The following is a 288,358-nucleotide window of genomic DNA, read 5'->3' on the forward strand; positions in this document are numbered from 1 at the left end:
TCCTTCTAAGTTCCTCACATTCACGTGCCTAGCTAAATGTCTCTTTAAAGTCCTTAATGTTTCTGCCACCTCCCCAGCCAGCACAGTCCAGGCTCCCATTGTTTGCTGCATTAAAAAAACTTGCTCTTCACATCTCCTTTGAAGTTGCCCTCACACACCTTAAATGCATGCCTTCCTAGTATTAAATACACCAACCCTTGGCAAAATGTATTGTGTCTCTACTCTATCTATGCCTCACATAATCTTATAAACTTCTATCAGAGCTCCCCTCAGTTCAGGGTTTATGCAATAATTGTACACCCAGTGGCCACTTTATTACGTACATCTGTACATCCACTTACTAATGCAGGTATTTAATGGTACGAACATAGCCAGTGTGGTTAAAAATGCCTTAATGAGACAGGTCGGAAGAGAATGGCCAGAATGGTTCAAGCTAACAAAAAGGCGACAGTAACTGAAATAACCATGCGTCACAGCATTGGCGTGCAGAAGAGCATCTCTGAATACACAACAGGTCAAGCCTTGTACCACTCTGTGCCTAATAAAATGGCCACTGAGTGTATATTGATTTCAGTCAAAATAATTCAGAAGGCTGAGGACTATTTTCTAATGAACTGCACTCTTCTATGAAAGTGAACAAAAAAAGATGCTCTTTATGTACCTAGAGCTCCTGAACCGATTGTTAATTTGAAGACCTGCAACTAGCAATAAGTGCAAGGACTGAATTCATTGTTTGACCCCAAGCTTAAAATAAGGCAGGCAATTTAGGTGTGGACTTTGTATGTGCAAATAAACAATTTCCTAAAGCAAGTGTTATTATGTTCTATTTTATATACCTCAATTGCCTCAGTTATCATTACAACAGAAATCATACCTAACAGACACAATGTAACTGAAGACCAGTATTGTTTTAGGAGTCCTTTATATTGAAAGGGTTATTGAATAGTTTGAGTTATGCCTCGCCATTTATTTTCATGGTGAAAAATGTTTTTTTCTTTAATTCATTGGTAATTTATTTTACTATCAATAAGCAGTGTTTGTGCTTAGTTAGCATGGTCAGAATTTTCTGTGCACTTGCCTCCATAGCTGCTCAGCTATAATGAGATGAGAGAAATTATTAATTGTTGCTAATAAATAATCTAAAATTCCAATCAGCTGAACAGACAGATTAGAAAATGTAGATAAGCCTGTTGGGAAATCGAGAAATATCAAGTGGGCCTGTTGAGCCTTTGCAGTAAATCTTTGGTGTTTTATTTAAACATAGCATCCATTCAGTCTATACGTAAGCTTAAATATTTTTCCCCCCAAGACATATCGTTTTCCTTTGACAGGCTTTTGAAATATTTTTACTGAAATTATTTCTGACTAAATGCACTCTCACCAAAATAGCTTCTCTTTTACTGGATCGTACATTTATTAGATTCCAGCAGCTATTGAATTTTTATAAGATAAACAGAGCTTCAGAAATCATAAGCACTTTACCTGACAAACGCGGTGACATAGAAATACTATATTTAAACCTTCAAAATATATACAAAATGTGAACAGGCTAGATAGACAAATAACGCAAGGAATCTTCCTTCAGAAATAAAGCAGCAACAGCATTTAATATAGGTCCATTAAGAACAACATGCAAGAAACTATTACAATGCACAGTTTCATTTGTCATCTGTACATTTTCCACTGTTCTGGAATAAAAACCACTTTGATATATGCTTTACGTTTAAAAATTATAACCATCATTCATCATATACACATTAAAATGGGATGTGCAATTTTTTGAGCACATATACAAACTGTAAATTTATACAGAAGATTAACAAAGTAAAAGCAATAACTGCTTTGCAGTAACTTGTACATCAAAACCCTTCATCATACCAAGGGGTTGAAATTCAACTTTGGTCGGGCACTAATTAGACAGTAGCAGATTCGATGTGCATTTTACTACCTGCCCAATCATTCTTGCTATTTCAGCTACAAACACTGATCTTTTATTGTGCATTTGATGTGTTTTCTGAAGCAGAATTCTACCAGATCTCTAAATGATTACCACTTATTTCATTTTCCTGCACTTTTTTTTTGCATAGTGGTGTCCATTTTAAACCTTGTTACTTTATCTGCTGATGTGATCTAATATTATTATTCAGGGTGTTTGATCTGATTTTGTTTCAGAATGTTACCAGGCTGAATGAAATCAAAAGATTAATATAACAGAATACCATAATAATGAGTGAAATTAGTTTATCTTTAATCTTGCTCCCATTAATACAAACAATGCTGCCATTTATTATGGTACAGATCGAGATTTTGCAAATCATACTTGGGTAAAATTAAGATCCACTTTTCAAAAATTGTGTTATATATTAATGCATTAAAATAAAAAAAAAACAGGAACAAACGTGTAATGCTGGAGGAACTCAGCAGGTTGGGCAGTGCCTGTGGAGATAAATAAACAGTCAGTGTTTTGGTCTCAGACTGATGAGGGGTCAAGGTCATCAGAGAAGGGTCAGACCTTTCATTAGACACATCCCAAAATGTTGACTGTTGATTCCTCTCAATATATGCTGCCTGATCTGCTGAGTTCCTCCAGCATTTTGTGCTTGTCTCCTGGATTTCCAGCATCTCCTGAATCTCTTGCTTTTAAAATAAAACACCGATCAGGCCTACCAATGTCAACATAACATTCAGTAGACACACAGCTTGTCGAAGTACTTTCTGCAACTATTTACCAACTCTCATGGATTAGTTAACAAAATGTCTTCAGCTACGAACTAGTACATGTTCTTGCTATATTAAATGGATTCCTGGTTTAAAAGCAAAATGGTACAGTATACATTGCAACACATTTCCACATTGCTCTGAAATACAGTACCAGATTCCAATTCCTTTAAAATATACTATTTTCCCCTGTTCTTCACAGCTCTGTACAGACAAACAGAACTGTGTCTAGTTGATATATGTTTAATTCTTCCAAAGAAATGTAAATTCTAAAGTCAGATTTCCAAAACATTGAATATACTATTTGGTGGGTAGGGAAATTATTAAAGTTGGTTTCAATGCTAAAATTCAAGGCTGAATATTTTAACAAAGATTACTCCCCTCACTTTTCCGTTGTAATTTTCTTTTAGATAATGGTAGCTTTAAAAATCATGTTTGTAATCCTTACTTTTTAAGATATTCTTAATTTTATAAGTGTCCTTCCTTGTATGTTTAGACAATTCATCAGCATATACATCAGCTTTACCAAGGCCACATTCTTGTCCATATGCTATACAGGTCAGGCAGCATCCATGGAAAGGAATCCATGTTCCAGACCCTTCAGCAGGACTGGAAAGAAATGGGGAAGAAGCCAGAATTCACCTCCCTGTGGTGCCCCTCCTCCTTCCCTTTCCCCCATGGTTCATTCTCCTCTCCTATCAGACCACTTCTTCAGCCCTTTACCTTTTCCACCTACCTCCTCCCAGCTTGTCACTTTGCCCCACCCCCACCCACGGCTTTATCTATCACCTTGTAGCTTGTACTCCTTACTCACTACGCCCAACCCTTCTTATTCTGGCTTCTTCCCCCTTCCTTTCTGTTCCTGAAGGGTCTTGACCCAAAAGATCAGCTCCCTATTCCTTTTCGTAGATGCCTCCTGACTTGCTGAGTTCCTCCAGCATTTTGTGTGCATTAATCTGGATTTGCAGCATCTGCACAATCTCGTGCCCAAATGGTGTACCGAGATGTTTATTTAGTGCGGAATATTGACATCATTAGAGGCTTCACCAATGACAACTAGAAAATTGAATTAACACATTATGCAAGATATATATATTTTTTATATAATGTAGGACAGGATTGCACATACTGAAATTACCTCAGTTGAAATCATTGCACTGCATTTTTATATCACCATGATTTGTGTTCGATAAGCATATGTATCACTCATACAACATCGTACAGAAGGTTATGAATAATGCCGATGACAAATGAGTAATTTGTTCGTTTTTTTTTAAACTCACACTTCCATTTACGGACTTTAGAGCTAAGAATTAAGTATCAAACTTGCACTCCTGAAGAATTCATACAAAGGATGTACATGCAACATGGTGTTACTCCAGAAATAGCAATCTAGCACCAGGAAAAAGAATGGAAATATTTAGGGTGTTGATTTGGTGTGTTTATTTTGTTCCTAATTGTCTTAAATTCCAGGACATTTTACTCATAGATCTGTTTTTGCCCATTGCTAGACTAGAAAAGCTCTAATTTATGGTAAAAAACATGTGGCTTACTGACACACGAGGCCACTTGTCATTTAATACCTTTGGATCAACTTTGTTAGTTGCTGGCTTTAAAATGAACCAGTAAGCATACATACCATATTGATTCTAGGCAGAAACACCAAACGCATTCTCTGAATGCACACAAATATCCTGTGTGTACAAATTGAACAGTACACACCAGTGGTTGGGAGAGCAGATCATCTGAGATATCGAACAAGTTTGACTGTCATTTAATGCTTAGGGGAACATAATGAGTTAAGAAACAGACCTGAGCCCTTCACCATCTGTGTCTGATACAAGGATTGTCAAGTAACAAAGAAAAAACACCACAGTTACACTCAACATTAAAAGTCCTGTGGTGCAGGAAACTGAAGCCTTGCTATTCCTAACTCCTTGTGGAATTACAAAGGTGTGATATACACAATCACTGTCATTACAGAATTATTCTTCTTAAAAATAAACTTTTTTGCATGAAAAAACCATGGAAATTATGTGATTAACATGGGTGTCTTATTTGAAGAATACATTTAATCTCTGAACATTTGATACATAAAATATATTACATTTTAATTCTAATACTAAAGTATGAATTAATCTACACAGTAAAAATGTTTCAGTCATTTACAAAGTCACTGTGCTCCAAAACAGCTAAGCATTGTGTGAAGCACTGTTAAAATATGACAATGTTATAAGGAACCAGATAACTGCAAACGATTATTATCTGCCTGAGATTATTAAAATCTAGACACTCAAAGGGATTTTTGTATAACCTGGGTTTCAAACTGCGGTTCTACTTTGTAAAAAGATTTTGAAGCAATAAGTTTGGCATTTGATTTCTCTGCTTTATTGTTTTGCTGACTGAAATGCATAATGATAAATGATAATAAAGAAATGACTCACTGCAGGCATAGAGCAATACTTCAATACGCTGCTTTGAGTTCCCACAAAAAAATACATTAACAAGGGATCTCTCAAAGAGAAAGATTATAAAATTACTGCTATACCTAATGCTTGCTGATTCTTCCTGCAAGTACATATTCATCCAATTGAGGCAATTCATCTTATTCTCTACAACATGGCCAACCTTGTTTTCTCCACATTGAAGGTCAAAACATCTTGTTAAATTGGCCCCAAATACATATAAAATTGTGGCATGTTATTTGTAAACAATCCCATGCTAACGCACTAAAAAAGTAATGTTCTTTAAAATTACCAGTACTCGAGTTTACACACTAGGAACTTATCAAGGTAATTATATTTTTCTTTTTGTAAAAGCATGAAGTAAAAACCAGATTGTATTGTACCAGTGTCAGCAAACTCTTCAGACATCAATTGTATGAGTATTACTGCAGAGATAATACCTTACACAGCTCTGGGTTACAATTACCTGCTCTAGTTAATTATAGGTAACTGTGCTCTCATTTGTCTTGCACTGGATTAACTTTTTGGTTGCTACTGATCATAGGTTTATACAATAAATTTGAAGAAAATGTAGCAAAACTGCCTTCTGGTCTAAATTCTACACTAGTAGCAATGGAGCTAAAGCATCTTCTTGTGACTCAAGTTCATTGTACTCAGAACCAACTGTCAAATTGCATATCACCTCCAAATCTAAACAGCCAGAAGGATTGTACAGAAATATTGTTCAATTGACAAACAAAGCAGATTGACGGACCATTGTCAGTTGTGTGCCCAGTGCTTCCAGATCCAGTTTGTTCCTCCTCCGTTCGTTCCAATCTGTGCACTTGCTATCATACTAAAATATCAGGGATTTAAATAAAGCCTGAAGTCTCAGCAAGGCTCAGCCTGTCAAGTTACGAGTCGTTGTCAACATGGCTGCTGTTATCACCGAAATCCAAGTCCATGGATACCTTCCCACTTCCAGGCAAATCTCGGAAGTAGTTCACATTAGATTGATTTGTCTTCATGTGCCCATTAGTGATGGATCTGATTTAAATATCTTGTAATATCCATCTTTAAGTAAAAGAGGCCCTTTTACAGTTACATTACTTCATATTGATCAAATTTAGTCGAGCAGCAAATTAAAAAAAAACATTCAAGAAATCTACTTCACAGTATTTCTCCGGCTGGCTGTATATCAGGTGGTAATCAGTCTTGCTGTGTTCAATCAGAACATGCTGGTCCAGCGTTCTTTTTAGAGCCAATCTGGACAAAGTAGAGGAACTCATGACATATCAGCATACTGTGCATAGAAAGCAAACTTCACTCGTTCAATGTGATGACATAGTTTTATAGCAGGACCCAGTTTAAGCTCCATACATTCCTGGACTGTTGGCAGTGTTAGGAGTAGCAGTGCCTGACCATCAATGTCCTGTGGGTAGACAAAAGTAAATATTCCAGTTATTTACTGATTTCTGGATGATGTCAGCACTATTTAACAGCAGAGCCTTTTGTACACACTATATAAAGAAAGGTAAACCATAAAACACAGGAGCAGATTTAGGCCAATTAGCCCAACAAGTCTGCTCTGCCATTCCATCGTGGCCAATTTATTATCCCTCTCAACTCAATTCTCCTGCCTTCTCCCTGTAAGCTTTGACGCAAAACAAGCCCTGTTCCTCCCTCCCATCCATGCACGTATCAGAAAATGATCAGAAAGTACACTATTTCCAAAATTCAGGGACAGATAATGGATATCTCTCTGAGGGAAATGGGAACATACAGTGGTGCCTTAGTAGAGTTTTGGCAAATAAAATCCCTAATTGCCTTTGATTTTCACTACAATCCAGAGTCCAGTGAGTTACATAAATGAACCATTATGATTGTGAAACTTCAAATAACCAAAGAAAAATACCTCCAACATTGAAGTGTAGAAATTGGAGGTGCAGGTTATTTGGCCCCTCATATCGCTTATGGCCAATCCTCCATCTGCTTGAGGTATAAGAATGACAGTACTCCAGTACCGGCTGTGAGAGTAAGTATTAGTGACACACACAAAACGCTGGTGGAACACAGCAGGCCAGGCAGCATCTATAGGTAGAGGTACAGTCAGCGTTTTGGGCCGAGACACTTCGTCAGGACTAACTGAAAGAAGAGATAGTAAGATTAATATCTCTTCTTTCAGTTACTCCTGACGAAGGGTCTCGGCCCAAAATGTCGACAGTACCTCTACCGATAGATGCTGCCTGGCCTGCTGCGTTCCACCAGCATTGTGTGTGTGTGTGTGTGTGTGTGTGTGTGTGTGTGTGTGTTGTTTGAATCTCCAGCATCCGCAGATTTCCTCGTGTTTGTGGAAATATCAGCGTTTGAACATAGAACACAGAATAGTACAGCACAGTACAGGCGCTTTGGCCCATAATGTTGTGCCGACCCTCAAACCCTGCCTCCCATATAAGCTCCCACCTTAAATTCTTCCATATACCTGTCCAGTAGTCTCTTAAACTTCACTAGTGTATCTGCCTCCACCACTGACTCAGGCAGTGCATTCCACGCACCAACCACTCTCTGAGTAAAAAACCTTCCTCTAATATCCCCCTTGAACTTCCCACCCCTTACCTTAAAGCCATGTCCTCTTGTATTGAGCAGTGGTGCCCTGGGGAAGAGGTGCTGGCTATCCACTCTATCTATTCCTCTTATTATCTTGTACACTTCTATCATGTCTCCTCTCAACCTCCTTCTCTCCAAAGAGTAAAGCCCTAGCTCCCTTAATCTCTGATCATAATGCATACTCTCTACTCCAGGCAGCATCCTGGTAAATCTCCTCTGTACCCTTTCCAATGCTTCCACATCCTTCCTATAGTGAGGCGACCAGAACTGGACACAGTACTCCAAGTGTGGCCTAACCAGAGTTTTATAGAGCTGCATCATTACATTGCGACTCTTAAACTTTATCCCTCAACTTATGAAAGCTAACACCCCATAAGCTTTCTTAACTACCCTATCCACCTGTGAGGCAACTTCCAGGGATCTGTGGACATGTACCACCAGATCCCTCTGCTCCTCCACACTACCAAGTATCCTGCCATTTACTTTGTACTCTGCCTTGGAGTTTGTCCTTCCAAAGTGTACCACCTCCGGATTGAACTCCGTCTGCCACTTCTCAGCCCACTTCTGCATCCTATCAATGTCTCTCTGCAATCTTTGACAATCCTCTACACTATCTACAATACCACCAACCTTTGTGTCATCTGCAAACTTGCCAACCCACCCTTCTACCCCAACATCCAGGTCGTTAATAAAAATCACGAAAAGTAGAGGTCCCAGAACAGATCCTTGTGGGACACCACTAGTCATAATCCTCCAATCTGAATGTACTCCCTCCACCACCACCCTCTGCCTTCTGCAGGCAAGCTAATTCTGAATTCACCTGGCCAAACTTCCCTGGATCCCATGCCTTCTGACTTTCTGAATAAGCCTACCGTGTGGAACCTTGTCAAATGCCTTACTAAAATCCATATAGATCACATCCACTGCGCTACCTTCATCTATATGCCTGGTCACCTCCTCAAAGAACTCTATCAGGCTTGTTAGACACGATCTGCCCTTCACAAAGCCATGCTGACTGTCCCTGATCAGACCATGATTCTCTAAATACCCATAAATCCTATCTCTAAGAATCTTTTCCAACAGCTTTCCCACCACAGACGTAAGGCTCACTGGTCTATAATTACCCGGACTATCCCTACTACCTTTTCTGAACAAGGGGACAACATTCACCTCCCTCCAATCCTCCGGTACCATTCCCGTGGACAACGAGGACATAAAGATCCTAGTCAGAGGCTCAGTAATCTCTTCCCTCGCCTCGTGGAGCAGCCTGGGGAATATTCCGTCAGACCCCGGGGACTTATCCGTCCTAATGTATTTTAACAACTCCAACACCTCCTCTCCCTTAATATCAACATGCTCCAGAACATCAACCTCATTCATGTTGTCCTCACCATCATCAAGTTCCCTCTCATTGGTGAATACCGAAGAAAAGTATTCACTTCCATAGCCTCCAGGCACATCTTCCCACCTTTATCTCTAATCAGTCCTACCTTCACTCCTGTCATCCTTTTTTTCTTCACATAATTGAAGAATGCCTTGGGGTTTTCCTTTACCCTACTCGCCAAGGCCTTCTCATGCCCCCTTCTTGCTCTTCTCAGCCTCTTCCTAAGCTCCTTTCTTGCTTCCCTATATTCCTCAATAGATCCATCTGATCCTTGCTTCCTAAACCTCATGTATGCTGCCTTCTTCCACCTGACTAGATTTTCCACCTCACTTGTCACCCATGGTTCCTTCACCCTACCATTCTTTATGTTCCTCACCAGGACAAATTTATCCCTTACATCCCGCAAGAGATCTCTAAACATTGACCACATGTCCATAGTACATTCCCCTGCAAAAACATCATCCCAATTCACACACGCAAGTTCTAGCCTTATGGCCTCATAATTTGCCCTTCCCCAATTAAAAATTTTTCTGTCCTCTCTGATTCTATCCTTTTCCATGATAATGCTAAAGGCCAGGGAGCGGTGGTCACTGTCCCCCAGATGCTCACCCACTGAGAGATCTGTGATCTGACCCGGTTCGTTACCTAATACTAGATCTAGTATGGCATTCCCTGTGGTCGGCCTGTCCACATACTGTGACAGGAATCCATCCTGGACACACTTAACAAACTCTGCCCCATCTAAACCCTTGGAACTAATCAGGTGCCAATCACTATTAGGGAAGTTAAAGTCACCCATGATAACAACACTGTTATTTTTGCACCTTTCCAAAATCTGCCTCCCAATCTGCTCCTCTGTATCTCTGCTACCAGGGGGCCTATAGAATACCCGCAGTAGAGTAACTGCTCCCTTCCTGTTCCTGACTTCCACCCGTATTGACTCAAAAGAGGATCCTGCTACATTACCCACCCTTTCTGTAGCTGTAATAGTATCACTGACCATTAATGCCACCCCTCCTCCCCTTTTTCTACCCTATCTATCCCTTTTAAAGCACTGAAATCCAGGAATATTGAGAATCCATTCCTGCCCTGGTGCCAGCCAAGTCTCTGTAATGGCCACTACATCGGTTTGCTTTTCATCATCTTTGTTGGAAGTGAGGTTAACAAAGCCTCCATTATGTTCCATGCACCACAGGGAGGTCTGATCTTCACTACTGACTGTGGATAAAGAGCAAGTAAAAATGACCAGGAGATTAGTGGAGCCAAACAACCATTAACAGGCTACATGACCATTCAAACAGTCAGCAATGTCATCAGTGGATTTTACAATTCCTCCAAAAAAAAATCTCCAGAATAGAGTCCTGTAACTTTAATTACAATTTGATTGTTACTGGCTTCAATTTATTTTTTTAGAAAGGAAAACCGCATACTTATTGGTTTCATTTTTGCCAATTATTTTTTCTGCTGAAACACAGGACCATTCAACGGATAGTTTCAAGAGAATTACACTTTGTGGCCACATAGGTGTACAAGATGATGACAGGCATTGACCGTGTGGATAGTCAGAGGTTTTTTCCCCCAGGGCTGAAATGGCTAGCACGAGAGGGTACAGTTTTAAGGTGCTTGGAAGTAGGTACAGAGGAGATGTCAGGGGTAAGTTGTTCTTTTTGCAGAGAGTTTTGTGTGCGTAGAATGGGCTGCCGGCAACGGTGGTGGAGGCGGATACACAAGTGTCTTTTAAGAGATTCTTGGATAGGTACATGAAGCTTAGAAAAACAGAGGGCTATGGGTAACCCTAGGTAATTTCTAAACTAAGCACATGTTCGGCACAGCATTGTGGGCCAAAGGGCTGGTATTGTACTGTAGGTTTTCTATGTTTTTATGTTCGTGATCTTCTGCTGCTGTAGCCCATCAACTTCAAGGTTTGATGCATTGTACTTTCAGAGATGCTCTTCTGCACACCACTGTTGTAACAGGCGGCTATTTGTGTTATTGTCGCCTTCCTCTCAGCTTGAATCGGTCTGGCCATTCTCCTCTGACCTCTCTCATTCACCATGCGTTTTCACCTGCAGAAATGGCTGATTAGACATTTGCATTAACAAGCAGGTGTACCAATAAAGTGGCCACTGAGTGTACAATTCTTGTAAAAACATACTGCAGATACTGCAGATGATGGAAATCTGATGAAGGATCTCAGCCCAAAACTTCGACTGTTCATTTCACTCTACAGACGCTGCCTAATTTGCTGCACTCCTCCAGCATAAAGGTTAGCTTTATTGATCACATGTACATCAATACATACAGTGAAATGCATGCTTTCTGCAATAAGGATGTGCTGGGGGCAGCCCACAAGTGTTGCCATGCTTCCAGGCCCACAACCTATTAACCCTAACCTGTACGTCTTTGAAAAGTGGGAGGAAGCTGGAGCACCCGGAGGAAGCCTCACACGGTCACAGGGAGAACGTACAAATTCCGTACGGACAATGGCAAGTATTGACCCCTGACCTTACAGCTAGCACAGTAAAGCATTAACTGCTACACTACTGTCCACCTTATTTTGTATGCTAGTGTAATTCCTGCATACTGATTAGCATTGAGCCTTGCTGTGAACGAACAACGTAGCATCTTGTTATGTCTTTCCCTCGATGGAGAGGCAAGTAGAGAAGACAGTATTGCGGCCAGAATGAGCACCAGGAAGCTGAGTGAAAAGGGACGGCTACAAACACAAGCTGGATGAATAAAGGCCGAAACCTTTGCTCTTGAATCTACACCGGTCCTTGGGCTCAACTCAATCATTTTACAGGAGATTCCTCAATTAAAAACTACCTGTTTGGCCAAGCATTTGGTACTTTATCTTAATGTGCTCCTGGATAGCTCAGTATCAAAATACTCCTGTGGAGTAACTAGGGATGTTTTACTCTGTTAATGGCACCATAGATGTGTAAGTTGCCTCTGATTTCATGCGGATGCAATGCCAAAATAACAGCAAATGAATCATATCCCAGACCATGCAGTAGGGCAGCACAGCAGTCAGTGTAACACTCTACAACGACAGTGATCAGGGTTGAATTCGCGCTGTTATCTGTACAGAGTTTGTACGTTCTCCCTGTGACCATGTAGATTTCCTCCCGGTGCTCCAGTTTCCTCCCACATTCCAAAGACAGACCGTTATGGTAAGTTATGCGCACGCAATGTTGGTGCCGGGTGTGTGGCTACCACATCCTTGCACTGTCTTGGTCGTTGATGTGAAACTACATATTTGACTGTATGTTTTGATGTGCATGTGGGGGAAAAAAAACAACGCTACTCTTTATCTTTAAAGGACTTCCATGTGTTTACCCGGTCACATCTTGGAGTACTCAGGAAGAAATGAGCCCCAAAAGGTCCACAGGACAATTCTGTTGTGGTTATGTTTACATAACTGATGTCCCATTGGAGACACAGTATCTCTAAGAATTTGGTTTGTATCAGAATCCAAAGCAGACAATTATAGAAACTCATTAGATAAGTGTGGAGTCTCCATTCTGGTGACCAATTACCCGTCAAAGGCAGGAGGATAAACGAGTCTGCAGTAAATACATAATATGTCTTTAATCAAGAAACTGAGATCTTAACTCTCATGCAACTGAAGAGCATCTCTGCAGACAGTTTTCCCTTAAAAATTCTACTTTTCCCAATTGCACACATTAATGCTCAATCAGCTGCTCACTTCCCTCTATAGATGCTGCGTGACCTGCTGAGTTCCTCCAGCACGTTGTATGTTGCTCCAGATTTCCAGCATCTACACTCTGCTGAGTCTACAATAAACTTGCTTCCGCTCTCCTACCTAATTGTATCACCGCACAAGTCTCTAGGGAGATCGTGGAGCTGAGTGACTAGGACTTTTGGAGAAGCTTTGCTCTTTAGCCCATTCAAAATAAAAACAGATGTTAACTGCTGACACAATATTTCATTTGCATTTGGAATATCCTTTAAATACATCATCAGTGGTTACACTGTGTTAAGGAATGTACTTTTTTATTCAATCCTGAATGTATCAAAATGCTCACGAAAACCAAAACTGGAAATATGTGCAACACACACACACACACACACACAAAATGCTGGAGGAACTCAGCAGGCCAGGCAGCATCTATGGAAATGAGTAAATATTCAATGTTTTGGGCCCAGACCCTTTACTGGCACTGCGCTGTGAATATGTCTTTAGTACGAATTTCCCACTAGGCAAAGGTTCCAAGATTAAAAATAAAAACATTTCAAACACTCACTAGGTCAGGCAGCATCTGTGGAAAGATAAAGCATGTTTGTATTTCAGGTTGGTGAGTGCTCTGATGAAAGGCCATTGACATCTTGTTTTTTTTGTCCTCAAAGATGCTGCCAAACTTCTGATGATTTTCAGTAATTTCTGACTGTATTTTGGTCTTCCAGCATCTGCTTTTCTTCCCCCCTTGGCAAAGCTTTTTCCCTTTTGACATGATTTGAACTAAATGGCCAGTTATGTTCTTGGGTGTAAAGAAAACTATTTGATGGCCTTCATTTGCTTTTAAAACATTTCATTTAATTATTCATTTATATCATTTTCCATAAAGAGAAAAAAATGGATAAAATGTATTCCAGTTCAAAGTCCCTTTGGAATACTGACATTTGAGAAGAATGTTCTACATTTATTCATAACTTAATGCTTTATTCAAAAAATTATCCTCTGCAATGGCTATTATTTCTGTGCATCCGTAGATTAAAGTAAGCTGCAGGCTTACCTCAATGCTTTTGGTGAAGCTGCAAATTCCTTTCCTTGTATCTCCGTCCAGATCATACGGACCATTGTCAAGGCTGAGTTAACCCTGTTTGGCATCCTGTCACTCACTCCCTTCATTGTCTATAGCAGCTGTTATCTTGGCAACTCCTCCTCCCACTCCCCAATAAAAACTCGAGCAGTTTGCCAGGGAATTATCAGCACTTGGTGAGCCATGGGAGGGGGGTGAGCAAAGGTTTGCAAATTTGCTGCTTAGATGTTACTGCATCTGTTTTGGTCACACTACTGCAATGCTGGCTTAAATGTAAATGCTCTTATTTGTATCAGATTTTTAAAAAAAAATGTACAGCAATTGGATTATATAGCTTTATTATTGGAGCAGTGATTTGTCGTGTTTGTGTTCTGCAGAACAAATAATTCTTTGTGGATAATTTTGTGAAAATCAAGGCAAGGTGCAATTTTAATTTGTTGGCATTTTTTATTTAAGTTTACAACCTCTGGGAGAATTTTTATTTCATCAACAGCAGAGTACTACATAATGAGGTAATGAGATCTTTGGACTGCAGGGAACATCACTTGCACTCAGTGGCCACTTTATTAGGTTTATACAAATATCTAATCAGCCAATCATGTGGCAGCAACCCAATGCATAAAAGCACGCAGCTGTGGTCAAGAGGTTCAGTTGCTGTTACATGAGAATGGAGAGGAAATGTGACCTAAGTGACTTTGACCATGGAATTACTGTTGGTGCCAGATGGGGTGGTTTGCGTATCTCAGAAACCACTGACCTGGGGTTTTCATGCACAACAATCTCCAGAGTTTACAGAAAATGGCGCGAAAACCCAAAAAAAATCCAGTGAGTGGCAGTTCCGTGCGCAAAAACACCCTTTGTTAATGAGAGAAGTCAGACTGGCTCAAACTGACAGGAAGACAGCAGTAACTCAAACAACAATAGTGTGCAGAAGAGCATCTCTGAACACACCAACACATTGAACCTTGAAGCAGATGGGTTACAGCAGCAGAAGAGCATAAACACATACTCAGTGGCCACTTTACTGGGTATAGGAGGTACCTAGTAATGTGGCCTCTGAGAGCAAGTTACAGGCAAACCTTGCTGGGTCCCAGATAATATGTCCCAATGGTCACAAACCAAACTTAAAGATGGGTTTGCAGTTAAATGCAAGTTCATTCAGACTTACAACAATGTTATTCATATGAAATGAGCCACAATCAACGAATCTGTGACAGCAGAAGCTCTTTAAACATTGATCTGATCTGTGAGGTAATATAGTTCACTACTGTCAAGCATTGTTAAGCTCGCCTCTTAATGACCATTAGAAGTATTAATTTAATTTTTATTAGGTCATTCCAAATAATATAATTGACTGCGGCATTCAAATAAAACAATAAGGGTAATTTATAAAGCATGTGCGGTTCTCTTCTGTGTCAGTTATCCCTATAGAACGTGGTCTACTACAGAATTATTAGACTCCAGCCTCAGGGTTATTACGCTTCCACTAATTAGTGTTTTCAAGTTTGATAAAGCTGCATATTTTGCAAGATCTCCGAGGACAGTCGGTAAAGAATCTATTCACACACCACCTACATTTAATGGGTTCTACCTATATAAAGTGGATAGCGTCCATTTTCAATGCTTTAATTTGGAGGACAAACAGGAGTTTTCTGTCCTGTTTATTGAGATACATCAGAAAACCTGCAGATTTCCACCAGATGGTGGAAATCCAGAGCGATACACGCACAATGCTGGAGGAACTCAGTGAGCCAGGCAGCAACTATGGCAGAGTAAACACTTGACATTTCAGGCTAAGACCCCTCATCAGCACTGGAAAGGGAGGGGAGGAGTCAGAGTAAGAAGTTGAGGGGAGGGTGAGGGAAGGAAGTAGTACAAGGTGTCGGATGATAGGGAGAGGGGAAAGGGTGAAGTAAAGAGCTGGGAAGTTGATCGGTGAAAGGGATAAAGGGCTAGGGAAGGAGAAATCTAATAGGAGAGGACAGAAGGCCACGGCAGAAAGGAGAGGGGTGGAGCACCAGAAGGAGATGATGGGCAGGTAAGCAGATAAGGTGAGAGAGGGAAACAGTTAATGGGGAATGGTGAGGGTGGGGGCGGGGACAATTATCAGAAGTTCCAGAAATCAGTGTTCATGCCATTACGTTGGAGGCTACCCAGAGGGAGTATAAGGTCTTGCTCCTCCAACCTGAGCGTGGCTTCATCATGTTTTTTTTTATTTTGCCTCAACGAATTTTGAACTTAAGGCTTGGCAAACAAATAGTAAACACAAGAGATTCTGAAGATGCCAGGAATCCAGAGCAACACACACAAAATGTGGGAAGAACTCAGCAGGTCAGGCAGCATCTACGGAGAGGAATGAACAGTCGGCGATTTGGGCCGAGACACTTCATCAGGACTGGAAAGGAACAGGGGAAGAAGCCAGAATAAGGAGCCGGGCTGAGCTCAAATAAAGTAAGGATGGTAACTGAATATAAATCTTCCAACCAATTGAACTACTATATAACATTAATATTGCCCAGCCCATCCAAAATCTCCACATTATTTTGCCAATTAGTTTTAAAGATTTAGATACCTGTTGAGTGTAAGCAGCCTTTGTACAGGTGATTATAAAATATTCATTTGGATATTAGGTTAGAGCTAAATTGTTGCAGTGCTGTGTGGCCTTACAGCTTGTCAATTAATTAGCCTGTGAGTGGGAACAGCACAGAAGACAGCCATGTAGTTAAATCCTTCAAGATTTAAGCAGCAAGCTTACTGGTCACCTCAGTTTATAACACAGCACAAAAACTTGCCTCCAGGTCAAAAACCAAGGTTTTAAAAGTTCAGAATCACCTTTCCCCTTCCACTGACTATGCACCTCAAATTGCTCACTTCTTAGAATTTCATTTTTTGAAGGAAGTAGGAGTAACAGCTAGCCGAAGGCTCTTGCACCGCCTGTTTCCCAGGTTCAATTCCTGCCAGTGCCCGTAAGGGTTTGTACATTCTCCCCGTGACTGCATGGGTTTCCTCTTCATGCTCCAGTTTCCTTTCACTTTCCAAAGACGTACAAGTTAGCAGGTTAATTGGTCATATAGACGCAATCAGGAAATGCGGGCTTGTTGGGCTGAAAGGGCCCATTACTAGGCTGCATCTCTAAATAATAAACAACACTTTCACACAGACTGACATTCACTCAATAAAGTTTAAATTCACCTCTTTTGAAACACAGATTAACAAACATATTTATATTTATATTTATGTACACCAAACTGGATCCTAATATCCCCTATTCACATGAGGGGTATTTAATGGCTCTGGGCCTGTACTCACTGGCATTTTGAAGAATGGGGGGAGGAAGGGGGAACTCACTGAATCCTATCAAATATTGAAATGCCTAGAGAGAGTGTACCTGGAGAGAATGCTTCCTATAATAGAGGGAGTCTAGCACTAGAGGGCACAGCTTTAGAATATTTGGCCGTGCCTTTAGAACAGAAATGAGGAGGGATTCCCTTAACCAGAGGGTACTGAATCTTTGGAATTCACTGCCACAGACAGCTGTGGAGAACAAGTCATTGTGTATATTTACGGTGAAGGTTGAAAGGTTCTCGATTAGTAAGGGCGTCAAAGGTTACGGGGGGAAGGCAGGAGAATGGGGTTGAGAAAGATAATAAGTAAGAGTCTAATAATGAGGGAAAGCTTATAGAGTCTGTGACAAGTGCCATACCTACTGCTGAACCTCCTCACTTACCACTATTCTAGGCCCCAAATAGCCCTTCCTGGAGACAATTCACCAGTGAGCCAACAACCTGATGGCACGAACATGATTTCTCAAACCTCTGCTAATTTATCTCCCCTCCCTTCTCTCTTTATCCACTTTCCTGTTCAGGTTACCTTCTAACCCCTTCTCTTCACCTGTCCATCACCTCCCAATAGTGTCCCTCCTCTTTCCTTCTATCCCATGGTCCACTGACGCCTCCTATTAGATTTCTCCCTCTTCACTCCTTTACCTCTTTCCCCCCTCACCTCCAAACTTCATCGCCCTCCCCTACCCACTCACCTGGTCTCAACAATCACTAGCCAGTTTGTACTCCTCCCCTTCCTCCCACCTTCTGCTCCCTTCCTCTCTAGTCCCGATGAAGGGCCTCGGCCTGGAACGTCGACTGCTTATTCTTCTCCAGAGACGCTGCCTGTCCTGTTCAGTTCCTCCAGGTTTTGTGTGTGTTGCCGAGGATTTGCAGCATCTGCAGAACCTCGTGTGCATAGTCGTCCTGTTCTCTCAGGTACATGATCTCTGAACACCTTACGAAGAGGCACAGGCAAGTACTGGGCAATTGTTACTCCTCAAAAAACAGATTATCTGGCCAGTACCAGACTCTTGTTGGTGGCAGCTTGTTGTATGAAAACTGGCTCCATACTTCCATCACCACCACACTGACCACTGCGTGTTTGTAAAACAAAGCAATGAAGCACTTTGGAATGTTCTGAGTCATGAACAAGTACTAAATAAACCTAACTTAGCTTGTTACTAACAACACAGGAAACTCTTTTTCCTTCTTGATAAAAGATCTCGCACAGTAATATCAACATGGCACAGCCTGCAGGTGCCTCTCAAGGCCCAACCTTACGTCCCCATCTTGAGAGGTGGAGATGGGTAAGGCCGGCCAACAGGGCTCAGGTGAAGCTGTACAGGCCGATCCCCTGTACAGTGGATACAATGGATTACAGAAACATCGATGAACTCCAAACATACCATCGATGATGGAGATGGGAGGTCATCAATGGCCTATGCTCCACTTGGGAGCTGAGGGCTCAAACCAACCAAACAACTTGCAGATGCAACATCAGCAGTCTGATGTCTTTTTTATGATGTTCCCCTTACCACAGCTGTCATCCACTTGCTCCATAATACTCGCTAAGACCATAAGACACAGGAGCAGAATTAGGCCATTCAGCCCATCAAGTCTGCTCCCCCATTCCATCATGGCTAATCCCAGATCCCACTCAACCTCATATACCTGCCTTCTTGCCATCTTTGACGCTCTGACCAATCCAGGAAACGAGTAATTTCTGCCTTAAATATATGCATGGACTTGGCCTCCACCGCAGTCTGTGGCACAGCATTCCACAAATACTCCCAAAGATCAACCTTGTCATGATGGAGAGGCTTGCGAGTTCCTGAGATCCCAAGAGCAATGCCATCTGGAGTTTGGCTATCTGGAGCTTAGCTCCCGGTAGGGTCACCCATGGCGGTAAGGTCAATGGGGAGTTTCCAGACAAGGGGCATCCCAACCAAGACCTCAATGGTGGAACTAGTGGGAGATGACGACACATCGCAGGAGCAGTGAGGGCAGAGGAAAGCTACAGCACTGAAGGGTCCCCACTTGTCTCGCACTCCATGCTACTTGACCTTGACCCCGACCTGTCAAGGATCACGTGGTGGATGCCCGTGCATCAGCCTAGCTGTGTTAAACAGAGTCATGCACAAGTGTTCTCCATTAAGTAAATCCACACTAACATCGCGGTCATGTGGATCCCAAATCAGCCTCTAAACGAGCTACCACCTTAGCTTGGCTGCAAAATGAGGAGGGTTGGTCATGGGACTAGCAATCCCATCCTGTAAAAGACCAGGGCTAAAGATATGCCAAAAGAGCTCCAGAAAACCTTTTGGGACTTTGGGAAGAGGGAAAATCTTCACCTAGAAGGTGCACAAAGCCTTGTGGTGAAAGCTGCAAAACCGTGGTAGCTACTGGTTTGTTTAACCTTCTACTGGCCCAAAACAGAAGACTCAAATGCCTGCTGTTGGCAGCCCTATGCCCCACTAGGGGTGATGGGCTGAACTAACTATGGTTTTAATCTTAACCATGACAATGCCATGTCTGTAAATAAAGATTGAAAAAAAATCATAATTTTCTTCAGAATCGCACAGAAAGACCAGTGTAACAATTATACCTCCGTGTGTCTATAATAAGTTACATGTCCGAGCAAGATTTTAATCTTAAAGCTGCCCTTCTGAAACTGCCCCACAATGAATATAGGTTTCTAATAACGCAGCTGATGTTACACTAAGGAATTGTGGCAGATTCTATATAAAATGTGAAAATTAATTGAGAAGAGTGTGGAATTGGTGAGAAAATCTGTTTAAAAAACTATTTTCATGGTGAAATTAATTCAAGGAAGTTTATATAAACACTCAAATGAATCTATGATGAGACATAATTAACCACTGATTTTAATATCTTAATTATCAAGGAGAAAAAAAATGTTCTTTGCATCGTTAGAATGACTCATGCTACCCAGTGTAATGAATATGTGCAGCTTATCACTGCATAATTTCCACTGCAAATTTGAAGACTAGTCAAAGCATTCTGTGGTGATTTAAATCATTGCCTTTTCAGCATTTCTTCCAGAGGAGTAAATACTGTTTCTATGCTAATTTAAAAAAAATTCACATCTTGCCACATACCCAGGGTATGTTAAACTGTGCATCACTGACCTGTGACTGAAAACATAAAATGGCACTGTGTGATTTCAGGATACACGCTTCATACGTACACCATGAAAACAGAGGAAGAAGCTCGGTATAATTGGCAAACCAACAGAAAGTGCCCCAAATTATTTCAACTTGAATCATCCCCCTTCTGCATCGTTTCACAACTTATTTGCAGAATCATAAAAGCATTCAGTGCTCTAAAGGGAAAAAATTGCTTCATAAAATATTCCCTATTTAAGAATACAATAAAGGGCTAAAGGGAGCTGGATGATGCACATCAATACTCATGGCCTTCTACAGATGTGTAGTAGAGAGCAGCCTAACATGCTGTATCACTGCACAGTACAGAAACTACACTGTGGTGGGACAGGAAAGCTCCACCACGTGTAATCAAAACTGCCTGTGAAAGTCAAGTGATTGGGCATATTTAAAGCAGTTAGTTGATAGGTTCTTGAATAGGAAGGCTGTCAAAGGTTACAGGGTGCTGAATGGGGTTGAGAAGCATAATAAGACCATAAGACACAGAAACAGAAACAGGGCTCTCGGCCCAAGAAATCTGCTTCACCATTCCATCATGGCAGGTTTATTAGCCACAATGGAGTGGTGGAGCAGACTCAATGAGCCAAATGGCCTAAATCTGCTCCTATGTCTTACGAGTGGCTGTTTTCAGTATATCACATTTTTAACCAGTGGGAAGGATCATGGACAGCAAAATGCATTCGTGCTCAGAAAACTTGCTACTTTGCAGATTTGAGTGAAAACAGCACCACAATAAACTAGTGCAACCTGTGGGAGCAGGTCTGAATTCTATACCCTAGTCTAGCCAACTGGTCATGGTGTGAATGAAGCAGCTAGACACTGTTGTGCAACCATCAGTAATCTTGCTTATAATTAAATACTTTTTAATCACATTATATCGCACCGTAACTGTCCCCTCTTTAGCACACAAATATCTCGAAATGGATTACACTTAAATGATCTCTGTTCATTGATTTTGGCACTTAGTTCACAATCGAGATTCTCCAATCTCATACTTCAAGTACGATTATAAACAAAAACACAACACTGGCTGCCTGGTCACATTTTACAAGCTAGGTATCTTCTCCTAAGCATGATAGACGATAAGACTCAGCACGTTGCATCATGTCTTTTGTTTGGTGCATTCAGTAACAGTCAGAACTAAAAGACAGATTGTCTATCGTACACCAAAGATTAGATCAGGTTGCCTCTTTCCTCTGGGGACACAAAGAGGGGCAGATCAGATTCTCCCAGCTAAGCATGTTACCATGGAAATCGGGGTCAAACTGCAGCAAAAAAAAGGGAAAATATAGACACATCTTGTATACCTTACAAATGACAAGCAAATCAGGGAAGAAATATCTTGATTTTTGAGTTTTTTTTAAACAAAATAAGCCATTAGTAACACTATAGATATTTTCCTCTCTGTTCTGATTGTAGAAGGTAACTTAGTTAATGCAAGCAAGACTGAATAAAGTACCATCGAGCTTTTGAATTTTAAAGGAATCATTCTGTAGAATTACCTGCTCCTGAAATATTTTAGCCAGAGGTGCACAATCGGTGGACTTTATGAATCTAACAACGTCAGTCACTGACCATTCCAGGGGATTACTCTCCAGAACGAGTTTATCCTCTTCACTCTGCCTAATTTCCTACATGGACACAAAACACCGAATTGATTAATTACTGCACTATAATAGAAGTAACATTTTCAAAATTATATGGCGGAGGTTTCTTCAACCCTAAATTATATACTTACTTTCTTTTAAGGCTGTATTTATCCTTTCAAAATCAGGCCACCTAAAATTACCAGCAGTAAAATACACACACCCATATGGCTAATGAACTCTCCTTCACTGCTTCAAGTTATTAAAAATGTAGAAATAGAATTCTATCACATTGTGTTTTCTTTTCATTCAGTCATACAGAAAAAAGCTTTTCAATGCTCCCTGTCCATGTCAACATCTTTACCCATCTACCCCAACCCTATTTGCCTACATTGGTACTGTATCCTATGTCTTATCAAGCGTTTGTCCAAATGCCTCTTAATGAGAGCAACTGTATCTGATTCCACCAAATCTTGACAGCAAATTCCAAGGTTCTCCACAGTGTTCACCACAGTATACCTCTGATCAGACACTTCCAATTAGGAAAGCATCTTTTCAACACCAGCCTCTGCCTCTTAATTCAGGGCCGTTTTGCCTTGGATCCCATGTGCTTTCACATTCTGGACCAGGCTACCTTACCTACCCTGTCCAATGCTTTAATAAATTCCATATAGACAACATCTACTGCACTATTATTAATATAATTCATTAGTTCCTGAAAAAAATTCAGACAAATTAATGAGGCAGGATTTCCCTCCCACAAAACCATGCTATCACACTCTCTCTGCCCTTTCAAGCATACACAAATCCTGTCCCTTAGGATGCTCTCTGATAATTTCCCTAGCACTGATACAAGGCTCACTGACCTGCAGTTACCTGGCTTACCCTTGCTGCCTTTCTTAAATAATGGAAGAAGATTAGTTATCCTTCCAGGATTGCAAGGACGAGGAGGAACTTCTTTAGCCAGAGGATGGTGAATCTATGGAATCCATTGCAATAGATGGCAGTGGAAGCCAAGTCATGTGGTATATTTAAAGGGAAGTTGATAGGCTCTGGATTAGTAAAGGCATCAACACTTACGGGGAGAAGGGAGGAGAATGGGGTTGACAGGAAAAACAAATCAGCAACGATGGAAATGTGGAGCAGACTTAATGGGCTGATTGTCCAAATTCTGCTCCCATGTCTTATGGTACTTTGTCAGGGATAATGAAGATACAACAAATCAGGGCCCAAGCTATCTCCTCTTTGATCCCATTGTGTCCCATGATATATAACACCCCCTCCTTCATAATACTGACCAGATCATCTGAGGACCCTTCCCTGAACTCTTGCATCTTGCATATTCTTCTCTGTGGTGAGTATAGATGATTATAACATTGTAGTCATTTAGGACTTCACCTATTCGGATTACCCCTTTAAGGAGACCTGCTCCCTCCCCGTTCCCCTCTTGCTCCTGATATACTTAGAGATGCTTCTTTTTTAAAAAATAAAACCATGGATAGGAAAGGATTAGAGGCCTTATGGGCCTGATGGGACTATCTCAGCCTGATTGGCATGGACAATTTGGATTGAAGGGTTTATTTCTGTGCTGTACAACTCTACCAACAACTTGTTAATGATAATAATCATGGTCTGCAACACTGCAATTGAATTGTTATGGTGGGATGTGAACTCAAGTTTGTGGATTAAAGGCCTGGGCAGCCAGACACTAGGCCAAAGATTTAAAGATGACCTTTATTTGAAGTGCGTTGTTTGCGTTGAGGATGCGCTGGGGGCAGCCTGCAAGTGTTGCCATGTATCCAGCAACAACACAGCATGCCCACAGCTTACCAACTCTAACCTGGATGTCTTCGGTAGCTGGGAGGAAACATAGGAAATAGGTGCAGGAGTAGGCCATTCGGCCCTTCAAGCCTGCACCGCCAGAGTACCCGGATGAAACCCAAGCAGCCATGGGAGAACGTACAAGCTTCTTATAGGCAGTTGCAGGATCTGAACCCTGATCTTACAGCTGTGCTGTAAACTGTTGTTTATCCATAGCTTCTGTGATGTAAGCAGCTTGACCGTAGCCTTTGTTCTGATGAACACCCAATGAGAATGACCTGACATGCTAACCCTGTCTGCTCAAGGAATGCTGCTTGATCTCAGAGTCAGAGGGGAACAGTACAGAATGGGGTCCTTCAGCAGCCCCCATCCCAAATTCATACTGGCTATTAACCACCCATTTCTATATTCTCATTTTCTCCACGAGTGGTAAGGTAGCTACAGTTGCAACACTTGAAAAGGTATGTGGACTGGTTCATGGATAGGTAAATTTAGAGTGATAAGGTCAATCCAAATGCAGGCAAACGTGACCACCTCAGGAAGGCACCTTGGTCAGCATGGATGAGTTGGGCTGAAGGGCCTGCCTTGGTGCAGTATAACTCTATGGCTCTCTAACTCTCCCCCCACCCCCCAACCCCTTAGACTTTTCCAGCCGCCTACACACCAGGGGCAATTTAAAGCAGCCAATTAAACTAACCTGCATATGTTTGCGGGAGGAAGCTCCTGTAACATGGGTCACAGGGAGACCATGTGAACTCCATACAAATTATACCAGTGTCAGCAATCTGATATCTGGTTCTCTGAAGCTCTACTGGATGCCTCCAGCAATTGTTTTATTTCAAATATCTATTTTACATTTTCAAGACCTGTTACTGGTTGATACAAGTGTTCAAAGTCATGGAGAATCAGGAGAAGGGGAGAGAAGATAAGGGCACAAACTCAAGGTGACAGGAAAAAGAACCAAAGGCAATAGGAAGGGAAATAGTGACAATGCACAGTGACAATGGGAAAAATGCTACCCATCGAGAGGGGTGGAATGAAATAAAATGGTGGCACAGTAGCAAAGTGCTTATTAAAGTACCAGTGACCCAGGTTCAATTCCCACTGCTATCCACAAGGAGTTTGTACATTTGTCCCGTAACCATGTGGGTTTCCTCCGGGCGCTGTGGTTTCCTCCCACATTCCAAAGGCGTACTGGTTAGTAGGTTAACAGGTCATATAGGTGTAATTGAGGGGTGAGGGCTCATTGGGCCAGAAGGACCTGTTGCCACGCTGCATCTTTAAAGAAATGAAATTTTAAAAATGCATTAAATAATCCAAAAGCAAAAAAAATTTCAGGGGATAGGGGAATAAATAGTTCAGTTATTCTAGGAAAATGCTGGCAAGAGGCTGATAGGCTGAGTCACTTCATTCTGTGCTGTAAATTCAATACATTGGACAAAGGCGGCACTACTTGCTATAGAATCTCAGATGGCAGTGAGAAGGCATACAGCACTGAGATAGATGACTGGTTTAAGAGCTTCGTAACAACAGCCTCACGCTCAGTGTCAGCAAGCCCATGGAACAGATTGTGGACTTCAAGAAGGGGAAGTCGGAAGAACAAACACCAGTCCTCACTGAAGGGTGAGCAGCTTCAGGTTCCTGCGCACCAACAACTCAGAGGATCGATCCTGGACCCAACACATTGATGGAATCATGAAGAAGGCACGCCAGTGGCTCTACTTTGTTAGGAGTTTGAGGAGATTCGATATGTCACCAAAGACACTGATAATCTACAGATGAACAATGGAAAGTATTCTGGCTGGCTGCATCACACTGAGTATAGAGGGACCAACGCACATGAGGCTGCAGACGGTTGTAGACCTCGCCAGCTCCGTCCATCTGGGACGTGACCTCTTCTCATTACAACCATGAGGGAGGAGGTACAGATGTCCGACTATCTGCACTTACTGAATTAGGAATAACATTCTTCCCTCTGCCATCCGATTTCTTAACAGTTCATGAACACTACCTCACTGTTCCTTTCCTATTTTGTATTATTGATTTATTTATTTTGTGATTTATAGTAACTTTAGATTTTTTGCACACAATTGCTGCCGCAAAATAACAGATTTAATATCAGCCACGTCTGATTCTGTAATGTTTCACCAGATTCTTTCTGGAGATTTCTGCTGGAAACTGAACACACCTCCAGCAGATCAAAGGAAAACTCAGCCATCATTTGCCTTTCCCCAAAGTCAAATAGACGACTGACATTCACTATCTAGGGTCACATGTGATGACCAAATTAATGAGCTAATTGAAGACTGATGGTGTCTGAGGAACCATACACCATTATGAATTAATGCCTTAAGACAAGAAGGGAATAATTTATAATAATGAAGTACTGCATACAATAGTTTCATGAACACCATTGGTATGCAATCTGTTATAATATTAAGGAATTAAGCAATAATGCATTGTATAACAAACTAATACAGCAAAACCAAATTACCAATTCTAATTAGCAGCAATTTAATTTCCCTTTCTCATGTTTGTTTGATAGAATTAATGTAAGAATTTTTATGTTTGATTTTGTGGGAATGTCATTTTATTTTAAGACATTTTAAATTAATTACTTGTATAAACTTTTTTCTTGGCTCCCACAATACTTCACAATAATCCACTGAATTCTAAAATGGTAAAATAGATGAAATCAGTGACGTTTGATCTTCCCTCATAACTTTCAGCACCACATGACAATTCTGTCAAAAGAGGGCGTAGTGGAATATTATAAGGTTATAAAATACCGTACAGACATTTCTGCAATCTTCAAGTGCTGCCTATTTAAACATGTGACCAATTAACCTACTAACCCGTATGTCTTTGGAGTGTGGGAGGAAACTGGAGCACCTGGAGGAAACCCATGCGGTCACAGGGAGAACATACAAGCTCCTTACGGACAGTGATGGGAATTTGAACCTGGGTCTCTGTGGTAAACCATGTATATATGTTGTAACTCGGTCACCTGTCTGGACACACCCCTCTGCTGACTGCCCCTGTGGCTCCTCCCACAGAGTCCTGTATAAAGGTGTTCGCCTTGCCCCTCCCCCTCAGTCCGGGGGCAGACACTCACTGTGGAGGTCGTATTGTACAGCGAATAAAAGCCTTTCATTATTTTACCAAACTTCAGTCTTTTGGAGTAATTGAAGGTGCTTCAGTCTCTAACACTATAAACAGATTAAGCTAACCATTAACGCTATCATGCAGCCTTGATAATGATTCACCAATATACTCTCTGAGGATGGGTTCCAATGTTAGCTTGGCAATGTGGAATGAAGGGAAACATTATTTATTTGAGGGGGAATGTCAGAAAACAGAATCTGGTTTAATATCACTGGCATATGTTGTGAAATTTGTTGTTTTTGCAATTACCTGGTTTTCTGCATTAATTACTCATAAAATGCGGGTTGATCTTCATCTAAGTCACAATAATAGATGAACACAATCTGCCTAAACAAATAACACATAAACAGTTGTACTTTTCATGTCTTTGTTGAACATGTTGCTTAATCATTCAGTGTAGACTAGAAAAAATATGTAAACCCTTGTATTTAATAACTAGTAGAACCTCATTTAGCAGCAATAATCTCCACCAAACATTTCTTGTAGCTGCTGATCAAACCTGCACAACTGCGAAGTGGAACTTTAGACCATTCCTCCATACTAAGCTGTTTCAGTTCATCAATATTTCTGAGATACCTTGCATTAACAGCCTTCTTCAGGTCATGCCACAACATCTCAATTGGGTTAATGTCTGAACACTGACTTGGCCATTCCAAAATTTAAAAAAATTCTTCTTTTTAAACCATTCTGTTGTTGATTTACTCTTGAGTTTTGGATCATTGTCTTGTTGCATCATCCAACTTCTATTAAGCTTTAGTTGATGGATCACTACGCTGAAATTGTCCTGTAAAATGTCTTGATACAATTTTGAATTCATTGTTCCCTCAATGATTTCAAGTGTCTAGGTCCTGAGGCAGTGAAACAGCCCCCAAACCATCATCCTCCTTCCATCTCGCTTCACAGTTGGGTTGAGCTCTTGGTGTTGGTGTGCAGTGCCCTTTTCTTCCAAACATAACAATGTGCATTTCTGCCAATAAGTTCAATCTTTGTCTCATCTGTCCACAGAACATTGTTCTAGAAGTGTGGAAAATCTAGGTGGTCTTTTGCAAACTTGAGATGTGCAGCAATGTTTTTTGGAGAGCTGTGGTGTCCTTCCATGAACATCATTCTTGTTCAGTGTTTTTCTTATAGTGGACAAACGAACAGAGACTTTAGCAAGTTTGAGAAGTTTCTGCAGGTCTTTTGCTGTTACCTTTGGGTTCTTTTTCACCTCCTTCAGAATTGCAGATTGCGCTCTTGGTGTGAACACTGCAGGACGCCCAATCTTAAGGAGAGCAGCAACAGTACTAAATTTCCTCCATTTGTAGAGAATTTCTCTTACTCTGGACTGATGAACACTCAGGTCTTTAGAAATGCTTTTGTAACCTTTTCCAGCTTGATGCATCTCTATAATTCTTCTTCTAAAGTCCTCTGAAAGTTGTTTTGATTGAGGCATGGTGCACATAAACAGATCTTTCTTGAGAAGAGTAGGCTCTGTCAGTAACCTGACTTTGTTTGTCTTTTTTTATATATAGGGCAACCCACACCTCCAATCTCATCCCATTGATTGGAACACCTGACTCCACATAGCTTTTGTATAAGGCATTACCCCAGAGGTTCACATACTTTTTTGAACCCAGACTGTGATTGTTTAAATGGCATACTCAGTATTGCTGAGAAGAACAATTGCTTGTGCATTAATAGTTTTGTCAGGTTGTGTGTGTCTATTATTGTGACCTAGATGAAGATCAGACCACATTTTATGAATGCAGAAAAACAGGTAATTGCAAAGGGTTCACAAACTTTTCCTTGCAATGATATAGTGCCCATGATGGAGCTGACTGAGTTCACGACTTTCTGCAGCTTCTTTCAATCCTGTGCTGTAGCACTCCCCCCCCCCCCCCCCACACCTCCCCACACACCAGACGGTGATGCAGCCAGTAAGAATGCTCTCCCCGGGACATCTGTAGAAACTTGCAAGTGTTTTTGCTGACATACCAAATCTTCCCCAACTCCTAATGAATATAGCACTGTGTGCCTTCTTTGTAACTGCATCGTTATTTTGGGCTTACAATCGATTCTTAGAGATGATGACACCCAGAAACTTGCAATTGCTCACTTCTGATCCCTTGTTGAGGACTGGTGTGTGTGCCCTCAGCTTACCCTCTCCAAAGACCACAATCGTTTGGTCTTACCGATGTTGAGTGCGAAGGCTGTTGCTGTGACATCACTCAACCAGCTGATCGATCTTGCTCCTGTACACCTTTCTGTAACTATCTGAAGTTCTGTCCACAATAGCGTCATCAGGAAATTTGTAGATGCCTTTTGAGCTGTGCCTAGCCACACAGTCATGGATGTAGAGAGAGTAGAGCAGTGGGCTAAGTGTGCATCCTCAAGGATCTCGTTGCAGAGTGAGGTACAGAGGCCCAGGTTTTGGAGCTTTTTCATCCACCATGACTTTTGTAACATTGCCCTTTCTATCTCCAGTTGTAATTTGTATTCCACATCCTGGTTACTATTCGGAGGCCTGTATACAACTCCCACCAGGGTTTTTTTCACCCCTGCAGTTTCTTAAATCTACCCGCAATAATTCTACATCTTCTAATCTGATGTCACCTCATTTTGAGGATTTGATTTAATTTTTTACTCACAGAGCTATACTGACCTTTCTCAGAGGAGATTCCAATGAACCAGGAACCTTGAACTCTGCCTCTTGAACCAATTCCTCAGCAATGAATTCATCCCATTCTTTAGCTCACTGGCACATGAGACAGGCAATAACCCAGAGATTACTACACTGGAGGTCCTGCTTTTCTGCTTTCTATTTAACTTCCTATATTCTCTCTTCACAATCTCCTTCCATTTTCTACCTGCATCGCTGGTACCAAATTGTACCATGACTTCTGGATGTTCACACTCCCCCTTCAGAACACTGTGGACCTAATCCAAGATATCCCTGACTCGGGCACCTGGGAGGGAAAATACCATCTGAATGTCCATCACGTCCACAGAATCTGCCCTACTAGCTATCGAATCCCTATCACTACTGCATTCCTCTCCTCCTCCCTGAGCTACAGAGTGCCAGAGACCTGCTCACTGCATCTTCTCCCTGATAGGTCGTCCCCACCAACAGTATCCAAAGCGGAATACATTATTGAGGGAATTGGTCACAAGGATACTCTGTATCGGCTGCCTATTCCTTTCCCCCTCCTGACAGTCACTCAGGCAGCTCAAAGGAGACTCACTCCTTAGGAGTGACTACCTCCCTGTAGCTCCTGTCCACCACCTCCTCATTCTCCCACATGAACCGAAGGTCATCGAGCAGCAGCTCCAGTTCCTTAACACTGTTTCTAAGGAGCTGCAGCTCAGTGCACTTTGTGCAGATGTAGTCATCAGGTCTCCCAAAGTTCCCACATCTCACACAAAGAACGTACCACCAACTCTGGACCCATTCTCCGTGCACTAGCTAAATGAGTCTCATTTGCCCGTATTTGGATTACGAGAACACTCAGTCCTCGTTTATTGTCATTCAGAAATGCATACATGCATTAAGAAATGATACAATGTTCCTCCAGAGTGATATCACAGAAAAACAGGACAAACCAAAGACTAACACTGACAGAACCACATAATTATAACATATAGTTACAGCAGTGCAAAGCAATATCATAATTTTATAAAGAACAGACCACGGGCACGGTAAAAATAAGTCTCAAGTCCCGATCGACTCCTGAGTCCCTGACAGCAGGCGGCAAAAGGAAGAAACTGCCTGCCATAAACCTCCAGGCACTGACAACTGCCGATGCATTGGAAGCACTGACTACAGCTGACATTGAGTCCGTCCATCCGAAAACTTCGAGCCTCCGAAGTTACTATTACTCTCTAAAGCAGGGCCCATGGACCCCTTGCTTGATGGTATTGGTCCATTGCGTCATCAAAAGGGCTGGGATCTCCTGCTGTAAACCTTTCCTATTCACCTTTTAAAAGCTGTTAATGTACCCACCTCAACCTCTTCCTCTGGTAGCTCATTCCACATACTGACCACCCTCTGGCTGAAAATGTAGCCCCCTAGGGTTCCTATTAAGTTTCTCCCCAATTAGAAAATATTCTATGCCTTTTATGAAGTCAACAATGGGTGGATTTGTTCATTTTTACTACAATATATTGGACCCCATTGGAATTCAACTTCAATGCCTGCACCTTCACTGCTGCACGTCCTCCGCATGCAAATGGCAACAACACGCCTTACAACATAGAACAGTGTGACACAGGAACAGGCCCTTCGGCCTACAACATTGTGCCAATATAATTAAATTAGTAATCAAATGGCTAACTAATCTCTTCTGCCAAGCACAATGCTCATGTCCTTCCACTGCCCTCCTCAACGTCTCAAAGTTTCTAATGTTTCTCTGCCTCTACCAGCACCCCAGGCATCCACCAATCTCTCTGTAAAAAAATTTGCCTCTCTCATCTCCTTTGAAATTACCCCTCCCTCATCTTAAATGCTTGCCCTCTGGCACTAGACATATCAACCCTGGGAAAAAGATACTGTCCATCTATCGATTCCTCTCATCTTATAAACCTCTATCAGATCTCCCCTCAGCCTCTAGCACTCCAGAGTAAACAACCCAAATGTGTCCAACCTCTCGTTGTAGCACATGCCCTCTAATCCTTGTATTATTGTTAAAAGACAATTAGATAAAACACACAATCAATACTAAAAAGCACAACTGTTAATGGGCAAGGTGTAATACCTGAAGCTCCCATTGAATTTTACCTTTAGATAAATCACAGCGAGGTTATTTTCAGGCAGCCTTGCAGAAAACTGACAATTGGATTGGCAAGACATTTTCCAACCCTGACAATTTTAAAATTCGTCATGGAAAGCAAAATCGAATATTCTGCAAAATGACTACAGCATTCATTTACAAACTGCTTATAACGTAGGAAAAACAGACCGAGGTACCATTACTGAATCTGATCTAATCTACTTTCCAACAGATGAAGTGTATTAGAAAAAAAATAAGTTGCACAAAATATAAATTCTTAATAATAACTGTAGCCAGCCACAGTTCACTGAACACTGTACAATTTACCTTTGGTGCTGAGCATTTAAGAGAATCATATTTGTCGTCCTCAGATAGTGATAACGTTCGTGCCCTTCTCTTTCGCCTTGCACTGTCTACTATGTAAGGCCTGGGTTGTTCTGAAGCAGATCTCAACCTTTCTAATCGTTTTGGTTTGACATCAGGCATTTCAGAGGATGTGTCTGTTTGATCATCACGTGGCTCTGAGCTGGTTCCATCACTTCCTGTTTCATCATCTATCACATCATGGACGTCTTCTTTGTCCTCTCCATTTTCCTACAGTTCATTTGGTATACAAAATAGCAAAATAAAAATGTCAGTTACTGCTGTGTTTGCCATGGCTGTTATACATATATGGAAACATTTTGGGATCTTAATGTCTGTAAGTCTGAGAGAACAAGGCTAAGTACTGGATGTTCAAAGGCAGCCTGTCCTGGGGTTAGAGGCTTTCCTGTGTGAGAGTGACTGGGAGGGTGGGAAAGGGGTCAGCTTTCCTGTTGTTGTCATTTTGCTTTGTTTCGTTGATGTTGCTGCTGCTTTTGTTCTTCTGCTGAACGTTACGGGCATGCTATGTTGGCGCCAAAATGTGTGGCAACAATTGTGGGCTGCCCCCAGCAAATCAGTGGGTTAAGTTGATTGTTAGTGCAAACCACCATTTCGCTGCATGTTTTGATGAACACGTGATAAATAAATCTGAATCTGCGGAAGAACAGAGGGATCTGAGAATACAAATCCATCATTCCTTTGAAAGTGGCATCGCAGGTAAATAGGGCCAAAAAGAGAGCTTTTAGTATTGAGTACAGGAGTTGGGAAGTGATGTTGAAGTTGCATCAGACATTGCTGAGGCCTAATTTAGAGAATTCTGTGCAGTCCTGGTCACTGAGCTGTAGGGACGATAACAAAAAGATTGAAAGACTATAGGGAAGAATACCAAGGATGTTACTGGGATTTGAGGAGATGATTTATCCAAAATGGTTGAATAGGTTAGGACTTTATTTCCTGGACTGTGGGAGAATGCGGGGAGATTAGATAGATATATACAATATTCTGAGTGGTATATATGAGGCAAATGCAAGTTTTTCCCACTGAGGTTGGGTGGGACTAGAACTAGAGGTCACAGGTTAAGGGTGAAAGGTGAAACTTGAATGGGAACATGAGTGGGAACTTCTTCGCTCAGAGGGTGGTGCCAGTGTGTTATGAGCTGCTGGCAGAAGTGGGTTCGATTGCAGCACTTAAGAGAAGTTAGCAAGTGCATGGATGGGAGGGGTACAGCAGACAGCTATGATCCAGGCGCAGGTCAATGGGACCACACAGAATAACAGCTTGGCATGGACTAGATGGGCCGAAGGGATAGTTCTGTATTGTAGTGATTTATGAATCTCTGTTCTTCTTTCAAACAAGTTGTGTTAATCCTACTTTATTCCTGTGCCTTGTTAATGCCGTTCTCTTCCACCCGTTAACTTTAAAATGTAGATCACAAAAAACTGCAGATGCTGGAAATCCAGAATTAAAAACAGAAAACACTGGATAAAGCTCAGCAGGTCAAGTAGCACTTCTGCAAAGAGAAAGTTAACCTCTCAGATCGAAGATACTTCATTGGAACTGATGATATTTCTGCACCCTCAGATGCTGCCTGACCTGCTGGGTTTTCTCGGTATTTTCCGTTTTAATTCCATGTATGAAACGTTACTTTGGTTTACAGTGGAATTCACTCATCTGCTGCACTCAGCCTCCACAGCAAAATGTTCCCTGATACTCATTCGTAAATTGGAAGGCACCGATGTGGATTGATTTTTACAAATTAACATTACCTAACAAGCCAAAACTAATAATTTATACCGACAATAACTAACAAATCTATAGCACAGAGTCGCATGCCTCTGTGAATGAAATGCAAGTGATACCTGTGAAGCATAGTCGACTGAAGTAGATGAACGCTTCTTCTTTTGCACAAAGCAGGACCTGCGTTTCTTCCTCCTCCTTGCGGGCTTTTTGTTGTTGCTTTCCATGCTACTATGTCCTACAGGAGGTCTGACGATTTTCTTCTTTTTTCCATAGTAATAAGCTGGAAAAAATGGAACAAAGTTTTTATTTGTTTAATTCAGGGATACAGCTCGGTAACAGGCCCTTCCAGCCCAACGAGCCCTCACTGCCCAAGTACACCCTTGTGAACAATTAACCTACTAATAAACACGGAAAACTCTTCAGGTGCCGGAAATCCAAGGCAACACACACAAAGTGCAGGAACTCAGCAGGCCAGGTAGCACCTACAGAAGTGAATAAACAATCGATGTTTCGGGCCAAGATCCTTCTTCGGGACTGGAAGGGAAAGGGGAAGACACCAGAATAAAAAGATGGAGGGGAGGGGAGGGGGCGGGATAGGAGGCTAGCTAGAAGGTGATGGGCCAGGCGGATGGGAAAGGTAAAAGGCTGGAGAGGAAGCAGTCTGATAGAAGAGAGTGGAGCACTAGAGAAAGGGAAGGAGGAGGGGACCCAGGGAGAGGTGATGGGCAGGTGAGAAGAGATAAGAAGCCAGAGTGATAAAGAAGAGGGGAGGGGGAGGGATATTTTTTTTACCGGAAAAAAAAATCAATATTCACGCCATCAGGTTAGAGGCTATCCAGAAAGACTATATGGTGTTGCTCCTCCATCCTGAGGGTGGCCTCAATTTTGAGTATTGTGTGCAGATTTGGCACAAGAGGCCGCCATGGACTGTCATGTTGGAATGGGAATCGGAATTAAAATATTTGCCCACTGGGTAGTTCCGATTTCGGCAGGTGGAGCGGAGATGCTCGAGATGCAGGTGGAGCGGGCCGCTGCCGAGCAACCATCATGCCGCAGGCGCTACTGGACGACACAGAGGACGTGTCCCCGGATTTTGGTACTGAGGAGGAGCAGCTGGCTCTGAGCAAGCCATTTTATGACAGGTCTCACCAATGTAGAGAAGGCTGAATCGGGAGCACTAGACACAATAGACAACCCCAGCGGATTCACAGGTGAAGTGTTCCCTCACCTGGAAGGGCCTACTAACCCGTACAACTGTGGAATGCGAAGGAAACTGGAACATCAGGCGAAAACCCATGCGGCCACAGAGGGAACCTGCAAGCTCCTTACAGACAGCAGCAGAATTGAACCTGGGTCGCTCGTGTCCAGTTCTTATCATCATTCAAAAAGCTGCTTCTTCAAATAATTTGTTTCTTTCTTTACTTTAATTGACATACGGTGAATAAAGTTGATCCTTGATGAATTTGAAGTAGTAAGCAAACATTTTCAGGAAAACACCATCTGGGAAATTTTGAAGTGGACTTGGTATTTTCCTCAGGGTACTATTCAGAGTTAAGATGTTAACGTAACTGATTTTTGTCCATTTTTACAGTTAACTTCAAAGGAAGTATATTTCTGAGCAGCAGCAGAGTGCAGCTGGGTATGAATATGTAACATTATCAATCAAGAATACATTTCCCCTTAAGTTTTTGTGTTGATAATATATTTACACTACAAGTTTAAAAAATAGACACTTGTACATTCTTTCTACTGTTTCTCTTCCTTCTCCACTCTCATTCCTGATTTAAGATAAGATTATCTTTGTTTGTCACACGTGCATCGAAACATACAGTGAAGTGTCATGTGCATCAAATTAAATCAGCAAGGATTGTGTTGCAAACCCCAAAAGTGTCTCCATGCTTCCAGCACCAACGTTGCTTGCAGCACCAGTTCCTTTCCACCCACAGATGCTACTGGACCTGCTGAGATCCTCCAGAAGCTTGTTTGCTGTGTCTGAATAATATAAATCTGTTTGTGAAATAAGTCAAGGGTGCAAGAGCATACTGGCCCTATAAACTGGAGAAACACAGCAGTTCATGCACCTCAGCTTCACATATAATACACTAACACCATAAGACACAGGAGCAGAATTAGGTTATTCGGCCCATTACGTCTGTTCCACCATTCCATCATAGCTGATTTATTCCCCCCCCCACCCCATTCTCTTGCTTTCTCCCTGTAACCTTTGAAACTCTTACTAATTAAGAACCTATCAACCTCTGCTTTAAATACACCCCATGACTTGGCATCCACAGCTGTCGGCAGCAATGAATTCAGTACTGTGCCGCTGTTCTGAAACAGAAATTATTGGAACTCAGCTTCAGAAAATAAGTTCAACATGAATCAATGTGCACGTTTAGCAGCAACGATTGAATATGGAGCGGTCTATGTACCACTTGTATGGTAACCAATTGAAGAGGATCTGCTTGAGGTGAGTGGAAGAAAATTTAGGGGAGATGTCAGAGATCGTATTGTTCATGCAGTGAGTGATAAGCATGTGGACCATACTGCTGGGGATTGTGTAGAGGCAGATACATTAAGGACATTTAAAAGTCTCTTAGACAGGCAGATGGATGTAAGAAAAATGGAGGGTTATGGGCTACGTTGGAGGGAATGGTTAGATTGATTGTGGCTTATGTTTACATAGGTCAGCACAGCATTATGGGCTGAAGGGCCAGTGCTGGCTGTACTGCTCTATGTTCAATTAATAACAATAGACAATAGGTGCAGGAGTAGGCCATTCGGACCTTTGAGCCAGCACTGCCATTCACTGTAATCATGGCTGGGATCATAACCCAGATATACCAAGTCATTAGGTAGTTCTACAAATAGCTGTGTTCAGAAACAGTGCTGAGGAACCAGGAGGAGAAATACAAACTGTTCCCAGTTATCACCACCCCATCAACAACCTTTCCTTCCTTCCAATTCCTGCCTTCCTTTAAAGGTTAACACTGACAAACTCAGGTCTCTGCAGATAAAAATTATATTTTGACAGGACTTAAAAACCCAGTGCAATTTCCTATAAGTGGTATGGCATGAATAATTGAAGGTGATTCTGAGGTTTGTAAAGATTTTTGTATTTTCATCTGTGAACAATAGATTAAAATTAAATAACTAGGGAAATTAAATTTGTCACGTGTACATCAAAACATTGAACATACAATGAAATGTGTCGTTTGCATCAAATCAAATCAGCAAGGATTGTGCTGGCCAGCCTGCTTCTAGTGCAGAAATAACATACCTACAGCTCACTCACCCTAACTGGAATGTGGGAGGAAACTGGAACTTCCGGAGGAAACCTGTGCGGACACGAGGAGAATGTGTAAACTCCTTACATGCATGGCGGGAATTGAAAGCTGATCGGTTATCGCTGGCATTGTAGAGTGAAGCGCTAACCGCTACAACGCCATGCCATTTTTTATGTGCTCATGTTCTTGTGTGAGGGTGGTTCGCAAGTTCAAAAGCATCTGGCAGCAGCTTTCTACTCAGTACAAAGAAAATAAAAATCAAAAAATCTGCAGATGCTAGAAATCTGAAATGAAACAGGAATTGCTGGAAACACTCAAAAGGTCAGGTAGCATCTGTGGAAAGAAAATGAGTTGTCATTTCAGGTCCTGCTTTTCTTTCCACAGATGGCGCCTGGTCTGCTGAACGTTTCCAGAATTTCCTGTTTGTATACTAAGTCTGCTTAAACAGATCACCTAGTTATAATATTTATCTGTACTTACTATATTTTGTTTTTGTGTGCACAGAGCAATTTTCTGGGCACTTGTCAGTCACCATGAGTGGTCCAAACAAATTGGGGCAGCACTCTAACTTCATGCACGTCCTCCTGCAGAAATCAGCCACTCGGTCTGCTGTCCTCACGATTTTCATAATTGCTCGGTATGTTTTCCCTTTATACCTTAAAAATAAAGACAATCCAATTGAAACAATTTACACACCATTCCAGTAAAGTTGTACAGGTATTTCACTGCCCTGCCTCCATAACTACCAGATCAAGTACACGAAAGTTAATCCAAATTCCTACTTCATTTAGTGAATCCAGTGATTGTACAACCAAGTAGTTGACCTGCGTCATCAAAAATCAGTGGTCACTACCATATATAGTGGCATCCAATCTAGGACCATCGCACTCAAAAACAGTTACTGCCCTCAAGCAGGCAGACTGATCAACACCTCCATCCACAAACCCATCCTATCAACTCTACCATCACTACTTTATCTTTTCCTGTCAGAATCACCTTATGTACAGATATTCCTGTATATAGTGTTACTTCATGTAAATATAATCAGTCTATGTATACAAGCTGATCTTATGTATTTATATTTATTGTGTTTTCTTGTTGTGTACTTTAAGCTGTGTTTTTTTATTTTGCAACAGATCCAGAGTAACAATCGTTTTGTTCTCCCTGTGTACTGAAGAATGACAATAATCAATCTTTCCTGAGCTGCAGTTACATTGGTGAACCAGAACGAAATGATTGAAAATGAATGTAATTTCATTTTGTTTGAAAAGACCAAACAGAACCTCTAATTTCGATTGCATTCACACTATCTTCAACTGATGTTGTTTCCACTGAAAACTAGTCAATCAATCCAAAATTTTCAGTTGCAGACTCTGACATGCAAATTTATGTTACCAGTTATCAGATACCGATGTTTTACAGAGAACAACAATGATATAATTTTCGTCTGTGTTCTCCCAAATTGTCTGGCTGTATTTATCTCTTGCTAGTTTTCTTTGTTGTGGTCGTTTCCTCAAATTGGTTGCCTCACCCCAGCTGTGTGCAGATGGTGAGTCATCTTATCAGGCAATGAATGCATATGTTGCCCAGAATTCACACCATAGCTTGTCTTTCAATTAGGCTCAACACAATTTCCATTGCTGTATCCTGTTTGGACTGGAAGTTATAACTCAATTGCTTAGTGTATAGTTCTCTTCTGAAATCTGAAATCTGTGGTATGTTAATAGGTTTGTTTAAGTCAGGAACACGTTTAGTGAAGTTTTCTTTCAATGGCCTTGACATTTGGCAGTAAGGAAAAATGCCAGTTCACGACTGTGCCAGGTTATAATTGATTAATTAGCTTTATCTGTCACATATCAAAACATACAGTGAAGTGCATTGTTTACTTTATCAACCAATGAAGTCCAAGGATATCTTGGGGACAGCCCGCAGGTGTCGTCATGTTCCCAGTACCAACATAGCATGCCCATAATTTACTAGCCATAACTCTACACTATACATCTTTGAAATGTGGGAGGAAACTGGAGCACCCGAAGGAAACCCACTTAGTCAAGGGAAGGACGTGCAAACTGCTCCTAGACACTGGCAGGAATTGAACCCCGATCGCTGATCATTGGCGCTGTAAAGCGCTGCGGTGAACGCCATGCTATCGTGCCACCCGTATGCTTTGCCCGTGCTGTTCACAGGCTGTGTACCTCCCCCCTTTCTTGCAGGAGGAGACGACAACAAAGTCAGCCCGACACAAAAGATTACTACCATCTGGGAGGAGGTATAGGAGGCTGAAGAGGCACACTCCAGGTTTAAGGAACAGCTTCTTCTCCTTTGCCATCAGATTTCTGAATGCTCCAAGAGCGCTATCTCACTATTCATCGCCTGCACTGTTGTTTGTTTGTAACTTATTAGTAATTTCTTTTGTCTTGCTTTGTACAACTACAGCAAAACAACAGATTTCATGACATATGCCAGTGATAACAAACATGATTCTGATTCTGAAAGGGTGAAGACCAGCAGCCCATTGTCTCCCCTTTCAAAACAAGAGACCCGCTTATTACAAGAAAGGCAAAGCATAAGTCACAGATTCTGTTACAATGGCAGATTGGTTGATAAATCACTCGTCATCCCAAACCTCTTTTGAGTGCTTCACAACCTCACATATTTATTTCCCTTAGGCAGTTCTATGGGAATGAATACTTGTTTTTATTCTGGTTTTAAGAGTTCCAAGATAATAATGTGCACCAGCTGAAAATGTGCGTGTTGGAGAGTCGTAAGTTGGCTTGTAGTGTCTGCAGGGACACTGGCCAAATGCGGGAAATTGGGAGTAGCTGGGTGGTAACCATGGTGGGCATGGATTGGATGGTCTGAAAGGCCAGCATTGATGGTGTAATGCTCTATGGAAGTTACCAACACAGAAGTGAACTTGTAGGTTAAATATTAATCAGCTGATGACGATCATTTGTCAGCTTAAAGTACATATTCTCGAACATATACCATCATAAAAGCTCCAACCCATAGTTGGAAGGTTGCTGCTACATAATTAAAGATAAGAGAACATTCAGATTTCAAATGGACATTTAATTGAACAATTAGGAAGCTTTTGTTCCTTCGAACATTATTCATTCTTCTCAAAACAAAGCTATTTTGGTAACAGGTGACCAATTATTCTAGTCCCAAAATTAGTCTGGCATTGAAGTACCTGCTTATATTTTACCAGTGAAATATTACATTTGGAAGAAATCAGATTAGAACCATTAAAATGGCTCTTACATCAGAACTGTTTGCTATAATTATTTGACAATACCTTTCTATTTAAAGACTGACAATTTTACCTCCAAAGAATCAAAATATTTTGGTTGTGTTAGATATTGAGATTTTTATTTTTATTGATATTTGGAGATATAACACACTAAAGATCCCCATCACCAGGGCATGTCCTTTTCTCATGGATACCATTGGGAAGGAGGTACAGGAGCCTAAAGGCACACACTCAACGATTCAGGAACAGCTTCTTCCCATCTGCGGTCCGATTTCTGAATGGACAATGAAACCAATCTTGCTGCTGTTTTTATTTTTTTTTATTTTTGCACTGCTTATTTAATTTAACTATTTAATATATATTTAAAATTCATGTGTTTCCTCTATTATTATGTCTTGCATTGTACTGCTGCTGCAAAGACAACAAATTTCATGACATATGCTGGTGATATTAAAAATGATTTTGATTCCAATATGGAATTGCAAAATTTCCAACAAATCACAAAAAATCATTTTAGTTTTACCTAAACTTAATAAAATACACCAGGCAACTACAGACTAGTCAGGCTGACATCAGTGATGGGAAAAGTTGAAGAAACGATAATTAATTAGTACTCAGTTGGACAAAGTTTAGATTGATTAGAGAAAGCCAGCATGGATTCATTAAAGGGAAACTTTAGATAGAGATTTCAAGGGAAATTTCAGAGGGTCAATTAGAAAAATGCAGTTAAAGTGATAAATACGTACTTTCAGAAGATGTTTGATAAGATAGCAGTAATAACCTCATTTCCAAAGCTGGAGGACTGAAAGGGCATAGCCAAATAAATGATCAAGTGATTGGGGTGAGAGAATAGCAAAGAATGGTTGTTGCTTAGAGTGGTGAGAAATGGACAGTGGAAATCCCTGGGGTTGCTTCTAGGACTATTTCTAATCTATACCCAGTGGCCACTTTATTAGGTATTACTCAGACAATGCATATGATGTTGGGGAATCTTAGAAGACTTGGTGGGCAGAAGTCCGTGAGGTCATGAAGAGTTGGACTCGGCTTAATGACTGAACAACAATAAACTGGCAACGGGGGAGGGGGAGGGGGGAGATGTCCTGATCTGAGGGGAGATCTGACAGAGGTGTACAAGTTTACGAGATGCAAAGGTACACAAACAATATCCTTTTCCAAGGATTAAGGTATCCAATACCAGAGGGAATACACTTAAGGTGAGAGAGGGTGATTCAAAGGGAATGCATTTTTTTAATATACAGAGAAGGGTGGGTACCTGGAATACAGTGTCTGGGGTGGTGGTAGAGGCAGATACATTAGGGACTTCTAAGAGATGTTTAGATACGACACTGAATGTGAGGAAAATGGAACATGGACAGTGTGTAGGCAAAAGAGAACAGTTAGCCACTTGATTTCTAATGTAATTGGTTCAGAAGAAGGGCTTGTTCCTGTGTTGTGCTGTTCTAACCTTCTCTGTTCTAAGCTTGTCTTCTGCTGGGGTGGCACATCCCCCTCAAGGTTCGATGTGTTGTGCAGAGATGCTCTTCTGCACACCACTGTTGTAGCTCGTGGCTATTTGTGTTACTGTCACCTTCCTGTCAGCTTGAACCAGTCTGGCCATTCTCCTCTGAACTCTCTCATTAACAAGGGATTTTTGCCCACAGAACTGATGCCCACCGGGTGTTTTTTGTTTCTCGCGCCATTCTCTGTAAACTACAGAGACTGTTGTGTGTGAAAACCCCAGAAGATCAGCACTTTCTGAGATACTCAAACCACCCTGTCCAGCATCAACAACCATTCCACAGTTCAAAGTCACCTAGATCACATTTTTTCTCCATTCTGATGTTTAGTCTGAACCTCTTGACCATGTCGGCATGCTTTTATGCATTGAGTTGCTCCCATATGATTGGCTGATTAGATATTATTAACGAGCAGGTGTACTAGTTATCTAATAATGTTGCCACTGGGTGCATATTAATGACTATAAATAATAAACAAGCAGCGATGGAAATACAGGATACAGAGGCACAAAATGTGATGTCATGGAAGTCATGATGATATTCATTTGTCCAAAACTAGAAGATTATGTCTAGTTCTTTTCGCCACAGCTAATGATGCAAAGTCTTTACAGAGGGTGCAGACGGGATATACCAAAAACAAATAAAAGGAACTGCAAATGGTGAAAATGTTAAACTTAAAATAAAATACAAAATGTTGGAAAAAAAACTGAAAAGATCAAACGGTCAGCAGCGTCTATAGAAAGAGAAATAAAGCTAACATTTCAAGTCAATTCTAAGCTGCAGGGGGGATGCAAAGGGGGATCTTTCTGAGCGGGTGTTGTCCATAGGATGTTATCTCAGGCAGAAAGAGAAAAGGTTATTTTACAGTCAAAGCTGAATCCTGAAACCATAATGAGAATATCGGAAATTCCTTGCAGATTATTTGGTGTCTGACTGGCTTAATATTACAAAAACATGGCACAATACCGCACAGGAAAGGCCTTTGGACCTACAGTGTCTTTTTTCAACACTATGTCCACAAATGTAATTAAACACAATCTCTTCTTCTGTAGAACAGATGTGGCAGCTTTGACAGAAACATGAAAATTAAGCTAGAAATTCAGAAATTCAATAGATTTCAGAAGACTACAAATGTGTCCAGTCAGAGGATGGAATGTGCTCTTCAAGTTTGTGTTGAGTTCATTGGACAGTGAAGGAGGCCATAGAAAGATCAAGTCGTCAAGTCACATTTTATTGTCATTTCAACCACAACTGCCGATACAGAACATAGTAAAAATGAGACAATGTTTTCTAGGACCATGGTGCTACATGAAACAATACAAAAACTACATTGAACTACGTAAGAAAAAACATAAAAACTACACTAGACTATAGATCTATCCAGGACTGCATAAAGTGCACAAAACAGTGCAGGCACTACAATAAATAATAATAAATAATAAACAAGACAGTAGGCACAGTAGAGGGCAGTAGGTTGGTGTCAGTCCAGGGTCTGGGTATTGAGGAGTCTGATGGCTTGGGGGAAGAAACTGTTACATAGTCTGGTTGTGAGAGCCCAAATGCTTCAGTGCCTTTTTCCAGATGGCAGGAGGGAGAAGAGTCTATATGAGGGGTCGTGGGGTCCTTCATAATGCTGTTTGCTCTGCAGATGCAGCGTGTGGTGTAAATGTCTGTGATGGCGGGAAGAAAGACCCTGACGATCTTCTCAGCTGACCTCACTATCCGCTGCAGGGTCTTGCGATCTGAGATGGTGCAATTTCTGAACCAGGCCGTGATGCAGCTACTCAGGATGCTCTCGATACAACCTCTGTAGAATGTGGTGAGGATGGGGGGTGGGAGATGGACTTCTCTCAGCCTTCGCAGATAGTAGAGACACTGCTGGGCTTTCTTTACTATGGAGCTGGTGCTGAGGGACCAGGTGAGATTCTTCGCCAGGTGAACACCAAGAAATTTGTATGTCCCTTAGTATATGACTTCTCTAGCCTGAGACAAAGATTCAGAGCAAGTTGTTCCACCTATGCTTCGGTGCCTTTCTAGATCATAGTGGGAGATTTAAAGTGAGGGACATGGGACGTACAGGGTCACCTCTGCAACTTGATTATATGTGCTCTACAAAGCAGTCACCTAAATCTGTAAACAAGGGAAAATGTGCAGATGCTGAGTTCCTCTTGCATTTGTGTGCATTACCTAAATCTACGCTTCAGACCTCCAATGTTGTCATGGCCACATTCTGAGTTTGATCTCGCTGAAGCGTGGGAAGAAATTAATGATCAGGTCTTGCATATCCATGGTAGAAATGGAACTGTGAACTAGGAAGTCAGGAAAGGAACTGTCCCTCTGGAAAGTTGTGAGGGGATGGAAAAGGAGGAAGTGCCTGTGGTGGAACCTCGTTGAAGGTGATGGAAACTGAAAAGAATAATGGCTTAGATAGAAGGTGAAGATTGGGGAAATCTGATTATAGGAGGGAAGGAGATAGGGTGAGAGGAAAGGTGTAGGAAATAGATGGGTAGCAGTTGAGGGCTCTGTCAACCACGAAGGAGGGAAGTCGTGGTTAAGGAAAGGAAGGTATCTAAAGAGGATTCAAAGGAAGTAGGACTTTAATTATAGAGATAAACTAGGAGATTAGAGCTATTCCCTTTGAAATAAAATTAGAGAGGGCATTCAATGGAGCAAGTTACTGCATGAAGACTATGGACAGAATAGATAGGGAGGACTGTTTTCACACACTGTGTGTACATTTGGAATATACTTCTGAGGAGAGCACTGGGGAACACTCAACTGCAACATTCAGAAAAGAACTGCCAAAGCATCTTTAAAAAAACTTCAGGGGGCTGGGTAAATGACTGGGAAGTGAAAATGCCTGGTTGACTTATACAAAAATTTGCTATAAGCTTAACGGGCTGAATTCCCTCCTCCTGTTTGTGACTATTTTGTGATTCAAGAGACTCTTGTTAACGCTGACCATGATGTCTGTCTACACTAATCACCACCCCACCCCCACACCGCCCAGAGCATAGAAGAATGAGGGGAGATTTGATAGAGGTATACAAAATTATGAGGGATATAGATATGGTTTCCACTGAGATTAGGTGAAACTAGAAGAGGTCATAGGTGAAGGATGAAAGGTCTGAGGGGGAGCTTCTTCACTCAGAGGGTGGTGAGAGTGTGGAATGAGCTGCCAGCGGGAGTGGTGAATACGGATTCAATTCCAACATTTAAGAGAAGTCTGGATAAGTACATCGATGGGAGGGGCATGGAGAGCTGGCCCAGGTGACTAGGGACTGGGCAAATTAATAGTTCGGCACGGACTAAATGGGCTGAAGGGCCTGTTTCTGTGCTGTAGTGCTCTATAGCTCCAATTGCATCAGCCCAGTATCCATCTATTCTTTTCCTATCTTTTCCACTAGGTGATTTTGTTCCTGCACATTTGTTCTGCGTTGGATATTCCTTGTTCCAGTGACCGTTCCCCTGATCAGTCACTGTAATTATTGCATCAAACATTGTGGGCCCACATTGTGGGCACGCAATGTCGGCACTGGAATGTGTGGTGACGCTCATGGACTGCCGCGACACAGCCGTGCGCGTCTGCAAACGATGCATTTCACTCTATGTCTTGATGTACATGTGATAAATAACTAATAGTGAATTGGAGAACATCAAAAGCTCAACTACTGCAGCCTTCTGCAAAATCTTAGCAAAATTCAGAAACTTCCAAAATAATTGCCTGCAGTGCTGTGAAGTACAGCTAATAACACGGACAAATTGCTTTACACGTTTGTAGACAGACTGAAATTTAATGACCTTCAAATAAATTGACCTTAAAATCATAGATTTTTTTCTTTAAATGCTGTATTTACTGTATTTATTTAAAGAAAAAAATCTCTGATCACTTGGCAACTAATTCCAGTCACATAGATCACACATCCAGAATGAAATAAAAGTGCACTTTGTATGGTTTCGCTAAGCCTGACAGGGTGTAATCTAAAATACTGTGTGGTGATAGCAGAGTAACTAATTCTGTGCAAAAGCTGGTAGTGGAAGCCTAAACTCAAGTGGAGAGAGCTCCCTTCATTCTTCTGTCTGCTGTCGTTAGACAGGCATTAAGGCAGTAACAGTAATCGGGTTAACATCTACCCAGAGCTACATTCAGAAAGATATAGGACAGGCACGTTAAGTGGTTGTATGCAAGCTCTGCAAACTGGAAGTAGAGCCTGGAATCCTTTGCTCTTCAAAAGAAATAGGGTGTTAATATTCATACGCTCAGCGGCCACTTCGTTAGGTGCCTCCTGTATCGAATACAGTGGCCACTGAATGCACGTTTGTGGTCTCGTGCTGCTGTAGCCCATTCACTTCAAGGTTTGAGTGGTGCGCATTCAGAGATGCTCTTCTGCACACCACTGTCATAATACGTGATTATTTGCGTTACCGTCACCTACCTGTCAGCTTGAACCAGTCTGGCCATTCACCTCTGACCTCCCTCACTTACAAGACTTTTCACTCACAGAACTGCTGCAAATTTTTCACTTTTTGTACCATTCTCTGGAAACTCTAGAAGCTGCTGTGCATGAAAATCCCGGGAGATCAGCAGTTTCTGAGGTACTCAAACCATCTCGTCTGGCACCAACTATCATTCCACGGTCAAAGCCACCTAGATCACATTTCTCCCCCATTCTGATGTTTGTTCTGAACCTCTTGACCATGTCTGCCTGCTTCTATGCATTGAGTTGCTCCCACCTGATTGGCTGATTATTTGCATTAACTAGCAGGTGTACCTAATAAGGAACCATTGAGTCCATTTCCTTTATCTAAGTAATGATTTATTTACCACCGTAGCTACCGAAAAATGTTAAATTACATCCAAGTCATACAAGATCCATATTCACCAAAGCTTTCCTTAAATACAAGATATTTACTTATTTAGATATATAGAGAAGAACAGCACCCCCCCCCCCAAAGCTCAATGAGCCACGCCACCCAGCAACCCACGTTGTAAACTAGCCTAATCACTGGACAGTTTACAATGACCAATTAACCTACCAACCAGTACGTCTTTGGACTGTGGGAAGAAACCGAAGCAGCGAGAGGAAATTTACTCGGTCATGGGGGAGAACGTACAAACTTCTTACAGACAGCGCCGGAAATGAACTCAGAACCCCGCTACCCCAGCTGTAGCCGCTATGCCACCGTGGTGCCCAGCTACATTACTGTGGTGTTTAAAAAAAAATCATAATCTTTAAAATGTCTACCTTCAATTACACTGCTGCATCGAACATGGAGACTGAGTCATTTGTACTGGAAGGTAATTCCAATTGGAGATAACTTACTATCTGAAGTTCACAGCATGAATACAGACAGCCTGAACACAACAGCAAGCACTGACCACAAACTTATAATGAGTACAAGATCCCTTGTGTGCAACCATACCACAGGGACAGGAAGTGCTCTCAAAAACAAAAAAAAGTGCACTGAATTTCTACTTTCAGTTTTAGAATTAAGCTGATAACCCTGTGCAATACATAATGCACAGAAGTATATGTGGTTGACTGAAAGACAAATCTGCCTTGTTTTGCTACTCACATGTTCCCTTTGAGAGTTATTTACCCAAACCACTTAGTAATCGCTTATCACCCAGCCAACTAATCATGTTCTTATATAACCTGATACCAATATACGTACTTGGCTTTTAATGTCTCTTCCTGACAGTTCCATTCTGGGTCATCCTCCAGCTGCAGCTCCCGTAGCACACGACCTGGTTTGTATGCCGCATTAATCAACAGAGTGAGAACCTATTTTAAAGGCAAAGAAAAAGTACAGGAGATCTGATGCTAGCAACATTGAAGTTCAAGTTAAATTATTAAAAAAGTGTGAATACATTATCTAAGTATTTCTAATATGTGAAATACAAGTTGAATAAAATCCTTATAGCAATAGAGAGGAATGCAAATATTTCCCTATAGTGCGCAGGATCGGAAAAAACTGCAGAAGGTTGCAAACGCAGCCAGCTCCATCATGGGTACCTAACTCCTCAGCATCAAGGACATTCAAATGGCGAAGACTCAAAAAGGATTTTTTTTTTTAATTAAGGACCCCCAAAGCCCAAGACATGCCCTCTTCTCTTTGCTGCCATCAGGGAGGAGGTACAGGAGCCTGAAGACACACACTCAACGTTTTAGGAAAAGCTTCTTCCTTTCCACCATCAGATTTCTGAACAGACAATGAACCAACCTATTAACACTACCTCGCTATTTTCGGCTCTCTTTATGCACTAATTATTTTTTTATTCATTACTATTATCGGGGAGGAGTTTGATGACCCATACTCAACAACTTAGAAACAGCTCTCTGCCATTAACAAATGTACACACACACCCCACCCCCCCCCATATATACACACGCACATATATACACAAACAAACAGTACTATGTAAAAGTTTTAGACACATATATCTCGCTAGGGTGCCTAAGACTTTTGCACAGTATTGTACCACAAACACAAGAAAATCTGCAGATGCTGGCAATCCAAGCAACACACACAAAATGCTGGAGGAAATCAGCAGGCCAGGCAGCATCTATGGAAAAGAGTAAACAGTTGACGTTTTGGGCCGAGACCCTTTATCAGGAGAGGAAAGGAAAGGGAGAAGTCAGACTAAGAAGGTGGGGGGAGGGGAGGAAGAAGTTCAAAGTGCCAGATGATGGGTGAAACGGGGAGAGGGGAGGGGGGTAAAGTAAAGAGCTGGGAAGTTGATTGGTGAAAGAGGTAAAGTGCTGGAGAATGGGGAATCTGATAAATTCCAACTCCTTCTCTTTCTTCCCTGGTCTTCTGTCCTCTATCAGATTGCCCCTTCTCCAACCCTTGATCCATTTCACCAATCAACTTCCCAGCTCTTTACTTAAACCCCCCGCCCCGGTTTCGCCTATCACCTGCCACCTTGTACTTCCTCTTCTCCCCTCACCCACCCTCCCCATCCCACTTTCTCATTCTAACCTCCCTCCTTCCTTGGCAGTCCTGATGAAGGGTTTCGGCCGAAAACCTCGACTGTTTACACTTTTCCAGAGATGCTGCCTGGCCTACTGAGTTCCTCCAGCATTTTGTGTGTGTTGTGTGTGTACTGCACTTGTCAATGTGGAGCTGAGAGCAAATTTTTTAATCCGTCGGAAGCAAAGAATGTTGGCAACGGGTGGGACAGACGGCACAGAAGGGGTGCCAGGGCCAGCCAGGGGTGGCCCGGATGCTCGCACACTCAGCCCTGAGATGCCAGACAAGGTCATTTGATACCAAACAATTGTTTTATTGATCATGACAGAATGTCTCTCTGGTGCTTCCCGCTCCCTTCCCCCACTTCCCCAGCTATGATTCCCTTCTCCCTGCCCTCTTCCCACTCAGTCCACAATTGAGAACCATATCAAAATCAGGTTCATCACTCCACGTCATGAAATTTGTTTTTTTAAAAACCAGCAGTACAGTGCAATGCATAAAATTACTACTGTACTTTGCACAAGTCTTAGGCACCTGAGCCATATACTGTATACGTGCCTAAGATTTCTGTACAGTACTGTATATACACCCTAATCCAACTGCCAATGGACCGTGCACCCCAACTAAACCTGACAGCACCCTCTGATAACCCGCCACACACCACAAAAGGGCTTACATAACACCTGCCCCCACCATCCCCTCTCACACCACATCCTTTGCCCTAACCCTAAACCTAATGTGCCTCCAACACTCTTACACACCCCCATAAACCCAAGCCAGTGATAATAAGCCTGATTCTGATATACATGTGTTGGTTGTCCATCGTTTCTGACGATGACATTTGTCTGTGCAGCTCATCTAAAGAGCCACACAGAGAAAAACCAGTGCGGGAGGATTTTCATAGTGAAAAAGCCATTGCACTGGGGCAGTTCCACTCTCTTGGCCTCAAAAATCTTGATCCAATGGTACGAAAAATCATCACGCCTCGAGATGTCCTCAGCTGCAGTGGACAGCCATGACACTTTCTGTGCCCTGTCAGGGCCTTCGCTCTCCCGTGTCGCAGCACCACCTTCTCGGCTGCTGGATCTTGTAGCTGAATCGCCTGCCCTATCCGCCGGAGGAGGCTTCGTACGCTGGGGTAGGCACGTCCCTGTCTCACCAGGAGCTGGAGTTACCCAGCTATTCTCACCTGGTTTATCCCGCCTGTCGAAGCGCTGTACCGTGATGTGGCCACTGACACATGCCCACAGTTACTTGGAGCTACAGATGAGAGCTGGGTGGCAGGTGGGGGTCAAAGGTGAGTGAGCAGCCCCTGGGCAGAGCACGACAAGCCCACCACTAGAGGTGCTAACCCTCCCTGGGTACCCCGTACACCACAAACACACATGCACATACATGCACACCTAAATGCATACACACACCTGCACACATACAGTACTGCGCAAGTATCACAGGCACATGTAAAATGAATTCTATACATCGAAGATGCTTCTAAAGATAATAAAATACAAAGTTTCTAAATATCAAATACTATAAAGGGCAGTAAACACTACGAAAACTAAATCAAATCAATATTTGGTGTGGCCATCCTTTGACTTTAAAACTGCATCAGTTTTCTTAGGTACACTGTTGTGCAACTTTACTAGAAAAATCAGCTGGTAGGTTGTTCCAAGCATCTTGGAGAACTTGCCGCAGTTCATTTGCAGACTTTGGCTGTCTCGCTTGCTTCCGTCTCTCCTGGTAATCTCAGACAGTCTCGATGATGTGGAGATTGGGACTCTTTGGAGGCCATACCATCTGCTGCAGACTCCTTGTTCTTCTTTCCACTGAAGATAGCTCTTTATGACCTTGGTCGTGTGCTTGGGGGTCATTGCTCTGCTGCAGAATGAAGTTAGGACAGATCAGACGCCTCCCTGATGGTATTGTGTGATGGATGAGAATCTGCTTGTACTTCTCAGCATTGAGGTTTCCATTAATTCTGACCTGATCACCAACTCCATTTGCAGCAATGCAGCCCCAAACCTGCAGGGAACCTCTGCCGTGCTTCACTGTTGGGTACAGATACTCATCTGTATAGAGTTCTCCAGCTCTCCTACAGACAAGCTGCCTCCAGTTTGAGCCAAAATTTCAAATTTTGACTTGCCAGTCCAGAGCACTTACTGAGATTGCTCAGCACCCCAATTCCTTGTGTTGCTGTGACTGTTTCCACTTCGAAGGAATCTCTTTTTGGCAGCAACTCTTCCATGAGGAGCACTTCTGACAAGACTTCTCTAGACAGTAGAGGAGTCTACTGGGGTTCCAGTGGTTTCTGTGAGTCCAGAGCTGATGGCAGTGCTGGACTCCATCTGATATAGAAGGGACATCAGTTTGATGTATCTCTCCTATAATGCACTCAGTTTCCATGGCTGACCACTGCGTCCGGACCTTGACCATGCCCGTTTCTTTGTGCTTCTTCAGAAGAGCTTGGACAGCACATCCTGACACTCCTGCCAGCCGCAGAGTGTCTGCTTGCATAAGCTCCCTGTGTCTTGTTGCTATGCTCGCTCTTGCTGTGGTGTGAGAACTGATGATTTGAAGGTTAAACGGTCACATTTGTTACACCCTAACCTTTTAGTTTGGCCGTCCTTCGGCCAGTTTAATTGCTTCTATATTCTTTTATAGATGCTGCTTGAAACCGCAAAATGAGCAAAATAGTTGTCATACTGTTTATTGTGATAAAGAGGACTGAGAGGGTCGGGCGGCATCTTGACGGGGGAGAGGACCCAGAGGGTGGGGCGGCATCGATGGGGGAGAGGACCCAGAGGGTGGGATGGCATCGATGGGGGAGAGGACCCAGAGGGTCGGGCAGCATCGAGACGGGAAAGGCATAGTAGACATTTTGGGTTATGACCCTGCACCAAGACTGCGTGTGGTAGAGGGAATATAGCCAATTTGAAGCGGAGAGGAAAAGCATAAACACGAATGATTCTGCAGTGTCTGGAAATCCAGAGCAGCATGGAGGAAGCTCTTCATTGGTCAGGGTCAACCACGGTTTTGTATCCTCGCAGTCTACATTTCAGTTGATACGTAAGCCAGAGCAGTACAATATGAAGAGCATACTGTTGCCCATGTAGAAAGCTCCTGCTCTCCACACATCTGATGAATCTAAAGGACCAGCAGAGACTGATACAGTTTGGCATCAGCGGCATTGCAGGAGTTGTCAGCGTTGAACTCAATGCAGGGCTGCCTCAGGGTCTCCAGCCTTGGATTTTTTCGCAGTGTTTACTCCCGAAGCCTTCCCCATGAACGGATCTAGCTGCAGGGCAGCGGAAGTTCGAGATCAGAGATTTCCTTCTCCTAGGTGAGCTGCCAAACATGGCTGAGAAGTCCCAACTGGTTTACAGACGTTTGTCCCTTCTCCCGTCAGTAGAAATGGTAGTTAAGCAGCATTGGAAGGCTTGGACATGGACTTAATTGGTAGTGTGAGCTTATCTCCAACTACACCGCCCCCCCCCACCCCCATCTGGTAACGACAACCTTAAGGAATGCTGGATGAATCCAGCAGGTCAGGCAGCACCTACAGAAAGGAATGAACAATGCACATGTCGGGCCCACTGGAGTAAAAGACAGGAAGCAGGCATCCCCTTTCAAAAATGTCAGATTATTATTGGTTCACAGTGAACAGTGCCAAAACAAAGTCAGTACTACACTTGACGTTGGATTATTTTGCAGTTGCCTCCGTGGAACTGGGATAGATAACAAATGGATAATTTTGGAACTTCTGTATCTCACTGTGCTACTAAAGAAAACATCATTATTGACTTTAAAGCAACCATGTTGGTTAGGTGATTTGACTTGTGCTTTTCCATCCAGCTTACCTCTTTTAGAACAAGCACACACTTCCCAGGTCCGACAGACTGAGGAAGTTCTGCTATTCGCCCTTTGTTTAGATACGGACCTGAGAAACACCGATGATTGAAGTATATTTTGGAGCAGCAATATTTGCCATTGGTAGTACCTATGGGAAGAAAGAAAATAAGGTTATTTCCATGATATGAAGGGTTTTTTCCCCCCCAAGAAGAGTTGCACAATAAAAATGAGGCTTGCAAATTTTAACACACATCCAGAGTGCAATCCTTAATAGATCATCTTCATTGCCACATGTACATCAAAAGATCGAAAGATAGTTAAATGTGCTATTTGTAGCAAATCAAATCAGTGAGGATTGTGCTGACGGCAGCCCCGCAAGTGTCGCCACACTTCTGGCACCTAAATAGCTTGCCCACAAATCACTAACCCTAACCACACATCTTTGGAATGTGGTAGGAAAGCAGAACATCCAGAGGAAATTCACCTGATCTAGGAGAGAACAGATTCCCGTTGAAGATGGCGCTACTGAAAGTGAGTGACAGCTTACTGGTAGTTCAAAAGGCAAGGAATTCGACGAAAACATTATCAGTAACACCTTTTCTGAGGTAAATTGTGTTAAACTATCCCCACAAACAATGAAGAGGCAGGCGAAGGCGAAGCCGATTTGAGGAATGAACTATGCTGGTGCGTTGCAAAATCACACAGATGGAGTTGGAGTGAGCAACTCGGAGAGGAGGTATCAAGGCAGAGGAATTTCGATACACAAGTGAGAGTCTGGATTGCTGTAAGCACTGAGCCAACTTGGAGGGGTTAAGAATGGCTTCCCACTGGGCGGTGGGGTCTAGGTTCGGACTGTTTTGCTGCAGCGGGGCCCAGGTCCTAATGTGAAGCACGATCCACTGTTTGGACAATTTAAATACCAGCTCAGATAGACTGGAAAGGCAGGGTTTTGGGACCAGAGGCGAGGGCCGATTTCGCCCACTCTCCTGCGATGTGTAGTCTTCTCTCCGCAGCGCTGAGGCTGTGAGACTGCCCTGGCTGCTGTGCTTCATTGTCTGCGAGCTTCACAGTGACCCGCCCCGCTAGTACGATGAACTGAGACCAAGGCTTGGACCTATTCCAGACTGCTCCAGGGATTCCGATCCATGGACTCAATTTAGTTCAGCATGCTGTTGCTCCCTTCAATTGCATGGTTTGTGTTTATTTTCCTCTTTCTCTGTGCATTGGGTGTTGGTCTTTATTTTTTTTTAAATTGGAGTCTTTCAGGTTTCTTGCTTTGCAGCTGCATCTCAAGGTTGTATAATTAATACATTCTTTGATATTAAATGTACTTTGAATTTGAATTTAAACTCCTTACAGATAGTGACTGGAATCAAACCTGGATCGCTGATCGTTGCTACTGTAAAGTGTTTGCTCTAACTGCTATACTAACGTCTGACCCTATCCTATCCAGTCTCTTATCATCACTCAGGCCCTCCTGTCCTCTTGAAAGCTTAATGGGCAGGTGCTTTTTTTCAAACTTTCCTCAGTCTGCCTGCTGCTGAGAAGACTTTGAGTGTCTTCTCATTCAGTTCCTATCCCCATAGGATAGTTTCGTGTAAGTTGTCACCATCATTGCCCTGCCCAAGTCGGCAACTGAGCCCCTAAGGTCATACCAGAACTTATAAAGAATTATAAAGACTTGTAAGCTCACCTGGTTCTGTTGCAACAGCATATGAGTCATGAAGGATTTTCTCAACAGGTGTGGAATGGAGCCTAATATTAGAAATAAAATCAGTAAAAGGCAGCAGTTATAGTTCGAACTATTCATATCCATTCCACAAAACAAGTCCCATTGTTCTACAACAGTTTAAAGTAATCATCTCTTTACAGTTGATCTATCTCATAGATTTCCTGCTACCCGCATCTGGTTAAAATTACTCCTTTAACATTGTGTTCTGAAACTTTATTTTGGGATGTCGTTATAAGTTATCAATATTTTGTAAGGCTAAATGCAACTCAAAAATGGAATCAAAGTTAAAAACTTGGGTTATGATCAATAAATATCGGACAGCATAATACAGATTGAAGCATCCCTGAACTTCTGGCCACTGTAGAACTCAAATGATCCCAAACGAAAGTACTGGTTTTCTCAGCTTTAGTAAAGACACCATGGCAACCTCATTATTTACCAGTAATTGTTTTACACAACAGATAAGCAGGAAGCACTTTTGTGCCCGTTTTAAAAAAAAATCAATGAATAAAAACCGTCCTTATTCAGTGGATTAGTTTTTATTTAATTTATAGGAATCTAATGAACCTGGAACTTTCAAGAAAATTAGGCTGAGCAAGGTTTTTATTTGATTTATTTTCACAAGGATTGCTTTACGTATTAAAAATAAATGGGACTGCTACAATGCTGAACGCCTTATGTATTTAGCCTCCACTGTTCGACGGGTCCCAGTCAAATCACTGTCTCTTATCTTCAAAAGGCAGGGCCTCAAAAAGGCAGAATTGATCGCTCAGGACCTCACCATCTAGAACATATCCTCTTCTCATTACTACCATCAGGGAGGAGGTACAAGAGCCTGAAGACACACATTCAATGCTTTAGGAACAGTTTCTACCCCTCCACCAGCACGGAATGGTCCATGAACTCATGAACACTACCTCACATTTGTGCTCTCTTTCACATTACGTATTTATTTTTAAATATATTATATTTATTATTGCAACTTATAGCAATTATTTATACATTAAAACAAATTTCACGACATACTGTATGGCAGAGATAATCATCCTAATTCTGAATCTGACAACACCCCTGAATCTATGGGGGCTTGCTCTGGGAGACCTCCTTCAAACTGCTCAACTACAGAGCCAACAACTTGGTTGGTTTACCAGCATCCAACAGCAGATACATTCTGCAACAACATGCTGACAATAGGCACTACACGTGGAATAATGCCATTAGATCTGACATGGGAAATGGCAGATCCACCCACTTATAGACGAGAGAAAGTGCTCAGCAAACTTCTGGAGTTGGGTGATTCGGATAACTATGGAGCATTCATGGTACATTTCAGGAAACACCAGCTGCCATACATGCTGAATTAAACAAAAGGGCACCAATGTACCTTCCAATTTCAAGGCAGACACATGTTGTGCAACATTAGTCATGCAGCTAATCGTGATATTAGATCAGCAACGTAAAAGTAATCAAAAGCATCACTAAAATGATTCAAATTTTTCAGCCACTGTAATAAACCATTGATTTGACAGAAGTGGATTCATATTATGGAACAGAGTGGGTTTATAAGTAATGAACAGAAGAGATTCTGCAGATTCTGGAAGTCAGGAGCAACACACATACAAAATTCTGTGGGACCTCAGCAGGTCAGGCAGCATCTATGGAGGGGAATACATAGTGGACATTTCGGGCATCAAGAATGGATAGGAAGTTGGGGGGGGGGGGAGGAGGGAGGGAGAGGAGGAGGGAGGGAGAGGAGGAGGGAGGGAGAGGAGGAGGGAGGGAGAGGAGGAGGGAGGGAGAGGAGGAGGGGGAGAAGAGGAGGGGGAGGAGAGGAGGGGGAGAAGAGGAGGGGGAGAAGAGGAGGGGGAGAAGAGGAGGGGGAGAAGAGGAGGGGGAGAAGAGGAGGGGGAGAAGAGGAGGGGGAGAATCTAGAAGCTGATATTTGAAGCGAGGTGAGGGTGAAGGTGGTGGGTGGGAGAAGGGGATGAAGTTAGGAGGTGAGAAGTGGCAGGCTAAAGAAGGAATCTGATAGGAGAGGACAATGGGAATGGACATTATATTTTACAGGATTGTAGAAAAGTTTGAAAAATGGTATTGTCAATTGATATTAAGCTCACTAGTATTTTCTAGGACAAATGCCTAAATGCAGACAGTGAAATTGATAATAAGATAAAACTGCTGGAAGAACTCAGCAGGTCACCTTGATCGTCAACAGTTTGAGAAAGACTCTGCATCAGGACCCAGTGACAGTCAAGCTCTGCACACTATTACAACATGCAGGTCCTCATTAGAATAGTCTTTAACAGTATCACGTGACAATTTTAGTCTTAACTCACTGTTTCTCTGGTTGCACTACAGCAATTTTCTTCTGTTTCTGACCTATAAGTTAGAAAAAAAGAAAGATTATTTCCCAGGCAGACTTAATTCTTTGAATTGGAGATTGTTCTCACAACCCAGTGATGGACAAGATAAAGACGGGCAATTTCTCTTTAAGTGGGTGAAGCTTATTCTCAGCAGTAGCATAAAAGTGCCAATGATTTTACGATCCCATTTAAGCGCACCATTTTATTTCAAATGACAATGACAATATTGTCAGTGGTTCAACAAACACACTTAAAATTCCAGCCCGTCTATGGAGACATGCATGCCAGTCTAAACCTTGTTCATACTCTGTAAAGTCTGGAAGTCAATACTTGGATCTGGCTTTCTGAAGGACTTGCCTTATTTCCCCATGTAAGCTCACCAATCAATCCCATAAGCTTAATCCATCTTAAACTTCCTAGCAAACACTCAAAAATCCACTATTCAAGTACACCGAACATTTAATTTGACCTGAATAATGGGTACTTCATCAATGATACTTACAGACTGAACGACATGGTGGGGTTAGGGGATAGCCATTTGCTTCACACCAACCAACTGGAAAAATATCCATTGATTCTACATCAACAATGTATTCCGGGATAGATTTCTTTGAATCTGAAATACAGAAAAGTAATTTTTTAAAATGAGTAACTCTCACAAAATGCTGGAGGAACTCAGGTCAGGCAGCATCTATGGAAAGGAATGAAGAGACGACATTTCAGATGATACCCTTCAGCAGGACTGGAAAGGGGAAAGAAGCCAAAATAAGGTGGTGTGGAGGAGGGGGGAGATGACAAGCTAGGGGGCGAGGGGGAAAGTCTGTGGTTGGGGGAGGAGGGATGAAGTGAGAAACTGGGAGGTGACAGATGGAAAAGGTGAAGAAGGAGGAATCTGAGAGAAGATAGTGAACCACTGGGGAAATGGAAGGAGGAGGGGCACCAGAGGGAGATGATAGCTAGATGAGGACAAGAGAATAGGTAAAGGGGGAGTCAGGACGAGGAATGGAAAAAGACAGAGGGGGAAGCATGATGAACTTACTGTAAGATAAATCTATGTTCATGCTATCAGGTTGGAGGCAACTCAGAAGGACTAATATGACTGATCATAAAAAAGAATCACCTGCACCTCTCAATCTTATTGTCCTGCCTTCTCCCCATAAACTTTGATACCCATACTAATCAAGAACCTATCAACTTCCACTTCAAATATACCCGAAGACCTTGAGCCGTTTTGGGTCTTTTAACTGAGAAAGGCTGTGCTGGAATTGAAAAGGTCCAGAGGAGATTCATGAGAATGATCCAGCGAATTAAAGGGTTAATGTATGAGGAGCATTTTATGTCTTTGGGGGTGTACTCACTGGATTTTAGAAGAATGAGGGAGGGATCTCACTGAATCCTATAGAATACTGAAAGGCCTAGATAGAATGGATGTGGACTTATGACCAGACGGTACAGCCTCAGAATACAAGGATGTCCCTTTAGAACAGAGATGTAGAAGAATTTCTTCAGGCAGATGGTGGTGAAATCATGGGATTCACTGCCACAGATGGCTGTGGAGGCCAAGACATTGGGTTAGTCGTGGAGAGGAGGTCACAAAACAAACTGTCATCCATTATGGAGAATCAGGCACATCCTTTCCATGACCTACCCGAAAAAGCAGCAGAGCACCCTTTTGAACAGGCTCAATCAGCTCAGCTGTCACAAGGACTGTTGCAGAAAATCTTCCCTACCAAGTGCAATGAGCATATACAACATGTTATATGAACATGAGCATAGTTCATCTCTGTGCAACAAGAGAACACACATCATAGTACAAACGTCTGTTTTATTATTTCATATATTATTATTGCACATTGGTAAAGTATTATTCTGCATATTATTCTGTACTTTATTAATTATTATATTTATTATTATTGCTAGGTGTGTGTTTTTATATGTTGCTGCTGTAACAAAATAATTTCCCACTCGGGATTAAATTAAATTAAATTAAAGGCATCCGTTAGTCTTGCGAGACCATGGATCTGCGCCTGGAAAGTCTTCACTCTCCAGGGCGCAGACCTGGACAAGCTTGTATGGAAGACCGGCAGTTGCCCATGCTGCAAGTCTCGCCTCTCCACGACACCGATGTTGTCCAAGGGAAGGGCATTAGGACCCATACAGCTTGGCACCTGTATCGTCGCAAGTGCCTTGCTCAAGGACACAACATGTTCCCTCGGCTGGGGCTCGAACTCACGATCTTCAGGTAGCCAGTCCAATGCCTTAACCACTTGGCCACTCAGGATTAATAAAGTACTTACTATTATTATATTTAAAGCAGAAGTTGATAGATCCTTGATTAGTTTGGGTGTCAAAGGTAATGGGGAGAAGACAGAAGATTGGCTTTGCAGGGCAGAATAAATTAGTTTTCATCGAATGGCAGAGCAGTCTCAATGCACTGAATAGCCTAATTTGGCTCCTATGACTTAGGTTTTCAGTTTTTTTTTTCTAAAAAATGAAATAAGAGGTTGACTATATAGTCAGATGCAGAAACGTGCAATCAGTGAACAGTTTCAGTTTCATTAGCACCTCCACAGATAAAGAAATCGTGCATACTCTTGCACATAGAAAGGTTTTCTTTGCTTTTAAATGCCAAGGAATACTGGCACTGCAGTTGCACAGGTACCAACTATCTCCAACAGGAGGAAGTCTAAGCACACTTCCTTCAAATATGCTGAACATCAAATCTGCAACATCCAGGCAACCACGACTGAGGAGAAACTTAACAAGCCACACACGTGATGAATGCACTAAGGCAAACGAGAAACCGGATTCTGTGGTAGGTGACTCACCATTTAACTCACAATGCCTGCTCACCATCTTTTAAATGGTGGTATGTTGCCTCCCAGGTGCCAGGGTCTGTGATGTCTCAGACTGCGTCCACGGCATTCTAAAGGGGCAGGGTGAACAGGCGGAAGTTCGGGAGGGTTTAAACTAACTTGGCAGGGGTTGGAAACTGGAATTATACAGCTGAGGATGGAGCAGTTGGTATACAGGTGCAGTGTGTAGTGAGACTGTGGAGGAAGGACGGGCAGGCCACAGGACACAATTGCAGTCAGTGGGACGAGTTAACAGTGTAACAGGGGACCAAAATCAAAAAGGGTGATAATACATAATTGAAAGCGATATATTTAAGTGCATGCAGTATAAGGAATAAGACAGATGATCTTGTTGCACTGTTAGAGATTGGCAGGTATGATATTGTGGGCAACTCCAAGTCATCGCTGAAAGACCATAGATGGGAGCTTAACATCCAAGGGTACACATGGTATTGAATGTACGGGCAGGTACACAGAGAGTGGTGGGGTAGATCTATTGGTAAAAGATGAAATCAAATCCTTAGAAAGAGGTGACATAGCATTGGAAGATGTAGAACCCTTGTGGGTAGAGTTAAGAAACCGCAAGAGTTAAAAGACCCTGATGCAAATTACATACAGGCCTCTAAACAGTAGCAAAGAAGTGGGCCAGAAATTGCAACGGGAGATAGAAAAAGCATGTAAAACATCAATGTTGTGATAATCATGGGGGATTTCTAAATGCAGATAGATTGGAAAAAGCTGGCTGGTGCTCGATCCCAAGAAAGGGGATTTGTAGAATGTCTACGAGATGGATTTTTAGAGCAGCTTGTGGTTGAGGTCACTAGGGGAACAGCATTTCTGGATTGGGTGTTGTGTAATGAACCAGATTTGATTAGGAGCTTAAGGTAAAGGAGTCCTTTATCCTAGAATTTACCCTGCAATTTGAGAAGGAGAAGCTAAAATCAGATGTATCAGTATAACAGTGGGGAAAAGGAAATTATAGAGGCATGAGAGAGGAGCTGGCCAAAAGTTGATTGGAAGGGGGCACTAGCAGGGACAGCGGCAGTACTGTAATGGCTGCTGTTTCGGGGTGAAACTTGAAAGTCATTGGAAAAATCCATCCCAAAGATGAAGTATTTTTATAAAGGAATGATGGGGCAACTGTAGCTGACAAATGAAGTCAAAGACAGCATGCAAGTAAAAGAGAAGACATATAATATAGCAAAAAAATAGTGGGGAGGTAGAGGATTTTAAAAAGCAACAGAAGGCAACTAAAAAAAAAGAAAAGATGAAATATGAGGGTAATCTAGTCAATAATAAAGGAGGATACAAAATTTTTTTCAGATATATAAAGAGTGAAAGAGACAAGAATGGATATCAAACTGCTGGAAAATGACACTGGAGAGGTAGTAATGAGGGAGGAAGAAATGGTGGATGAACTTAATGAGTATGTTGTTTCAGTCTTCACTGTGGAAGACACCAACAGAATGACAGAAATGCAAGATTGTCAGAGTATCGTTGCTATTTCTAAGAGAAAGTGTTTGGGAAGTTGAAAAATTTGAAGGAAGCCACGTCAGCTGGACCAGATGTACTACACCCCAGGGTTCTGAGAGAAGTGGCTGTCGAGATTGTAGAAGCATTTGCAATGGTCTTTAAAGAATCACTAGAGTCTGGTATAGAATAATTATTAAGGATGAGGTTTCGGGGTATTTGGAGGCACATGATAAAACGGGTTAAGGTCCGAATGGTTTTCTAAAGGGAAAATCCTGCTCAACAAACCTGTTGGAATTCATTGAGATAACAGGCATGACAGGCAAAGGAGTGTCATTGGATGTCGCTTATTTGGATTTTCAGATGGCCTTTGACAAGGTGCAACACGAGGCTGCTTAACAAAATAAGAGCCCTTGGTATTATGGGAGAGGTACTAGAATGGATAGAAGATTGACCGACTGGCAGGAAGCAGAGTAGGAATAAAGGGGGCCTTTTCTGGTTGGCTGCAGGTGACAAGTGGCTTGCAGTTTGAGTCGTTGGTAAGGAAGGTAAATACAATGTCAGAATTCATTTCAAGAGGACAAGAATACAAAAACAAGGATGTAATGTTGAGGCTTTATAAGGCATTGGTCAATCTGGACTTGGAGTATTATGACCAGCTTTGGGCCGCTTATCAAAGGAAGGATGTGCTAGCATTTGAGAGAGTCCAGAGGATGTTCATGAGAATTATCCCAGAAATAAAAGGGTTAACATATGAGCAGCCTTTGATGGTTCTGGGCCTGTACTCATCAGAGTTCAGACGAATGGGTGGTGGTGGTGGGGGGGGCGGTGTTCATTCAAACCCATTGAATATTGAAAGGTCTGGACTGAGTGGATGTAGAAAAGATATTTCCTATAGTGAGGGAGTCCTGAACCACAGGTAACAGCCTCGGAATCATTGGCCAATGCGTATATTTAAGGCAGAGGTTGATAGGTTCTTGATTAATCTGGGTCTCAAAGGTTACTGGGCGAATGCAGGAGAATGGGGTTGAGAGGGATAATTTGGCTCCTAGGTCTTATGGTCTAAATGAGAGTCAGGAATGGTCCATGATATTTTCCACTTCAGCAATACACAAAATGCTAGAGGAACTCAGTGGGTCAGGCAGCATCTCTGAAGGGACTAGGCAGTCAAAGTTTTGGTTTGAGACCCTTCATCTGGACTGAAAGATAGTGGGGAAAATAGCCTGATTCACCGACTGTCCATTTCCCACAGGTCAGGCTGTCTGACCTGACTGCTTCCAGAACCCTGTGTGTTTTTCTGGATCCCAGCATCTCTCAAGTCTCCAATATTTTCCAATTGCATGGATGAATGTGCCTTTAACACATATCCTGGAAAAAAACAATTCACTTGATTGTCACTACATTTACCACCTCAAAGCAACCACTCTCTCCACCACAGAGAAAGGAGCTACCACAATGTACTCTCGCAACTTGCCAAGATGTTGACAATTCTTCCTAACCCCACAGGAACACCATCACCTGCACGTCCTTGTCAACTCCCACATCATCCTAACAGGAAACAAATCACCATTCCTTCATTGTCATGCAGAAAAGATTACTGGTAGTTGGACTATAGGATAGGCTAGGACTTTTCTCCATGGAGCGCAGGAGGCTGATGAGTGATGTTATAAAGGTATATAAAATCATATGGCTCACAGATAAGGCAAATGCTCACAGCCTGTTTTCAAGAGTAGAGCAATTTGCATCTAGAGAGCATAGGATTACGGTGAGAGGGGAAAGATTTAAAAGGGATCTAAAGGGCAGCTTCTTCACACAAAGGGTGGTGTTTATGTGGAGCAATCTGTCAGAGAAAGTGGTAGAGATGGATCCAATTACAGTGTTGAAAAATACACTTGGATCAGTATATGAATGGGGAAGGTTTACAAGGATATTGGCCAAATATGAGGGAATGGGACCAGCTCAAGCTGGGCTGAATGGCTTGTTCTGTACCGTACAAATCTATGATCTCAATAACCACTCTGTTACTTTCCAAACTACAAGAAACACAAATACACACCATGGAATATCTACATACTTCCTCCTGGGCTGGTTTCTTCAGTAATGTTTTAAAAAATCCATATGTGCTGGAGGGGAAAGATCCCACATCCGACAAAATTTCCTTTGAATCCACACAAGGAAATTCAGGGCTATATCAAGGTTATTTACAATATTAAATTTGCTGTCAGTTATTATTTTTGTAGTCGACTAAATACTTGGGAGTTAAAACTATGCTAGTTATACGGAATATAAAAGAAAAGCTTCCATAAATAGTGTATGAAGTTTGAACATAGCAATTTTATCTTTTTGTGCAAGCTATCATTTATTGACCACATACATCAGCGTCGGCATTGTGCCTTCAGGATTTATTCCTCTTCATGTGAAAAAACATTTGAGGCTAGATGGGTTTTCATTGAAGTTTCAGAAATGGCACTTTATTATTTCCACTCACAATAAATATAGAAAGAACATTTATAGCAAATGATTTTAAATAGATCCAGTGAGGAATAGCTTTCATTTGTTTCTGAATTGTCATGTAAAATATATTTTCTGGATATCCTTCAAGTCTTTTAGTTTTCATTTGCAGTCAAATTCAGGGGACTTTTTTTTTGATTATTAAAAAAAATCTGACAAGACTGCATCAACTGTCAGTCTCAATATAGTCAAATTAAATTTAAAGTGGCAAATAATGACATGCATATTTCAAAATCTATTAATTGTAGAAATCTCCTCTGCCTATTAGGGCACTACTGTTAGGCCCATGACCAGTTCATCCGACAACGACTTGGGTCGGTCAGTAGTCTGCTGAAGCTCTTTAAAAACAAATATAAATTCTACAAAGTTGACATTTATTGCTGGCATGGGATCTTATCCATTTTCAAAAAAATAAGACGTTATATTTTCCCCAAGTAGTCCTTTGCGGGCTTTTCTTCAGCTTTCAAATCAGTTAAAAGTAAAATAATCCAAGATTTATTTATGCAATAATAAACATTTTCAGTGTTTCTGATATCATGTACAAAAACATATGATTTGAGATTCTTTATCACAAGCGAACTGAAGAAATAATTTAGTAACCGACTGTCTCAGTATGGCAGCCCCAGGCTCTTGAATCTATTAATGTCATCAGGAAGATTGCTTTAGTTCAACTCTAACCTGTTCTGCCTGGCTCCACTGCATCTAACTTTCCCTTACACCTCATCCCATACCTTACCTCACAGGGTGCTGAAACTTAAATTTTGCTACCTCTGAGATCATATATTGTAATTTATTCCAAGCTTACCCTCCTGCTCCATGCCCTAAAAATCTGAGATCATTAAGTCCTACTCGCCATAAGACATGACTAGAATTAAGCTATTCGGCCCATTGAGTCTGCTCCGTCATTCCAATATGGCTGATTATATGTCAAAAAACAGTTTGCCTGCCTTATCCCTGTATCTTTTGACACCCTTATTAATCAAGTACCTATCAACTTCCCAATGACCTATACCCAACGACCTGGTCTCCACAGCCGTCTATGACAATGAGTTCCACAGATTCATCACCCTCTAGCTAAAGTTGTTTCTCAACTCTGTTCTAAAGGGACATCATTGTATTCTGAGAGCGGGAGTTTGTAGGACGGGAGACAATATGGTGAAGTGGGGTTTAAAGATCAGCGAATCCTGTGAGTGTGGCGAAAGGGTGCAGAACGTTGAACACGTTCTGCACAACTCCCTCTCTCACCTGATTTAGCTGACACTGACCTGCTCAACATCAACCAAACAACACTAGAGTGGCTGGCTGTCTGGTGTGGCAAGAAATGATGATGATTGTATTCTGAGGCTGTGTCCTCTAGTCCTAAACTCGCCCACTCTCCACGTCCACCCTATGATATTATGATTCTAGTGGCTCTACTTTTGGCAGCTGGGCCTTCAGATGCCAAGGCCTTAAACACTCGAGCTCCTGCAACGTTTCTGCCTCTCTACTTCTCTTTCCTCCTTTAAGATGGTCTCTGACACCTCACTTTGCTCACGTACGTGCATTATTAACAAGTCTTTACGGATCAAGGGCACCCACGATAATACACCCATGAAGTCCTTCGATAGAGTAGCTTTATTTGTCGCATGTACATCAAAACATTCAGTGAAATGAACCATTTGCGTCAATGACCAACAGTACAGGAAGGTGCTGGGGGCACCCTACAAGTGTCACCATGCTTTCAGGGCCAACATGGCATGCCCACAACTTACTACCCATATGTCTTTGAAATGTATATGAGGAGGAAATTGGAGCGCCAGGTGGAGACCTATGCAGTCACGGGGAGAACACATGAACTCCTTACAGGCAGAAACAAAAACTGAACCCTGATCACTGGCACTATAAACTATTACACTAAGACACAGACGCAAAACAATTAACAAATGAGCAACACTTTATACACCTGGGGCATTCAACAAAACTGCTCAAAAATTAAACTTGTCTACATTGCATTAAGAAATATTTAAAATTCTGCCCACCAATTTTCCCTATGTATGATATTAGTCTGATTTCAACAATATTAGTAAGAAAAAGATCTGATTACATGTATATCACACACTTACAGGGTAATGATATTTATACTAATGAAATTGTTTTTTTCATATATATTTGAAAGCCCCCCCCCCCCACCTATTCTTCTTTGTATGGAAGGATATTTAATGAATTATTTCCAGAAGACATGTCAGAGATTGATCAACAGATGACCGTCAGAATCATGAACAAATCACTAAATTGCAAAGATGCAATACACCTTGAACAATTACCACAGTATTGTCAAGAGTACCACTGCATCCATACAAAACATTGATTTTGAAAGGTTGTCTTCTCAAATACTGTTGATATTTAAATCACACCACCCCCCAAAGCACAAAATGACAATTGAGAATTCAGATGCAGTTAGTGACTACTTTGACTTTTACGTTTAGCTTTTCCCCTCATATGTCCGCTCTTCCTTTTGCAGCAAGGTTTTTCACCAGGCTTGTGGAAGAAAAAGTGAGTTTACAAAAAGGACAAAGCTGGTTAAATGTGTGGATCCCAACCTCTTCCTAATTAAATAATTCCTCTGCCTCTTGAAGGCAGCCCAACTACCTACAACTTCCAATAAATGTATCGAATCCAAACATGAATGGGCGTAGAGTGTCACGAAAACTATTTTAAAATTTGTTCTGTGTTCCTTTCTCATTCAGTTCAGGGCATTTGTATACACATTTGCAAACAACAGGAGGCATTGCACTTGTGTCAAACCACAATAAAACACTTTATTAGAACCAGCACAAATGCAATACAGAAAAAAAAAATGTCTACATTAGTAGCAGTACAGAAATCAAAACAATACATCCATAAACAAACTGCCTGTGGAACGCTGACAGACTTTCACACAGCCCCTGGTCTCTCTAACTCAACACCTTTTAACTCTCTCTACGTACTTGTCCCTATCTTCTTTAACTCTTAGCACTAGCAATGGTCATGACCTCGCCCATGACAAAACTCTCCTTTACACAAAGAAAGTGCCCCTTTTTATACCCTTCAAAATCCATTACGAGTACTTTCTCATGCATTTGGTACCTGCACATACACAAAGATCTCACTTTTCCCAGACAAACAAGTTTTTCACCATTATCCATTATCATGGCTGCAGACTTGCACTCCCTTAAATTTCTCAAAACAATCCCACTCCAAGCACCCACCATTTTGTCTCACAGACTTCCATTTTATTTTAGCATATACCAAGGAGGAACCACAGTTAACTCTTTCCATACAGGTTACAGTCAAATTATACAGGTTTCTCCCGCCATCCGAAGGTAGAGCGTTCCTATGAAACGGTTCGTAAGCCGAAATGTCGTAAAGTGAAGAAGCAATTACCATTTATTTATATGGGAAAATTTTGTGAGCGTTCGTAGATCCAAAAATAACCTACCAAATCATGCTAAATAACACACAAAACCTAAATTAACAGTAACATATAGTAAAAGCAGGAATGATATGATAAATACACAGCCTATATAAAGTAGAAATACTTTTCCACAATCATTACTGAACTGTTCTCCGTAGCGAAAGTCTCACGCAAGTGCCGTCAGCAGAAAATCTCACGCAAGCACTCTCCAGTAACCTTTAAGCTATGAAGCTGCCAAATCATACCAAATAACACGTAAAAATACACAGCCTATATAAAGTAGAAATAATGTATGTACAGTGTAGTATCACTTACAGGAATCGGGAAGACAGCCAGCACACTGATGATGGTGTGTTAGACTGAGTCGTCGCAGGTTGGGTGGTGCAGTGGCCCCCACCCTCCAAGCCGCCGAGCGATACACTGCCGCGAGGCATACAAGGGTGCAATGGTAGCTGGGAGGCACACAGTATATCTTTAAGAAAAAAGCCAAAATAAACAAGCTAATTAATTAGGTGCCGCCAGGCAGGTAATTGTCGGCCCAGATCAGTGCCGATTTCCGATTACGTCGTCTCTGATCTGGGCCGGCAATTACGTGTCGGCGGCACCTAATTAATCAGCATGTTTATTTCGGCTTTTTTCTTAAAGATGTGCTGTGTGCCTCCCGGCTACCGTTGCATTCTCCGTGAATCGGTGTCTGTCCGTGGCCTGGGGGTTGTGGTGGTGGGACACTGGGGTGTCATCTCATCGTCGTCTGTTTCCATTAGAGCAGGCAGCTCATCTTCTCCTATGACTGCCTGCCTCGATGTCGGAGGTCGAGGTTCGTCGTCTGCTGTGGCTGATGTGGAAGGCTTGCTTGACTGCTGAGCCTCGCGTATTTTTCTATCACACAGTTCTTTGTAAGGACTCAAACCATCCTGCAAATATCACCTAAACCGATGTACCCTTTCAAAATTAAAGTCATACTTTATCATTACTCATTCAGTTTCGATTGTTATCCTTTTTTCTTCCAATTGTATCAGCTCTTCATCTATCAGTTCTTGGTCATGGGATGCCAAAACCTCTTCAACATCATGTTCGTCAGCTTCCACAAGCCAAACTCGCTTTGTCCTTACTTGGTTCACCACGATCAAAACGCTTAATTATGTCTAGTTTTATGCTAAGTGTAACACCCTTACGAGCTCTTTTAGGCTTTTCAGATACCATAGAACTCATCTTACAAACGGCTGCTCACAGGCTCATGTTTAAGCAGTGCCGGCGAGAATCCAGGGAGAGCGGCTGCTTGGGGCGCGCACTGCCTTTTATCGCGCGCTGCTTTTTTTTTCTTAACAGTGAGGATTCGTAAAGCGAATGTTCGAAAAGCGGGGGACACCTGTATACTTTACCTTTTAGCAGATCTTATAACACCTGCTTTATTCTTACCTCTGAATGTCTTCCTTGATATGGAATCCACAGCTCCAAAAACGACTCAATTCTATTCTGAAGAATCAGTTAACTGTTATAAAAAAGCCTAAGGTTTGATCTTGTGGTTTACATATATATGATTGATCTTGTTTACATCACGATATTATTTATTGAGATTAGCAGTTTAGATTCATCCTCTGATGTCCAATCTACTTCTTAGAATTCCTATTTCAGGATCTCAAGAGTTAAACATGCTACGCAATCCAGTTACACATTAAGCCTCTGTGATTTGTGAAATCTAGGGGCATGGAATTCCCTGGGATAACCGGAGCATTCAGACACCATTAAGCTTGTTGGATAGTGCAGGCTGAAACATACCGACATTCCAGGCACATGCTGGCCCATGCTCCTGATCCTCACTCCTCCTAACCCCAACTCTAGCCACATATAGACTATTGATATATTATTATTCCGCATTCAATCACAGGGCAAACACAACATGCCACACTCCATGAGAGGGCTCTGGAAAAATGTGTCACACTTAGCAATTTCCCCAAGTAATACACATTAGTACCCAGTATTATGACTTATTACCCAAGGATACCTTTGTGTACACTGTCTTTAGTTACCTGCCACCTTAATATTCTCAGACATTAAGTCAGCAGATCCAATATACATGGACTGGAAGACGTTTAGAGAGGTGGCTTCCTCTACAACCAGCACATTGACACTGGGCCTGTACTTGCTGGAGTTTAGAAGAATGAAGGAGGGGATCTCATTGAAACCTATTGAATAATGCAAGGCGCAGTTAGAATGGATGTGGAGAGGATGCTTCAGTGTGGGAGTCTACGATGAGAGCAGGCACAGCCTCAGACTGGAGGAACATCTATTATTTAACAGAGATGAGGAGGAATTTATTTAGCCAGAGGGAGGTGAATCTGTGGAATTCATGCCAAGTTAGTGGGTATATTTAAAGTGGAGGTTGAAAAGTTCTTGATCAGTCAAGGCATCAAAGTTTATGGGGAAAAGGCAGGAGAATGGGATTGAGAGGGATAATAAATCAGCCACGATGAAATGGTGGCGTAGACTCAATGGGTCAGGGTTAGGGTTTGGCTCCCCCATGTCTTGTGGTCTTAATAACAATCATGAATATGTGCAAGTTTTGACTGGTTATATAGAGAAGTACATTGAGGACTTCACTACTGCTAAACAGGTCTCTGTGAGGGCAAATCAGAAGCCGTAGCTGACATAAGGATTAAGTGAATGTGAACACGAGGAAATCTGCAGACGCTGGAAATTCAAGCAACACACATCAAAGTTGCTGGTGAACGCAGCAGGCCAGGCAGCATCTCTAGGAAGAGGTACATTCGACGTTTCAGGCCAAGACCCTTCGTCAGGACTAACTGAAAGAAGAGCTAGTAAGGCATTTGAAAGTGGGAGGGGGAGGGGGAGATCCAAAATGATAGGAGAAGACAGGAGGGGGAGGGATGGAGCCAAGAGCTGGACAGTTGATTGGCAAAAGGGATATGAGAGGATCATGGGACAGGAGGCCCAGGGAGAAGGAAAAGGGGGAGGGGGGGGAGAAAAGCCCAGAGGATGGGCAAGGGGTATAGTGAGAGGGACAGAGAGAGAAAGAGAGAGAAAAAGAATGTGTGTATATAAATAAATAACAGACGGGGTACGAGGGGGAGGTGGGGCATTAGCGGAAGTTTGAGAAGTCAATGTTCATGCCATCAGGTTGGAGGCTACCCAAACAGAATATAAGGTGTTGTTCCTCCAACCTGAGTGTGGCTTCATCTTTACAGTAGAGGAGGCCGTGGATAGACATATCAGAATGGGAATGGGACGTGGAATTAAAATGGGTGGCCACTGGGAGATCCTGCTTTCTTTGGCGGACAGAGCGTAGGTGTTCAGCGAAACAATCTCCCAGTCTGCGTCAGGTCTCAGCAATATATAGAAGGCCATATTGGGAGCACCGGACGCAGTATATCACCCCAGCCGACTCACAGGTGAAGTGTCGCCTCACCTGGAAGGACTGTCTGGGGCCCTGAATGGTGGTAAGGGAGGAAGTGTAAGGGCATGTGCAGCACTTGTTCCACTTACAAGGATAAGTGCCAGGAGGGAGATCAGTGGGGAGGGATGGGGGGGACGAATAGACAAGGGAGTCGTGTAGGGAGCAATCTCTGTGGAAAGCGGGGGGGGGGGGGAGGGAAAGATGTGTTTAGTGGTGGGATCCCGTTGGAGGTGGTGGAAGTTACGGAGAATAATACGTTGGACCCGGAGGCTAGTGGGGTGGTAGGTGAGGACCAGGGGAACCCTATTCCTAGTGGGGTGGTGGGAGGATGGAGTGAGAGCAGATGTACGTGAAATGGGGGAGATGCGTTTGAGAGCAGAGTTGATGGTGGAGGAAGGGAAGCCCCTTTCTTTAAAAAAGGAGGACATCTCCCTCGTCCTGGAATGAAAAGCCTAATCCTGAGAGCAGATACGGCAGAGACGGAGGAATTGCGAGAAGAGGATGGCATTTTTGCAAGAGACAGGGTGAGAAGAGGAATAGTCCAGATAGCTGTGAGAGTCAGTAGGCTAATAGTAGACATCAGTAGATAAGCTGTCTCCAGAGATAGAGACAGGAAGATCTAGAAAGGGGAGGAAGGTGTCAGAAATGGACCAGGTAAACTTGAGGGCAGGGTGAAAGTTGGAGGCAAAGTTAATGAAGTCAACAAGCTCAGCATGTGTGCATGAAGCAGCGCCAATGCAGTCGTCAATGTAGCGAAGGAAAAGTGGGGGACAGATACCAGAATAGGTTTGGAACATAGACTGTTCCACAAAGCTAACAAAAAGGCAGGCATAGCTAGGACCCATGCGGGTGCCCATAGCTACACCTTTAGTTTGGAGGAAGTGGGAGGAGCCAAATGAGAAATTATTAAGAGTAAGGACTAATTCCGCTAGACGGAGCAGAGTGGTGGTAGAGGGGAACTGACTCGGTCTGGAATCCAAAAAGAAGCGGAGAGCTTTGAGACCTTCCTGATGGGGGATGGAAGTATATAGGGACTGGACATCCATGGTGAAAATAAAGCGGTGGGGGCTAGGGAACTTAAAATCATCGAAAAGTTTAAGAGCGTGAGAAGTGTCACGAACATAGGTAGGAAGGGATTGAACAAGGGGAGATAAAACCCTGTTGAGGTATGCAGAAATGAGTTCGGTGGGGCAGGAGCAAGCCGAGACAATAGGTCTGCCAGGACAGGCAGGTTTGTGGATCTTGGGTAGGAAGTAGAAACAGGAAGTGCGGGGCGTGGGAACTATAAGGTTGGTAGCAGTGGATGCAAGATCCCCTGAGCGGATAAAGTCGGTGATGGTGTGGGAGACAATGGCCTGGAGCTCCTTAGTGAGGTCACGATCGAGGAGTAAATAAGAGGAGGTATCTGTCCCTCTCACTATACCCCTTGCCCATCCTCTGTGTCCCCCCCTTTTCTTTCTCCCTAGGCCTCCTGTCCCATGATCCTCTCATATCCCTTTTGCCTAGCAACTGTCCAGCCCTTGGTTCCATCTCTCCCCCTCCTGTCTTCTATCATTTTGGATCTCCCCCCTCCTCCCCCTTTCAAATCTCTTACTAACTCTTTCAGTTAGTCCTGACAAAGGGTCTCGGCCCGAAACGTCCACTGTACCTCTTCCTAGAGATGCTGCCTGGCCTGCTGCGTTCACCAGCAACTTTGATGTGTATTGATTTAAGTGAATGTGAGTGTTTTTATAAGTTACACTTCCAGTGTTGATATTTTTCAACCTTCAGCATAGATGGCAAAATGACTGTTAAAAATCTACCTGAACACCTTGTTCAAGTTCCCAAACGCAATTATCAATTAATAATTATTTCCTTTCTCACCTTGGAGCCAGGTGAATGAAGCCAACAGAAAATGATCAATTTTGAGATAGAGTGCAGAATAGGGCCTTCTGGCCCAACGAGCTGCACTGTCCAGCAACCCGTCTATTTAACCCTTGCCTGACCAAAGGGACAATTTACAATGACCAATTAACCTACTAACCAGTCCAAACTTGGACTGTGAGGGGGAAACCACTTGCAATCATGGGGAAAACATACAAACCCAGTACTGCAGCACAGTGTAATGTAATAATAATTACAATAAATAAAAATTTGGGATCTTGGAGCAAATAAACGGGTTCAGATTACAGATCTTTACAGCTCCTAAACCGAGAACACCTCATCTATCATACCCATCGCATATGAATGAGGCTACTTTTAGCATTCTACTTTTAGAATTTGGAGGAAGTGAATTGATCTCTCAGCAGAAAAGACAAAGAGCAAACGAAATGCAGCACAAGCTGTTTAACTTGAATTGTGAACACTATACCAGTGAAATAAAAGGGAGCACCATCAATTGGACATTAATGCTTTGTTCTCCCATCCTCTACAGGGATAGGTTACAATAAAAAGCATATAGATAACCCACTTAATGCTTGTAAGTCAGTACGCTTCACAGTGCTAGATGACTTATCCTTCTGAAAGTTTGACTCAGGGTTACAAAATAGCAAGTGATCAAATGGTATGTGAATTTTTAAAATGTACTTAAGCACCATCTACGCATCCATAGATGATGACAGATATAAATTCTCTTACTTCTTGGAAGATATTTCCAAGCACTTTTTAATACTGTCTTCCTTGCAAGAGAAAGAAGGTGTTTGCTATATAATGGATAATAAGATATACATATAGATAGAGATATATACAGATAGATAGATTTAAAATCAAATTTTCATGGAACGATCACTTTGGACATGGCTTTTTTGAGAAATGCAACTTTTTAAAGAGCAATATGTATATATTTTATAAGTAGAATAATTTTTATTATTAATTGCAATGCACTTCCAATGTTATTCTTTCACCTTTTTTTATTTATAAGAGAGTATAATACTATTTTAAATATTTAGCAACTCTATTGATCAAATTAGTACAAAGACAGCAAACAAATCAGAAACTACATTACAATTTATTTAAAAGTTGCTTGAATACTTAAAAACCTGTCAATTCTGGCGATCTGAAACAAAAACGAAAAATAGTGGAATCTTTCAGCAAGTAACTCGCTTTCTCCATCTATACCAGAATTATCCATATATCCAGTAATACAACCCAGCCTGACACACGACTTTGTTATTAGCAACACAAAGACAGAACTATAATTATCTAACATTAACCCATTTGACCTAGCCTTGTGCTGTCAGAGACAGTCCCTTTGTCCCACCCTTTCTTCTTCCTCATCTTCTCCACAAGACAACAGACCATAAGATACAGGAGCAGAATTAGAACATTTGGCTCGTTGAGTCCACTCCGCCATTTCATCATGGCTGATCCATTTCCCCCTCAGCCCCAATCCCCTGCCTTCTATTTGTACCCTGTCATGCCCTGACTAATCAAGATTCTATCAACCTCTGCCTTAAATATACCCAATGACTGCCTCCACAGCTGCCTGTGGCAATGAATTCTATAGATTCACTAGTCTCTGGCTGAATAAATTCCTCATTTCCATTCTAAAGGGATGTCTCTCTATTCTGAGGCTGTGGACGTGAACTCACCCACCATAGGAAACATCTTCACCACATCCACTCTTTCAAGACCTTTCACTGTTTGATAGGTTTCAATGAGGTCACCCTATGTTCTTCTGATGATCCACCAAATGCTCTTCATATGACAAGCCTTTCAATCCTGGAATCATTTTTGTGAGCTTCCTCTGAACACCCTCCAATGGCAGCCACATCTTTTCTTAGATAAGGAGCCCAAAACTACTCTCAATACTCCAAACAACAGGAACTCTGCAGATGCTGGCAATTCAAGCAACACACATCAAAGTTGCTGGTGAACACAGCAGGCCAAGCAGCATCTGTAGGAAGAGGTGTGGTCAACGTTTCAGGCCGAGACCCTTCGTCAGGACTAAATGAAGGAACCTTCAGTTAGTCCTGACGAAGGGTCTCAGCCTGAAACGTCCACTGCACCTCTTCCTACAGATGCTGCTTGGCCTGCTGCGTTCACCAGCAACTTTGATGTGTGTTGCTCAATACTCCAAGTAAGGTGCCACCAGTACCTTATAAAGTCTCAACATTATATCCTTGCTTTTATATTCCAGTCTTCTTGAAATGAATGCTAACACTGCATTTGCCTTCCTCACCACCGACTGAACCCACAACTTAACATTTAGGGAATCCTGCACGAGGATTCCCAAGTTCCTTTGCATCTCCAATTTTTGAATTTTCTCTCCATTTAGAAAACATTCTACGCTTGTTTCTTCTACCAAAGTGTATGACCATACCCGTCCCAACAATGTATTCCATCTGCCACTTCTTTGCCCATTCTCCCATTCTGTCTAAGTATGTTTGTAGCCTCTTTTCTTTCTCAACACCACTGCCCCTCCATTTATCTTCGTATTATCCACAAATTTGGTTTACAATACCATTAATTTCATCATTTAAATCATTGACATATAACATAAAAAGAAGTCCCAACACAGACAATTGTGGAACACCACTGTCACTGGCAACCAACCAGAAAAGGCTCCCTTTTCCACACTCTTTGCCTCCTGCCAATCAGCCAATGCTCTATCTATGCCAGTACTTTTCCTAAACACCATGGGCTTTTAACTTGTTAAGCTGCCTCATGTGTAGCACCTTGTCAATGTCTTCTGAAAATCCAAGTACACAACATCCACCGATTCTCCTTTGTCTATCCTGCTTGCAATTCTTTCAAGAAATCACAACAGATTTGTCAGTCAAGACTTTCCCTTGAAGAAACCATGCTGACTACACCCTTCATTATCATGTGCCTCCAACCACTTCCTTAACAATCAACTCCAACATCTTCCTGACCACTCAGACTAGCTAGTCTATATTTTCATTTTTCTGCCCCTCTCCCTTCTTGAGAAGTGGAGTGGATTTTACAATTTTCCAGTTCTTCGGAACTAAGCCAGAATCTGTTGATTCTTGAAAGATCAACACTAAAGCCTCCCCAATTTCTTCAGCCACCTCTTTCAGAACCTTGTGCTGTAGACCATCTGGTCAGGGTGACTTATCTACTTTCAGACCTTTCTGTTTCTCAAGCATCCTCTCCCTAGAATATCCTCTAGCCCCTGACATTCAAACTTCTGGCATACTGCTATTGTCTTCCACAATGAAGAATGATGCAAAATACTTACTCAATTCGTGCACCATTTCCTCGTCTCCCATTACTACCTTTCCAGCAGTCCAATATCCACTCCTGCCTCTCTTTTACACTTTATATATCTGAAGAAATTTCTGGTATCCTCTTTAATAGTATTGGCTTGCTTACCTTAGTACTCTGTCTTTTCCTTCTTTATGACTTTTTTGTTGCTTTCTATTGGTTTTTAAATATTTCTCAATCCTCTTAACTTTCCATTTAATTTTGGTCTATTATATGTCCTCCCTTTAGCTTTTATGTTGGCTTTCACTTCTCTTGTCAGCCATGGTTGCATCCATCTTACCTTTAGAATACTTCTTCTCTGGGAGTTATCTATCCTGTGCCTTCTGAAATGCTCTCAGGAACTCCAGCTATTGCTACTCTGCCATCATCTTTGCTGATGTTCCCTTCCAATCAATGTTGGCCAACTCCACTCTCAAGCCTCTGTAATTGCCTTTACCCCATTGTAATATTGATACATCTGACTTTAGCTTCTCCTTCTCAAACTGTGAATTCTACCATATTACGATCATTGCCTAAGGGTTCTTTTACCTTTAACTCTCTAAGCAAATCTGGTTCATTGCACATCACCCAATCCAGAATAGCTGATCCCCTGGGTGCTCAACCATGAGCTGTCCTAAAAAGCCATCTCATAGGCATTCTAGAAATTCCCCCTCTTGGGATCCAGCACCAACCTGATTTTCCCAATGTACCTGCATATTAAAATCCACCATGTCTATCGTAACATTGCCCTTTTGACATGCATTTTCTGTCTCCTGTTGTAATACGTAGACCACATCTTTGCTATTGTTTGAAGGTCTATATACAACTCCCATCAGGGTCGTTTTACCCTTGTAGTTTCTTAGCTCTACCCACAACAATTTTATACCTTCTGATCTCATGTTGCCTGCTTCTAATGATTTGACTTCATTTTTTAACCAGCATAGCCACCCCCACCCTCTCTGCCTACCTGCCTCTCCTTATGATACAATGTGTATCCTTGAATGTGAAGCTCCCAGCTGTAATCTTCCTCCAGCCACTATTCAGTGCTGCCCACAATGTCATACATGGCAATCTGCAACTGTGCTAAAAGTTCATCTACCTTATTCCGTATACTGCGTGCATTCAAATATAACACCTTCATTCCTATATTTGTTACTCTTTTTGATTTTGTCCGGCTTTTACGTTGGAACTCATCCTGTTGACTGCAATATCATTAGCCTGCCATTGGCAGCAGTCTCAGTACACACAGCCTCAGCTTTTAAAACCAAGTATCTCTTCTTCAGCACTATTACTCTGGTTCCCAATCCCCTGCCAAATTAGTTTAAACTCGCCCAAACAGCTCTAGCAAACCTGCCTACAAGGATATTGGTCCCCCTCAGGTTCAGGTGTAACCCGTCCCTTTTGTACAGGTCATACACTCCCAAGAAGAGAGCCCAATGATCCAGAAATATGAACTCCTGGCCCCTGCACCAATTTCTCAGCCAAGTCACCCTATTCTTGCCCTTACTGGTACACAGCACAGGCAACAATCCACAGGGGCACTCTGCCCTGGCTATCCATTTTCCTTCCTTCTCCTGATAGCCACCCCGTTACATGCCTCCCACAACCCTGGGGTGACTACCTCACTGTAGTTCCTATCTATCATTTCCTCAGTCTCCCATATGAGCTGAAGGTCACCGAGCTTCGAGGTTCTCACGTTCTCCGAGGTTCTGCAGCTTGGAGTTCCTGACCTGGTGCACATGCGGTTATCCAGGAGGCTGAGGGAGGCCTCCCAGAATTCCCACATCTCACACACAATACAAAACACAGCCTCTGGAGCCATTCTCACTGCACTGTGCTCCAACAGATGAGAAACGAAGAATAAAGAAGAAGCCATCTCAACCATGCCTGACGAGCCAAATACACTCCGACACTGACCCACTCATACAATGGCCACTCTGCTTGCTTTATTTTTATTCACCCTTTCTAATGAATCCTGTTCACTGATTGGGCGCAGTACAACACTGAAAACTGCCGCGAAGCGCTGCCTTTTTCAACCGACAGCCACGAGCCTAAGTGAAATCACCACTTTCTCTCATGCTCCCGCTAACTGATTTTTTGCAGTCCAACTCCTCTGCTACTTAAACAACGTGCTTATCCACTCTTCCCAAGTACTGAAAAATTACCTTTGACCTGAAACTTAAATTCTGTTTCTCTTTCCACAGATACTGCATAGCCTTAGGACTGCTCCGAGTATTATGCTTTTGCTTTGGAATAGTAATCACTTTTAACCCACTTTTATTTTTCCATTTTCTTTTAAAATTTACTAGCTGTCTGCGAGTTACTAGTCATAGTTGTCAAACTGCGATATCAATTGTCAGGTTTGGTTATTCAAGTATTCAAGATTGTTTAATGTCATTTCCCGTACACAACTGTAAATGAGACAACACAATAGATAATGAATAAATAAAAAACTCAATAAATACACAAAACATTTTATATACATAGAATGATTATACACCCATAAAGTGATGCTAGGCACTGGAGTGTCTGTACATAAAGCGACTGACAGGAAATGATAAAGTGGTGATGGGTTACTAACCAAATGACAGCAATCTCCACTGCCCCAACCCCTCCCCACTCCACAAAACCAGATACGAACCAGAATCAGAGCACATCTCTATATGAGGTAAAGTTAGTCAACCTCGGGAGCATTTGCAAATTGTTACAAATGATGTTTAGGGTTTTGTCTGCGAACACTCCTAATGCTGGAGGAACTCAGTAGGCCAGGCAGCATCTATGGGGAAAAAAAAGCAGTCGACGTTTCGAGCCGAAACCCTTCAGCAGGACTGGAGGAAAAAAAGCTGAGGAGTAGATTTGAAAGGTGGGAGGGAGGGGAGAGAGAAACACCAGGCGATAGGTTGAACTTGGGGGGGGGGGGATGAAGCAAAGAGCTAGGAAGTTGATTGGTGAAAGAGACAGAAGGCCACAGAAGAAAGGAAAAAAAGAGTGGGGCAGAGAAAGGAGCACCAGAGGGAGGCGATGGGCAGGCAAGGAGATAACATGAGAGAGGGACAAGGGGATGGGAAATGGTGAGAAAGGGGGTGGAGGCATTACTGCAAGTTCTAGAAATCAATGTTCATGCCACCAGGTTGGAGGCTACCCAAACAGAATACAAGGTGTTGTTCCTCCAAACTAAGTGGGGCCTCATCAAGACAGTGAAGGAGGCCATGGATGGACATACTGGAATCGGACATGTTGGATTTCTCAAACTTCCAGTAATGCCTAACCCCACCCCTCCCCCTTCACCATTTCCCATCCCCTTGACCCTCCGCCTGAAATGTTGACGTACTTTTTTCCGTAGATGCTGCCTGGTCTGCTTCCTCCAGCATTTTGTGTGTTACCTGGGAATTTTATGACATTGCACTCATTTGTCATTTTGCTCCAGAGTATAATCAAGATTATGGCATTTCTGGGTAGAATCATGCTAATCAATATATTGCAATCCTTTGTGACACATTCAAGTATCTAGGTAACATTTATGATACCATCTCAGCCACTTCCAACGACAGTTCAGCACTTATTCGTTGTTTCTCTTTTCTGATTTTCAAATCTCCAGATGATTCTTAAGCTTTGTTTCCAAATAAAGCTTAAGAACAGCTTCAGGGAATAAAGGGACATCTCTTTAAAACTGAGATAGAGTTATTTCTTCAATCAGGGTGGTGAATCTGCAGAACTGGTTGCCACAGATGGCCGTAGAGGCCAAGTCATTGGGTTTATTTAAAGCAGAGATTGATGGTAAAGGGGTTAAAGCTTATGGGGAGGAGACAGGAGAATAGCACTAGAAAAAAAAGTGGTGCATACTTGATGGGCCAAATAGCCTCTGGAAGAAAAAGGAAATTGTCTTTTAAACTCTCGAGAGAGCATAGGCTATCAACTTTTTTGCTGTTGATGTTTCTGCAGCAGGCAATTTCTTTTTTTACGAGGTACGTTGCTAGTTCGACGCTCAACCCAGCACGGATGGAAAGCGTGCCTGGGGAGCCGGCTGGGTTCGAACTCAGGAGCCTTCGCTCCGAAGTCCGGCGCTGATGCCACTACGCCACCAGCTGGCTAATAGCCTCTGTCTTCTCCTATATTTTATGGTCTCAGAACTCACTTAGTGGAAGTACAATGAAACAGGTTAAAGTTTGTCCAATACCATACCAATGGATAAAATAAAATGTAAAATATCTTCCAAGACACCTAGTAGTTAAAATTAAGAACAAAGGTACATCAAAACACAACCGTATTTTGGTCAACACACATTAAAGTTGCTGGTGAACATAGCAGGCCAGGCAGCATCTCTAGAAATCCCAGCATCTGCAGATTGCCTCATGTTTGTATCTTGGTGATGTTTTAGCAGGTATATTAACACTAGCACACACTTTTTCTAGTCTTCTTTTACTGTTGATCCATTCTCAGAAAGATTCAGGATTAAAATGGTCTCACTTTATTAACTGAATTCTTTCAGAATGCATCAATTTAAAAGGGTTGATAATCATAGAGTTAATGAACATAGATTTGGTGTTCTCTTAGCAGTCTTAGCCAATCAAGCAGAAATTCAACACCTAATCTTCACTTTCCCTCTTACACACATTCAGTTGCATTTTAATTGAAATGACACAGAAAACAATTAAGCTATATAAATAGGATTAATCAAAGAATTAAGAAATAAAATCTATTTTGAACACTGTGCAGTTTTAAATACTCTTTTGAAGGAATCATTGTCACAGTTTTCAAGGCCAGAGATTGTTCAGCAGTAATTATGATTTAATATACTGCTAGAAACTCAGATAATAAGCTTAAGCATATCAGATCTGGCACCATGACTATAGTGCATAAAGTTGGTATCAATCAGCCATTCTGTGAAATCTACCATAGAACATCTTATAGAGAAGCGAAGTAGTACTGATAGAATTTTTGGTTTTCTACTAACTGCACCTTTACAGATATCGTAAATTCCTATCAGTTTCACAGAGCACTGATAATTCTGAAGTTATTACAACTCCAAATTCCTGGCCAATCAATGAAACAAGTCTGGTTCACTGGCTTTGATCCTACTTATATTGTATAAAAACACATCTCTTCCGATTTCTTTCTCTTACTATTTGAAATTCAAATTGACTACAGATCTGGGGAAGACAGAAAATTACTATGAAATTTGGTTGTAGATACAACTCAAAATTCTGTGTATGGAAGTTGTATTTCCCATGCGTCAGTTGTGCTTTTGTGGATGAAACATTTTCTGCGTTGGACATGAATATCACGACATTATTCCTTCATGAGGATATTGCTGGGAGATGTTAATTCAACGTGCACCTGACCTTGGTTATTATGATATTGCTTAACCCCAGCTGGTACATCTCAGGTAAGTCAACACTAAGTCAGTTATTTATCAACTCCTTGCAAGGAACCACGGTACCTAGTCAATACAATCCCTATGCTCTATTCCTCTTAATACTAAATGCAATCAGACTTTTTCCACTGAGGTTGGGTGAGACTTAAGCAGAAGTCATGGGTTAAGGGTGAAAGATGATATGTTTAATGGGAGTATGATGGGGATCTTCTTCATTCAGAGGTGGTGAGAGCGTGGTATAAGCTGCCAGAGCAAGTTGAGCATGAAGGTTCAATTTCAAAACTTGAGAAATTTGGATAGGTACATGGATGGGGGAGGTGGGGCTATAGTCCAGGTGTAGGTTGTTGGGACTTGGCAGAATATTTTGTTCCCCTTACACTTGTGTATAGGAAATGACATTAAGCAATCAGCATGGTCTAGATAGGCAGAAGGACCTGTTTCTGTGCTGTATAGTTCTATGACTCCAAGTCTCCACTAACTGAGAAAGCTCCTTCCAGGTGAAGCAGCAACTTCCTTAACCTCTCTTGTCCGAATCTGACATATCATAGAAACATAGAAAACCTACAGCACAATGCAGGTCCTTCGGCCCACAAAGCTGTGCAAAACATGTCCTTACCTTGGAAATTGCCTAGGGTTACCCACAGCCCTTTATTTTTCTAAGCTCCATGTACCTATCCAGGAGTCTCTTAAAAGATCCCATCGTATCCGCCTCCACCACCGTTGCCGGCAGCCCATTCCATACAGTCACCATGCTCTGCGTAAAAAAAAACTTACCCCTGACATCTCCTCTGTACCTACTTCCAAGCACCTTAAAACTATGCCCTCTCATGTTAGCCATTTCAGTCCTGGGAAAAAGCATCTGACTATCCACATGATCAATGCCTCTCATCATCTTGTACACCTCTATCAGGTCACCTCTCATCATCTGTCGCTCCAAGGAGAAAAGGTCGAGTTCTCTCAACTTATTGTCATAAGGCATGCCCCCCAATCCAGGCAACATCCTTGTAAATTTCCTTTGCACACTTTCTCTGGTTTCCACATCCTTCCTGTAGTGAGGCGACCAGGACTGAGCACAGTACTCCAAGTGAGCACAAAATAATCTGCAGATGCTGGAGTCAAAGCAACACTCACAACACACTGGAGGAACTCAACAGGTCGGGCAGCATCCGTGGAAACGATCAGTTGACATTTCGGGCTGGAACCCTTTGTCAGGACTGTAGGGGGAAGGGGCAGAGGCCCTATAAAGAAGGTGGGGTGAGGGTGGGAAGGAGAAGGCTGGTAGGTTCCAGGATCTCCCAGTAGCCACCCACTTCAACTCTGCTTCCCACTCCCATTCAGATATGTCCATACATGGCCTCCTCTACTGCCATGATGAGGCTAAACTCAGGTTGGGGCAGCAACACCTCATATACCGTCTAGGTAGTCTCCAGCCCCTTGGTATGAACATAGAATTCTCCAACTTCTGGTAATTCCCTCCCCCTATCCCTATGTCATTCTGCCCCCTCCCCCAGCTGCCTACCACCTCCCTCTTGGTTCTGCCCTCCTTCTACTACCAATTGTGTTTTCCCCTATTCTTTCTTCACCTTTCCCCCCCTCCCCCTGGGATCAATAAAGTATGACTATGACTATTTCCTGCCTATCACCTCCCTGCCTCCCTTCCCCCACCCCTTTATCTTTCCCCTTACTGGTTTTTCACCCGGAACCTACCAGCATTCTCCTTCCCACCCTCCCCCCACCTTCTTTATAGGGCCTCTGCCCCTTCCCCCTACAGTCCTGACGAAGGGTTCCGGCCCGAAACGTCGACTGATCGTTTCCACGGATGCTGCCCGACCTGCTGAGTTCCTCCAGCGTGTTGTGAGTGGTACTCCAAGTGAGGTCTGACTGGGGTCCTATATAGCTGCAAAATTACCTCTCAGCTCCTAAACTCAATCCCACGATTGATGAAGGCAAATGTACCATATGCCTTCTTAACCACAGAGTCGACCTGTGCAGCAGCTTTGAGTGTCCTATGGACTCGGATGCTAAGATCCCTCTGATCCTCCACACTGCCAGGAATCTTATCATTAATACTATATTCTGCCATCATATTTGACCTACCAAAATGAACCATCTCACACTTATCTGGGTTGAACTCCATTTGCCACTTCTCAGCCCAGTTTTGCATCCTTTGACAGGTCCCACTGTAACCTTTGACAGCCCTCCACACTATCCACAACACCCTCAACCTCAGAGCAATATCATAGCAGGTATTAATATTTCTATTAATTACCTTAAGGAATGCTTCAATCAGCAGACCTTATCATCATTATTCCAGAGTATGTGCCATCTTCTAGATTAAAAAGGCAAAGCTTTGAATATATTATATGGAAAAAAAGCTGAAAATATTAAATATTCCCAGGTTTGGATGAGCTGGAAGAGGTTAGACAAGGTAGATGCTGGGAGGAAACATCCTCTTGTCAGGTAATCTGGAATTGGGGAACAGAGTTTTAGATGAGGGGTTGTCTATTTAAGCTGAAGATGGGAAGAAATTTGCTCTCCCTGACAGTTGTGAATCTCTGGAATTTCCTACTCCTGAGAAATGCAAAGATTGATTGTACACTCATGGCCATGAAGTATATTTCTGCATGCCTGTGGTCTTCTGCTGCCATATCCCACCCACTTCAACGTTTGACGTGTCGTATGTCCAGAGATGCTCTTTTGCATACCATTGTTGTAATGCCTGGTTATTTGAGTTACTATCACCTTCTTTTCAGCTTAAACTCGTCTGGCCATTCTCTGCTGAGCCCTCTCACTCAGAAGACATTTCCACCCACGGAACTGGATGCTTTCTGTTGTTGTTTTGTGTTTTTTTAAACACAACATTCTCTGTAAACTCTGGAGACCACTATGTGTGAAAATTCCAAGAGATCGGCAGTTTCTGAGATACTCAAACCACCTCGTCCGGACCAACAATTGTTCCACGGTGAAAGCTACTTGGATCACATTTCTTCCCCATCTCTGATGCTTGGCCTGTACCACAACTGAACCTCCTGACCATGTCTGCGTGCTTTTATGTACTGAGTTGCTGCCATGTGGTTGGTTGACTATATATTTGCATTAATGAGCAGATGTACAGCTGTACCTAATAAAGTAGCCACTGACTATATCCAAGTGCACACAAGAGTGTTTTTGATCTACAATGGAGTCCAGAAAGAATCTGTAGCTCAGGTCAAAGATAGATCAGCCATGACCTTACTAAATGAGTCTGAGAGGCTTACTTCTGTTCTTGTTTCTTATGCTTTCACTTTACGTTCTTGCTAGGAACATTTCCTCCCATGCTTGTTCCTACCCGACTCCCCATCTCAAATTGTGATACTTTTATTTTATGTATCTTTAGTAAGCTACATTTCCAGCTCAAGGGGTCTCTCTGAATCTGCTGACTGGAATGAGGACTATTAAAACAAATTTAAATCTGGGACATTCTACTTGCCTCCACCTCAAAGTAATTTAAATTCTCACAACATAGACAAAATGCTGGAGGAACTCCACAGGCCAGGTAGCATCTATGAAAATGAGTAAACAGTCAGCGTTTCAGGCCGAGACCCTTCAGGACTGATGTAGGGTCTTGGCCCAAAACGTTGACTGTTAATTCATTTCCATAGATGCTGCCTGGCCTGCTGAGTTCCTCCAGCATTTTGTGTGAACTGCTTGCATTTCCAGCATCTGCAGATTTTCTGTTGTTTGTAATTTAAATTCTCCTCAACTAATCTAACTAAAACAAGTTTAGCAAAACAAACACTTAGCCCATGTCCACTTTTTCAAATAATATTCAAGCTGAGGTCTGATCAGCCCCGGCTGGGTCACTTGGAGGAGGTTGTATGATGTTGAAAGACCCGAAACATCCGATGATTCTAGAAACATCACTGAAGATGTGTCCAGAGGCATCAGTAGATGTACGTACACAGCAATAAATATTTAATTTCCTCAGTCTATTGAAATCTCAAATAGGTATTACCAGTCACTTAAGCTCCTAAATTCTATATATTTAATTTTGCACAGGTTCCAAAAACTTGCTTCTATCTGAATCCCCCAAAATCCATTAAAACCCTTTTTCATGAATGTCCCCAGGCTTGCTCAAGATTGAAATGTCATTCATCTGTTGAATGTTGTTGTAAAGAAGTTTTTAATTTACAAATACTTTTGGTATCCATACTGCATGGGTTTGCACAATCTACATACATAGTCTTGTCATAGAAGCACCACAAAGGCTGAACAAACTGAATTACTGCTGTTTCCAACAAATCTATTCAATCATCTTACCTTCAAGGTGCAGCCACATTAAGCGTCCTTTTACTTTTGTGATTGAAGCTACACATATTTCCGCGAGGTTACACAGGGTAACTGCCTCCAACTTCATATTTTTCGTGAAGCCCCGACTGAGTGAAGTCTGAAGATTATAACAGAGTAAAAGACTTAATAATTTAACCACAAATAGTAAGGTGCAGTTACAGCTCAAGTTCAAAAGCTAACAGTTTAAGTCTACTGTCGCTTCAAAGATGATGAGACCTGGGTGGTGGCAGGGAGTTCAGTAGTCTTACAGCCTAGGGGAAGTGTCCGTTTCCCATCCTAACAGTTCTTGTCCTAATGCTATGGTACCATCTGTCCGACGGTAGGAGTTCAAAGAGACTGTTGGACTGTTGGGAGGGATCACTGACAATGTTAAGGGCCCTGTGTGTGCAATGCTCCAGATAGATATCTCTGACGGGTGTCCTCACATCCTCTCAGTAGTCCTCACAATTCTTTGTAGGGAACTGCAGTCAGTTGCCTTGCAGTTGCTAGACCAGGCAGGGATGCAGCTGGTTAGGAATCTCTCAATGGTGGTCTGGGAGAATGTGATTAGAATGGGGCAGGGGGAGCTTCACTCACCTCAACCTTCTCAAGAAGTGGAAATGCTACAGTGATTTCATAACTAAAAAGGTGTAAGGGAGCAGGTGAGATTGTCCATTATGCACACTCCCATTAACTTGGTGCCCCTAACTCACCATGGAGAAGCCGTTTTTGTGCTAATAATGGTATATTTAATAAACAAATTTTTATCAAAACCTATTATCATGCAGTTTTTAGCGGCAAAATACACTGAAACGTTATAACAAGGTTATGCGTCATAGTGAATGTTCTGCAACAGTTTAAATATAAGGTGATAATTGGCGGAATTAAAGCTTAACAGCTTTGTAACAGATTTTTAGAAGGTAGAGTGTGAATCCTTAATACAATCAGAATCTTAAAATTTGTTCTGATGGTGATTGAATGCCTTTTAATCAAAAATAGCAGAAGGAACTTATAAATATTCCTACAAAGATATATAAATGAAGAGTTAATTATATATAATTAAGTGGTCAAGAATTTCACTGGACCAGAGAACATTGCATTTTTCATTAATATTCAGTTGTGAAAATGATCTAACTTCATTTCTTTGCTAAAGGTCAAATTATATGTCTGAGGGCATTCGAATGGTTTTTGAAACATTCTAGGGTAAATTCTCATTATTAAAATAATATTACCCAAATTTTATAAGCATTGAATACAATGCAACCAATTTAATTTTCAAATTCCCATACCAAGAAATAAAATTAACAGATGAAATATTTGAAAACTGGAATCCATCAACAATAAAAGCAGAAAATAATCCTGGGTTAATTGTTCAGTTTACATGACTATAATGCTGTTATTTTGTATACTCTTTTGTTTGCTGCTGATTATGCTGCAGTATAATATTTCTTCGTCTGACTTAACAATCAGAAAGATCAAAACTTAAAATATGATTTATTATTTCTTTGTTCTTTGAAAATTAACAAGGATTTTTGCTTGGTCTACATGTACTGAAACAATACAATACCGAAACAGGCCTTTTGGCCCAACTCATTCCTGTTGACCAATATGCCCATCTAAGCTGGTCCCATTTGCCTACAGTTTCACCCATATTCCTTTAAACTTTTCCGACCCATGTACCTTTCCAGGTGTCTGTTACATGCTCTTGATGTACCTGCCTCAAACACTTCCTCTGGCAACTCATTTTATACATCGTTTTACATCCTTTTACATCCTTCCCCACGTACCTCAGACCTATGTCCTCTCATTGGTGAGTCCCGTTCCCCAAGAAAAACACTGGATGTTGACCTTATCACGGCCCCTCATTAGTTTATGCACATCTATAATGCCAAACTAGAAAATAACCATCCTGGCAAGCATATCAACCTTACAAATCACGAGGTATGATAGATAAAAGCACTTTTGTAGGTTCTTACCAGTGGAGGACATCACTAATTCAGTTACGTTAAAAAGATCAAAATAGACAAATACAAGAGACCTCATATTACTCCATAAAATAAATGATTCAAATGTGTTCATTAGGAAAATAGATGAAGATAGTTATTTGAATGGCTTCTAATTATACATTTACAAGAGAAACTGCTAATCCAGCTTGATATATATACTCTTTAATAGCAATGCCTATCCTGAAGGCAACCTTCAGAGATCAATGTCAGAACAAAAGATTGCATGTCTGTACCTATTTAGGGGCCGATGCTATCAAACAACCCAGCACTGTGGTGAATATCCTATGGGAAACTGCAGAAATAGCAGCAGGTACTTTGTGTATTACACTATATCAAAAAGAAATACAATTAAAATAGACGTGTTTGTAACAGAATGAAGAACTACCTTTGAAATGGGGAATCCATGCTGAAAATATTTAAATAGCTATTCCAGATAAAAAAAAATATTTAGTTAGACTTAAAAAAAAAGAGACACAGTATATTAACAGGCTCTTCTGGCCCAATAAGCCTACACTACCCAATTGTACCCATGTGACTAATGAACCTGCTCATCTGTATGTCTTTGGAATGTGGGAGGAAACCAGAGCACCTGGAAGAAGTCGTCACAGGGCACAGAGTGAACATACAAGCTCCTTACAGTCAGCGGTGGGAATTGAACCCTGATCACTGGCACTCTAATAACATTACACTAAACGCAGCACTACCCTGCCACCCCATTAATACAGAGATAGGGACTACAAATTAACTCTAAAACAAAAATCATACATCATTGCATTTCATTTAAACAAATGAAATACACATCGCTCCATTTATGCGCACTTATATATTCAATGAACATCAAATACTTTCACTGGAATCTCTAATTCTTGCTGAAAAGCAAGTAGTCAGTAAATCAGGTTTACGTTCCTAGAAATAGAATTGCACGGAAGTTGCTTTTTGTTCATTACAAGATCATAAATTCACAGGATGAATCAAGGAATTTGAGAGGGCATTTCTGGTCGGGGTTTGTACTAGTACATCTGAATTTAATGCGATGGTGAACACACTCAAAGTTCAAAGTACGAATATGTTACCATATACTATCCCAAGGTTCAGTTTCTTGCAGGCATTCGTTTGCATTGATGTATCTTTTGAGCACTTCATCACTGAACCCAGTGCAACAGAAGCTGGATCCCCCATTCTGAGAAAAGTGATTGTACTGCAGGCACAAAAACAATACAGGCAGGACCAGAAATGTTGAAACCCTCAGTGAGATGTGATTTATCCTGACTTGATTTGCATTCCAAAAGTATTTTCTTTGCTCCACTATAATTTGTTTTTTATTTTAAACAACTTGGACATCACACTATCCCCGGCTCACTGAAAATCCTGTGTTGGGTCACTCATAGAATCGGGAGCACGAATTGCCCTGGGATTCACGGCATCCTTCTACGTGGCTGGTTTGGAATGGGTCCTTCAAGATTTAACCACCTGCCCCTGCAGAAAATTCGGCAAAGACGTGGCAATCACAATGACATGGTGCAGTTGCCAATGAGTCTTGTTGCAGATTTGCAGTAGGAACGATGACAGCGTGATTTCAATAGCCCAGCAATCAATCGCGTAATTTTTCAGGTGGCTCTGAATTGGTGACAACAACATGCACGTGTTCAGCTGCAGGAGACCTCCCTATGTTAACTGAATTCCTAGAACAAGTCCTTAACACTACTTTCCATCACAGAAAGCTGTGTCATCTGTGCATGGGCTAAGAAATGGGAGCTGGGGAAAAAAACGTTTATTTATCCCCCATTTGAAAAAAAGCATTCCACGACAGTGAACTTCATTACATATCTCAATTTCTTGTGAATTATGAATGGGTGGATTTCCATTGTACGGATGAGAGACGTGGACACTCACCAAGACGATGCGGAAGTCTCTAGATGGTTGCTATGCACGAATGCTCCGGATGGCTCTTGACGTGAGTTGGCAACAGCACATGACGAACGTCGAGCTCTATAACAACCTAATGATGCTCACCACTAAAATCGAGGCGAGAAGACTGCAACTAGCGGGGCACTGTCTACACCACCCCGAGCCACCTGCGAGTCATCATATGGGAGCCCAAGCACGGGAGGATGAACTCTGGGTGCCCTCCCAAGACTATGGTCAACACGCTCCTAGAAGGCAGCAGCGCGGCTAATGTAGATGAACTGAACACACTGATAAGGGAGAGGGAGAAGTGGGGAGTCCGTCATCGTGCCCGACGCCGGCCCCCTAGGCCTGAGTCGAGGTAGTAGTAGTGGATTTCCATTCCCTGAAAGGCTTTAACACTGCATTCCTTGTACTGCTCCAAAGATGGTGACTGTGTCCAGAATGCTAGTGAATGCTATTGTGTACAGTGTGCTTGCGATTTAACATCAGTGTAATAAAAGACTGGAATTAGACATGGAAAGAAGGGGCAGTCGGCCACACAACAGCTCCAGCACAGCAACTCAGCTATTGCTTTCTATCCCTGGGCAGGCCAGGAAAGAAAAATGCCCCAAATCCTTCTAGAACCATCTCGTCTACAAGTGTTGCTACCTGTGAGGATTTGAGGATCCAAATTCCCTTGTTCTTCCTGAAGAAAAATGGAGGTTTATGCAGGTGGGAAGAGCTAGATTGATCTTGGAGTAAATTAAAGGGTCGGCATTGCTCTATGTTGCACTATTAGACGATCACAAGACATAGGAGAAGAATTAGACCATTCGGCCCATCAAGTCTGCTTCATCATTCCATCGTGGTTTTTCACCTGGGACTTACCAGCCTTCTCCTTCCCATGCTCCTCCCACCTTCTTCATAGGGCCTCCACCCCTTCCCTCTTCAGTCCTGACGGAGGGTTGCGGCCCGAAACAAAGACAATAGATGCAGGAGTAGGCCATTTGGCCCCTCGAGACAGCACCGCCATTCACTGTGATCATGGCTGATCATCCACAATCAGTATCCAGTTCCTACCTTATCCCCATAACCTTTGATTCTGCTATCTTTAAGAGCTCTATCCATCTCTTTCTTGAAAGCATCCAGAGACTTGGCCTCCACAGCCTTCTGGGGCAGAGCATTCCATACATCCACCACTCTCTGGGTGAAAAAGTTTTTCCTCAACTCCGTTCTAAATGGCCTACCCCTTATTCTTAAACTGTGGCCTCTGGTTCTAGACTCACCCATTAGCGGGAACATGCTTCCTGCCTCCAGCGTGTCCAATCCCTTAATAATCTTATATGTTTCAATAAGATCCCCTCTCAGCCTTCTAAATTCCAGAGTATACAAGCTCAGTCGCTCCAATCTTTCGACATATGACAGTCCCGCCATCCCGGGAATTAACCTTGTGAACTCATCGTTTCCACGGATGCTGCCCAGCCTGCTGAGTTCCTCCAACGTGTTGTGAGTGTTGCTTTGACCCCAGCATCTGCAGAGTATTTTGTGATTATGGTTGATTTATTAACCCTCTCAACACCATTCCCCAAATGTTTCCCCAGAACCTTCGATCCCCTGTCTAATAAAGAACCTATCAACCTCTGCTTTGAATATATTGTGGCGGCTTGCCCACGCGGCAAGCAAACCGGCTCCAGCAGTCGCGGGCGAGTCCGCAACCAGCGGCAACCGAGAGGGCTCTGAGTGCGGGGCAGACCTCGGCCCGGAAGCCGACGTCACTTCCGCCCCGCGAAGAGCAGGGGATGCTGGGAGCGGGCACGTAAGCGTGCGCAGATTTAAACAGTAAACAGTTCAACCAGACCCTGCTCGACTCAGTGTGTTGCTTTCACTCGTTGTGTGTCAGCACGACCACATTGGTGATCCCGACGGTCCAACGGCATTTGGCGCCAGCACGAACGACTCGGCTCTGCAGAATGCAGTTTCCCTTAAACTACCAAACTTCTGGACCACTCAACCCCTGGTCTGGTTCGAGCAAGCAGAGGCCCAGTTCCAGGTCAGGGAAATTGTCTCAGATGCCACCAGGTATTACTACGTGGTGGGTGCCCTCGACCAGGAGACAGCGAGCCGCGTTATCGACTTTCTGCATCAGCCCCCGGCAACAGACAGATACGAGGCACTCAAGGCCCTGTTAATGCGCACATTTGGCCTCTCCTGTTGCGAACGGGCCACATGGTTACTGCATATGGATGGCCTGGGCGACTGCGCGCCATCAGCCCTGAGGAGCAACATCCTATCACTGGCAGACGGCCATAAGCCTTGCCTGCTTTTTGAACAGACCTTCTTGGAGCAAATGCCAGAAGACATCCGCCTCCTGCTAGCAGATGAAGACTTCAGAGACCTGTGCAGGGTGGCTGCCCGCGTGGACGTGTTTTGGTATCCCAAACAAAATGGCGGAACCACCATCAAAATCAGTGCTGCGACACGGCCGAAAGTCCAGCCCTCCCACATCCCAGCAGTGGAGCACATAACACCCACACCAAGGGACAGCACCACTTCTGAGTCTTGGTGTTTTTTTTATCACCAAAGGTGGGGTTCCGGGGCCCACCGCTGCTGACCGCCATGCTCGTTCCAGTGAAACGCTAGAACCAGCCGTCGCTGATAGCTACAGCAGCTGGTCACCGTGATAGCCTCCTCTGTGTTTGGGACAAACAGTCCGGGCGTAGATTCCTGGTGGACACAGGGGCGGAAATCAGTGTCCTACCCCCCTCGAGCCACGATATCCAAACTATAAGAACAGGACCGGAACTTAAGGCAGCCAACAGCAGCACTATCCGCACCTACAGCACAAGAACCATCCCCTCGCAGTTTGGTTCCAGCCGCTTTACATGGACATTTACGCTGGCCGCAGTATCACAGTCATTGCTGGGTGAGGACTTTCCCTGCGCACACTGCCTGCTCGTGGATTTGAAGGGACGACGATTGGACAATGCGAAGACGTTCCAGGCTTTCTCCTTCGGTGAGGCCAGGTTACCGGCCCTGCACCTGGACTCTGTCACTTATTCCGACAACGAGTTCACCAGAGTGTTATCGGAGTTCCCATCTATCATCACGCCGCAGTTTTCCTCAACAGACCCTAAGCACGGCGTGATGCACCACATCCCCACACAGGGACCTCCCCTTCATGCCCGGGACAGCAGGGTACTGCCCAACAAGCTCCACCTCGCGAAAGAGGAATTCAAGAAGATGGAGGAGATGGGGACTGTGCGGCGTTCCGACAGCCCGTGAGCCTCCCCACTACATATGGTGCCCAAGTCCGCAGGAGAGTGGAGACCGTGCGGCGACTATAGGAGTTTGAACGATGCTATTATGTCCGATCGCTATCCGGTACCACACATCCAGGACTTTACAGCCAACCTGCATGGGGCGTGCACCTTTTCGAAGATTGACCTAGTCTGAGGGTATCATCAGATCGCAGTCCACCCAGATGATGTACCCAAGATGGCCCTCATTACCCCCTTTGGCCTGTTCGAGTTCCTCAGGATGCCGTTCAGGCTCAAAAACACGGCGCAGACGTTCCAGCGCCTGATGAACGCAGTAGGGCGAGATCTGGACTTTCTGTTCATCTACCTGGATGACATATTTATCACCAGCCGCTCCCGCCAGGAACATCTAGCACATTTATGCCTGCTCTGCCGCCGCTGGGAGGGGGGTCACGTGGTGGCTCGCCACGCGGCAAGCGAACTGGCTCCAGCAGTCGCGGGCGAGTCCGCAGCCAGCAGTAACCGAGAGGGCTCTGAGTGCAGGGCAGACCTCGGCCCAGAAGCCAACGTCACTTCCACCCCGCAAAGAGCAGGGGATGCTGGGAGCAGGCACTTAAGCATGCATGGATTTAAACGGTAAACAATTCAACCAGACCCTGCTCGACTCAGTGTGTTGCTTTCACTCGTTGTGTATCAGCGCGACTACAATATTCAATTACTTGGCCTCAACAGCCATCTGTGACAATGAATTCTACAGATTCACTACCCTCTGGTTAAAGAAATTCCTTATCTCGGTTCTAAATGGACGTCCCTCAATTCTGAGGTTGTGCCTTCTGGTCCTAGACTCCTCACTATAGGAAACAGCCTTTCCACATCCACTGTCTAGGCCTTTCAATACTTGATAGATTTAAGAGATATCAAACGCTCCTCATAAATTAACCTTTTCATTCCCAGAATCATTCTCGTGAAACTCCTTTGGACCCTTTCCAATGACAGCATCACCTTTTCTTAGATAAGGGGCTAAAAGCTGCTCACAATACTCCAAATGTGGTCTGATCATGGTCAAGTCCCTTTGCACCTCTGAATTACTAATTTTCTCCCTGTATAGGAAATAGTCTACACCCTTATTCCTCCTACCAAAGTGCATGACTATACATTTCCCTATATTATATTCCATTTACCATTTCTTTGCCCATTCTCTCAATCTGTCTAGGTTCTTCTGCAGATTCCCTGCTTCCCTCAACACTACCTGCCCCTCCAGCTATCTTCGAATCATCCACAAACTTAGCCACAAAGCCGTTAATTTTGTTGTCCTAGTCATTGACATATCACATGGACAGATGCAGTCCCAACACCAACCCCTGTGGTGCACCACTAGTCACTGGTAGCCGATCAGAGAAAGCACGCTTTCAGTATCCTGTCACCAGCTTGGGTCAAAACTCATTGGAGTTTTGAAGAATGAGTGGGGAAACAACCTATGATTCAAATGGGGCAGAAGTTCAACATACCGGTTCTCTGTCTTCTAGAGTTAGAAGAGTAAGAACTGACTTGGATTAAAATATCTATTATAGAAGGTCTTGACAGGAACCCTTCTTGAGGATGAACATCCAACCTAGATCGTTCTTTGGCCATGATTTAAGGTCAATCTAATGCTTCCCTCCCACATATCCTTCCAATTTTCTATCATCCATGTGTTTATCTAAGAGTCTTAAATGCCCCCATGTATCTGCCTCTACCAGCACCCCAGGCAGGGCGTTCCATGCCCCCACCATTCCGTGAACGCTTAGTTTTCTGGGAGAATCTAGGTGTAGAGAGTACTGGTTAAAAATAACAACCCATCATTCAAACAAGCATTTGTTTCTCTCTCAGATTGTTAAGTATTTTGGAACTATTTTCCTCAAAGCGCAGTTGGAAGCTAAACGTCTGAGGGCTGTAGCATCACTTAGAACTTATTCTGAGAACTTACCAACCAAAGTTAAACTAAATGACCTGTAATTACATGCTTATGCTTTCCACTCCTTCTAAATAGTAGTAAAAAGTTAGTTATTTGCCAATCTTCTGAGAAGACTTTGTAGCCAGGGAGAATTTCTGGGATGTATTTCATTTAGGTTGGCCCCTACCCAAAGTTTTACGTGCTTTTTATTCAGTCACAACCCCATCTACTTCGAGGACAATGCTGAAGTATTCAGTAAGAATCTTACCCACATCCTCTTCGCCCGCACACTGGGTTACATTTTTTGGTGCTTCATCAGTCCTGTTTATTATTTGTTATTCTTATGTACTTTACACTATTATAGAACATTTCTGGGCTTCTTTAGAAACACAGAAAACCTACAGCACAATACAGGCCCTTCGGCCCACAATGCTGTGCCGAACGTACTTACTTTAGAAATTACCTTGGATAACCGATAGGCCTCTATTTTTCAAAGCTCCATGTACCTATCCAGGAGTCTCTTAAAAGACCCTATCGTATCCACCTCCACCACCGTCACTGGCAGCCCTTTCCAGGTACTCACCACTCTCTGCCTTGACATCTCCTCTGTACCTGCTTCCAAGCACCTTAAAACTGTGGTCTCTTGTGTTAGCCATTTCAGCCCTGGGAAAAAACCTCTGACTATCCACACGATCAATGCCTCTCATCATCTTATACACCTCTATCAGGTACCTTTCACTGTTCCATTGCCCTTGCTTTATTTTCTTCAATGTCCTTTAAATTTTTAAACAACACTTCTCTTGGATAATGCTCTCGATTCTCCCCTCTTATCTTATAAGCCTCTATGCTGGAAATACTCAAAGGTTAGGCAGCATCTATAGAACAGAAATGATTAATGTTTTAGTCCCAAAATCTTTGCCAGGCAGAGGCCACCTGATCTGATGTGTGCAAGTTTTTGTTTTTATTTCAGATTTCTAGCAATTGTATTTTTTGAACTTTTATTTATTCTTAGGAATTCAGAAAAGAGTAACTCTGCTAATCCTGCATCATTGTCTAGCGTGGAGGGGCCGGTGCATAGAATCAGAAAGGCTGCAGAAAGTTGCAAACTCAGCTGGCTCCATCATGGGCAACAGTCCTCCCAGTATCCTGGACATCTTTAAATGGTGATGCCTCAAAAAGACAGCATCCATCATGAAGGACCCTTGTCATCCAGGTTATACCCTTTTCCATTGTTATGATCAAGGAAGGGGTACAAGGAGCCTGAAGACACACAACATTTTAGGGACAGCTTCTTTCCTTCTGCCATCAGATTGCTGAATGGACAGTATCTTACTATTATTTTCCTTTTTGCTTTCTTTTTGCACTATTTAATTACCTACATTTACACATACATACACACACACACTTCTAAATGCTATTTATAGTTTTGTTATTATAATATTGCAAGAGACTGCTGCCACAGAACAACAAATTTCACTACAAATGCCAGTGAAATTAAACCTGATTCTGAATCTCCGAGAGCTCATTGGGGAAGTCGAAGGCCCAATATCTGTGATTCCACGAATCCACTGGAGACGGGAGGCCAAAGATGGCCTGTCTTGTGGTGAGAGGACTGCCCATGCATGTGGGGGGGGGGGGGGAGTAGGAGGGATAGGAGGGAGGGATGCAAGGGGCTCGTTTTGTCATTGTTGCTTTGTACATTTGTTTTGCTGTGTTCATGGTGAGCATGCTAGTTGGCGTCGGAAGGTGTGGTGACACCTGTGGACTGCCCCCAGCACATCCTTGGTTGTGCTGGTTGTTAATAACACATCTCACTGCATGCTTCAATGTACATGTGATAAGTAAATCTGATTCTGAATCAAGTTTTCAATCAACTCATCATGAGAAAATCACCACCTTCAAGTTGCTCTCCAGGTCAATCAGCATTCTAACTTGAAAATACATTACTGGTTGCTCACTACTGGTGTATTCCTACCCTTGAACTCTTTACTGAGAGCACCATGGGAGCACACTGATCACAACAAGACTTGTCGCAGTTCATCATCTCCTTCTCAAGGGCGACTGAGGGATGGGCAACAAACGCCAACTTTGACACTGATACTCAGGAGAGAACAGAAGTACATTACATAGGAACAAATTAATTTAAAACTCTCTTTTGTGCTCGAAACGTCCTTTCATGTAATTTCAGATATACATAGGATTAAGTAACATGCCAATCTTGTTAATATAAAGAATGCCGATATGATTCCTTGCTCAGCAAAGACTTAATTTTGGAGAACTGTCTGAAGAACAGAGAAAAGACACGTTTCCCCATTATGAGAAACTAAATGTAGCACACTGCAATATTGCTAAACGCTCAAAGTAGGTTTGTTACTTATTGACCCTGAAGAGCACAATTAACATCCAAAACCAAGGTATCAAACAGGAAAGATATCAAAAAGATGGAAATAGAGCAGGGTAGAGGACGAGGGGAGATTTGATAGAGCTATACAGAACTGTGAGCGGTATAGATAAGGTCAATGCAAGCAGACTTTTCCGCTGAGGTTGGGTGAGATGAGAACTGGAGGTCATGGATTAAAGTTGAAAGGTGAAATAGTTAAGGGGATCATGAGAGGAAACCTCTTCACTCAGAAGGTGGTGAGTCTATAGAACGAACTGCAAGAAGTAGTGGTGGAAGCAGGTTCGATTTCAATATTTAAGAGAAATTTAGATATTTACATGGATGGGAGAGGTATGGAGGGCTTTCGTCCCAGTGCACTCTGATGGGACAAAGTAGATTAATGGTTCGGCACAGACTAGATGGGTCAAAAGGCCTGTTTCTGTGCTGTTGTGTTTTATATTACATAGTTATTATTATGTCAATTATATTTAATGCATTAAAGATAACTAGCAAGAGTTGACAAAGGTACCCTTTTGTAAAAAAAAATACAACCGACAAGATGGAGAAAAAGATCTATCAAAATATTTCATGAGCTGCCAGACAATTTAGTTATGAAAACTCAGCAGCACGAAGAGATTAAGATAATTTGCGATCACTTTCCCTTTCAATTCCTTTATTCATCTCTACAAACTGCTCTCCCATTCACACAGCGTTTCTGCACAATGCCCATCATTTCACCATTGACAGTGCTTTTTTTCCCCCCCATCGCTGATGACTAACCTATCAGCTGATACGATATCTCAGTGGGAACACATACTGTAGCAATGCAACGACTTCACGGTGTTTATGATCAGCTTAATTCACATGTACATAGAAACATACAGTGAAATGCGTCAAATCAAATCAGTGAGGATTGTACTGGGCAGCCCACACGTGTCGCCAGGCTTCCAGTGCCAACATAGCATGCATGTATACATCTCTGATAATAAACTTTGATTTAAACTTGACTAACTCTCTGATTCACTCAAACTGAGAATTTGCCCTCAGCCTTCCTAACTGCTGCCAAACAGGCTCCAAAACAATCTCACTTTAACTTCCCAGCTTGCACCTTGCCACCACACAACTGCCTTCACGGTCTACGGCGGATTCAACAGTACGTCTTTAAAATTATTGGCCCAACAGCTGTTTTTGCACTTCCAAGGTCTAGCTCACTCTGTCAGTTTAAGCTGATACCTCATTATTTTCTGGCTGTGTAACACACAAAGTAAGAAGTTAATAGTGTGGTGATAATCCACTCATGATGTGCTTCAAGCTAAGGCGGTTCCTGAATCACTGCTACAACAACTGGCCACATTAAAAGCAAATCTTCAATCTCCAGAACATTCCGTAGAATTGTTTAATCTCCCCAGCTAACATGCGATTAATCTACAGGGACTAACAATAAATCAAATATGAAATAAAGCTCAAGTCAGGACTTCTAAAAATGTCACAGCAAAGAAGGATCCACTCCACTTTTGATTCAGAAATGTGAGAAATTGTTGGCAATGAACGAGACAAACACAAAATGCTGGAGGAACACAGCGGGTCAGGCAGCTCCAATAGAGGGGAATAAAAAGTCAACGTTTCAGGCCGAGATCCTTCACCAGGACTGAAGGGGAACGGTGAAGAAGCCAGGGTAAGGGGGTGGGCAGTACAAGCTGGTAGGTGATAGGGGAAGTCAGGTGAGAGGAAGGTGGCTGGGTGGGTGGGGGCTAGAGTTCAGTTGCCAGAAGGTGATAGGTGTAAATGGGCATTGGGAGAGAGTGAAAAGGAGGAGGGAATCAGAGAGAGATAATGGCAGCTGAGGAGAATAGAGGGGTGAGAAGGGAACCAGAATGGGGAACGGAGAAAGAGGGAAATGGAAGGGGGAGGGAAGGGAGTTAGAGAAATCGGCGTTCACGCCTTCAGATTGGAGGCTGCACAGACAGAATATGAGGTGTTGCTCCTCCAACCCTCAGCGAGAGAGCAGAGGAAGCCACGAGCAGACACGGCGGAATGGGAATGGCAAGTTGAACAGAAATGAGTGGCCACCAGGAAATTCCACCTTCTAAGGCTGACGAAGCAAAGGCGTTGCCAAAGCTGTCTCCCAATCGTGGTTGGTTCTCACTGATGAGGACGCTGCACCGGGACACCAGATACAACAGCTGACCCTGGTGGATTCGCACATGAAGTGTCGCTCCACCTGGTAAGACTGTGTGGGGCCTGACAGATTCACAGGTGAAACGCCTATTGAATTCTTCCAGATTCCGGTAGAATAGCTCTATCACCTCTAGCAATTTCCCTCATAAATTCTCTCCTCTGTACCCCTCTAATGCTGGTTAACATGTCTGCCATTGATAATGCTCTAGATTTGGGACAGTAGGTTGCTGGATCAAGATTTAAACCAGCATGCAAAATCCACATTCCCATGCAACGTTGCCAAACTGAAGAATTCTTCAAATCGCTACCCTTTGGTTTAGATATCTCAGTGGCTTGTAAGAACACTAATGGGTCCACATGCAAAGATTTAACATTGGAAAATGTCACTCATTGCTGTCCATGGCACTGTCAGACTATTGACATTGGTTGCCCAGATAACAAAAGTGGGTCAATAGTAAAAGATAAAGGTTTCACTACTGAAGTATCTCATTAAGACTTCCATAAAGTTCTTTATTTAAAAAATGTGAATAATGTTTAAAGGAAATTGCAGCTGTTTGCTTTTAGAAATCTTGCAAGATAAACAATGACTTTCGTGCAGTGAACCCCTTTACTTGGGTGACAGACCGGGAGTTTACAAGCACAACAATGAAGTTCTGTGAACGGTGGATTATTGACTCTTGTGCCACTGGCTGGAAATAGAACTTCCCTTCTCACTTTGACCTCTTTCCATGATATCTCCAGGGTTCTAAAGAAGTCTGAAGCTCATCTAAACTCACTTCTCAGCATTTCCTTTCCCAGCACTGAAACTGGGAAATTTAGCAAAAGGGAACACAACTGAACCTGATGAGGTTCATAAACACTTCAGTTTCTGCAGATGCTGGAAATCCAGGGCAACACACGGAAAATGCTGGAGGAACTCAGCAGGTCAGGCAGCATCAATGCAGGGGAATAAACAGTGGATGTTTTGGGCTGAGACCCTTCATCAGGACTGGAAAGGAAAGGAGAAGATGCCAGACTGGTTATCTGAAAAAAAACTTTAGTTCTTGCGTAAACACAAGAGATACTTCAGATGATGGAAATCTGAAGAAGGATCTCAGTCTGAAATGCCAAATGTTTATTCCCCTCCATAGATGCTGCCTGACCTGCTGAGCTTTTCGTAGCATTTTGCGTAGCTTAAGAGGTTCACTCCTGGTTTATACAAACTGATCCCTTTGCAAACTCCAACAGCAAATTGGTAGTGTCCAGAACATCTTCAGGGAGAAATGCCTCAAAAAGGCGGCATCCATCATTAAGAACCCCCCACCACCCAGGTCATGCCTTGTTCTTATTGCTACCATCAGGAAGGAGGTATAGAAGGCTGAAGGTGCACACTCAACAATTCATGAACAGTTTCTTCCCCTTTGTCATCCGATTTCTGAATGGACAATGAACCCACTAACATTACCTCACTAATTTACTAATTCTGATTTTTGCACAATTATCAAGTTACATGTATGTCACCATATATTACCTTAAGATTCATTTTCTGACAGATGTTCATAGTACATAAGAAAATGCATAGAATCACTGAAAAACCACACACAAGACAGGAAAACAACAAATATGCAAAAAGGCAAACTGTACAAATACAAAGTAAATAAATAATATTGAGAACATGAGATTTTTTTGCTCAAGTTAGAGAGCTTGAAAGGAATTTCAGTATTTAACTCAAATTTGCAGCACAAATTCTACACTAATTTTAGAGAATTATATGCTGTAAACTAATTCGGTAAAAAAAACAATTACAAAAATGTATATAATAGTCCAAAAGTATTATCACCATCAGATAATTCCAAGAACTGTATGTAGATTTCTTACGACTATTTCCCTGAAACAGTAGAAGGTTGTTAAATGAAATTATTATATAATAAGCTCTTGTAAATGCAGACAAAACTTACATTTCTGAAACAGTACTGAGACAGTGCCTCTGCTCCACATTGTTTAAGATAATCAGCCCAGTCAAAATCTAGACCAGGATAACCTGCAAGAGTAAAAAATTAATAAGCAATATTTCATAATATTTTTCTTTTCTTATCCAATTCTGATGGCTGTACACACACACACATACATTATACACAATATATACAATTTCTTATTGTAATTTATAGTAATTTTTGTCTTGCATTGTATTATTGCTGGAAAAGGACAAATTTCATGACATATGTCAGTGATAGTAAACTTGATTCTGATTTTGAAAAAGATTGGGAGTGTGCTTTCTCGTGATAAACATTAGAACTGAGTTCAATACCCAAAGGCGGTCACTGATCTTAGTGTGGTAATGGTTCAGTTTTGTTTTGGTGCACATTTATTAGAAAGGTAACTGTACAACCAGTGTTGACACATCTAATAAGGAGCATGTGGGCATCTTTGGTAGCTGTAGACTTAGATCTGAAAATGTTCCCCAGGCAGCCCAAATTTGAGATTCAGAATTTTATTCATCAGTTGTACATCGAAACATGCAGTGAAATGCTTCGTTTTTGTTAACAACCAACACGCCCACAAAGCCCACTTAGAGATTCCGCTAAAAGGGAGAGCAGATGACAGCTATTGAATTCTTCCTGCCTTGTCTGCCATCATAACAACTAGGCCCAGCTTTGGTAATTGGTTTGTTATGCTCACATGTACTGATAGAGAAAAGCTTGTCTTGAATACTGTTCATACAGATCAGTTCATTACACAGTGCATTGAGGTAGAACAAGGTAAACATAATGGCTTTGATTTTGACAAGGCGTTTGTTTGCAAGCCATTCAGACAGATTATTCTATACAAAAGTATATGAAGTTTGTAAAAAGGTAAAGGAAAGAACTGAGTGTAAAGTGTCAAAGCCACATTTCTAACTATCCGTCTTTCCTAATTTATGCCGAACAAACCTTAGAACATAGAATCAAAATGATTCCAATACAGCAGTGGCCCCCAACCTCCGAGCCGCGGGCCGATACATGGCTGCGAAGAATGCAGCAGTAGCCGGAACGCACCCAGCACACCTTTAAGAAAAAAGCCGAAATAAACAAGCTAATTAATTAGGTGCTGCCCAACACGTAAATGTCAGCCCAGATCAGAGGCAATTGCCGATTTCATTGCCTCTGATCTGGGCCGACATTTACATGCTGGGCGGCACCTAATTAACTAGCTTATTTATTTTGTCTTCTTTCTGAAAGATGTGCTGGGTGCGTTCGGGCTACTGCTGTACTCCTGCGTTCTTCGCGGCAATGTATCGGTCCACGGCCCAGAGGTTGGGGACCACTGCATAGAGAGTGAGATAATTTGGCTCATATGTTCATGTCAGCTCTTTGCGGGGTGATCCAGGTTGCATGGAGATAGTGGCCCAGAGTCTGCTGCAGGCTGCGTGACGTACCAGCTCCTTTTGTTACTCGTGAACTTGCTGCCATGCGGCAACTTCAGTCGCTCCAGAGGGCCACTGCACCTTTTTTTTTGCAGACGGAAATATTCACTGGAGACTAAAATTGAGTCTGGGAATTTGGGGTGCTTTAGGTTGGCCAATCAAGGTTGAAGATAGGGAGAGAGGGTTTGCAGCTTGGGGAATTGTCCACTGGAACAGCTGGCAGATTGAGGAAGAGGACTCATGGTGCGGGACGAGGAGGTCTAAATGGTGGAACAAAACCATGGTGGGATCAGTAGGGTTCTAGCCTGAAAACAGTCAGCCCATGATTAACAAGGTTAGACCTAGGACAAAGCAGACGACCTTCCCTTATGCGCTAAAAAAGGATGACATTATTACAAACACAAAAGATTCTTCAGATGCTGAAAATCTTGAGCAAAAGTCATATAAGATGCTGGAGAAACTCAGCAAGCCAGGCAGCATCTGTGGAGGAGAATAAGCAGTTGACATTCTGGGCTGATGCCCTTCACTGGGACGAGAAAGGAAGGGACGGAAGCCACGATAAGAAGGTAAGGGAGCGGAAGGAGTTCAAGCTGGCAGGTGAGGAGTGAGACTAGGTGAGGGGGAAGGTGTGCACTGGGGGGGGGGGGGGAATGAAATAAGAAGTTAGGAGGAAGAAGTAAAGGACTGAAGAAATCTGATTCCTGTCAGTAATGATGTTAGATGAGCAAGTATGATTCATGCTGGGAAAGGTTGTACTGAATTTCCAGGATAATCATCTCTTTTCACTCATTTTCAACTGCATAATCCTGAAATAAACTTAGCTACCAGTTCTAGCCCTTTGTATTGCATTCATGTAGGTGTTTCAAAGTCAAGTTTACTGTCATGTATACAAGGACGTGTATGCACAAGTGCAATGAAAAACTTATGCAGCAAGATCACAAGCACCTAGCATCAGATTTACAAAATTCACCAGGAATAACATAAAAATAAATTTTACAAGACTGAACACAATCAGAATAGGATCTGGGAAGGTCCATTCCCAATTGCCTTTGACCTGGATTCTGAAATCACTTAACAGCCAGACCAGGAAAAATAGCAAATAAGGTTTAAGATTAGCTTTATTTGTCACAGGGACATCGAACCAGACAGTGAAATGCATCAGTTTGCGTCAAAAACACCACAGTTCAAGGATGTGCTGGGGCAGCCCTTCGTGTCACCATGCTTCCCGTGCCAACTAGGGATGCCCAAAACTTACTAACGCTCACACCAACTTGCATGTCTTTGGAACGTGGGAGGAAACCAGAGCAAATTGAAGTAATTCATGCTTCACAGGGAGAACACAGAAACTTGCTGAAGAAAGCGGTGGGAATTGAACACCAATCGTTAGCTCTGTAAAGCGCCTCGTGAACTGCTACGCTATTGGGCTCCTCTCCATGGATTTCCTTCCATTAAAAGAAATGTTAGTGGTGCAGTTAGGATTCTGCATGTTATTTGTTTAAAAATGGTTTTCTCATAATAAAACAGTGGATTCTGGTTAATTTGTGTTTATTTACTGTAAGTCAGAAGTTCGATTTTAATGCCAACTGCACAACTTACACAGGTTCGCTCATGTTCTTTTAGAATCCCTTTCTCCAGATAACAAAAAGGTGCTCAAAGGAGCTGCAATTTGAAATTCACTCCAGCAACATATCACCTGGCGTGGAAGCATTACTGGGTATCATGGGTTCAAACAGAAAATCTATGGTCCTGTATAAAAGGGTGATTTTATGACTCTGCATTTTTACCACAAAATTTTTACAGCAAGTTCTTTGCACTGCTACTTTCCTTCTATAATATTATATAGGTGTAAATATATGATTTCCAATACAGAACAGAAATTGTTGTGGAAAATACCAAATAATTAACCTGGTGACATCCAAGCATTTAGAGTGTGCATTTGGTCTCTCTCTCTCTCTCTCAAAGAGCTGCAAACATAATTACAAATCTGAACAACTTGCAGGAAAATAATAATGCAATGTGAAACAACTTAAAGGTTAAAAACATAAATCATCCATCATGAATCAGCTTTAATATACATCCTATTGGATATCAGCTGATTCACATAGGACGGAAATTCATGAATTACCAACTATCATGATGATTGTTCGCTATGCTTTAACCACTGTTGCTAGGCAACCATCAGCATTTGCATTGCAAAATCAGCACAAGATTTACACTCAGATGCAAGATGATGATGATCTGGTAAAATAATTTCAAAAATATGTTATATGGTTTTATTATCCAAAAAACTTTTATTTTGTAAGAAACACCAACCTTTTGGGGGAGTAAGATGGACCCCATTTTTAAGGCACCACTGAACAGGTAGGATCCCTGGTGAATCAGCATGGCAAAGCATTGAGTTTTCACTAGCATCTGGCCTTAAGTCATCAATTGTGATCATAAAATAGTGGTCATTAAAAACCTACAGGATTGAAGAAAATTAGTTAAGCAAATATTAAAAATTAAGGAAGAAAATATTAACTAATTAAGACTATTTAAGCATTTATTCCCCCTCAACATCAGGCTCTTGAACCAGCCTGGATACCACAACACTGAGCTGATTCCACAACCCATCGACTCACTTTCAAGGATTCTACAGCTTGTGTTCTCAATACTTATTATTTATTATTGTTATGATCTTGTATTTTTTCATTATTGTATTTTCATGATTTGTCACCTTTTGCACATTGGCTGTCTGACTTTGTTGTGTGTACTTATTTATTGGATCCTATTGTGTTTCTTTGCATTTATTGTGAATGTCCTGAAGAAAATCAATCTCAGGGCAGTATATGGTGACATATGTATTTTGATAATAAATTTACTTCCAAATTTTGAACTTTGAAATTTAATATTTTGCTTGGGATTTAGACAAATAGGCTCAAATGGATAATATTTTTGAAATGAGTTTTAAGCATACCAGTGTACACATGCATTTTAAACAGCATAGGACATTATACAAAGGAACAAAATTAGGGCAATCTGCTGATCGAGACTGCTCTGTCATTCCATCCTGGCTGATTTATTATTCCTCTCAACCCCATTCTCCTGCTCTCTCCTGTACTTTGATGCCCTTACTAATCAAGAATCTCTGCTTTAAACATACCGAACAACTTGGACTCTACAGCCATCTGTGGCAATGAATTCCCGCCAGATCCCCCTCCCTCTGGTTAAAGAAATTCCTCCTCATCGCTGTTCTAAAGGAATGCTGCTCTATTCTGAGGGATACCCTCTAGGTACAACTGTCGTGCATGTGTTCTTGGTAAAAATGTTAACTAAACAGAATTTTACAGCTCAAACATGAGGAAATCTGCAGGTGCTGGAATTTCAAGCAACACACATAAAAGTTGCTGGTGAATACAGTAAGTTAGGCAGCATCTATACGAAGAGGTACAGTCGACGTTTTGGGCTGAGACCCTTCGTCAGGACTAACTGAAAGAAGAGCGAGTAAGAGATTTGAAAGTGGGAGGGGGAGGGGGAGATCCAAAGTGATAGGAGAAGACAGGAGGGGGAGGGATGGAGCCAAGAGCTGGACAGTTGATTGGCAAAAGGGATATGAGAGGATCATGGGACAGGAGGCCTACGGAGAAATGGGGGGGGGGGGAGCCCAGAGGATGGGCAAGGGGTATAGTGAGAAGGACAGAGGGAGAAAAAGGAGAGAGAGAGAAAAATAATGTGTGTAAATAAATAAATAATGGATGGGGTATGAGGATAGCCTCCAACCTGATGGCATGAACAGTGACTTCTCTAACGTCCGCTAATGCCCCACCTCCCCCTGGTACCCCAAACGTTATTTATTTACACACTCTCTTTTTCTCTCTCTCCTTTTTCTCCCTCTGTCCCTCTCACTATACTCCTTGCCCATCCTCTGGGCTTTTCCCCCCCCTCCCCCTTTTCTTTCTCCCTAGGCCTCCTGTCCCATGATCCTCTCGTATCCCTTTTGCCAATCAACTGTCCAGCTCTTGGCTCCATCCCTCCCCCTCCTGCCCTCTCCTATCATTTCGGATCTCCCCCTCCCCCTTTCAAATCTCTTACTAGCTCTTCTTTTGGTTAGTCCTGACGAAGGGTCTCCGCCTGAAACGTCGACTGTACCTCTTCCTATAGATGCTGCCTGGCCTGCTGCGTTCACCAGCAACTTTGATGAGAATTTTACAGCTGCTTAGCAAGGAGCAGAGAAAATCCGTTATCACTCTATTTATTTAGAGGTACAGGATGGAACAGGCCCTTCCAGCCCAACGAGCCTGACTGCCCAGCAACCTACCTACTTAACACTAGCCTAACCACAGGACAATTTACAATGACCAATTAATCTACTAACCGTATGTCTTTGGAAAGTGGGAGGAAACCTGAGCACCCGGAGGAACCCATGCAGACGTGGGCAGATAATACACACTCCTTACAGATGGTGCCAGAATTGAACTCCAAACTCCGACGTCGCGAGCTGTAACGGCATCGCGCTAACCGCTATACAACCATGTCACCCGTATTTTAAAAAATAAAACACCACTAGCTACAGATTTAGAAGTGTTGCTTTCCTAATGTTTTGGAGTAATCTATATTTTTTAAGAAACCTGAGGTTCTTCGGAACTGATGTAATGGAGTTAATAATTTAATTCTGTAACGTATCTTCACGAGTTATGTTAATTCGATTATGGACTTGGCAATGCTCACTCACCTTGGTCACCGTGGCAGGGCAGATCAAGAAGGGTTCCCTTGGATCAACTGCCTCCAACTTCATGCCAACTGTGAAGCAGTGAGTCCTTATATCAGACTGGTCCTGCAAGTTTTACACAAGAACAAAGACCATGAAGTGTGACACCTTTGTGTTCAGAATCAGATGAATTAACTTCGGCATGTGTCATGAAATTTGTTTTGCTGCAGGCATACAATGCAATTCATAAATATACAGTACCACTAATTATAAAATAAAATATACATTTTAGAAGTAGCGCAAACAATAAAGAGCAATAAAAGTGTGTTAATGTTCATGGGTTTGCTGTCCATTCAGAGATCTAATATCAGAGGAAAGAAACTACTCCTTGATGGTGGTCAGGAGAAGAGGGCATGTCCTGCTGGGGAACGATCTCTTTTGATGGATGCTACCATTTTAAGGCATTGCATTGTGAAGTCACCAATTTCAATAGAATTGATAACAGGCACAAAATGTTTGGCAGACTGGATTCACACACACCAATCCAGATATGCTTTCAATATTCATATAAACCCAGAAAACTATGATGCTTCATTTGCTTCTGTATCATAGAGAGGCGGGAGGAGAAGATGGCAGTGCGACGCAGCTCTCCAGTGAAATGATCTCGCATCTGTTAAATAGGGGCCGTGGACAATTCTGATTTGATGAAGACCAGACATGAGAAGCAGAGGAACATCTGAAGAAACTCCTGAAATGCCTGGTTCGCTGCTGTTGTTACTGTGCGATCGAGAATCTCCAGAGGGTAGGCCCCAAAACCCCCGGCTTTGCCTGCTGCTGGTGACCGGGGCTGAGGTCGAATCGTTTGGATAGAGATGGTGCTCTGTACTCGGTGTTGGAGGGCTGATCAGAGCTCGAAGTTTTCGGACAACTGAGAGTCGGACTGCGGTCGGGCACGGCAGGGAGAGTTTTCTTCCTTCTCCCGTCTGCGTGAGATGTGGGACTTTCAAGGAACCTTGAACTTTTTTTTTACTGTGCCATGGACTGTTCTTCATCAAGTTATGGTATTGCTGCACTGTTGTAATTATATGTTATAATTATGTAATTTTGTTAGTTTTTCAGTCTTGGTCTGTCCTGTGTTTTTGTGATATCACACCGGAGAAATATTGTATCATTTCTTAATGCATGTATTACTAAATGACAATAAAAGAGGACTGCATGTCCTCATAATCTAATCAAATAATCTAATCTAATAGATCACTGATTTGAACTCTTTGGATTTCTTTGGAATGCTAGGTTCTAAAAACAACGCACTAGTATTAACCTATATAATGCAAGTTTTGACTGCTTTGAATGAACATCTTGCAAATGGGCATCAGAAACAAAGAGAACTGAAGCAGAAGTTATTTCAAAACAAGAAATGCTGATAACACTCCGCAGGTCAGACTGCATCCGTGGAGAGAGAAACAGATATAACAGTTCAGGCTGAAGACCTTTTATCAGTGAGCTCATTTAAGATGGTGGCAGAAAGATGAAAATGGAGAAAAAAGGTTGGTATTAAAAAAATTTAAAGTAAATGAACATCTTCTGGGTCAAAGGTCTACAACTATGCTCTGAGACCAGACACAAACATCTTTCCCCATTAGTGTTAAAGCAAGTACATAAAATAAGTCTCTTGACAATTATGGATAAAATCTGCTCCCAGCTTAAGGTAAGGTTTCTCACTAAGCCGATAATTGGTTGTATTAGTTAATCCTCAAGGAGAGCTTGCTGAAAAACAGACATGCGGACATCAGTATATTTGGATGGGGAATAGTTTATTGCATTTGCTTTTCAGGAGTAAAACTTAAAATACCACTGGGAGAATTTAAAAAGGGATTCTTTATCAACAGTTCTTCATGGTGATCAAGCCTCAGCAGTACATTTGCTGTGCATCAGTTCCTAGCTGTGAACCACCAATAATGTTCCTTCAGATATCAGTGCTTTCAACAAGAAGTAATCACAATATGTTGCATTATTTCTATAGGTGGAAACAGCTTTACTCGTAAAAGGAGAGCAAGGCATAAATTGACTAGGCTCCCAGTGACCTTCAAATTAAATGAAGATTAAAATACAACATAGTATGTTGCAATTATATTTATGCCTGAAGTGTCTGAAGCAGTGCACATAATTTTGAAAGCCAATACAAAAATGACCAACGCAAAAATTCAAGGACCTAAAACTTTTAAGCTTAAGAAGAATCTTCACAGATCCATACTGTTTTGTTTTCAAACAGAAAATTAAATACACGTTTCCTATGAGATCGTGAATAGGAAAATAACACCAGACATTGCTTATCAATTTAGGAGAGATCTACTCATCGTTGTCAGTTACACAAGAGATTCTGCAGATGCGGCAAATTCAGAGCAAAATACTGGAGGAACTCAGCAGGTCAAGCTGCATCTAATGGAAGGGATAAACAATTGGCTTTTCCGGCCGAGATCTTTATCGGGACTGGAAAGGAAGGGGGGAAGAAGCCAGAATAAGAAGGTGGTAGGGAGGAGAAGGATTTCAAGCTGGCAAGTGAGGAAAGATGGGTAAGCAAGAAGCTGGGAGGTGTCAAGTTGAAGAGGTAAAGTTACGGGACTGAAGAAGGAGGAATCTAGTAGGAGAGGACAGTGGACCATGGGGGAAGGGCCCCAATGCTGCCTGACCTCCTTAATTCCTCCAGAATTTTGTGTGTGTTGCTCGTCACTATCAGATGTCACCCACATGCAGACCAAACATGCTCACATCAATTGATGTCTCATGCAAGAAAAACGGATTTTCTAAACTATTGATATGAATGGATGCTCTAAGGGAGTTAAAGATAAACAATGAAGTATATGAATTTGTATTCATGTATCACTGTTAAAATAAATATCTTTGGGTACTTCGCAAAGATAAAGAAATCCTTAAACACATTTTGACACTGTAATGCTTAAGCAAATAAGTGAAAATAAAATCAAAGTTTTAGTAACAGAAAACCTTTTTCTGTGTGCAACTTGAATGAAGCTAATTCCAATTCCCACCAATTTACATTAATTTACAATGCTGGGAGACAAACAACGTCATTAGTTTTTGGAAAATTGTCCATGATAGTGCACGTTCAATTACGATTGCAACATCAGATATTTCTAAAGGCATTACTGACTATATTCCAACAAAGCCTTTTTTATAACATCTGCATCCAACTTAGAAAAATTGGCAATACTAACTCCTCTTTGTAATAAGATATGGCATAAATCCTCAAGCTCTTTTTAATATTAAAAATGTTGGCCAGAACCCTAGCTATTCCAATGCTATCCAAAGTAGAAAAAATGCTACGATGTAAGAATATCATTTTATAAAAGTGAAGAACTAGGATAAAATATTTTCTTTCCATCTGCAAAAGTTGGTTTAATGTATCCTATTAACACCTATATTAATACAACAACCCTGGTACTGATTTACAAATGTATTCACTGCCTCAAATATAAAGAACAACTTTACTTAAAACTACATGTGAAGAAACACCGAGCGAGTTATTCCAGGAACTTCACTAAATGCATCTGGAAAATCTGCAATTGGGGTTATTTGAAAATGGGGATGCCAGAGTTCAGCATCATTTGAAGTAGAGAGGGTGGCGAGAAGGAAAGGGACACGATCGCAGGCAATGCCTGGGAAGAATTAGGATCAGGGGAGATAGAGAGTGATCCTGAGGTCTGATTGAATTGAGGCGTATCCAGAAGCATTAAAGCTGGCCATGCTGTTTCACTGCAGTACCTTATTTCTAGTCTGTTTGCTCGGTTCTCACCTTAAAGAAAGCACAACATACTTGTACACAAGAGATTCTGCAGATGCTGGAAATCCAGAGTAACACATACAAAATGCTGGAGGAACCCAGCAGGTCAGAAAGCATTTATGGTAAGGAATAAGCAGGGAACATGTCGGGCCAAGATCCTTCATCAGGACTGCCTGAAACATCAGCTGTTTATTCCTCTTCGTAGACACAGCCTGGTCTGCTGAGTTCCTCCATTTTTTTGTGTGTTACACAAAAATACTTAAACTTACTTCATACTTCGTCTAGTGTAGTTGTTTGCAATGCTCAGAGACAAATAATAAAGGTAATACTCTTCCACATACTTTTGTAAGCATCTAAATTATTAACTCTCAATTAGATATATTTTTCACCATTTTTATATTATCTACCCAAATTGCTTTAGTTGAACAATTTATGAATCTAGATTTTACAATAAACATTAAACAGTTTGACAAAAAAAATCTGCAAGGGGAAGATATTCAAAGTTCTCCAGACCACACAAAAACCTGGAGGAACTTAGTGGGTCAGACATAGAGGGTATGGACTTTCCCCTCTGAAGATGCTGTCTAAACTACTGAGTTGCTCCAGCTTGTGTTGCTCCAGATTCCAATATCTACAATCTTACAGACAATTGCACACAAACCAAACGGATTCTTGATTACTTTTACTGACACTCACACAGTAGATATTATTCTGTCTAGTGCATTTAATCTCAACATTCACCTTATTAACAGATATCTGAAAGTACATATTGTTTGCTGATGTCACTGTTCCTTTAAACTTTTTAAATGCTTACTGATTTCAAAATGTAAATGCTTTGTATATTTCTCTAGTCACTAAATAGTAAAACAGAAAGAAATTCATATGGATTCACTGAGAATCATCATTCCAAACACGGTAAGACATTTGTAAAGGTGGAATTTGTGTTAGTCTACTGATAAAATGCACTATTATATTCTCAGGCCAACTTGAACTGCCAGTTAGTCAAGTCCTGGCTCAATTCAAGCATTCACTGATTTGGCTGTGGACAGACTTCCATTAGCAAGATCAGCTGGTCCGTGACTTTAAGCAAGCTTCCACATATAGTTGAAGCAAAGAACATTTAGTTGATGATGTATAGTCTTGTATGCTTCGGTTATTTTCAGTGATAAAATTTATAAATCCTGTCATGTTGTTTGGTAGGAAGTTCCAAGAGGAAAGGGGATACAGACATCTCTTGTGTTACAGCTGTCCGGGTAATGGAAATTCACCCTTACAGAATTCACAAATCACCACTGAGAAATCTCAGATATAGAATAAAATTTGCTTTGATGGAATTTATGCCACAGAAGTAAATAAATTAATATATTTTTCCCAGCTTGCATTTCCTGATGCTTACACAGACGACATGGCTTTACAATAAGGAATTTTGTAATATGGTAAACACAAAATATTCTGCAGATCTTGAACAGCATGCTCGTGCACACACACACAAAAAATGCTGGAGAAACTTAGCAAAAGTTTTAAAATTCATATTTATTTTCGAAGTACATATCTGTCACCAAATACTACCCTGAGATTCCTTTTCTTGCATGCATTCACAGTAGAACAAAAGTACAATAGGGTCAATGAAAAACTACACACAAAGACTGGCAAGCAAAACAAATATGTAAAAGACAAACTGAGCAAATACACACAAAATAAACAAATAATAATAAATGAATAACACAGAGAACATCACTCCTTGAAGGTGAGTCCACAGGTTGTGTTCAGTGTTGCGATGAGAGAAGATGTCCATGCTGGTTCAGCAAGCAAGTCAGCACATCAGATAGTATCTATGAAGAGGAATAATTTGTTTCATTCTGGGACCCTTTATCACAACTCCAGTGTGTTTCATTGGTAGAATATAATTTGTGATGTGGTCCATTTTCTAGGAAAGCAACTTCCATTTAACATGTAGTCATCAGCGTATTCCTCGTGTAGAATACCGTGACTTTGAGTGGAAAATGCTCCCATGCACCCCGTGGCCGTTGTCCTAGGTAATCAAGGACACAGTGTAGGAAGGTCCATTAAATAAGTTTCAGCGAGTTGTTGCAGTCACCTTATACGAGCCACCCATTGTAGCCATAGTGTGCCAGGAAATGTTAACAGTGGAGAACATGGTATCAATCAGTCAGATTCACGAGTGTTGCATGACAGAACTTCTAGAGCAAAGTTTAGGCAATTGATGAATAATCAATCAAACTCCTAACTTGCAGATAGCAAAACAACTTTGTGGAGTTCAGCAAGCTGCTTGGTTAACCTTCTGGAAAATGACAACTCCAAAATGGCAACGGTAAGAGATTCGTTAATCGTGTTATTAATTCTCATTGGATAAGATTTGGAACTGATATATTATTGTCACATGTACCAAGATACAGTGAAAAGCGTGTCAAATTAAATCATTACCTCGTGCATGGGGTAGTACAGGGCAAAACAATAATAATGCAGAATAAAATGTACAGCTACAGAGAAAGTGCATTGCAGATAAACAAAAGAATAATGAGGTTAATTGTGAGTTCAAGAGTCCACCTTATCATAGAAGGGGACAGTTCAGTAGCTTCATAAAAAGCAGCACAGAAGTTGTCCTTGAGCCTGGTGGGACAAGCTTTCAGGTTTTGTATCTTCTGCCCAAAGAAAACCAGGGTGGGGGGGGGGGGGGGAGGGATAGAAGAGAGAATGTCCAGGGTGGCTGAAGTCCTTGGTTATCCCGGCTGCTTAACTGGTGCAGTGAGAAGTTTGGACAGAGTCTATGGAGGGGAAGCCGGCTTCTGTGATGTGCTGAGCTGTGTCCACAGCTCTCTGCAGTTTCTTGTGGTCACATGCAGAGCAGTTGCTACTCTCTGGCATCGAAGATGTTGCCAAGGTGCGTGAACTTCTCTGCAGCGAGAGCACTCACCTATTTCTTAATACCTTAGTTAGCCTGGATGATGATTAGGTCTGGCAATGCCAGTAACTTCATATACAGATGGAACACTTACGGACACTATTTACTGAAGAGTTATAAATACTACATCCTTGTCATTTGCTCTCATGGGTTCTGCTGTCATTGAAGACGGAGATGCTCCTAAAGTAGTCTCATCCTATTAAGCTGTATAACTGCCCTTCAGCTTAACTGACTAGAGTGCGAGGTCCACTGTGGTTTAGTTTAATATCTTGGTTATGGGATCACAAAACTAATTTCTGCAGCCCTGATATTCAATCTGTGCGTGTGTTGTGGCTGCACCACACTGAAATCTCAGTTTCAGGTACACAAACCTAGAAATTCACTGGTTAAAGTGACTAATGGCTGTAGGACCTACTGCTGGAGAGATACCCACAGAACCGTACACTGCTGAATGGACCTTACAACTGTGAAATGGCTTTCTCTCGTACATTGTGGAGATACAGAGGAAGTCAGCAGACAACTTCGGGAAGAAGGCGGCAGGAAGTGTCAGCAGTTGGGATCCAACAGGGATTGTTGGGGTGGGGGAGCATGCTGGATTGCGTCACAGAATTGGGACTTGGGGTGGGGATGGAATGTCATCGGAGATTTCCAATTTTATGAGAGCAAGTTGGTGGGAAGGACTCTGGGGCAGGAAAGTAGTGATAATCTGGGCCATGGGGAGAGTAACCAAGCAATAAATGCAAGACAACTTCCTGTTTTAAATTCATGGCCCCTAGCAGACAGTTGCTGAGAAAGACCCATTTTAATTTGCTCCACAAAAGCAGCAGCATTATGCAAATCCAGTTGGGCTGGGAGTGTTTGATTGTAGGTGCATCAACTGTAAACTAACAGAGATGTACATAACATTGGTTTGGCTGCACTTGGAGTATTGAGTGCAGTTCTGGTCACTGCACCACCAGAGGGACACAATTCAATTATACAGGCTGCAGGAAAGATTACCAGAATGTTGCCTGAATGTGAGCGAGGACTATTTTCTCTGGAGTGAAAGAGGCTGAGAGGTGATTTGATAGAGGTATATAAAATTCTCAGAGACATTCAAATGTCGCTTAAATGTTGTTACTGTTAGGTACCTATTAGGAGCTAATACACAGCTTTATTCTGCTCTTGGAGGTGTTCTTTTTAGGGTAGTTACGCAGAATTTGTTTCCCATGGTAGGTGAGTCCAAAACGAGAGGGCAAAGATTTAAGGTGAAAGGGAGGAGGTTTAAAGGGAATCCAAGAAAAAAAATCTTTCAGACAAAGAGCAGCTGGTATCTGGAATGAGTTGCTAAACGAGGCTGGTAAAGGCAGGAAGAGTAACAACATTTAAGAGGTAAATGGATAGGTGCATGAGTGATCAAATCACAAACATGAGAGAATCTGCAGATGCTGGAAATCCCAGCAACACAAACAAAATGCTGGAGGAACTCAGCAGGCCGGGCACGCAAGTGAGCAGGGAAGAGAGCAACAGAAATTGATGCAGGCACGGTGTCGCATCTAAGGGCCACACAAGTGCGCATGACTGACGCTAGTTAGAACCTATTCGGCAACAGCTTCCTGCCCCATTTAAGCAGAACAGTGTCCCAAATACATGAAGGCAATCCCAGCAATACCGTCCATTAGTTTTTGTTCTTTCAAAGTTGTCCCAAATAAGCGGCTGCCCTATTAACCCGAATCCACTGTCTATAAAAATAAGAGGTCAAAGCACAGTCAAGGAAAAAAAAAGGCATAAATACCAGCACTTTTCTTTTCTGTACAGCTATGTGTAGGTTTGTCATTGATTTGAAAATGTTGCAAAGTAGCACAGCACAGATTGGCTGACCTCCAGCAATCCTTCAGTGCTTTTGCTAGTAATGCAAAAGGAACATTTCATTGTGTTTCGATGTAAATGTGATGAACAAATGAATCTGAATCAGGGAGTGACATAAGACACTGGAGCAGAATTAGGTCATTCAACCTATTGAGTCTACTCCACAAGAGGCAAATGGATAGGCACATGAGTGAGCAGGGAAGAGAGATCGTTCCACAATTCCATCATGGCTGATATATTATCCTCGTCAACCTCATCCTCCTGCCTTCTCTCCATAACCTTCGTCTCCCTGACTAATCAAGAACCTATCAACCTCTGCTTTAAATATACCCAATGATATGGCCTCTGCAGCCAAGACCCGCCTGGAATGCTGGACTTCACTTTCCTGATCAAAGTACAAACCAGGCTCTTCCCATCCTCAAGAAACAATGATCACTTCAATCAGATTCTGTACACCTATGAGCAGAAACAGCACCACTGTGTGAACGCAATCCAAAACCTGCAATGCTTGGTCGAGTTTTTCACCAGGCACAATTCAAGCAAAAAGGTCACTGCAACTGGCTCCATGCTGTGGGTAAAGAAAGTAAATTTGATGTAGAAAGGGGTGAAGAAAACAATGCGATGCATCTGGCTTTCTAGGCAAATGGCAGCTGCTCCTGGCTTTAATCTTTCTGGCATTGTACTGGATATGCTCTTTAAAAATAATTACTTTTGCTTAGTTTTATGGGACCGTATGCTCTCCCCAGTCCACCCAAAAATAACAGTGCACTAAACTCACATCAAACGGTTGAACTATGAATAATACTCGAGATTACATGTTACGATGCAACATGGCTGGGGACCAGGACAAATATGAGCAATCCAGTCTCTTAATTCGATATTAAGGGGGCTGTCAAACAAAATTCCAGAACGAATTCAAAATTTCCAGGTGCAGACACAGATTCAGCGGCCACTTTATTAGGTACATCTGTGCTCGTGCTCATTAATGCAAATATCTAATCAGCCAAACACGTGGCAGCACTCAACACATAAAAGCATGCAGGCTTGGTCAAGAGTTTCAGTTGTTGGTCCATGTGAATCTTTACCTCCTGAAACACTGGAGGAGACATTCATTCTCTTGCCTTTGTGTACCACAGAATTCACAGAGCATCTGTTAATATTCAGCATTTCCTAAACTCTGCACTGAGAAATATACCATAATTACACACCTGGCACAGTTCTCTTTACATCTTAACCATGCCTATTGTTCAAATACTTTTTTTTTGGTGAAATTGCTCTTTTGAAATGAAGGTAGTATCCCCAGTTTATTTTTTATTCTGACAAATCACATGCCTCTGAGAGGCAACAACTGCATCCTCGTAAAGTAGTCCAATTTTCAGTACAGCAAGATTTTGAAAAAAGGTTCTAGCACCTTCCCGGCGTGTATGACAAATAAACTCTTCTCGGGCTTCCAGCCAGGTACAGATATCGATTTAAACCGATGTTTCAATGACAAACCCTCTCATCTACACCAGGGATGACCCAGGGGTGAGATTCATCCTTGATGAAGATGGTAGAGTTTGTCACCGAAACACTGGTTCAAATCGATACCCGGCCTGGAAGCCTGAGAAGAGTTTATTGGAGCAACACTATAATTTTAATTCCTAGTCTGCCCCTCCTGCCTGGGAACTTCTTGCACAATATAGTATATTTAAAACAAAATTCAGGCATTAACAGGACAATTTCTATTTATGTATTCAACATGGTAAAATATTCCAATTCACGGCACAGAGTGGACATCAAATAAAGCACGGTATTGGATCACGTGGGCAGACAATCAAAATGGTGGCGATGAGGTAAATTTTAAGTGGCATCATTGAGGAGGAGAAGCTTCCTTTTTCGTAGCCTATCAATCATGGTTTGAACCTACTGTGAATTTTCCCTATTACACAATATTATTGCTTAAATGTCTTCGTGTTAAAAAGCATGGAAGCTAATACCCTTGAAATGCCTGATAACTGAAATAAAAGTAGCTAGACAGACAATACTAACCTTCAGAAATATATGGAAATATACCTATCCACAGACAACTGCAGCAGGGTTTGATTACCTTCATAACCCAGTTAATTGCTTTGATTTCAACAACATCTAAGAGCATTGGAAAGGACTGCCAAGTTACTCAGCATAACAGTGCATAATCAACCACAACAAAAAAAAGGAACAGATTAAGTGACTGTTTAATGTCCCCAGAATAGATCTTCACATTTAAAAAATTATGACAGTGTATTCATCAAAGGAAAAGCTGCTGGGGCTTGTTTTGGCAATGAGCCTTTCATAAAATGCCACAATTTTGCTGAAAGGGTAGAAAAATATAAGATTACAATAGTCTTGAGAGATTTCAACCTGAAACTAAAGAAAGTTTCCATTTATTGAGCCTCAAGTTCTGCAGAACTTTTAGCCAATTACTCTCAGCCAACATATGATCATCTTTGAACTTCCACTGAAGTTTACAAAGAGGTTCTGTATCTGCCATTTTACATTTCTACTCAAATAGGGGAAATCCTACTCAAATCAAATGGAAAATTTATACGCATTTTTTTACAAAAAGAAAAATCAAGAACTGGCATGGTTTACTCACAAAATATTTACACTTTCCAAAATCTGGTAAAGATCTGAACCATTTCTCACATTCACATGAAGGAGACATGAAATGTTTCTGTATAAAGCATATATTCTACAAACGTTTGTACAAAGCTGTGGGATAAATTGGATGCAAATACATGCAGTAACTGTAAACAGAACAACCAAGTTTAATTAAAATAGAACTGGGACCACTGCTGGCTATGAAAGAATTCACGTGTTAATATAAAATATAAAAACAAACATCCAACAGAGCAGAATTTACATGGCTATTGCAAATCGATAAATAAAATAGTATTTATCTTTCACACTTCACTTCTAGATCACAATCATTTGTCAACAGTAAAGCTTCCAGCAACACTGTTAACATTTTTCCAGCGTCCCACATGCAATTACAGTGAGAACAAAAAAAAACCAAAATTGGCAGAATGCCAAGATGAAAGGGTAGATTGGCAAATTGAATAGATTGTTTGCATGGGCCTCTTGTGTGAGGATGTAAAGCAATAAAATTTACTCAGAACACAACTACCACAATACCATTTTGCTCAAACCACATCTACAACACCTACAGCTTATTTTTAAGAGTTACAGTCTTCCCCACATAGTAAACACGTTGAGGCTGAATGACTAGGTTTCTTGGAAACTTTTCCATCATATGGTCGACAACTAGTATTTATTGATATCCAAAAAAATGCGACAGTATATAAAAATGTTACCTGAACCGCTGAATGTTTCCAGCACCCTTTTTTTCTTTCATGGTACAACTATTGCCCTACCGAGAATAAAGTAGCCACTTTATTAGGTATAGGAGTGGAACCTGGTGTGGTCTTCCACTGCTGTAGACTACCTACTTCAAGGTTCAAAGTGTTGTACATTCAGAAATGCTCTCCTGCACACTACTGTGGTTATTTGCATTACTGTCACCTTCCAGTTAGCTTGAACCAATCTGGCCATTCTCCTCTAACCATTCTCGCTGAGGCTCTGAAGACTGCCCTGGCTGCTGCTCTCCATGCCCGCTAATATGATGAACTGATAAGCAAGGCCTTGGGTCTACTCCAGGGTTTGGATCTCAGGACTCAATGTTGGTTTGGAATGCTATTGTTCGCTTCAATTGTCTGCATGATTTGTATTTTTTTTCCTTTCTCGTGTATCGACTGTTGATCTTTTATTTTTATTCTTTTCTTTTCCCCCCAAATTGGGTTGGTTCAGGTTTCTTGCTTTGTGGCTACCTGTGAGCAAGCAAATCTCAAGGTTGTATAATTTATACATTCTTTGATAACAAATGAATCTTGAATTAACAAAGGCATGTTCTTCCTCAGAACAGATCTCACTGGATATTATTTTCAAGTCGTACCATTCTCTGTAAATTCTAGTAGCTGTTGTGCATGAAAATCCCAGGAGATCAGTAATTTCTGAGATACTCAAGCCACCCCGTCTGGCATCAACAATCATTCCATGGTCAAAGTCACTTAGATCACATTACTTCCCCATTCTGATGTCTGGTCTGAACAACAACTGAACCTCTTGACCACGTCTACCTGCTTTTATGCATTGAGTTGCTGCGTAAAATATGGCTGATTGGCTGATTAGATATTTGCATTAATGAGGTGTACATTACCCCCTAGGCCTGAGTCAACGTAGTGGTAGTAGTAGGTGTACAGGTGTACCTAATAATGTGGCCACTGAATGTAAGGTAGCACTAGAAAATAGGAACACAGCACTTTTTTTTATGTAACACTAACCTCATTAACTTTTGCATTCATAACTAATAAAAAAAAGGAATGTACAAATACTATAAGCAATTTTTAATTCAGAAATTAAGTCTTCAGTGGCTGTTGAACTGAATAACAATCTGAGCATCTGGATTCCCATTACTCAAATACCCATAACTGGTTCATGTAATGGCTTTGTAAGTTTCAATAATGCATTACAGCACATTTACAGCTAATAATATATTTTTTCCGCGATTCACTTAACAGGAACTGAGTGTTGTTGGCAAGTTCAGCATTTAATCTCCCTTCCTAATTGCCCTTGAGAAAGTGGGTCATGTTCTTGACTTTTTGCAGATCCTCTGGTGGACACAGTCGCACTCTGTGCTTTGGTAACTGTAGCCAGGATGTGATGTGGTTCCGTAAGTTTTTCTGTAGTGTCCTCTCAACTGGTTCGAGACATCTTGTTGAGTGAATCATACTAGAGGCAGACTAGTTTCTGTGATGGTGGGGAGACCGAGATGGATTTGTACGACTTAGTAGTTATGGGGCCACCGAGTGGCTTGCCAGGCTATTTCAGAGAGGAAAATGTGGGGTGGTATGGAGATAAAGGTAGGGCACACCTTGGAAAGTTCATTACAGAACTAGAGGTGTTTTTAAATGGCAATCTGGTAATTTTCCTTACTGCGAGGGACTTGAATCCAGGTGTCTGGGTTACTCGTGCTGATAGAAACTACACAATCTGTCACGACCAAAAGGCTTCACTTTTATAAAATTTTATGTTGTGCCTTCATCCCAAAATACTCATTCCCATGTCTCTGTAGGCACATCAAGTATTTTCTGGTGAGCTATTTCAGGAAGTTTAAAAAAGTGTAGGATATCCAGTCATGTGCCATTAGGTATCATCGACCTTTGGAGTTTATGCCAAAGGACATCTTTGACATGAGATAACTGAAACCCAACAGACTTGTAAGAAACTAAATGAAATATCGAAGTCCTGAAGAATCTTGATTATCAGTTGCAAAATGGAAGAGCTCTTGTGGATAAGGAAATCCTGCGAACCCTGAACCTCAACTTGGGCTGTGCAGCATCTGCGAAGGAGAATAAAAGCTGTCTGCCCATTACAGTGAGTGGGCGGATCATACATAATTAAAGAATGAACGTCTCATATGCTAAAAGATGAACATTTGAACAATCCACCACGTCAAGGCCCTTCGCCTTTAACTGTTTACTCGCATGCTATTTCTCTGTAACTCCACTCTGCATTGGGTACTCGTTTTATACTTCAATGTACTAGGGTATGCCGTGATCCGCCCGGCTGGCACACAAACAGAATCATGGTGTACGTGACAATAACCCAATTCATCAATCAGCAAGTCCAACATTTCAACCTCCAGCTCTGGCCAGTGTCCCTTCTTGAACTTTTACAGCCGAATATGAGATAAGCAGAAAGAACAACACACACACACACACACACACACACAAAATACTTGAAGAACTCAGCAAGTCAGGTAGCATCTGCGGAAGTGAACAGTCAATGTTTTGGGCTGAGACTTTTCATCCTGATGGAGGGTCCCATGCTGAAATGTTGGCTGTTTAGTTCCCTCCATAGATGCTGCCTGACTTATTGAGTTCCCCCAGTATTTTGTGTATGTTGCTCAAGATTTCCAGCATCTGCAGAATCTCGTTTATAATCCATGCAACAGCCTGGTGAACCTCTTCTGCACCCTCTCCAAAGCCTCCACCTCCTTCCTGTACTATGGTGACAAGAAATGTGCACAATACTTCAAATGAGGTTCAACCAACATTTTATAAAGTTGTAACGTGATATTCCAAACACATATTTTCCACGCCGTGGCCGATGAAGGCAAGCACCCTGCTCCTTGTTCAGCACCCTGCCAGTTGTACTGACACCGTCAGGGATTTGTACTCAGCGGCCATTTATTAGGTACACCTGTACATCTGCTCATTGACACAAATGCCTAATCGGCCAATTATGTGGTAGCAACTCAATGCATTAAAGCATGCAGGCATGGTCAGGAGTTTCAGTTGTTGTTCAGACCAAACATTGGAATGGGGAACAAATGCGATCTAAGTAACTTTCAGCATGAAACATTGTTGGTGCCAGATAGGGTGGTCTGAGTATCTTAGAAACTGCTGATCTCCTGGGATTTTCATGCACAGCAGTCACAGAGAATGGAGCAAAACTCTTTATAAAAAAAAAACATCCATTGAGCAGTATTTCTGTGGACAAAAGCACCTTGTTAATCAGAGAGGTCAGAGGAGAATGGACAGAGTGGTTCAAGCTGACAGGAAGGTGACAGCAACTTAAATAACCACACGTTACAACAGTGGTGTGCAGAAGAGCATCTCTAAACTCACAACACGACGAACCTTAAAGTGGAAGGGCTACAGCAGCAGAAGACTATGAACATTCACTCAGTGGCTACTTCGTTATGTACTGGAGTTACATCCTGTACCAAATAGTGGGCACGGAGTGTACGTACTCCATAGCTCCTTTGTTCATCAGAAACTCCTTAGAGTCTACTTGTAGCATCTGAAAGTCTGAAAACCCCTACTTCATGATGAGCTATTCTTCAATGCTCCCATGGTGAAATTCACCTCCTGGAAGAATGCGTACAACTGCCCCAGCCACAATAGCCCCTTCAATTTTAAGAGGTATGGGCTTGTTTTAAGCAGAGCACTTGCTGATATGAGCCGTCAATCAACAATGTGGTTTGTGCCAGCTGTACCCAGAAATCTTTATAATCAGCAAGCAGCACAAAATTGGCTTGGTACCTGTAGTGTTGGCAACAGGCCTAGATTAATTACTCTGTGATCACCATTCTGTTTTACAGAGGCTATCCAATTTAGAAGCTCCCCTGCTCCAATGTTTTTGTCTTGCATTTGGTTTTCAATACTTGTACATACAAAATCTAATAATATGTAGTGTATTTACCCCAAAAGGAAAATATCATGAACAAAAGAATGTGTGAAATTAGATAAAATTTTCGGGTGGATAAGGAAGTGCGCCTAATAGGGTGCCATTACAGAACAGAAATTCTGCAATGCCCAGTAAAATCTTTACTCTAAAAGGAAAAATACCAAGAAAATTATATTCAACAGATTTTTTTTTGAAGAATCCTCACATTACAGTTGGCCTACAGATTAGTGTTGTTTTGATGGTGCATTATTTTAATCTGAACACCGAAGCTGGGAAATTAAAATGCATATTGCAGTCCAAGTTGGCTTGTTGATAAGCCAATTAATATTCTATTTTCTGTCAATTAAAATTGCAGTCCATTAACAGATAGCCCCCAAAATAGCCCATTTAATTGTGCATTATTTTATTACTTAAGTGAATTATAGATAATCTTCATCTTAACCTCAAACACGTACATGGAAAATCAACTGCAAAGAAAAAGCTAAAATTACATGCGTATCTATTTTTAGGTTTTTCCATGTGCTCTGTGGCTGTGGGTAAAATAAACACAAAAACTCAGTCCAACCACTCTGTGGTAAACAGTGCAGAGACCTGCACAGGAGCTTCAGCAACAAGCTGCATGGGAAGAGAGGTGGGGCCTGCTTGAAAAGGGTCATGTCTAACACAAAGGATCTCTAGGCAAGAGTCACGTCTTTCGGCGCGCAAGGGAAGCTGTATGAGATCTATACAGCACAGCTCGCTGCCTGCTGCTACAACAGGTGGTTGTATTTTGTCATCGGTTGTCAAGTTCCCCCAGTCTTTAACTTCTTTGTCAGTGGCTCATTTTGTTCTGAGACATGCATCATTTCACAGCCCCCAGTATAGAGCAGCTGCAATTTTAGCCACTCCTCCAGTGCAACAGAGTTTTCTCAAACAAACTGTGGAATTCCCTCCACAAAATTCTTCACCTCTCAACTGCTCTTTTCTTTGGCCTTTGGGGTGGGTTGAAGCTTCAGGTAAAGACTCTTTAACTGCCACACTTGGTTAAATGCTAACTTGGTGTCAATGAAGATCTCTGGCACTCCTCCTTCGATCTATGCCTGGACCAAGGCTGTGATGCAGTTTGGTCATGGCAAAACTCAAATTGGGCATCAGTGAGTTGACAATTGGTGAGAAGGGGAATTTGATCATGAGAAGAATTAATTGCCATTCCAATGGCTATGGAGGCCAAGTCATTGGGTATATTTAAAGAGGAGGTTGATAGGTTCTTGGTTAGTAAGGACATCAAAGGTTACAGGGAGAAGGAAGGAGCAACAGGTTGAGACACGAAATAAATCAGCCATGATTGAATGGCGGAGCAGTCTCTATGAGCAGAACAGCCTAATTCTTCTATGGTTCACGGTCTAATTTGGCTGAGGAGGCAAAATGTCAAATTTTCAAGTTCACAAAATGGGGCAAGGAGTATGGAGGAGAGCGCAGAGAGGCATCAATGGATATGGACAAGCTGAGCAGGTAAGTCAGAACATGGCAGAATAGAATGTGGAAAAGTAAGAAGTCACCTATTTAGGGTACAAAACAAAGACAAATCAGAGTATTAGTAATATGATAAATGATCAGATTATAGTCCATGTTCAAAGGAATGATATAAAGGACTGGGAAACCTTGGTGTGCATCCCAAGAATACATTACGACAGTAGGAATAACTGCATTCATTAGCCCAGATGCAGAATATAAGAGCAAAAAAAAAAAAAATGGTGTAACAGCTCAAAACTATCTGTTAGGCCACAGCTCAAGTAATCTGTACAGCTCTAGACAACAAGTTATGGGAAGGACGTGACTGCACTAGATATAGAGCAGATTCATCAGGATGCTGCTTGTGGTGGAACATTTCAATTATAAGGAGAGACTGGATAGGCTGGGTTTGCTTTCCTTTGAGTGGAAGACACTGACTGGGGCTCTGCCTGGAGGTATAAAAATAATTAACAAGTTGAATAGAGTCATACAGCGCAGAAACAGACCTTCAGGCACAACTCAACCAGGCCAACCAAGGTGCCTTCCTGAGCTGGCCCCATTTGCCAACAGTATTAACCATGCTCCCAAGATTCAAGATTCATTATTGTTCAATGTCATCTCCAGTACACAAGTGTAAAGGAGAACAAAATAATTGTTACCCCAGATCTGATGCAGCACTAAAAGAAACAGTAATATAGAAATATTATGTAGATACTATACATAGAATATACATAGATTGATTGTATGCCCCTAAAGAGATTCTGGACACAAGACTGTCTGTATACAAGGTGACTAACAGGAACCAAAGCAGAGATATTTACTACTAGAGGGTATAGGTTTCAAGGTCAGGGAGAAGAGAATTAGATGTGATTCAAGGAAGACTTTTTTTCACTCAGAAGGTGGTTGGGTTCTGCTCTGCACTGTTTAAGTGGCTGTGCAAGCAGATATTCTCGTGACATTAAGAAATAGCTAACAAGTATTTGTATTGCCAAGGAGTCGGATGTTATACACCAAGTGCTAGACAATAGGTGTACACCATAAGGCACAGGAGTAGAATTAGGCCATTCAACCCATCGAGTCTGCTCCACCATTCTATCATGACTTATTTATTATCCCACTCAACACCATTCTCCTGCCTTCTCCCCATAACCTTTGACTCCCTGACAAATCAAACTGCACTTTAAATATACCCAATGACTTGGCCTTCCCTTCACAGCTGCTGATGCCTATGAATTCCACAAATTCACCAACTGCTGGCTAAATAAATTCCTCCTCATTAGTGGGCACGTGGCCAAGTGGTTAAGGCGTTCGTCTAGTGACCTCAAGGTCGCTAGTTCGAGCCTCAGACGTGGCAGCGTGTTTGTGTTCTTGAGCAAGCCACTTAATCACACATTGCTCTAGTGTCTGTGCAAGGAGTAGCGTCCCACACAGACTTCCAATCTGTGCCTTATAAGGCATGAAATTGCCCCACGCAGGCCTCTCATGGTCTGAGTCATCTCTGCTCTTCCAGGTGCCTTTCTATTCTGAGGCTGTGCCTTCCTATTCTAGGTTCCCCCGCTATAGGAAACATCCTCTCCACAGCCACTCTAGAGCTTTCAATATCTGATAGGTTTCAATGAGATTCCCCCTGCCCCCAACCAATCTTCTGAACTCCAGCAAGTACAGGCCTAGAGCCTTGAAAAGCTCCTCAAACATTAACCCTTTCATTTCCAGAAAAAAAATTCTCATGAACTTCCTCTGGACCATCTCCAATGCCAGCACAACTTTTCTAAGGGGCTCAAAACTGCTCACAATACCCCATGTGCCTTATTAAGCCTCAGCATTGCATCCTTGTTTAGCAGATTATTTAATGGCTAGGAGGGTCACCGTGGCTTTAAGGGTATTTCCATGATAGAACAGGCCACATGGTCAATGGCAATTTCTTTTTCTTCATTCAGTCTGCTGCTTCTTCATGTGTGTAGGTTGGCTATTAGGCAATAAAATGGACTGGAGAATGCTGTGGGCCATACAGTTCCTGTGGCGTCTTCATAATGCACCGGATTCAAAACAACACCATCTTGAATGCAGTTAGACAAGCCTGTTTTAACTTTAGCCAATTTTAGCAATGACTTTTGCAAAATATGCAGGTAATGCACTGGTTGCCTGTCATAAGGTACAAATGACAAAGAAATTATTCAGCTTGTATTGTATTTGAAATTACCTTCCAATTTTTGGCAAAAATGTTATACACCACACATAAACACAAAAGATTCCATAGATGCTGGAATCCGGAGCAAGACAAACTGCCGGAGGAACTCAGTTGGTCAGGTAGCATGAAAGGAAATGAATAAACATTGACGATTTGGGCCGAGACCCTTCATTAGTACCTGTTATATGGTCTGTTTTTCCTGCATCTATCCCCAAACCAGGCATCTTTTGTAAGATTCATTTTGTAAGACTTTGGACATTTCTTCCCTAATAGGGTTAATTTTCAAAATGAAATGACCAGATTTTGAATTTGTATTTAGGAGATCTTGGGCAGTACCTGCGTACTTTACTAATTCTCATTATGGATGTGTTTCTTGCAGTTCCTTCGCATATCCTAATTATGTTATATTGGGTTAACTGGCTATATTAAACTATCCCTCAGCATGGGTTATCAACAAAAGGAATCACACAGAAGTTGACTGGTATTTGAGAGGAAGTTGCAGGGTATTGTATCTGTATTGCTATAAGTTAAAACAATTACCTTAAACACTTCCAGTGGTAATGAAAACTTTTCAGCTTCAGACAAGGCCTTTTCAAGGGCATCTTTCCATTCCGAGTCACTTTTGAGAGACTGGATTTCTGCAAGAGAGCAAGGAGCATCTTGTTCACTATCCACCATTATCTACAGTCTTTTCAGGCAATTTAAAATACAATATCCATAATTGAGAAATCCATCCTTTTGTACTGTTCTTCCCAACATACTGTTAAAGCTATTGTTGCTTTTCTATCTCAGAAAGTGGTATTTTGCAGGAATAGTCTCGCAATTCTATTAAAATAAGACCATAAAACGATAATACATAGGAACAGAATTAGGCCATTTGGTCCATCAAGTCCGCTCTATCACACATGGCTGACTTATTATCCCCTGGAACCCCACTCTCCTGCCTTTTCCTCATGCCCTGTCACCATTACTAATCAAGAACCCAACAACCTCTGATTTAAATATACCCAATGACTTGGCCTCCACAATTGTCTGTGTTTATACATTCCACAGATTCACCATCCTCTGGCTAAAGAAAGTCCTCATCTCTGTTCCAAAGGGAAGTCCTTCTATTGAGGCTGTGCCCACTGAACCTGGAGTCCCCCACTCTAGGAAACATCAGCTCCACATTCACTCCAACTAGGCCTTTCAATATTCAATAGGTTTCAATGAGATCCCCACCCCCACTCTTCTAAACTCCAACAAGTACAAGCCCAGAAGCATCAAATACTCCTCATATATTAACCTTTTCTTTCCCAAATAATTGTCATGAACCTCCTCTACTCTCTCTCCAATGCCAGTATGTCCTTTCTTAGATAAGGGGCCCAAAATGACTCATAGTACTCCAAGTCCGACCATCCCTCATGAGGCTTTAAAAGGCATCAAACCCAAATGTGATCAAGAGCAACCTTGATTTGAGATTACTGAGCTTGAAGTTTTAATGAAAGATACTAATCACTACCTTACACGGCGGGAACAAACAGGATCAATCAACATATTAGGGACATGTAAAAGAATATCTGTTTTACACAATGTAGTATAAAGCCAGAGTTTGAATTATGAAATTTATTAAGTTCTTTGATTTATACTGTGTCCACTTCATGAAGTACACCTGTACATTAATACAATTGTATCAGCCAATCATGTGGCAGCAACTCAATGCATAAAAGCATGCAGACATGGTCAAGAGGTTCAGTTGCTGTTCAGACCAAACATCAGAATGAGGAAGAAATGTGATCTAAGTGACTTTAACTGTGGAATAATTGTCAGTGCTAGATAGGGTAGTTTCTAGCTCCGAAACTGCTGATCTTCTCTGGTTTTCACTCACGATTATCTCTAGAATTTACAGAAAATGGTGGGAAGAACAAAGAAACATCCAGCGAGTGGCAGTTCTGTGGGTGAAAATGCCTTGTTTATGAGAGGTCAGGGGAGAATGGCCAGACTGGTTCAATGTGGCAGCAATATATCAGTAACTCAAATAACCATGCATTATAACAGTGATGTGCAGAAAAGCATCTCTGAATGCACAACACATCAAGCCTTGAAGTGGATGGGCCACAGCAGCAGATGAGCTACACACTGGGTTCCACTCCAGTGGCCACATGACAGCTCAGCATTTACCACCATCATTATCGCAATCCTGATCAATAAGCTATGGAACCTGGGCCTCTGTAGCTCCTTCTGCAACTGGATCCTTGAATTCCTAACGAGAAGACCACGATGTGCGTGGATTGGTGATAATATCTCCTCCTTGCTGACGATCAACACTACCACACCTCAGGGGTGTGTGCTTAGCCACTGCTCTACTCTCTCGATACCCATGACTGTGTGGCTAGGCACAGCTCAAATGCCATCTCTAAACTTGCTGATGATACAACCATTGATGGTAGAATCTGAGATGGAGACGAGAGCACGTACAGGAGTGAGATATACCAGCTAGTTGAATGGTGTCACAGTAACAAACTTGCATTCAATGTCATTAAGACTGAAGGACTGATTGTGGACTTCAGAAAGAGTAGGACGGGGAACACACACCTGTCCTTATGGAGGGATCAGAAGTGGAGAGAGTCAGCAATTCAAGTTCCTGGGTGTCAAGAACTCTGAAGATCTAACCTGGTTCCAACATATCGATGCAGTTATAAAGAAGGCAAGACAGCGTCTATATTTCATTATGAGTTTGACGAGATTTGATTTGTCACTTAAAACACTCAAAAGCTTCTACAGATGTACCGTGAAAACCATTCCGATAGGCTGCATCACTGTCTGGTACGGTGGTGGGGGGGGGGTGGCTACCGCACAAGATTGAAAAAAGCTACAGAAAGTTGTAAAATTAGTCAGCTCCAGCACTAGTCTCCGTAGTATCCAAGACATCTTTAAGGAGCGGTGCCTGAGAAAGGCGGCGTCCATTATCAAGGAACCCCATCATCCCCGACGTGCCCTCTTCTCACTGTTACCACCTGGAAGGAGGGACAGAAGCCTGAAGGCACACATCCCGCTTCTTCCCCTCCGTCATCCAATTCCTAAATGGGCATCGAACCCATGAATGCTACCTCACTGTTATTATTTCTGTTTTTGCACTATTTTTAATTTATCTATTTGATGATAGGCATCCATTAGTCTTGTGAGACCATGGATTTGCGCATTGGAAGGCTTCTAGGGTGCAGGCCTGGGCAAGGTTGTATGGAGGACCAGCAGTTGCCCATGCTGCAAGTCTTCCCTCTCCACGCCACCGATGTTGTCCAAGGGGAAGGGCATTAGGGCCAATACAGCATGGCACCGGTGTCGTCGCAGAGCAATGTGTGGTTAAGTGCCTTGCTCAAGGACACAACACACTGCCTCAGCTGAGACTTGAACTAGTGACCTTCAGATCATTAGACCAATGCCTTAACCACATGCCAACACACTATCTATTTAATATACATCTATATACTTAATGTAATTGATTTACTTATTTACTTAGTTTTTTCTATATTATCATTTATTACATTGTACTGCTGCTGTTAACAAATTTCACAACACATGCCGGTGACATTTTATGTTTGATGCCGATTTTGATTATTAGCTACACTCCTGTACCTAATAAAGTGGACACGGTATGATCTCTAAGAACTGTATGATCCCTGTGTTCCATCAGTTTGCAAAAAAAATATGGAGTGATCAGAGCACAATAAACTAGGACAGGGCTTACATTTGGAATGATTTCAAAGTTATATGTTCAAAATTCAAATTCAAAGATATGTCAAGACAAGAAAGAGAAAAAAAAAATCAGAAGCCCTTGTAGTTACTTTACTTGCATCATCCTTCTGCTAACCAAGTAAAATTTAGTATTCCACAATCTAGCCCACTGTGAAATCAATGGCAAAGGATTGACATAAAATAAATGTAGTTTTAAAATTTAAATCACTTTATATGTATTTCCCAGACTTTTTTGATGTAAGCTTGAACATATAAATTCTGCAGATTAAGGAGGAATTAAATTTGGGAGCACTTTTGGGGACAAAATTTATTCATCTTCAACTTTAGTACCACCTATATTGTAAACCAGACAACTACTTTACTTGTAGAAACCCATGTACTAATAAAGCAATGTTCCTAAGAAAAAAAGAACATTGTTATGAGTACTGTACTTTCAAAATAGCTTAAAGATTATATAAATAAATAATGAAATACAAATTTAACGTACTGTATTAACATGCAAGCCTCATCTCAGGATACTTTGAATCTATTTTTTAATTTAAATACTGATTGATGTTTAAAAATGATTTTCTTCTGTTATATTTACATATACAAAGTCAAACAACATAGGCAAAAACAGGGCTTTGCTTCCAGATGAGCTCAATACCTTTGACTGTCAAAATATGAACCATCACGAACTGCCAAATCCCCCAATGATCCTACGACCTCAGTCTCCGAGGCCAACATGTGAGCATCCTTCAGGAGGGTGAACCCAAAAAAAGCACCCTGCCCAGACAGGGTATCTGGTAAAATCCTAAAGAGCCGCGCTGATCAATGGCTGGGGTGTTCACTGAGATCGTGAACCTCTCGCCTCAGGAGTCTGAGACAGCCACCTGCTTCAAGCAGGCTTCAATTATACCCAAGTATAATTCAGTGCCCAAGAATGCTGTGGTCTTCCTCAACAAGTATTATTTAGTAGCACTTACATCCACAATGAAGTGCTTTGAGAACTTGGTAATGAAACGTACCAACTCCTGCCTGAGAAGTGACAGGGATTCACTCCAATGTGCCTAGTGGCACACGAGTGCACAGTAAATGCCATCTCAACGGCTCTTCACTCTACCCTGGAATATCTGTATAGAAAAGGTGCATACATCAGGATGCTCTTTATCGACTACAGCTTGGCATTCAGTACTATCAGCCCCTCAAACCTAATCAATAGCCTTCAAGACCTTGACCTTAATACCTCAACTTGTGCAATTGAATCCTCGATTTCCTCCCTTGCAGACCCCAGTCAGTTTGGATTGGCAACAACATCACCTCCACAATCTCCATCAGCACAGGCGCACCGGAAGGCTGTGTGCTTAGCCTTCTGCTCTGCTAGCTTTAGATTCACAACTGTGTGGCTAAGCACAGCTCCAATGGTATTTTGAAGGTTGTTAACAATGCTGCTGTCACTGGCCAAATCAAAGGTGGTGATGAATCAACATTTAGGAGGCAGACTGAAAATCTGGCTGAGTGGTTCCACAAAAACAACATCTCTCCCAATGTCAGCAAGACTGAGGCGCCGATTACTTCAGGAAGAGAAAACCAGAGGTCTATGAGCCAGCTCTCATTGGAGGATCAAAGATGAAGAGGGCCAGCAACTTTAAATTCCTCTGTGTTATCATTTCAGAGGATCAGGCCTGGGCCCAGCACACAAGTGCAATTACTAAGAAAGCACGGTGGCGCCTCTACTTCTTAGGAGTTTGTAAAGATTCGCACACTGATGCTACTTCCAGAGTGTGGTCCAAGATCCCGCGGGAGCTTGTGAGGCACCGCCAAGGCCGCAGGGCTGCAGCGAAGGTCAAGGCTAAAAGGAGAAACCTTCTGTCCCCGCAATCATCAAGGGAAACTTGAGGTTTTGGGAAATAAAATGGATGAGCTTAGTGCACTGAGCAAAACCCAGAGGGAACACCGGGAGTGCAGTGTTTTTGTGTTCAACCTGGTTACACGAGCATTTCAAGACCATCCGAGCAGACAGAGATGTGCATTATTATTCTGTACTTTATTATTAGTTAAGTCTGCACACTGCTAAGTGTGTTTTTAAATGTTGCTGCTGTAATGAAAGGATTTCCCACTCAGGATCAATAAAGTTTTTATTATTGATATGACATCTAAAACTTTGGCAAACTTCTATGGATGTTTGGTAGAGAGTATATTGACTGGTATGGAAACACCAATGCCCTTGAATGGAAAAATCCTCCAAAAAGTAGTGTATACAGCCCAGTCCATCACAGGGAAAGCCCTCCCCACCACTGGGGACATCTACAAAGTGTGCTGCCACAACAAGGAACATCCATCAAGGGCTTCCATTATCCAGGGCATGCTCTCATCTTGCTTCTACCATCAAGGAGGTCGTACCTGAGCTTCAGGCCCCAGATCACCAGGTTCCGGAGAAGTTATTACCCTTCAACCACCGGGCTCTTGCACCAGCATGGACAGCTTCACTCACCACATCTCTGAACTGATTTCAGAACCTACAAACTCAACTAAAAGGCCTCTACAACCCATGTTCTCAGTATTACTTATTCATTACGATTTTTGGGGTTTTTTTTTTCCTTGTATTTGCATAGTATCTTCTTTTCCACATTGGTTGTTTGTCTGACTTTCCTTGTGTGTAGTTTTTTTTTACTGATTCTACTGTATTTCTCACAAGAAAGTGAATAGTGGAGTAGTATATGGTGACATGTACGTACTTGGATATTTAATTTGAAAATTAGATTGAAGATTGTTCTCCAAGGAACTGTCATTTACTAAATGGACTGGATAGTCTCTTGTGTTGTTGTAAGAGCTTCAAGTTAGTGACGCATAGCATAGCCAACACTTTATAAAGATGCCAATATGCAAAAATTCAGCTGTGACAAGCCCGTAAGGCATGCCCATCATCAAAAGTGATGTGCAATTTCACAGAGTACATTGCTTTTCAAATATAAAAGAAAATAGATGTTAGCAATTATGTATATATTAATATTTTTATAGAACACATTTGCAAATCTCCATAGGATCTCAACAGGGTAAAAGTTAACTGCTAACTTCTAGATTCTGAATGAAGTTCTTATGCATTAATACACTTAAGAGGAAGAAGTGTATTGGCATAACAGATTTAGATTATTATGCTGTGAATTTTTATATAATAATTGAGGAGGTTTGCAAATGGTACCTGAGGGCTCACTAATGTATGGACTGATGAAAAGTAATATGTGAAGAGCTTTTTGAAAGCAGGTTCAACATGGTAAATCATGAAGTAGGTGCGTAGAAATTTGAATAGAATGAGACTGTATATATAGAATCCCTTGGAATTTTATACAACACTCTGGAATATACACCCAGTGGCCACTTCATTACGTAGCTCCTGTGTCTAATAAAGTGGCCACTGTGTGTATGTTTGTGATCTTCTATGGCTGTAGCTCATCCACTTAAAGGTTTGACGTGTTGTGCATTCAGAGATGCTCTTCCGCACACCAATGTTGTAATGCATGGTCACTTGAGTTATTACCGCCTTCCTGTCAGCTTGACCCAGCCTGGTCATCCTCCTCTGACCACTCTCATTAACAAGATGTTTTCACCCACAGAACTGCCGCTCGCTGGATGTTTTTTGTTTCTCGCACCATTCTCTGTAAACTCTAGAGACTGTTATGCATGAAAATCCTATGTGATCAGCAGTTTCTGAGATACTCAAGCCATCCCATCTGGCACCAACAATCAATCCAAAGTCAAAGTAACTTAGATCACATTTCTTCCCCATGCCGATGTTTGGTCTGAACAACAACTGAACCTCTTGGCCATGTCTGCATGCCTTTACACATTGAGTTGCTGCCAAATGATTGATTGATTAGGTATTTTCCTTCACAAGATGCACCTGAAAGTGGCCACTGTGTGTGTATTTTTGCTGTTGCTTAATAACTTAAATAACATATACTAATTTGGTTGGAAGAATGGACAAGGGACCTTCTTCATTAAAAATGCCAATTCTGTTTAAGAAGTCACGATAGTAACTAAAATCCCTTCAAATAGGAAGAAAGGCAGGGACAGAAAAGAACAAAACAAAACAGAAACTGATTAAATATCAGGGATATTTTTGGCATTAGAGCAGGAGAGAATGAAACAGTGAGGGGTTTGGAGGAAAACAGGCATATGAAGTAAGTAATAATGGAAAAGCAGATAATTTAAAAGAGCAGAGAAAGACAGAATAATGGGAGTGAAAGAATGTTAAAATAGGGGGCAGGAGGGGAAGGGGGGAGAAGAGAGTGGGGGGAGAAGAGGGTGGGTGGAGAGGCTGGGCCGAGAGGGGGAAGAAAAGCAGGAAGGATGCCAATACTTTCATATGCCCACCTACCAATGAAACACAGCCTTCTGGTGTCAGTGGCTCTTCATGTTATGAAGTTCAGTCAGTGGTAAGGAAAGCAAATGCAATGTTAGCATTCATTTTAAGAGGACTAGAACATAAAAGGATGTAATGCTGATGCTTTAAGGCGTTGGTCAGACCGCATGAGGAGTATTGAGAGCAGTTTTGGGCCCCTTATCTAAGAAAGGATGTGCTGGCAACGGACAGGATCCACAGGTGGATCCGGGGAATAGTTCTGGGAATGAAACGGTTAACAATGAGGAGCGTTTGATGGCTCTAGGCCTGTACTCACTAGAGTTTAGAAGAGTGAGGGGAATCTCATTGAAACCTATCAAATTTTGAAAGGCCCAGAGAGAGGGGACACGAAGGGGTTGTTTCCAGTAGTGTTGTTTAGGACCAGAGGGCATAGCTGCAGAGTAGAGGGGGCGTCCATTTTGAACAGATGAGGAGGGATTTCTTCAGCCAGAGGGTGATGAATCTGTGGGATTTATTGCCATAGGCAGCTGTGGAGGCCAGGTCATTGGATAATATTTAAAGTAGAGGTTGATGGTTTCTTGATATGGGTGTCAAAGGTTATGGGGAGAAAGCAGGAGAATGGGGTTGAAGGGGATAATAAATCAGCCATGATGGAATGGTAGAGCAGACTCAATGAGCCAAGTGGCCCAATTCTGTCCCTTTGTCTTTTGGTCTTATGGTTTAATCCTGTTGTAAAATACCCTGCAATGACGATATGAATTGTATTTTTTTTAAAGATGAGCTTTATTGTCGCATGTACATCAAAACATACTGCGAAATGCATCGCACCAGAGCAACCAGAGGAATCCCACGTTGTCAAGGAGAGAACACACAAACTCCTTACAGACAGCCGCAGGAATCAAACCCTGATCTTGCAGCTAGCACTGTAACAGTGTTACACTAACCGCTACCCCACTGTGCTGCCCTTTTTATAACATTTTTATATTTCTATAATTGCCTACTAGGCAAGAAATATTGCTTGGCAAACTAATCTAAAAATAATGTACACGGATTGCAACCTTCTCGTACAGGTCAAGCAATTTCCAGAAATTATTTCTTTTTATTTCAGCCTCTACCTTGAACAAATATGAATGTTGCAGTCAGAAGTTAATGCTCAGTATAAAGTGTAAAAGGTCAATTAAAAATCGTTCATTCGGCTTCTCTGTATGTGTTCTGAGGTAAATCTTTATTCTAATTGGGTACTCAACCATTTTTACGAAAGCACAGCTGCGTGGAATCCTTTGAACTGGTGCCTCATAGCAGCAGGTGTTCAAGAGGAGGAGGCTTTTGCCAGAGTCAGCTAGATTTTTTGTTAGGTTGCTTTCTCTAAGATGAGGAACAAGCACTCTTACATCACCACCCTTTACCTGCTACAGGATTTTGTTGTAAGAGGCCAAAAATGCCCCTGGTCTACAGGCAGTTTTCTGTTAATGCTTGTCCTTCCTGTTCTCCTCTCTCTTCCCTTCTGAAAGGATTTTATTTACGATCAAATTCCATGACCTTTTAAAAAAATGTAATTGGTATTGAATCAAGGGGGACTCCTGGAGTGGCATGGTATCGTAGTGGCCAGCTGCTACAGCACCAGCTGAGAGACTGGGGTTCAATTCCTGCCACTGTCTGTAAGGAGAGCTTGTACGCTTTCCCCGTGACCGCGTGGGATTCCTTTGGTTTCTGTCCGCATTCCAGAAACACACGAGTCAGGGTCAGTAAGTTGTGGGCATGCTGTATTAGAAGCAGGGGGACACTTGCGGGCTGCCCTGAGCACGGACTGTGCGCAAATGATGCATTTCGCTGTGTTCTGATGTATATGTGATAAATAGAGCTCACCTTTAATTTTACCTTTTGTCCATTCCTCAGGCAACATTAGGTTCCACAGCCAAAGAAATTCTGACCATGCAGGGAACCTTATGCTCAGCCAATGACCTGGTTAATATGGTGGATTACTGATATATTGCACAACAGCAGACCATTAAATGGTCACGTTTTGTACACCAGCTCCTTTGTCCTTTCCTAGACTTGTAACACTTACCTGTTGGAGCCTCAAGCTTGCAGCCATTTTCCTGGCACCATCCCACTGGGCGGAGTCTGCAGTCCAGATAAAATAACCACTGGTCGTGATCTTCAATATCGTTCAGTCCTTCATAACGCAGGCACAATCTCCCACCGACATTCTCTATCACACGGACAATCCAGAATTGGAAAGGGTTTTTAGCATCCTGAAGTTCAATTAGAGATTTAGGCGTAACAAGGTCCACGGTGTTCTTCCCTCTCAGCGGCTGTTTCAAATAAGAGGAAAATTGTAGAGCGCACAAACTGGAAGTCAGTACCCATTAAAACTCTCTAAATACCAGAAAACTGCATATTCTGCACGTATTTACACATTGCCATCTCTTATTTTATGTTGTACGGTTTCGCTGCATACAAATCATTTCTAACATTGAAAATGAAGACATACTCTAGCAGTAATTGAGTGCGAATGTGCGGACGGGTGAGTGAGCGAGCGAGCATGTGAGAGTGTGTTTTCCCTACATTACAATTACTCAAAGGGCAAGTTCAGAGATTCACGTTCCCTAGAGCTCATCTCTGACCATTTGTAGATGCTTACCCCTTCCAGAAGATTGGCAGGAGCTGTCCTTGCACCAGTCAAATCCCGAATAAGAAATTCTGTCCAGTCTCCATATTTCTCACAAATTGCTGTAAAACAGGAAAAGTACATTGGTGAACCACACAATCATCCCCCTTTGGGAACACAGGAACACAACGAGGAGCAGAATTTGGCTACGTGGCCCTTTGAGCTTTCTTTGTCATTTATCAAGATCTTGGCTGATCTACCCAAGCATGTGAAAACCGGATTTTCGCTTAGTATCCAGTAATCTATCAAGTTCTGTTTCGAATGAGCAGAATGAGCCTCTAAAACTCTCTAGGATGAAGAATTCCAAACATCCACCACCCTGCAAGCAAGGAAATTTCTCCCCTTCTCACGAGGTGGAGCTACTTTAACCAAGAGGGTAGCAAACCTGTGGAATTCATTGCCACAGACTGGCGTGGAGGCCAAGTCATTGAGCAGAGTTAAAAAGGAGGCTCATGATTAGTAAAAGAGTGTCAATGGTTACAGGGAGAAGGCAGGAGAATGGGATTGAGGGAGATAGTAAATCAGTCATGATTGCTCAGACAAGATGGGCTGAATGGCCTAACTCTGCTTCTATATCTTATGGTTTCATTTCATTTGAAAACCCTTATTTGAATCTGGACCTTTGGCTTTTGACTCCTCGGATTGGGATAATATCCTCCCTGCTGGCTCCCTTCACGCTATAAGAATTTTGATAATTTCAACATTATAACTACCTGCTCTTCTTAACTCTACAGAAGGCAGTCCATTTTCCTGGCACTGACCCAATGATTGAAACCCAGTCTAGATAAAGGAATCAATAGTCCATTCAATCCTTCACGGCAAAACAATCTTCCACTGTCATTCTCCAACACACAAACTGACTGGTGTTGAAAAGGGTTTTTAGCTCAAGGTCTACCGTGTTCTTCCCTCTTACATACAGCTTCCAATAGTTAAGTGTGGGTATATTAAACAGTAGGAAAGAATACATTTGGCTGGTTTTAGTGTTAACTGATCAGAAAACAGCACAATTCATTTTAATATGACAGATCATCCAAACCCAAGTACAGTAATTACACAGCAGACAATAAAATGCCCTATCTCAATGATGAAACAATCTTTAAATAATAATAACCCTCCCTAGATATTCTATTAAGCATATTCACGTGGAAGCCTCCAAGATAAATTTTGAACCAGGTAGCAACAATTCCAGCATTTTTGCCAAATGCTAATAAATTACTTATTTAGTCTCAAAGATTATCACAGCACCTTGGCAGAGCACAAGATAGAATGCAAAAACTTTAGGCTTCCTGCAGTATATTATTTTTCCATACAATGTATTTTTCAAAAATCATCTCAAAATTTAATTTTTGCACACTGTTCATAAATGAACTCTCTCAATTAATCAGAAAACTTTCCCCTGTCCAAGCACAGAAATAGTGTGCCTTAATATGATTACTGCTACTGTGCTTAACTCAAAGGGTGTATAAAGTCCAAAATACAGTAACAATATGATTATTGTTATTGTGCTTAACTGGAGTGTAAAACCAATAAACAGTGCACTGAAATCAGGCAGATAAAAGCATAAGATCACTCTTACTCAAAAATGTTAGATATGATTTGATGGAGAGGAAAAAAATTAGAAAAGTAGTAATGAAAGTTTGGAATCTAGCTGTTTTATTGCAGTCAAAAAGATATGGTAATAATAACTTATTACTTCATTTTAACAAGTTTATTCTAACAAAGTATTCTACTTTTCTATAAAGATGTTGCTAGGAGCTGAGAAACTGAGTTATAGGGAGAGATTAAATAAATTGGACTTTATTCCCAAGCGCGTAGGAAAATGAGGGGAGATTTGATTGAGATGTACAAAATTTATGAAGGGTATAGATAGGATAAATTCAAGCAGGCTTTTCCCACCATGGTTGGGTGAGACTACTACTACAGGTCATAGGTTAAGGGTGAAAGGTGAAATGTTTAAGGGGAATGAGGGGGAACGTCATTCAGAGGGTGGTGAGAGTATGGAACCAGCTGCGGGTGGAAGAGGTGGATTCGGATTTGATTTCGACATTTAAGAGCAATTTTGGATAGGTACACGGATGGGAATGGTACAAAGGGCTATGGTCCGGGTGTGGGTCAATGGGCCTGTTTTTTTTTGCTGTAGTGTTCTATGCCTATTATATTTCCAATTTCAATGCACTCATCTATTCAGATGTCCCCCTGACCAACAATCACACTTTAAGGACTCTTATCTTGTTATTTTATGCTCTCATTATTTATTGCTATTTATTTATATTTACATTTGCGCAGTTTGTTGTCTTCTAGGCTCTTGTTCTTTCATTGACCCAGTTTACAGTTACTATTCAATAGCTTTGCTAAGTATTTCTGCAGGAAAAAGAATCTCGGGGTTGGATGTGGTGACATGCATGTACTCTGATAATAAATTTTACTTTGAACCTTGAAATTCATGGAAACAGAACAAAGTACTTTTAGTTTTGCTTCAGCAACATTGTGAAACCTTCATGAAAAGTAAAAGTGACCTAGGAGAAAATGTGCAGAAACTGTTTCAAAAATATTTTAAAACAGTAAGTTGACCCCTACATCATGTCATTAAAAAGAAACCCCATAACTATCACGTTGGGTGCTTGCCAGAGTCTGAATGAAGGATGATGGCATATTGTATAAAATCATTTTACAGCTCAGTGGTCATGAAGCATCTTAAAATTAGTAAATGAGTGGAAAATTGTAATATACTGAAAATATTGTGTAAACAAAAGTACAAAATGTGGACAACTGGAACACAAGGATTTTAACGTTTAACTTAATATTTCAAAAGAAAGATCATTGAACTCTCTCAGTTTGCAGGTCACTAGTGACTTCAGTTTGTGTGGCTTGTGTGAGTCTGTACAAGACAACAGTACTTGCAGTAGCCTGAAGTTCATCGTGAGATATTCTGTCAGGTGAAATTTCTCCATGCTGGGGAAAGATTTGATTTCAACACTGAGAAGTTTGGTAAGGTACATGGACGGGAGGAGTATGGAGGGCTGTGGACCAGGTGCAGGTAGATGGGACTAAGCAGCATAGCTTGACATGGACTAGGTACAACAAAGGGCCTGTTTCTGAGCTGTGGTGTTCTACGACTCCATGAATCTCAAACTTGGAAGATACCTGTCAAGGCCTCTTCTGCCAGAGTCTGCTTGGGTCTTCTCTTTGCACATAGAAAATCCGTCTTTGCACATTTCTAAGCCATTTCCCCCTGTGTTTTTCTCTTTGCACATTTCTAAGCCATTTCCCCCTGTGTTTGTTTGTTTGTTTGTTTTCTCTCTCTCTCTCTCTCTCACACACACATTGTTACTGTTTGGCTAACGTGAGGAGCATGCACATAAAATCTAGCACTCTACTGTGACTATTGCCCAGCCAAGCATCAACAGCTGTGTCCAATTGTGGCAGGTCCCAATAAAAATCATTCAGAGTCAGGTTTAGTGCTTGCTGCTGGGTGTAAATCACCTTAACAACATTAAATTGTGGACTTTGGCCAAGTTCACAATTTTGGGCTTCAGTGGCAAATGCAGCTATCCTCTAGTTCAACAGAAGCAGTCACAAAGCAATTGCTGCACATCTGATTCCAGAAGAATCTAATTCATTATCACTGAGATGACGTGATATTTGTTGGTTTACAGCAGTACAGTGAAAAGACATACAACTACTATGAATTACTAAAAGAAATAAATGGTGTTAATAAAAAAAAGGAATAATGAGGTAGTGTTTATGGATTCATGGAGGGCTCAGATATCTGATGTAAGAGGGCAAAGAGCTGTTTCTGAATTATTAAGAGTGGATGCTCAGGGCCAACGATTTAAAACAAAAGCAAAAAAATCAACCTGTTCACCTTTTCTACCCATCACCTCCCAGTTTCTTACTTGACTCCCCCTTCCCCACTCTCCCACATCTTCCTACCTGTCCTCTACCGGCTTGTACTCTGCCCACTGCCCATCTTATTCTGACTTCAACCCCCTTTCTTTCCCGTCCTGATGAAGGGTCTCAGCTCGAAACGTCGACTGTTTATTCCCCTCCATAGGTGGTGCCTGACTTGCTCAATTCCTCCAGCATTTTGTGTTTGTTGCCCAACCAAACCTAAAACACTGATCATGGTAAGTAGCATCCTTGCAAAACTTACAACTCCAACCGTAACCAAAACTGCATACAAATTTGAAGGAAGTACTTCAGTGCAGTCTACTTCCACTAAATTTAGGTTAAACTGGAACTAGAGGTTCAAAGTTCAAAGTAAAATTTATTATCAGAGTACATACATGTCACCACATACAACCCTGCGGGCCAATCTTATCATACCCATAGAACAGTAAGTGTATACTATAAACGTCACGAACTAGTAACTGTAAACTGTGCAAATGCAGATATAAATAAATAGCAATAAATAATGAGCATGAAATGTCAATAGAACAAAGTCTTTAAATGAGTGTAGCTATTCCCTTTTGTTCAGGAGCCTGATGGTTGAGGGGTAGTAACTGTTCTTGAACCTGGTGGTGCAAGTCCTGAGGCACCTGTACCTTCTACCTGATAGCAGCAGTGAGAAAAGAGCATGGCCTGGGTGGTGAGGATCTTTGATGATGGATGCTGCTTTTCTGCAGTAACTTTTCATGTAGATGTGCTCAATGGTTGAGAGAGTTTTACCCATGATGTACTGGCCGAATTCACCAACTTTTGTCGGATTTTCCACCCAAAGGCATTGGTGTTCCCACACCAGGCTGTAATTCAGCCAGTCAGTACACTTTCCACCACACAGACGTTTGCCAAGGTTTTCGATGACATGCCAAACCTCCGCAGAATCCTGAGGAAGTAGGGGCACTGTTGTGCTTTCTTCACAATAATTATACAATGGGTCCAGGACAGGTCCTCTGAGATAGTGACACCCAGGAATTTAAAGGTACTGACCGTTTCCATCTCTGATCCACTCATGGACCTCTGGTTTCCCTCTCCTGAAGTCTACAATCAGTTCCTCGGTCTTATTGACATTGAGTGAGAGGTTGTTGTTATTACACCACTCAGCCAAGTTTTCAATCTCGCTCTTGTATGCTGATTCAGGTACAGCCCACAACAGTCACGTCATCAGCAAACTTGTATATAAATGTTGGAGCTGTACTTAGCCACACAGTCATAGGTGTAAAGCGAGTAGAGCAGGGGGCCAATTATATATCCCAGCAGTGCTACTGCACTGATGGAGATTGTGGAGGAGATGTTTCTGCCAAATAGAACTGACTGGGGTCAACAAGTGAGAAAATCCAGGATCCAATTGCACAAGGGGGTGTTGAAGCCCAGGTCTTGGAGTTTACTAATCAGTTTTGAGGGGATGATGGTGTTAAATACTGAGCTGCAATTGAAAAAGAGCATCCTGAAGTATGCATCTTTGCTGTCCAGATATTCCAGGGTTGTGTGAAGAGCCAGAGAGAAAGCAACTACTGTAGACCTGTTGCTTGGGTAGGAGAATTGAAGTGGATCACCATTCAGACAGGAGTTGATATGCTTCAGCACCAGCCTCTCAAACACTTCTTCACTGTGGACCTAAGTGCCACTGGGCGATAGTCATTGAGGCCGGTGGGTACCACACACTGCCAGAGCGAGAGGTTGAACACACCAGCCAGTTGGTCAGCGCAGGTCTTCAGTACTCGGTCAGGTACTCCATTGGATTGGATGCTTTCCTTGGATTCACTCTCTTGACAGCAGCCCACACGTCATCTACAGATACCGAGACCAATGGATCATCGGGAGGCATAGTGGTGCACAATGGATCCTCCCTATTCTGTTGGTCAACGCGAGCAAAGAAGACATTAAGCTCATCTGGACGCGAATGTCTGCTGTCCTCTATGTCGCAAGATTTAGTTTTGTAGGAGGTTATCGCATTTAAACCTTGTCACAGCTGTTGAGCATCCCTCTCCGATTCCAGTCTACTCTGGAGTCTTCACTTCGCCTGAGAGATGGCTTTCCAGAGATCATACCTGCACCTCTTGTAGCATTCTTGATCTCCAAATCTGAATGCCTCTGATCTGGCTCTCAGCAGGTTCCAGATTTCATTGTTCATCCAGGGCTTCTGACTGGGGAAAACCCTGAATGATTTCGTGGGGATACGCTATCAGGGGGCACCTGACAGAGGTCTACAGATCATGAGGTGCATAGATAAGGTGAAAGCATATAGTCTTTATCTTAGGGAAGGGGCACTAAAAACAAGAGTACAAGTTTCAGATCAAAGGGCAGAGATTTGAAAGGAACAGTAGGTGCAGCCCCTTCGTACAAAGGGTGGTGCACATTTGTAATGAGCTGCCAGAAATAGCAGTTGGGGCGGGCACATTAGCAATGTTTAAACGCTTTTTAGGCAAGAGCCATGGACAGGAGAGGTTTGGAGGGCTACGGGCCAAATACGGGCAGATGAGACTAGCTCACTAGGCAATACAGTCAGTATGGATGAGTTGGACCAAAAGGCCTGTTTCCATGTTGTATGACTCTTTAACTAATACGTCCCTAATATTGCCAAGTTATAGTTTAGCTAATTTCACTTCCATGACTTCACTTTCAGAACTTAAAAGAAACATAAAGCTAACAACAGGAATTCTGCAGATGCTAGAAATTCAAGCAACACACATAAAAGTTGCTGGTGAACACAGCAGGCCAGGCAGCATCTCTAGGAAGACGTACAGTCGACGTTTCAGGCCGAGACCCTTCATCAGGACTCAAAACATAAAGCTACTTCTGATCTAATACAAATGCAATAAATTCTATCAGGATCAAGTGCTGAAACTGCAAAAATTCTGACTGAAACTAGATTGAACAAACCTTACTTATAGCACTCAAAGCAGATTAACAGTAGACATATTCCAATACGCAAGAGATTCTGCAGATGCTGGAAATCCAAGCAACACACACAAAATGCTGGATGAACTCAGCAGGCCAGGCAGCATCTATGGAAAAGAGTAAACAGTCCATGTTTCAGGCTGAGACCCTTCATCAGGACTAGAAAGGAAGGGAAAGTCACTCTTCTACTCATCCTTTCCAGTCCCAATAAATGGTCTTGGCCCAAAACATCGACTGTTTACTCTTTTCCATAGATGCAGCCTGGTCTGCTAACTTCCTCCAGTATTTTGTGTGTGTTGCGAGAGGTTCAGTTGTTGCTCAGACCAGACATCAGAATGGGGAAGAAGAGTGATCTCGCCGACTTTGACCATGGAGTGACTGCTGGTGCCAGACTGGTTGGATTGAATATCTCAGAAACTGTTGCACTCCTGAGATTTTCACACACAACAGTCTCTAGAGTTTATGGAGAATGGTGTGAAGAACAAAAAAAATTCCAACAAGGGGCATTTCTGTGGGCATAAATGCCTTGTTAATGAGAGAGGTCAGAGGAGACTGGTTCAAGATGACAGAAAGGCAACAGTAACTCAGATAATCATGAATTACAATAGTGTGACGAAGAGTATCTCTAAGCACACACGTCAAACCTTGAAGTGGATGGGCTACAGCAGTACAACGCCACACCAGATTCCACTCCTGCATCTAATAAAGTGGTCACTCAGTGTAAGTGTGGTTGTTTTACAGTGTCCAGTCATTGCAGCATTACCAAAATAATTCACCATTCATGTTATTGCTGCAAAAAGACAACCTGTCTAGTGTTTGGGGAGCATATATTCATGAGGGAACATGGAAGGCGCATTTTCAACTTATGTCTTCAAAAACCCTATACTAACATAAAGCTTTAACATAAATGGCATGAACATAGAGTCCTGACGAAGGGTCTTGGCCCCAAACGTTGACTGTACCTCTTCCTATAGACGCTGTCTGGCCTGCTGCGTTCACCAGCAATTTTTATGCGTGTTGCTTGAAATTCCAGCATCTGCAGATTTCCTCGTATTAACACAGAGTTCTCTAAATTCCACTAATTTCTCCCCTCCACATTCAATTCCCTACTCTGCCCCCCCTCTCCTCACCGGCTTATCACCTCTCCCTGGTGTCCCTCTTCCTTCCCTTCCTCCCATGGTCCATTCTCCTCTCTTTACCTTTTCCACCTATCACCTTCCAGCTTCTTGCTTCATTCCCCATCCCCCACCCACATGGTTCCACCCATCACCTTCGAGCTTATTCTCCTTCCCCTCCCCCAACCGTACCTGGGCATCTTCCACCCTTCCTCTCCAGTCTTGTTGAAGAGTCTCAGCTTGGAATGTTGACCCTTTATTCCTCTCCATTGATGCTGCCTGACCTGCCGAGTTCCTCCAGCATTTTGTGTGGGCTGCTCTGCAGAATCTCTCGTGTTTATAACATCGTGCATTGTTATGTGCTTTCACTTCCCTATTTACAACTTAACACGTTGTAAATGTTCTCAGCTTTTTATCAAGTTTTGAAGCTGCCTAGACAAGCAACACTAAACAAGGGATTTATGGCCTCACATACAGAATGGAATTCGAAACTAGTAAGATTTTCTGAAGTTTTTTTTTAAAACGCAGGTAGAGTTCAGCGGTAGTATCGTGTCACACTTCTTGACGCAATACCTCAGAAAGGGTATCAAGTTACAGAAATCAGAGGATATTACAGGAAAATACAGGCCCTTCGGCCCACGATGTTGTGCCAATCACTCAACCAACTCCAAAATCAATCTAACCCTTCCCTCCTACTGAACCTCCCTATCTTTTTGCATCCATGTGCCAATCCCAGGGTTCCTTCAATGCCCCCTAATGCATCTGTGTCTGCCACCACCTCTGGTAAGTCATTCCATACATCCACCAGTCTTTATGTAAAGAACTTACCCCCCTCCAATCAGCTTTAAATTTTTTCCATTTGGAGTCTTTGAAAAAGGTGCAGGGGAGATTTGCTTTAATGTTATTAGGCTTGAGAGACAGCAGTCAAAAAATTATAGAAGCTTGGTTTATTCTCTTCATGCAAAGAGAATAAGAAATGAGTGGCACTGTAGTGTAGTAGTATAGGGTGGCACAGTGGTGTAGTGGTTGGCACAATGCCAGTGACCTGCATTCAATTCCCATCATTATCTGTTAGGAGTTCGTACATTCTCCCCATGAATATGTGGATTTTCTCAGGGTGCTCTGGTTTCCTCCCACAGTCCAGAGATGTTCTGGTTGGTAGGTTAATTGGGCATTGTAAATTGTCCCGTGATTAGGTTGAGGTTGAATCGGGGTTGCTGGGTGGCGTGGCTCGAAGCCCATTCTGCACTGTATCTCAATATAAAATAGCTTCAATAGTGGTGTTCAAAAGCTTGATGGGAAAATATGACAAAAATGTTTCCACTGGTAGGATAGTCATAAATACTTTAAATATTAGATAAAAGCAGAAGATGACAGATTTAAACTACTTCAGTTATTCATAATGTACTCTCTAAACGTTTAGCATGAGCAAATTTCAAAAAGGGAAAGAGATCTGTCCTTAAATATGTAAATCTGGCTGTGCTATGGGAAAGATGATGGCTAATTGGCAAGTATTTTCCCCCCCCAAGAGCCACCACTGACATTATCCTATCAGATGGCCTCCAAGATCCATGATTGTTTGTTGTCATTCTTCAGTACATAAGTGTAAAGGAGAATGAAATGATTGTTACTGCGGATCTGATGCAGCATAAAAAAACACAATAAGTATAAAGAACACAATAAATATAAATATAAAGCAATCATATAAAACAGAATGTACAAGTAACTGTTATATACTGTACAGACACGGATTGTATGTGTAGGTTTCCTCAGATAAAATAAGTGAGGCATTTTATGTTTAACGAAATCGATAACACATTTTATTGAACTCCAAAACCAACACAAAAGTGTGCTAAAAATCCTTTAACTAAAAACATCATCATTTCAGACCAGCTTCTTAAAGCGAAACCCCAAACCCATGTCTGTGGTTGTGAATTATGTACATTTCTCCCAATTATGTTACCCTACATATCATCATAAAGTGACATCTGATGTGTATGTAGTGGTGGTGGGGATCGGTGGGGGGGGGGGGTGTGGGTTCATGACAGGAGGTGCTGATCAGCCTGACTGCTTTGGGGAAGTGACTGTTTTTGAGTCTAGTGGTCCTGGCTCGGACGCTGTGTAGCCTCTTCCCTGATGGGAGTGGAACAAAGTCCATAAGCAGGGGTGGGTGGGACCCTTCATGATATTGCTGAGTTTTTTTTCCCCTGGCACCTGTTTGCATGCAGTATGTGTGTCCTTGATGGCAGGTGGGCCGGTGCCAGAGATACACTGGTCAGTTTTAATTACCGGTGTCGAGCCTCCCTATCTGCCGCGGTGCAGTTTCCCGACCACAGTATGACGCAGCATGTGAGGATGCTCTCCACTGTGCATCTGTAGAAGATCATGAGGATTAGTGTGCAGACAGCAGCTCTCTTCATCTTTAGTAGTACTATCATCTATACTTGGTTTGGTTGCAAGAGAAACAAAGATATAACATTATCTTATGGACAATGCTGATGTGAAAAAAAATCCATTCATCTAACCTTTGTCGGAAAGCACATGGTAACCCTGCTTGCAAATGCGCTTACAGAATTCTTCATGTATCTATTACCCAGTTGATAGGATTTGACTCCTTGTGCCAGAACTGAGGTTTAGTCCATCCCTTCAAAGATTTCCAGAGATTTTACGATGGGCTGAGTCACACACACGTCTCCGGTTTCTGGTCCTACAGAAATCGAAGTTCTGCAGATGTTCATTCTGTGGCTCTTCCACCTGCCAAGACAGGTTTCACTTCATAGTAGCCAGTCACAGTCTGAGGTCATACCCACTCTGTGATGACTTCTGTCAGCTCGGCATTGTGCCATTACACTCAGTGGCCACTTTATCAGCTAACTCCTCTATGGTCAAAGTCACTGACATTACTTTTCTTCCCCGTTCTGACGTCTGGTCTGAACAACAACTAGAAACACCAACAGATTCAACAGCAAGTCTAGCAACAGTTCAGTGGGTCAGAAGTGCCGGCTTTCGACCTCCCGTACACTTCTGGCTTCCACATGGCAAAGTTCAAGTTCAGGTATGGATGCCAAAAACAAGCTGAATATCAGATGACACCACCTTTGGAACTTGCATACGCAGAGGACCCTGACCTGGGCTATCACTGCACTCAACAGCTCAAGTTTATTCTATGGCTTAATGCCTGGTCAATGAAACTGAGAGACTGCAACACTCCTCATCTTAAATATAGGTTTTGTAACACTGTACGTTTAAAAACTATTATTCACAAGTAATAAAAGCAATTAGTAACACTCAATGATACTTACTGAATGCATCATGCATGGCTAAAAGACAAAATGCAATTTTATCCAATCACATGAAAGAGCAGAGTGCTGTACTCATCTGTACTGATTGTCTAGATTGCTTTGGTTCATTAATTATCATTTGATTTGATTTTCAATTATTTAATTTCCTTTTGAATTTTATATCCTAATGAATCTTCTTCAAGCACTCTTTAACTTGCTTTGTAATGTATACAATCAATTCCATTTAATTGGAACACATTGGGACCAGTACATTTTGCCCCAGTTAAGCAGCTGCCCCAATTAGCCAAAGTTTTATAGAAATAGTTAAAAAGGTATAAAAGACAAACTGCTATTTAACCGAGCAACAATTTATGTACTTAAGTGAAATACAGAACAAATTTGAACACTATCAGGCTGGTGGTGTCCGTCGTATCTGACGATGATGGGAAACCTATACGGTGAAGTTTTTAAAGTGGAAAAGCCGTTGCCCTAAGGAGCTCCACTCTCTCGACCTCAGAAGTCTAGGTCCAGTGGTAAAAGTAGTCGTCACAATTGGCTTCTTCCTTGCTTGCAGTGAATGACCAAGACTTCTTCTGAGCTTCGTCATGCTCTTCGCTCTCCATAGAGCATTGCAGAACCCCCTTCCTGGCCTTTAGATCTCATTATTGATCTCATCCAACCAGTCCGCCAGTCGACTTTGCATGCTAGGACAGGCTTGTCCTCATCTCACCAGGGCACCAGACCCGCTGATTACCCTCACTTAATATAGCCCACCTGTCAAAGCAGTGCACTGGGATGTGGCCACTGTCATATGCACACAGCTACTTAGAGACACAGATGAGAGCTGAGAGTCCAGTGCAGCCCAAAGGTTAGTGATCTGCCCCAGTACCAATACCACTACATTACTATGAAACTGTGTGACATTCAAGATGATTGTTAATACCTTCAAATTCTTCGTAGTTTCTAACTTGTTGAAGTAGTGTAATTGTTTTATTTTCACTCTCGGCTGTTTCTGCCATCTCCAAGCCTGAATGCTTGAAACCACAACGTGCAAAGCACATTACTGCTTATTTCTCACCAACTATCAGTGACAAAAATCACTGTTTTTTGAATACAAACACACACAACTGACACTACTTAAGAAGTGTTTGCTCTAAGTACGGTGCTGTGTCTAATGCCCACATATATGCATGCGATTGACACTAGTTAGAAGCTGTTCGGCAGAAGTCCCCTGTCTCAATTAAGCAGAATAGTGTCCCAAATAAACAAAGGTAATCCCAGCTATTTTTGATTAGTTTTTGTTGTTTAAGAGTTGTCCCAAATAAGCAAGACCGCCCTGACTGTCCGATAACTCAATTTTCTGGAATTCACTGTATTACTAAATCATTGCTGAATAAAAATTCTCCTCAGAACTTCAAGCAACACACATCAAAGTTGCTGGTGAACACAGCAGGCCAGGCAGCATCTCTAGGAAGAGGTACAGTCGACGTTTCAGGCCGAGACTCTTCGTCAGGACTAACTGAAGGAAGAATTAGTAAGAGATTTGAAAGTGGGAGGGGGAGGGGGAGGGGGAGATCCAAAATGATAGGATAAGACAGGAGGGGGAGGGATGGAGTCAAGAGCTGGACAGGTGATTGGCAAAGGGGATATGAGAGGATCATGGGACAGGAGGCCCGGGGAGAAAGACAAGGGGGGGGAAACCCAGAGGATGGGCAAGGAGTATAGTCAGAGGGACAGAGGGAGAAAAAGCAGAGTGAGAGAAAGAATGTGTGTATAAAAATAAATAACGGATGGGGTACGAGGGGGAGGTGGGGCATTAGTGGAAGTTAGAGAAGTCAATGTTCATGCCATCAGATTAGAGGTTACCCAGACAGAATATAAGGTGTTGTCCCTCCAACCTGAGTGTGGCTTCATCTTTATATCTTTACAATCCGTTATTTATTTGATGGGGTGTTGCTTGAATTTCCAGCATCTGCAGAATTCCTGTTGTTTGTCCTCAAAACTTCATTTCTTTTTTTTAAATATAGCACATTCTGACAACCATATAATTTGTGTTTTCAATGCATTGTTGGAGATCTCTTTCCACATGTAATTTCACTCCACCATAGCCAAAGTTCACATTGTAGCTTCACCAAATTACATTTAAGATGCTTTTACAACATAGAACACCGCAGTACAGTATAGACCCTTCTGCCCACAATGCCGTGCTGAACTTATGACCTACTCTAAAATAAATCTAATCCTTCCCTCTTGCGCTCCCTCCATTTTCCTAACATCCATATGGCTATCTAGGATTTTCTCATTTTTCATTTTTAAATCTTTTTATTAATTATTATTGAAAATCAACAAAAAACATTAATCAAGTCAACATATCAATATGTACAATAAGAATTAATTATCAAATAACTGATTAACAAAGCTAAATGATATATCAATAACAAGAAGAAAAATCAAAATGTTAAGACTATTTTTTTGGAAACAAAAAGGAAAAAAGAACTCCTACTAACTAAAACAAAAAAAAACCCTACTAACAAAAATAACGATTAAAAAAAGAACCATTCGGGGCACAACCCCAGAGCTATCCACCATACAAGCTTCCAGAAAAGAAAAACATCAATCTGCCAACCAAATCCATTTACACAGTAATCAGAAGGGAACCATCTTAATTAACTCAAAGCAATTGATAATAGCGGGCAAAAGAACCCCAAATTTTCTTAAAGTCAAATCGAGGATCAAAAGCGCGACTTCTCATTTTCTCCAAACTAAGACATAGCATCACCTGAGCGGACCACTGTATCAAAGTGGGAGCAGAGGCATCTTTCCACTTCAATAAAATAGCCCTTCTGGTCAATAATGTGACAAATGCAATTACATGTTGGTCTGATATAGAAATACCGTGAATATATTGAGGAACTATACCAAACAAAACTATTAATTTATTAGGTTGTAAATTAATTTTTAAAGCTTTAGAAATTGTAGAGAAAACAGATTTCCAAAACTGTTTCAATATAGAACACGACCAAAACATGTGTGTCAATATAGCTGTCTCAGTTTTACATCTATCACACTGACTATCAACATTAGGAAATATTTTAGACAGTCTGTCCTTTGCCAAATAGTACCGATGTACAATTTTAAATTGAATTAGAGAGTGACTGGCACAAATCGAAGAAGAGTTAACCAACTTCAAAATTCGCAACCAATCCTCTGTTATCAAGGTCATGTTAAGCTCTCTTTCCCAATCTTGCTTAATCTTAAGGATAATTGTACTGTTGTAATAGTAAACTATAAATTTTCCGAATAAAACCTTTCACTAAAGGATTCATTTTTAAAATAATGTCTAACAGGTCAGAATCTTGTACAAACATTTGTATATATGGAAAATTACTTAAATATTCTTGTAAATGTCTGACCTGAAGATATTGCAAGAAATGTGAGTACGAGAGAGAATATTTAGTTACTAATTTCTCAAAAGACATCAATCGGCCTTCTTGAAACAGATCCATGAAGGAATAAACTCCCTTATTCCTCCAAAGAGGAAAATTTCTCCAGGATTTTCTTAAATGTCCCTAATATATCTGCCTCTACCACCGTCCTGGCAGGGCATTCTATGCATACACTATATTGTGTAAAAAAAAAAGAGACAACAGTTTTAAATTTTAAAAAAATTATTAACATCCAATAATATTAAGAGACAGTGAACGGTTTATCAAATCTGCCCTCAATCTTCTTCGTACCAAGGAATAAAGTCCTAACCTATTCAATCTTTCCTTATAATCTCAGGTCCTCCAGTCTGGGCAACATCCTTGTAAATTTTTTCTGTACTCTCTCAACCTTATCTATAACTTCCTTGAAGGTAGGTAACCAAAACTGCACACAGTACTCCAAATTATCACCAACATCTTATAAAAATTCAAAATACCATCTCTAGTACTCAATATGCTGATTTATGAAAGCCAATATGCCAAAAGCTTCCTGTATAATATTATCTACCTGTGCCACCACCTTGAATGAATTATGGATCACGGCTCCCAGATCCCTAGTGTTCACTGTGTAAGATCTACCCTGGTTGCTCCTACTGAAGTGCAACACCTCGTACTTGTTTGCATTACATTCCATCTGCCACTTTTTAGCTCACTTTTCCAGCTGGTCCAGATACTGGTGCAAACTCCAAGAGTCTACCTTGCTGTCCACTACACCACTATTTTCGGTGTCATCTGTAAATTTGCTGATCCAGTTAACCACATTATCATCCAGATCATTGATAAAGATGACAAACAATAACAGACCCAGCACCAATTCCTGCAACGCTCCTCTAGTCACAGGCCTCCAGCTAATGAGGTAATCATCTACTACCACTCCCTGTCTTCTCCCACAAAGCCAATGTCTAATCCAATTTTACCACCTTAGCTCGAATGCCAAGCAACTGGAGCTTCCTGACCAACCTCCCACGTGGGACCTTGTCAAACGTTTTGCTAAAGTCCACGTAGACAACATCAATTGGCTTGCCTTCAGTAACTTTCCTGGTAAACTCCTTGAAAAACTATAAGAATTGGGTAGACACAACCTACCACGCAGAAAGTCATGCTGACTATCCCCAATTAGTCCATGTCCACCCAAATACTCATATCTGGGTCTCATAGAATACCAACCAATAACTTTCCCACTACTGATGTCAGGCGCACTAGCCTAGAATTTCCTGGTTTATTTTTAGAGCTCTTCTTAAACAGCTGAACATTAGCTATCCCCCAATCCACCCAGTAACTCACCTGTCACTAAGGCTGATTAAAATATCTCTGCTAGGGCCTCTGCCTCCCACAGGGTCCGAGGGAACATCTCTTCAGGCCCTGGAGATTCATCCACCCTAATTTGCCTCAAGACAACAAGCACCTCCTCCTCTGTAATCTATACAGGGTTCATGACCTCATTGCTGCTACCCCTCACTTCTATACACTCTGGCCATCTCCAGAGTAAATTCAGATACAAAAATCCATTTAAGATCCCCCTCTCTTTTGGTTCCACACATATATTACCATTCAGATCTTCCAGGGGCCCAATTTTGTCCCATACAATTCTTTTGTTCTTCACATATCTGTAGATTTCCTTAAGATTCTCCTTCACCTTGTCTAAGGCAACCTCATGTCTTCTTTTAGCCTTCCTCATTTCTTTTATAAGTGTTCTCTTGCATTCCTTATACTCCACAGGTACCTCATTTGTTCCCAGTTGCCTATACCTGCAAAGCACCTACTTTTGTTTCTTAACCAGGGTCTCAATGTTTCTTCAAAACTGATGATTCCTAAACCTGCTTTTTTAACTTTTTATTCTGACAGGCACATACAAGCTTTGTACTCTCACTTTTGAAGGCCTCCCATTTACCAAGTACACCTTTGCCAGAAAACAGCCTGTCCAATCTACACTTGGCCAGATCCTTTCTGATACCACCAAAATTGGCCTTTGTTCAATTCAGAATCTTGACCCATGGACCAGACCTATTTTTTTCCATATTTACTTTGAAACTAATGGTATTATCACTAGACACAAAGTGCTGCCCTACACAAATTTCTATTACCTGCCCTGTCTTATTCCCTAAAGGAGATCAAGTATCGCACAGTCATTGGGACTTCTGTGTATTGATTAAGGAAACTTTCCTGAACACTTTTGACAAACTCTATCCCATCTAGTCCTTTTACAGTTTAGGAATCTCAGTCAATATTTTGAAAGTTAAAATCACCTACTGTAACAACCTTACGTTTCTTGCAATAGTCTGCAATCTCTCTACAGATTTGTTCCCCTAAATCCCTCAGACTTTTGGGTGGTCTATAATACACAGTAATTTACATGGTCATACCCATCTTATTCCTCAGTCCCGCCCCCATAAAGCCTCACTAGATGAGTTCTGCAACCTGCCCTGACTGAGCACTGCCATGATATTTTCCCTAATATCGTCACTCCTTCCCCTTTAATCCCTCCAGCTCTGTCGCATCTAAAACAAAGTACTCCAGAATATTGAGCTGCCAGTCCTGCCCCTTTTGCAACCAAGTCTCACTAATTGCTACCACATAATTCCATGTGTTGATCCATGCCCTGAGCTCATCTACCTTTCCTACAATTCTTACATTGAAATATACACCACTCAGAACATAAGTCCCACCAAGTTCAACCTTTTGATTTCTGACATTTTCCTGGGGTTTTAACAACACCTGTCTCCACAACCTCTCCACCATCTGTTCTGGCACTCTGGATCCCATTCCCCTGCATCTCTAGTTTAACCATTCCCCCCACCCCCTTTTTGCAGCACTAGCAAATCTTCCCACTAGGATATTGGTCCCCCTCTAGTTCAGGTGCAAGCCGTTTCTTCTGTACAGATTCCACCTTCCCCGGAAGAGAGTCCAATGATCCAAAATTCTCACATTCGCACCCCCCCCCCGCCCTTCACCAACTGTTTAGCCATGTGTTAAACTGTATGGTCTTCCTATTTCTGATCTCACTAGCATGTGGCACAGATAACAATCCTGAGATCACAGCCTTGGTGGTCCTGTCCTTCAGTTTGGCACCCAACTCCCGGAACTCACTTTGCAGAACCTCATCGCTCTTCCTACCTATATTATTGGTACCTACATGGACCATGACCTCTAGCTGCTCACCCTCCCACTTAAGAATGCTGAGGACTCAATCTATGATGTCCCAGACCCTGACACCTGGCAGGCAACATACCACCCAAGAATCTCGACAGAACCTACAATCCATTCCCCATCACCACTGCTTGCCTCTTCTCCCCACTTCCCTTCCTTTTCACAGAGCCAGACTTGGTGTCAGAGACCTGAGAGCTGTGACTTTCCTCTGCTAGCTCATCCTCCACCCAACAGCATCCAAAGTAGTATGCCTGTTGTTGAGAGGGATGGTCACGGGGGTACTGTGCACTCGCTGTTTAACCCCTTTCCCCTTCCTGTCTGTCATCCAGTCTCTTAAATCCTGCTCCTTGGGTGTAACTACCTTTTCACATGTCCTATCTATCATCCCCTCAGCCTCCTGAATGATCTGGAGTTCATCCAGTTCAGTTCCAGCTCTAAACCCAGCACGACAGGAGCTGGAGGTGAACTCATTAGGGACACTGGAGGTCTCCCTGCCTTCCCATGTCCCACAGGAGATGCATTCGACTATCCTGCCTGGCGTCCCTACTGTTCTATCTGTGAAAATATAAAAGAAACAATAAATAAACTGGGGGGGGGGGGGGGGGAGACATCTAACTACAGCTTTTTCACTTTCTCTCACTCAAGCCTCTCCTTACTGAAGCCTCGAAGGGCTCAAGTCTCAAATGACCACTCTAACACCGAACACTCCAACAAACGCCACTCCACTTGCCTCTGCCTTACTTTTATTTGTTCTTGCCAATCAATCCCGATTGCTGATTGGCTGCTTTTCAAACGCCATAATGCCGCAAATCAATGCCTTAAGTACTCAATTGACGAACCTGAGTGAGCTACATATTCACACACTCCCAAGCGCTGATTGGCCACTGTTCAAAAACATTGTTGACCATATCTACAGGCTTTAATGCGTTGAGTGGCACCACATGATTGGCTGACTGGATATTTGTATTAACCAGCACATGTACAGGTGTACCTAATAAAGAGGCCACTGGGTGTATTTAACTACTCATTATATAACTACAGCAAGAAATTGAATCCATTGTCCATGTATCTGCCTGGGACAATGCTTAAACATGCAAGCACAATCAAAATGATGAGGGAAAGAGAAAACACTGATCTTGAAAATATGTCAAAAACAAAGCAGTTACTGAACTGGTTGGATAGGAATATGTGCAAAGCTTTGCATCTTCTGGCTATTCACTTTTGATGAATGAAATGCAGCAGAGTATTCAACAGAGATTTTCCATTCAATAACAGAAGCGGCAAGCATTTTAAACTGTAGCTCAGCACTTAGGCACAGATTAGCCCACAAAGCCCCACAATCCTAGTAATTAGGTCCCTTGTTGTTAAATATCTTTGCTACTGTGTGCTAATTGCACCACTGAAGTTCCATTATAAAAAATACATTCATTACAAAAAAAAAGGCTGGTGAGCAAGCCGAAATGACAAATCACGGCCCTTAGTTTAAAATTTTTTGCTGTTCTGGACATATCCGCTCTGCAAACAAAATAAAGCAGAGGATGGATTGGTACCACCAAAAGATTCCAACCAGAGTAACACTCACTATTAGTTAAAATGAGAGAGAAAGCAAGAGAGAGCGCGAGTGAGAGAGAGAGCACGAGAACGACAGAAAGAGCAAGTGACAGAGAGCGAGAGAGAGAGAGTGCGCGAGCAAGAGCAAGAGAGAGAGCGTGCGAGAGTGAGAGGAAGAGAAAATCACCACATCAACAGAAATTTAGGGATTTTCACACATATGGTTCATCTCAGGAAGCGATATACTTATCAGTGAATTATAGCTCATTACTGCAAATAGGAGAACAATGAATGACAATGAAGTGTCACACACAGCTGGTCCACTTTCTGCCTGCCAGGCCCAGCTGGCATTTGGATAAACTCTCTCACGTTCAAAAACCTTTTTATATTATAACTTTCATTTGTATTTACAAGTGAAAGTAATTAGTTTAAAGTACTCCAGGGAGGTACTACAAGCATTTTCAATGCTTATTACTAACCTTCTGATTCTAGCGTCACTGTAGAGTAACGGTTAGCGCGTCGCTATTACAACACAGGGTGTCGAAGTTTGGAGTGTAATCCCAGTGTCCTCTGTAAGGCATTCGTACGTCCTCCCCATGGAACACTTGGGTTTCTACCAGGTGCTCCAGTTTCCTCCCACAGTCCAAAGACGCACCAGTTCGAATGTTAACTGGTCATTGTAAATTGCCCTGTGATTTGGCTAGGGTTAAATCGGGGGTTACTTAAAGGGCCAGCAGAGCCTATTCCGCACTGTATCTCTAATTAGATAAAAACATACTCTGGAAATTCAGAGCAACATACAGAAAATGCTGGAGGAACTCAGCAGGTCAGGCAGCATCTATGGAGGGGAATAAGTATTTGATGTTTTTGGCCAAGACCCTTCATCAGGACTGGAAAGGAAGGGGGAAGAATCAAATTTAACTTATACAACTTTAACTTGTTTTACCCTCTCCTTGGATGCTAAAATTCTGATGAATCTTTTCAGTATTTTCTGTTTTCGACCCCGTTCACAAGGTTCTTTTGGTAGGTAAATAAACACATATCTCTACCTTTCATTAGCAAGGGTATACGATCATGAATGACTTCAAAACTATACACAGTGGCCACTTATTAGATACACCTGCTCATTAATGCAAATATTGTGTGGTCCTGAGATCCCAAGAGCGATGCCGTCTGGAGCTATGCTCCTGGTAGGGTCACCCATGGTGGTCAGGTGGCCCCTGACAAAGAACAATCCAACCAAGACCCCAACGGTGGAACAGACGGACGAAGTTACTTCAAACTCAATGGCTGTGAAGGCGGATGAAGGCTGCAACAAATCCATCAGCTCCAGTCGTTGTGGTTTCCATGCCATTGGAATCAGTTGGTTGATTTGCGAAGTATCGTGTGCTTCTTGGAGAGCAACATCAAGTACACGTTAAACAAATACACGCACAGGCGTCTTCGCTCTGTGGGCCACTTCTTCAGAATGAAGACCATCATCCTCGACCTCGAGGGATAGCCATGACGATGAATGCAAATATATAATCAACTAATCATGTGGCAGCAGCTCAATGCACAAAAGCATGCAAGCGTGGTCAAGAGCTTCAGTTGGTCAGAATGGGGTGGGGGTGGGGGTGGGGGGAAGAAATGTGACCCAAGTGACCTTGCCTGAGGAATGATTGTTGTGGCAAGACTGGGTGGTTTGAGTATCTCAAGAACTGCTATATTCCTGGGACTTCCACACACCACAGTCTCCAGAGTTTATAGAGAACGACTTGAAAAACATACACTGTGGGCGAAAACACCTTGTTAATGACAGAGGTCAGAGGAGAATGGCCAAATGGGTCCATGCTGACAGGAAGGTGACAAGTAACTAGATGTTACAAAAGTGATATGCAGAAAAGCATCTATGAGCGCACAGCACATCACATCTTGACGTGAATGGGCTAGGGCAGCAGAAGACAATGATTGGAGGGTGGCTAATGTAACTCCACTTTTTAAAAAAGGAGGGAGAGAGAAACCGGGGAATTATAGACCGGTTAGCCTAACGTTGGTGGTGGGGAAACTGCTGGAGTCAGTTATCAAGGATGTGACGACAGCACATTTGGAAAGCGGTGAAATGATCGGACAAAGTCAGCATGGATTTGTGAAAGGAAAATCATGTCTGACGAATCTCATAGAATTTTTTGAGGATGTAACTAGTAGAGTGGATAGGGGAGAACCAGTGGATGTGGTATATTTGGATTCTCAGAAGGCTTTTGACAAGGTCCCACACAGGAGATTAGTGTGCAAACTTAAAGCACACGGTATTGGTGTGGGTGGAGAGTTGGTTAGCAGACAGGAAGCAAAGAGTGGGAATAAACGGGACCTTTTCAGAATGGCAGGCGGTGACTTGTGGGGTACCGCAAGGCTCAGTGCTGGAACCCCAGTTGTTTACAATATTTATTAATGACTTGGATGAGGGAATTAAATGCAGCATCTCCAAGTTTGCGGATGACACGAAGCTGGGTGGCAGTGTTAGCTGTGAGGAGGATGCTAAGAGGATGCAGGGTGATTTGGATAGGTTGGGTGAGTGGGCAAATTCATGGCAGATGCAATTTAATGTGGATAAATGTGAAGTTATCCACTTTGGTGGCAAAAATAGGAAAACAGATTATTATCTGAATGGTGGCCGATTAGGAAAAGGGGAGGTGCAACGAGACCTGGGTGTCATTATACACCAGTCATTGAAAGTGGGCATGCAGGTACAGCAGGTGGTGAAAAAGGCGAATGGTATGCTGGCATTTATAGTGAGAGGATTCGAGTACAGGAGCAGGGAGGTACTACTGCAGTTGTACAAGGCCTTGGTGAGACCACACCTGGAGTAGTGTGTGCAGTTTTGGTCCCCTAATCTGAGGAAAGACATCCTTGCCATAGAGGGAGTACAAAGAAGGTCCACCAGATTGATTCCTGGGATGGCAGGACTTTCATTTGAAGAAAGACTGGATGAACTGGGCTTGTACTTGTTGGAATTTAGAAGATTGAGGGGGGATCTGATTGAAACGTATAAGATCCTAAAGGGATTGGACAGGCTAGATGCAGGAAGATTGTTCCTGATGTTGGGGTAGTCCAGAACGAGGGGTCACAGTTTGAGGATAGAGGGGAAGCCTTTTAGGACCGAGATTAGGAAAAACTTCTTCACACAGAGAGTGGTGAATCTGTGGAATTCTCTGCCACAGGAAACAGTTGAGGCCAGTTCATTGGCTATATTTAAGAGGGAGTTAGATATGGCCCTTGTGGCTACGGGGGTCAGGGGGTATGGAGGGAAGGCTGGGGCGGGGTTCTGAGTTGGATGATCAGCCATGATCATAATAAATGGCGGTGCAGGCTCAAAGGGCCGAATGGCCTACTCCTGCACCTATTTTCTATGTTTCTATACACTCAGTGGCAACTCTTATTAGGTATCTCATTTATAATATCTGCAGAATCTGTTGTGTTTTTAAACTTGTATATCAATGATTTTGGGCTTTCAAGCCTTTGACCAGAAATGCTAACCCTGCTCATCTCTTTTGCTATGGGTTCTGCTTTTTTTTTTTTGAGTATTTCCAATATTTATTAATAATAACTTAGTTATAGAGCACTTTTTATACAAATGATGCACTTCAAAATGATTTACAATAGGATAACGTGCAGACATGAGCATAAAAGGCAAAAAAAAATGTTAGTTAAATCAAGGTTAAATACTTTGAACTGGTGTTTACACGCGTCAACTAAGTCTGCATCCCTTGTAGTTTTAAGTATCGAGTTCCACAGTTTAGGGGCATAGTTCAAGAAAAGCTGACTTTCCAATTATTTTTTGAGGGAGATTGTTTAAATTTATGACACCCATGGAAGACAATCTGAGATCTGTTTCAGTTTTTGATTACAATATCCTCAGACTTGCCTCTGTCATTCAGTATCAGTAATCTTATCAAGTCAGATAAAGCTTCATTCCTATTCAGAACTCAGGAATATAAAATAAGCTAAGTGCCTGCACCTGTGGGATCATTTTTGGTCTGCTTCTGGCACAGATCAAAAGACTGCCTACTCATTCTGAGAACTGATTTACCTATGCAAATCTATTTATTTGCGGTGACTTTCTCCCCCATACCATTAATTCTGATCTGCTGACTTGGCAGAGTTCAACACTACCTGTGCTCATATCAGTCTTGGGTAGGAACAAGGAATAAAACAGATTTTTGATCTAACAGTAACGACTCTAAAGTTCACGATATGGGTGTCAGCTATTATGCAAAGTTAAGCTATGTTCGGCAACAAACTGCTAAAACCTCAATGGAGAATGATACACATTTTTCTCAGAAAACAGTATGTTTCAATATAGGACACATAATTTGAGATAGAAGCCAACGAGTTAGATTGTGTACTGTTTATCTCAGAACCACATAACTGAAAATATTTGTTTGCCACTCTGCATTGTTAACATTGATATATTACACCTATTGTTTAGAAACAGAAAGATGAGAACGGCCGTATCTGGATCAAATACAGCCCTTCATAGGCGACCTTTCACCTGTGAATCTGTTGGCATCACATACTGTGTCCAGTGCTCCCGGTGTGCCCTCCTGTATATCGGTGAGACCCAACATAGATTGGGAGACTGCTTCACTGAACACCTATGCCTCGTCCACCAGAAGAGGCGGGATCTCCCAGTGGAAACCTATTTTGATTCCACTTCCCATATGTCAATCTAGGGCCTCTTCTACTGTCACGATGAGGCCACACTTAGGTTGGAAGCACAACCCCTTCTATTCTGTCTGGGTAGCTTCAAAATTGATGGCATGAACATCGATTTCTTGAACTTCTGGTAATGCACCCACCCCCTCACCATATCTCCTTGCCTACCTATCACCTCACCTCCCTCTGGTGCTCTTTCTTCCAGGGCATTTTGTCCTCTCTTATCAGAATCCCCATTCTCCAGCTTTACTTCGCTCCTCTCCCTCCCAGTTTCACCTATCAGCTTGTGCTTCTCTCTCCCCACCTTTTAAATCTACTCATCTTTTTTCCTCCAGTCTCACAGAGGGGTCTTAGCCCAAAACGTTGACTATACCTTTTCCATAGATGCTGCTTGGCCTGCTGAATTCCTCCCAACTTTTTGTGCGTGTTGCTTGGACTTCCAGCATCTGCAGATTTTCTCTTGCTTGTGATTGGATTCCTTCATATGCAGTGTTTATTTTGGAGTTATGTGATAGAAATTCAGCTAGACTGCACTGAACCCAACATTGCCTACTATCGAGTAGAAGACGCAAGAGCCCTTTCAGTTTTTGATTACAATATCCACAGACCTTTGCTTCTGTCATTCAGCATCAGTAATCATACCAAGTCACAAAGGTTCACTGAATCTCCTGCCAACAGACCCTCTGATTGGCCCTGAACATCTCACCCAATGAAAACTCCAAAGTCTCTTAACAGAGACTCTCATTGAAACCTTCTTTGACTCATCATGTAGTGATGATCCAAGAGGGAAGGAAGATGAAGTGAGCTATTCTAATTAGCTCAGGTATATTAAGAGATGTCCATGGTCAAGTATCTGAACATTGTGTTTGCAAATGGAAGGCAAAGACAGCATTCTCAATGGAAACATGTTGGTATAGCTGGAGTCCTCTATTCCACAGGCACTGAAGAAGCAAGGCCAAAGGAATCATTGCATTATTGGATTGTTCCTTTCCATTTCATGTTCATGATCAGGTGATCAACAGTTTGTATGCTTCATTGGCCTTTCAAAGCTGAACAGGTTATACTGGCACCAGAAAAGGCTTGCCCCCCGCACACCCTTGTGTTAATTGTTAACGTAAAACGCCTCATTTCAGTTTCGATGCTCATATGATAAATAAGAGTTTGGTTTGTGAACCAGAGGGAAATCCAAAGTTATATTTCTATTTTTCTTTCATCTCTCAATGCCAATTTGTATATCCCCAAACATGAACAAACATCTCAACTGCGAGAGAGAAATCAATTCTATTCGCGCGCGCGTGTGTGTGTGTGTGTGTGTGTGTGTGTGTGTCTCTCTCTCTCTCTCTCTCTACACACAGGAATGCTTTCAAAAAATAATAGGTTTCTAAACATCAAAAAATTACTATAAAGAGCAGTAAACAGTTAAAAAAACTAAATCAAATCAGTATTTGGCATGATTACCTTTTGTCTTTAAAACTGCATTGTACTGTATGACAAGATCATTTAAAAGCATCTCCATTGCATCACAATGATCAGGACTGACCAGGAAAAAACATATTGCAATATACAAGATGAGGAATGATTTCTTAACAGATTAACTTCAAGCCATTTGATACAACTACAGGTAGTAAGTACCTCACAGCCGGAAGGCAAGGCTGCCGTCAGTTTTATTATCTTTTTTTAAAAAACAGCACTGTCAAGATGCAAGGAATGGAACAAAACGAGAAAGTGGAACATTTGTTCTATACCGCGAACTTTCCCCCTCCCTCAGATAACAAAAAGGTTTTAATTAAATAGTGAGTAAACCACATAACAGTTCCATTTTGAATGGGCAAGTAAAAAAAAGCCTTAATTCTTGAAGCCAGTTTAGGAATAATGAAAGTATGTAAAGTAAATAAATAGTTTCTAATGTAGTAGTCAAAAACTGCTTTTTCTTCCAAAAAGATTTTCCCTTGATCGGCCCTATCACACATACTGAAAACTCTAGAATACAAGTTTTCGTCAATGCTATTTTAAAACTACTACTAAAAATTAAAGAATCATGAGAACTATCAAGTACCCCACACTTCTCTCACTGCCTTGGAAAAGCTCCAACATAATTAAAGACCCCACCCACCCTAGACATTCTCTCTTCTTCTTCCTTCCCAAGGGCAGAAGATACAAAAGCCTGAAAGCACGTACCACCAGGCTCAGGGAAAGCTTCTTTCCCACTGTTATCAGTTTCCTCGCACAGTACACGACTCTTGCCTTCACAATCTCCTCTTAAGGCCTTGCAGTTTATTGTATCCCTGCACTGAACTTTCTCTGCATCCTTGTACTATCTCAAATGCACCGTTGTAATGAAATTATTTGTATGGATGATATGGTGTTGTATGCAAGACAAGTTTTTAAACTACCTCTGTAAACATGACAATAATAAACCAACTTACTGATTCACCATGTCTTTCAGATTTCTGAATAAAATTCTTTACTAAAGATTAATGCTAAATGTTCTGGTTAGGCTGAGACCAAAATCAAGGTACTGGAGTTAGCCCTAATTCAGTGTGTTAGCAAGTTCAAGATTATTCTCATTCAACCGTATACACGTTTACTACCAAACTAAACAACATTCCTCTGCATCAAGGTGCACAATGCAGTACATATAACTCACACACAAAGTAATATTACTACAAACAAATTAATAAATATTAATAGATTCCAGAAGATTGATATCTAGCTTAAAGTGCATTTACGATACAAGTTTAAAATGTGAAAAGAATAACACTACTGGACATGCACACGTGATGAGACCTGGGTGGTGGCAGGCAGATCACTCAGTAGACTCACAGCCTGGGGAAAAAGCTATTTCCCATCCTAACAGTCCTTGTTCTAATGCTACGATACCTCTGCCTGGTGGTAGGGGATTAAAGAGATAGTAGGATGATGGATCATAGAATCATACTGCACAGATATTGGTCCTTTGATCTACCAGTTCCATGCCTACCATTAAATACAAATCCAAGCTAATCCCATTTAACAGCACTTGATCAGCACCAGCCTATGAAACCTTGGCGATTCAAGGCTTCACCCAGATGTTTCTTAAACATTGTGAGCTTACCCGATCCCATACCCTTCTCATGCTGTGTCTTCAGGATTTCAACCATCATCTGAGTGAAAAAAACATTTTCTCACTCAGAGCAGCACAATAGAGTAGCCATTAGTGCAATGCTTTACAGTGCTAGTGATCACTGATCTGCGCTCAATCCTACCTCTGTCTTTAGGGAGCTTATACACTTGCCCCATGACTGCGTGGGTTTGCTCTGGTTTTCTCCACGTTCCAAAGGCATACCGCTTATGGTTGTGGGCATGTGATATTGGCATTGGAAGCATGGGGACACTTGTGAATGCCCAAACCAGATCTTCTGTGATCATTGATACAAACAACGCACTACACTGCATGTTTAGTCTGATGGCCAAAAAGCTCAATTTTGAATTCATCAGACAATACTTCCAGCTGACTTCAGAGTCTCCCACATGCCTTCTGGCAAACTCTAGCCAGGATTGCATGCGAGTTTTTTTTAAACCAACAGTGCCCTTCTCATTGCCACTCTCCCATAAAAATGCGTCTCGTAAAGCACCCGGGCAACAGTTGTTGTACGCGCAGTCTCTCCCATCTCAGCCACTGAAGCTTGTAACTCCTCCAGAATTGTCACAGGTCTCTTGGTGGCCTCTCTCACTAGTCCTCCACTTGCACGGTCACCCAGTTTTTGAGGACGACCTGCTCTAGGCAGACTTACAGCTGTGTCATATTCTTTCCATTTCTTGAATACTGACTTAACAGTACTCCAAGGGATATTCAGTGATTGGGAAATTTTCTTGTATCCATCTCCTGACTTGTGCTTTTCAATAACCTTTTCGCACAATTACTTGGAGTGTTCTTTTGTCTTCATACTGTAGTTTTTGCCCAGATACTGACTCAACAGCAGTTGGACCTTCCAGATAGATACAGGTTTATTTTTACTACAATCAATTAAAACACTTTGACGCAACCGCCTCTGATCTGGGCTGACAATTACGTGCTGGGCAGCACCTAAATAATTAGCTTGTTTATTCGGCTTTTTTCTTAAGGATGTGCTGGGTGCCTTCCGACTACCGCTGCACCAATGCATTCTTCGCAGCAATGCATTAAGCTACAGTCGGTCAACGATTGGAACAATTTTAAAGGATAAAGGATAAAGTGAGAATAATGGAGCATGTGAAAGGCCCCGCCCCGATGAAAGCTGCAATTATTACTAAGCAATGCACTGATTTACTTATTGAAATACATACGTTTCTTAAGTGTTTTATATGCATAGAAAGGTAAAATACATACTATATACTAAGACAAACGTTTGACTAACTGACGCTAAATAATACCGGATGTACCTGTTCCGACTTAAAGACAGATTCAGGAACGGAACTCATTCGTAACCCGGGGACTGCCTGTATAACGCTACTGGGACTTCATATCTGATGAGAGCTAGGTGGTGGCAGGGAATTCCGTTGTCTCACAGCCTGGGGGAAGAAGCTATTTCCCACACTAACAGTCCTTACCCTAATGCTACATTACCTCCCGCCTGGTGGTACGGGGGTCAAAGTCATTGTGGGACGGATGGGAGGGATTCTCGAGTTGGCACACTGAGTGCATTGCATTCAACCAAAGGACCATCACACCTTGCAATGCCAAGAATCATCACAGGCATCTATCCAAAGTAATCCAAATATATTAAAAACACATGGAACACTGGGTCGAACATTGAAATAAGTACAGGCCCATGCTCTCCGATTCAGCAACACAAACAAATTAGGTTCGAAAACAGTTACTTTTCCCCAAGGAGCAAGTCTGATCAATAGTTCCAAGCACTAACTCACCCACAACACTCCCCCCACCACCACTTTTATCAGTTCCTGTCAGTTACCTTGCATACAGACGCTCTTGTACCTAGCGTCAATTTATGGGCATAAAAAACAATGTATTTAAGCGCAAACACGAGGAAATCTGCAGATGCTGGAAATTCAAGCAACACACATAAAAAATGCTGGTGAATTCAGCAGGCCAGGCAGCATCTATAGGAAGAGGTACAGTTGACGTTTCAGGCTGAGACCTTTCGTCACGACTAACTGAAAGAAGAGATAGTAAGAGATTTGAAAGTGGGAGGGGGGAGGGGGAGATCCGAAATGATAGGAGAAGACAGGAGGGGGAGGGATGGAGCCAAGAGCTGGAAAGTTGATTGGCAAAAGGGATATGAGGCTGGAGAAGGGAGAGGATCATGGGACAGGAGGCCGAGGGAGAAAGAAAGGGGGAGGGGAGCCCAGAGGATGGGCAAGGAGTATAGTGAGAGGGACAGAGGGAGAAAAAAATAATAATAAATAAGGGATGGGGTACGAAGGGGAGGTGGGGCATTAACAGACATTAGAAAAGTCAATGTTCATGCCATCAGGTTGGAGTATATAAGCTATGTATTTATATTTTTATTGTTTTTTAATATTACTGTTTTTTTTATCTTTTTGCGTTTTTTTTGGGCTGCATCAAATCAGAGAGAATTACTTCATTTTCCTTTATACTTATGTGCTGGAAATGACATTAAACAATCTTGAATCTTTTAGAGACCAGCTGTAAAACATTTGTATGCAAAACAGTAACAAACCTAGGGATTTCTGGCTTCTAACATTGCTTCAGAGACCATAAACATCCAAAGTTCATGGGGTCTTTTAACACCAAAGTAGCTGCACAATGGGGAAGAACAGGGCCACTTGAGACGGAGAGAGACAAGACTCAGGATCCTTGCACTTCAAAGCATTGTTTACCTCACACATACAGTTTGTGTGAGATGGGCAGAGAAAGAAAAACACATCTTGAAAGAAAAAGCAGTTAATAGCCACAAAAGCTCAACTTATTTCCTTTGTATGATGAAGGAGAGGTGCAATTATCCCAAAACATCAGGAATTAAAACTTGTTTTCACTTGGGCAATTAAAGGAACGCGAGTTGATTTAGAACTCATCAGTGACAATAAAAATTTACTGATATTCATCAGTTTATTTCCATTTAATTGCTAATATTACAGACAGCTAATGGACTCCAAGGAGCACGTATTTAGCAATAATCCTATCTTTCTAGTTGCCACATTAACACAAGTGAATCAGTTTCAATTTTCTTTTCTGCTATGCAGTCTTTAAACTTAATAGTCTCAGAATTCTCAATATACAGTCTTTGAATTGTACAGCATTCAAATGGGTCCAGTGAGTCTGTGCCAATAATTAATGCAAATGCACCCATTTATATTAATCCAACACTAATCCCATTATTTTATTCCCCCCCCTTATTTTTATCAACTCCCTCGAGAATTAACCACTCAACTACCCATTTAGCTTATAAAGCTGCATGTCCTTTGGGACATCAGAGGAAAATGGAGTGCCAACAGTAAGTGCTCACAGTCACAGGGAGAAAATTCAAAGCAAATTTATTATTGAAGTGCATATTATCCCCATATACTGCCCCGAGATTCATTTTCTTGCAGGCATTCATAGTAGGTACACAGAAATACAATGAAATCAATGAAAAACTACATACAAAGATAGAAAACCAATGAGCAAAAGACAAACTGTACAAATGATAAATATCTAATAAATAACACAGAATACCAGTTGTAAAGTCCTTGAAAGTGAGTCCGTGGGTTGCAGAGTCAGTTTAGTGCTGAGGTAAATGAAGTACATGTCGACTGTTTACTCTAGATGCTGCCTGACCTGTTGAGTAGCTCCAGCATTCTGCGTGTGTTGCTTTGCACCTCCAGTACTGAAACTTTCTCGTGTTTGTGAAGTTATCCACACTGGTTCAGCAGCCGAATGGTTGAAGGGTATTAACTCTTCGTGAACTTCTACAATGTAGAGTCCACATGGACAGCTCTGAAGGTTAGGAGTGAACTGGGGTAACTGGAGGTGTCAGCATGCAGCCCAACTATCCTGATCATTCCAAAATAATTTGATCAAACTTGAACATCGCAATGGATTTACCTACAACCTTATTTTTCCTGACAAGAATGACTCAAGACGATTGTGATTATTGCAGCATTTTAAACTATCGACATGAGAGATAAATGCCAGGTGACATTTCCTGTCTCCGGGTGGATACTGGCTTCTATCCCACCATCCACCAACAACAATGTTTCGGGCCAAAGCCTTTCATCAAAGACATTCAATAATTGTTGGCTATTTATTCCTGTCCATACATGTTACCTCTCCTGCCAAGTCCTCCAGCGTTTTGTGTGCTGCCCTGGATTTCCAGCATCTGCAGAATCTCTTGTGTTTATATATATAGCTAGCTCAGCTCTTGGTGAATGGTGACCACCTTTCTAGAATAATGGGGAGTTCAGGCCAATAAACGTTCTCTCCTTTTTCTATTTACATTACAGCACCACGGTAGTGTAGCAGTTAGTGTGGCGCTATTACAGTTTGGGGCATTCCAGGGTTCAATTCCGGCGTCTTCTGTGAGGAGTCTGTACTTTTCTCTCACAGTCCAAAGACCTACCGGGTAGTTTAATTGGTCATTATATATTGTCCTGTGATTAGGTAAGGGTTAATCGGGTTTGTCGGGGGTTGCTGGGGTGGCGAGACTTGAAGGGCCTACTTGATGCTGTAATCGCTAAATAAATAAATATTTGCCACACACAACAAAAAAATTAACAAGCTGCAGGAATCTCAAGCTAATTATTAGTAGCATTCAAGAGCAAGGTATGCTTGAACATTTAATCTACAGGTTAACCCAAATCAGCTAAGCATCTTACTCCACTTAACTGACATATTCAAAATGTTGTTGAGTGCAGCAGTCGAGCTACTCCAGGGCAGCGGTCTAATTATAATTCCAGGACGTTGCAGTGTAATGCGTGTCCCCGTAAAGCTCTTTGCCTGATGAAAATGCGGTTTCAGCAGTAGCTCCGTATGTGCACGTTCAACTCAGGTCTGCCAACACAAAAGGCTCGAAATTCCAGTACAGAAAGCAGCCCGGCCAATAGGCAATATTAATGCAGAATAGTGGTGCACAGAAAAAGGAAGCGAAAGTCCAGTATTATTTAAAAAAAAGGGAACTTGGTGATAGGCCCTTCTGGGTCAATCTGCCCACATTGCCCTACTACACCGATGTGACTAACTAACCTACTAACCCGTACGTCTTCGTAACATGGGAGGAAACTGAAGCACCTGGAGAAAACCCACATAGACACGAGGGGGGGGACATACAAACTCCTTATAGGCAGCAGCGAGAATTGAACTGGGTCTCTGGCACAGAAATCACATTGAGCTTTATTACCATGCCACCCCCAACCTACCGGACACATCTGCAAACAGCAATACCGAAGAAAGGAAAAGCCTACAAAAGTGGTGGATACAGCCCAGTCCATCACAGGCAAAGCTCTCCCCACTATCCAGCACATTTACATGGAACGCTGCCTAAAGAAAGCAGCATCCACCATCAAGGACCAATACAATCCAGGCCACGCTCTCGTCTTGCTGCTGCCGCCATCGGGAAAGAGGCACAGGAGCCACAGGTCCCACACCACCAGGTTCAGGAACAGTTATCACCCTTCAACCATCAGGCTCCTGAACCGACGGGGATAACTTCACTCACCTCTACCCCGAAATTATTCCACAACCCGCGAACTCACTTTCAAGGACTCTACAACTCATGTTCTTTGTATTATTTATTTATTAATGTTATTACTTTTTGTATTTGCAGTTTGCCTTTTTTGCACATTGGTTGTTTATCAGGATTTGTGTGTAGCCCTTCATCGATTCTTTCGTATCTCTTTGTTCTATGAATGCCTGCAAGAAAATGCATCTCAGTAGTATATGGTGATTAATACAGAGTATGTGCTTTGATACGCTGTCGGAGCAGTGCTGCCAGGATAATCAAGGACACGACCCACCCAGCCAACACACTTTTCATCCCTCGGGAGAAGGCTCAGGAGCTTGAAGACTCGTACGGCCAGATATGGGAACAGCTTCTTTCCAACTGTGATAAGACTGCTGAATGGACCCTGACCCGGATCTGGGCTGTACCCTCCAAATATCCGGACCTGCCTCTTGGTTTTTTTGCACTACCTTACTTCCCATTTTTCTATTTGCTATTTATGATTTATAATTTAAATTATTAATATTTACTATTTTTAATATTTAATATTTGTAATCCAGGGAGATGGAAGCTGTGATGATTGTATGTTCTAGTATCAATTGTTTGGCAACAATAAAGTATAAAGTATAATAAATTTGCATTGGACTTCGAAGAGTCTATTCTATCTGCCAGTTACTCCATTAATGTACATACAATATGGCAATGAGAGTCAGTGGTTGAGGTGCTTGGAAGTGGTGCTATTGGATATGTAGAAACTGTGGCAGGTTCAATCCTGACCTTGGGAGCTGTGGGCTCATTCTGTCTGTGACTACGTAGGTTTTCTCTCTGTGCTTCAGCTTTGTCCCACATCCCAAAAACTAGATTGCCAGGTCAATTGGCCATTGTAAATGTAACACCCCCTGCTGTGTAGGTTAGTGGTAGAGTCGGATAGGAATGCAGGGAGAAAAGAAATGGGACGAATGAAACATGAGTGGCTGGTAGTTGGTGCAAACTCAAAAGTCAGCTTTATTTCTTACGTGTGTATCGAAACTCAACAGTAAAATGTGCCGTTTACTATCATCGTTTGTGATGTGCCAGAGCCAGCCCTCACGTGTTGGCATGCTTCGATATCAACGTAGCATGCCACAACTTACGCACCCTAACCTGTACGTCTTTGGAACGTGGGGGGAAAGCGGAGAACATAGAGGAAACCCACACGGCCCCAGCAAGAATGTACAAACTCCTTAAAGACAGCGGTGGAAACTGATCCATCGTGATGCGCAGTTCCACCTCAGTCCTGCTCACCCCACCTGGAACATCTGGCAGTCAAACGTCGCCCTTTTCATCTGCCGAGGGAGTTTTCCACCAGCAGTGTACATTCCACCTCAGACCAATGTCAGGTCGGCTCAGGAGTCTGCTGTAATCAGCAGGCACAACACAGTGTACCCTGATACCTTCCCAATCATTTCTACCAGGCCAACTTGAAGTCTCTGAACAACCACTGCAAGCATATCACCTGTGGAAGCAGAGGAGCTGACGTACTTGTCGCAGTTTTAACACCATCAAAAACGGTTACTATGCCACCCCACTTTGAAACATCTGATCAGCTGGCTATACTTCTACTCCCAGCGTAAAGGCAGAGACTAAAGACCACAGCACCACTGGTGAGAAGCAAGGATGAGCGCTTACAGGACTGCTTCGAATCAGTGGACTGGAAAATATTCAGGGATTCATGTCCAATTCTGAATGAATATGCTACATTGGTCAGTGACTTCATCAACACCTATGAGAATGAGTGTGTGCTTTCTAGAACATACCAGACATACCCAACTAAAAGCCGTGGAGATACCAGGAAATCAAGTCATGTTTATTGTCATTTCAACCATAAGCTGCTGATACAGTACACAGCAAAAACGAAACAACATTCCTCCAGGACACTAGTGCTATATGAAACAACACAAGACTACACTAGACTATGTAAAACATAAAAACTGCACTAGACTACAGACCTGCACAGGACTACATAAAGTGCACAAGACAGTGCAGGGCAGTACAATAATTAATAAATAAGACAATAGGCACAGTAGAGGACAAATTACTATATAATAACAAATGATGCAGATGTCAGTCTAGAAGATTTGTCTTCTGCAGGCTAGATCTGTGTAATTCAAGACCCGTGAAGAGGCAGGCTTTTCTAGGAGTCTAGTGTGCCTTCAGGGTGCCGAGTTTTCGTAGCTCTGTAGGCGGGCGGATTCAAGGCCGGTGCCGCTGCCAATGACTGATGCGTCGCGGGCGAACAAGGATGATCTGAAGCAGCAGGCTTGCTGTTGGCTGTGTGCCCCGAGGCACAGAGCTCAGAAAAAGCGGCGCAACAGACTTTATCATAAATCAGCCAGCCGTTTTGTACATCTCCCCTCTTGCTGTGAAACGGGGACACCTCATTAGGGGGAGAGAGCACCTGTGGTACATCAAATACTGGGTGAACAAGTAGTCTTTGGGGTACTGCTAGTCTGTGTCTTTATTGATGCTTTGCTGCACGCTTGAGTGCTTGGTGGAGGGCGCCGATGCTTTTTTGCTGGTGGGGAGAAGGGGTCGTTTCCTTCCTGGTGCTTCTGTCTGTGTGGGGGGAGTTGGGCTTTGGGGTTCTAACATTTTAATTGTCATTCATTCTTTGGGGCACTGCTCTGTTTTCGTGGATGTTTGCAAAGAAAAATAATTTTAGGATGTATATTGCTCTGACATTAAATGTACCTTTTGAAATCTATTGATCAAGAATTATACAAGTCCAGATATGAACTATAGAAGGCTATTTTTTTTTTAAAAGAGCAAAGAAACTTGATTGATTTTGAGGACTGAATCAGATGCATGTCAGCTCTGGCAGGGTTTGCAGGTCAATACCTCCTGCAAAGCAAAACCAAACATCATGAATAGCTGTGATACTTCACTAACAGATGAGCTCACACCTTTTATTCACACTTTGTCTGAATCTCTGCAGGGTCAGGTGACCCTATGAATTGTCTCGGAGGCTGATGTCAGAACGTCTTTCAAGAGGGCAAACCCCTGTAGGGCATCAGGCCCTGATTAGTGTACCTGGTGGGGCTCTGAAAACCCCTGCCAATCAACTGTCGGGAGTGTTCAAGGACATTTTCAGTCTCTCACTGCTGCTGAAGGTCCCACCCGCTTCAAAAGGGCAACGCTCATACCACTGCCCAAGAAAAGCAGGGTGAACTATTGTCCAGTGCACTCACATCTACTGTGATGAAATGCTTTGAGAGATTGGTCATGATTAGAATCAGCTTCTGCCCAAGCAAGGACCTGGAACCGCTACAATTGGCCCATCACCATAACAGGTCTATAGCAGATGCAATCTCACTGGCTCTCCACTTAGCCTTGGATCACCTGGACAGTAATACTGCTGTTTACTGACTACAACTCAACATGCAACACAATCATACCCTCAGTTCTAATCAACAAGCTCCAAAACTTGAGCCTCGGTACCTCCCTCTGCAAGTGGATCCTTGATTTCCTCATTGAGACACCATTGTCTGTGCAGATCGGAAGTAATCTCTCCTCCTTGCTGAGAATTAACATGGATGCACCTCAAGACTGGGTGCTTAACCCACTGCTCTAGTCTCTCTACCTCCACAGCTATGTGGCTAGGCACAGCTCAAAACACCATCTATAGATCTGCCAATGACACAACTACTGTTGACAGAATTTCACATGGTGATGAGGTGTAGAGTAGTGAAATAAATCAGCTGGTTGAGTGGCATTTCAACAACAACCTTGCACTCAATGACCGCAGACCAAGAAATTGATTGAGAGCTTCAGGAAAGAGAAGTCAAGGGAACACACATCAAAGGATCAGAAGTGGAAAAAGTGAGCAGTTTCAAGTTCCTAGGTGTCAACACTTCTGAGGACCTATCCTGGGCTCAATATACTGCCAAACATGAGAAAATCTGCAGATGCTGGAAATCCAAAGCAACACACACAAAATGCTGGAGGAACTCAGCAGGTTAGGATGATGAAGGGTCTTGGCCCGAAACGTTGAAAGTTTACTCTTTTCCACAGATACTCCCTGACCTGCTGAGTTCCTCCAGAATTTTGTGTGTGTTTCCCAACACATTGATGCAATTACAAAGGCGGCAAGGCAGAGGGTATATTTCATTCAGAGTTTGAGGGGAGTGGGTATGTCACCAAAGATACTTGCAAATTTCTACAAGTGTACGATGAAGAGAAATCTAACTGGATGCATTACCATCTGGTATGGAGGGGGCCACCTAGCCAGCTCCATCATGGCACTAGCCTCTCCACAATCGAGGACACTTTCAAAATACCATGTGTCTCAAAAAGACAGCGTCCATCACTGAGGTCCCCCGCCACCCAGGCCGTGCCTTGTTCTCATTGCTACCATCAAGGTGGAGGTACAGAAGCCTGAAGACACACACTCAACGTTTCAGGAACAGCTTCTTCTCCTCCAACTGGAAACTTTAATTATCTCTCCTCCCATGGATGCAGCCTGACCTGCTGAGTATTTCTAGTTCGTTTTAGTTTGCTATTAGCAGTACACCATTTCTAGTTTTGTGCCAGTAACTGCGGTGACAGCAGTAGTGGGTTTTGATGCCAATGCCTAGCAATACCACATACTTACCATTTTATTGTCCCGAGAGCCGCACAAGAGGAAAATAGGGCGTGGCATCTCAGGCCAGCTTCACTTCAAGGACCACCAGAATATGCAGAACATTTGAAAACTCTGCCTTCAAATACTTCTTAATGGTTTATTAATGACTTAAATATGGGCACACAGTAAAATTTCAAAATGTGCAAATGATACCAAACTTGATCAGAGAGGCAAGAGAGGGAGGCCTGCATACGCTAGAAATTAAGAGCACCAGGAACTCAGCAGGTCTGACAGCATCTGACAATCAACATTTCGGGCTGAGGCCCTTCGTCAGGGCTGTTGCCCAAGATTAAGATTCATTTATTTATGATCTGTAAATCGGAACATACAATGAAATGTGTTGTTTGCGTTAACAATCAACACAATCTAAGATGTGATGGGGCAGCCCACAAGTGTCACCACACATTCCGGTGCCAACATGGCATGCCCACCATGCTTGGCTGAACAACAGGGAACACCACAAACAACAACAAAACAAGCCGCGTTCCTTCCCTCCTTCCTCCCACCCACAGTCCTCCAAACCCAAGACAAGCCATCTCTAGCCTCCAGTGGACTTGTGCAGAACGTCTTGCTTTTGTGGTAATCGGTGAAGAGATTAGAGAAGAGACCACAAGAGGAGATAGACAAGCTAGCAGAATGGGCAAGCAGACAGCAGATGAAGTAATTCACAGTAGTGATGTGAATCATCCCATTTCGGCAGGAAACAGCAGAAGAAATAGAATGAAACAGCAAAGTCCTACACGAAGAACAGAGATGCATAAATCACTGAAGAAAGGAGATGTTGAGAGAATGGTTAGCAAACTATATTCAAATTTTATGTATACAATAGTAAGGGTAGGAGAGGGTGTCATGTTAAACATGGAATCTACTGAGCTCTGATCTCCACATTTAAGGGCATTTAAGTAGTGCTAGATCAGAAGACGTAGGAGCAGAATTAGGCTATTCGGCTCATCATGGCTGGGAAGGTGCAGAAAAGATTTAGTTGGATGGGTCCAGTGATGAGGAATTTCAGCTGCAAAGTCAGATTGAGGAAATTGAGTTGTTCTTGGTGCAAACAGTATTGAGAGGAAAATTGATAAAGGTATACAAGATCATGAAGTGTTTAAATTGGTAAAGTCAGCAAAGCTGTTCCCAGTGGGGGATGATTCAAGAAACGAGGAGTGCAGTATCAAAGCAATGGTTTAAAGATTTTTTTTAAACTGAGGGTTTATGATCTATAACTTAAAAAACAAAGTGGAAACAGTCATAGAGGCATAAAACGAAACAGCATGGATACAGGCCCCACAGCTCAACAAGTCCATAGCAACCAAGGAAGTGTGCAGAAAGCGTGAGGCTGAGTGAAGTCTTTCACAAGGGAATTGCATAGGCCTTTGAGCAGAATAATTTTAAGGGCTATTGGCAAAGTGGGAGATGGTCTAGACGACTGCATAAGCAGAAAGCATGAACTTGATTGACCAAATAATCTCCTGCCAAGCAATAATGACACTATAACTGAATTAGCATGTGTGGGTAATACAATTTTAGTGCCAATTATTTTATTCAGGATTATCAGCAGAACTTCACTGAAACAGATGGTAAAAACAGAGGAGACAATACTCAAGTACATTTTGGCATCTCAAATCCTTACCAATGTTTTCCTGGGATCGGTAGGTTAACAGTACACTGTGGCGGCTCATCCACGTGGCAAGCAAACCAGCTCCAGCAGTCGCAGGACAGTCCGCAGCCAGCGGCAACCGAGAGGGCTCTGAGTGCAGGGGCAGACCTCGGCCCGGAAGCCGACGTCACTTCCGCCCCACAAGCAGCGGGAATACTGGGAGCGGGCACTTAAGCACGCGCGGATTGAAACAGTCAACAGTTCAATCAGACCCTACTCAACTCAGTGGTGTTGCTTTCACTCGTTGCGTATCAGCGCAACTACAACATTTTTTTTTAAGTTTTAAAGTTGCATCGCAGAAAGGCCTTTCTGGCCCAACAACCCACCTACTTAACCATAGCTTAATTACAGGACAATTTACAATGACCAATTAACCTACTAACCTTTGGAATGTGGAAGGAAATTGAAGCACCCAGAGGAAACCCAGGCATTTCACGGGGAGGACATACAGACTCCTCACAGACTGTGTCAGAATTGAATACCAAACTCCGACTCCCAGCTGTAAATGCGTCACGCTAATCACTACCCCCATACTTAATTAGGGTGAGGATTAATCTACCAATTGTTAATTTACCAATCTTTTTCATCACACATCATGTGCAGTCGGTCATGCAGTGTGGTGGTGGAGAGGTTAGCTCAATGTTTTACAGCGCCCGTGAACAGAAGATAGCAACCCATTCCCTGATGCTGTCTGTAAGGAGTCTGTAGTTCTCCCTGTGGCGTGCAATTCCTCTTGGTGCTTCAGTTTCTTCCCATTTTTCCAAAAAAAGACACAAGGGTGAGGTTTATTAAGTCGTGGGCATGCTATGTTGGCGCCAGAAACATGGCGACAATTACAGGCTGCATCAAGAACATCCTCAGGCTGTGCTGGTCTTGAATGCAAACAAGACATTTCACTGTACAGTCTGACGTACTGCACATGTGACAAATAAAGCTAATCTTTAAAAGTCATCTATAAATAATGCATCGCTTGTTCGAGAATCTTGCCTCAAATCGTGGCTGGTCAAAGCATGGAATTTTTACTTGCCCTCAAAATGATTTGCTGTTGTGCAAAACAGCTTCCAAAGAGATAAGGATTAATCGTTCCATTTGTTTAAACGCTGCAGAGAAAAGAAGCTTCAAGACTTTCAGATCTTCAGCAGGGTTTCAACCATTCCGATGTTTCAATGACTTCTGATGTTTTCCTCATTTACTAGAGGATCTACTGGTGGAATACAAAACTGTTGTAAAGTCATTTTAATCTAAACCTATGAAAGGGTTCCTGGATTACCAAGGAATTCTGGAAAAACTCTTAGGTCTCCAAAAACTCCTCTCAATTTCTTCCTGGAAGAAAGAGTCGGAAAGAGATCGTCAGACTTAATAAACGGCTGCTGCGTGGATAGACTGCCCAAATGTTCTGATGGCTAGCACAGTAAACTAATGACACTTGGAATTGGCAAGGTTCTCATCCAATTGGTTCTTATATCTTTGATCAGAGTTCAGGTGATAGCTTAGGTGTTGTAATATCTGTTTTTATTGACGTCACTTGAGAAGTCTTTTGGTGTCTGATGTTGATTTTGGAACTTCCATTGCTGAGTTAACAAGACAGCTTTAGTTTGAATAAAACTGATATTTGCTTCAACTTGTTCTGTATAAGGCATCAAATTCTCATCCCAGTAGTTCTTGTGTTGCTTTCAGCCTTAACTTTACAAGAAACTGAAGTCCTACACACATAGGAGGGGAGGAGAAGATGGCTGCGCGATGCAGCGCGCGTGGCCGCTCCGAAATGGTATCGTATTTATTAAGTAGAGGCTGTGCACAATCCTGATCTGATGGAGACTGACGTGAGAAGCACGGAGGAACATCTGGAGAAACTTCTGAAATGCCTGCTTCGCTGCCACTGCTACTGTGCGATCGAGAATCTCTGGAGGGGAAGGCCCCAAATCCTCGGCTTTGCCTATTGCCGGGGCCGGGTTCGAAGTGCTCAGCAGAGATGGTGCTCGGTGTCAGAGGCTCGAAGTTTTCGGACGGACTCAAGAGTCGGCTGTGCTCAGGTGCTTCCAGGGTGTTGCATCGGCAAGATTGCAGCGCTGGAGATACATGGCAGGAAGAGTTTCACTTCCTTCTACCGTCTGTGTGAGATAATGGGACTTTCGAGAGACTTTGAGACTTTTTTTTTTTAACCGTGCCATGGTCTGTTCTTTATCAAATTAAGGTATTGCTTTCCACTGTTGTAACTATATGTTATAATTATGTGGTTTATGTCAGTTTTTTTTAGTCTTGGTTTGTCTTGTGTTTCTGTGATATTCTTCTGGAGGAACATTGTATCATTTACTAGATGACAATAAAAGAGGACTGTGTTCTCATAATCTGATCTAATCTAATAATGTCAGGCTGACATCATTTAAGAGGCAATTCAATAAATGCTGGGAGCAGAATGCCCATTTACCTCACTGGAGAAGAGGTGGAAATGTATATTTAAGAATCTTCTCCAATGGACTGAGTCAAATGTTGTATCCCCACAGCAGATGGCCATCTCTTACAGATGCCCAGAAGCAGAGGTTTTCTCTACTAATGCCCAATTTTTCCACACACACAGCTCAATCGCTAAGGTCTGATTAGTGCTTATGTGTGGCAAATCTCAGAGACCTTTTAACATAAATATACCTCAGTCTGGAAGGTTATCATCAATATATAGTCATCTCATGCAATTGCAGTGCAAAAGAAATCAGAATAACCAAGCAGAAGCTTCTTGTGAATATTGCCAGCCATCTCAATGTTCAACTAAGAGGCATTATAACTCAAAAATACCACGTGGAGTAAACAGCATGGAATGGAAGAGGAGAATAGTGTTCAAACTTCCACAACACCTTTCAGGAGAAACTCTTAAGAAAGCTTTGTGAATTCCTGCTTTCATACGAGTAGCCGTAGCATAGATTAAAATCTCAATGGGATGCGCAATGCATACCATCGTAACCAATGTGTACTCTAGATTTCTCCATTCATTGGGAACTCCGAAGCAAAATTATGAATTTCATGCATCATGATATGTTCCCAGTTCTCCTCTGTTTTATTTCTTCTATTGAAATAAAATCTGTTTGCACACCAAAATACTGCAGGATCTAATTTCTGTTTTGATAAAAATGTTTTAAACTGGTATGTCAGCATCAAAGGCAATAGACCAAACAAGTATATCCTACGACTTTAAGGGTCCATAACAGGATAAAGTATTCCTGAGATCAAGCCCAAGGACTGCATTTGGAAAAACAGCATAATACTTTGCTTTTGCATCAACTGTCCACTAAACAAAACTTAAAATCCAGCTGACTTCAACAAGAGTTCATGCCATGCATAATGAATATTTATGGAATGATGCACCCAGCATGCAGATATCATGATTTCATTACAGTCAGCAGTCTTTTCTGAAAAGGTGCACGTCGGTTGTACTTTGAGAGTGAAGAACACAGCCTGCACTATGAAACTCCAAATCATCACTTAAAACTGAGGCACCCTGTGTCAGGGATATTTCCTGTGTTCTATCCATTCCTCATGAGGTCACGGAGAGAAGATACAAACAGAAAGTGGCGGAATTGAACCCAGGTCTGCCGCTATAATATTGTTATGCTAATCATTATGCTATCATGACATTCCTTCCATCTCAATAGGATGTGGATGTTCTGTTGATACATGAATACTGCAGGTTCAGTGACTCGCACTCTCACCAGGACGCAGTCCGAGGGCTCAATGTATATTGTAGAGCAGTCACACTGCTGACCCACCAAACCCCAACCCTCACAGGCAGCCTCTCCACCCTGAGCTGCAAGGCAGACTGGGATTTACACCAGGTTCCTGGCACAGCAGCTCTCACAGTAACATGGGCTGCCAGGACAGCATCCCAGCGCTGATTCTACTCGCACTCTCATTTCTACAAAATGCATCCTGAATGCTCTGCTGGGTTCCAGTGCATAATTCTGGAAGCCGCTTATCAAAAGGTACACCAAGCACGCAGAGTAAAAGAATGTGCAGTGCACTGGACTTAATTCAGGTTTCAGAAACCACACATGAATACAATTATCAGAATCAGGTTTATTATCACTGGCATGTGATGTGAAATTTGTTAACTCAGCAGCAGCAATTCAATGCAATACATAACGTAGAAGCGAAAAAAAATAATATCAATTACAGTATACTGTACGTATATTGAAAAGATTAAAAAACATGCAAACAGAAATACTGAATATTAAAAAAAGTGAGGTAGTGTCCATTTCAATGTCCATTTAGGAATCAGATGGCTGAGGGGAAGAAGCTGTTCCAGAATCGTTGAGTGTGTGCCTTCAGGCCTCTGTATCTCCTACCTGATGGTAACAGTGAGAAAAGGGCATGCCTGGGTGCTGGAGTTCCTTAATAATGGACACTGCCTTTCTGAGACACCGCTCCCTGAAGATGCCCTGACTCCGCAGGCTAGTACCCAAGACGCAGAGGACTAGATCCACAATCCCTTGCAGCCTCTCCTGACCCTGCGCAGCAATTACCTCACCAAGTCACACTGAATGGAGAGATCAATATACCTCAAAAAAAAAACACTAACTAGAAATTGAGGTAACTTAAAAGGAAGGTCACAACTTTTAAATTTTGGAATCTTGGTAGCTTGTATTTATACACTTTGCAAAGGTTAAATGCTTAATGGCCGATTATTATCTGTATCACTTAATTACTAAATATTTAAGTTTGAACAGTGTTTCATTCTGGTTTTCGCTCTTCCCCACTCAACTCCACCTTCCACTGCCCAAACCCCATTCATAGTACTTTCAAGGTTCCACATGGAAACCAAGTGTGCTTCAAGAACACCCTGGGGACCAATCTAACATTTTCTTATAATCTATCTAAATGAAAGGAAATACTGCTAAATCAAAGTATTTGCAGTCCTGTAGATAAACACAACCAGCTATTTAAAAAAAGATCTTTACAGAAACTATATAAAGAATAATTCTCTTGTTTAGTTTTATTTAGCTAAACCAATTCACAACATATTCACAATTTTAGAAAAAAATTAGTCTAAAATGAGAAAAATAATGAAATGCAAATGGTAACATGGGCAATAACTGATCAAGCTGCTAAATTTTGCAAAATTCAGCAAAACTGCATCCAAAGGCACACTATAGTTACTTTGGATTAATGTTAGAGATGAATAACAAATATTTACATCAATAAAATGCATGAACAGTTTCATAACTGGATTTGACTCCTCCATTATTAAGTAAACCATAAGCCACTGTAGCAGAATTAAGCCATTCAGCCCATCGAGTCTGTTCTGCCATTTCATCACAGTTGATTTATTATCCCTCTCAAACCCATTCTCCTCCCTTCTCCCCATAACCTTTGACCGTGTAACTAATCAAGCATCTAACAAACTCCACTTTAAATATATTCAAATGACTCTGCTTCTACAGCCGTCTGTGGCAATGTAGTCCACAGATTCACTACTCTCTGGCTAAAGATTCCTCCTATTCTAAATGGACGTCCCTCTATTCTGATGCTGTGCCCTCGGGTCCTAGACTCTCTCACCACTGGAAACATACTTTCCACTTCCACTATCTACATTTCAACATTCGATAGGTTTCAATGAGATACCCCCGACCCCCCCCTCACTCCCCCCATTCTTCAAGAGACAGTCTACAGTTATTCAGGATTCATGTTGTAGATGAACAGGACGTATTTTGTCATTAAAAAGCATGACCAGTAGGAGGAGCAGAATTTCATAGCTGCATTTGCTGCCTCCATTATTAATTCAGACACCTCATTGTAAGAAACATCATCTAAAATAACTAGTTTAAATACAAGTAGAACCCCAAAACAGTTGCCTTGAACTACCAGTAGATATCGCTGAATATATTTAGCAAGCAACACAAATAAGTGTAATGCATGGGTGCGTTGCTCAATTTTTTAAAAATGGAATTTTGAAAAAACATACAAAGTAATTCAAATTTAAATCTCTCTTGGATCTTGACATTCATAACTTGCATATGTGTGTATTCATTGTGGAAAAGCTGAAAATGTGAATACATTTTACAAACTACTGCCAAGGACTCTTGATTATGCATTGTGCTTTAGAATTTCCCTACATTATTCTACTAGGGCATGCATTTAAAGTGAGAGGTGGCAAGTTCAAAGGGAATGTGAGGGGCAAGTTTTTTTTAAAATTAAGAGTTTGTGCCTGGAATGCGCTGCCTGGGGTGGTGGTAAAGGCAGATACATTAGGGATTTTTAAGAGACATTTAGATAGGCTCATGTGAGGGTAAGGGAAGGATATGGACATTGTGAAGGCAGAAGGGATTAGTTTAGTTGGCCATTTGATTACTAATTTAACTGGTTTGGCACAACTTTGTGAGCCAAAGGGCCTGTTCATGTACTATGTTCCATATCAGAATTGTCACAAAAATTTTTAAGCTGTCACACATCTAAATTAAAGGCCAAATGTGCAGGGAAGAAAAAAAATGTATAATTCTCTGTCCAATACCAAGGAGACTTAAAAATGCCAGTCAACCAATTTTTCAAAATAAATTGTATTCCAAACCATTAACTTTCAAAAATCCAAACTTACTTCAATATTAAAATATTTATTGTGTCCAGTGGTCAATCTTTTGATTTTAATTGTCCTTCCCCCCCTCCGCCACTGAAATTGTCCTGTAAATATTAGCTCTAGTAGCATAACTCTGATATTTATTATGATAACACAATTTGTGACTATCGTTCCCACTGTTAAAGTGTATCTAAAACATCAAGCTAATTCACAAATCCAGCCCCCCCCGACCTCTGAATTTTTAGCCATTATTAGGTGTTTCATTACAGCGTTTATCCTAAAGTGTACAAGACCAAAGAAAATGAAGCAGACACTAATTAGCCACTTGATATAGCTGCCTTTCTGAAACACACTGCCCATTATACACAGCAAAAGAAAGGATTTTTATTTGATATTTTCCTTGAACTGCTGTGGGAGCTCTGTTGTGTTGAATACCAACTCAACTCATTATCTAGTACTCGTAATAGCTGATCCAAATTACAGAACAACAAATTATATCAGCCTCAAATTAGACAAAAAAAGTTATGGAAAATAGAGGATCCTGGAAGTTTTATTCAACACCTAGCCATAACTAACATCTTTTAATAACAGTCTTCTAATTAAATTCAGAGCCTTGTTTTAGTATCTTCTTTATTTATTCTGCAAATGTCTACAGTCAAAGTCCACAAAAATCCGAACTAATCATTAAAGAAATATAGATCTAAGATTATTTGATGGCATTTTGAATACATAAAAGTGTAAGAGAGAACAAAATAATTGTTACTCTGGATCCGATGCAGCGCAAAAAAACCCCAAAAAAATACATATGATAGTTTGTATATTATATATATCTATACACACATACATACACACACCTACCTAATAATATAGATTGATTGTATGTCCACAAAGTGACACTAGACACAGGAGCGTCTGTACGCAAAGCGACTCGACAGGAAATGATAAAGTAGTGGTGGTGGGGGTGTGGGTTAGTAGGTGAAGGTGAAATATAATATACATTTGCATTCATCAAGACAGCTACACTTTGAATATTTGCTGATCAACTTCAGTAGACTAAAAATGCTGGGTGACAGAGTTCTGGATGTGAAACTCAGAAAGTGGGCTTTCCCCACACACACTGGGTTAATCCTAAAATGTAGGAAACCTAGCTGCCCACAGCAAAACCTAGGAAGTCTATTAGATCAGGGCCTACCAACCTCAGGAATATACTTAGAATGTCACCCTGCCTCCTGTGAATGGTTAGCCACACATGATTTGTCCCATCCAAGTAAAAATCCAGTTTGCAAGTTCGAGCTCCCTTCCTGAAGGGCACAAGTTTTCCTTTTAATTGCTGCCCCTCCCCACCCCCACACTTCTTGTAGACAATACCACATACACAACCATTTAAAAAAATCACCTCAATATTCTGATCAGTGGCCACGATTTTGTGACTGGGAAAGTGAGCAGAGAAATTTGGAAACTTGCCCAAGGTCTAAGATATCAGTCTCAGGCCATCTCAGCTCACAAGCGTCACCTAAATCCTGTCAACCAACTTACAGACAAGCTGACACCCCATGAACTCCAGCTGAGTACTTAAGCTTAGATATCAGAATCAGTTAATCAGTTTACCCCATTGTTCTTGTATGAACTTTCTTCTCAAAGCAAAGCTCAAGAATTTAGCAGAGAACATTTCCAGTAGACCACAGGACAATTTCTAGGATCCCTAATCATAGCAAACAATCCATAAACTTTACAGAGATCATACCTTCAGGAGGCTTCAACTCCTTCTCATTTTGCGAGCACCACCCAACAGGATGTAAGTCTGCAGTCATGACATCACACCAGAAGTCTGCCCTGCGATCATCTCCATAACCACTATATCGCAGAAGTAAAAGTTGTCCACACGTCGTGATGATGGTGGCAACCCAGTACGTGTCCGGATTACTCTTATTAGCAACTTCCAACTTCATTCCCGGCTGGAAACTACTCTGGAGGCTGATCTCAACCTGCAAACAAGAGAAAAATATCAATTGTTTATTAAGACCATAAGACAAGAGCAGAATTAGGACATACGGTCCATTGAGTCTGTCTGCCAATCCATCCTGAATGATTTATTATCCCTCCCTACCCCATACAGCTGCCTTCTTCCCGTATGCTTTGACATTCCTACTAATCAAGAGCCCATCAACCTCTGCTTTAAAATATACCCAATGACTTGGCCTCCAAAGCCATCCATGGCAATGAATATGACAGATTCACCATTCACTGGCAAGAAGTTACTTATAATTTGTAAATTCATGACTTATGAATTTCTAATCAGCGGGAGACAACTGTATGGAGCAGGGTTATCCCATAAGACAGGAGTATTATGAAGGATCCACGGTACAGGCCACTAATCTCATCTACTCAATGTCAGCATTATGCTCCACACAAGCTTCTTCTTACCTTTAACATGATCAGCTAGATGATCAGCTGGTTGAGTGGTATTGCAGGTATCGCACTCAATGTCAGTAAGACCAAGGAATTGATTGTGGACTTCAGGAAGGGAAGGTTGGGGGATCAGAAGTGGAAAAGGTGAGCAGTTTCAAGTTCCTAGACGTCAATATCTGAGAGGATCTAACCTGGGCCCAACTTAGTTGATGCAAATACAAAGAAGGCACAACAGTGGCTATACTTCATTAGGAGTTTGAGGAGATTTGGTATGTCACCAAGGACACTGATGAATTTCCACAGATGCAACATGGAGAGCATTTTAATTGGTTGCATCATTGTCTGGTGTGGAGGGTCCACTGCACAGGATCGGTAAAAGCTGTGAAAAGCTATAGACTCAAGTCCGCTCCATCACGGGCACTAGCCTCCCCAGCATCAAGGACACCTTCAAAAGGCAGCATCCATCATTAAGGACCTCCATCACCCAAGATATGCCCCCTTCTCCTTGCTACCATCAAGGCAGAGGTACAGGAGCCCGAAAACACATACTCAATGTTTCAGGAAACTTCTTCCCTTCCACCAACAGATTTCTGAATGGATAATTAACCCTTGCAATTTTTCCCTCTTTTTGCATTACTTTTTTTATATATACTTATTGTAACTTATAGTTTTTATTATGCATTGTACTGCTGTGGCAAAATAACAAATTTCATGACTTATTGCCAGTGATAGTAAACCTGATTCTGGTATCATTCTGTTTCATTTTCTATATCCTAAATTCTTTAAAAACAATGTCTATGATGGTCGAAATTCCCTGCAATTGGAAATACTTAGTCAAGCTTTTACTATCAAGCAGAATCATAACTATTAGAATCATCAGGCCACCACCAAGCTATTTCCCCGAGAAAATAATCCATACCTTAAGAAAACGTGGAAGAAATATGAGCTAAGTGACTCTGACCATTGAATGATTGTTGGTGCCAGATGGGGTGGTTTGACTATCTCAGAAACTGATCTCCTGGGACTTCCACGCTCAACTGTCTCTAGAGTTTACAGAGAATCATGTGGGGAAAAAAAACAAATCTGGTGAGTAGCACTTCTGTGGGCAAAAACACCCTGTTACTGAGAGGTCAGAGGAAAATGGCCTCAAACTGACAGGAAGGTGACTGTAACTCAAATAACCACACGTTACAATAGTGATGTGCAGAACAGCATCTATGAGCACACAATGCATCAAACCTTGAAATGGATGGGCTACAGCAGAAGACCATGAACATAAACTCAGCAACCACTTTATTAGGTACTCCTGTAGCTGATATAGACTAACAGCCTAGATACAAAAATAAAAAGGAAACCATCTTTTCCTCTATATACTCTGTAAAATAGGGATCTGTTCTCAATAATGCCTCTTCTGTCAAATCAAGGGTCTACATAGTTTAGCACGATGGCCTGTAACTGCCTTTTTTTTTTTAAAACTACTCATTGCCCATCATGATATTTGTCCCCAAATCTTGAATCTAGAAAACATTTGGATCTTAGAAAGATACTATAGATTGATGGTACATGGTAAGACAATATTCAAAAGTCAACTTCCAAAAAATGATAAAGACTTGAGGAAGGAATGAGTGGGTGTAAGTGATTAGCTTTATTTATCACATGTACATTGAAATATTGAAACGCAATGAAATACATCATTTAAGTCAACGCTGGAGGGCAGCCGGCAATTGCCATCATGCTTCCAGCACCAGCACAGCATGTCCACAATTTACTAACCTTAACTTGCACGTATTTGGAATGCGGGAGGAAACCGGAACACCTGGAGAAAACTCACGTGGTCATGGAGAGAACGAAATCCTTACCGACAGCAACGGGAACTGAATCCAGATCGCTGGCACTAAAGCGATAAGCTAACTGTACACTGCTGTCCCATTAACATGATGACCTATAGCCTCCTACTCTTTTTGTTCTTTTTACAGCTACTATTTTTCTCTGAATCAACAACCTAGGAAATACTTGGGGCTCTGAAAGGAACTATATGTGGTGTGTGGCAGGTCACTATCGTTCATGAGGCAACTGCTGAAAAAAGTTGAAAGGCCTGAAGCTCAAAAGAGGAATGGGCAGGAGTGAGGCCTGCAGTTGAGTGTTGTGACACAGGATGGGCAGACATGAAGACTTTGAGCGACATCACAATCTAATGGAGAGCACAAAGAAGGCAGGTTCCCAATGTTTGAGTCTACCTCATTCAGGTCCCTTTTACAAATAATAAAACAATAGTCACATCCTGTGAAGGAATACTTCTACACAAGTACTCACAATACAGTTATTACATATTAATGTACAGGTCCAGACCTCTGTATGCAATGATATATCACTTGTTCAGAGGACCCAGCAGGACAATCGCAGAATCTGAAAACCATGTAGTAAATCCCAAGTTTTATTCATAAAAGTGTCTCCATAAAATTCATACATAAATTTTTAAGTCAGTTGTTTTAACCTTGGAGAATTTAAGGGAAACTTACTATAAACAATTAAATATCAATTATATCATGCCCACTTTATTCCCTGGAGCACAAGACAATGAGGGGAGATTTGATAGAGATGTACAAAATTACAACAGGTATAGATAGGGTAAAACATGCCTTTTTCCCACTGAGGTTGGGTATGACTAGAAACAGAGGTCATGGGTCAAGGGTGAAATGTTTAAGGTGAACGTGAGGGTGAACTTCTTCACTCAGAGGGTGATGGGAGTGTGGAACAAGCTGCCAGCATACGTGGTACATGTGGGTTTGACTGCAACATTTAAGAAAAGTTTGGATAAGTACATGGATGAGAGGGATACAGTTGGTGCAGGTTGATGGGACTAGGCAGAATAATATTTCAACATGGGCTAAATGGGCTGAAGAGCCTGTTTCTGTGCTGTGGTACCCTATAACTCTGACTCCACCTTCGTTTACCATTTCTAGTTATCTCCTTTCACAAGTGCAGGACTGCTAATACCGTTGACTAGACTTTAAGGAATAATGAGATGGGGATTCACCATCACAAAGTGAATAATGGTATTGGCCTGACTTAATGAACGTGAAACACTTTAGCCTAGAGAAATGACTTTACAACTTTATGGAATTAGAAGAGTTTGCAAAAGTCTCAGGCTACGTCCACACTACGCCGGATAATTTTGAAAACAAAGCTTTTTCTCTTCGTTATGACCCTCCGTCCACACTAAAGTGGTGTTTTCATCCCCCGAAAACGGAGATTTTCAGAAACGGTCTCCAGAGTGAATAAGTCTGAAAACGCCTAATATCCATTGTAGTATGTACGGGGTAAATGGAGAGATTTAAAAAATGTCATGAAAACACCACAACAACAATGCTTTTCTGCTTCTGCTTGGTACTGCACAAGCACTGCCAGACGGTTGTTATAAAGCACAGTCGGTGTGAACGGCGTGAGAGTTAAATTGTAAAGTGAGCTTTTTTGACTATTTAAAAACACTGTCATGACGTGCCAGAACAGATGGCCGCAGCGCAGCATTTCATTGATTTCTTGAACGCAAACCCCCACATAACCTAACAATTTCAGAACAGACGGCAACGAGACTGAAGCCAGAATAGTTAGAAATGTACTCAAATACTTTGACCCATAGCTTACTGAATAAATAAGTATACTCACCTTGCCCTGTTTTCTGTCCTTGCTTGTATGAAGGTAAGGACAGAAAGCACCCTCCGCCACCTCCAGTTTAAATTCCACACAGAATATTTTGGAGGATCAAGAACCAAGAAGGTTTACCTATTTATGCAAGTACTTCTCTGACACTAGATGTGTAACAGCCTAATCTAACATTGTATGGAAATACAAGATAACACTGATGCAGATATGTTTTTATACATTTAATAAGGTACTTCATTAATGCAACAGAGTTAGTCTGTTTTTCAATGTTCGTCATCGGCCGGGTCATACTGTCCGTGAACTCCCTGTCGGTTGCCTCCATACGCTCCGGTAATTCTTTTTTTTGAGTTTTAAGTCCTCCTGCGCGAGAGCCAAGAGCAATTCATTTTAAGTTTTTCTACTCTGTAACTGGACAAACGCGCATCAAGTATATCGTTTCCTCTTCGCTTGTTTTCTGTGTGTCCTGCGCATGCCCAGTAGGAGATTCGCTCAAATATCCGGCTAATGTGGATGGAGATATTTTGAAAAACGCTTAGTGTGGACGCCTGTCATTTTCACTTGAAACCAGCGTTTTCAAAATTTTCCGGTGTAGTGTGGACTTAGTCTCAGAGATCGACACCTTCAATTACAATACACATGAAAAATGCTAGAGGAACTCAGCAGGTCAGAGAGCATTTGTGGAAGGGAGTAAACAGGCAATGCTTCAGGGCAAGACCCTTCATGAATCTTGACTAAGTGTCTCAGCCCGAAACACCGACTGTTGATTCCTTTCGTAGATGCTGCCTGACCAGATGAGTTCCTCAGCAACGTGTGTGTTGTTCTGAGTTTCCGGCATCTGCCGAACCTCTTGCATTTATGATCTCTTCAATTAAGAGTTTTGCGGAAGTTTCATCGGATCCATTAATAGGACTGAGGAGAGTTAGTTTCAGTGTGGTGTATTCTGATGATCAACTGAATATTCTCGCAGTTGCCAGAAATGAACTTACCAGATGTGATCTCTACAGCCAATTCCTAAAGAAATGTCCCCCAATGCAAGCAGCACTCTCGCTGCAGAGACAGTGTTGTTCATTAATGAATAGATGGTGCAGGGATGGGAGGGGTTGGAAGAGGACGCCGAGAGGATTAAAGGGGTCTGGTCAGACTGGATAGGAACAGATCTCCCCCCCAGGAGCACGCTCTTTGTGCAAGTGGATCATGGACACCCTACTGGGAAATCTCTTTAAGGGGTAATATTACATGACTGGAGTTTATTACGCTTACATTTTTGGGAAGCTTGAAATACAGGAAAATCTTCACATCCATGTTGTGAGCTACAAGACAGGGTAGAGAAAATCTCCTCTCCTCGAGCTCACTGTTTGAGCAAACTCCCTGATGAATCACTAACAGCAGCCTGGAATGGTGCTGAATATGGGAAGCTGCAAGTGACAGAGACCACAACCACCAAAGGAAAAGGACACATGCAAGTCTGATTTCTTGTCACAGATCCCACTGAGATCTGAGTGGCGCTTAACTGATGGCCCACTCAGAGGAAAAGCAGCTAGCATGATGTTATTGCAAATAATAATGTTTTTATTCAGTACTAGACAACGGGGTGACCCGCTGGGGCACCTTTTGAGAGACGGGTAGTGCAGTCTGATAAGACCAGAATGAACATTAAATTTTCCTGAATGCTATTGGTATTGCTTTGCTTTGGAAATCGAAGTAGTAAACCCCAGTTTAATAAAGAACGAACATAGCAAAGCAAATATAGCTCGTTCTCATTTAACGAAAGACACTTTTGATGGCATCATTTCTGGTTTATCTGCCATCCAAATGTCCTCTTTCTTTAAGGGTCGTGGTTTCCCTTCTGCCGTCATCAATGATGCCCTCACCTGCATCTCCTCCATTTCCTACACCGGCCCTCACTCTATCCTCCTGTCACCACAACAGGGACAGAGTTCCTCTTGTCCTCACCTACTACCCCACCAGCCTCCGGATCCAGCACATTATCCTCCACAACTTCCACCACCTTCAACAGGACCTCAGCACTAAGCACATCTTTCCCTCTCCACCTCTCTCCACTTTCCGCAGTGATCGGTCTCTCCACGACTCCCTGATCCACACATCCATCCCCAAGGATCTCCCACCCGGCACTTATCCCTGTAAGTGCAAGTGCTACACCTGTCCCTACACCTCCTCTCTTGTAACCATTCAGGGCCCCAAACAGTCCTTCCAGGTGAGGCAACACTTCACTTGAGAGTCTGTTGGGGTCATCTATTGCATCCGGTGCTCCCGGTGCGGACTCCTCTACATCGGTGAAACCTGACGCAGATTGGGGAACCGCTTTGTCGAGCACCTCTGCTCCGTCCGCCACAACAGACAGGGTCTCCTAGTTGCCACCCACTTCAACTCTGCTTCACATTCCCATTCAGGTATGTCCATACATGGCCTCCTCTACTGTCATGATGAGGCTAAACTCAGGTTGGAGGAGCAACACCTCATATACCATCTGGGTAGTCTCCAGCCCCTGGGCATGAACATTGAATTCTCCAACTTCCAGTAATTCCCTCCCCCTCCCTTCCACAATCCCTGTTTCATTCTGCCCCCTCCCCCAGCTACCTATCACCTCCCTCATGGTTCCACCTCCTTCTACTACCCATTGTGCTTTCCCCTATTCCTTCTTCACATTTCCTGCCTATCACCTCCCTGCTTCCCCTCCACCACCCCTTTATCTGTCCCCTTACTGGTTTTTCACCTGGCACCTACCAGCCTTCTTCCCACCCTCCCCCAACCTCCTTTACAGGGTCTCTGCCTCCTCCCTCTTCAGTCCTGAGGAGGGGTTCTGGCCCAAAACGTTGACTGATCATTTCCACGGATGCTGCCAAACCTGCTGAGTTCCTCCAGCAGGTTCTGAGTGTTGCTGTGCCACCCTTGTGCCTCTCGTTGTCATTCTGGAGAGGTGCAGCCCTGTCATCCCCCGTCTCTTCATCTCTTCTGCTGTCTGTTGTTTGTCTCTGATCCTGGAGACGTGCATGCCTCTGCTCCTCTGTCTCTTCTTCTCTCATCTTTTTTTGTCCTGATTTTGATCCTTGAGTCTTGTGGCCCTGGCCTCATCTGATTCCTGTTCTCTCCCTCTCCTTGCCACTTCCCAACGATGTTTGGCGTCATCACATGACCACAATGTCCCCCTTCCCTTTCCACGCAGCATAATTAGGGTGACTTTTTTTTTAACCCTAATGCTGGACAGAAGATAAGAAGCAGTAACACCAAAGGATGCTGATTATTCTTGATGATGTGGTTGGCACTCTCCTAAATGGACGTGATATAGTCACCGCTGTCCTTTGACTACAGCAAAGGGTTTTATGGGTGTCTCGAAGTATGTCATTACAATAAGATTTAATTATTGATGGATGGCAATTAGATCTGTCCCAATCCTGCACATGCTGATGGTGATTAGCAGAATGTGGACCTCTCAAAATAGAGCTGCCCTGCCCTTTTGCTCCGATAGGTGTCGCTACTGAAGCTGGCCGTGCGCATGTGTCGGGCTATCGCGTCCCGATTTCCATGATGGCGGATTGGCTCTCAGGTTAAAAGGGAGCCTGTCTGATTTTTGGCGAATGAGCAATTTTATACGAATATATAACCCTGAACTTTGACTGCATTCTGTAAGTTAGTGCATTTTAATTGGATTTAGCCAAAAAAAGTGCTGCTGTAATGGACCGTTTGCACTAATTGGAGGTCACAAACAGACAAACAGAGCACGAGAGTTTTAGTAGTATACTAGATAGTGAAGTTGAAGATCACACAAAAGGCCAATTTTGAATCCTGCAACTTTGTTGCTATTTTCCCCAATTCCGCACTCAGGAAAAATACGAATCCCAGAAAGACAGAGTCACATTTCCTGTCAGTCTTTAGACACACAGAAATGGGAACAATATTACTCTCATATGGACTAAGCCAATTTTCAACTGCACAATACTTTTTTTTGGAATAGTGCAAAGGAATTTACAGATCAACATAAACTTGTGTTGGTACATTGTGCCCTGCCTCTGAAATTCAGAAGTCTATGATGTAACTGTACTACCTTCATATGATGAAATGTTTCTGGTTTGTGTTAACCACAGTTTGGAGAATGCCTCAGCAGCCAATAACTGAGAGCTCCAAAGCATACAATTCCAGTCCTTTCTAAATGTGTTACATAACAACTATGCATAATATGGTTCTAGAGAAAAAAAAGTGTCTTTATTTGGGTGACAATTTTTTTTTTTATATATATATAAATCCCTGAAATTCAGAAATAAAGACAAAGTCAATGCAAAAGGAAATGCTACTAGGCCCCTTCCAGTTTTGGTTCCTGGAATATAACTTCAATACAAAAGCCTACTTGGGTTCCAAAAAGCACAATATTAAAGAGTGAGAGCCCAAAAGACTGTATCACACAGAGCCCCTCAAAACTTACTCATTTATATGACTAAACACAGAGATTCTGCAGATACTCGTGATACGACGATAACATATAGGAGCAGAATTAGGCCACTTGGCCCATTGAGTCTGCTCCGCTATTCTACCATGGCCTATCCACTATCCCTCCCCACTCACTCAAGGCCTTTCAATATTCAATGCATTTCAATGAGATCCTCCCCCCCACCCCCATTCTTTTAAACTCCAGCAAGTATAAGCCCAGAGCCATCAAACGCTCCTCATATGTTTGTTTACTCTTTCATTCCCAGAATCAATTTTGTGAACCTTCTCTAGACCTCTCAGAATGAATGCGAACACTGCATTTGCCTTCCTACCACTCATTTGACCTGCAAGATATTAGTGAGCCCTGCGCAAGGACTCCCAAGTCCATTTGAACCTCAGACTTTTTTTATATGGACAGAAAATTCAAAAATCAATGTCTTTAGTCCTTCTATCAAAGTGCATGACCATATTCCACCCGTCATTTCTTTGCCTATTCTCCCAGTCTGTTAATGACCTTCTGCAGACTCCCTGGTTCCTCCACAGTACCTGCCCCTCCACCTATCTTTATATTGTCTGCAAACCTGGCCACAAAGCCATCAATTCAGTCATCCAAATCATTACCATATAATATGAAAAGAACACAACTTGTCACCAGCAGCCACGCAGAATAGGCCCCCTTTATACTGACTGTTTGCCTCCTGCCAGTCAGCCATCTTTTCTGTAAAACCACGGGCTCTTACCTTGGTAAGTAGCCTCAAATGCAACATTTCATCAGCCTTTTTGAAAATCCAATTAAACAATATCCAGTGACTCTTCTTTGTCTACCTTGACTGTTATTTTCTCAAAGAATTCCAACAGATTTGTCAGGCAAAATTTCCTCTTCAGGAAGGGGCTTACTAATCATGCACTTCTAAGTACCCTGAAACTTCACCCTTAATAATTGGCTCCAACACCTTCCCAATCACTGAAGTCAGGCTAACTTCTGACTCCCTCCCTTTTTTAAAGGGGAGGGTGACATTCGCAATTTTCCAATCCTTTGGAACCATTCCAGCATCCAGTGATTCTTGAAAGACCATTACTAACGCCTCTACCACAATCTCTTCAGCTACCTCCTTCAGGACTCTGGGAGGTAGTCCATCTGGTCCAGGTGACTTAACTACCTTCAGACCTTTCAGCTTCCCAAGCACCTTCTCCTTAGTACCAACAACTACACTAAATGTGACAAAAAGGCAGGTTGAGGAGTGTTGTTGGACAGGAGAAAGGAAGCCTCCAAAGTATTTTTGGACACTGCCAGTGATTTTAAACCTGATTCTGATGGAGGGAGGTGGCGTCCCTGGCAAAGCTAAACAGAAGCTGCTAGAAGAACTCAGAGGGTCAAGAAGCATCTGTGGAACCAAACTGAAGGTCATGACCTGAACAGCCAATTCTCAATCATAAACACGTCTGTAAAGGGAAGCAACAAACACAAAATGCTGGTGGAATGCAGCAGGCCAGGCAGCATCTATAGGAAGTACAGTCGATGTTTCGAGCCGAGACCCTTCATCAGGACTAATGGGAAAAAGAGATAGTAAAAGATTTGGAAGTTCGGGGGGGGGGGGGGGGGAGAGACCTGAAATGATAGGAGGGGGAGGGATGAAGCCAAGAGCTGGGAAGTTGATTGGCAAAAGGGATACAAGGCTGGAGGAGGGGGAGTATCATAGGACGGAAGGCCCTGGAAGAAAGAAAGGGGGAGGGGAGCATTGTTTTCCTTTCTTCTCTCTTTCTCTCACTATAACTCCTTGCCTGTTCTCCATCTTCCTCTGGTGCTCCCCTCCCCCTTTCTTTCTTCCAAGGCCTTCCGTCCTATGATACTCCCCCTTCTCCAGCCTTGTATCCCTTTTGCCAATCAATTTCCCAGCTCTTAGCTTCATTCCTCCCCCTCCTGTCTTCTCCTATCATTTCGGGTCTCGCCCTCCCAAATCTCTTACCATCTCTTTTTTCCGTTAGTCCTGACGAAGGGTCTCGACCCGAAACGTCAACTGTACTTCTTCCTATAGATGCTGCCTGGCCTGCTGCGTTCCACCAGCATTTTGTGTGTGTTGCTTGAATTTCCAGCATCTGCAGATTTTCTCGTGTTTGCATCTGTAAAGAGAAGATGGCCAGTACAATGGCGGGGGGCAGTGACAGACGCTGATATTCATGACAAAGCTGTTGCATGAGGGTTGGCATCATCGAAAGCCACAGCAACTATTTGAGGTAAGAGGTGACAAATTCGAAGGAGTTGTGAGGGGCACAGAGACTTGAATGCACTGCCTGGGGTGGTGGTAGAGGCAGATACATTAAGGACTTCTAAGAGACATTTAAATAGGCACATGAATGTGAAGGAAACTGAACGATATGGGCATTGTGTAAGCAGAAGGAATTGGTTTAAATGGCTATTTGATTACTAATAAATTGGTCTGACACAACATTGTGGGCCAAAGGCCTTTTTTCTGTGATGTACTGTTATATGTTCTATCCAGAAACTTTTTTTTAAGGTAAAGGTTCTTTCATCAAAATCATGTACATGCTGTTTGGCAGGCTACAATAAAGTTAAAGCCCCAGATTCTATAATAATAAACGAGTTCACATCCACATAGAACATACATCCAAATTATCGCAGTAGCTCCCAAAATACTACACAAGGTCTGACACTAAATGGAAATAAAAGCTGAGCAAAAAGCAATGGCTTTTGTTTGTTTGGTGCTGAAATGTTGTTGCTTAACTGTATTCCGCACTTTAACTGAAAACAGCTCACTATAATAGCAAAGAAGAAAGATATGAATAGGTAGTCTACTGAAACGCCACTTTCTGTTGCCTCATCCTTGGTGGATATGCATTTTCAGATCTCCTCAAGCATCATTTAATAAATACAGCTCATTTGATACCCGATGGTATGCTGAAAGTCAGTAATTCATTGAATTAAATTGTCCTGATGTGATAAACCTTGGGGTGCATAAAAGACACATCCCTGAAGTTGAGGGAGCAACCTCTGTGCTCAGGTACACAAACCATTACTGTGCAATTGTATTCTGAGAAGGTTGCTTTCAGTAGATTACTAGAAAATTAAAATGTATAGTTTACATTAATCTTTTGATTGAATCCAAATTACTCTGAAGTATGTTTTAACCCACACCTTTATTTAGCCACAATTAAATTATTAATGTTCTATATTTGAAGATGTAAATTATCAATTTACATATACATCACTTTATACAATCCAGAGACTCATTTTCTTACAGGGATCCACAGTAAATCCAAGAAACATAACACATTCAATGATAGACCGCACCCAACAGAACAAGCAAACAGCCAATGCGCAGAAGGCAATAAAACCAACCAAATAAGTCACCATAGCACAAGGCTGGAAATAAATATCTCCCAAGACGTAAACTACAAGATAAGAATGATAATGGCTATAATCTCATCTTGTTCGAGAAAAGTTACATACGTACATGTTTAAATGAATTATGTGGAGCAGGACTTGCGCCCGTTTCCTCGAGATATTCATCCCAGTTGAAGTCAGGTTCCTCACCACCTGATCCTCCATCTGCTTAAACAGGATAAAAAGTTACTTGTCATCAAGACTTGCCATAGAAAGCTGACAAGTATGTATAAATACTTTTCCACAAACTAGCAGTACCAAAAACCCACACAGGCCTTAGTTCTCAATGTAACCCCACATTCTGCAATCTGATAGAATTCAACAGCTTCATTAATTCCAGAGTACATAGCTCTATACCCATCAGGAACCAGAGGCCAAGTACAATGGTCAGAGACATATATGCATTAATAATACCAATAACTAAACCCGTTGCTTGAAAAAAAACTGACAAAGTAAATCTTTACCTCATTATAATTCACTTTAAAAAAAAGGAGAGGGGGAAATTCCAGAAATGTCACAATTGTAAGGATTACAGAGTAAATGCAACTACACAGAACAAGTGGGAGGATGAGTTATTAGGTACCAGAAAATTTTGCACTTTACAGTTGAGAAACAAAAGAAGCCTCATTAGATAATGAAATATTTATAATACAAAAAAAATTTCCAATTATCAACCAAGCAAGCTGAAAAACAAATTTAAAATTGTCTAAAATGGCATTAGATCCAGAGTAACAATCATTTTGTCCTTCTTTACACTTGTGTATTGATGAATAACAATAAACAATCTTGAATCTTGCTGTTGGGATATTTAAGCTTTCAGCTCAGTCTGTTTGCACAAACAGCAATGTTTCCCCATAGTGCCCAACTTGAACATGGCCATTTGCAAGCACAAGAGCAGTGTGTTACGCCGAGTGTGTGAGCGTGATGGTTAGAATGAATTCATGTTAATAACCATAATACTGGATACTGAAAAGCCTGGAGAGAGGGGGCACGGAAAGGATGTTTCTTTTGTCAGCACTTATACAACAGATGCACAACACCAATCCTTTCCTTCTGAGCTTGGCTACAAGATCGGCTACTAAACCACTCTTCTTGATGGATGCCGAATATCCACCACCAGAGTATATGCAATATCCTAACTGCCCTCTGTGCTTTTTGCCAAGTGGAGCAGGAAAATTAAAGACCCGAGAAAGGGTGGCAGAAGGCAGTCAACAGAAGCTCCCTTCCCCTTGTTTGTGTTCTACTTCATGCTCTAGGATTTCACAGGCATCGAGGACATCAGGCCCTATTCCCAGTATGTCACTGTGCTACCACTGCTTGTGGTTTGCCTGCCTGAGAGACTGGAAATACCCACAATAACAACAGGGTCTAAAATATGGGCTGAAAATGCAAGATTTCACTCTATCCATGCACGATAAATAAACATCTAAAGTTTGTGGAACAAATCACTGGAGCAAGATAGAACTAAATTAAGCAAAAATAAAACAAATGTAATGATTAATCAATTCTTCGTCAAGCACAAAATGTTGTTGCTTTGCTCATCTGCAAGACGATGAAACCACAATTCCTGTCACTCAATGACATGAATAGAGTGGGCATAGAGAGGAGATTTCCATTAGCAGATGAGTCTAGGATCTGAAGGAATGGCCTCTGAATATAGGGATGTTCTTTTGAACTGAGATGAAGAGGAATTTATGAAGTCGAGGGCCTTGGAGGCTAGGAGATTGGGTATATTTAAGGCAAGACAGATGCAGATTGGCAAGGGCATTAAGAGTTATGGGAAAGTTGGTGGGAGAATGTGGTTGAGAAAATAATTCAGCCATGATTGAATAGCAAGCAGAGTAATGGGCCAAATGGCCTAATTCTGCTCCTATGCCTTATGATCTTAAATCCCAAAAGAATTCAACATGGAGAGCAGCATTCAACTCTGGAGACCGAGGTGATTTCAATGATGTGTTGAATGTGGGGGCTCATGGGGTGATAGCTGATGACAAGAGGAACTCTATCCTCATTAAGGCAGCAGGAAGATGGGGTGAGCACAGATGTCCGGGAAATGGAGGAGATTGGGGTGAGGGCAGTGTCAATGATGGAGGAAGGGAAACCCCGTTCTTTGCAGAATTCCATGCATTTCAACACACTATTCTCCACCATCTAGAACAGGATCCTACCACCAAATACACATTTTCCCCCCAACTCTCGCTGTCTGCAGGGATTGCTCCCTCCATAATTCCCTTGTCTATTCATCCCTCCCACTAATCTCCCTCCTGGCACATACCCCTGCAAGTGAATGAAATGCTACACCTGCCCACTTACCTCCTCCTTTGCCTCCATTAAGGGCCCCAAACAGTCCTTCCAGGTGAGGCAACTCTTCACCTGCGAATCTGTTGGGGTCGTCTACTATATATACTTTATTGTCGCCAATCAATTGATACTAGAACATACAATCATCACAGCGATATTTGATTCTGCGCTTCCTGCTCCCTGGATTACAAATCAATAGAAAATATTAAAAATTTAAATTATAAATCATAAATAGAAAATAGAAAAATGGAAAGTAAGGTAGTGCAAAAAAACCAAGATGCAGGTTCAGATATTTGGAGGGCACGGCCCAGATCCGGGTCAGGATCCATTCAGCAGTCTTATCACAGTTAGAAAGAAGCTGTTCCCAAAACTGGCCATACGAGTCTTCAAGCTCCTGAGCCATCTCCCAGAGGGAAGAGGGATGAAAAGTGTGTTGGCTGGGTGGGTTGTGTCCTTGATTATCCTGGCAGCACTGCTCCGACACCATGCGGTGTAAAGTGAGTCCAAGGACGGAAGATTGGTTTGTGTGATGTGCTGCGCCATGTTCACGATCTTCTGCAGCTTCTTCCAGTCTTGGACAGGACAACTTCCATACCAGATTGTGATGCACCCTAGAAGAATGCTTTCTACGGTGCAGCTATAAAAATTAGTGAGGGTTTTAGGGGACAGGCCAAATTTCTTTAGTTTTCTCAGGAAGTAAAGGCACTGGTGGGCCTTCTTGGCAGTGAACTCTGCTTGGTTGGACCAAGTCAGGTCATTTGTGATATTGACCCCAAGGAACTTACAGCTTTTGACCTGTTCCACTTGTGCACCACCGATGTAAATTGCTCCCAACAAGTCCTCCTCTGCATTGGTGAAACCCAACGTAAATTGGGGAACGCTTTGTTAAGCACCTCCGGTCCATCAGCCAGGAGCAGAATTTCCTGGTGATCAACCATTTAAAATTCCTTCCGGTGACCAACCATTTTAATTCCTATCCCCATTCCCATTCCAATATGTTGGTCCATGGTCTCCACTTTTGCTGTGTGACGCCACTCTCAGGTTGGAGGAACAACACTTCATATTCCGTCTGGGTTGCCTCCACCTGATGACATAAACATTGATTTCTCCTTCTGTTAAAAATTTCCCTCCCTCTCCGTCTTCTTCTATTCACCACTCCAGCCTGTTTCCTCTTCTCCTCACCCGGCTATCGCCTACCCTTGGTGTCCCTCCTCCATCTCTTTCTCCCATGGTCCACTCTCATATCATATTCCTTCTTCTCCAGCCCTTTACCTTTCCCTCTCACCTGCCCACCTGGTTTCACCTATCACTTTCTAACTAATCCTCCTTCCCCTCCCCCACCTTTTTATTCTGGTGTCTTCCCCCTTCCTTTCCAGTCCTGAAGAACGGTCTCGGTCCGAAATTTCGACTGTTTATTAATTTCCATAGATGCTGCCTGACCTGCTGAGTTCCTCGAAAATTTTGTGTACTGCTTTGGATTTCCAGCATCTGCTGAATCTCGTGCTTAAAAATCAGAGGTGATGGTTTCCTGGGCGGAACTAAGCAGAGCTGGGAGAGCCAAGAATAGTCAGTGAGGCTGGTTGGTGGCCACTTTTCCCATGCCTACTCGTACTTGTCTCAACTATGCCTGTGATCCTCTCCCACACCGTTATTCACTTCCAAGTTGGAGCAGTTCTGGGGAACCGAAACTTTTTGTAAGCTCAGATCCGCCTATCTCAGAGGAACAGGGACCAGAATGACCACCACTGCAAGGTGACTGCTAAAGATCAAAAAAATTCCAAACACATCCACAACCCCCTCAGAAGAACACCATCTTACCACAGATCATGTAGGTGAAGTATGTCTAATAACAAATAAGAACTACTAGATGAAATGACGAATTTGCAAATTTGGACTGAGAAGATCAAAAGGTGTTCCAAGTGTCCTGTCTTCTCAAACAAGTAATTCTTGTTAAAGTTATTGATTTTGATTTAATTGTGTGTTTTATTGCTGCTGCATACAGATGATACTGGAAGTGATCAAAAGAAAAAAAAAAGAGAAAATCTTGGAAATATTCTATTGAACAGGTAGCATCTGTAAAGACAAGTGAACATCTCTGAGCAATTACTTTTATTAGATTGGTTCTAATGAAAGACCTATGCCCTGAAATGTCGGTTCGATTTCTCTTGCTACAGATACTGCCTGATGTATTATTTCTGCCATTGGCTTTTTTCTTTTTGCTAAAATACCGGCTATCATTGCACATTGGTTACAAGTTTAGAGGTGACACACAGGTTGAAAAGTCTAGATAGGGTGAATGAGGAGAGGATGTTTCCTACAGTGAGGGAGTCTAGGATCAGAAGGTACAGCCTCAGAATAGAAGGGATGTTCCATTGAGAACAAGGATGAGGAGGAATTTCTTTAGCCAGAGGGTGGTAAATCTGTGAAACTCATTGCCACAGACAGCAGTGCAGGCTAACTCACTGGGTATATTTAAAACAGAGGTAGATAGACTCTTGATTAATAAGAACGCCAAAGGTTACAGGGAGAAGGTAGGAGAGTGGAATTGAGGAGAATAAGCAGCCAGCCATGATGGAATGGCAGACAAGAATCAATGGGCCAAATGTCTTATGACAAGCCTAAAAATCAAAAAGGCTCATTAAATTTCAGATTGTGTAGAGTCAATGTCTATCTGGTTCGTGACCTCCCAAACAGAAATTTCATTTTATTCAAACCCGTGACACTGTATTCAATGGTGAGGTCTTAGTAAAACGTAACCACATACAGCCACTGGGAAAACAGCAAAGGAAATGCAATGGGTCACGGTAGATCACTGCATGGCTGGAGGTTTACAAAGTAGAAAATAAACTTTTATTTTCAAAGTGCATACAGTACATGTTACCAAACAGTATCCTGAGATCCATTTTCTAGTAGGCATTCACAGCAGACCAAAGTACAAGAGAATCAATAAAAAAAAACTACTCAAAGATTCAAGATTTTTTAAAATGTCATTTCCAGTACACAAGTGTAATGGAGAATGAAATAATTGTTACTCCAGATCTGATGTACACGGGAGTAGAAGGAAATAAAACTGAGAATATGAGTTGTAGAGCCCTTGAAAGCGACTCCAAAAGTCATGCTCAAAGATCAGTTCTGTATTGTGGTGACTGAAGACATCCATGCTGGTTCAGGAGACTGACAGCTGAAGGGCAAGGTGAAACGTAGGTGAGGGATAAGACACATTGAACGGCGCTTTGTGAAAGCGAGTAGACTTCAGGGGCTAGTTTGGGTTGCTACCAGGCCAAGGTGCTTGATGTCATCTTGTATATCCAGTGGAACTGTGTCTGCATGCATCATAACCAGAGAGAAAAAAATCAGATAAAATTTAAACAAACTGCACAGAACAACTGGATCACACTGAACAATCGAATATTTAATTAAATTCCTATGCACAGTGCAAAAAGAGGTGCTACAATACAACTTTGGCCAGCATATCTGCAATTAATTCCTCTCACTCAGTACAAAGCTTTAACTGAGTTTTATTGCACACATACTCTTCCAGTCCAAAATGTGTGTCAATTGCTACAAGGGAGTTCTTCTGGGACACAAAAGCACTGGGAATCATTGCTTGAGCTCCAAAAACAGTTTCCACTGGCAAGAGGCTCAGTCACTGGAGCGGTCAGACTTAAGATGAATGCTTTAAATAAAATGCCTGGGTGGAATTTCTGCACAGTGGGTTGTTATGACCAGGCATGCCCAATCAGAAAAAAAGCAGCTATTTAATAGTGGTTTTCAAAGTGTATTGGTTATTTACTTAAACATTAAAGGAAAATAGGCCTAAGAGCAAGAACGGGAGATTGGGATTATTTGCAAAGCTCCTTCAAAGAGCTGGCATGACGATTCAAATGATCTCCTCCTGTGCTGATCGTTCCATAATTCCTCAAAGAAGCAGTTGACAATCCAGGGCAAAGCCGCAAGTGTCCCTTGGAAAGCCATAACAAGCAGAGAAATATAGCAGAACTAAAAAGGGAAAAAAATCAGACTCTGCAGCATGCACAGGCTTGCAGACTTCCCATCTTCTTCTGAATGGCAAAAGGTGAGAATCCAGCATTCAATGGATGCTACACTGACTTGACAAAAAGTTGCCTTCTTCCTTCTGGTCTGGAAGGTTTTATTTGTGCCTCTGATTTCACTGTTAAGTGAGAGAATGAAAAGTTGACCACAGCTAGCAAAGTTCTCATTCAGTATGGAGCTGGAATTCGATTACACACACCGGTGGCCACCTTATTCGGGACATCCTGTACCGAATAAAGTGGCCATTGACTTGTGGTCTTCTGCTGCTGTAGCCCATCCACTTCAAGGTTTGAGGTGTTGTACGTTCAATGATGCTCTTGTGCACACCACTGTTGTAACACATGGTTTATTTGAGTTAATGGCGCCTTCCTGTCAGTTTGAACCAGTCTGACCATTCCCCTCTGACTGCTCGTTTACAAGGCATTTTCCACACACAGAACTGCCGCTCACTGGATTTTAATTCCACAAAATTCACCGTAAACTCTAAAGACTGCTTTGCATGAAAATCCTAGGTGATCAGCAGGTTCTGACATACTCAAACTACTCCGCCTGGCACCAACAATCATTCCACGGTCAAAGTCAACTTAGATCAGGTTTCTTCCCCATTTTGACGTTTGGTCTGAGCAACAACTGAACCTCTTGACCACACCTGCATGCTTTTATGCATTGAGTTGTTGCCACATGATTGGCTGATTAGATATGTGATTAACAAGCAGTTGTACAGGTGAACTAATTAAGTGGTCACTGAGTTAACAGTCCCAATTTTCCCTGGAGGTGCTTCCCATTTCAAGGTTTATGTGCATCATAAACTTAGGAGGGTTAATGGCGCTAACGGCAACTCCTTTGTTTGCATCTTCAGAAACAGCTCTATTTCTATCTTTAATGTCTCTATTTTCCCTTTTTAGGGTTCTTTTGAAGACCCTGACATGGAGTTACAGATGACTATGGTTCTTTATGGGATCTCGGGGCTCTGGAGACAGGCGGATCGAGGGTCGGCGTCACGACAGGAGACCCACGTGTTGTCGGGGGAGTCAGGAAATTTGCTGTGTACCTGGAGACCCTGGATCTTTGCGATCTTCGGGGACAGAGCTCGAAAAAAGCAGCGTAACGGACTTTTAACATCATAAACCAGCGAGCTGTTTGTTATGTCTCCCCGCTTGCTGGGAAAGTGGAGACACCCCTTTCTCCCTTATTAGGGGGAGAGAGAGAACCTGCGGTATGTTGAAAACCGGGCAAAACGCGAAGTCTTGGAGTAACTGCAAGTCTGTGTCTTTGCTATTGCTTTGCTCACGCTTGAGTGCTCGGTGGTGGTGCCAATGCTTATTTTTGCCAGTGGGGGGGGGAGAAAGGAGGATTGTTGCTTGTTGCTGCTTACGCGTGGGAGGGGGGAGCGGGGGGGGGTACTTTGCAGTTCTAACATTTAACTGTTGTTCATTCTTTGGGACACTCCTCTGTTTTTGTGTATGGGTGCGAAGCAACAGCATTTCAGGATGTATATTTTATACATTTCCCTGACATTAAATATACCTTTGAACATGTTCACCATCCATTGTGTAGATTCACTATTTTTCCATTCAAACCCCAGCTGTTATAAACATGGTCTTTACTGGCAAATTGATACACTGCAGTTTTTATCCATCCAGACTGTCTGAGAAACGTACACTGGCAAGATGAAATGACCAAAGTGAGTAGTGACATCTCAGGTCTATCTTCTTGTAAAAACTGACTGCTGTTTATTTCCAACTACATTTTGCTGTTGTTCCTTCCTGCACCTTGGATGACAACCTTGCTGTTTCTTTAGCATTCTTGTCGATTTTACGAGGCCAAGTTGTTAGCTTGATGCTCAACCCAGTGCTGATGGAAAGCTGCAAGGAGCTGGCCAAATTTGAAACAGGGTCTATTTGCACCCGAGTCCAATGCAGATGCCTCTACAACACTGGCTGGCTTCAGATTGCGCTGGACTGCATATTCCAGTCAACTCATTAAAACAAATTTTCTTCTTTCCTATATTCATATAGAAATTAACTGCAAAGCTTCAGCTACCCTTCGCAGAATCTTTGGAAAAATACCCCTTGTGTTACAACAGACTAAACAATCCAATCCATCATGCAAGGAAGGTAACCAACCTTTCTTTTGAAATGATCAGTCGAAGCTCAAGAAAGACCAGGTGGTTAAATTGCTACAAGTTTCAAGAGAAAAATCAATACCTAGGAATTAGATTTCACCCAGTTTGGTATGCTAACCCTCAATATATTCTGGAATATATTTTAATATTTGCTAATTTTTTGTGGTAATATTTGTGTTGTGTGTAAGTTATATGCATGTTGTTGTGCATCTTGTTCCAGAGGAACGTTGTTTCATTTGGCTGTATGCAGCTGAATAACAATAAGCTTGAACCAGTACACAGTCTGGTTGCCTGAAAAACCATCACTGTGTACGTGATCAAGGCGGCAATCAAAAACTGCCCTTAGCAGGAATAAAATGAAGAATGAATAGCTGAAGTAAGATCAGTATGGTTGCGAATGGGAACTAAACGAGAATCCCCCCCCTCCACCACATCTTTGCTTCACCGATGATAGGGAGAGCATCGGCCAAGAGCAGATGGACAGAATTTCACAAAAGTGAGGGAGGCATATGCGAGTATGATGTGAATAACATAAAGATCACCTCCAGCTCCTGACCCACCACTCCCCTACACTTTCATCTACTAGCCTTCTTACCACCTTGCACCCCCACCACAGTCCTAATGTACTGTTTCAACACAAAATGTCAACGTAGCCCTTTTCAGAGTTGAGAAGTTCAAAGTAAATTTATTATCAGAGTACCTAATGTTCCATACATTAACTTAAGATTAATTTTCTTGCAGGCATTTATAGGTGAATTAAAGAAATAGAATAGAATTTACAAAAAAAATACAAAGATTATCAAACAACCAATGTGTAAAAGACAAAATGTGCAAATAACACTGAGAAGGTGTTGTAAAAAAAAAAATGAGCCTTGAGAATACATCTGTAAACTGTAAAACCAATTCAGAGTAGTGGTGAATGAAGTTATCCACACCAGTCCAGGATCCTGCTGGTGTGGGACCTACAGGTCCCATACCTCTTGCCCGATGGTAGTAGTGAGAGGGGAGCACAGCCTGGGTTGGCAGATGCAGTGAACAATAGATCAATTTTAGATCAGAAATACACTGGTAATCTCCGTACAATGTGCTCCTACCATTCACGTGCCTACTGAACTAAGATCACAAGTTGAATTCAAAATTTTCAATTTGTTTTGGCAAAGGAGGAAACTTATAGTAGGATCAAGAACACATCCAAAATTGGAGAAACACTGAACATGCTAACATGAATTGCCCATGGAATTGCCCGGCAAATTTACCAATGAGTTGATTCAATCACTTGGAAATGACTGCCAATGCAATCCATCCTGTTCAATCATTTTTATGTGATTTTTTTCCCCACAGTAAAAGCAGAAATACTAATTTCTAGACACAACTTTAATTTCCTCAAGAATATATAATGTTTGAGCATTGTCTCTTTATAATGGAGTCATTTGCATTATTTCATAAAAAGCTTTTCTGATAATTATCATTTCTTTCTGTACAAAATACTGAATAATGTAAATCATCTGCATAAATGACTTTGCCATATATCCTGATTATAGCACTGAGGTAGTAAATTAGATAAACAGCTTCTTCATTCTATTCAAGATGGCTTTTGTTTATCTTTTTAAAAATAAGCTCTCAACTACCTTTCTTTCCACATTTTATTTGTGCTTTATTTTCCTGTATTGGTTCCTTTTGGTTTCTCTTTCAGACTACTGATCAGTTTGGTAAACCAGCCACACCGATTGGAAAAACATGTATATCATCTCCAAAATAAATACACACTTCTATTCCAGTTATTCTGCCAGTGCCCATATGAACAAGTTATAGGGTATTGCAATGCCAACACTCAACTGAAAAATCCTAACACTATCATTTACTTTATTCACTGTCATAGAGTAATACCACATGGAATCAGGCCCTTTGACACATTAGGTCAATGCTGACCAGCTGCCCCTCTGTGGACCTACCCAGGTTCTTCATAATACCTTTGTATCTGTCTCAACCATTTCTTCTGGCATCTCATTCCATACATTCACTGCCCTCTACATTATAAAGTTGCTCATCAGGTTGCAGAGGGGTAATGCAATATGATGTGCTAGTTACATCATGCCGTGTATCCAAAACTTAATTACCTTAATTTGGAAATGGAAAAATTTTAATTTTACTTTTAAAGTGGTCTGGATGAAAGAGTTGAGCAATACAAAAGGACTTTGAGATGCTAAAAATTATCAAAGTAGGGAAGGGAATACTTTCAAATTAAATGTCTTTCTATTCTATCTCACACCATCACCACCATCCCCCTTCAAATTCCTCATATCAATCTACTGACACAAACTGCTTCAAGGACGCAAGTGGTCAAATGCAGACAATAAAAGTATAATCAGAAATGCTCAAGTGACAAACAGATGCAGAATAAACTTGATTTTTGGCATTTCTTTGGCTTGTTTAATCAATACAAGCACAAAAATTTGTACCTGAGTCATACTGTTCTCCATTTAAATTGCCTGGACTTTGTGTCTTCTCTGAAAACAAAGTTGTTGGTTCTTGCATACTTGAAATCAAGGACTTTGTTTTTTCGTTCCAAGGACAGTGACACCTAAGTGGAGCATTCAACCATCTCCTCCTGTTTTAGCTCTTGCCACTCAAATTGTTTCTATAAAGAAAATACACATTAGCACAACTAAATAAAAAAAATCATATTCACACACAGCAAACAGAACAACCAAAGGCAAAATACCCTCGAAAGTGATCTCTTAGTTTTAAACTTAACTAATTTTACTGCATCTCTTTGCTGGTGTACTCTAGTCTGTCAGTCTCAAAAATTACCATGTGAAATTAAAGCTCTCAAAAATAAAGCACAGATCCACCACTGAATTAGCCAAAATAAAATTCAAAATAACACGTATTGCAACTGGAAATTATACGTCACAATTTACAATGCACTAAAATGATTAATATTTACCACACTTTCAAATATTCAAGAAATCAAAAAAAACAATTTTTTGTCCAGTTCAATATAATTTAAGGGAATTTTAATGTGGTAGGAATTTCATATGACAGTGCATTAACAAGCTTTGCTTTAATTCAACATTTTTCACTTTTAGTAGTCTGTCTTTGTAATAAGAATCAGTAACCTTTCTTGTCACAGTTACTCAGTAGCCTAATTTTATCACTGGGCCACCAGAACATGTGCTTTTTTGCTACTTCCTGAAGATCTTCCCAAACTGCTTTACTAGTTGTGAATGATTATCTCAGCTAGATAATAGATTAATTATTACTTATTGCTACAGAGTGCATTAGTGTTCACTCAAACCTCAGAAAAATACCTTAACGCCTTCTTTAAAATGAAACTCGAGGAGACTTTCAATGTCATTTCTAGGTAGGATAACAGAAAGAAAATGGCTCTGGGGAATTCTGTATTTTGTCATTTATTACAGAACTTTACACAAAGGAAATATACAGTTCCTATATTCCCCTGCCAAACAAAACTGATCGTAATCTTTACCTCAGAAGTAATGAAAAGTCAGGGCAACTTTTAGAATGCAAACTTTATTGATTCCCCTTACAATCCTCTCGGCAAATGGGATTGCCCAGGGAAAGCACAGTTCCACAAAATCTATAGCTTTCCCACACAAAAAAAATGAACCACATGAACCAGGAGCATGGTCTGTTTTCTTCCATCTTCTTTCTAATATCACAGACTAAAATTTGAGACAAGGTCACATGCAAAGGTTTTTGAGTTTCACTCAACTTTGCTGTCAAATGTAAAAGTACACACATACACAGATGCAAGGAAAAAAAGTTACTTGTAGTGGCGTCACAGGCATATTGAGGCACAACATTCAACACTTTAAAAAAGTTAAACAAATTGTACGAGAACTGTACAACAATGAACACAATTAGAACCAAGATATTAAGCGAAGTCCATTGAAGTACAAAGTGGTCATAGTGCTACTATACCCAAGGCAGTGACTAGGCTTTGTGCAAGTTATCTTAAGGAAGAAGTGGCGAAAGGAAAGTAGCTGTTTGTGAATCTGGTGGTGAGAGACTTCAAACGTCTGCCCAAAAGTAGCAGAGTGTGGGGAGATGTCATAGCCCAGGTGGTGGGGATCTTGGACGCTAGATTTTTTTTTTCTTGAAGCAATGCTTTACGTAGATACCCTTGATGGTGGACAGGGACATGTCGTGATGGTTTAGGCTGAGTCCACTACTTTCCGGAGCATTTTATATTCTTGTGGATGCAAATTACCACACCATGATGCACCCCCTCAGGATACTTCCAACAGTCCAACTAGAAATTTGAGAGACATGCCAGAACTCCTTGAATCTTGAAGAAAGCAGAGACACTGAAATGCCTTCCTTGTGATTACCTCGATAGACTGAGCATAGGACAGGTCATCCAGTATGATAGCACCCAGGAATTTAAAGCTGCACAAACTCATCACCACTCTCCTTCCCTTCCTGTAGTCAACACTCAGTTCTTTAGTTTACCAGCACTGACTGGTGTTTGGTGGCCACACTACTCAAGCAGACATCCTATCCCATTCTTGTACAATGACTCATCACCATCTACGATCCGACCGACAGTGGCAGCATTCGCGATTTTGTACGTAGCATCGGAGGTTTTCTTAGCTGTGCAATTATGTATGTACGTACGTACGTAGAGGGTAGAGCAAAGGGCAAAGCACACAGCCTTGAGGTGCACCTGTATTGATGGTCAGCAAGGAGATGCTGTTACTGACCCTCACCGATTGAGGTCTGCTGATGAGAAAGTTGAATAATAATATTCACTGTCCCAGTAAACATCTGAATGGTTTCCAAATTATTTACTTTCTCTAGTTAAAAAAAAATTAGAAGAAATCTCTCAATCAAAATGTGACACACAAAGGACAATCCAACAAAGCAGAAGTGCACCTTTTGCAAACACACCACGAAATGTTCACAAGAATGATTCCAGCAATGAAAGAATTAACGTATGGGAAGTGACCGATGGCGCTGGGCTTGTACTCGCTGGGGTTCAGAAGAATAAGGGGGGGAATCTCATTGAAACCTATTGAATACTGAGAGGCCTCGATAGAGTGGATGTGGAGAGGATGTCTCCTATAGTGGTGGAGGATGGCACCAGAGGATACAGCATCAAGGACGTCCGTTTGGAATGGAGATGAAGATGACTTTCTTTAGCCAAAGGATAGTGAATCTGTGAAATTCATTGCCCAGAAGGCTCTGGGAGGCCAAGTCACTGGGCATATTTAAAGAGGAGGTTCTTGATTAGTAATGGTTTCAAAGCTTATGAGGAAAAGGCAAGAGAATAAGGTTGATTGAGAGGGTCAATAAATCAACATGATGGAACGGCAGAGCAGACTTAATGGTGAATAGCCTAATTCTGCTCCTACGCCTTTTGACAAAGACTGTCCAACTAATTCTGCAAAGATGCTAACGTGATAGCGGTTGGAACTCAATAAGTGTATAAAGAAAAATTCCTCCGATACCTTCAGAAATTATCTTCTCAGAGAGCAATCACTAACAGACCAGCAACATGACTGAATAAATACAAGAACCACAGCCAAAAGCAATTGTTTTTGTAGATCAGTGATATTTTCCGTTAACCACAAGTATATCCACCACTGTGAAATGAAGTTACTGCAAACTTCCGGAAAAATAATTTACAAGAAAATCTCGAAGTTCTATAATTGGGAAAATGTTTCAAGAAGTAGCCAGTGGCAAGTGGGGAGGGCCCTCATTGCCTTCTGGCTGCCTTCTCTAAAATCTGCCTTTCAGTCTACTCTGCCATATGTTCCTTTTCTTTGGAAGGACACATGAAACATCCTTCATCAAGAAAAAAAATGAAAGGTGGATGATCATGAAAGTTTAAAAAAAATGAAACGTAAAAAAAATTTAAATCCAAAAGGCAATAGGCTGAACTTAAAGTAAATTAATATTTTATCTATCTGCTCCCTCGCTATCACACAATGTTCCAACTGACCTTTCCAAGGTAAATGAATATTAATTTCCATAGTTCAAAGCTCAATAGTGAGTAATTTTGAAGTCTACACACAGATAAAGAAAAATTCAAAATCAATGGATTGTCAGCGTCGAAGCACATATTACCAGGAACTGTTTTTTTTTGAAGGCGATAATCTACTTAAGCATTATCTATTAGGAACAACATATGTGGAAATAGCAGGGAAGCGACATTTTCCTCCTAGACTGGGTATTATCTATAACAGTAAAGCATAATTAACTTACAAGTTACTGATGCATTAGTTATTGATTCATTAATTTTCACACTTACAGAATTAGTGCAGAGTTATGAACTATACTTAGGTGTTCTGCTACTTCACTTTGAAAATTCACGTTCCTGCTGCCAAATGTAAACCAACAACAATTTGATTATCATCTCTCTCCTCACTACCATCATCAGGCAGGAAGTTCAGAAGCTTTAGGACCCACACCACCAGGTTCAGGAACAGTTATTACCCATCGACCATCAAACTCCTGAATTGGCATAGATAACTTCACTCACCTCAATGCTGAATTGACACCGCAACATATTGACCCACTTTCAAGGATACTACTATATGTGTTCTCTGTGTTACTTATTTACATTTCCTTTTAATTTGTACAATTTACCTTTTGCACATTTTTTTGTCAGTCTTTGTGTGTAATTTTTGGTTCTATTATATTTTTTCATTTTCCCGTTAAAAATAGTAAGAACATAAATCTCAAGGCAGTACAGTGACACAATTAACCAGAATCTATTGGTTAATCAGGGTGGCCGTTTATTTGAGACAACTCAAGAACAAAAACTAATTCACGAAAATAGATGGGATTCCCGTTGTTTATTTGGGCCAAGTTTTTGCCAAACAGTTTTTTTTGCCAACATTGGTAATCAATCACATGCACTTGTGTGGCCATTGGAAACTACACTGTGCTTAGAGCAATCAGTTTTTAAATAGTGTCAGTTGTTTGTGCTTGTGTTCAAAAAGCATTGCATGCAACTTATGGATTTTAGGCTGCTGATCATGAAAATCACCTTGAAATTTCCCTAATACACACTTTAAAAAAAAATCACTTATATTTGTTATTTCAATTCAAAATTCAAGACAATTAAAATGTTGCCCACAATGTAAGCTGAAAAGTTTTCTATCTGGTCCAGGCATGCCTGGAGTTTCAGAAAGGCTACAAAAACATCAAGCACACACCATTCTATACACTGCGTTTATAGGGTGACAGCACGATCATGCAACAGACTGCGACTTCTGTCTGACTAGTGCGCCTAGTTTCTCTGCTAAAAGCAAGAAATCGATCGAATACCCCAATCTCTCTTCAGCCATGAGGCCTGTGCTGCATGATGATAGCCTTCCAGTATCATATCCATCAGAGTCTGGAGGAGGCAGACAAAAACGCCATGATGCAGGAACCAGGAATAGAGAACCACACTGGCAGTGTTGCAGATAGTGGGCCCTTTATGTCAAGTGAGCCTCATCTGATAACTCAATCTGAGTTAAGTGACCTGGTCAGAGACTTGGGTTTAATCAAAGGCAAAAGCAAAATTACTGGGTTCAAAACTGCAAGGATGGAATCTGCTGTCATCAGGCACAAACTTCCATGAAGGATTTCGATATTAGAGACAGATGTTTCCCAGAATAACTGATGTCAAGATTAAGGAAGGTAGTTTTATTGGTCCACAAATCAAAATGATCGTCAACGACTGGCAATTTGAAGAACTTCTAGTGGGACCGGAAAAAAAAATCGTATGGAAGGCATTCAAGAACGTTATTGAAAATTATCTTGGCAACTACAGAGCAGCAAACCACATGCAACTGGTTGACAACATGTTTCAAGCATACAAAACCATGAAGAGCAACATGTCACTAAAATTCCATTTTCTGCATTCCTATTTAGACTTCTTCCCAGCAAATCTTGGTGCTGTCAGCGACGAGCATAGTGAAAGGTTTCACTAGGACATTGCGGTCATGGAGAAATTGTATCCGGGCAACTGGAATCCATCAATGCTGGCTGATCATTTTTGGACACTTAAGCGAAAAGCCTCAGACACTGAGTACAAAGCAAAATCATCAACAAAACATTTTTAGCTTAGTTGAACTATTGCAAAGCTTCAGCACCATTATGCAATTAAGCACACTATATCCAATAAAAGTTATTTCCTGTGTCTCCAAAGTCCTATGTGATACTAGTAGTCTGAAATTACATTTATGCTCAGCTTCAAGCAGTCTATCATAACCACAAAAATTAACTTGGGAGGAAGCAACAGTTTCGAAAAAATTTGCTCTTCAGGTGTCGTCTGCACTAGGTGGCTGCACTGATTTTCTTCATTTACAGTCAAAAGAACACGACAGATGAATTCCTCCGTCACCTAACTATTAAGAACTAATACCTTATTTTATAGTTCTGTAGATCTATTGGTAGTGTTCTAATTTGCTCTGTAATTTATTTAAATGCATAAACAGTATTTTATCTTTTTTATACCTTTAATTAGAAGGGGAAATTAATATTGGGCGATAAGGAAATGGCTGAGGCATTGAATGACTATTTCGTGTCGGCCTTCACGGTGGAGGACACGTCTAACATGTCAAAGAATGATGTTATGGACAAAATGGGAGGTGAGGACCTCGATAAAATCATTGTCACTAAAGAGACTGTGATGAGCAAACTAGAGGGCCTGAAGTTAGTTAAGTCCCCTGGTCCTGATGGGATGCATCCCAGGGTGCTGAGGGAACTGGCGGAGGTAGACGCGATGGTAATCATTTACCAAAACTCTCTAGACTCTGGGCAGGTCCCGGCGGATTGGAAGACAGCAAATGTCATGTCACTTTTAAAAAAAGGACATAGGCAAAAGACAGGCAACTATAGGCCAGTTAGCTTAACATCTATAGTCGAGAAAATGCCTGAAGCTGTCATTAAGGAAGAAATATCAAAACATTTAGAAAGGAGTTGTTCCATTAGACAGATGCAGCATGGATTCAGAAAAGGCAGATCCTGTTTGACAAACTTACTGAAGCTCTTTGAGGACATAATGAGTGCAGTGGATAGAGGGGAACAGGTGGATGTCGTATACTTGGATTTCCAGAATGCATTTGATAAGGTGCCACACAAGAGACTTATAAATAAGATACGGCTGCATGGAGTCGGAGTAAGTGTATTGGCATGGATAGTGGATTGGTTAATCAACAGAAGGCACAGAGTTGGTATAAATGGGTGTTTCTCTGGGTGGCAGTCTGTGGTGAGTGGGGTGCCACAGGGGTTGGTGCTGGGCCCACAGCTGTTTACCATTTACCTTGATGATTTGGAAGAGGCGACTGAATGCAGCATAGAAAAATTTGCTGATGACACTAAACTGAGTGGAAAAGCAAATTGTACAGAGGATGTAGAGAGTCTGCAGAGGGATATAGATAGGTTAAGTGAGTAGGCCAAGGTCTGGCAGATGGAATACAACGTTGGTAAATATGAGATCATCCACTTTGGAAGGAATAATAGAAGAGCAGATTATTATTTAAATGGTGAAAGATTGCAGCATGCTGTTGTGCAGAAGGACTTGGGAGTGCTTATTCATGAATTGCAAAAAGTTGGCTTGCAGGTACAACAGGTTATTAAGAAGGCAAACAGAATGTTGGCCTTCATTGCTAGAGGGATTGAATTCAAGAGCAGGGAGGTCATGCTGCAACTATACAGGGTCCTGGTGAGGCCGCACCTGGAGTACCGTGTGCAGTTCTGGTCTCCATATTTGAGCAAGGATATACTGGCTTTGGAGGCAGTGCAGAGGAGGTTCACCAGGTTGATTCCAGAGATGAAGGGGTTAACCTATGAGGAGAGATCGAGTCGCCTGGGACTATACTCTCTGGAATTCAGAAGAATGAAAGGGGATCTTATAGAAACATACAAAATTTTGAAAGGGATAGATAAGGTAGAAGTAGAAAAGTTTTTTCCAATTGGTAGGCGAGACTAGAACTAGGGGACATTGCCTCAAGATTCAGGGGAGAAAATTTAGGACAGAGATGAGGAGAAACTGTTTTCCCCCAGAGAGTGGTGAATCTGTGGAATTCTCTGCCCAGGGAAGCAGTTGAGGCTTCTTCACTAAATATATTTAAGATATAATTAGTTAGATTTTTACATAGTAGGGGAATTAAAGATTATGGGGAAAAGGCAGGTAGATGGAGCTGAGTTTACGGACAGATCAGCCATGATCTTATTGAATGGTGGGGCAGGCTCGATGAGCTGGATGGCCTACTCCTGCTCCTATTTCTTATCTTCTTATTTCCATGAAATGGCAGCTAAGTGGGGCAGCTGCTTAATTGGGACAAAATGCATCAGCCCCACTGTGTCCCAATTATCCAGAATCCATTTATGGTGACATAAATATACTTTGATAATAAACTTACTTTGACTTTGTTGAAAACTACCTCCTCAATAATCCAATGTCTCAATGTTAAACATAGTTCATTAAAAATGAACTTGAAAATAGGAAACTAAAAAGTGGACAAAACAAGCCAGAGCTACTGTTAGAAAATATGCTTAAGACCACGAAACCTGAAAAAGCATCATGCCTATAATGCCAGAATAGAATAAGACAGGGCAAGGCAAGTGCAAATTATTGAACTGAAGGCAGCTAACTGGATATTGTAAAGTTATAAAGTAATTATTATACCACCAATACAAATTGCTTCTCGATTCAGCATTGCAATTGCAACATGTCTTGACTTGTTAAAAAAAGTAAACTTTAAGCAGATAATGAAAACGTATTTTAAATGTATAATAAAATGTATTCTGCTTTCTTTACATACGAATTGTGCACCATACCCAGAAAAAAAATGAATGGTTTGAGCTACACTACCTAAAGCACAAAGGGTGGTCTGAAGTGGTCCTTTTCACCTTTTTTCTTTTGAAGTACTCTAAATTATCAATAATCAACCAGGAGAACCATCATGAATAATTACAAATTTAATTGGTCCCCATATTGCTATTGAATAGCAGTACTCAAAAATGCTGTTCATCATTCATATCATCTCCCTCCTAAATATTCTCACATCTATCAGAAAATTTTACCCTAAGAGTACATGGTTATTTTTTTTGTCGCAATTTACAACACCTAAGGTATAAATTAATGGCTTCAACTTAATGGTTGGAGATAAAAATCCTTTTTACTTCACCAGACTACTCTGCACATTATTTTTCAACTCAGCTCTCGACAAGTGGTTTTCAATTTTACCATGAAGTTAGTTGCACTCCATTATCCAACCTAAACTTTAGTGAGCATCAATATGGAGTGTTAATCAGATAGAGCATCAACCCAGAGGAGAAACAAGAGACTACAGATGCTGGAATACGCAGGCTGAGGTGTGTGCCCGTTGCTTCGAGGGAATTGTTGAGTCAAAACCAGATTACCAGTCGATGTCTTCATCTCACAATCTCTAATCTGCATATGTATTTAACAGATCCCTCTCAAGTGGTCAATATGTTTCAAGTAAAAACTCACCCACAGACTAGAGAAAACGGAAGCATCACCATTTCAACATGTCATAGAGTAAGATTAACTTTATGACAAACAAAATCAACATCTCCACTGAGGAAATTGGAAAGTTAGGACAGTATATTTTAGAAGAGCAAGAAGTGCCTCGAAGTTTTCGTGAGCAAAGTTTTCGTGAATGGGTTAATATCACTATTCTGAAATCCTTGACAAACATCCAGAGAGCTGAGTGAGGAGAATTTATTCATGTTAAGAGAGATTTAGAACACTGCTTGAAAAGAAAGTAAAACTCCAATAAATTAGCGTCCGATTTTTTTTTTTGGAAATCCTGATGGGCTACGCTTCAGGCTCAGGAGTTAGCCCAGAATGGGAGCACAACAGCCAGAATGCGAACAGAGAACATGGCCAGAACCAGGGGCCCCAAAGTGCAGTCAGTGATAGGGCCAGGACTGTGGGCCTGGTGTACGGCCAGAGCCAATACCAAGGTCCAGATCTCCAACAGTCAGAGATATATGAGCAAATCTGCACTCAGAGTCAGGCTTATACTTTTCCCGATCGCTTCAGGCTCACCAGGTTTGCTGGAAAATGCACTACCCTATAGTGTAACATATGAAATTCTCTCATGTTAGGATCAATACCAGATGTTTGAAATCATTGACAAATAGGTTAGAAAAGAGCTGGAAGGGTATGTATTGATGTCAGAAAGATGTCAGGATTTAAAACATCCATTAGTCAGAAAAATCTGCTATTCCAGCACCAATGTCATGAGGATTCTGGATTATTCAAGTTTTTCCCCCCAGAGAAGCCGATTTCATGAATGATTCTAACAAGCTGAACAGGTACACAAGCTGAAGAATTTGAAGGCTAAAGACAGAAAGGAGCTGGAATAAGATGAACACTGGTTACTTACTGGTCCTTCAAAGAACAATCACAGGCAGGACAGAGCAAATGGACACTGTAATAAAGAATTCTAGTATACGCAAACTCTTGATCAATATATGAATATAACCTATTGCCACCCATATTGAAATATATAATTTAGGTGTTTTTCCTTTGATACGCGAATACTAAAAGCTAAATCCAGGTAATGCTTATGCAAGTTAAAGGCAAGAAACTTTCAGATGCTGGCAATCTGATTATAAAAGCATTATCCTGGGAAAGAAACGGTTAACATATGGGGAACATCTGATGGCTCCAGGCCTGTACTCACTGGAGTTTAGAAGAATGAGGTGGGGGGTGGGGGGGGGGGGGGTGTAAAATCACGTAGAAACAAAGAATATTGAAGGGCCTAGTTAACAAATTTCACAACACACACTGATGATAATAAATTTGATTCTGATGGAGTGGGTATAGACAGGTTGTTTCCAAGACCAGTGGGCACATCCTCAGAATAGAAGGGTGTCCCTTGAGATCAGAGATTAGGAAGAATGTCTGCAGCCAGAGAGTGGTGAATCTGTGGAATTCCTTGCCAAGGATGGCTGTGGAAGGCAAGTCACTGGGTATATTTAAAACGTTAATACATAAGATTCTTGACTAGCAAGGGTGCTAAAGGTTACAGGGAGAAGGCAGGTGATGGGAGGGGGAGAGGAGGAGGAGGAGGAGAAGGACAAAAAAAATAAATCAACCATGATGGAATGGCGGGCCAGACGTAACAAGACGAATGGCCTAATTCTGCTCCTGTATCTTATGGACTGAAACAAGTCATGGCCTTTAAATGTGTATACTGCCATACACATACCCAGCATGTAAAGCCGAGTGCTGTATAGCTGGTTACGTATTCAACATCATTAAGAATCAGGGCCATAATGTCCATTTTATATACTGTAATAGTTATATTTAAGGATATACTCAAGCTACTGACAAAATCCACCACATCCATGAATTGTACAATAATGAAGCCACTACCCTGATGTACTTTACTAGGTACACCTGCGTGTTAATACAAATATCTAATCAGCAATCATGAGGCAGCAACTCAGTGCATAAAAGCATGCAGACATCGTCAAGAGGTTCAGCTGCTGTTCAGACCAAACAACAGAACAGGGGAAAAAATGTGATCCAAGTGACTTTGACCGTGGAATGATTGTTGGTGCCAGATGGGGTGGTTAGATCCAGTAAGATGATGGTGAGCTTAGAGGAGATCCAGTAAGATAGTGGTGCTCACAGACACAGTGGCTTCTCTGGGCCCAAATAAAGGTGCAATTGTTCAGCTTTTATGTCTTGTTGACGACCATAAGACACCATTGGATACTGAGAACATCAAGTACGGCAGGTCATATCCCTGGATTACAGTTGGGCTGAACTTATTGCACACCACGTTGCGGACTGCTTTAGCCACCTAGATAGTGTGTGATCCAACAGTGGAACTGATCGGCTTGGACATTTTTCTTGCAATTGCAAGACCCCGCTAGACATTGGTAATGTACAATAGTACAAGTCTGATTCACTGGTTCGTTGGCGGGACAGCTGTGTTGCGTCAGTTGTTACGGCAACAAGGCCCTCATGCCTCAGGCTCGCCTGTTTCAGTTACTGGCGAAGGAGGCACTGGAGCTGGCTGCGTGCCACTGGACTAGAGGCCGGCCCCTCCCATCAGTGCCGCTCTCCAGTGTTCACTCCCGGGAAGACAAGCTGGATTGTGTTCATCTGTAGCTGCACTTCTGTGAAATGAGGAACTGTTGTGGTTTGTTCTTGCAAAAACGTGGCTCCAGGACAAAATTCCATGCATCATCAATCGACAGGTCATGATACTCAGGGACTTGCGGTGATATGATTTTTTTTTTTAAACTCCATGTTTTTCTGCTGTCATAATTATATGTGCTTGTGTGCTGTGTGTGACTGTTGGTACTGCTTTGCACCTTGGCCCCAGAGGAATACTGTTTCTGTATTCCTATGTATGGTTGAAAGACAATTAAACTTGAACACCTCAGAAATTGCTGAGGATTTTCATGGGCAACAGTCTCTAGAATTGAGAGAATGGTGCGATAAGCAAAAAAAACATCCAGTCCTGTGGGTGAAAACACCTTGTTATTGAGAGAGGTCAGAGGAGAACGGCCAGTCTGGTCCAAGCTGACAGGAAGGCGACAGCGACTGAAATAACCCTACATTATAACTGTGGTGGACAGAAGAGCATCTCTGAACACACAACACTTTGAACCTTTTGGTGGATGGGCTACAGCACCAGAAGACCATGAAGTTACACTTAGTGGCCCCTTTATTTACAATAGGCATCTAATAAAACTGTGTACAACCTCAACTGGTGACATATTCCACCACACCCAAAATATACACAGCAGTGATGTCACTAGCATGACGTCCAATTGGGAACACTGCTGTTACGATGTCACACAAAGCTGTGTACACTGCAGCTGGTGACATATCCAACAATGACATACACAGCAACACAACCTCAAACATGACAAGTACCTGTGAACACCACCACAGACTGCAAAGTTGATGCTGTAATTATGGGTGTGTGAACCACAGCTCCCATTCCAACGTTTAACGAAAGATCGACCTTCAGACACGCACCCTCTCCCAGTCCTCTAACATTTTTTTTTAAAAATGGCTTGAGTCACCCCAACAGGAGACCAGCACAGAGGTCCTGCAAGCAGGCTCCACTCGACACCCAGTGCCACCAGGCCAACCCGTCAGCTCCTTTAATTCGTGTCTGCCCTCCTCCAAATAAACCGGGGCATTGGAGGCAGCATGGCCTAGTACCCCCCGTCCCTCAAGAGGGGGTACTCACTGACCCCTAACATCCAATTGGTCAGCCAGCCAGTCGCCGGTTTCAAGGGTTGGCCGTCAGCCATGCACCGTTTGAAGGAGCAGCACCCTCATGCTGGGCTCCACGAGCACAGCCCTCATGGTCAGACAGTGCCAAAGCATCCAGCAGCTGCCCAAAGTCCTGGATAAATGCAGACAGTTACTGTACACACACAAAAACAAGCTACAGATAGACCTCACCACTTAGCAAGCAATTGCAATTTTGCATCCTGTGTTCTTCCATTGCATTTGTCGGGAGTAATATTTGAGCTCCCAAGTGCAAGCTGAATTAATAACAAAGGAAATAGAAATAGATGGAAGTTACATAAATGCTCATTCAATGCATAGTTTAAAAATAATTTAATAGCTGTTTTCTTTATAAATTGTGAAATTCAATTTTACCACTAACTCATGCCCAACATATTCATCACACTGATTGATGTCTGGTGGTCCTTTGTCATCTCAAGCAAATGTATTCCCTTTGCTGAATTTTTTTTTTAGGATTAATGGAGAATTGTCACCTTGCTCACCATTCCTTGTCTTTATACATTGCTAATATTTGTAACGAGGCTCTCAGAATTGGGCATAAACACCATCTCCCAAATACTGAATGAAAACATGCACAAGCTATTACTGCAACTTAAATCCAATTAACAATCTGGTGACTTTAACAATACATCATGCTACAATCTCCCAAGGTATGGGCAAATAGCTCCACTGCCTTGGGAGAGACAAAGGCTACCGGAGTAAACCCGGACAGCAAATCCAGAGTGAAGTCCTAACAGCTGGACATCATTGAACATCCTCTTGGCAGCTCCTGCAGCCAAACATATTGCTTTGCTTTCCTTTGGACTACACCGGTGAGGCAGAGGGGGGTATCTTGACAAATGGACACTCCAGGATCTCCATACTTCCCGCCCAGGCTTGTGCCCCAGAGTGGTCAACTCCAGTTTCACTCCACTGTTGGCGACAGACAGATGCCATCATCATATGCTACAACAGCACTATATAGTCTAATATAATTTACTGATTTACACTCATATGGGGGTTATGTAAACTTTTCTTTAACGTTAGGCGAGTTTTGGTCTCCAGATAACAAAAGATAGAATAATCAAGTGTCCGATCAATATGTTCATTAATATATGAAAACATGCAGTGACCATTGAGTTTTGTAACCATGTTTCCCTCCAAACACAAATGGTGGCATCCGTGAGTCTCACGAGACTATGGATCTGTGCCTGGATTCACCAGAGCGTAGGCCTGGGCAAGGTTGTATGGAAGAATGGTAGTTGCCCAAGCAGCAAGTCTCCCCTCTCCATACCACCGATGTTGTCCAAGGGAAGGACAAGGGCCGATACAGCTTGGCACCGAAGTCTTCGCAGGAGTTGCGAGAACGAGGTTGAAGGCAATGTCAGACTGCCTTAGGGACTCCAGCTCTGGATTTGTCCTCAGGGTTTACTCCCGAAGCCTTTACCATCAGTGGGTATGGCCGCAAGGCAGCGGAGGATTGAAATCAGAGTTTTCCCTCTCTTAGGTGGACTGCCTTCCCAGGCTGACGAGCTCCATCTACCTGACAAACACAAATACTTCTGGAAATAAAAACAGCATGTTGGAAATATTCAGGTGGTCAGGTAGCATCTGGGAGGGGATGGGAGAGAAAGAGGAGGGCAGACGCTCAGATGGTCTTGAGGGGAAAAAAAAGAGATTAAAAAAAGAGATTAGTCCTGACGAAGGGTCTCGGCCTGAAACGTCGACTGCACCTCTTCCTACAGATGCTGCCTGGCCTGCTGCGTTCACCAGCAACTTTGATGTGTGTTGCTTAGATTAAATATGTTCCTATTCCAAACCTGAAAGCAAGATTGTCGTTTTTCCTCTCTCTGTACAGTTGCTGTCTGACCGACTGATGTTATTTCAGGTTTCCAGCATCTGCAGTTTTGTTTTGCTTTGAAAGTAGCGCTGGAGCTTCCCTATTCGTTATAAGCAGACACAACATTTAACTTTTACACTTTCAAATCACTAGTCATAGCTGGCCATGATCAGAATAAGAACACTTGGAGAGCTGTAATATAATGTGCATCTTTAAACTCACCCCCACCCATGAGACTCGAGTTTATGGGTTACAAGTATCAAGTAATAAAGGAAGAAACAATGACATCCAATTTAATCCTGCAGGTATTAACCTATCATTTTTGTATGTACTACTGACTGTAAAACCATCGATGAAAATGGAGTCAAAGAAATAGTCCCTTTGGCCTATAAGAGTCTACATCAAACTACTATTCTACATAGTCCAATTGACCTGCACCCACACCATAGATTAAAATGCACTTGATTGTTAAAGCAAGTTGTATTAAATGTCCAACAGATTCATTGCTGACACGAGAGGGCACAGTTTTAAGGTGCTTGGAAGCAGGTACAGAGGGGATGTTAGGGGTAAGTTTTTTTTTAATGCAGGGAGCAGTGAGTGCATGGAATGGGCTGCCGGTGACTGTGGTGGAGGCAGATACAATAGGGTCTTTTAAGAGGCTCCTCGATAGGTACATGGAGCTCAGAAAAAAAGAGGGCTAGGTAATTTCTGAAGTACATGTTCGGCACAGCATTGTGGGCCGAGGGGCCTATATTGTGCTACAGGTTTTCTATGCTCTAGGATTCGCTGCACCTTCATGTCTGGAGACAAAGTGTAGATGCTGGGGTCTGGAGCCACACAAAAGATGCAGAAGTAACACAGCAGGTCAGGCAGTATCTACAGAGCAAATGGAACCGAATCAAGTTTGCTGATGACACTGGGGTGGTTGACCTCATCAATAATTAAGATGAGATGGCATACAGAGATGAGAGAGAGCTTGTAAACAATGACAATGTTTTTTTCCCATTTGGTGGTATACACATCTCCAACTGAATGACAGTAAGTCTGAATTTGAACCGTCGATGTTTTGGGTCAAGTCCCTTTATCTGGACTGGGTGACCCTTCACCTTTGTTCTAGGCTACCCTAAAATGGACAGTCTCTGAAGTGCCTAGAGGCCCCACTCTCTGTGAATAGTTGTGGACAACCCCTTCCTGAAATAATACAAGTTACTAGCTCAGGTTCACCCCACACAGGACTTCTTCCTTACAGACACAAAGGATGCTGAACCTGAGCAACACACGAGCCGCTGGAGAGGAAAGTATCATTTCCCTCCATGGATGCTGCCTGACCTACTGAGTTCCTCCAGCAGCTTGTGTGTTGTTCCCTATTCCTCCTTCCTCGCTACTGTGCCCAATTTCATTTCCTTCACATGCTGCCAACCATCCATCTTTCACCAACCCTCATGAAAAATAAGTGAAAAGGTCACTTTCAACATTCCTTCCTGTCACTGGGGTGCCACAAAAGCATTACAGCGCAACGTTATTACAGCTCGGAGCGTTGAACTTCAGAATTCAAATCCAGCGCAGTCTGTAAGAAGTTTGCACATTCCCCCTGTGGCTGCATGTTTCTTTCAAGGGTTCCCAACCTTCTTTATCCCATTAAGCAAGGGCCCCGGGTTGGGAACCCCTGTGTTTAGGTGTTCTGGTCCCCCCCCCCCCCCCCACAGTAGGTTACTTGGTCTTCGCAAATTGTCCTGTAATTTGGCTAATGGCAAATAGGTGGATTGTTGGGCATCACGGCTTGTTGGGCCAGAAGGGCCGGTTCTGTATCTGCAAATAAATCCATCAAATAGATACTCTGAATCCATAAAGAAATGATCGACTTCAAGGATACATTCAAGTACTTCTTTTTCAGAGCATGGGGAAGGGGGCAAAGAGATTAAGACCACAAGACATAGCAGCAGAATTAAGCCATTCAGCCCATCGACTCTGCTCCAACATTCCATCGTGGTTGACTATCCCTCTGAACCCCCATTCTCCCCATAAACTTTGAAACTCTCACTAATCAAGTATCTACCAACCCCCGCTATTAATATACCCAAAGTTTTGGCCTTCACAGTCATCTGTGGTGATGAATTCCACAAATTCACCATCTTCTGGCTAAAGAAATTACTCATCTGTTCTAAAGGGACTCCCTCTATTCCATGGCTGTGCCCTCTGGTCCTAAACTCTTCCACTATAAAAAACATCCTCTCCACCTAGGCCTTTCAATATTCAATAGGTTTCAATGAGACCCCCTCCCCCATTTTACTAAACTCCAGTGAATACAAACCAAGAGCCATCAAACACCTCACCATAGGTTAACCCTTTCATTCCCAGAATTATTCTCGTGAATCTCCTCTAGACCCACCCCGATGCCAGCACATCTTAGATAAGCCCAAAACTGCTCACCATACTCCAAGTGCGGTCTGACTAATGTTCTGCATTGTTCTTGTATTAGTAAAATCTGATATAATAATCACAACCGAGTTGCTAACGTGCACGTCTTACTTAACTTAGAAATACAGCAAGACCAACATAACCGACTTCTTACAGACGCTTAGGCCTTGGTTCCAATAACAAAACATGAAGTTTGTGCCACTAAAATTTCGGAGTTTATAAGATTCATGTGCACGGCAAATGCGTCCGAAAGTGAGTGTTAATCGCGGGAAAAACTGTCCCGTTCAATAACTCCTATCCTACACCTCTAACTGGTGCATCGGGCTACAGTCATTCACCCAAACGTAGAACGCTACTTTAGACTTTGTGGCCAATCCCACTGCCCATATTTAAAAGAAATCTACATTATCAAATACTCAGTTTGGGTAAAAAGTGTGAACATTTACGGGACAGCGAAATACTCCGAATAGTACACGACTCTACACTAATTATGAACTTGACTTCCGCAAGCAGCAGGCTGCTCAGCATGTTGTTGAGGGACCACTTTACCGAACGGAGTGGTATAAAACGCACGCCACACTTTAACAAGATACAGATACGTGTCACTTTGCTTATATTATAATCAACTTATTTCAAGTGTTCCTCGGTACGTAATTACAGGGTGCACAAGGTGACCCCTGGAATAAGCCAATGGACACGCATCGATTATTAGTACGTCCGGAGAGCTGTATGTTTAAATAAAGCGGCCATGCCTCTATCTTTCACTGTCACTAATTATTGCGGCACTCCGCAAAATAATTATTTAAAGTTAAATTGCGCAATATGCAGGCAGGTACATTGCCTGATAACCCCTCACTTTCCAACTGCGCAGAATGATAATGTCCCCATCTGCCGACGAATATCTAAAGTACTAGCTTTCAAAAAAAAACAAAGAGGAATTATCATAATCTTCGCATATTATCCTTGACATCACTGCAAACAGCACGCTGATCGACAAGGACACGAAATAGGAAAGTGCATGAGCCTCTTAAATGCAGAAAATAGTGATTAAACAAATTCAAAGGCGTTCACCACTTTGCCGCTCGCTGATGCACGCAGTCCAAAAGCGGTATTTAGAGGAGGAAGCCGCGGGCTTTAGGACCCAGATGAGTAGTAATAGGACCCACACATCTTTCCAGCTTACGATATGCGCATGGCGCCAAACGGCGAGCAGCTGGAAGAACCGAACCCTCTTTTATATAAGGGACAAGGGTTACATCTTGATTTGCAATTGTAGCTCCGGAGCTGAGATTAAGAACAATTGCCGTACGCACGCACATGGCAGACATGTATCCGCCACCGTATCTGATTAACAGGAGCGAAGTCTTGCCGTGCATATCGGCATATTGATTTCTAGCGCAAAGCTAAAAATGGATTCAGCGCTGCTTATTTGCATCAAAAGCAATTCCACTCCCGGCGACTCCGGCTGATAATTCCAGCCTCACCGGAAAACCACGTAAATGTGGAACGCAATTTGGATTTCAAGCGTTATTACACGCGTTTCAATGGACGTGCCCCCCCCCGCTTTATCCGAAATCCGACACATTTGATGTTTTTTTAAAAATATATGGGGGGGGGGAAATATACTTAAAAGGTAATGCTGTCCTCAAGATCTTACCTGGAGTAGGCGATAATGGAAACTGTAGACTGCTTATATACAACCTAAAAATGATAATCAGGAAGTCTCTTTATTCAGTATGAAACTGCTCCCACTATAGTCCAAAAGTAAACGTTAAGCCAAAATCTATTCCGCCTCTTTAGAAAAAAAAATCTCCCTTCCAGTACCCCCATAATCTCTACAGTCGCTATTGTATTCTGATATATCCGATACGAGATGCAATCTAGAACGCCAACAAGTGGTTTAGATGGAAAATAAAACATAATTAGCAATGCAACACACGATATGGCATGCATCATCATTAAACCCCATATATAATAGGCTTGCCTGACTTGCCGGTATGAATTTCACTGCAGATTTTTGTGACAAATGATGTAACGCCAAAATTTCCGAAATATTTCGTTCTAATTTCATCAGTGGTTGGTGCCGAACAACAGCCCCTTGAAGGCAGAAGCCCAGCTTGGTGTCTTGCCAGCATAGTTCTTTAGTCAGGAAAGTCTTTTCACGAAGAAAAAACTTCACCAAAATAGCGACGCCTTAATTTATCATTTAGTTCAGTAAAAGACCTGCCAGCGCACCAAAACGCACTGGACAGAAGTCGAATGTGAAGGCGGTTTTGTTTTTTCCCGTGAAAAAAGCCTTAAATTTCACTTTAAAAAAACACCTTTCCCCGCCATATTGAAATTGGCAAGGTTGTTCAATATTGATACAGGCAGTTACGTAACCTCCAACAAAATACTGGCAAATACCGAGCTTTTTAAAAAAGACTTCATAGCACCAGATAATACAAAATAATGCTATTAAAACTATCGAGGTGTGCGGGTTACGTTGAGAAAGCATCACAGGGCAAGTCAGCTTAGTAAAACCGAAAGCAGGTCACAAGCAGAGATAGCAGGATATCAGTTTTGAAAAATATATATTGCATTTTTTAAAGAAATTTATCCACAATAAGTACACTGGTTCACATTTCGTACAATGAATAATGTTGGGGAATTTCCCCCCCCCCAATACCGTCCTCTTAATCCCGCGAGTTTGCCAGCCACACTGAGCTAATAAATGCAGAGAGAGAGAGCGAGAGACAACACTTTGCACAACTTGCTTTGAACGTCATTTTTTTTTGCAAAACCAGCTTCAGGTCTTCAGCGAGAAAAAGATCCCCCAGCGTTAGAATCGAGTAGAAAATGACAGACTCGAACAACTTACACACCCGCGCAGCGAATGAAATAAGCCGCGGCGACCCAACTTACCGGTATCAAGTTATTTTCCCTCAGTGTAAAAATGCTACCCCCGTCGTTACATGACCAGTTTTAGATCTTTTTTTCAAGCCTCTTTCCAATATGGCATCCTCTCGCTGCGCATGCGTTGCCAATTATTTTCCTGCCAACTCCTTATGACCTTTACAGCAGTTGCAATTTTTTTTTGAAGACTTACCCTTGGCCAATTATAAATTGATTTTTTTTTGCATCCACGCCCAACTTTTCGATTCGTACCCGCACCCTGTTTGTGCGAGTTAAAAAGACACACACACACAGAGTCAACAAAACGCTACTAATCTTCTGATTGACATCATTATCCGGGCCTTATATTTCAAAATCGTTGAACAGTATTGCTCGCTGCTCGATTTCTGTACAGAAATATAAAGTTACCGAGGGTAGAGTGAAGATGCGTATGTGTGTGAATGTACCTAAAAATCTTAACTATTGCCTGCCAAATTAGTTACACTACGTAGCCTGAATAAACCACACCGAGCCGTTTAAACTCGTCGATTGTGAAACTGATACATCCTAGGCAAACTTGAAGCTGTTTTTCCCCTTTAGCAATGTGAAATTTGCATTATTATTTTCCTTTCCGCCCATTGCGCTTATTATAATGAAATGTGTAAATGTATTTAAAGGCGCTGTTGTTTCTCCGTGTTTCCCGCTGTAGCGGCGTGTTTGCAGCCGCTTTGTATATCTGTAGTGAAATGTATCCACTTCTGGGCAGCCGATACACACAATGAATTTGGGTGTTGGAAATGGCGTTTCTTTGTAGTATTTTTTTCTCGCTCTCTCCGCCGCTACTGCGCATTAGTATGACCGATACAAGTGCGGACATCACCACCCACCAAGTTTCACAATGAAGATGAACTGCCGACGATCGAAATCTCGACAAACCTTGCGGGTCCGTCCTCCCCTTCGACCAATTTACCCCCTCAACGAAAGCGTGTTCGGTTGGGCACCAATCAATCCCTAGTTCTTTCGTTTACCGAAGGGAACTCCCCCCAACAACCTCACGCCGTGTCCAAGTTTGCGAATACACCTGTGACCTAGCACCTTGGCAGTTTATGTTTGTCGCGTAGTGGCTATGGATTCAAATAGCCGTATAGTCATTAGGGGATTAGGGGCGAACCTTGAGTTTTTTTAAAATTATATAGTAACACACCGTCCGTTTTTCCTTGTAAATCCCATCGATGACAACCACGTGGAACTTGCGCGATTTTGATCAAAGATATCGCCACAGTATTGTCACATCATGATTCTGCACCAGACAAAACACGAAGGACCCCCAACCCAATTTCCACAGGCTGATCCTCTTCTTCCAGCGAAGAACAACGATTCGATGTTCAAATAAACCCAAGCCAATGTCTGCGACGCGGCAATCGTTCGATTCCGTCTGCGCTCGCCGGGAATTAAAAAGTACCAGCACATGAATGGCACGCCATTTCATCCCCAACTATAGATAGCGGGGGTAATTATTTATTAGATACCCTCACATCGTTATCAAAAAGGTTTTAAGAAAGATTGTTTAAAATATCGTAGCCCCCTAGTTTTAATCATCTGATTCCGTGCCTGTCTCACTAAAGGATGTTAATTCACTGATCAAGGTAGGAGTAGCTTATCACCGCCCCATATCACCGTGCATCCGAACTGATCCAGAGACTGGGCGTTGGATAAAAGTTCCCGTCTTCGTCCTGCCTACTTCGCTTTGTAAGCCACGGTGTACAATATAACCCAAACCCTGGGACGTTCCATTTTGCAACCCGAACGTTGTACCATACCTTCAGCGCAAAGGAAAATACTGACATCTGCAATCTCCATACTTCTGGTTGCCATATTAAAGAATGTTTACATCCCCACCCTTGCTCCATAACTTGAATACCCCGAAAAACGGCATTTTAAATAAACAGAAATAGTTCGTTGCGAAAATACTGCTTGCCTTAAATATTTCTATATTGGACAAAATAAGAAACTGCATCGCAATGTCGGGTCTTATTCCCTCTTGCAGACATTCGTGTAAACAATTACAACGCGACTTGTCACCGTTTTGAAGTGAAAACTTAAATTCATTGATCTGAAATGTTTTGATTCCATATTCCCCAAACAGCCAATGGGGAACCCCCGTTTCCCGAGTTCTCCTGGGTCGGGAACTACAGGGGTAACTGTGAAAATTTATCATTCCTCGATAATATCCCAGAAAATATCAAGAAGCAAGTGGCAGATCATTACCGGTAGTGTTTGTGGACCCTCTGATTCTAATCATGCCTAAAAATCGATCAGAGCTACGGTATTAGGGGCAAAAATATACTGCAGTAATGGTTAATAACCCGAAATAACCCTCTTTTGAATTTCAATTGCTCAACAATTAAGGAAAACTATTTACTTCTGTAGGAAGTACAGTATTTGTTTTCCCGGTACAAAGTTTTCTCATGCTGGATTATTAGTGTCCTAGCTTGGTGGTTACTGCCACCTACTGACTTACAGATGTTACTCCGAGATCCAGGGGAAGGGCGGGGATTGAAGATTGTTTAATATTATTTCCAGCACTCAAGTGTAAAGGTGAACGAAGATAAGTGTTGCTCCGAATCCGTTGCCGCACCAAAAAAAAAACACAACAAGATAAAGAACACAATAATAATAATGATAATATTAAACACAATAAATATAAATACATAAAATAGATTATATACATAGATTGACAAAGTTAAGTGAGGCACAGACATGTCTGTACATAAGTTGTCTGACAGGAAATAATAAACTAGAGGTGGTAGGGTGTGGACGAGTGGATTCGTGGGTGTTGATCAGCCTTATTGGTTGGGGAAAGTAACTGTTTTTGAGTCTGGTGGCCCTGATTTGGACTACAAAGCCTCCTCCCTGAGGGGAGTGGAACAAACAGTCCATGAGCAGGGTGGGCGGGATCCTTCATGATGTTACTGGCCCTTTCCCAGTACCTTTCTGCATATATGTCCTTGATTAGCTCTTCAGTTAAAATTGTGAATTGTTTTAATGTTAAAGAAATGGTGTTCTCTCAAGTGATTCTATGTCTTAGTTTGGAGAAAATTAGAAGTCGAACCTTTGAACCTTTATTTGATTTTGAGAAAAGATGGGGCTCATTTGCTCGTTATTATCATTTGAGCTAATTGATAGATTTTTTCCATGATCTAATTGTAATTTTTTTTGTATATTTACTTTTCTTGCTGGCGGTTTGATGTTTATTTTTAGAAGCTTTTTGTACGATGCATGGCTCCGGGGTTGTACACCTAATGGGTTCTTTTTTTTTCTTACTTTTTCTGCTTAGTGGGTTTTTTCTGTTATCACAATTTTTTTTCAATCTTTAAGGGAATGTCTTTTTTGAGACATTGTAAGTGTTGTTACTTCAATGTACTCGTGGGATTTCTTTTGTATAATATAACAATAAAAAGATTTGAAAAGAAAAGAAAGAAGAAATGGTGAGAAACTTCCATGGGTAATTTTGATTAGGATCCCTGACCTGAAAGGTTAATTGTCTGCCTGATCGGCTGAGTGTTTCCCTCATTTTCTGTTGTTATTTCTGTTTTCAAAGTTCAAAGTAAATTTATAAAAGTATGCATGAGTGGCAATATATCACCATATACTGCCCTGAGATTCATTTTCTTGTGAGTATACACAGTAGAAGAAAGAAACACAGCAGAATCAATGAAAAACTACACACACAGGACAAAAACACAGTGTGCACAAGACAAACTTTGCAATTACAAAAAAAATTCAGAACATGAGTCCCATATTGGAGCATCTGCAACTTTTCTTTTGCTTATTTTCAAGAAGTTCACCTTGCTGGTTAAATGATGAGTTGGCTATCAATTCTGTGAAATTAAAAATAGAAATGTCTGAAAGAGTAAATGGTTAGAAATATGCAATGACTCAGTAAAGTGAAAGATTGTTTTATACTGTTGAGACACGTGACAGGTAGGTTCTTTAAACAATGTTTTGAGGCACAAATGGTATAAAAGTCCAAGTACCTCTGAACGTGGCAATATACTGCAGGCCAGTGGGTTGATGAAGTAATTTGAAATAATGGCAGGAAAATGAGTCAGCAGGAAGGTCTTGGTATAACACTGGTTAGACCACAGGTAGAATACTGTGTGCAATGGAGGATGCCACACTATAAGAGAGACATGATTGCACAGGGCAGAGGAGATTCACCTGTGTATTGCCTGTGATGCACAAGATTGCAAGAGGGTAGAGGGCTGTAGACTTAGCCAGCCCCATCACGGGCACAACCCTCTCCACCATCGAGGACATCTTCAAGAGGTGGTGCATCAAGAAGAGTGCATCCATCAATAAGGACCCTCACCATCCGGAACATGCCTTCCCCTCATTACTACCATTGGGGAGTAGGTACAGGAGCCTGATGATGCACACTCAATGTTTTAAGAACAACTTCTTCCTCTACCGTTCAATTCCTGACTGCTTCACAAACACATGAATGCTAATTCATTCACTGACCTCTACCTTGCCGAGGCACAGCGACAACTCGCTGATAACTCCTCTTATTTACCCCTCAATCGTGACCCCACTAAGGAGCACCAGGCCATTGTCTCCCACACCATCACCGACTTTATCTGCTCAGGGGATCTCCCATCCACTGCTACCAACCTTATAGTTCCCACACCCCGCACTTCCCGTTTCTACCTCCTACCCAAGATCCACAAACCTGCCTGTCCTGGCCGACCTATTGTCTCAGCTTGCTCCTGCCCCACCGAACTCATTTCTGCATACCTCGACACTGTTTTATCACCCCTTGTTCAATCCCTTCCGACCTATGTTCGTGACACTTCTCACGCTCTTAAACTTTTCGATGATTTTAAGTCCCCTGGTCCACACCGCTTTATTTTCACCATGGATGTCCAGTCCCTATATACTTCCATCCCCCATCAGGAAGGTCTTATAGCTCTACGCTTCTTTTTGGATTCCAGACCTAATCAGTTCCCCTCTACCACCACTCTGCTCCGTCCAGCGGAATTAGTCCTTACTCTTAATAATTTCTCCTTTGGCTCCTCCCACTTCCTCCAAACTAAAGGTGTAGCTATGGGCACCCGTATGGGTCCTAGCTATGCCTGCCTTTTTGCTGGGTTTGTGGAGCAATCTATGTTCCGTGCCTATTCTGGTATCTGTCCCCCACTTTTCCTTCACTACATCGACGACTGCATTGGCGCTGCTTCCTGCACGCATGCAGAACTCGTTGACTTTATTAACTTTGCCTCCAACTTTCACCCTGCCCTCAAGTTTACCTGGTCCATTTCCGACACCTCCCTCCCCTTGCTAGATCTTTCTGTCTCTGTCTCTGGAGACAGCTTATCCACTGATGTCTACTATAAGCCTACTGACTCTCACAGCTATCTGGACTATTCCTCTTCTCACCCTGTCTCTTGCAAAAACGCCATCCCCTTCTCGCAATTCCTCCATCTCTGCCGCACCTGCTCTCAGGATGAGGCTTTTCATTCTAGGACGAGGGAGATGTCTTCCTTTTTTAAAGAAAAGGGCCTCCCTTCCTCCACTATCAACTCTGCTCTTAAACGCATCTCCCACGTTTCACGTACATCTGCCCTCACTCTATCCTCCCGCCACCCCACTAGGAATAGGGTTCCCCTGGTCCTCACCTACCACCCCACCAGCCTCCGGGTCCAACGTATTATTCTCCGTAACTTCCGCCACCTCCAACGGGATCCCACCACTAAGCACATCTTTCCCTCGCCACCTCTTTCTGCACTCCGCAGGGATAGCTCCCTGCACAACTCCCTTGTCCATTCGTCCCCCCCATCCCTCCCCACTGATCTCCCTTCTGGCACTTATCCGTGTAAGCGGAACAAGTGCTACACATGCCCTTACACTTCCTCCCTTACCACCATTCAGGGCCCCAAACAGTCCTTCCAGGTGAGGCAACACTTCACCTGTGAGTCGACTGGGGTGATATACTGCGTCCGGTGCTCCCGATGTGGCCTTTTATATATCGGCGAGACCCAACGCAGACTGGGAGACCGCTTTGCTGAACATCTACGCTCTGTCCGCCACAGAAAGCAGGATCTCCCAGTGGCCACACATTTTAATTCCACATCCCATTCCCATTCTGACATGTCTATCCACGGCCTCCTCTACTGTAAAGATGAAGCCACACTCAGGTTGGAGGAACAACACCTTATGTTCTGTCTGGGGAGCCGCCAACCTGATGGCATGAACATCGACTTCTCTAACTTCCGCTAATGCCCCACCTCCCCCTCGTACCCCATCTGTTACTCATTTTTATGCACACATTCTTTCTCTCACTCTCCTTTTTCTCCCTCTGTCCCTCTGAATATACCTCTTGCCCATCCTCTGGGTCCCCCCCCCTTGTCTTTCTTCCCGGACCTCTTGTCCCATGATCCTCTCATATCCCTTTTGCCAATCACCTGTCCAGCCCTTGGCTCTATCCCTCCCCCTCCTATCTTCTCCTATCATTTTGGATCTCCCCCTCCCCCTCCAACTTTCAAATCCCTTACTCACTCTTCCTTCAGTTAATCCTGACGAAGGGTCTCGGCCTGAAACGTCGACTGCACCTCTTCCAACAGATGCTGCTTGGCCTGCTGCGTTCACCAGCAACTTTGATGTGTGTTGCTAATTCATTACTCTTTTTTTTGCCCTATTTATTTATTTTAGTAATTTATAACAATTTTATATCCTTGTTGTTGCAGAACTACAACTTTTATGTCATCACATTTAGTGATAATGAAGTGTGACCAAGTGACCAGGGAAAGCTTTGTGGCAGTGTATAGAACTGAACAAGCATGAACTATGTTGACAGTAACATAATTATAAAATTTAAAACTTAATTGCTGCAATGAGCTGAATACTTTGGTATTTTATAACATCATTATCTTTTCATAGCTGCCCGTGGGATTTCCCAAAGGTTAGTTTGGTGTATTTTTAGAATTCCTTTATATAATTTTCAGATTGCAATATACAGATTCAGAAAAAATGTGTAATCTTGTTTTAAACTTTTCTAGGAAAATTTTCAATAATTGCTGTAATGTAGTGAAAACCATAGCTCAAAGGCTTAATCTTAAATAGCTAATTACACCAAAATTCCCATCAACAGAAGATGAACAGAATTATTAAGGCAACTTGTAAAATTATCTATCCAGTTGAACAATAGAACCTGTGAGAAAGGTGTAGAATTGGAATGTAGGCCTAGAGTGTAAGTGAAAACTGTGAAACTGCGCCATATATTTGAGATTTACTTCTAATTTCACATTTATCTTTCCTTTTGGAAAGATCAAATATCAATTAACTATATTTTCCAAAATAAATCAACATATGCAAAATGCTGGAGGAACTAGGTAAGCTAGGCAGCATCTATGAAAAAGAATCAATGTTTCGGGCCAAGACCCTTCATCAGGACCTGGTCTTCATCGGGACCCAATCACCCTACCTATGTCCCTCATGATTATGTATACATGTATGAGATCACACCCTCATTCTCCTACACTCTAAGGAGTAAGTGCCCAGCCCACCTATCCTCTCCCAATAACTCAGCCCCTCGACATCTTTATAAATCTTTTTCATAATTCATTTCAGTTTAATTACATCCTTCTTATAACAGAGTATCAAAACGGAACACCGTACTCCATGGGTGACCTCATCAACTTCTTGTACAAGTGTACTGTGAGATCTTGCTAAGTGCAATAGATGAAGCAGATCAAAACTAGGCAACCATGAGGTACAGGGCTTGTTCAACAGCAGTAGATATGTCCACTACAACAATTTGTAGGTCCATGACTCTGGCACCTTCCTTCACTATCATTACCATTATCCACATGGTTTACCCAGCAGCAGCAAAGATGAGGTGCATTCCCTGGCAATCACTCACTATCGCTGTGGGAGTTTGGAGAACCTAGAGGCTGTAGATGCTGAAATTCGGAGCAGCAAACATAATCCTGGAGGAACTCAGCAGGTCAGGCAGCATCTGTAGAGGGAAACAAATGGCCAATGTTTTGGGAAGGCATCCTTCATCTGGACTGAACATATCTCTTCACCATTAGCTGAATATGGAGAATTGTGTGCATTGCTGGTCACGTACCTGCAGGAAAAAACTCAATAAGTTTGAAGGTGTTTTAGTTTTGTAATTTTGGAATTTTGTTATGCATGCACTACACAGCTGCCACAAAACAACATATTTCCTGACATATGTCAGTGACAATAACCTGATTCTGATTCTAAAATTGTCAGTTGATGTTTCAGGTCAAGTCCAGGTGAAGGATCCCGATCCAAAATATGGACTGTCCAGTTCCTCCATAGAAGGTGCCTGACCTGCTGATTTCCTTCAGAAGCTCTTTTTTTTTGGCTCAAGTTTATAGCTTTCTAACCTTCCAGACAAGAATTCCTGGCACCATTTCCTCATCCGAACCTTTCAACTCAAGTCAGGTACTCACACAAGTTCTACATAACCAGTGCAATTCCTTCCGATTCAGTTATTTATCACATATGCATTGAAACATACAATGAAATGTGTCGCTTGTGTTAGCATTTGTGTTAATGTTTGGTTACTTGTTGTGTTCTGTGTTGCTCTGCCAAATACTGTGGGCAAGCTATAATGGTATTGGAATGTGTGGCATTTAGCAAAATGCTGGCACTATTAATCCATTGATTTACCTTGCTGCCAACCTGCAGCAAACCAAGGCTGTTCGGAACCCAGTCCAGGTGCACACAATATAGTTGGTGTACTTCTGCAAACCAGGCAGCTTTCTTTAGAGCCACAGAATTGAATCTCTTTCAATAGAATCATTAGGTAGATTTGTCCTGATGTCCCGCCATTTATTTCATGCCATTGTTAGTAAGCGGATGATCCACAAATCTGAAAATTTAAGAATATTATCTAAGAGATTAGCAGCAGAGTTTCAGTTAGAATAGAAATTTAATTAAGAGGCATAGAGTTATAGAGAAACAGAGCAGAGATATAGGCCCTTTGCACCATCAGGTCCACAATTGACATTAATCCCCACATTCTCAACAATTCTACCCCTCCCACCCCCCAGCTCCCCAGGTTCCATCATTCAATTATGTACTAATGGCAATTTACAGTGCCCAAAAACATGTCTTCAGGATATGGATGGGCCTGGAGAACTTAGAGGAAACCAACACCAGGGAGAAAATACAAACTCTACACTAGCAACAGGGACAAAATACTGGAGAGATTCAACAAGTCAGCCAGCATCTACGTATGGAAGAGAATATTCCCCTCTATAAATGCTGCCTGACTTGCTATGTTTTCCCAGCACTGCGTGTGATGCTGAAAAATCTCAGCAGATCAATCATCATCGGCGGAAAGAAGGACAGTTCAGGTTCAGGGCGAAGATCCTTCATCAGAATTAGTCTCTCATACCTGCTACCAAGATTGAAAACAGGTTGCTAGAACTGTGAGGCAGTGGCTGCACTAGCCACGATAGTAACAAAAAAATGCTGCAAGGTCTGGGCAGGATGAACAGGGATGCCCTGATTCCAACAGGATCGCAGTAACTGGTAGAAGAACCTTCTTTGAAATGCCTAGATAGAGAGAGGAGGATGTTTCTAGTAATGAGACAGTCTAGGTCCAGAGGGCATGGCCTCAACATAGAAGGATGTCCCTTTAGAACAGAATGAGGAGAAATTTCTTTAGCCAGAGAGTGGTGAGTCTATGGAATTTGTTGCCATAAACAACTGTGGAGTCCAAGTCATTGGGTATGTTTAAAAAAAAGAGGCTGATAAGTTCTTAATTAGCGAGGGTGTCAAAAATTGTGGGGAGAAAGCAGGAGGGATTAGCTTGTGATAGGTACAGCACTCAACACATTTCACAGTATGGACTCACTTTCAAAGACGGTTCATCTCATGTTCTGAATATATATTGCTTATTTATTTTGTTATTATTATTCTTTTCTTTTGCATTTGCACAATTTGTTGTCTTTTGCATGTGGGTTGTTTGTCAATCCAGTTAGGTGCCATCTTTCATTGGTTCTACTGTGTTCCTTGGATTTACTGTGTATGCCTGCAAGAAAATTAATCTCAGGGTTGTATATGGTGACATATATGTAGTTTGATAATGCGTTTACTTTGACCTTTGAACTTTACGCTCAGTGGCCACTTTATTAGGTACACCCATACATCTGCACATTAATGCAAATATCTAATCAGCCAATTATGTGACAGCAACTCAATATATAAAAGCATGCAGACATGGTCAGGGGGTTCAGCTGTGTCCAGACCAAACATCAGAATGTGGAAGAATGTGATATGAGTGACTTCGACCATTGAACGATTGTTGGTGCTGGATGGGGTGGCTTGAGTATCTCAGAGACTGCCGATCTCCTGGGAGTTTAAGACACAGTAGTCTCTAGAGATTACAGAGAATGATGCAAAAAACAAAAACCTCCGGTGAGCTGCAGTCTTGTGGGTGAAAATCGCTCGTTAATAAGAGAGGTTAGAGGAGAATGGACAGACTGGTTCAAGCTGAGAGGAAAGTGGCAGTAAGTCAAATAACATTGTGCCGTAGCAGAAGTGAGCAGAAGAACATCTCTGAATGCACAACAAGTTGTACCTTGAATTGGATGGGTTACAGCAACAGAAGATCACACCTGGTGCACCCCTGGACCTAGTAAAGTAGCCACTGAGTGTATTCTTCTCATAATTTTATATACTTCTTCCAGGTCACTCCTCAGCCTCCTTTGCTCCAGGGAAAACTTGCTCAGCCTATCCAAACTCTCACTATTACTGAAGTGTTGCAAATCAGTCAACACCTTGGTGAACAACACACATCAAAGTTGCTGGTGAACGCAGCAGGCCAGACAGCATCTCTAAGAAGAGATACAGTCGACGTTTCAGGCCGAGACCCTTCGTCAGGACAGTCTTGGCCTGAAACGCCGACTGTACCTCTTCCTAGAGATGCTGCCTGGCCTGCTGCGTTCACCAGCAACTTTGATGTGTGTTGCTTGAATTTCCAGCATCTACAGAATCCCTTGTGTTAACATCTCGGTGAACCTGCTGTGCACTCTCTCCAGCACAATCACATCCTATCTATAGATTGCCAGCTAGAACTGCACTCAACACTCTAAATGCAGCCCAACCAGTGTTATATAAAATTGCAACATGACAGCCCAACTCTTACATTCCATGTTCCCAATCTATGAAGCCAATCAGACTATATCCCTGCTTCACCACCCTATCCATCTGTCTTGTTACTCTCAGGGAGAAATGGACCTGGACACCCTCCCCCCACCCCGAGCTGGTCTGTCTGATCATTCCTTACCATGCTATCATGTATTATATACAAATACAGTATTTCCCCATCTTTCCAGATGAATCACTTCACACTTGTCTGGGTTAAATTCCACCTGAAAACACTCTGGCAACTTTCCAACTGATTGATAACTTGTAACCTTAGACAACCTTCCTTTCTCTTAAGGAAGGTTGTCATCTACAGACTTACTATTCACATTGGCTGCATTCACATCCAAGTCATTATAAAATATGACAAACAGCACAATCCCAGTCCCGATCCCTGTTGTACACCATTAGTCGCAGACCTCCAATCAAAAAAATGTCCTTCCTCAACTAGACAATAAGATGTAAGACACAAGAGCAGAATTAAGCCATTTTTCCCATTGAGTCTGCTCTGCTATTCTATCATGGCTGATTTATTAATCTTCTCAACCCCATTCTCCTGCCTTCTCCCCATAACCTTTGATGCTGTCTTTGCCTCTACCTGCAAACAAGTTTGTCTTTGATCCCAAGTGCCTTCACCTTCTGGACTATGTGGGATATTGTCAAATGCCTCACTGAACTCCATTTGGACCATATCTACCATCCTGTCTTTGTTAATAGAAGAAGATTAGATTTATTTGGCACATGTGCATCGAAACATCAAAACATACAATGAAATGAGTTGTTTTTGTAAATGACCAACATGGACCAAGGATGTGCTGGGGTCATCCACAAGTATCGCTATGCTTCTGGCACCACATAGCATGCCCATAGCCTGCTAACACTAACCCATATGTCTTTGCAAGGTGGGAGGAAACTGGAGCACCTGAAGAAACCCACGTGGTCATGGGGAGAACCTACAGACAGTGGTAGGACATGAACTCCAATCTCCCAATGACTAGCACTGTAAAGTGCAATGCTAACCACTATGCTATTGTGGCAGCCTTTATCTTTATCTTCCTTATTACCTCCTCAGAAAACTCAGTCAAACTAGAGACAGGATCTTCCCCCTCTCAGACCCATGCTGTTAGTGTTCAGTCCCTGCCTTTCCAACTAAACATAAATTCTGTCCCTTAGAATTTTCTCCGGTAGTTTCCCAATCACTGACACAACACTGCCAGCCTGTAATTAGCTGGCTTTTCCCTGCTGCCTTTCTTAAATAAAGGAACAAAGTTAGCTACCCCTCGGCACCTCCCAGACTAACTCATGAGGAAGGACAAGAGCAACACAGTCAGGGGAACACCTCCATTTACCATTTCTTCTATAAGTCACACACCTCGCTGATGTGGAAACACTTCACCAGTCTTTCGTTGTCAGGAAATTTGCTGAATGGAGAAATCGTGACAGCAAATTAAACAATGATTTACTATTTTCGAACTTGTTGTCCATTGAATGGGTAAATTTGTTTGCTCTATTTGTGAGCATTGCAAGAGAAAAATGGCCCACAGCGCGTCAACAGAAGGAGAGGTGATAAGTTGCAAGAAATGGCCTCTGCAGAGTCATCAATGAATAATCTCAAACCAAAGCAGACTCATGCAGCCTTCTGTTACTCAGTTCCCCCAAGGCAGAGCTTTTTCCCCCCATTTGTCATCACTTGCTACTTCCTATTTCCCAGTCAAGGCAGCAAGCTGATTTACTTTTAATTCCACACTTAATTTTTTTTTTAAAAATCCCACGCATGGAAATTCATCAGACGCCTTCTGAAAATTCTGAGCATGTCCACTGCATAGTTTTCATTCATGTTTAGTTCTTCAATAAATCCCAGCCAATTTGTGAGGTATAACCTATTGCTTCTAATATCCTGCTGAAAATGTTTCACAACATTGATTTTTTTTTGTATGACATCAGTGAAAACGCCAGGTACATGGCATGTGGTCACTTAAGTTCTTTTTGCTTGGACTCTCCACCAATGTTAGGAGATCACAATCAGAATCAGGCTTATTATCACTGACACATATTGTGAAATTTGTTGTATTATGGCAGCAGTACAGTATAATACATTAAAAATTGCTATAAATTATAATAAGAATATATAATTAATAACTAAATAGTAACAAAAGAGAGTAAAATGCTGAGGTAGTGCTCATGGGTTGGCTCATGGTTCATTCAGAAATCCGATAGTGGAGGGGAAGAAGTTGTTCCTAAAACGTCGAGTGTGCTTCTTCAGGCTCCTGTTCCTCCCTTAGTTGTAGTAACAAGAAGTGGGAAAGTCCTGGATGGTGATGCATGCTGCTTTTTGAGGCATCTCTCTAAAATTAAGAGTATCTCTTAATTCTACCCTGTTTTCTTAAGGTCAAATGGGCAGTGATCAAAATCAAGACTTAAGAAAAGAATTTTTTCTTTGACAACAAAAGAATATAACAGTTGTTTTTTTTTCAGAGTACAAAACTGGGGGTGGGTCTCTGAATAAACTCGAGAAATACCCTCACTCCAAAGTTTATGAATCTTAGGAATTCACTTCCTTACACAGCTGGGTTCTCAGGTATAGTAAATATTCAGGACAGAAATTGATACAGTTTTGGGTATTAAGTATGTCAGATTACTTATGGAGAATGGGAGGAGAAGGTAGGGGAGGATTTGCCAAGCTCCGTTTGCTGGAAGGTCAGATGAACTTGGATCTGAGGTATGTAATTAGCATTATAAAGATTCATGAACATTTACTTCTGGATGTTGCAGAGGAATCAATGTGAAACTACACCTCTAATTAAAATATATCACATGATATATTATAAACTCAAGAGATTCTGCAGATGGTGAAAATCTTGAAGAACACACACAAAGCACTGGAGAACCTTAGTAGACCTGATGAAGGATCTCAGCCTGAATCATCAATTGTATATTCCTTTCCATGGATGCCACCTGACCTGCTGAGTGCCAGCATTTTGTTTGTGTGTGTTCCACATGATATATTAGTATGAATGACATTGTTTTGTTTAGTTGAGCTGCTGTATCAGAATTCATTTTTTAAAATCAAGAACTATTTATAAATAAGGTCACCACAGTAGCGTAGCAGTTTTCCTGACGCTATTACAGCTTGGAGGAGTTCTGGAATTTGGAGTTCAATTCCAGCGCTATCTGTAAGGAGTTTGTACGTTCTCCCCACGAATCGCATGGGTTTCCTCCCACTGTCCAAAGACGTACCAGTTAGTAGGTTAGTCGGTCTTTGTAAATTGTGTGATTAGGCGAGGGTTAAGAAGGTAGGTTGCTAAGGGGTGTGGCTTGTCAGGCCAGAATGGCTTGTAGCTCTAAATAAATAAATAAACAATAGGAATAGTCCACCAGAGAAAGCAGGAACTTCCAGTGGCCACACATTTTAATTCCACGTCCCATTCCCATTCTGATATGTCTATCCACGGCCTCCTCTACTGTAAAGATGAAGCCACACTCAGGTTGGAGGAACAACACCTTATATTCCATCTGGGTAGCCTCCAACCTGATGGCATGAACATTGACTTCTCAAACTTCCGCTAATGCCCCACCTCCCCCTTGTACCCCATCAGTTACTTATTTATATACATACATTCCTTTTCTCTCTCTCCTTTTTCTCCCTCTGTCCCTCTCACTATACCCCTTGCTCCTCCTCTGGTTTTCCCCCCTCCTCCTTTTCTTTCTCCCTAGGCCTCCTGTCCCATGATCCTCTCATATCCCTTTTGCCAATCAACTGTCCAGCTCTTGGCTCCATCCTTCCCCCTCCTGTCTTCTCCTATCATTTTGATCTCACCCTCCCCCTCCCACTTTCAAATCTCTTACTAGCTCTTCTTTCAGTTAGTCCTGACGAAGGGTCTCGGCCCAAAGCATTGACTGTACCTCTTCCTAGAGATGCTGCCTGGCCTGCTGCATTCACCAGCAACTTTTATGTGTGTTGCTTGAAATTCCAGCATCTGCAGATTTCCTCGTGTTTGCGTAAATAATAGGGATAATAGTTTTTAAAATCTCAGTAATTAGCTAGAAGAATCAGTTAGGAAATTAAATTTTTTAAAAATTATTAATATGAAACAACACTACAGAAAATAAAATAGAGAATTTAGAAATATGTTAGCAATGTACAACGTTCAATAACTAAAGGATGATGCATTTTTTGTTCAATCCAGCTTCCATTCTTTATGCATGAACGTGTTGAGTCTGAACATTTAGAGCAGTTTGAATTCAGCAGGTCTGCAGTCATGACTGCTGGCTTGATGAGAGCAGTCTCATTTTCTGAGTCAGGGCTTTGTGGGTTCGAGTCTCCCAGTAGAAACCTCACTACTGAAACTGAGTTGATGAGTCACAGGATTGCTGAGATCGTGATGCACTGTAAGAGGCCCAGTTGAGAATGACAAACTTTAATATCACAAATTAAGGTCATAGAATTAAAGCTGAGCAATCTACCTGAAAGCTAACAATAATGTATCAGATCAACAGTTTATAGTTTGGTATTTGGACATAAGGATATAAAGGTAAATGCTAATTACCTCAGTACAGGAAGAGGCCAAAGAGGCTACGGTGGAGGTTTACAGGATGCTGCCTAGATCAGAGAGCATGATCTATAAGGAGAAGTTTGACAAACCTAAATTGTTTTCTCGGGAGATTCAGAGGCTGAAGGGAGACCTGGTGGAAGTTCATAAAATTATAAGAGGCTCAGGTAGGGTGGACAGTCAGAATCTTTTTACCAGAATAGAAATGTCAAAGACTAGAAGTCATGCATTTAAGGTGAGAGGGGTAAAATTTAAAGGGGATGTGTGGGGGAAGTTTTCTCTTCCTTGGAGAGTTGTGGGCGCCTGCAATAAGCTTTCAGTGATACTGGTGGAAGCAATTATGATGATGGTGTTTAGGTTGTCTCATCAATTTGCAGGGAATGCAGGGTTATGGATCATGTATAAACAAAAGAAATTTAATTTAATTTGGAATTGTGTCCACTACAGACTATGTGTGCTGAAGGGCCTGTTCTTGTGCTGTACTTTTCAATATCCTATTGAAGGCAGGAAAACAGGGCTGAGAGTGAAGATAAATCAGCCATGATGGAATGATGGATGGAGCAGACTCGATGGGCTGAGTGGCCTAATTCTGCTCCTATGCAATGGTCTTATGGTCTTCTATGTAGATTAAAGAATGCAGAGGATGTAAATTGTATGGAAAAGAGTATTTGGTAAAATGACAAAAATAATGTCACTCTTCAATGTTACCAGCTATAAATGTCACTGACAAAGATGGCACTAATTGTTTAATTTCCTGTCCCTAGCTACCCTTGGACTGAACAACCAGCTTTGGACTTATAGTTATATCTGGGTCAGACTGGATGGGATTCCCTTTCCATGGGCCATTAATGAACCAGATGAAATTTTCTAACAATCCAGAGGTTTCATGAACACCACTACTCATGATGAATTTTTAAATTTAGATGTATTTAATTAATTGATTTAAAACTGCTGGTGTGATGGGATTTGAATTTATAACTCTCGATTATTCCTAAAAGCTTCACAATTACCAGTCCAATAACAACCACTGCAAATGCCATATATTCCAGAAATTAAAGAAATGAGAGCACATGAATAAAGAAGGTAAAAATAAAATGTTAGTTTGCACTAGATGAACTTAGTGAATTTATTTTTGGAGTATGTTTGATCCACATTTTGCTAAACTTTGGAATTTAAGATCCTATATTAAAATTTCTGGCTGATATCACATTAGCCATACTACACCACCACCAGTTTCAGGAACAGTTACTACCCTTCAACCATCAGGCTCCTAAAACAGCATGGCTAACTTCACTCACCTCAAACCTCAACTGATTCCACAACCGAAGGACTCATTTTCAAAAACTCTACAACTCGTATTCTCAGTATCATTCACTCATTCATCTATTTATTTATTTAATTATTTATTTATCTGTCTGTCTATTTATTTTTAATTTTCCTCTGCTCAAACTGGTAAAACCTGACGTACAGGCATAGTCACATTAATTTCTCAATTGCTAGGAACTTTTGGACTATTCTAGTGGCGTTTAGTATTGTGGCTTTCTGGAAGTTTACATAACTATTGTTGTGTAGGCCCAGTTGTTTAATGCTATTGTGTAGTGACTTTGGGATGATACCAGTTGTAGATATTGCTATGAGGACAATATGTACCCTGTTCATGTTCCGATTTCCTCTTTTAATTCAGCTTATTTCTGGTGAGTTTTCACTTACTGATTTCTGTAAGTTATGTGTGTTTGGAATGGCTATATCCATTAAGTAAGTTGTTTTTGCTTGTTTATCCATTAATATTATATCTTGATGATTATTACAGATTGTTCTATCTGTAATAATGGATCAGTCATAATATAATTTGTAGGGCTCTGACTCTAAAACTGGACCAGGCTTGTATTTATAGTAAGGTATGGTATCTTTTATGTGTTTGTATTTTAAAGCAAGATTTTAGTGAATGATGTTTGCCACTTGATTGTGCCTGTGTAAGTAATCAGATTGAGTTAAACTGCTGCAGGATCCTGTAATGTGTTGGATAGTTTCTGGTTTCTCTTGGCATTTTCTGCATTTATCGTCTTGAATTTGTTGGCTTTTTATTATGTATATTTGATCATTTTTTGTGTTAACCACCTGGTCCTGTATTGCCTCAAGGAACCCCTCTGTTTCTGGGAAGAGGTCTCCAGCTCTGAGCAACGCGTTCAAAGCTTCCTTGTTGACATCTGAACTGTGGGGATGTCATCCATGGAGCGTCATGCTCTTCCATTGGTTGACTTTTCCTTCTGTAGTGATAATGTCTTCATTTTTCTGTGCCGCGCTTTCATTTAAGTTTATTGGTGTGTACTTCTTATCAGAATTGCAAATGCTTGTGGAGAGCGCCGAATGCTGCTTTCGTTGATAAAAATATATCCTTCAGAGTTTTATCTGACTGTTGTGTAAATGTTTTTATGTCTGTTGTTCCTCTTTCTCTCCCCGTCCTAGGTAGAGTTATCCAAGTGTGTTTGAGTGTACATAGTATTTTCTAAAATTTGTCATTTCAGTTCTTAATTTTCTTTGTAAATTTTCCAGGTCAGTTTTGCACCAAGATATTACGCCAAAAGAATACAATAATATGGGTATTGCGAAAGTCTTTATTGCCTTTGTTATATTTTTATTATTGAGTTCTGTTTGGCAGATTTTCTTTAGCCTTGAAATAAATTGTTGAAAGTTTTCCTTTTATCACACTATGATCTATTTTCTTTGGTTGTTGGTATCCCATATACTTATATGTTTCATATTGATCCATCAGCTGTATTGTATCATGCTGCACTGTTTGGTATTCTATTAGCTCTGTTACACCTTTCTTTATGCTTAATGTTCTGCATTTATCCAGTCCAAAGTTCATGTTTATATCTTTCAAAAATAGTTCTACTATTTGAATTAATTGCTTTAGCTTAACTGATGAAGGAGCATATAATTTCAAATCATCCATGTATAAAAGGTGTGTTAAGATATAGCTCATTTTGTTGTTTCTCATTTGATACCCAATTTTTGTCCGATTCAGTAAATTAGAAAGCAGGTTTCAAGTGAGACAAAACCATAGTGGGTTTAGAGAATTGACCTGGAAAATGCCTCAGTTTATTTTGAAAACTGAGGTTGTTCCTTTTTGGTTGTTAATAGACAAAGGCAATTATAGTGTGCCAATGCTTCATCAGATGATGTAGGAATTTCACAAGTATTGGGAGTAGTTTAGATATATTAAGAGCTTCTATTAACCATGAATGTGGGACAGAATCAAATGCTTTTTGGTAGTCAATGTAACGACAAGAAAGATTTCCGCTTTTTCACTGGGCTTGATTTAGAATTACAGAATCTGTTATCAGTTGTTCTTTACATCCTTTCACACCCTTACGGTATCCTTTCTCCTCTTCTGCAAGTATATTGTGGTTATCTAAGTGATTTGTGACTAATTGTGAGATACATGATGTTACAATTTATAACATCACTGCATGAAATTTTATATATAGTTTGTAAACAAGTAATAGGACAATATTTTGTTGGGTCATTTGTGATTTCTCCTTTAGGTAAGAGATACTTTTTACATTCTGACAAAAATTTGGCGCTTTTTCAGGGTTTTTAGGGAAATTGTTAATATGTGTTAATAGGTGTGGATGAAGTCAAGAAAACATTTTATACCAATAATTATGAATGTAATCACTGCCAGCACTTTTCCAACTGTGGGTATTTTTTATAACCACCTTTAGCAAATCCCTCGTAAATTTAAATTTTTTATAACCGCTTTTAGCAAGTCATTGTATGTCATCATCTGTGTGAATGCATTCTTTTTCCTCCCTAATGCAGCTTGGTTCTTGATTGTGCATTGCCCTGCTTGACCAGATAATAGACCAAAAGTTCATTTTCTCTGTTGTTGTTAATATTACTATTATTGCATTTGTACTGCTTTGTTTTGCACATTGGTTGGTTGTCACTCTTCGTGTGTAGTGTTTTGGTTGATCCCATTGTATTTCTTTGCTTCATTGTGAATATCTGCAAGAAAATGAATCTCAGGGTAGTACATGGTGACATATACATACTCTAATAATAAATTTACTTTGAATGAATGAATCAGGTTTAATATCACTGGCAGATGTCGTGAAATTCGTTAACTTAGCAGCAGCGGTACAATGCAATATATGATAATAGATAGAAAAAAAAAACTAAGTAAATCAATTATAGTAAGTATTTTTTTTGTGTGTGCCATACCCTGCCAGAGCCTTGGCGACCACATTTTCAAGTGGTTGTCTTGGAGGAAAGATTCTGTGAGTGGTCCCCCACGTCCTTCTCACAGTGCAGTTTTTTTACGAGGCCGAGCTGCGAACTCAACACTCAACCCGGCATGGATGGAAAGTGTGCCCGGGAGCAGCCCGACTGGGTTTGAACTCGAGAACCTTCGCTCCAGAGTCCGGCACTGATGTCACTGCGTGTGTGTGTGTGTGTGTGTGTGTGTGTGTGTGTGTGTGTGTGTGTGTATATTAAATAAATAATAAAAAAGTGAGGTAGTGATCATGGGTTCAATGTCCATTTAGGAATCAGATGGCGGAGGGGAAGAAGCTGTTCCTGAATCTTGAGTGTATGTCTTCAGGCTTCTGTACCTCCTTCCTGATGGTAACAACGAGAAGAGCACATGTCCTGGGAGATGAGGGTCCTTAGTAATGGACGCTGCCTTTCTGAGGCACTGCTTCTTGAAGATGACTCGGTTACTACGAAGGCTAGTACCCATAATGGAGCTGACTACTTTTGCAACTTTCTGTAGCTTCTTTTGATCCTGTGCAGTAGCACCCCCCCCACCCCCATACCAGACAATGATGCAGCCTGTCAGAAGGCTCTCCACTGTTCATCTATAGAAGTTTTCAACTGTTTTAGGTGAGAAACCAAACCTCCTCACACTCTGAATGAAATACAGCCGCTGTCTTGCCTTCTTTATATCTGTATCAATATGTTGGGACTAGGTTATATCCTCAGAGATCTTGACACCCAGGAACTTGAAATTGCTCACTCCCTCCACTTCTGATCCCTTTACAAGGATTGGTTCATGTTCCCTCTTCCTGCCCTTCCTGAAGATCACAATCAGCTCTTTGGTCTCACTGACATTGAGTGCCAGGTTGTTGCAGCAACACCACTCCACTAGCTGGCATATCCCACTCCTGTACACCCTCTCATCACCATCTGAGATTCTGCCAACAATGGTTGTATTATCAGCAGCTTTATAGATGGCATTTGAGCTATGCCTAGCCACACAGTCATGGGTAGAGAGAGAGTAGAGCAGTGAGCTAAGCTGAGGTGTGCCAGTGTTGATCATCAGCGAGGAGGGGATATTATTACCAAACCGCACAGATTGTGGTCTTCTGCTTAGGAAGTCAAGGATCCAATTGCAGAGGGAGGTACAGAGGCCCACGTACTGTAGCTTATATCTCAGGACTGTGGGAATGATTGTGTCAAATGCTGAGCTATAGTCAACAAAAAGCATCCTGACAAAGGTGTTAGCATATTAAATTACACTGAAAGAAAAATTCTGCTCAGAGGGTTTGGCAAATGAATCTGTGATCCTGATGGTGAACCTTGGCCCACCTGAGACATATTATTGGAAGGTCATGCCTTGAAGCCCACAAATTCCTTTTTGTTGAATTTTATGAATTCACCTCCTTACTGCCAACCCTGATGAGGTACCCTACAGGAAACGTACATTTATAAACTCAGTCATGTATAGCTATATCTATTACTCATTAAATTTTCTCTGAAGATTTGATTGTTTCTCCCATCTGGTTTGAGTAGTTGTGCATGATAAATGCATTGAGGTTTCTCTTTTGCAACCTATGATTTATTGACTTGTTTGTGTGTTAAAAAATATATATATATATTCCAGAGCCAACTTGAATCTATCGGGTGTGGGTTCAATATTCATAGATGGCTCTGTAAAAACATTTACAGTATTTTAATACTACTGCCATCTTCTGACCCTGGCCAATGTCATTTAAAGAATGCTATTGATATTGTAATGGGTTACATATCTTAAACATAGAACACACAAGACTGCAACACAAGAGCAAGTCCTTTGATCCACAGCACTGTGCCAGACTAAGTAAACTAGTAATTAAATACCTAACTAAATCATCCCTTCTGCCTCCTGCACTCCCTCCATTCACTCATGTTCCCCTGCCTCTATCATATCTACCTCCACTACCACTTCTGACAGCGCACTCTAGGCAGCTACCACACTCTATGTAAAAAAAACTTTTCCCCACATCTCCTCCGAACGTATTCTCTCAACTTAAATGCATGCCTTCTAGAATTAGACATGTCAACCCTAGAAACAAAGATACCAGCTAAAAGATAATTTTTGATGCCCTTTTACTGATTTCCATACTGATGGATACCATTACTAATCTTCACTTCAGTTTGCTATTCATAAAAACATAAAAAGAAAGAACAGGGGTAGAAATAGGCTAGTCAATTATGAACACAAGAGATTCTGCAGATGCTGGAAATCCAGAGTAACGCACACAAAATGCTGAAGGAACTCAGTAGGTCAATGTTCCTCTATGGAGTGGAATAAACAGCTGATGTTTATTCTGGCTTCTTCCCCCTTCATTTCCAGTCCTGATGAAGGGTCTCAACTCGACACATTGACTCTTTAGTCTTCTCCATAGAAGTAAGGAGTTTGTAGGAAGACTTGGACAGATTGAGGAAGAATGGGCAAAGAACTGGGAGATGGAATATAGTGTAGGGAAGTGTATGGTCATACACTTGGGTAGAAGGAATAAAAGTCTAGACTATTTTCTAAATGGGGAGAAAATTCAAAAATCAGAGGTGCAAAGGGACTTGTGATTCCTAGTGCACGATTTTCTGATGGTTAACTTGCAGCTTGAGTTAGAGTTAAGTAAGGCAAATGTAATGCTAACATTCACTTTGAGGGGACTAGAATATAAGACCAAAGATGCATTGCTGAGGCTTTATAAGGCATTAGTCAGAGCACACTTGGAGTATTGTGAGAAGTTTTGAGCCCCTCTTCTAAGAAAAGATGTGACGGCATTGGAGAGGATCCAGAGGAGGTTCACAAGAATGATGCAAGGAATAAAAGGTTAACATATAAGGAATGTTTGATGGCTCTGGGTCTGTACTCTCTGGAGTTTAGAAAAATGAGGGGCAATCTCATTGAAGCCTGTCAAATATTGAAAGGTCTAGACACAGTGGATGTAAAGAAGATGTTTCCTATAGTGGGGGAGTCCAGGACCAGAGGGCACAGCCTCCGAATTGAAGGACGTCCATTTAGACAGAGATGAGAAGGAATTTCTCCACAGATTGCTGTGGAGGCCAAGTCATTGAGTATTTTTACAGCAGATTTTGATAGGGTTCTTGGTTAGTCAGGGGGTCAAAGGTTACAGGAAGAAACCAGGACAATGTTGAGAATGATAATAAATTAGCAATGATGGAATGGCAGAATAGACATGATGGGCCGAGTGGCCTAATTCTGCTACTATACCTTATGGTCAATGTGTAAATGGTCTCGTTCTGTCTAGATTACTTCTTTGATTACATAAAGAAACATTTTAAACTCTCTCTTGAAGACAATCATGCAAATTGTGGCTACTTTGTCAATTTATTTGTTTTATTTTCCTGCTTCTGATTTCATGATCTTATCTTGCACCCCTGGGTATTTTGCCTTGTTGCCACTTGTTAACAACTTTATTCCTAATTCTAATAACTTTGAATCCCTCACTGAAGTGGCTAATTTGAGGGAGCGTGACTTGAAGGTGTTAGGAGGAAAGTTAGGGTGGATGTCGGATGTAGGTTTTTTACACAGAGAGTGGTGGGTGTGTGGAACATGCTATCATAGGTAGTGGTAGAGGGACATTTAACAAGTTCTTAGATAGGCACATGGAAGAAAGAAAAATGGAGACTATATGGGAGGGAAGGGTTAGGTTAATCTTAGAGTAGGTTAAAGTGTCAGTACAATATTATGGGTCAAAGGACCTGTACTGTTCTTTGTTTTAATGGGAATTTTCTGATATTCTTCAACTTTTCCTCATTATATGACATTGTTGTCATCATGTTGACACAGAAAGAGAAATTGCAAAAAGAATAATAAAAGATTGGTAGGAGACTGTACACGAATTCTGTCTGGTGGTTGATCAATAATGCTTGAAATTCCTTGTTAGAACTTTGCTAGCTTGGATGTTTTCAGGGATTAGACCTACTCAAAACCAGAGTTGATTATAGGACATTTTTAACCCGAAACAACGAATAATCAGCAGGTCATGCAGTATCTATGGGAGGAAAGGAGTTGCCAGTGTTGCTGGTTGAACCCCTATATCATGGATTCAATCTGAATCCTAATACAGGCAAATGAGATGAGTGCAGATGGATGATAGGTTCAGCCTGGACGTGATGGGAAAAGGAACCCATTTCTGAGCAGTACAACTCTGTGACACTATCACTCAGATTGATGACCAAAGTCAATGAAGAGATTCCAGGCAACTTCCATGAAGATCGTAACTTGATAGAACAAAGCAATCATTTTTTAATTCCCCATCCTTTTCTTCCGACCATTTTATTAACCTTCAATTATTTATCTAATCTTCTTCTATAAGGTACGTTCCAAGCTACAGACATTGTGTTTTCAGGACTGTGTTCCAAAGCATAATGACATATTGAAAAGGGAAGTATTTATACATGTCACCTGTGCATTTTTGCCACTTCTCTTAAATCTATATTTTCTGACCCTTGGTCTCTATGCTGTTGTGAAGAGATTCCCCCCACCATTAGTTTTTCCCAACTTCCAATAACTCCACTCCCCTCCACCTCCTCTCTTTTTCTACTCCCCATTGTGGCTCCCCTCTTACCCTTTCTCTTCCTCTCATCTGTCCATCACCTCCTTCTGTGACCCTACTCCTTCCCTTTCTCCCATGGCCCGCTCTCCTCTTCAATTAGATGCCTTCTTCTTCAACTTATTATCTTTTCCACCTATCACCCCAAAGCTTCTCACTTCAAACCCCACCCTCCCCCTCATCTTGTTCCCCATCACCTGCCAGGTTGTACTCCTTCCCCTCCCTCACAGGCTTATTCTGGCATCTTCCCCCTTCCTTTCCTGTCCTGATGAAGGGCCTCGGCCAGAAACACTAACTGTTTATTCCCCTCAGTAGATGCTGCCTGGCCTACTGAGTTCCTCCAACATTTTGTGTGTTTCTCTCTGGATTTCTGGCATCCACAGAATCCCTTGTGTTTGAATGGTCCTCATTATTCCTTTTATTGCACTATTTATTTATTTTGTCATTTATAGTAATTTTTACGCCTTTGCGCTGCTGCTGTAAAACAACACATTTCACATCACGTAAAGGCAGTGGTTCTGATATGACCTCTGTTGGCCATTTCTGTTCAGGGAGCACAAGTAAAGATATTTGAGCATATCATTCACAATGAAATCCCTGAGCCCTTCAACATATTAAACTGTTATTAATCGATAATATTTTACTCATGCCATGTCCTCATGCAGGTGGATCATCCTCTGGTGCCTAAGAGACCCCATTCTTACTTTTACTATGTAATTACTATTTATATGTCTCTATCCGACTTCTTGGTTTCCATTTTGTTAGCTTTCAGTTGCTATTCTGGTTTCTTTTCTCACTTCCCTTCTGAGCTTTTTGGTTTCAGTCCAATTCTCATTTGCATTATCAGCCCGATAAAATGCCTCCTTTTGTTGTCATTTCCTATCCCACAGGGAGATTCTAATGGGTTTTTAAATTAAGGTTTCTCTCTCTCTCTCTCTCTCTCTCTCTCTGCAAATTCAGTCTTTCTTTTCCACCTCTTATTTCACATTCTAAACTTGACTGGATGTTGAATTCTCTCTTCAAAATCCCACTTCCTTGTCTGACTGGTTGACTTTAACTTCAGAGCGCTTTGGGTCTGATTGGTTACAGGGATGAACGTGTGCACTTCCTGTTCACTCAGATCCCAGCTGCTTGTTTGAGTAGGTTCACCTTTTAGTCCCAGCAACCATCGTCAGTGTCACGCAACCAACACTGCGAGTCATTTATACATGTTTCAGGGCAACCTTTGGGTCAATGTTGATCTGTCGCTCGGCAGCATGGATTACTACATAGTCATTATTACCTGGCTCCTTGTGGGATCTTGCTGTGCACAAATTTGCTGCTGCCCTTCCCATGTGTGACTCAGCTTCAAATGTTCTTCAGTGGTTGTAAACCAATTTGGAATAAGGTTCATGCCATGGAGCAGCTTCCAGAAGACTTGAGGGCTAATTACGATACATAGCATCATTTTTAGGCCATAAAACCTTAAGATATAGGAGCAGAGAGAGGTCATTCAGCCCATCAAGTCTGTTCCACCATTCTCTCATGGCTGATTTATCACACCTCTCAACCCCATTCTCCTGCATTGTTCCTGACACCTTTGACACCCTTATTAATCGAGAACCTATCAACCTTTGCTTTAAATGCAATACACCCTACAGCTGTCTGTGGCTGTGTTTCCTATGAGAGATCTATCAGCAAATTGGTTGTAAACCATTTGGAATGAAGGGTGCTATGGATATGCTAATCTTTCCTTTGAAACTTAAGATCCACATGGCTCTCCATAGGGACATGACTAATCTGAACTGATTCTGCAACCTACAAACTCACTTTCAAGGACTCTTTACAACTCCTGTTCTCAGTATTATTTCATATTTTATTTGCACAATTTGTCTTCTTTTGCATCTGCTTGTTTGTCAGACTTGTTTATGTATAATTTTTCATAAACACTGTTATTTTTTAAATTCTCCTTTAAATGCTTGTGAGAAAATGAATCTCAAGATAATGTATGGTAACATACACGTACTGAGATAATAAATTTTACTTTGACTTTGACACTTGTGGGAGAATTTATAATTAGGGATCACTGTTTAAAATCAAGAAACAAGCCATTTAAAAGAAGTGTACAAACATGGGGAGAATGCACAACTCCAGTAGCAGGAGTTGAACCCGGCACTAACCGCTGTACTACCTCGCTGACCTGGCATGGTAAGAAGGGGTAGGGTATGGTGGGATATGGCCTGAATGCAGAAAATTGGGCACTGTGGTCCATATGTTCTGTTTGGACTGAAGAGCCTGAACCTGTTTTGCATTGCTCTGTGACTCAATGACTCAAGGGATTATGAGCCTTAACGACTCTTCTGCAGAGGATGTTTGAAGCTGAGTGTGTGATAGAAAAATAGGAAAATAGGTGCAGGAGTAGGCCATTCGGCCCTTCGAGCCTGCACCGCCATTTATTATGATCATGGCTGATCATCCAACTCAGAACCCCGCCCCAGCCTTCCCTCCATACCCCCTGATCCCCGTAGCCACAAGGGCCATATCTAACTCCCTCTTAAATATAGCCAATGAACTGGCCTCAACTGTTTCCTGTGGCAGAGAATTCCACAGATTCACCACTCTCTGTGTGAAGAAGTTTTTCCTAATCTTGGTCCTAAAAGGCTTCCCCTTTATCCTCAAACTGTGACCCCTTGTTCTGGACTTCCCCAACATCGGGAACAATCTTCCTGCATCTAGCCTGTCCAATCCCTTTAGGATTTTATATGTTTCAATCAGATCCCCCCTCAATCTTCTAAATTCCAACGAGTACAAGCCCAGTTCATCCAGTCTTTCTTCATATGAAAGTCCTGCCATCCCAGGAATCAATCTGGTGAATCTTCTTTGTACTCCCTCTATGACAAGGATGTCTTTCTTCAGATTAGGGGACCAAAACTGCACACAATACTCCAGGTGTGGTCTCACCAAGGCCTTGTACAACTGCAGTAGTACCTCCCTGCTCCTGTACTCGAATCCTCTTGCTATAAATGCCAGCATACCATTCGTCTTTTTCACCACCTGCTGTACCTGCATGCCCACTTTCAATGACTGGTGTATAATGACACCCAGGTCTCGTTGCACCTCCCCTTTTCCTAATCGGCCACCATTCAGATAATAATCTGTTTTCCTATTTTTGCCACCAAAGTGGATAACTTCACATTTATCCACATTAAATTGCATCTGCCATGAATTTGCCCACTCACCCAACCTATTCAAGTCACTCTGCATCCTCTTAGCATCCTCCTCACAGCTAACACTGCCACCCAGCTTCGTGTCATCCGCAAACTTGGAGATTCTGCATTTAATTCCCTCATCCAAGTCATTAATATATATTGTAAACAACCGGGGTCCCAGCACTGAGCCTTGCGGTACCCCACTAGTCACCGCCTGCCACTCTGAAAAGGTCCCGTTTATTCCCACTCTTTGCTTCCTGTCTGCTAACCAATTCTCCATCCACATCAATACCTTACCCCCAATACCATGTGCTTTAAGTTTGCACACTAATCTCCTGTGTGGGACCTTGTCAAAAGCCTTTTGAAAATCCAAATATACCACATCCACTGGTTCTCCCCTATCCACTCTACTAGTTACATCCTCAAAAAATTCTATGAGATTCGTCAGACATGATTTTCCTTTCACAAATCCATGCTGACTTTGTCCGATGATTTCACCGCTTTCCAAATGTGCTGTTATCACACCTTTGATAACAGACTCCAGCAGTTTCCCCACCACCGACGTTAGGCTAACCGGTCTATAATTCCCCGGTTTCTCTCCCTCCTTTTTTAAAAAGTGGGGTTACATTAGCCACCCTCCAATCCTCAGGAACTAGTCCAGAATCTAACGAGTTTTGAAAAATTATCACTAATGCATCCACTATTTCTTGGGCTACTTCCTTAAGCACTCTAGGATGCAGACCATCTGGCCCTGGGGATTTATCTGCCTTCAATTCCTTCAATTTACCTAACACCACTTCCCTACTAACATGTATTTCGCTCAGTTCCTCCATCTCACTGGACCCTCTGTCCCCTACTATTTCTGGAAGATTATTTATGTCCTCCTTAGTGAAGACAGAACCAAAGTAATTATTCAATTGGTCTGCCATGTCCTTGCTCCCCATAATCAATTCACCTGTTTCTGTCTGTAGGGGACCTACATTTGTCTTTACCAGTCTTTTCCTTTTTACATATCTATAAAAGCTTTTACAGTCAGTTTTTATGTTCCCTGCCAGTTTTCTCTCATAATCTTTTTTCCGCTTCCTAATTAAGCCCTTTGTCCTCCTCTGCTGAACTCTGAATTTCTCCCAGTCCTCAGGTGAGCTACTTTCTCTGGCTAATTTGTATGCTTCTTCTTTGGAATTGACACTATCCCTAATTTCTCTTGTCAGCCACGGGTGCACTACCTTCCTTGATTTATTCTTTTGCCAAACTGGGATGAACAATTGTTGTAGTTCATCCATGCAACCTTTAAATGCTTGCCATTGCATATCCACCGTCAATCCTTTAAGTGTCATTTGCCAGTCTATCTTAGCTAATTCACGTCTCATACCTTCAAAGTTACCCCTCTTTAAGTTCAGAACCTTTGTTTCTGAATTAACTATGTCACTCTCCATCTTAATGAAGAATTCCACCATATTATGGTCACTCTTACCCAAGGGGCCTCTCACGACAAGATTGCTAATTAACCCTTTCTCATTGCTCAAAACCCAGTCCAGAATAGCCTGCTCTCTAGTTGGTTCCTCGACATGTTAGTTCAAAAAACCATCCCGCATACATTCCAAGAAATCCTCTTCCTCAGCACCTTTACCAATTTGGTTCACCCAATCTACATGTAGATTGAAGTCACCCATTATAACTGCTGTTCCTTTATTGCACACATTTCTAATTTCCTGTTTAATACCATCTCCGACCTCACTACTACTGTTAGGTGACCTGTACACAACTCTCACCAGTGTCTTCTGCCCCTTAGTGTTACGCAGCTCTACCCATATCGATTCCACATCTTCCCGGCTTATGTCCTTCCTTTCTATTGTGTTAATCTCTTCTTTAACCAGCAATGCCACCCCACCTTCCCTTCCTTCATGTCTATCCCTCCTGAATATTGAATATCCCTGAATGTTGAGCTCCTATCCTTGGTCACCCTGGAGCCATGTCTCTGTGTTCCCAACTATATCATAATCATTAATAACAATCTGCACTTTCAATTCATCCACCTTATTACGAATGCTCCTTGCATTGACACACAAAGCATTCAGGCGCTCTTTTACAACTCTCTTAGCCCTTATACAATTATGTTGAAAAGTGGCCCTTTTTAATGCTTGCCCTGGATTTGTCGGCCTGCCACTTTTACTTTTCTCCTTAGTACTTTTTGCTTCTACCCTCACTTTACACCCCTCTGTCTCTCTGCACTGGTTCCCATCCCACTGTTGTGAACTAACCTCCTCACGCCTAGCCTCTTTAATTTGATTCCCACCCCCCAACCATTCTAGTTTAAAGTCACCTCAGTAGCCCTCGCTAATCTCCCTGCCAGGATATTGGTCCCCCTAGGATTCAAGTGTAACCCGTCCTTTTTGTACAGGTCACGCCTGCGCCAAAAGAGGTCCCAATGATCCAAAAACTTGAATCCCTGCCCCCTGCTCCAATCCGTCAGCCACGCATTTATCCTCCACCTCGTCGCATTCCTACTCTCACTGTCGCGTGGCACAGGCAGTAATCCCGAGATTACTACCTTTGCGGTCCTTTTTCTCAACTCCCTTCCTAGCTCCCTATATTCTCCTTTCACACCTCATCCCTTTTCCTACCTATGTCATTGGTACCTATATGTACCACGACCTCTGGCCTGGATTTCCAGTTTCTGCAGAGTCTCTTGTGTTTATGATTTGCAAACTCTGATCTGGATTTCCAGATTCTGCAGAGTCTCTTGTGTTTATGATTTGCAAACTCTCTTCCAGGGATGCCTACCCCGAAGAAGTTTAAATCTTTGCTTCGGTGTGTGTTCAGTGAGACCATCTCTCGCGGGTCCCCATTTGGGATCACTGCTGCCTTCCGACACTTCAAATCTGTGCTCACCCAGACTTGCACCTATCACCTTCAAGCTTTTACCCCTTCCCCTTCTCCCACTTTCTTATTCTGGCTGCTTCCCCCTTTCTTTCCAGTTCTGATGAAGGATATTAGCCAGAAACGTCAACTATGTACGCCTCTCCATAGGTGCTGCCTGACCTGCTGAGTTTCTCCAGCACCTTCTATGTGTTGCACTAGATTTCCAGCATCTGTAGAATCTCTTGAGTTTATAAATGCCTAATAAGCAGGTGGCTAGGCACAATCTGATTGAATGACGGAGCATGAAGCTCTTAATACATAGCTAATCCGTCTGTTTATGTTTTCCACAATCGTCATGTGCCTCAGATAAGGCTGACATGAACTGTTACAGGGGTGAACACCACAGAAAAGTGATCGGTTCACATGACTGGGTACATACTACAGTGCCAAGGCTAGACACACTGCGGTTACCTTAGCACATGCAACAGGCTTCAAAATGAGCTGGCAAAGCCTCATGACATCATAAACCATTTGCACTTAAATCATCGAGGACATCTTCAAAAGGCAGTGCCTACATTTATCATCAAGGACTGTCACCATCCAAGATGTACCCTGTTCTCATTGCTGCCATCAGAAAGGAGGTACAGGAGACTGAAGACCGACTGGCAATGTTTCAGGAACAGCTTCTTCCCCTCCACCCAATGGACCATGAACCCATGAACACTACCTCACTATCTTTGATCTCTTTTTTCACTAATCATTTATTTTAATAAACACAAGGGATTCTGCAAATGCTGGAAAGGCAGTGAAACACACACAAAATGCTGGAGGAACTCAGCAGGTCAGGCAGCAACTATCGAGAGGAATAACGAGCTGATGTTTTGAGCCGAGACCCTTCATTAGGACTCATTTCTTATTGTAACTTATTGTCATTTTTTTTAAAAAGTAGAGTTATACCGACATAGAACACTACTGCATAGAAACAGGCCCTTCAGGCCATTTAGTCCATACAGAACTATTATTCTGCCTAGTCCCATCGATCTGCACCTCGACCATGTCCCTCTATATCCTTCCCATCCATGTGCCTATTCAAATTTCTCTTGAATGTTGACATTGAACCCCCTTCCACCACTTCAGCTGGCAACATGTTCCACACTCTGAGTAAAGAAATTCCCTCTCTGTTCCCCTTAAACATTTCACCTTTCACCCTTAACCCATGCCCTCTGTTCCTGTCTCACCCAATCTCAGTGGTAAAGACTGCTTACTTTTACCCTTCCTATACCCCTCATAATTTTGTTTTCTCATAATATTCCAAATTAGGCCTCATCAACTTCAACGTGTATTGCACTGCACTTTTGCTGCAATACAGCAAATTTTACAACATATAACAGTGATAATAAACCTGATTCTCATTCTGTTCACAAAGTTTATTATATCATGAGAAAGACACAACTCTATGACAGACTCTGATCACACTTAGTGCCAAAAATTACTTTATATCCAGCCCTGCCTCCCTATAAACAAGATAAAATTAGAAAACAAAGCTGGACTTCAGAATTAATTTACCCTGAGGACTGATTAAAAGATATGATGCATTGTTCTGATTTTACCAGAAAGCAAATGAGGCCTTTTACCATTTCAAAGGGTGTTAAGCTGTTTCTCAAAACATGCATCTGGAATATTGCTTTTGGTTTGGGTTTATTCATATATTTACTCAAAGACACAGCGTGGAATTGGCCCTTCCAGCGCTTCGACCCTCCCCACCTAGCAATCAGCTAATTTAAGCCCAGCCTAACCATGGGACAATTTACAATGACCAATTAGCCTACTAAACTGATGGTGTGTCTTTGGACTGTGCTAGGAGACCGGAGTGACCGGAGCACCTGGAGAAAACCCACATATTCCACGGGGAGGATATACGGACTCTGTTGTGTATTTAATATTTCAGTAATATTTGAGCAATCTCGTAAATATGCTCGTTGATTAAGCATTCTTCTTTGGTTACATAATTAATTGCAGGCTATATGTAAGAATATGTTATTTGCATATGTCATCACACTACCGTGTGATACGTGCGCGCCTTGCTTAAAATGAACTCAAAGTTAGACCTGCATTTCAGACTCCTGTGTCTTCTTTTGAATTAGATTAATATTTTGAAGTTATAAAACATAACAAATTCCTTGCAGATGACATCAGAGTTGAACTCTGAACTCCCAAGCAGAAATAGTGGCATACTAACCACCTAGACTTTCATGGATTGGCCCATTATAGGAAGGATGTGGAGCTGTAGTCCCTTATACCCTTACCAATGAAGAATTATCAATCCATACCTTAAATACACCCTTGGATCCTGAACTCTCTAACTAATAGAAAGGTGAAAAGTTAATTTAATAGCAGTGTGTGTATAAAGTATACAAACTGAAATTCGTACTCTTCACAGACATTCGTGAAACAAGAAACCCCATAGAATGAATGAAGCCCTGAATCCCCCCACCCTGCCTGCACTAGCAGCACTGCCGATCCCCACACCCTCCCCCCACATGCAAGCAGCAGCAAAAGCCCCAAAACCTCACAGAGTCCTTAATCTAGAGTTCTCTGAAACTACAGTCCACAAAGCAGCCCTTCAGTATCCCAGCCAGGCTCTCCAAGTTCACTCTATCCAAGCCTTTCAGTATCCGGTAGATGAGATCACCCTCATACTTTCTGAACTCCATTGAGTACACGCCCAGAGACATCCGACCTGAGTGGTTACTGCAATTGCATTTCTGCACCAACGCTCACCAGGGCTGGCTGAAAGGAGATTGTTCATTTTCCCCAAGACCATGCAGGTTTCCTCCTACATTCCATAGATGCATGGTTAGGGTTACTGAGTTATGGGCATGTTATGTTGGCCCGGGAAGCATGGTGACTCTTGGAGGCTGCTCTCAACACATCCTCCCACTGTATTGGTCACTGGCACAAAGTATCACATTTCACTGTGTGTTTTGTTGTTTTGATGCACAGTATAACTCAGTAGGTTAAGCAGCATCTGTGAGTCAGAAAAAAATACCACCCAGGCCATGCCACCTTCTCACTAGTACCGTCCTGCAGGAAGTACAGGAGCCCTAGGTCCCACACCACCAGGGTCAGAAGAAGTTATCACCCTACAACAATCAGGCTCCTGAATAACTTCACTCACCAATACCCTGAACTGATTCTATGATCTACAGACTTGCTTTCAAGGACTCCTTACAACTCCTGTTCTCAGTATTATTTTTTATTCGCACGGTTTGTCTTCTTTTTCACATTGGCTGTTTGTCAGTCGTTGTCTGTTTAAGTATGGTTTTCATGCATTCTATCGTATTTCTTTTTCCCCTGTAAATGACTGCAGGAAAATGAATCTCAAAGTAGTATATGGCAACATAGATGCATATTGATAATAAATTTACTCTAAATTGTTGAACTTTGAAAAGGGACACCTTGGCATTTTGGGCCGAAACTCTGCATCAGGACTGTGGAGGGAGGGGGTGAGAAGGCCTGTAGATAGAAGTGCGGAGAAGGGGCGGGGCAGGAGCCGGGAGGTGACTGATGGAACCAGATGAAGGAGGGAATGATGAGCAGATAGATCCAGGTGGGGAAGGTGGGGGTGGGAGATGGAAAAAGTGAACGAGAGGAAAGAGAACCTAGGAGCACTGAGCAAGGAACATATTCACTGCCTTACCCACTAAGTTCTTGCAGCAGGACTGTAGAGTCATAGAACAAGATAGCATGGATACAAGCCTTCAGCCCAACTAGTCCATGCAGACTATGGTGCCCAGTGCCCACCCAGATAGTTCCCAAACCTGTGTTGGGCCCAAGGGTAGTGGAGCCCAGATTATTAGATATGTTTAAGGGGGAGGTAGTTAAATACTTGAAGGATGGTGGAACTGAAGGTTATTGGGAACAGGCAAGAAAGAGGAGTTGGGGACCACATGGACAAGCCCTAATGGGGCAGGCTTGAGAGGCCTAGTGTCCAAAGGCTGCTCTCCTCATTAGTTCTCACTGGGAGATCAGAGGTGGAGAAGGTCAGTAACTCTAAATTCCTTGGCATACCATTTCAGAGGATCTATCCTGGGATCAGCATATAAGTGCCATCACTAAGAAGGCACAACAGTGCCTCTACATTCTTGAAGGTTTTGCATAGATTTGGCATGTCATTTAAACCCATGACAAACTTCTATAGATCAGACATCCCACCTCTGCCAGAAGTTCTGGGAGTCTCCCGCATATGAATAGTGGCTCCCTGATGCCCGCAAATTATATACAATATCATGGAAATCAATTTTTTTGAGAGCGAGCGGGAGAAAGCAAGAGACAGCGCGAGAGCGACCACGAGAGAGAGCGTGCGAGAGAGAGCGAGAGCGCGAGAGAGAAAGCAAGTGAGAGAGCGCGAGGGCAAGCAAGCAAGAGCACGCCAGCGACCACGAGAGAGAGAGAGAGAGAAAGAGCGAGAGCGCGCCGTGGCAGAGTGTTCCAAAAAAATATATAAAATGTACATCACCCCAGACTACACTAAAGCGTACCCCTGCCTAATAGGGGTCAAAAATAATGACAGTGTTGCTCGCTGCACTGTTGGTAACAGTGACTTTTCTATTGCCCATGGTGGGTTAAGACTGTAAAAGACATGTTGAGGTGAGTTTAATGAGTGTCATTCGTTCATTAGCATAGCTAACGTTATTTAAACTAGCTGGCCAGCTGCTAAGGAGCTACTCTGTTGCAGACATCCCACCTCTCCTGGAAGTCTCCTGCAAATTGATGGTGCTACCTCCCTGAAATGAGTTTTTGCAGGGTGGGATGTCTGATAGATGAACAGTAGAGAGTCGCCTAACTGTTGGAATCATGGCCTGGTTTAGAAACACAAGTGCCTGGGAATGGAAAGGTTACAGAAAGTGATGGATACAGTCCAGTCAATCACAGGCAAAGCCCTCCTCACCATTGAGCATATTTACAAGGAGCAAGAAAGAAAAGCACAATAAAGTGGCATTCATCACCAAGGATCTCCACCATCCACACCATTTTCTTTTCTCACAACTACCAACGGGAAAGAGGTACAGGAGCCTTGGTTCCCACACCACCAGATTCAGGAATAGTTATAACCTTACAATCATCACACTCCTGAAGTGACACACTTAACTTCACTCATCTCAATTCTGAACTTTTTTCACAACCTACAGATTCACTTTCAATGACTCTACAACTCATGTTCTCTGTGTTATTTGTTTTATTTATACATTTGTACAATGTCTTCTCATGCAAATTGGCTGTCAGTTTTGTTTACGTAAAGTTTATCATAAATTCTGTTGTATTTCTTTATTTTTCTGTGAATGCCTATAAGAAAATGATTTTCTATGTAGCATATGGTGACATATAAATACTTAGATAATAAATTTACTCTGACTGTGCTGTTGGGAGATTAGAGACTTCAAATAAGCTTGGGTTTATATCCATTTAAATAGTAAGACATCAATGGTTTTTCATTTGCCAGCAAGATCCAAGTCATTGAATAGGAGAGTAAATGAGACTTGGACACATATGTTTGAGCTTCTGGTTTAACTTCCCAGTCCATAAGACATAGGAGATGAATTAGGCCATTCGGTCCATTGAGCCTGCTCCATCATAGCATCATGGCCTTTCAACCCTATTCTCCTGCCTTCTCCCTGTAACCTTTGGCTCCCCGACTAATCAAAAGCCTATAACTTTCCACTTTAAATACACCCAATAACTTGGCCTCCACAGCTGTATGTGGCAATGAATTCCACAAATTCACCACCCTCTGGTTAAATAAATTTCTCCTCATCTCTGATCTATGGGGACATCCCTCTATTCTGAGGCTGTGCCCTCTGGTCCTAGACTCCCCCATTGTAGGAAACATCTTCTCCAAATCCACCATATGTAGGCCTTTTAGTATTCGATAGGCTTCAATGAAATTCCCCATTCTACTTCTAAACTCTAGCAGGTACAGACCCAGACACATCAAACGATCCTCATACCTTAATTCTTTCATTGCGAGTATCATTCTTGTGAACCTCCTCTGGACCATCTTTGATGCCAGCAAGTCTTTTCCTGGATAAGATACCCAAAACTGCTCATAATACTCCAAGTGCAGTCATTCCTAATCAAACTTATTGGCAATAGTTGAATGACTCAATGTGACAATTTCAGTTTTTCCCTAAAACTGTTTCTTTTTACCACAACTATTTTCTTTGGCACTATTAGTATTGTGTTTAATTGTCTTGATGCATTTCACAAAATTCAGTCGTGTGTCAAAGTTGAGCAGCAATTTTACAAAAATTATACACATTTTTCCTCTAAATAATAAAAAATAAACAGTATAATTAAACCCTGCTGCTGAAGTTAAATGTCATCATGTTATTCCTTTTTACGCTGTTGTTCCCATCCATGTACAATTCAGTTTCACTCTTGGACAGCACTACATTTTGTCCAAATTATCCCAAGGATTAAAGCAAATAATCCAGATGAACCTTGAAAGATTGAGTTTTCAGAACACAATAAGTTAGAATGAGAAATTTGATAGAAATAGTTCAAGGGTATAAAACTATTGCGTGATAGAGCAGTGAAGGTTTGAATATATCGGCCAAATAGAAGATAATAAGCAACTGTTTTTGTTCAATTACAAACAAGAGAAAATCTGCAGGTGCAGGAAATCCAAGCAACACATGCAAAATGCTGGAGGAACTCAGCAGGCCAGGCAGCATCTATGGAAAAGAGTACCGTTTGAAGCCTCGAGCCAAGACCCTTCATCAGGACTGGGAAGAACAATGAGGTCAGAGTAAGAAAGTGGGGTGAGGGGAGGAAGAACCACAAGGTGGTAGGTGAAACTGTGGAGGGAAGGGTGAAGTAAAGAGCTGGGAAGTTGGTTGGTGAAAGAGATGCAGGGCAGGAGAAGGGGGAATCTGATAGGAGAGGATAGAAGGCCATAGAAGAAAAGAAGAGGGAGGAGCACCAGAGGGAAGTGATAAGGAGATAGGTGAGAGAGGGAAATGGGAAAAGGGAATGTTGAAAGAGAGGAGCCTCCAACCTGATGGCATGAAAAGAGATTTCTCAAACTTCCAGTAAGGCCCCCCCCCCGCCACCTCTCCTTCACTGTTTTACACCAATATGCCCCTCACACTTTATGTTATTCTGCTGATCTTCAGGCCATGCCTCTTGTGGACTTGCGCTAATATGTTGTGACTGTTATGTGTTGGGTCGTAACTGTATGTGCTGTGTGTGACTGTATGTGCTGTATGTTTGGCACCTTGGCCCCAGAGGTACAATGTTCCATTTGCTCTATAAGTGTGTATGGTTGAATGACAATCAGCTTTGAACTTGAAACCCCATGCTGTCACAGGCCAAACTTGCAAACTCCACACACTTAGCATTGAGTCTGAGTCCAGAAGGCAGTAATTCTACCGTGGTGCCATTTAAATCTGTGCAAGCGCGGTGAAATACAATAGTTCTGGACAAGATAAGAGTCAGATCCCACAGCATCTTGTAACCTACACTCACCTTTGAACCTAGGGGAGGAGCACTGATGTCACAAACCCCTAACTTCTCCATCAGATTATGTTGGAGAACGAACCACAACTCCATTCACAGGAATCGTTGGTCACCGTGGAAGAGGATAAAAACACAGGATTAACTAACTTTATTTTAAACTTAAATTATTAGTTATTATTTTGCAATTTATTATTTATTTTATTTAGCGATACAGCGTGAGGCAGGCCTTTCCTGCCCTGCAAGCCACACTGCCCAGCCCCAATTTAACCCTAACCTAATCAGAGGACAATTCACAATTAACTTACCCGACACATCTTTGGACTGTGGGAGGACCCAAAGAAAACCCATGCATTCCACGGGGAGGATACACAGAGACTCCTCAAAGAGGGAGCCAGGATTGAACCCCGAACTCCAATGCCCCAAGGTGTAATCGCGTCGCGCTAACTGTTATGCTACTGCAGCGCCCACGGTATCTTAATAAGACATGTCGCTAAAATTTTAAAAAATTAACAATTTCTTTAATTATTTAAAACAACATGAGCATCGATAAATAGCTGTGACTAGCAGGGAAATGTAAATAGAGCTCAAAGGCCTTTGGCAGCTGAGAGCATTCAGGCCTGTCAGATGTTCTGGGTAGTGGGGTGTCTGAATACAATGCCTGAGGCCTAGGTATTGCTTGGGGCCCATTCCCTCCAAACAGTATGTCCCTTGGGTGGGGAAAACCTGCTCATTCAGCCCTCCACTTCTAGAATTAGTAAGTGGGAGCAGTGTGAGAGGAACTGCAGGATAAGATATGAGGTGATAAGTGTTATCGATTCATAGATTAGTATAGCATGGAAGGAGGCCTGTTGGTCCAACAGGTCCATGCCAACACAGCATCTTCCCTGCTAGCCCCAATTTCTTGCGTTCCACCCACGTACCGACAGGAATTGCCTCTTAAATGCTGCATGCGTCTCAGCCACCTCACCCGGCAGCTGATTCCAGCTACTTAATATCCTCAGGGTAGAAGAGTTACCTCTCAAGTCTCCCTTCAGTCTCTTCTCTCTTATCTTGCATCTGTGCCCCCCAGTTTTGGACTCTCCCACAATGGGGAACAGAATATGACTGTGCATTTTATGTATTACCCTCACGATTTTAAAAACTTCAGTGAGGTCACCTCCCTCAGTCTCTTGCACTCCTGGAAATTAAGATCCAGCATTGGCAACCTCTCCCTATAGCTCAGGCCATCTAGTCCAGGCAGCATCCTTATAAGTGTCTTCTGCACCCTGTCCAGCTTGATAATGCCTTTCCTAGAATAGAGTTACCAAAACCATACACAATATTCCAACTGCTGTGTCTTATTGTCAACGCAGTTCAATAAACAGCCTGCTTTATTAATTCTGAACAAGTACAGTATATTGTTTAAAGGGGCTGATGCTACGTCAGTTTAAATGAAACAATTGAACTACTCAAAACAAGTTATAATCCAATTAATTCTGCACTGCTGGTTTCTGCCGACAATGTTACAAACCCAAGCAGAAAGTCGATCAACGTTAAGTTGGATGGGAGTACCACAAATCTGATTCAAAATGTCTATTGTCAAAATGTTTTTTAGTGGTTTTTAATTATTAACTGTACACAATTCTCTGAGTGCTTGGCTGAGTGCTGTCATCCATGGGATTAGCCCCCTCAGTAATCGTTATCTCGTTTTGGATGCTGTTGAGGGGAGTGACCTGACGGAGGATGACCATGGCGATTGGGTCTCTGGCACTGAGCCTGGTTCTGTGGTGCAGAAGGGAGAGAAGAAGATGAGGAATGCAGTAGTCATGGGGGATTCCATAGTGAGGGAACAGACAGGAGGTTCTGTCAGACTGCTAGAGATACCCAGATAGTGTGTTGCCTTCTAGGTGCCAGGGTACGGGATGTCTCGAATCAGGTGTAGAGTACTCTGAAGGGAGAGGGTGAACAGCCAGAGGTCTTGGTACACGTTGGTACCAATGACATAGGTAGAAAAAGGGAGGAGGTCCTGAAGAGGGAATTCAGAGAGTTGGGTAGGAAGCTGAAAAGCAGGACCTCCAGGGTAGAAATCTCAGGATTGCTGCCTGTGCCACGTGCTAAGAGTGTGTGGCTGAGAGACCAGTGTAGGGGACAGGGCTTCAAGTTCCTGAAGGAGAAAACAGAAATAAATCAAAGATAGCGTGCAACAGAGATGATAGAATGGACAGGCAGAAGATGAGGCATAATCACTGCCAGTGGGATGAGTTACAGGGAAATAGAGACATGGCACAGTTAAAATAGAAAGCAACAAATACTGGACTGAAAGTGTTGTATTTGAATGCATGCAGCATAAAAAATAAAATGGACGATCTTGAAATTTAGCTACAGATTGGCAACAGTGACGTTGTGGCCATCTCTGAAACTTGGCTAAAGGGTGTCTGCCATTGGGAGCTGAATGTCCAAGGATATATGGTGTATCAGAAAGATAGGTTAGTAGGCAGAGGGGGTGGTGTGGCCTTGTGTATAAGAAATAATATTAAATCATTAGAAAGGGATGACATAGGATTGGAAGGTGTAGAGTATCTATGGGTTGAGTTAAGAAATGGCAAGGGTAAAAGGACCCTAATGGCAGTTGTATACAGGCCTCAAAACAGCAGCCGGGATGTGGATTACAAATTACAGCAGGAGATAGAAAAGGTGTGTCAGAAGGACAATGTCATGGAAGAAGGACACAACCGCGGCTGACCAGTGAAGTCAGAGCCAAGGTAAAAGCATAAGAGAGGGCATACAAGGAATCCAAAGCTAGTGGGAAGATAGAGGATTGGGAAGCTTTTAAAAACTTGCCAAAGGAAACTAAGGTCATTAGGAAGGAAAAGATGAATTCTGAAAGGAAGCTGGAGATTAATATCAAAGAAGATACTGAAAGCTTTTTATAAGTATATAAAGGGTAAAAGAGAGTTGAGGGTAGATAAAGGACCAATAGAAAATGAAGCTGGAAGTATTGTAATGAGAAATACCAGAGATGGCAGATGAACTGTATACATATTTTGCATCGGTCTTCACAATGGAAGACATCTGCAGTATACCAGACATCCAAGAGTGTCAGGGAAGTGAAGTATGTGCAGTGAAAATTAAAACTGAGAAGGTGCTCAGGAAGCTTAATGGTCTGAGGGTGGATAAGTCTCCTGGACCTGATAGCATGCACCCTCGGGTTCTGAAGGAAGTAGCTGGTAAGATTGCGGAAGCTTTAACAATGATCTTTCAAGAATCGATAGATTCTGGCATTGCACCGGTTGACTGGAAAATTGCAAATGTTACTCCGCTATTTATGAAGGATGGGAGGCAGCAGAAAGGAAACTATAGACCAGTTAGCCTGATATCAGTGGTTGAGAAGTTGTTGGAATTGATTGTTAGGGATGAGATTATGGAATACCTGGACAAGATAGGCCAAAGCCAGCATGGTTTCCTGAAAGGAAAGTCTTGTCTGACTAACCTACTGCAATTTTTTGAGGAAATTACAAGCAGGGTAGACAAAGGAGATGCAGTAGATTTGGTGTACTTGGATTTTCAAAAGGCCTTTGACAAGGTGCCGCACATGAGGCTGCTTAGCAACATAAGAGCCCATAGAATTACAGGGGAGTTACTAGCATGGGTGGATAATTGGCTGATCAGCAGAAACAGAGAGTGGGAATAAAGTGATCCTATTCTGGCTGGCTGCTGGTTACCAGTGGAGTTCCACAGGGGTCGGTGTTGGGACCGCTGTTTTTTACGATGTATGTCAATGATTTGGACTATGGGATTAATGGATTTGTGGCTAAGTTTGCTGATGATACAAAGATAGGTGGAGGAGTGGGTAGTGTTGAGGAAACAGAGAGCCTGCAGAGAGACTTAAGTAGTTTAGGGGAATGGGCAAAAAAGTAGCAAATGGCATACAATGTTGGGAAGTGTATGGTCATGCACTTTGGTGGAAGAAATAAACGGGCAGACTATTATCTAGGTGGGGAGAGAATTCAAATTGCAGAGATGCAAAGGGACTTGGAAGTCCTTGTGCAGGATCTCCTAAAGGTTAACCTCCAGGATGAGTTGGTGGTGAAGAAGGCGAATGCAATGTTGGCATTCATTTATAGAGGTATAGAATGCAACAGCAGGGATGTGATATTGAGGCTCTATAAGGCACTCGTGAGACTACATGGAGTATTGTGTGCAGTTTTGAGCTCCTTATTTTAGAAAGGATATACTGACATCGGAAAAGATTCAGAGAAGATTCATGAGAATGATTCCAGGAATGAAAGGTTTACCGTATGAGGAAGGTCTGGCAGCTCTTGGGCTATATTCCCTGGAGTTCAGGAGAATGAGGATCATAGAAATCATAGATACATTCCGAATGTTAAAAGGCCTGAACAGATTAGATATGGCAAAGTCATTTCCCATGGTAGGGGAGTCTAGGACAAGAAGGCATGACTTCAGCATTGAAGGATGTCCTTTCAGAACAGAGATACAGGGAAGTTACTTTAGTCAGAGGGTGGTAAATCTGTGGAATTTTTTGCCATGAGTGGCTGTGGAGGTCAAATCATTGGGTGCATTTAAGGCAGAGATAGATAGGTTCTTGATCAGCCAGGGTGTCAAAGGGTATGGGGAGAAGGCAGGGGAGTGGAGTTGACTGGAAGAATTGGATCAGCCTACGATTGAATGGCGGAGCAGACCTGATGGGCCAAATGGCCTGCTTCTGCACCTATACCTTATGGTCTAAATGCTTCTAGGTGAGAATCCTGCCTAAATGAAGGTGGTTGCTTTGAGGGTAGCTGGGTAATACCTGGTGTGAGGAAGTAGAAATAGAATCAGAATCAGGTTTATTATCACCGGTATGTGTCGTGACCGGAATATAAAAGCAACAATGTACTGTTGAGGAAGAAGATAGGGACATAAAAGCAATGGTGTCTTGCTGAGGCTTTATAAGGAGTTGGTGAGATTGCATTTGGAATACTGTGAGCAATTTTGTGCCTTGTATCTAAGGAAGGATGTCATAAACCCCAGAGATTTTAAGATGGTGGAAATGCAGAGTAACGCTCACAAAATGCTGGAGGAACTCAGCAGGTCAGGCAGTATCTATGGAAATGAATAAACAGTTGATGTTTCAGGTCAAGATGCTTCATCAGGACTAAGGAAAGATATGCAAGCCCTAGAGAAGGTCCAGAAGAGGTTGACAAGAATAATCCCAAGATTGAGAAGCTTAACATAAGTGGAGCATTAGATGTCTTCAGGCCTGTACCCAATGGAGTTCAGAAAGATGTGAAGAGATCTCATTGAGGTCTACCAGATACTGTAATGCCCGGTGAGTGTAGATGTGAAAAGAATATTTCCATTAGAAGGAGAGTCTAGGATCTGAGAACAAAAGAACATTCCTCTAGATCTGAGATGAGGAGGAATTTCTTCAGTGGTGAATCTGTGGAATTTGATGTCACAGGTGGCTGTGGAGGCTAGGTCATTGGCTGTATTTAATGCAGAGTCTGATAGGTTCTCGATTGATCGAGGGTCAAGGGTTACAGAGAGAAGCAGGAGAATGGGGTTGAGAAAAAAGTATTATCCGTGATGGAATTGTGGAGAAGACACGTTGGGCCAAAAGGCCAAATTCTGCCCCTATGCCTTATGGACTTACGGATGGTCGATAGTAACTGGGTCTAAACTGACCTAATCCAATGATCTGGATGAACTAAAAAACAAACAAATATAAAGCTGAAGCAGCATGTTTTCAAAAATTCCAGAAAATAAAGTGGCATGTAATCAAGAGTGGGAAAAATGCTCAAAGCTTATAATGTTCCCTTTTTGCTTTTATACTCAATTCTCTGCTAATATCCACTTTCACACCTTTTCACTCAGGGTGGAACAGCCCTCACAAGCTGTGGGGATATCACAGAGCACACCATCCTGAATGAAGTCTGACTTGACCACTTTAGGAGGTCTCTCCCTTTCTATCTCTCCCTCTCCCTCTCTATTTCTCTCTCTCACTCACTCTTTTTGTCTGCTTATTTATTTCCTGCTCTCTTCTCTCTCCCTCTCACTCACTCTCTCTCCCTCTGTCCCCACATTTCCATTCTCCTCTCGCTTCTTTTTCTCCCTCTCACTCTCCTCTCCCCCTCTCTGTCTATCTGTCTCTCTCTCTCCCCGCTTTCTGTTTCCTCTCTTTCCTCTCTCTCCGACTCCCTCTTCACCCCCTCTCTCTACTTCACTCCTCTCTCTATGACTCCCTCTTCACCCCCTCTCTCTACTTCACTCCTCTCTCCCTCTTTATCTGTCTGTCATACTCTTTCTCTCCCTCCCTCCCTCTCCCTCTCTCACTCTCTCTCTCTCTCTCTCTCTTTCTGTGTGTTTCTGCTGCCAGCGCATTCCTTCAACTGCAGGAATGTAAATATTGCTCCGAGGATGTTGTCTTGAAGGCTTCAATGCCATTTCGCTGTCATATCTATTCAGCTGAAAAATTGCAAAAGGTTGTCAGTATCTGCCGGTGCAATTATCTGTTGCTGCTCCTTCCCCGACTTGACAACGTCTTTCTATACTTGATGTACTGGCAATTCCATTGGATAACTTTAACAAGGCACCCAGGGGAGGCATGGATAGAGCCAGGCGACCACATGGAACATGATGTGTGCAAAGATTCATGTCAGATTGGATGAATGTTCTTATAACACAAAAATTTTTAGTCAGATCGCAGATAGTATAGCAGTTAGCGTAATGCTTTACAGCACCAACTGCTATCTGTAAAGAGTTTGTACATTCTTCTCATGACCACATGGGTTTCCTCCAGTGTTCCAATTTCCTTCCACCTTCCAAAGGCACACGAGTTAGGATTAGTAAATTGTGGGCATGCTATGTTGGCACCAGAAGTATGGTGACAGTTGTGGGCTTCCCCCAACACATATTCAGACAGGGTTGGTTGTTAACACAAACAACGCATTTCACTGTATGTTTTGGCATAAATGTGACAAAATAAAATTTACTTTAATCTTAATCTTAGATAGTTTGCAGACGGCACTAAAATTGGTGGTGCCATTGACGGTGAAGCTGGTTATCAGGATTTATAGAGGGATGTTGATCAACTGGGCAAGTGGGCTGAGGAATGGCAAATGCAGTCTAATTCCAATAAGTGTGGGTTGTTGCATTTGAAGAAAACTAGACACGGTAGGAGATTCATAGAGAACAGTAGAGTTTAAGGATGGAGAGATGGCCATTTTGAGTCGAGATAATGAGATATGTATTCACTCAAAGACATGCCAAATTCAGGATCCCCAAACCCAAAGGGAACGAATACTCAGCTATGGAGTTGTTGACAGCCGTTGTTGATAAGGTAGGAGATGGACTTGACCTGGAGGGGAAACTTGGAACTCATCAACTAGAGGCTCAATGAGTTGAGTGTATTACACTTTCTTCTTTTCTTAATGTCAAATCAGGGCCAGCACAAAGTTTTACTGGGCTCGTACAGAAACACACAGGAGAGAAGCATTCGTGATGTTTCAGGCCATTGACTTTCAGCTGGTCATCATACTAAAAAGTTTATTCAGTTCTTGTCTCCATAGATGCTGCTTGACCTCCAAAGTTCAAAGTTCAAATTTAAAAATAAATTTATTATCAAGGTACATGTATGTCACCATATACTACCCTGAGATTCATTTTCTTATGCACATTCACAGTAGAACAAAGAAGTACAATCAAATCAATGAAAAACTATATACTAAGACTGACAAACAATTGATGTGCAAAAGAAGACAAATTATGCAAATAAAAAGCAATAATAATAATAATAATAAATAAATAGTAAATCAATAATAATGAGAACATGAATTGTAGAGTCCTTGAAAGTGAGTCGATAGGTTGTGGAACCAGTTCAGTGTTGAGGTGAGTGAAGTTATCCACACTAGTATTGTTCCAGCAACTATTTTGCTCATGGAAGTTTCCTGGTTGAGCATCACTTTACTGCATCTCCACAATGTGTCCTCAATCTAGCATCTGCAGACCACCAGAACTGTGATCTCATTGGTCTATTAGACTGAAGTTATTTAAGTGTAGAAGCTTTCTCCACTGAAAATATAGAGAAATGCATTTAAAAGCATTTAAGTCCAGTTCTTGTGAAACAAATGACCAATTTTCCAACCCACCCCATTGTAATTATCTTTAATGGCTACTTACTGCTGGTGGAATTTTGTTCAGGAAATTGTGCTTTGATTAGCAGCAGAGGAGAATTCTAGGCCTGCTCTATCACCAAGGCAAAGAGCAGAAACATTTCACACACTGTAGGTTTGAGCAATTGTCACAATCTTCCTGTGCCAATCTACAGCTACTGATTGAGTTATCTGTAGAGTCATTGAGTTGTATGGCCCAGAAATAAGCCCTTCAGCCCACCACATCCATCCTGTCTTTTGTCTGTCTCTACTGTATACTATACTATATATCAATATTTGATTAGACTTATTTATCACTTGTACAATACATTGCAACATACAGTGAAAGACTTCTTGTTGAGATGGAGACTTCTGGTTGAAGATGGCGTTACTGAATGCATACGACAGCTCTCTGGTAGTTCAAAAGGCAAGAAATTTGACTAAAAACATTACTAATAACACCTTTTTTGAAGTAAATTGTGGTAAACCATCACCACAAACAATGAAGAGACGAGCAAAGGTGAAGCGAACTTGAGGGATGAACTGTGCTGGTACGTTGCAGAATCGACACGGATGGAGTGAGCCATTCGTGGAGGAGAAGTTGAGGCAGACGAGCTCTGCTGCCTGTACAACCAGCCTGGATGCCAGTTGGATCACTCTGAGCACTGAACCAATTTGAGGAAATCCAGAGCAGCTTTGGCCTGGGCTGCAAAACCTGGGCCCAGAGCGAGTTGCTGGACAGTGCGTTCTAGGCCTGGAGCCTTGCGCTGCAGCAGTGCCTGGGCCCTAGTGCAGGGTATGATACGCTGTTTGGATAATTTGTACAACATACTGGAAAGACAGGGTGTTAGGATTGGCGGTGAGAACCGATTTCGCTTGCTCTTCCACCATGTTCATTCTTTTCTCCATGAAGACTGTCCCCAGCTGCTGTGCTCCATGCCAGCTAATATGATAGACTAATACCGAGGCTCGGGCCTACTCAGGGCTGTTCCGGGGTTCAGATCTAAGGACTCATTTTGGTTTAGAATGTCGTTGCTTGCTTCTCTTGTTTGCATGACTTGTGTTCTTTTATCTTTTCTCTGTACATTGAAGGTTGGCCTTTATTTTATTTTTTTTTAAATTGGGTTCTTTTGGGTTTATTGCTTTGCGACTGTCTATAAGCAAACAAATCTCGAGGTTATATAATTCATACATTCGTTGATGATAAATGTATTTTGAAATCTTTGGAATCTGTAATTTGCATTAACATCCACCAGAGCCAGAGAGGGCAGGCCACACGTGTCACCACACAGTCCAGTACCATCACAGCATGGCCACAACATTCAGCAGAGCAACACGCAGCTAAAATGTAACAAGCAATGACAACAGCAGCAAAGCCAGTCCCTCTAATACACACATTCGGCCCTCCAACCTCCAGACCTTGGACGCACAGATGTTGTATATCAGTGAGGAGGTACAGGAAACTGAAAACCCACACTCAACAGATTTGAACCAGCTTCTTCCCCTCTGCCATCAGATTTGTGAATCGTCCATGAACCCACGAACAATGCTTTACTGTTGTTGACACAAAGACAAAGTCAAAGTAAATTTATTATCAAGATACATAAATTTCACCATGTACATCCCGGAGGTTCATTTTCTTGTGAGCATTCACAGCAACTACAAAGAAACACCATAGAATCAATGAAAACCCACACACAAACAAAGACGAGCAAGAGATTCCGCAGATGCCAGAAACCTTGAGCAGCACACACAGAGAATGCTGGAGGAACTCAGTAGGTCGGGCAGCTTATATGGACGGAAATAAACAGTTGATGTTTCGGGCTGAGACCCTTCATCAGTGAGTGCGTATGGGTTACTGAGTCTGTATGTGTCTGAGAATGTGTGTGTGTGTGTGTGTGTGTGTGACAGAGTATATATGTGTGTGCTTATGTGTGCATGTACCTGTCATCACGTGTGTGCTTAGCATGTCTCTGCAGCTTTTTATAACTTATCTATTGTATGGGGTGTCATGGAGGGGTAGCACCTCTGGAGGGGGGACATGTCCTTTTCAAGGCGGTTAGTCCACCTGACACTGCGTAACTCTCCCTCACTTAAATCCAAATCACGCGCTGGTCTCGACACCATCATAATGGTGTCGAGGTCCTTATCGACAATAACAATGGACGAACACATAACTTATCTAACCTGACTCCTATCTCACCATGTGCTACTCTTTTATCCTTCACTGTCTGACTATTCGTTGCTCTATGCCAGAACTGAAAAAGAGAACAAGGTTAATTTAATGTCTATGAATGGTTCAAAAGATCGGGTGAGAAAGTAGCTAATCACAGGGTTCTATAGTCATCACACAGAGCTGTATGGCTGGCACCATTCCAAAATACATGTGCTCAAAAGAAAACATGAAAGAAATGCTCATCATTTTTGTCTTGTTTAGAATCAGCTGATGTAAATTCCATCCAAACATTTTGCATTCCAAGCATTGAAAATGGCACTGTTGCAATGGATATTTTTAATAATTGAAGTACACCTGGGCAAGTGAGATGAATATAGAAACGTTGTCCCAAATAGAGAGTGCTTGGATGAACACTTGAGGTGTCACAACTTACAGGGTGACGAACCAAGAGCTGGGAGATGGGGTTTGCCTTACTCTGGACAGGTTAGGCTGAACGGCTGCCTTCTGAGATGTAAATACCTAAGATTCCATGATAGTAATAAACTGGGGTATAGTACGACTCATCGTGACAATGAAACCTGAGAACATAGTGTCGCCGGAATATAAACACTGGAGAAGGTGCAGAGGGAATGCACCAGCATGTGGTGTGGGACGGAGTATTTCAGTTATGAAGAGAGACTGCAGAGGTTGGGTTTCGAGTTCCAGAGTCACGTAGAATGAAAATAGACCTTCCGGCTTCGGTTTTTAGGTTAACTGGTCATTGTAAATCATCATGTGATCAGGCTAGTGTTCAATAGGTGGGTTGCTGGGCAACACAGCTCATTGGGCTAGAAGGGTCTATTCCAAGCTGTTGCTGTCCATGCTGACAGTGTTGCCCAGTGAGCTCGTCCCATCTGCCCATGTTTGGCCCATAAACCGCTCGAAACCTCTCTTATCCATGTACTTACCTAAAAGGCTTTTAAATATTGATAATGTGTCCACCTCAACCACTACTTCAGGCAGCTCATGACAAGTACACACCACCCTTTACATAAAGAAGCTGCCCCTGGAGTCCATTTTAAAACTCTTAATCTTAAATCCATGGCCTCTTATTTTTAGCACACCGTCCCTGAGAAAAAAAGACTACATGCATTCATCCTGTGTATGTCCCTCATGATCTTCTATATCTCTATTAGGTCACCCCTTAATCTACTACATTCCAAGAAATAAACTACTAGTCTATGCAACCTCTCCTTATAACTCAGGCAACCAAGACCAGATAACATCCTGGTAAATCTTTCTGCACTCTTTCTAGATTAGTGACAACTCGCCTATAACAGAGTGACCAACACTCTGCACAATGCTCCAAGTGCAGCAGTCCTGCCAAAGGGTCTCAGCCTGAAACATCAACTGTTAGGTGCTGCCTGGCCTGCTGAGTTCCTTCAGCATTTTGTAGGTGCTGCCTGGATTTCCAACATCTGCAGACTCTCTCTCGTTTGTCACCAATGTCTTATATAACTGCAATGACACACCGCAAATTTTATTTTATTTTAACATTAAGACTAAACAGGGAACTGTTTTTCCTTGAGTGGATTAGGGTAAGACGGAACATGACTGAGCTATATAGAATTATGAGGAGTACAATTACTGCAGAGAGTAAGAAACCTTTCTCCATATCATAGGTCAATAAAACTAGAGGACATAGATCCAGGGTTAAACATACTTAAAGGTGATCTGAGGAGAAACTTTGTCACCCAGAGAGTGGTGGTGAATGCTTGGAATGCACTGCTGGAAAGTTTGGGGAAAGCTGAATAAGAAGCGGCCAAACAAGTACTTAAATCATTCAGGAAGAGAAGGTCAAGGGTCAAATGTAGGAAGATGTGGTTGGCCAAGTGTCCTGGTTCTTTGGACAATTCTTCTTACTTTATATTTACCTTTGTAAGTAGAACAAATTATTTCTTCTGCACACAAATTAGAGTGTAGTTTTTTCACTTCTGTGTTCCAATCTGTAAGGATTTTAATAGATTAATCAACTGTAACTTCGTACAGGAAGGAGGAGAAGATGGCAACGTGGCGCAGAGCGTATGGCTGTTCTGAATGAGTGTCGATTATGTGTAACTAGGGGGCCGTGTACAATCCGGATTTAATGGAGACAGCCGTGAGAAGCGCAGAGGAACATCTGGAGTAACTTCTGAAATGCCTGCTTCACTGCTGCTGCTACTGCGCAATCGAGAATCTCCAGAGACAAAGGCCCCAAATCCTCAGCTTTGCGTATCGCCTATTGCCGGGGCCGGGGTCGAAGCGCTCGGCAGAGATGGTACTCAGTGCTCGGTGTCGAAGAGGAGGTTGGAGGCTCGGAGTTTATTGGACGGACTCGGAGTCGGGCTGTGATCGGATGCTTCCAGGATGCTGCACCGACAAGTTGGCGGCACTGGAGGTTTACCGTCTGCGTGAGATGATGGGACTTTCGAGAGACTTTGAGACTTTTACTGTGTCATGGTCTGTTCTTATCAAATTACGGCATTAGTTTGCACTGTTGTAACTATATGTTATAATCATGTGGTTTTTGTTAGTTTTTAAGTCGGTTTGTCATGTGTTTTCATGATATCATTCTGGAAAAACATTTTATCATTTCTTAATGCATGCATTACTAAATGACAATAAAAAGGGACTGCGTGTCCTCATAATCATAATCATAATCATAATGAGTTTTGTATTTGGTAGCAGACCGGGGAGATAAGGAAATAATAGCAGCTGGATTAGTGCTAGAACGTAATTTTGTACCATTTTGTGTCAGCTTATGGACTTACATTTCTTTTAGCTTCATCAGAATCTGGGTTATTATCACTGACATATGTCATGACTTTTTTTGTAGCAGCAGTACAGTGCAAGACATAGAAATTATCATGAATTATGAAAATAAATAATAGTGCAAAAGACAAATAACAAGATAGTGTTCATGTTTTGATGGACCATTTAGAAATCTGATGAAGAAGCTGTTCTTAAAATGTTGAGTGTGTGTCTTCAGACTCCTATACCTTCTCCCTGATGGTAGTAATGAAAAGATGGAGATGGTGAGGGTCTTTAATAATGGAATCTGTCTTCCTGAGGTGCTGTCTCTTGAAGATGTTTTCAGTGATGGGAGGGTTGTGGCCGTGATGAAACTGGCTGAGCCTACAATCCTTTGCAATCTCTTGTGATCCTCTGCAATAGAAACTCCATACCAGACCATGAAGCAACTAGTCAGAATGCTCTCCACCATTTATCTATAGAAATTCGCAAGGATCTTTGGTAACATACCAAATCTCCTCAAACTCCTAATGGAGCAGAGCTGTCAGCGTGCCTTTCTCGTGATTGCATCAACGTTTTGTGCCCAAGGATGCATTTCAAAGTTCATCGCCTGGGAACCATCAATCAAAGAATGGGAGGAGGGGCAGCTAAGAAAAGAGGAAAAAGTCAACTTACTCAACAAACAATCAATACTAAAATCCGAGGTGGCACAGTATTTTAACGGTTAGAATAAAGCTTTATAGTGCCAGCGATCGAGCTTCAATGCCCACTGCTGTCTGTAAGGAGCTTGTACGTTCTCCCTGTGACTGTGTGGGCTTCCTCCAAATGTTTTGCTTTCCCCCACATTCGAAAGACATACGGGTTAGTGTTAATAAGATATGGGCATGTTGTATTGGTACCAGAAGCATAGTGACACTTGCCGGCTGTGCCCAGCACATTCTCAGACTGTGTTCGTTGTTGACGCAAATGACACATTTTACTGTACGTTTTGATGTTTTGATGTAGATGTGACAAATAAAGGTAACGTTTATCGTCACCTTTATCAGAGGAACTAGACTACCGTAATCTCTTCCAGAAAAAATAATATAATTTCACACACATGCACGCATGCATATTAAAATGTACATTTTCAGACACACGAATGCACACAGACACACAATTGGGTGCATGGCAGAAACACATCCATAGTACACAAACTCACACACACACTACACACTCACATACACTTTTCATGTTAAAAGGCAAATCTGATCCTGATGAATATTACAAAGAGCAGAGAAGCACACACAAAATGCTGGAGGAACTCAGCAGGCCAGATAGCATCTATGGACAGAAATAAACAGCCAACTTTTTGGGCCAAGAACCTTTTCAGGACTCAGTCCAAAACGTGGACTGTTTTCAGCCTTCCATTGATGCTGCCCGCCTGCTGATTTCCCCCAGCAATTTATGTACATTGCTCCCAATTTGCAGCATCTCAGGAATCTCATGTGGTTCAGGTGATCTTCAAGCCTGATTGACTGGGCAGATACCCAACCATCTTCTACCTCATTGGCTGAAGCTTTGCCTACCAGTGCAGCCAATGAGTTGGAATCAGCTCCTGTAGACTGTCTTGTGGGTAACTGGAATCACGGGTGAAATGCCAGCAGATAGTGAAGGTGCAATTAATCACGCACAATGGGTCGTCTGCCTGTTTGCTGCATTTATTTAGAAGCCCCGGAAACCATTGTAAGGTTAAGTTCACATCAACGTTTTATTAAATCCTTTTAAAAATTCTAAGTTCAAAGAAAATTTATTATCAAAGTCTGTTTACCGTATACAACCTTGAGAATCATCTTCTCTCAGACACCCACAGGAAAACAACAAAATACAATAGAGTATATGAAAAACCAGAAGTAACAAAAGCTGACAAACATCCAACGTGCAAAAAAGGACAAATAGTGCAAATAATAACAATAATAGACAGGATATGAGCTGTAGAGTCGCCAAAGGTGAGTCCACAGTCTGGGGAGTCAGTTCAGTGCGGAAGCATGTGAAGACGGTCCAGGAGGCTGATGGCTGCAGGGTAACAGCTATTCCCAATCCTGCTGGTATAGAACACAAGATTCCTGCACCTCCCGCCCAGGGATTCCAGCTCTTTATCTGGATGGGGTCTCATGCAAACTGCAATGTGGCCCAATTAACAGTTATTGTAGAGAGAAAGAGAAAAAAAACAAAGGACTTCTGTTTCGGAAGATAGAACATAGAACAGCAGAGCACAGTACAGGCCCTTTGGCCCCCAATTTTCTTGCCGACCTTTTAATCTGCTCCCTGATCAATCTAACCTTTCGTTTTCCTCCTACATAGCTCATAACCCAACATTTCTTTTCATCCATGTGACTATCTGAGCATTTCTTAAATGTTCATTGCGAATTTTGCAAGATGTCGCCAGATGCTCCTCCCCCAATGAAGCTTATTTGGATTCAGAGACTAAGACCAGTGGAAATGAAGTCAGTCAGGGTCTTCAGAATAAACTTGGATCAACAGTTGAGGGAAAATCATTTCCAGGGCTATTGTAAAAGAGTACGGGAAACAATAACACACACAAAATGCTGGAGGAGCTCAGCAAGGTAAGCAGCATCCATGGAGGGGAATAAACAATCGATGTTAAGGAATGTCAACTGTTCATCTCCCTCTATAGATGCTGCCTGATTCCTGAGATCCTCCAGGAATCTTGTGTGTGTATATTGCTCAAGATTTTCTGCATCTGCAAAGTCTCTTGTGCCTGGGGGGTCGGGGGGGGGGGAGGAGAAATAAAACAAGATTGCACTACAAAAGGCTAACATGGATTTAATGGACAAATGACCTCTTTCTCAGTTGTAATGATTCGATGAGGTGTGGTCACTGATTTGAAATATAATTTCATTAGCAATTGAGGCGATAAATTTGACGATTTACACATTTTACACCTGATTTAAACAATGTTTTTTGTGTGCATGTGGCTTTCCCATAAAATAGCTTTCAACGAGCATTTAACTCTTAAAATTTCAGAGAAGAAGGCAATGTGATTGAAAATGAAGACCATACATGTATTTGTAAAATCCCATTTGCATCACAGCCCCAGAAAGTTCTGTGATTCTGTGATTCTCAAGGACTCGAGAATTTTGTCCCCAATATCTCTTTTCACGAAGAAGCAACTCACGAAATCTGTGGAGCAATAACCCATCTGCTGGAGGAACTCAACGGGTCGAACAGCAGATAAGGGGAAAAAGGAATTACTTGAAGGAACATTCACAGTTCCTCTCCCTTACAGATGCTGCCCGACCTGTGGAGTTCCTCCAGCAGATTGCTTGTTGCCACATATTCCACCATCTTAAGTGTCTAATAGCTCACAAGGTAAGTGGTGCATTTTTTCTGAGGCAGGAGGTACAGCATCCTTAGGTCCCACACCACCAGGTTCAGGAGCAGTTATTATTCTACAACCAGTAGGCTCCTGAACCGATGAGGATAATTTAATTTTCTACTGCTCTGAACTGATTCTACAACCTACACTCACTTGCAAGGATTCTTTACAGCTCATGTTCTCAGTAATATTTTTATTTGCACAGTTTTTCTTCTTTTGCACTTTGGCTGTGTCAGCTTTTGTCTGTTTTTGTATTGTTTTTTTGAAAAATTCTGTGTTGGGTACATGGCCAAGTGGTTAGGACGTTTGTCTAGTTATCTCAAGGTCGCTAGTTCGAGCCTCAGCTGTGGCAGCGTGTTTGTGCCCTTGAGCAAGGCACTTAACCACACATTGCTCTAGTGTCTGTGCGAGGAGTGGCGCCCCACACAGACTTCCAATCTGCGTCTTGTAAGGCATGAAAATGCCCGACGCAGGCCTGTCATGGTCTGAGTTGACGTTCCCTTCCCCTTTGAAAAATTCCATTTTTGATTTTCTTTTTATTGTATTTCTTTTTCCCTGTAAAATGCTTGGAGGAAAATTAATCTCAAGGTAGTATACACTTCGAAAAATAATATTATTAATTTATTTAATTATCAAATAATAAATGAAACCTAGTATGAATCTTTTTTAATGTAGGTGATAATGTGTTGGTTGTCCATAGTTTCCGATGATGATGTTTGTGCATCTCATATAAAGAGCTGTTGCACTGGGGCAGTTCCACTCTCTTGGCCTCAAAAATCTTGGTCCAATGGTATGAAAAATCATCACGAATGGAGACGTCCATAGCTGCAGTGGACAGCCATGACACCTTGTCATGCCCTTCACTCTCCACGAAGTGTTGCAGCGCCGTCTTCTTGGCTGTTGGATCTTACAGTTGGTCTCATCTGCCCAGTTTGCCGGAACCAGCTTCGCATGCTGAGATAGGCGTACCCCTATCTCACCGGGGTTGGAGGTTCCCGGTTACCCTCACCTGGTCTGCCAGTCCGTGAGTTCACAAGAAACAGGAGAGTGGAGACCGGAGATTGCCTGTCCTGGGGTCGGAGGACTATGTGAGTGGCTGGGTGCAAGGGAGGAATGGGGAATGTTTTGTTGTTGTTTTGGTGCTTGTCGTTCTATTCTGTGTTGTTCTGCTGAGCATTGTGGGCGTACAATGTTGGCGCTGGAACGTGTGTGGTGACGCTTGCGGGCTGCCCCCAACACATCCTAAGATTGTGTCGGTTGATAGCGCAAACAACCCACTTCACTGCACTGTGTTTCGATATATATATATGTGTGATAAATAAATCTGAATCTGAAGGGCTAGAACGCCTGTTGTGTTTGCTTGGTAAACTTAACGGTAATAGCAAAATTGTAAGGATTATTTCAAATGGAGCTAAGTGAAAGAGATACGGTGAAATATAATCTAATCATAGAGTCATAGACACAACAGCACAAAAACAGGCCATCGGCCTATCTAGTCTGTGTCGAACCATTAAACTGCCCAATGTCATTGTCCTGCACCCAGACCATAGCTCTCCAAATCCCTCCCATCCATGTCCCTATCCAAATTCCTCCTTTGTTAAAATCAAACCTGCATCCACCACTTCTGCTGCCACTTGTTCCACGCTCTGAGTGAAGAAGATCTCCCTCATGTTACCTTTAGACATTCCACTTTTCACCCTTAACCCATGACCTCTAGTTCTAGTGTCACCCAACCTCAGTGGAAAAAACCTGCTTACATTAACTCTGTCTATACCCATCATAATTTTGCAGACTTCCATCAAATCTCCACTCATTCTCTTGCACTCTAGGTAATAAAGCCCCAGCCTATTGAATCTTTTCCTGTAACTCAGATCCTCAAGTCCTGGCAACATCCTTGTAAATTTTTGCTGCACTCTTTCAATCTTATTGACATCTGATCAGAACCTTGTTCATTCTTTATCTCAGTTCCGGCAATTCTCCTAACTTGTCCTAGTTGTTCAAGTAAAGGAAAGAAAACTCACTATCAGTTGAACACTTATCCTGTTTGAAACTTTATAACTTGGTAATAGTGATTCCTTCTAAACGTTTCATTATGTAAGTTGTGAAAGTCTGGCCAAAAGAAGCTTCTTGTGGTCTCTTCTGACTGTACACATTTCTACAAAGATATGACCTTAATACTTAATATCTTTAATTACACTGAAGGGATTCTAATTGGATTTTGTCTTTATTTGTAGCTGGATACAGAATGCAATGGTTAAAATGGAGATCAAAATTATATAGCATGTTAATGCTACCTGGAAATGCTAATTATTCTAATGGACACATAAACACAAGAGATTCTGCAGATGCTGGAAATCCAGAGTAACACACATAAAATGTTGGAGGTTGGGCAGCATCTGTGGAGAAGAATAAACAGTTGAACTTTATTCAGAGTAGTCTTGATGACAGGTGTGGCCTGAAGTGTCAACTGCTTGTTCCCCTGACCTTTAAAGTTCCTCCAGCATTTTGTGTGTGCTATTCTGATGAAGGTTTGTCAAATTGAAATACTGACTCTCCTTCTCACCCACAGATGCTGCCTGACCTTCTGGGAATCCCTAGCAATTTCTTTATTTATATTGTTATCTGAGCTTGATATTTATCTAGATATACTTGTAATAAGAAGCAATTTTTATTTATATAAAGTTGTGCCAAAGAATTCTGTTCAGCCAGCTACCATTAAATAGTAATACCATTGCAGAGAAACAGACACAAGGCGCTGGAGGGACTTAGCAGATCAGACAGCATCTATGAAAATGAACAAACAGTCGATGTTTCAGACTGAGGCCCTTCGTCAGGACTGGAAAGGAAGGGGGAATAAACCAGAATAAGAAGGTGGGGGGAGGGGAAGGAATACAAGCTGGAAGGTGATTGGTGAAGCCAGGTAGGTGAGGTGAGGGGGGGGTGGGGGATGAAGTAAGAAGCTAGGAGGTGATAGGAGCAAAAGTTTCCTCCAGCATTTTGTGTGTGTTGCTCTGGATTTCCAGCATTTGCAGAATCTCTTGTTTTTCACCCTAAGTGACATCTCGAAAAGCTGCAGAACCAGTCAAGAACCAGTTTTCTGGAGGTATTAACTGAGGCTGGAATGTTGATCAGCCTGAACTTTGCAGTCGTCAAATTATTTTATGGTTGTCAGACATCACCGCAGTGTAAAGGAGCTACAAAAGTACTTTTAAAGAGCAGAAGTAAGCCACTTGTCTTCTCTACCCTTTTCCACCATTCAATAAACTTACGGTTGACTTGGAAACCTTTCACCCACTTGCTTCTAAAAAAAATCTGCCTAAGAAATATTGAAAGGCTCTGCTTCCACAGCCTTCAAAGGGATGAGATTCAAAGACTACCAACCTCTGGGGGAACAAGAATCTCACCTCATTTCTATTTCAAATGGCCAACAGTTTGCTTCTAAATAAGGATGTTTCATTTTACATTCTGCCACGGGAGAAAACATCCTCTGCACATCGGTACTGTCAAGATCCCACAATTCTTAATGTTTCAGTCACATAACCTTCTTTTCTAAACCCTGGGGGTGTATGTCTTGCCTGCCTGAGCTTTCTTCAGCAGACACATGCCCATTTTGGGTGTCAGTCCAGGAAGCATTCTCTGAGCTGTTTCCAATGCATTTACATTCCTATTTGAAGAGATTAAAAGATCAGCTTAATGTGTCAGATGTATGTCTTAACATCGAAACATACAGTGAAATATAAATACAAGAGACTGCAGATGCTGGAAGTCCAGAGTGACACACACAAAATATCAGAGGAACTCAGAGGGTCAGGCAGCATCTATGTGTTTTGTGTCGATGACAAACAAGGTCTGAGGATGAGCTGGGGACAGGGAGGAGGTACGGGAGCCTGAGGACACACACTCAATGTTTTAGGAACAGCTTTTTCCGCTCTGTCATCAGATTTCTGAATTAACCATTAACTCTACCTCAATTAATGGTCTTTTTTTTGCACTACTTCTTTAAAATATATTCCTGATTGTAAATTACAGTTTCACGACACTTGTCCATGTTGATAACCCTGATTCTGATCTCCTTATTCTCCCTTTCCTCTTATCCATATCTTCCTCTGTTATCTCCATGGGTTGAAAATTATTTTCAACATTGTTCTACTGTTGAGCTGAAGTCATGCCTGGTATCAATAGCAAATCCTATAAAGATGGTCGAAGCTTTCCCTTGCTCAGAGGGTAATGATTGTTTATTCATGATTTCCAAAATGCTATTTGATAACACAGAAAATGGTTATGAAACACGTGTTCCCCACAATGCTTTTGCACTAACTGCAGTCCACACATTCCTAAGTCAATTTTTATACTGATGCTATTTTAACACCAGTGGGTGCTGTTACCATTAAAATAACTCCGAATGGAAACAATAGATAACAGAGGCAACAGGGGGATAATAACGACAGCTCTGTAACAGAGCACTACCTGATGCCTTGTTGCCATGGGAACTTGTGCACAGTCTGCCCTGAATAACTTGGAGTGGTTTTTCATACTGAAAAAAGTCATTTTTTTTTCAATGGCTTCTATTCAGCAATGTAAGTATAATAGCAAAATGGGAATTCAGAGCCAAAATATAATTATCGGGTCCTTTGAATTAGGAAGGCTAAATTAGGCTCCATTGCTCCTGTTTTTAGAAGCAGAAACAGGGAAAATCATGTTTCTGGTAATGCCTCTCAATTCACAAAGTACCCAGTGATAACACTGTATCCTAAATTTTTCGTTCATTCCTGGTGACCGAATAAAACAGGAGTTATATTTCTTCCTTCTGCCTGAATTTCAACCCTCTCTTGGAGTCATACAGCATGGAAAAAAACTCCTTGGCCCAATTTGTCCCTGCCTACCAAGATGTCCATCAAATCCAATCCCATTTTCCCAAGTTTGGCCCATATCCCCCCTCAACCTTTCTTATCCATGTACCTGTTCAAGTGTATTTTAAATACTGTTATTGTACTTGCCTCAGCCACTTCCTCTGGCAGGTCCTTCCACAGACCCTCCACCTTCTATGCAAAGAATTTGTCCCTCAGAACTTTTTAATTCATTCCCCTTTCACCATAAACCTATGACCTCTCGTCTTTGATTTAATTTTCTTGGTTGGCCCACGAACTCTGCCTAGTCCAAGAAACAGATCAGGTTGTGTTTCTTATCTACACTAAACGGAGAGATTGCACAGAGATTAATAGAGTCCCTTCGAGCCAACTCAATCGTACCATCGCACATGTGGGGGAAGCTTCTCTCATGATTTTGGGTTGCCTGTGGCCCAGCCAGCATTTAAAAATAATTAAGAAAAGTATTAATGTAAGCAATCAAAGTTAAGGAAGGCCATTTAGCTCCTTATTCCCAATCTGTCGTTCAGGAAGTTCATGGCTCAAAGAGTCATACCGCACAAAGAAAGGCGTTTTAGCCAAAACAGCCCACAACAACAAACATTCCCATCTAAGGCAATCCCATTGGTCTGCATTTGGCCAAAATATCTCAAAACCTTTTATGTCCAGGTATTTGTACAGCTACCTTTAAGATTGTTCATGTACCAGTTTAAACCACTTTCTCTGCCAGATTATTCAATATACATACCAACCTCTGGGTGAGGAAGTTACCACTCAGGTCACTATTAAATCTTTCTCCTACGTCCTCTTGATATTGATACCACAAATCCAGGAAAATTACTGTGCACGTTCACCCTATCTGGGCCCCTTAATCACCTCTATAAAATCATCTCTCAGTCTCCTAAACTCGAATGAATTCCCATTCTGCTGACACTCTCTCCATAACTGAGTCCCTCAAATCCCAGCCACATCCTTGTAAATCTCCTCTGCACTCTTTCCAGCTTAATGGCATCTTTCCTATAACATGGCGACCAAACCTGGACATAATATTCCGAATTCAGCTTCACCATCTTGTACAACTGATCTCTTACCTCAGTCA

The 288,358-nt window shown here is 41.9% G+C and overlaps 1 protein-coding gene across 4 annotated transcripts; it reads right to left on the reverse strand.

The window, feature by feature from the left end:
* Window positions 1-1,580: 1,580 nt before the first annotated feature.
* On the reverse strand, window positions 1,581-228,023 carry sfmbt2 (Scm like with four mbt domains 2). Of its 4 annotated transcripts, none has more exons than XM_072241179.1 (21): window positions 228,002-228,023; window positions 207,856-208,034; window positions 196,988-197,085; window positions 184,744-184,984; window positions 137,347-137,435; window positions 136,771-137,017; window positions 127,166-127,263; window positions 107,129-107,230; window positions 104,731-104,878; window positions 100,973-101,055; window positions 85,386-85,512; window positions 57,347-57,460; window positions 56,818-56,860; window positions 54,443-54,504; window positions 52,758-52,897; window positions 47,602-47,711; window positions 37,636-37,811; window positions 33,988-34,148; window positions 32,093-32,359; window positions 21,948-22,076; window positions 1,581-6,594 (listed from the first exon to the last, which is right to left on the reverse strand). In XM_072241179.1, the coding sequence occupies exons 2-21, from the start codon at window positions 207,929-207,931 to the stop codon at window positions 6,448-6,450; spliced, it is 2,658 nt and encodes an 885-aa protein (XP_072097280.1). In that variant the 5' UTR covers window positions 207,932-208,034; window positions 228,002-228,023; the 3' UTR covers window positions 1,581-6,447. The 4 variants fall into 4 exon arrangements, with proteins under 4 accessions (XP_072097280.1, XP_072097281.1, XP_072097278.1 ...); XM_072241180.1 differs by lacking the exon at window positions 228,002-228,023 and adding an exon at window positions 227,818-227,924 and having other exon boundaries at window positions 196,988-197,082; XM_072241177.1 differs by lacking the exon at window positions 228,002-228,023 and adding an exon at window positions 227,818-227,924.
* Between the last annotated feature and the right edge of the window lie 60,335 nt (window positions 228,024-288,358).

This window comes from Mobula birostris, chromosome 23, assembly GCF_030028105.1.
Source record: "Mobula birostris isolate sMobBir1 chromosome 23, sMobBir1.hap1, whole genome shotgun sequence".
NCBI classification, from domain to species: Eukaryota; Metazoa; Chordata; class Chondrichthyes; order Myliobatiformes; family Myliobatidae; genus Mobula; species Mobula birostris.

Coding starts and splice junctions, on each gene's coding strand:
- sfmbt2 (XM_072241179.1), bottom strand. CDS start 207,931: ATGCAAGAACCAACAACTTTGTTTTCAGAGAAGACACAAAGTCCAGGC. Junction 137,436..184,743: donor GGAGTTGAAGCCTCCTGAAG/GTATGATCTCTG, acceptor CCTGTTTTACAG/CAATTTGTGAGAAATATGGA. Junction 56,861..57,346: donor CCCACCATGTCGTTCAGTCT/GTAAGTATCATT, acceptor TCTAACTTATAG/GTCAGAAACAGAAGAAAATT.